At 49.5% G+C, this 273,932-nt stretch overlaps 2 protein-coding genes across 5 annotated transcripts; both read right to left on the reverse strand.

The window, feature by feature from the left end:
- Positions 1-305: 305 nt before the first annotated feature.
- On the reverse strand, positions 306-147,816 carry LOC137381490 (ubiquitin carboxyl-terminal hydrolase 2-like). 3 transcript variants are annotated; one of them, XM_068054168.1, is made up of 13 exons: positions 147,707-147,816; positions 80,664-81,406; positions 19,169-19,219; positions 16,291-16,414; positions 15,010-15,121; positions 14,703-14,813; positions 11,480-11,544; positions 11,248-11,351; positions 9,604-9,684; positions 7,682-7,760; positions 6,653-6,760; positions 4,406-4,526; positions 306-3,952 (listed from the first exon to the last, which is right to left on the reverse strand). In XM_068054168.1, the coding sequence occupies exons 2-13, from the start codon at positions 81,363-81,365 to the stop codon at positions 3,865-3,867; spliced, it is 1,746 nt and encodes a 581-aa protein (XP_067910269.1). In that variant the 5' UTR covers positions 81,366-81,406; positions 147,707-147,816; the 3' UTR covers positions 306-3,864. The 3 variants fall into 3 exon arrangements, with proteins under 3 accessions (XP_067910269.1, XP_067910268.1, XP_067910270.1); XM_068054167.1 differs by lacking the exon at positions 147,707-147,816 and adding an exon at positions 144,908-145,022; XM_068054169.1 differs by lacking the exons at positions 80,664-81,406; positions 147,707-147,816 and adding an exon at positions 34,802-35,053.
- Positions 147,817-205,588: 57,772 nt separating this feature from the next.
- LOC137381492 (thy-1 membrane glycoprotein-like) lies at positions 205,589-242,623 on the reverse strand. Of its 2 annotated transcripts, none has more exons than XM_068054170.1 (4): positions 242,436-242,623; positions 224,328-224,404; positions 221,434-221,781; positions 205,589-206,661 (listed from the first exon to the last, which is right to left on the reverse strand). In XM_068054170.1, the coding sequence occupies exons 2-4, from the start codon at positions 224,359-224,361 to the stop codon at positions 206,540-206,542; spliced, it is 504 nt and encodes a 167-aa protein (XP_067910271.1). In that variant the 5' UTR covers positions 224,362-224,404; positions 242,436-242,623; the 3' UTR covers positions 205,589-206,539. The 2 variants fall into 2 exon arrangements, with proteins under 2 accessions (XP_067910271.1, XP_067910272.1); XM_068054171.1 differs by lacking the exon at positions 242,436-242,623 and adding an exon at positions 241,643-241,741.
- Between the last annotated feature and the right edge of the window lie 31,309 nt (positions 242,624-273,932).

The raw sequence follows: 273,932 nt of genomic DNA on the forward strand, positions 1-273,932 counted from the left end.
TTACCGTGAGGAGTGCCCAAACACCCAGCACGCTGACCTCTGCCTGAACTCTTGGGTTTGTTCAGGTCAGTCTGTACCAGCAGTTCTGACTTGTGAAGTCTAAGCAGATGTTGCTGTGAGTGAGGCTCCCAATTCCGAGTCGTCACTTTCACAGGGGACCTAGTGCAGAACCCTCACAGGGAGAGCTGCAATGACCATTGCAGATGTCACATGGCTAGATATCATATGGTGATATCTGCTCCAGGAATACCTCCAACCAGAGTTGGCAATCTAGTCTGAACCAAGAGAAAGGCAGCAACCATCAATTTAATATTCACAGTGCTTTTATTCTCTCAAAAGTAGTCTTTAAAAAAAACAAGGTGCATGCGCACGCCCTTCAGTGAGCTACAGTGTTGCATCAAAACCCTCTGAGCATCCCTGCAGCAATAACAAAGTGCAGAACCATTTAAAAACAAAATATTTGTATGTTTCTGTTTCAGAACATTCCAGTTAAAATGAAAGAAAACAGTACAAGAAAATAATACCAACAGTTAAGGAGTGTGAGGAAGCTGCTCCCAGTAACTTGCATCCGTTTCACAGCTTTGAGTAACTCATGTGCTCACAGTTTCCCAACATCACTGCAAGTTGTACACCTGTGCCCAGAGGACCAGCTATGGTCTGTTTTTCCTGTCCTTTTCCTCACTCTGCCACAGTCACAGGCAGAAGAACCTACTGCTCAAAACCAAGCAGTACAGTGAGCACCCCGAGATGGCCTGTGGAATTTGCTCCACTATCTGTGTTTCTGAATGTGCCAGGGTTCCGAGGTCTGCAGTGTAGGGAAGAGCCAAGTGAAAGCTGAGGAGGAGAGGGGGAGATTCTGATTGAGAGCTCGGGATGGTGAAAACATTTACTTGAATAGAGAGACAAATCAAACTCTCGCCATTTTTTTTACACAAACGTTCCCATTGTCTGTAAATGTTCCCTGGGATTCCTGTCATCACAGTTTCTGTGATTGAATATTACCACCAATAATGTTCCAGCAGAGTCATAATTCTTCTGTCAGGTTTGCTAGGTCAGATGTGTGGCCAAAGGTGGTCAAGTGGCCAGAGATGGACAACCCACAGCAGTGAGTTGTCCGGATTCTCAAACCTGCACCGTGTGACTGGGGGGTGGGGGGGGGGTGGGGGGGGGGGTGGGAAAGACATCCCCCCCTTTAAATGATCATTTCACACTAGAGAGCCCAAGGGCATTAGATATGAGAACAAGTTGGGACCAGTCACAATGTCACCACTGAAAAAGTCCGAAACAAACATCCTTTTCCAACTCTCATCACCTTAGCAGAAGCGATCACAGCGAGGGAGATTAAAAAATAAATAAAACAGTGTAAAGAAAATCAAATCACTCTACCCTCCCCTGGGACTTCCGTACTGAGAGCTGTGAGCACAGCAGCCTAACCCACAGCCTCCTCTATAAGCACACAGTGTGCCATTTCAAGAACATTCCTCGTTTAAATTAGACAATACAATAAAAAGGATTTCAGACTGTACCGAGATTAGAGAGAGCTGTTTAGCATGCAATCACTAGGCCGTCATCCCAAGGCATAGATTTATATAGACTGTGCGTGGATCCACACAGTTGTTATTCTATATACTATAGATATATATAGTTAAAATTTCTTATGTACAAGTCCTCACTGTACATAATATAAAATATATCCAATGCTTGTTTACACAGTAAACAAGATACATCCATAAACCCACGACATATCAAAATAGAACAGTCATCACATCTCCATGCACTAGTTTAGAGTTTAAAATGAACACATTTAAAACTCTCTTTTCTTCAGTAAGATATAATTAAAAAGCCCTGTAGGATGAGGAGTTTGGGGGGGTCGGGAGTGGGAGGATGGCTAAGTAATAGACGGACACAGTGTGTTTATGTTACAGGTGCCAAGTTGGTGATTACTAAGCCCCTTTCCACCAGAGCTGCATTTTGATTGTGGGGTGTCAGGGGAACCTGAACAAAGCGGAAAATGTGTCACTGGTCAGGACAGTAGCTATACTGCGCTGGAGAAAGCAGCATCCCCGGTCTCATGTGATTTGGGGGAATACAGAAGGAACAAGAGGATTTGGAACGAGTCCAGCTAAAAACACTCAGGAAATGTTTTCACACAAAACAGCCAGGGTTACGATTGAAGGGCTGTGCAGACACACACATATTTCGTAAGTAGGACAATTAAAGGTTGTGAAGAAAAGGCTGACAATGAGGTGAAAGGGATGGAGTGTGGCGGCTAACAGCAGGTCACTAAACCAGCTGTTCCTCTGATAGTTGAATATCTGTGGCCACCATCTCCTCCTCCTGAGCTGGGTTCTGTTTCTAGAGCAGAGGAATTGTGTGATGGTGGCAACACAGCAAGAATGGGTGGTAGGATTCATTTCACCTTTATTCAATCCAACTGTTTAGTTATGAAGCTCAGATATTTTGAGAAATTAACTCTTTATGTCTCTATCTTTAAGTTTCATTCCTCTCCCCGCACATTCTTTTAAAAGGTGAGAAAGAGTGGCTGGAAGACATAAGTTACTGGGGGATGAGGAAAGGCAGAAGGGAGGTAGAAAGGGAAGTCAGAAGGAATTGAGACAGGATGGATGAGCTGGTCATTCCCCAGAGTACCAGACACAGGTTTGAGATGGACAAAGCAAACAAATAGCCTGAACTCTGCTGACCAACTCCGTAGATTCTGCGGCTATTCTAGTCACTGAGAGGTTCTCACACGGAAGAAACACAAAACTAAGACCATGGACCAGATTGAGTTGGTTACCGTGGTACTGATTACCAAACCCTAAACTTAGGATAACAAACAGGGGTTCCTTTTCCGGGCCTGATATTGAGAAGGATTTTATGCCATTAAGGAGTTAGGCCCTTGTTAGCTACACATTATTTTCAGCTCCGTATTAACACCAAGCAAGGGTTACAAAGACATTTCACTGCAGACTCAGAGATAAAGCTGATTAACTCGGGCAAGTAAATGTTACTCCTGTCAGTGCTCATACACAGTGCACACCTTCAGGTAATCCCTAATCTAAATTCAGAGCTGGTTAGTTTCCTGAAATGTGAAACTGAATTTCATCTTATTAAATGATTTAAAATATAATTTATTTTTAAAAAATATTATAGGCATCAAATATTATAGGCATCAGGGAGACTGTGAAAAGGGGCAATTCCCTCAGATCAAAAGAGCAGTGAGGGGACCCGGGAACATTTGCTCCTCGCATGATGAGGGAGTTCAGGCAGATTCTCTGCAACAGAACCAAAAAATAAATAAACATTTAAATAATCGGCCTGAGTGCGATTCCCTTGTTTGTTAACTCGGAGGATCTGAAACAGCAACAGACCGTCTCTATCCCTCTCTGTAACAATTTGTGGTTTTAATGTTTCAAAAGACTTGCAAGAAAAATTCTGCAACTGAAAATAAACATTCTCCAAGACAGTTCAGAGAGGCGAGGCGCTGGTGCATAATCCGCAGCTCCAACTGCGGGCAGTACTTCATCCAGAAAGTGTTGATCCGAGCGGTGTTCACTCTGCATCAGATGCTGGTGTGTGCTTTGGAAAAGAATTGTCACTGGCTGCAGGGTTGATGATCCCTGAATTTCAGAAAGAGCCCTTTATGTTCCCCTCCCTCCTTTCCCCTCTCAGTCCTGGTGCAATCCATGTGGACATTGGTTGGTTGAGCTCCTGAGGGAGGTCTCCTTGCCTTAGTCAGGGATTTCCTGTTTGACCACGATGTTGATCAGTGACACAAGAGATGATCACTTAAAAATGTCGCCATTGCTGCAAGACAGTTTAAGCTGCTTTTGTTTTTCCCGGTTCTCTCGTGTCCGGAGACTGTTATATCCGAGAGGAAGGACTGGACAGCTCATAAAATAAAACATAGGCGTCACTTGTCCGTATCTGACTCGACGACATCGGAGTCACTCTGCAAACAAAGAGGAGAGTTTATGAATTACGCCTCCCTTCACTAACAATGCAGCTGCTGAAGGTACCCATTAGCTGCTACAAGCCTGGATCAATATCCTTTACAAACATGAGGCTTTTTCACTGTAGGGATGGCAGCAGGAACTTGCTCTCACCCAGTGTACTCTTCCCAGGAGAGTCACTCAGTCAGGACAAGGAAAACGGGCTGATTGTCCCTGGCTGGAGAGTCAGTTACTACGAGTGACTGGTATGATATTATTTAAGTAACAAAACTGCTCCCTTCCTTTGCCTTCACTGGTTGCCAAGTCAACTGGCGTCCATCACAACAGGCTGGGTGGGAAATGAGCAGAATGTCTCTATTTTGCAATTCACCGTGGGATGTTGGTGAATTAGTGCATTGAGTTGTAGCAGCGAGGGGACGGGTTGGGTGCAGTGTGGTGTTGATGGATCTTACCTGGAGTCGTTATAGTTGTACCACTCTGCAGACTGTGGGTTCTTGCAGTATGCGGTGTAATGACCGCCCAGGGTAGTTCCCGAGTGATTGGACACAGCATAGAGATTGTAAACTGCATGAACTGCCAAGGGAAAGAATGAAAAATATAATTTTCCTTATGTATTCCAATGAGAAAGAAAAATTCCAGGGGGGGGGGCGAAACCGCCATCTGTGATTAACCAGAACAGTTAAAGATAGTATAAAACTTAAAGAAAAAGCCTATAATTGTGCAAAGATGGGAGGCAGGTCGGAAGATTGGACAGAATATAAAAAACAGAAAAGATTGACTAGAAGATTGATAAGGAAGGTAAAGTTAAGAGTACGAGAGAAAGCTAGCTAGAAATATAAAGACAGATACTAAGAGTTTCTACAGATAATTTTTTTGTAAGTTAACAGTGAACGTTGGTCCTATAGAAAATGAGTCTGGGGAGTTAGTAATGGATAATAAGGAGATAGCAGATAAATTGAACAGGTATTTTGCATCAGTCTTCACTATAGAGTGAGGATTCAGGTGGAGTATAATGTGGGAAAGTGCGAAATTGTCCATTTTGGCAGGAAGAATGACAAAGAAGCATATTATCTAAATGGTGAGAGATTGCAGAGTCTGAGATGCAGAGGGATCTGGGTGTCCTAGTGCATGAATCACAAAAGGTTAGTATGCAGGTACAGCACATAATTAGGAAAGCTAACAGAATGTTATCGTTTATTGCAAGGGGAATTGAATACAAAAGTAGGGAGGATATGCTTCAGCTATACAGGGCATTGGTGAGACCACATCTGGAGTACTGTGTACAGTACTGGTCTCCTTATTTAAGGAAGGATGTAAATGCATTGGAGGCAGTACAGAGAAGGTTTACTAGACTAATACCTAGAATGGGTGGGTTGTCTTATGAGGAAAGATTGGACAGGCTAGGCTTGTATCTGCTGGAATTGAGAAGAGTAAGAGACGACTTGATTGAAACATATAAGATCCTGAGGGGTCTTGACAGGGTGGATGTGGAAAGGATGTTTCCCCTTGTGGGAGAATCTTGAACTAGGGGTCACTGTTTAAAAATAAGGAGGCCGCCATTTAAGACAGAGATGAGGAGAAATTGTTTCTCTGACGGTTGTGAGTCTTTGGAATTCTCTTCCTCAAAAGGCGGTGGAAGCAGAGTTTTTGAATATTTTTAAGGCAGAGGTAGATAGATTCTTGATAAGCAAGGGGGTGGAAGGTTATCGGGGGTAGGTGGAAATGTGGAGTAATCAGTTCAGCCATGAACTTATTGAATGGCGGAGCAGGCTCGAAGGGCTGAGTGGCCTACTCCTGCTCCTAATTCGTATGTTCGTATTTTAATGAACCATTCCATAGCAACCAGTAACTGTGGGAGAGAAGCTTTACTTGTTTCTGGGTTTGTGTTAGAATACTCCATGAGGCAGCACTGTTGGTCTCTCACTACCGGTTAAATCCTTTCCATCGATTCCCTCGATTAAACTTTCATCCTTTTTCCATCTACGTACAGATTGGATTAAGAAATTTCTGGATTGAACCCTTTTCCCCACTCCTTGTGGCATTTGGTGTCAGTGTCTTTTCACCTCCCACACGTCCAAAAAAAAAAAATCAGGAAGTATTGGGGCGGCACAGTGGCGCAGTGGTTAGCACCGCAGCCTCACAGCTCCAGGGACCCGGGTTCGATTCTGGGTACTGCCTGTGTGGAGTTTGCAAGTTCTCCCTGTGTCTGCGTGGGTTTCCTCCGGGTGCTCCGGTTTCCTCCCACATGCCAAAGACTTGCAGGTTGATAGGTTAATTGGCCATTATAAATTGCCCCTAGTATAGGTAGGTGGTAGGGAAATATATAGGGGCAGGTGGGGATGTGATAGGAATATGGGATTAGTGTAGGATTAGTATAAATGGGTGGTTGATGGTCGGCACAGACTCGGTGGGCCGAAGGGCCTGTTTCAGTGCTGTATCTCTAAACTAAACTATCCATTTAAAAGGAACATGTCAAAAATCGCCAATTCTAACTTTTCTAACGGAAGAGGATATGGAGCCCAGAGCATCGAGAGAAAACTTCAGCTCTGGCCCAGTCACCAAACTCTCAACTCCTGATCCCACGAAAATGTGGAGTGCTGGCACGGTGACACCCCATTGATGCCATGTGCAGTACGGATTCTGTACACATCATGCCCATCTTGAGCACCACCCCCCCCCCCCCCACCCCCGTTACTCACCATTGTTCTCAGATGAGAACTCTCGAAGGTCAAGATCCTTCAGGGGAAAATTTACAAAGGTTGCAAGTTTACTGGTGCGAATCCGAGCTTCAGAGAATCGTTTTAAATCTACAGGAAATACTGGAGTTAAGAATCATAGATTGTTAAAAAGTCAGACAAATGTCTGTTTCAGTGGGATGTCAAACTCAGGAACAATGAAAAAGGTGAGAATAGGAGCCAAGGAACAACTTTAAGCAATTGCTGTTTGGACACTTAGGCAGGATCTTCCAAGTTTAATCTAGTAACTCTGCCCCTGGGATCAGGGCTGTTTTGGGAGTCAGAGCATTACAATCAGCATCAGGGCTTCTGGGTTAGGGAGATTAGCCAGACTTTCTGCCCCCAAAACCGGTCCAGGGACACTCCCTCCACCAGCTGACACGGGCAAACGTGACCAATGGCAAGGTTGATGTGGCTGGGACTCCACTCACACGCAAATACTAGTCTCTTGGGTGAGAAACGATGGTGCCCATTGCCTGTGGAACTGTACCCAAAAGAGAGTCCATGTTTGCTGCACAAGAGATGAGGGGAGATCTTTGAGATCAACAACAAAGCACAATATCAGAGGGCACACGGTAATAACAGGGTGAGAGAATGAAAGACAAAGAGACCACATGTACAAGACAGCATGCATGAGCAATATACACAACTAAACAGAGAAAGAATAAATGTGAAAGACACAGAGCACCAGTGAGTTCTGTGCATTTCTAGCCAGCAATGATTGGGATTATCCAACCTCATTCACTTTGAGCTGGTAACTGAATTCAGGGAAACATCAGGCCCAGTTTGTTCTGAACTAGAAATAAGGTCCCAAGAGATTAGAGTAAGATTGTTCCAACTCATGGTCACTGAGGTCCCACATTCCCTCAATTCTAGCAGATCTCAGTATTTGACCATGCTAAATAAATACCAACTAAACATCAGTGCAGTGGTGATAAGGACTGTCTGGCAGAAAACATACAATGTTCTAGAAATGACTTATCAGAAGGATACGAAGCACAAGGATCTTTGGGAATTTCTGAATTGTGAATTTCTTGGTACATTTTCTTCGGACTTTGCATCTGTAGCAGGTCTGGAACACAGAACACTCAAAAGATTAGAGGCAGGAATCTGAACCCCCTCACATTAAAATCAGTCCAGTATTCAGTGAATGCAAAGCAGGAAGGTCTCGAGTCCAATACCTGGTCTGTGCTGATTTATGAATATTAGGTACAGGATAAGGCCATTCATCCCCTCAAGCCTGTTCTGCCATTCACTTAGATCATGGCTGACCTGTATCTCAACTCCATTTACCTACCTTAGCTCCATAGCAATTGATGCCCTTACCCAACAAAAATCTATTGATCTCAGTCTAGAAAGCCTCATTGCCCCCTAGCATCCACAACCTTTCGGAGAGAGTTCCAGATTTCCACTCCCCTTTGTGTGATGCAATGCTTTCTGACATCACCCCTGAATTCCCTGGCTTTAATTTTAATCGTCCTTGATTCTTCCACCAGAGGAAATGTTTCTCTTTACCTGTTTTAATATTTTAAACATCTCAATTAAATCATCCCTTAATCTTCTAAATGCAAAAGAATACAAGCCTGGGCTATGCAACCTTTACTTATAATTTAACCCTCCGAGCCCTGGTATCATTAAATTATGAGTTAACTGATTTGCTGCAGAGGACGGCAGTTGGGAAACTGTGGGCCAGGGAGAGGCGAATCGGTCAGAGTTACAGCCAGTCGTTGTTCTGTGACTTGTGCTAGGAAGGGCGTCGATGACAAGAGGATTAGATTTGGCTGTGGTGTCCCAGGATAAGATGTACCCTTGACACACACAGGGCTCACTTGAAGATTGGACAGGTGCTGAGACACATATCCAGCACAAATCAATCCTCCAAGGAGAGGAGAAAAAGTAGGGTCCATGGATACTAAGCACTCATTGAACACTAAACATGCAGTCATAGAAAGTTTCTCAAAGAGGCCAGTGCTGGTGACACTTATTCACAGACATGACCTGTAATACTGCTGGGTGATATCAAACTAATACACAATTACTCGAGTTAAGACAGCTGGAATGTCCAAAGGGAGCTTGGAAAGTAATCCTGTTTTCTATTAGTCATCCATACTCCAAATCTCTCAACATTCTTTGTCAAGCAAAAGATTGTCGGTTCCTATTCAGTTAATTGTGTTAATCCCATCATTCATGAAACTGGTACTTTGATCTCTATTTTCCCTGAGGTTTGGGTGATTGAAAATTTCTGGGAAACAAAGTAGGTTTTAAATTTAATCTTTAAATATCTCCCATTCGCTGAATGGAAGTTTCTTCCTGCCAGAGTTCTGGAGGGATTCACTGGCACAGATTCTGGACGTGAAACCATCTTCGCTGGAAACTATGTCCACTCTTATCTGCATTGACCCCTCGGCAGGATATTCAGCGGAATCAAGCTCTGTAAGTTTATTCCGCAGTCCCTGAACTGTTGGGGCCTCTCCAAGGAATAATTCTGATCGTCATGGCGTTGGAAGCCATGGTTTGTGGCCAGAAACCTTGTGTTCTACAAGTTTGTCTTTCCAATTAACCTATTTTTAAATTTTTCCTCCTTTTGAGCCTGACCTTGGACTCTTATCTCCTCTTTCCAATAATTCTCCAGCCCAAACATTGGAAGCTCACCCTCTGCTGAGATTCCTCCTCACCCCATCTATCAACACTTCACCCCATGGACTGCAACAGTTAAAGGAGGTGGCCCACTGCTACCTTCTCTGACCACTAGGAGTGGGCAATAAATGCCAGCCTTGCCAATGATGCCCACATCTTGAGCATAAATTTTTATAACTATCAATGTCTCAGTTACAGTTAACCTCAAGCACTTTCCACACAAGGTCAAAGCAGTGACAAAACAAGAGTGCCCATCGCAAGAACAAAGGTCAACTCACCGGCTTCTCGTCTCCATCCAGAACATCCTCTTTGGTGAATAGTCTTATACAATCCATTAGTGAAACTTCACTGTAACCTTTCTGCAAAAGGAGTGACAGCTTTAAGCCTTAATAAGCAGTGCAGAACATTTTATGAAAACTGTTAACAAGTAGTCTCTGCAGAGTCAAACACTAGAAACTGATTTTATGTGATTGCCAAAAATGAGGTCAAGTTGGCAACTGAGGGGATTAGGTCACACTGCCCTTTGAACCCAGAGTCCTTCCCCTAATTTCAATTGACATATAAGGAACATTCCCAAAGTGCATTTGGCTAGGATGTCTGGGAAGGCAGCAGCGCTTCAAGGGCTGCAGCATGCCATTAAAAGGAATATTGTGATGGTGACAGAGAAAAGAAAAATCAACTGATTATTCACAGGAACACTGCTCCCTTTACTACTGAAGAGTTGGGGGTTCTGTCGCACTAAACAAAGGCTGAAGACTTCCCTCCAGCAAATGTACATGCGCTAGCTCCTTCAAACAAGACTGTTACTCTGTCACCCTCGCTCCCTGTGTCTGGTTGCAAATGAAGAAGGGATTTGCTGGTATTAGGAGGCAAGGGGTTTCTCACGTTTCTTCCACTGCCCATCGACCATGACACAAACACAAGATGAATTTCCCACACCTTGCGAGGCCCCATTCCAAGCTCCACACACAGCCAATGCCCTTTGCACACACTCTTACACTATACCAGAATGCCCTTTGCACACACTCTTACACTATACCAGTGTTGCACAGCACACATTTCACCCAGGGGAGCTGTCAAATGTAACGCAGTAAAGAGTCTGATGGTATCATGGTTAAATTATTGGAATAGTAATCCTGGGATGATAACTAGTAATCCAGAGCAAGTGAGTTCAAATCGCACCAGGGCAGTTTGAGAACTGTTTCATTCCGAGAATTCAGTTAAAAAAAAAAATCTGGAATAGATAAAAGTTGGTTGCAGTAAAGTGAGCATGAATCTCTCGGACTGCCGTGAAAACCCAGCTGGTTGCCCAATGTCCTTTAGGGAAAGAAACTTGCTGTCCTTATCTAGTCTGGCCTCTACGTGACTCCAGTCCAACAGCAACATGTTTGATTCCTTACTGCCCTCTGCAGAGGCCTTGCAAGCCATTCAGTTATAGCAAATGCACAATAAATGCCATATCTCGAGAATGAAAAGCAGATACTCAGGCTTTCATTCTTCTTTTGTTGGGCTCATTAGCCATGGATACAGAAGTTAAGCCTGTTCTAACGGTCAAGCCCTAGTGTTTCACCTCTCTTTCTAAAAGTACAGCTGTATCATGAAGGCATCATGACTGTTTCCTTGGATGACCCAAGTAAAGGACGTTCCTGTGGTTAGGTACCATCTGAATAAGAGCAGACTCATGAACAGTAAACTCCGCTATTGTTTGTCAGGAGCTATAATCTTCACATTCTCACTTTCTCTGGTGCAAGACCATCTGACATTTGGCAGCCTGCCCTGAACATGAACCTGGTGTAACTGCATCCAACAATTCCCCTTTTTACAGACATTTCCACTACAGAAATGCAGCAACAATCAAGGTGCCTGAGCAAACATTACTATGAATTCAAGGGCTGGTACCAGTGGTAACTTTGGCATCTCACCTTCGAGATGGGCAGTGACAGGTCCCAGAAGGGGTCGAACACTGTGGAGCAGTAGCCACACTCACTGCAGGTCAGGGAACTTTTCAACTGCCCCACAAAAAGATCTGAAAAACAAAAATTAGCCAAGTTGTTACTGATGTGAAAAAAAATCATTTTCCCCCCTCGATTTTCCTAATTTTCGTAATTCTGATCTGTATAATCACATTTAGAAGCCAGAATGTGCTGCACTCACCTACAATCCGACTGTCCTCTCTCTCCAGGTATTTCTTCCACATTCTTCTCCCCTTTTCATCATCACTAGAGATGGAGAGGAAAGTTTAAACTGAGCACCCACATCATCTTTCAAACATAGAACTGAAAGTATTGTGATAATAAAATACTATATTAGATTTTGCTAAATTTTTGATGAATTAGAAAAACTTCCCACTGAATTTGCAAACAGTTTTGCCAGATTAACAATGAACCACACAAAATGAGTCAGGAACAGTGACAGAGAGCAGCATGTCTGGGTGTGGGTTAGATTGGGGCAACATCTCGGTTCTACTTTTATACAACACAGGCAACTTTCAGATCTTAGCACCAAGTTGGGGGGAAAAGTTGCAGAGGGACATCGTACTCATCTTTCCCCAGCTGTATTCCCAACTTCAGAGTAAAAGGGTAGCTAGGGAGAGAGTAGGTCCCCTTACGGATCAGTATGGTAATCTATGTGTGGAGCCACGGGAAATGGGCGAGGTCTTAAATGAATATTTCTCGTCCGTATTCACCGTGGAGAAGGTCATGGAAGCTAGTGAGTTCAAGGGAGGGAACAGTGATATCCTGGAGCACATCAACATTACAAAGGAGGAGGTGTTGGAGGTTTTGAAGTGCATTAAGGTGGATAAATCCCCAGGGCCTGACCAGGTGTATCCTAGGATGCTATGGGAAGCAAGGGAGGAGATTGCTGGGGCCCTTGCAGAGATTTTTGTATCATCGTTAGCCAAGTGAGGTACCGGAAGACTGGAGGATAGCTAATGTTGTGCCTTTATTTACGAAGGGCAGTAGGGATAAGCCAGGGAACTACAGGCTGATGAGCCTTACATCAGTGGTGGGAAAGTTATTGGAAGGGTTTCTGAGAGACAGGATTATATGCATTTGGAAAGGCAAGGTCTGATTAGGGATAGTCAGCTTGGCTTTGTGCGTGGGAAATCATGTCTCATTAATTTGATTGAGTTTTTTGAGGAGGTGACCAAGAGGATTGACGAGGGCAGGGCGATGGACGTTGTCTACATGGACTTTAGCAAGGTCTTTGACAAGGTCCCGCATGGTAGGCTCGTCCAGAACGTTCGAACACATGGGATCCAGGGTGAGCGAGCAAACTGGATACAAAATTGGCTTGGTGATAGGAGGCAGACGGTGGTAGTGGAGGGTTGTTTTTCAGATTGGAGGCCGGTGACCAGTGGTGTGCCGCAGGGATCGGTGCTGGACCCTCTGTTGTTTGTCCTATATATTAATGACATGGATGAGAATGTAGGGGGCATGATTAGTAAGTTTGCAGATGACACCAAAATTGGTGGTATAGTGGACAGTGAAGAAGGTTGTCTAAGGTTACAACAGGATATAGATCAACTGGGAAAGTGGGCAAGGGATTGGCAAATGGAATTTAAGGCAGACAAGTGTGAAGTGATTTGGGAAGTTAGGGCAGGACATATATAGTGAATGGCAGGGCCCTGGGGAGTGTTGTTGAGCAGAGAGACCTTGGGGTGCAAGAACATAGTTCCCTGAAAGTAGCAACACAGGTAGAAAGGATGGTGAAGAAGCCATATAGCATGCTTGCCTTCATTGGCCGAGGCACTGTGTTCAAGAGTTGGGACGTCATGTTACAGTTGTACATAACGTTGGTTGGGCCGCATTTGGAGTACTGTGTGCAGTTCTGGTCGCCGCACTACAGGAAAGATGTGTTAAGCTGGAGAGGGTGCAGAAAAGATTCACAAGGATGTTGCCCGGTTTGGAGGGCTTGAGTTATAAAGAGAGATTGGATAGGCTGGGTCTGTTTTCCCTGGAGCGAAGGAGGCTGAGAGGGGACATGATAGAGGTATATAAAATTATGAGAGGCATAGATAGGGTAGATAGCCATAGTCTGTTTCCCATGGTAGGGGTGACTAAAACCAGAGAACATAGATTTAAGGTGAGAGGGAGGAGGTTTAAAGGGGATCAAAGGGGTAAATTTTTCACACAAAGAATAGTGGGTATCTGGAATGAGCTGCCTGAGGAGGTGGTAGAGGCAGGAACAGTAGCAACATTTAAGAGGCATCTGGACAGGTACTTGAATGAGCAAGGCATAGAGGGATATGGAATTAATGCAGGCAGGTGGGATTAGTATAGATAGGCGTTATGGTCGGCATAGACGCGATGGGCCGAAGGACCTGTTTTTATGCTGTATGTCTCTATGACTCTATTAATGAAAAATACAGTCAGGTGTTTAATGACCCCAGTTGTTGACTTTAGAATGTTACTGGGAAAATACTGGACACAGGTTCGGCTAAATTGGGGAGGTAAATAAAAATGAAGGAGAGTTTCTAGGAAGTTATATTTGCGAGGGACAGGAATGAAACAGAGATGACAATTTATTGGAACTCACTACAACAAAGAGTGGTTGAGGCAAATAGTACAGATGCACTTCTCAAGGGCAATTAGGGATGGGCAATGAGCAATAAATGCTGGCCTAGCCAGCAACGCCCACATCCCCCAAATGAATAATAAAAAAAATTAAGTGGAATCTAGATAATCTCATGAGGGAGAAAACTAGAATTCTATGCTGATGGGGTTAGATGAAGGAGGATGGGAGGAGGCTTGTTTATTTATTTAGTTAGAGATACAGCACTGAAACAGGCCCTTCGGCCCACCGAGTCTGTGCTGACCATCAACCACCTATTTATACTAATCCTACATTCATCCCATATTTCCTACCACATCCCCACCATCTACCTATACTAGGGGCAATTTATAATGGCCAATTTACCTATCAACGTGCAAGTCTTTGGCTGTGGGAGAAAACCGGAGCACCCGGCGAAAACTCACGCGGTCACAGGGAGAACTTGCAAACTCTGCACGGGCAGTACCCAGAATCGAACCCGGGTCCCTGGAGCTGTGAGGCTGCGGTGCTAACCACTGCGCCACTGTGCCGCCCCTGTGTGGAGCATAAAACTGGCGTAGACAAGCAGGGCCCAATTGTCTGTTTCTGTGCTGTAAATGCTTTGTAATTCTATGAAACTAGAATCTTAGGGAAAATAAAAGACTACACATCTCCCCAGAATTAACGTAAACTGCTAAGATTGCAAACTGGATCCTGCCTGGAATGGAGCTAAATCACTCGACTCAAACCAAACAGCTTGCTGCTTGAAGTAATCTGCACGCTGGCAGCACCAACATGGTTAGCCAACAGGCGCAGGTCACATGGGCAGATTGCCGACACTTACGGCAGGTAGTCCAGGTCCTCCACTATAGCCTTGGAACGCACGGACACTCGGTTCACTTCATTGTGAAGCCCGTCCAGCAAGAAACGGAGAAACTCCTGGGCATCCTGTTGACTGAATGAGCAAAAATAGTTCAAAGTCAGGTCTGGTGAAGAATGAACAAGCCTGCATTTATATAGCAACTTTTGCCACCACACACAACCCAGAGGACCTTAAATACAAGCAAGCGAATCTCGGGGGCGTTTCCTGGCAGGAACAGTGCCGACAGGTTTCAGCCCTGACTACTATTTATGTTTTGGGTGTCACTTACTTGTATCCCACGAATCGTGGGGCATATTTCTGGATTTGTGTTTTGAACTCAGAGGGACTGATGGGGGCGTTGCTGGAGGATGTCCACAGGGCCTGGAGAAGCTTTGCAAATTCTACAGGAGAGAAGAGGGCAATGAGCTTTAGCGGGTTTGGCCAGTGCAGGACGAGGAATACTCACAGATTATTTTAAGCGTCATCACAGAACGATACAGCACAGAAGGAGATCATTCGGCCCATTGCATCTGTACTGGCTCTTTGAAAGAGCTATCCAATTAGTCCCACTCCCCTGCTCTTTCCCCATAGCCCAGCAAACTTTCCCCTTCAAATAATTATTCAATTCCCTTTTGAAAGTTATTATTGAATCTGCTTCCACTGCCCTTTCAGGCAGCGCGTTCCAGATCACAACAACTCACTGTGTAAAAGAAATTGAAATTGAAATATTAACAGAAAATGCTGGAAATACTCAACAGGTCAGGCAGCATCTGTGGAGCGAGAAACGGAGTTAATGTTTCACGTTGATGACCCTTCAGTTCTGGCCCCAAAGCAATAACAGTCTAGACTATTAATTATTAAATTAACACTAATTAATCTGCAAAATTTCACTCTCCTTCCAGTTCCATTTGCCTTAGTTCAGAGGCAGTCACTCAGTGTGGTCAGATGCCCAGTCCCTCCCCAGCTCTCCATTCCCACCCCCACCCTCCAACACACAGCCCTTCCACCCCTCAAACCCCACCCCAGCCCCTCCCTTGCCCCCTAATACCCCTCATCCCAATCCAACCCTACCCCTCACCTGCACCTCTCATCAACTGGAAAATGTCTTGCTGGAAGTATGAGTTAATAATGGTGTGACAACCACAATGGGGTATCTGGAACCTTGGAAATGCTACAATATCTTGAAACTCAGATGCAGTTTGAGAGTGAGTTGCTGTTTTCGCAATGCTAACAATGTGGCAAATCACCGATTCATGGCGTATCTGCTGCCAGCTAAAAGTTGCACATTAATAACGGTGAGCACCAGTAAGCTTACCACGACCTTGGTAGCCAATTCCGGCCCAATTAAAGCAGCGCCTTTGAAATTGAGGCTTCTGGTGATGGTGAACAGTTAGCGCTGTTTGGCGATATTGGTATTCCAGACAATGTAAGCATGGTGACTTATTCAAAACCCAGAGGCCAAGCTCAGAACTGTAAAACAATTGGGAAATGCTGGCTTAGGAGGCAGAGATTTAACTGCCTCTCCATAGCCCTCATCTAACACACGGGCATGTTTACTGGCAGTGCTTACCCTCCATCAGTGCAGTGTTGGTGCGGCTCCGGTTGTTGAGCTCTCGCCGATAGGTGTTCTGGGTACAATAATCTCGCAGCTCCTGGCTGTTGCTCAAACACTGCAGGATGGAATTCATGAAACACTGCAACAAAAAAAAGGTAATGGGGAAAAAGGAATGTTAATGACTGCTCGATGAAAGGGCAGTGCGGGGAGCAGGTGGAGTTCATGCTGAGATCAGGAGGGTGGATTGAATCAAGACACAGACTGGGAACCCCTGGCTATTCTACTTGGCAGTAAGTTGCAGCTCTCTGGGGCACTGCCATGGGCAAGGCAACTTTCACTCTCTAGGGAGAGATTGGAACTCGTGACCTGTTCAACCCTTAAGACCAGGAAAACAAAAACCAGACTGGCTCCTTCAGACAGTGGCAGCATTTATGGTCTGTGGTTACTGAGTGTTGCAAATCCTCACTTAAGGAGATGGAACTGGAAACAAAACTGCTGTAACAAATTCAAGGATATCGGAACATGTCCATCTCACACACTCTATCCTCCTGTTTTCCCTCCTCTCCTTTTCCCATCACCTATCTCTCATCCCCTATCCTATGGAGTCAGCCTGTACTCAGATAGAATTCCCATCTTCTGAATGAGAAGGTCCCGGCAAGCGGAGACTGGAGATTCAGCTGGGAATTCCAGATCAATATCCAGCAGATTCCTCGCATCTACATGGGTTATGAGAGCCCATAAAACCCTTGAAGGAGTTAAAGTTCCTTCAGACAGGCCCAGACAGACTATGCCATCTGCCTTGTGACCTACTTTCCTTCACTCCCCCTACTTCCTCCAACCTATAGCTCACCTGTCCCCAAGGATTTGCTGTGCTTAATCACAGCTTCAGCTAACAGGCCTCATACCTCAGCTTGTTTACAAAACAGATGTAAAGACAGATGTCTCCAATACAGGTGTATGTTTGCAAATCCTATGCCACCATTCCCACAACACAGTAACATCCAGCAGCTGTTTAATCAACATACCCACTGTTTTGGGTTTGATTCACAAGCCATCTTGTACTTTCACTGTTTGTCTCTTCTTGTAGAATCGATAATTCTGCTGTTTGAATATTCAACCCACACATCAGCTTCCAACACGGTGAGCTCCACCAACACATCACAACCCATTCACAACCCCTAAACGTGCCAGCTGCTAAATACCTTACTCACTGTCACCTTGCTCTGTTAGCTGCTCTCAGCTTGGGAACAGTGCAACTCTGACAATAATCCTCGGTGTCCCGTGGCTATTGGAGGAGAGAGAAAGCATCCAGAGCGCCTGCTTGCTCCGGTTACCCTGGCTGCAAATCATGTTTGTAGACTTTGGCTCAGGGTGACAGGCGTGTGATGGTTCCCACAGTGGAATAGCTCATCAACACATACTGTCTAGTAACTAGTAGAGTTGATGAGGGGGAGCCAGCGGATGTGGTTTATTTGGACTTTCAGAAGGCTTTCGACAAAGTCTCACATAAGAGATTAGCGTGTAAAATTAAAGCGCATGGGATTGGGGGTAGTGTATTGCGATGGATAGAAAATTGGTTGGCGGACAGGAAACAAAGAGTAGGGATAAATGGGTCTTTTCCCGAATGGCAGGCAGTGACTAGTGTGGTACTGCAGGGATCGGTGCTAGGACCCCAGTTATTCACAATATATATTAATAATTTAGATGAGGGAACTAAATGTAATATCTCCAAATTTGCAGATGACACAAAACTGGGTGGGAGGGTGAGTTGTGAGGAGGGTGCAGAGAGGCTTCAGGGTGATTTGGACAAGTTCAGTGAGTGGGCTAATGCATGGCAGAAGCAGTATAATGTGGATAAATGTGAGGTTATCCACTTTGGTAGCAAAAACAGGAAGGCAGATTGTTATCTGAACAGATTATAAACTGAGAGAGGGGAATATACAGCGAGATCTGGGTGTTCTCGTACACCAGTCGCTGAAGGTAAGCATGCAGGTCCAACATGCGGTAAAAAAGGCAAATGGTATGTTGGCCTTCATAGCGAGAGGATTCGAGTACAGCAGGGGTGTCTTGCTGCAATTATACAGGGCCTTGGTGAGGCCACACCTGGAATATTGTGTGCAGTTATGGTCTCCTTATCTGAGGAAGGATGTTCTTGCTATAGAGGGAGTGCAGCGAAGGCTTAACAGACTGATTCCTGGGATGGCGGGACTGACGTATAAGGAGAGACTGAATCGGTTCGGATTATATTCGCTGGAGTTCAGAAGAGTGAGGGGGGATCTTACAGAAACCTATCAAATTCTAACAGACTTGAAAGGGCAGATGCAGGAAGGATGTTCCCGATGGTGGGGGAGTCCAGAACCAGAGGTCACAGTCTAAGGATACGGGGTAAACCTTTCAGGATTGAGATGAGGAGAAATTTCTTCACCCAGAGAATGGTGAGCCTGTGGAATTGGCTACCACAGAAAGCAGTTGAGGCCAAAACATTGAATGTTTTCATGAAGGAGTTAGATATAGTTCTTGGGTTTAAAGGGATCAAAGGGTATGGGGGGAAAGCCTGAACAGGTTACTGAGTTGGATGATCAGCCATGATCATAATGAATGGCGGAGCAGGCTCGAAGGGCCGAATGGCCTACTCCTGCTCCTATTTTTTATGTTTCTATGTTTTCTATGTCTAGTCTCACACCAGCCTATTTGGGGAAGGTATCCATTACTCATGGACCTCCCTGAGCCCAGCTGAACTTGTCCTAACCTGCTTGACACCATTCCACCCTGTTGGACACAAAGACCCTTGAAACCAAACGAAAAACTGCAAACTCATTCTTAAATAAATGCCAATTCCTGGAGATTATCCACAGTCAAGTTAATCCGTTTTCTACTGAAAAATAAAACTCACTGTGTTGCCCAGATTCCGAAGTCCCACAAGTCCCTGGCTGGTTTTAGAATTCTGAAAAACAAAAATAGGAAAAAAGATTAAATTGGAGTTTTTTAATTTCAGAGAAATAATCATTTCCCAGATGGAGTCAGTTTGGGCTTTGAATTAGAAACTTCAAACACAAGGGGGGTGGAACAAACACTTTAATCACAGCTGGAGTGAACATTAGCAATGCTACTAATCCTGGCACTCTATGTTCTCTGCTCCATTCATACAACAAAGGAAACTCCAACTAAACATGTCCTGACATGGAGACTCATTAACCCAACAAGTGCTGAACATCCGAATCCCTGCTGCACCTGAGTTTTACTCGCCTCATCTCCCAAAGGTACCAACTCTCCCTGGGGCACGGGGACCGACTCTCCCTGGGGCACGGGGACCGACTCTCCCTGGGGCACGGGTCTCCATGGGATCGGATATCTCACCCAAGCAACCATTGCTCATGTATAAATCGACATTGGATGTCACTATCCAGTAATCCCACTTTAAAAGGTTGGACCTGCATTCATAGCAACCAATCACAGCACTGAGCAATGTCCCAAAGTGCTTCACACAGATTACTTCTGAAGTTCAGTCACTATTGTGTTGTTGGCATTTTGTACAAGATCCAACAAATAACCATCAGATAAATGACCAGTTGATCGGTTTCTTACGGTGTTGAGGGAAGAATGTTGACCAAAACCTCTGCATTCATTCAAAGTCCTATGGGATCTTCTACTTCCACCTGAGAGGGCAGATGGAGCCTCAGTTTATTACATCATCTGAAAAATGGCCCCTCCGACAGTGTGCCGCACCCTCAGTACGGCCCCTCCCTCCGTACAGTCGCTCCCTCCATACGGCCCCTCCCTCCGTACGGCCACTCCCTCCGTACGGCCACTCCGACAGTGCGCCCCTCCCTCCGTACAGCCGCTCCCTCCGTACGGCCCCTCCCTCCGTACAGCCACTCAGACAGTGCGCCTCTCCCTCTGTACAGCCCCTCCCTCCCTACGGCCCCTCCGACAGTGTGCCCCTCCCTCCGTACAGCCCCTCCCTCCGTGCAGCCCTCCGACAGTGCTGACATTTTATTGAAGGTCTCTGTTCCTTCAACACCTCCCTACCCCTGAAATACTTATCCATCTCTGTAACCTGCAGAGTAAAATCCCCCTCTCAGTAAAATAAGCTCCAGGAACATGCCAGGTTCCAAGGGGGACATTTTCAGTCTGCAACACTTTATCCCCATGCCTGCTAGTCACTTGGGAGAGTACTGACTCTTGCTGGGGTTCCTGCACTTTGGCTCATCACCCAGAGTCCATTTTTTAGGTAGTAACTGTTAGACAACAACCAAGCCAATCCTCTCCTCAGCTGACATCCGTGCACAGACTTCAGCAGGAGCTACTGCACAGAGGTCAGGAGCAGGGACCCTAACCAATTTATTTTCTCTTGCTAGCCTGAGGTGCTGAAGCTAACTGCAATAGGGGACAGTACACACTCATCCACTCCTCTTCCAAACAGATTTTTTAAAAATTTCTTCCTGGGATGTGGGCAAGTTGTTGTCTATTCCTAATTGCACTTGACAACTGAGGGGCTTGCTCAACCATTTCAGAGGGCAGTTAAGAGTGAACCACATTGCTGTGGGTCTGCAGTCACACGTAGGCCAGACTGGGTAAGGACAGCAGATTTCCTTCCCTAAAGATGTGGTTTTGTGACAATCGATGATAGTAATGATGTCATGAAACTTTCAATTCCAAATTTTCTTTTATTAATTAATTGAATTTGAATTCCATGGTGGGATTTGAACCAGTGTCTGTCCCCAAGGCCTCTGGATTTCTAGCTCACTGACACTACAACTACACCACCCTGAATCCCGAGACACTCCACGTTAAGCCATTACGGTTCCTTTTAGCCTGTGTATGATTTTACCAGTTCTGTAAAGAGGGGGAAAAAAAATCACTCAAAAACAGAAAAGACTTGCATTTCTATAGCACCTTTCACAACCTCAGGATCTCCTAAAATGCTTTCCAGCCAAAGTGTAGTCACTGTTGTAATGCAGGAAAACGCAGCAACCAATTTTCTCACAGCAAGATCCCACAAACAGGAATGTGATAATGACCAGTTAATCTTTTTCTGTGATATTGACTGAGGGAATAAATATTGTCCAGGCAGATGGAGCTTTGATTTAATGTCTCATCCCAAAGGTGGCACCTCTAACAGTGCAGCACTCCCTCAGTACTGCACTTGAACTCACAACCTTCTGACTCATAGGCAAGAGTGCTACCAACTGAGGAACAGCCGACACCTGAACTGCTCCAGTGAGCGATCTCTCTCTCTCTGTCCTAAGATGAATCATTTTATGGGAAGTTCAAATTTTCAAAACCTAAATGATGTAACTTTGGAGCCTGTTACTGGAGGCCCTGCCCAGCACAGACAGGCTGTTTGAAAGTGACCTGCTGCAATTGTATTCATCTTTCACAATCGCTTTAATTGCAGCTAACTCTCTGTCACACCCTGACCTCTCAGCACATTAAGAAACTGCTTTATAAAGGTGCAGGGAGGCAACAGCAGTTTATCACAGATTACACTGTCCATAGATCACTGAAGGCAGCAGCACAGGTAGATAAGGTGGTTCGGAAGGCATATGGGATACTTGCCTTTATTAGCTGAGGCACAGAATATAAGAGCAGGGAGGTTATGATGGAGCTGTATAAAATGCTAGTTAGGCCACAGCTGGAGTACTGTGTACAGTTCTGGTCACCACACTATAGGAAGGATGTGATTGCACTGGAGAGGGTGCAGAGGAGATTCACCAGGATGTTGCCTGGGCTGGAGCATTTCAGCTATAAAGAGAGACTGAAAAGGCTAGAGTTGTTTTCCTTAGAGCAGAGAAGGCTGAGGGGGGACATGATTGAGGTATACAAAATTATGAGGGGCATAGATAGGGGAGATAGGAAGAAACTTTTTCCCTTAGCAGAGGGATCAATAACCAGGAGGCATAGATTTAGGTAAGGGTTAGGAGGTTTAGAGGGGATTTGAGGAAAGATGTTTTCACCCAGAGGGTGGTTGGAATCTGGAACGCACTGCCTGAAGAGCTGGTGGAGGCAGGAACCCTCACAACATTTTAGAAGTATTTAGATGAGCACTTGAAATGCCATAGCATGCAAGGCTACGGGCCAAATGTTGGAAAATGGGATTAGAATAGTTAGGTGCTTGATGGCCGGCACAGACACGATGGGCCGAAGGGCCTGTTTCTGAGCTGTATAACTCTACGACTCTACACCAGAACTTTGGACTGCATTGCCCTGACTGGAGACTTGGGGCTGAATTTTATTGACCTCCCCCCGACATTGGGGGTCACAGCAGGGGGGCCCGGAAATTCCTTCTGGGAGAGGCTTGCCACGCTCCTCAATGCCGGGAAGGCTCCACCCCATTTTACTGGCAGCGATGAGGCCTCGGGGCGGCCGACCCACCGTTTGGCAAAAAAAAATAATTTACATATGTTAATAACGCTTAATGAATGCAAATTAATCTACCAATCAACGACAGCCATCTCACGCCGCTATTCCGGCCGGTTTCCGGAAGTCCCACACCTTCGGATCTCCGTTTGGAAATCTGAGGTGGGACACTTTTGGGGAGGGGTGAAATTTTCAGGGTGGGGAGGCAGAGTGGGGAGAACAGTTATGATTGGCTGAAGTGATGATGGGAAGGGGTTGAAGGGCAAAGATAGTTTGGGGGTAAAAGGTTAGGACCGGCAAAAACATTTTGTCGTGAGGGAAGAGGGAAATAGATATCTTGTTTGGTCATTGGGTGGACGTGGGGCTTTGATCTTTGATTGACTGTTTAAATTTAAATTCCAAGTGCAGTACTCCTTAAAAATTTAAATTAGCTGTCAGGGTATGAAGCCCTTAAAATGGTGCCGGGCCTGACGTCATTGCCGGAGGTCAAAGCACCTGCCCCCCCTCTATGTCACTGGGCGGGCGCTCTGCCCCCGCTCTTCGTCACTGGGCGGGCGCTCTGCCCCCTCTATATCACTGGCCGGGCGCTCTGCCCCTCCTCTTCGTCACTGGGCGGGCGCTCTGCCCCTCCTCTTCGTCACTGGGCGGGCGCTCTGCCCCCCCCCTCTATGTCACTGGGCGGGCGCTCTGCCCCCTCTATGTCACTGGGCGGGCGCTCTGCCCCCTCTATGTCACTGGGCGGGCGCTCTGCCCCCTCTTCGTCACTGGGCCGGGCGCTCTGCCCCCTCTACGTCACTGGGCCGGGCGCTCCGCCCCCTTCTACGTCACTGGGCCGGGCGCTCCGCCCCCTTCTATGTCACTGGGCCGGGCGCTCCGCCCCCTTCTATGTCACTGGGCCGGGCGGTCAGCCCCCTCTTCGTCATTGGGCCGGGCGCTCTGCCCCCTTCTATGTCACTGGGCCGGGCGCTCTGCCACCTCTTCGTCACTGGGCGGGCGCTCTGCCCCCCTCTTCGTCACTGGGCGGGCGCTCTGCCCCCCTCTTCGTCACTGGGCGGGCGCTCTGCCCCCCTCTTCGTCACTGGGCGGGCGCTCTGCCCCCCTCTTCGTCACTGGGCGGGCGCTCTGCCCCCCTCTTCGTCACTGGGCGGGCGCTCTGCCCCCCTCTTCGTCACTGGGCGGGCGCTCTGCCCCCCTCTTCGTCACTGGGCGGGCGCTCTGCCCCCCTCTTCGTCACTGGGCGGGCGCTCTGCCCCCCTCTATGTCACTGGGCGGGCGCTCTGCCCCCTCTTCGTCACTGGGCGGGCGCTCTGCCCCCTCTTCGTCACTGGGCGGGCGCTCTGCCCCCTTCTATGTCACTGGGCGGGCGCTCTGCCCCCTCCGTCACTGGCTGGGCGCTCTGCCCCCTCTTCGTCACTGGGTGGGCGATCTGCCCCCTCTTCGTCACTGGGTGGGCGATCTGCCCCCTCTTCGTCACTGGGCGGGCGCTCTGCCCCCTCTTCGTCACTGGGCGGGCGCTCTGCCCCCCTCTTCGTCACTGGGCGGGCGCTCTGCCCCCCTCTTCGTCACTGGGCGGGCGCTCTGCCCCCCTCTTCGTCACTGGGCGGGCGCTCTGCCCCCCTCTTCGTCACTGGGCGGGCGCTCTGCCCCCTCTATGTCACTGGGCGGGCGCTCTGCCCCCTCTTCGTCACTGGGCGGGCGCTCTGCCCCCTCTTCGTCACTGGGCGGGCGCTCTGCCCCCTCTTCGTCACTGGGCGGGCGCTCTGCCCCCTTCTATGTCACTGGGCGGGCGCTCTGCCCCCTCCGTCACTGGCTGGGCGCTCTGCCCCCTCTTCGTCACTGGGCGGGTGCTCTGCCCCCTCTTCGTCACTGGGTGGGCGATCTGCCCCCTCTTCGTCACTGGGTGGGCGATCTGCCCCCTCTTCGTCACTGGGCGGGTGCTCTGCCCCCTCTTCGTCACTGGGCGGGCGCTCTGCCCCCTCTTCGTCACTGGGCGGGCGCTCTGCCCCCTCTTCGTCACTGGGCGGGCGCTCTGCCCCCTCTTCGTCACTGGGCGGGCGCTCTGCCCCCCCTCTACGTCACTGGGCCGGGCGCTCTGCCCCCCCCCTTCGTCACTGGGCCGGGCGCTCTGCCCCCTTCTATGTCACTGGGCCGGGCGCTCTGCCCCCTTCTATGTCACTGAGCCGGGCGCTCTGCCCCCTTCTATGTCACTGGGCCGGGCGCTCTGCCCCCTCTACGTCACTGGGCCGGGCGCTCTGCCCCCTTCTATGTCACTGGGCCGGGCGCTCTGCCCCCTTCTATGTCACTGGGCCGGGCGCTCTGCCCCCTCTACGTCACTGGGCCGGGCGCTCTGTCCCCTTCTATGTCACTGGGCCGGGCGCTCTGCCCCCTTCTATGTCACTGGGCCGGGCCCTCTGTCCCCTTCTATGTCACTGGGCCGGGCGCTCTGCCCCCTTTACGTCACTGGGCGGGCGCTCTGCCCCCTCTATGTTAACGAGACGCTGCATCAAATATCATGACGGTTCCGCGGCTCGCACTTTTTGAAGCTCGCCAGCGAGCTTTTAAAATTTAGTCTTTTGTGTTAACTCAAGCTCTTTACATCGAAGAGTTCTTTATAATTAAAAATACTGGGTTTATCCTCAAGTCTATTGCAGAGGGGTACAGGATAAGGTTGCAAAGAGCACTGGTCATATAAATATACAGCACTACCGTGGCTCAGTGGGTAGCTCAGTGAATCAGCAAGTCATGGGTTCCAGTCCCACTCCAGATATCTGAGCACAAACTCCAGGCTGACACTCCCAATGCAGTACAGAGGAAGCATCGCACTGTCAGAGGGTCAGTACAAAAGCAGTCCCACACCTTTGGAGGGGGAGTACTGAGGGAGCACTGCACTGCTAGAGAGGTCGTCTTTTGGATGAGACGTTAAATCAAAACCATAGATCCAGCCACTTTTTACACCCAATCCGTTTTTCCAGTCCCGTTCCTCTTTGAATAATAACTCCCAGTAACTGTTCGGCACTCCCATATCTGCTGGTACTACAATCCTAACATCCATCTTGCCAGGCAAAATTCAGAAAAGGTTCCAGTTAATTTTCCTGCAGCCCTTTCGCATTTCACCCAGTCCTTACTCTGACGGGTGGTATTCCTCTATTGCAGTGTTGGTACTCTCCTTTATATTTGTTACAAACATGAAAAGGAAAGTCAAATATCCTAAAAGCCCCACTCTCAGAGAAAGTTAATTTAATTATTCCTGGTTTAGAGATATATCTGTCAATACACAATGACCCGACAGATCTAATGCTGGTGCTCATGCTCCAAACAAGCTTTCTCCCACTTTTCTTCATCTAACCCTCTCAGCATATCCTGAAATTCCATTTTCCCTCATGTGTTTATCCAGCTTCCCCTTAAATGCATCTACATTATTGACCTCAGCCACTCCCTGTGGTAGTGAGTTCCACATTCTCACCACTTTCTAAAGCTCAAGTTTACAGAAAAGGTGCACAGGCGGTGGCGGACTGTTATTGTCACTGGACTAGTAACCCAGAGACCCAGGGTATTGCTATGGGGACATGGGTTCAAATCCCACCACAGCAGAGAGTGGAATTTGAATTCAATTAATAAATCTGGAATTAAAAAGCTAGTCTAATGATGGCCATGAAACCACTGTCGATTGTTGTAAAAACCCATCGGGTTCACTAATGTCCTTTAGGGAAGGAAATCTGCTGTCCTTACCTGGTCTGACCTACATGTGACTCAAGCAATGTGGTTGACTCTTACATGCCCTCTGAAATGGCCTAGCAAGCCTCAGTTGTATCTATACACTACGAAGTCAATAAAACAGAATGAAACCGATCAGACCACCCGGCATCAACCTAGGCACCGGAAACGACAACGGCAAACCCAGCCCTATTGACCCTGCAAAGTCCTCCTTACTAACATCTGGGGGCTAATGCCAAAGTTGGGAGAGCTGTCCCACAGATAAGTCAAGCAACAGCCTGACATAATCATACCCACGGAATCATACCTTACGGACAATGTCCCAGACATCGCCATCACTATCTCTGGGTATGTCCTGTCCCACCAGCAGGACAGACCCAGCAGAGGTGGTGGCACAGTGGTATACAGTCTGGGGGGGGGGGGGGGGGGGGTTGCCCTGGGAGTCCTCAACATCGACTCCAGACCCCGTGAAGTCTCATGGCATCAGGTCAAATATGGGCAAGGAAACCTCCTGCTGATTACCACCTACTGCCCTCTCTCAGCTGATGACTCAGTACTCCTCCATGTTGAACAGCACTTGGAAGAAGAACTGAGGGTGGTAAGGGCACAGCATGTACTCTGGGTGGGAGACTTCAATGTCCATCACCAAGAGTGGCTCGGTAGCACCACTACTGACCAAGCTGGCCGAGTCCTAAAGGACATAGTTGCTAGACTGGGTCTGCGGCAGGTGGTGAGGGAACCAACAAGGGGGAAAAACCTACTTGACCTTGTCCTTACCAATTTGCCTGCCGCAGATGCATCTGTCCATGGCAGTATTGGTAGGAGCTACCACCGCACAGTCCTTGTGGGAGATGAAGTCCCATCTTCACATTGAGGATACCCTCCATCGTGTTGTGTGGCACTATCACCGTGCTAAATGGGATAGATTTCGAACAGATCTAGAAATGCAAAACTGGGCATCCATGAGGCGCTGTGGGCCATCAGCAGCAGCAGAATTGTATTCAACCACAATCTGTAACCTCATGGCCCGGCATATCCCCCACTCTACCATTACCATCAAGCCAGGAGACCAACCCTGGTTCCATGAAGAGTGCAGGAGGGCATGCCAGGAGCAGCACCAGGCATACCTCAAAATTAGGTATTAACCTGGTGAAGCTACAACACAGGACTATCTGCGTGCCAAACTGTGTAAGCAGCATGCGATAGACAGAACTAAGAGATCCCATAAACAACTGATCAGATCTAAACTCTGCAGTCCTGCCACATCCAGCCGTAAATGGTGGTGGACAATTAAACAACTAACTGGAGGAGGTGGCTCCACAAATATCTCCATCCACAATGATGGGGGAGCCCAGCACATCAGTGCGAAAGATAAGGCTGAAGCATTTGCAACAATCTTCAGCCAGAAGTGCCGAGTTGATGATCCATCTCGGCCTCCTCCTGAAGTCCCCAGCACCACAGATGCCAGATTTCAGCCAATTCGATTCACACCAAGTGATATCAAGAAATGACTGAAGGCACTGGATACTGCAAAAGCTATGGGCCCTGACAATATTCCGGCAATAGTACTGAAGACCTGTGCTCCAGAACTTGCCATGCCCCTAGACAAGTTGTTCCAGTGCAGTTACAACACTGGCAACTACCCAGCAATGTGGAAAATCTCCCAGGTATGTCCTGTACACAAAAAGCAGGACAAGTCCAACCCGGCCAATTACCGCCCCATCAGCCAACTCTCAATCATCAGTAAAGTGATGGAAGGTGTCATCGACAGTGCTATCAAGCGGCACTGGCTTAGCAATAACCTGCGCAATGACGCTCAGTTTGGGTTCCGCCAGGGCCACTCAGCTCCTGACCTCACTACAACCTTCGTTCAAATATGAACAGAAGAGCTGAACTCCAGAGGTGAGGTGAGAGTGACTGCCCTTGACATCAAGGCAGCATTTGACCGAATATGGCATCAAGGAACCCCCAGAAAAACATGAGTCAATGGGGGGTTCCGATGAAGGGTCACTGACCCGAAACGTTAACTATAAGTCAATGGGAATCAGGGGGAATACACTCCGCTAGCTGGAGTCATACCGAACGCAAAGGAAGATGATTGTGGTTTTTGGAGGTCAATCGTCTCAGCTCCAGGACATCACTGCAGGAGTTCCTCAAGGTAGTGTCCTAGGCCCAACCATCTTCAGCTGCTTCATCAATGACCTTCCTTCAATCATAAGGTCAGAAGTGGGGATGTTTGCTGATAATTGCACAATGTTCAGCACCATTCGCGACTCCTCAGATACTGAAGCAGTCCGTATAGAAATGCAGCAAGACCTGGACAATATCCAGGCTTGGGCTGATAAGTGGCAAGTAACATTCGCGCCACACAAGTGCCAAGCAATGACCATCTCCAAGAAGAGAGAATCTAACCATCTCCCCCTGACAGTCAATGGCATTGCCATCGCTGAATCCCCCACTATCAACATTCTGGGAGTTACCATTGACCAGAAACTGAACTGGAGTAGCCATATAAATACCATGACCACAAGAGCAGGTCAGAGGCTAGGAATCCTGTGGCGAGTAACTCACCTCCCGACTCCCCAAAGCCTGTCCACCATCTACAAGGCACAAGTCAGGAGTGTGATGGAATACTCCCCACTTGCCTGGATGGGTGCAGCTCCAACAACACTCAAGAAGCTCAACACCATCCAGGACAAAGCAGCCCGCTGGATTGGCACCCCATCCACAAACATTCACTCCCTCCACCACCAACGCACAGTGGCAGCAGTGTGTACCATCTACAAGATGCACTGCAACAACACAGCAAGCCTCCTGAGACAGCACCTTCCAAACCAGCGACCTCTACCAACTAGAAGGACAAGGGCAGCAAATGCATGGGAACACCACCATGCAAGTTCCCCTCCAAGTCACACACCATCCTGACTTGGAACTATATCGCTGTTCCTAAATCCTGGAACTCCCTTCCTAACAGCACTGTGGGTGTACCTACCCCACATGGACTGCAGCAGTTCAAGAAGGCAGCTCACCACCACCTTCTCAAGGGCAATTAGGAATGGGCAATAAATGCTGGAAATACTCAGCAGGTCTGACAACATCTGTGGAGAGAGAAACAGTGTTAATGTTCAGTTTGCTGACCTTACTTCAGAACAGTTCTGATGAAGGACCATCAACCTGAAACATTAACTCGGTTTCTCTCTCCACAGATGTTGTCAGACCTGCTGAGTAAAGGACTGCTACCAGACCCGAACCTGATGGGACCAGACGACACGTGTCGGGTTCGGGTCGGGTCAGGCCCCTCTTCCAGGTCCGGCTTCCAGGCTCGGGTCGGGTCGGGCCGGACACACACGGGAAGTGCTCTGCTGGTAAGTATAAAAAAATTTTTTTTAAACTTAGCTGAGCTGGGAGTCCGGGACGAAACTGAGTCTGCGTAACGAGATATTGACGCCACAATGACATCATCATGCATGCGCTGCAGCTTCGTGGAGCTTCCCAGTCGGAAGGTAAGTAAAGGGATGGTCGGGTCAGGCTCAGCTCGGGTAGAGTGGGGTCGGGCTCGGGTCGGCTGTGGATCGGTTGGGTGGGGGTCGGGCTTTTGTTCCTGACCTAAGCAGGCCTTTACTGATGAGTATTCCCAGAATTTTCTGTTTTTAATTTCAGATTTCCTGCAACCGCAGTATTTTGCTTTTGTGTTATACTTAATTTATGCACAGAGTAGAACAGACGGACTGGGGAATCAGATATATGGGAACAACTTGGGGGATAATTGGGTGAATATTTGAGGGAGTCGGTGATTGAGGCAAATGTGGAACCAGTCAGACAGACTGCAGACTCTGTCCAAATCGTGAGTCCCTTGGACTGACGAATAGTGTTTCATATTGATATTCAGGATTAGAGTGCACAGAAACATCACATTGCTTCTGCAAAAGCCACAAGTTCATTTGCGACCCCCATAACACCACTATCATCCAATCAGGAAGAGAAATCACATCTTTACAGTCGAGACGGTGAACATAAATGTGCAGTCAGACTAAATCAGATTCTTATGCTTGAGGAACTGTTATTTGCTTTTTTTACTGATAGTCACTCTTCTCCGCAGCAAGGGACAAATATTGAACCAGGCCAAGGAGAACAGAAATAGCAATTGAGATAATCTAACGAGTGCAGCCCTGCTGAGAATAGCAACATAGCTTCAATCCTTTTGCGAAGATGATAGACGCTGCAATGACGTCTGAGCCTCTGACGTTACAGCAATTTGATTAACCGGCTGTTCATCTGACTCCAGTTGCAATGAGCTCCGTCTGGCATCATATCAGCGAGCATGACACACATTTGTTTTTCCAGCAGATTGCCCAAAACTGGCAATTTACTCTCAGCTTTTAAACATGGGGAGGGGTGGATTTTACCTTTGAACGTTGTGTAAAACAGGTGAGGGGGATACGGCAGCCTGATTTACAAACCCCCCAACCCCGATTTACACCACCCACATTTACACCCCCCAACCCCAATTTTCTTCTTTCTTTTGGGCCTCCTTATCTCGAGAGACAATGGATACGCGCCTGGAGGTGGTCAGTGGTTTGTGAAGCAGTGCCTGGAGTGGCTATAAAGGCCAATTCTGGAGTGACAGGCTCTTCCACAGGTGCTGCAGAGAAATTTGTTTGTCGGGGCTGTTGCACAGTTGGCTCTCCACTTGCACCTCTGTCTTTTTTCCTGCCAACTACTAACTGCCAACCCCAATTTACATCCTCCATATTTACACCCCAGCCCTACATTTACACCTCCTCCTCCGATTTACACCCCCCCCCCCCCCCCCCCGATTTACAGTGTCCACGTTTATAACCAACCCCTCCGCACCCCCATCATTTTACACCCCTGCCTTGATTTTCGGATCAGACATCAAACTGAGGCCCCATCTGCCCTCTTACGTGGGTGTAAATGATCCCATGGCAGTATTTGAAAGAAAAGCTGGGGTTTTCCCCCACTGTCCTGGCCAATATTTATCCCACAACAAACATCACTATGAAGAGATCACCTGGCCATTATCACATTGCTGTTTGTGGGGTATTTTCTATGCAAATTGGCTGCTGTGTCTCCTACATTACAACAAATGATGACACTTGAAAAAGTACTTCACTGGGACACCCTGAGGTCACAGAAGGTGCTACACAAATGCAAGTCTTTCTTTCTCCTTAATTTGGGATGGGGAAGGGATCAAGCAGCCAGGAATCCTACTCTTCATGAGTTGAGGTGTGGTGAGGATGGGATCAGGTTCAGCAGTGATGGTCCAGGGTTCAAATGCTTTGCCTCACCATCGGAGCTCACCTGAAAATGGCCACTGGGTAAGGACATGGAGAGTGGCCAATTAGTGGACCCGTACCCCAGTGAGAGTCAGCACCTTCAGGAGAGGAGGGGACCCGTACCCCAGTGAGAGTCAGCACCTTCAGGAGAGGAGGGCATCTGTACCCCAGTGAGAGTCAGCACCTTCAGGAGAGGAGGGCTCACGTACCCCAGTGAGAGTCAGCACCTTCAGGAAAGGAGGGCATCTGTACCCCAGTGAGAGTCAGCACCTTCAGTAGTGGAGGGCATCTGTACTCCAGTGAGAGTCAGCACCTTCAGTAGAGGAGGGCATCTGTATCCCAGTGAGAGTCAGCACCTTCAGTAGAGGAGGGGACCCGTGCCCCAGTGAGAGTCAGCACCTTCAGGGGAGGAGGGGACCCGTACCCCAATGAGAGTCAGCACCTTCAGTAGAGGAGGGCATCTGTACCCCAGTGAGAGTCAGCACCTTCAGTAGAGGAAGCCATCTGTACCCCAGTGAGAGTCAGCACCTTCAGTAGAGGAGGGGACCCGTACCCCAGTGAGAGTCAGCGCCTTCAGTAGAGGAGGGCATCTGTACCCCAAAGAGAGTCAGCACCTTCAGGGGAGGAGGGGACCCGTACCCCAGTGAGAGTCAGCACCTTCAGTAGAGGAGGGCATCTGTACCCCAAAGAGAGTCAGCACCTTCAGTGGAGGAGGGGACCCATACCCCAATGAGAGCACCTTCAGGGAAGGAAGGGACCCGTACTCCAATGAGAGTCAGTACCTTCAGGAGAGGAGGGGACCTGTACCCCAGTGAGAATCAGCACCTTCAGGAGAGGAGGGCATCTGTACCCCAGTGAGAATCAGCACCTTCAGGAGAGGAGGGCATCTGTACCCCACTGAGAGTCAGCACCTTCAGGGGAGGAGGGGACATGTACCCCAGTGAGAGTCAGCACCTTCAAGAAAGGAGGGCATCTGTACCCCACTGAGAGTCATCACATTCAGGAGAGGAGGGGACCCGAACCCCAGTGAGAGTCAGCACCTTCAAGAAAGGAGGGCATCTGTACCCCAGTGAGAGTCAGCACCTTCAGGAGAGGAGGGGACCCGTACCCCAGTGACAGTCAGCACCTTCAGGAGAGGAGGGGACCCGTACCCCAGTGAGAGTCAGCACCTTCAGGAGAGGAGGGGACCCGTACCCCAGTGAGAGACAGCACCTTCAGGAGAGGAGGGGACCCGTACCCCAGTGAGAGTCAGCACCTTCAGGAGAGGAGGGGACCCGTACCCCAGTGAGAGTCAGCACCCTCAGGAGAGTGGGGGACCCGTACCCCAGTGAGAGTCAATAGTTACGGGGCAGGGACAGACAAAACCAGTTTAGATTATGGTCTGTGCATCTGCATGTGAAGACAGGGTGAAGGAGGAGCAGTGTCCCAATCCAGCACACAACAAGCAGAAAACAATCACTTACATCATTTGCAGGCAGGCTGCTTAAATGATTAACCCGGGTCTGGGAGGCATTTCAGAAATGTGAAAACCAATCCTGCCAAGGAATCCAGCCATATGATCACCAAAACTACCAGCCACTGACAGCTTCTGCTGGTGAACACGCTCAGTTTGATGGGAATATCTTAGAGAGAGAGAGGGGAGCACAGGGAATGCTGGGAATGCCAAAAACCAGCAATATCAAATTGCAAAAAAAGAGTTAAAACCATCCCACATGACTTCTTTGTATAAACTCTGAACTTCACACAAAAAGATGTAGCTGGAGTGAGTGAGAGAGAGGGAGTGGAGAGCAAGAGAGATACAGAGAACAAAGGGAGACAGTGATGGAGATGGAAAGAGTGTTTACAGGGGAGAAAGAGCAGGGGAGATAAGATGAGTAAGGAGGGACTTGGAGGAGAAGAACAAGGGAAAGGGGACAGAGAGAGGGAGTAGTTAGGAAAAAAGATAAAGAGGTAGGGGAAATGCAGATCCAAATACGAACATGCATCGGTTTTCCTGCACTGGATCATTAATGGTGTAACCTTGCGTCAGTTACTTACGGTTCAAAGCTCTAAGTCACTGCTATTTTGGTCTCCCAAGAGCTATTATTATACTGGGAACGTGCCTTGTTGGCACTTGGACCCAGCCCACAAGACTCTCACAGATTGGTGCAGATGAAGCTCAGATTCGCTACAGCCAGGCGCTGGACAACCCAAACCAGGTCTCCCTCACCACTTAGCTCAGTGAATCCAAGGAGGTTTGACCAATTGCAACTGTCTGAGAGACCTGGAGCAGCTGGTGTGAGCACAACATCGCAGATAAAACAGTCAGTGGGGTCCATTCTAGTGAAGATCCCACACTGTGGGACAGGAGAGACCAGCTCCCTGCAAGCTTATTGACACTGAACTATTTCACTCTGGAGCCTGGCATCTTTCACGGCTCAAAATAGCAGAACAATTGATATTTCCTCCCCTCTCCTGGAGGTGCATGAGGGAATTTGGAGAATTGGTCTTATTAGCACCAGCTTTCTGTTGCCTTCATGGATGAGCTAATACCCAGTGAGTGGCCAGGTTAGTTTCCTTTGTAATTGACTGTCTGAAGTCAATACCTGGTCCCTTCCCCACCTCGCTGGGCCTGGACTTAGCTCACAGTCTGCCCAGGCAGAATTTGTTGCAGTAACATCCAGGGAGGCTCCATCAGGAGTTTGCAAAAGGGAATCAGATAAATATTTCAATAGGAAAGAAAATTTGCAGGACTATGGGGAAAAAGCAGGGGAGGGGGATTAACTGGCTAGCTTTCAAAGAGCCAGCACAGATACGATGGGCTGAATGGCCTCTTTCCGCGATGCCAGAGTCTATGAAATTCATCCATTTGGTTTCATGTCTCAGATCGTCAGGAGATTGATACATTTATTTTAAAAGCCTATAGATCCTCCAACATTTCATATTCTTTTATCTCTGCTGTGTGACCGCAGTTACACCGGGAAATCCGCACTTTTCCCTCTTGGATCCGCTGGTTACTGAGCAGGAGAAAAACATTAAAAATAAAAATGCACAGACTCCAAGACTGATATCGCTGATGCTGATGGATCGGTTGTATTACAGCCCCTTGTGCAGATGTGGTCAGTGCACAGCAGCCCGGACACAGACCCACTGACCGGGCTCCGGACTCTCCTTACCTTAGCCTGGTTGATGAGGAGTCCGACGAAGGTGGAGACCAGCATGGAGCCGGAGACACTGGGACTCTTCCTGCGGAGCTCCTTGCTGAAGAGGCTGAGGAGCGGCTCCTCTGCTACGGTCACTGTGTAAGATTGCCGCATGGTGGGCATGGCCGGAGAGAGGCCGGACTCTCGCTCTGGGGCTTCGGAATCCGCAAACACTCGGCAAAGCGGCTCCGAACAAGCAGCACAAGCAGCGGCCCGGAGCCGGGATATATGAAGCCCCGGCCGGCCAGCCTCACACGTCAGGTACCGAGGAGCCAGTGTGCAGCTGGAGGTGGAGTTTGGCTTCTGTCCAACATTCTGTCCCTGTCTCTGATCCCGCACCTTCCCCATGAATTTAATATATTCAAAACATTAGCCAACACCACGTTAAACTGCACTGGGTTCCTTCAGTAAACCTTTAATATTGAATCCTTCAAATGCAAAGTAGACAAATTTCCTTCAGGAAATAATATCTGGATTTGTCTCCTGTTGTCAATATTTAAATTTCTCACTTTAAATACCAACTCCAACCTTAACCACCAACTCCAACCACTAACTCCAACCTTAACCACCAACTCCAACCTTAACCACCAACTCCAACCACCAACTCCAACCTTAACCACCAACTCCAACCACCACTCCAACCTTAACCACCAACTCCAACCACTAACTCCAACCTTAACCACTAACTCCAACCTTAACCACCAACTCCAACCACCAACTCCAACCTTAACCACCAACTCCAACTACTAACTCCAACCTTAACCACCAACTCCAACCACCAACTCCAACCTTAACCACCAACAACCTTAACCACCAACTCCAACCACTAACTCCAACCTTAACCACCAACTCCAACCACTAACTCCAACCTTAACCACCAACTCCAACCACTAACTCCAACCTTAACCACCAACAACCTTAACCACCAACTCCAACCAACTCCAACCACTAACTCCAACCTTAACCACCAACTCCAACCACTAACTCCAACCTTAACCACTAACTCCAACCTTAACCACCAACTCCAACCTTAACCACCAACTCCAACCTTAACCACCAACTCCAACCACCAACTCCAACCTTAACCACCAACTCCAACTACTAACTCCAACCTTAACCACCAACTCCAACCACCAACTCCAACCTTAACCACCAACAACCTTAACCACCAACTCCAACCACCAACTCCAACCACTAACTCCAACCACTAACTCCAACCTTAACCACCAACTCCAACCACCAACTCCAACCTTAACCACCAACTCCAACCTTAACCACCAACTCCAACCACCAACTCCAACCTTAACCACCAACAACCTTAACCACCAACTCCAACCACCAACTCCAACTACTAACTCCAACCTTAACCACCAACTCCAACCTTAACCACCAACTCCAACCACTAACTCCAACCTTAACCACCAACTCCAACTACCAACTCCAACCTTAACCACTAACCCCAATGACTAACTATTCATAGCCCCTTACCCTTTACCACTAACTCTAAATCATGCAGTGTCACTAAACATTGTCACATCATCAAGAATGTAGTCTGGCCTCATTGCCGATAGGAATGCTGATAATATTTTGTGATGCAGTTTCCAATTAATTGAGGCATAATGTAAAAGACATTGATCACAAGTCGTGGGAGTCAGTTGCCAGCGATCGCCAGAGCTGGCGGGCAGTCATTAAAGCGGGGCTAAAGTGTGGCGAGTCGAAGAGACTTAGTAGTTGGCAGGAAAAAAGACAAAAGCGCAAGGGGAGAGCCAACTGTGTAACAACCCCGACAATCAAATTTCTCTGCAGCACCTGTGGAAGAGCCTGTCACTCTAGAATTGGCCTTTATAGCCACTCCAGGCGCTGCTTCACAAACCACTGACCACCTCCAGGCGCGTATCCATTGTCTCTCGAGACAAGGAGGCCAAAGAAGAATGTAAAAGAGAAAGACTTGCATTTATATATCACCTTTCACAACATCAGCACATCCCAAAGCATTTTACACCCAATGAAGTACCATTGCAAAGTAGGAAACACAGCAGTCCATTTGTGTACAGCAATCTCCCACACACTGCATTGGTTGAGGGATAAATCATGGTCAGGACATCATGAAGAGCTCACCTGCTCTACTTGAAATTGTGCCATGGGATCTTTTAGGATTGAGAACGAGAGGGCACAGATTTAAAGTAATTGAGGAAAAACTTTTCACACAGCGAGTGGTTAAGGTCTGGAATGCGCTGCCTGAGAGTGTTGGAGGCAGGTTCAATTGAAGCATTCAAAAGGGAATTAGACTGTTATATGAAAAGGAAGAATGTGCAGGGTTACGGGAAGAAGGCGGGGGAATGGAGCTGAGGGAATTGCTCATTTGGAGACCCAGTGCAGACACGATGGACCGAATGGCCTCCTTCTGCACTGTGACATCCTCCTCAGGAGGCAAACGGGGCCTCATTTTAATATCTTATCTGACAAATGGCAACCTCTGACAGTGCAGCACTCCCTCAGTACTGCACTGGGAGCGTCAGCATGGATCAAGAGCTCAAGTGTCTGGGATGGGTCTTGAACCCACAACCTTCTAACTTGGAAGTGAGTTTTCCCTTTCTTTATTTGAACATCAGGCATTTAAAATTAAATGCTGAAAACCAGAACCGTATTGGGAAACAGTAAATGAAAAATCCAGAAACACTCAGCATGTCAGTCAGTCAGTCAGTGTTTCAGATCTTAAGAGCAAAATACTGCAGATGCTGGAAATCTGAAATAAGAACAGGAAATGCTGGAAATACTCAGCAGGTCTGGCAGCATCTGTGGAGAGAGAAACAGAGTTAACGTTTCAGGTCAGTGACCCTATTCAGAACTGACAAATATTAGAATAGGACCTTGTCCTATCAACACCTCTTTTGTTATCTTTTACATTTCTAATATTTGTCAGTTCTGCTGAAGGGTCACTGACCTGAAACGTTAACTCTGCCTCTCTCTCCACAGATGCTGCCAGACCTGCTGAGTATTTCCAGCATTTCCTGTTTTTATTCCAGATCTTAAGGACTGGGTTTTAGAAGTGTGGAACTGACTGATTTCGATGTCTCTATTGCCTGACCTGCTCAATGGTTTCAGCTTTTTCTGTTACTGTTTTCCAATTTCCAGCATCTGCAGTATGTAGTTTTATTTGGGGACAATATAGTGACGGTTTAGGTGCAGCTGTTACTGTCTCCCCTCGAGGCACTGGGCACCTCTGCGTGTGAGCCGAGACAGGGAGGCTCAAATCTTCCACCCATCAGATACGAAGGCCCCTCATCCAAGTGTCGGCAGCCCAAAAGGTTTGATCCCCAGTTAGTGATGAGGGTTAGCGAATCTTATGCTAGGGTGGAAATCAGCCAGGGTTCCAGCTCATGAATATTAGCCAGTAATTCCTGCTGGTTATTCTTGTGTCGGTATCTGTTAAAGAAAAGATCAGGCTCAGGTAACTGTGATACCCCACTTGGCCAAACAGCCTGCTGACACTTGCTGTCTGAGATCAATTACAAAGAAAGGCCTTTGCTTAGTAACTCGGGCAATTATTGGGTGTGTGGGGCTGCATTCCAAGGGAGGGTGAAGGGTAGAAATCAGAGGGAAAGTTGAGGAGTCAAAACGGCTCACTTTATTAAATATCAAACTACAGCTGCATTACCTGTAACAGCCCCTTTTGTACCAGGCTGAGACGCAGCATGGAGCAGCGATGGAACCTGGGATTTCCTTTGTGCTTTAGTTGTTTTGTTTTGGTTGGTGGTTGTGCTGTCAGCGGCTATTAACACATCATGAGACTGAACAAACAAGTAATTTGGAACTGAAAGTAAAATTGCTAAATTTGCAGGCAACACCAAATTGGGGGCTGAGGTAATACACAGGTAAACTGTGACTAAATACAGGAAGACTTCAATAAACTTTGGGAATGTGCATTTAATTGACAAATTAATTTCTATAGAGAGAAGTACGAGGTAATACATTTTGGTAGGAAGATTAAGGAAGCTACATTCTACCTGGACAATAATTGTCTAAATATGGCAGAGGAGCAGAGAGATCTGGGGTACAAATTCACAAATTACAAAGTAGCAACACAGATTAATAAGACCACAAAAAAAAAATCACTGGGGTTAATTTCTAGAGGAATAGAATTGAAAAGCAGGGAAATTATATTAAATTTGTATGGAACCTTGGTTAGATCACACTTGGAGCATTGTGAACAGTTCTGGTCTCTATATTATTTAAAAAGGTATTAGATTTACAAGGATAATACCAGAACTGAGAGGTTATACCCATCAGGAAAGACTGAACAGGTCTAGAAAAGGGAAGACTGAGGGGTGACCTGATAGAGGTCTTTAAGATTATGAAAGGGTGTGATAGGGTAGGCGTAGAGAGGATTTTCCGCTTGTGGGGGAGTTAAAAACTAGGGGCCATCAATATCAGATAGTCACTAATAAATCCATTAGGGAATTCAGAAAAAACTTCTTTACCCAGAGAGTGGTGAAAATGTGGAACTCGCTACCGCGTGGAGTATGTGAGGTGAACAGCACAGATGCATTTAAGGGGAAGCTAGTTAAATACATGAAGGAGAAAGGAACAGAAGGATATGCTGGTAGGTTAGATGAAGGAAGGTGGGAAGAGGCTCATGTGGAACATAAACGTCAACATGGTGCAGTACGGCCAAATGGCTTGATTTATCTGAAGCAAATCTTCAGTGGGTGACTGACAGCTGAGAAACTTACAGCCAGTTTTCTTTTCAAAAACCAGTCGATTCACTAAACAAGCAAAACCATCATTTCTACTGTGCTTTGTTAGTCCAACAACTGCCAAAGTGATAAAGAAAGGAAGATTTGCATTTATATAGCGTCTTTCTTGACCTCAGGACTTCCCAAAGTGCTTTACAGCCAATTAAGTACTTTTGAAGCATAGTCACTGTTCTAACGTGGAAATGCAGCAGCCAATTTGCACACAGCAAGATCCCACAAACAGCAATGTGATAATGACCAGATAATCTGTTTTAGTCATGCTGTCTGAAGGCTAAGTATTGGCCAGGACACCAGAGAGACATTCCCAGATATTCTTCAGAACATTGCATTGGGACCTTTTGCATTCACCTGAGAGGGCAGAAGGGGCCTCAATTTAATGTCTCATTCAAATACATGGCATCTCCAATAGTGCAGCACTCCCTCAGTACTGCATTGGAGTGCAGTCAAACCCATAACCTCCTGACTAGTGTTGCATGAGTAAGACTGGGTTTAAATGTCAGGCTCGGTGTGACTCTTCAGCTTGTTCCATGGTTCTCTCCCACAATACAATATAAACAGGTGAGCACACTGCTGATTACTGGATTGGTAAAAACCACTATCATATAAAGAGAAATTTTCTAATTAAACCAATAAAGAAATAAAAAATCCAGACGCAATTTGCTGACAGTGAGAAATTCAGCAGTCGCGTTCAGGAGCTGACAGGTGATAGCTCAAGGGCAACAAACACTGAGACAAAGAGGTTAGGAAAGATGTTGAGGTGCCCGTGCTGGTTTGGATGGCACATCCACCCCTTCCTGGTGCATTCGTGAGCCTCACCAGGCTCCCAGCTTCTATACCCAGGCTGTACTGACATTAGGCAGCAGCACCAGTCTCTGTAACCCTGAGGTAGTGAACGACTCTCTAACAGATCCAGCCTAATGCTCAGTGGTTAGCCTTCCCATCATTGGGTATGGGATCAAACCCCACTCCCTGCAAGTGGAGACGGCAACCACCATCGCCGCTCTCCCCCGACCCCGCTCTGCACTCCCCCCATTGTATGGGTTGCGAGAGCCCATTCGCATCACCACTTTTCAGATTGTTAATCAGCCAGCACATCCTGCCACTGCTCTTCCAGGGTAGAATGTAAAGATATGAAAACACCAGCACAGTCCAGTGAGCCCTGACAGAAAAGGTCGTGTGGAATCGGTTACAGCCAGGTCAGCCTCAGCTACCAAACGACAACAGGAAAGCTTCGACAGCCAGAACTGGTTTCGTCCACCAACCCATTCCCTGTTGCTCAGTGTGATTTAATCCATTTAATAACGGATAGTTAATAGAACAAACGTTTCCAAGTCTATTGGAGAGCATTATGGTGTTAGTTTATGTTTCTGAAATGAGTCCCCAGCCCTGGACAGAAGCTGACCTCTCCATTCCCCATTCTGTTCCCCATTACCAAAAAATTCAGAATGATCTTACTTAAAGGCAGATTTACTTTCCTAAATCTAAAATGCATTGCCTGTTGGGAGTGGGATGGAGATGACATTGACTCATCACTCAACAAATAGAATATTCAGCAATCATTCAGAATTACAGAAAATAAGCAGGTGGTTGTCACAAATAATTAGACTTGCGGTAGATACTGGGAACAATGACAGACCAACACAGCAGCAATATCATTATCCATTCATCAGTGTACTTTGGAATAGTAAACCCACAGAATGCCAGAAACTGAAGGGTTAATGCAAAGAGCCTCTGTTCTAATGTCTTAAAAAGTTCTGTGACCAAAGATCTCTCCTGCTACATTGCAGTGAGTTTCAGCTGATGTCAGTAAACCAGTATCTGATCAGTGCAAGTTGAGTAACTGGCAGAACACGTTCTCCACATTTCTGTAATACCTTTGCCTAAATGCTTCACTCAGAGAGCAACAGAACTCAGGGCTGGTGAGTGACAGCAAGGATCATGGCTTCAAACTAAACCCTTGCTCCGTCCCTAGGCTAGAGTGACAGGAATGGCATGAGTTGGGGTGACACGGTCAGTGTTAGAAACTGGTCTTGGGATCAGCAAATTCCCGCCAGGATAAACTGCAAATACTAATTTTAATTAGGTTTGAAAGCTTGACCTCTCAAGTGAGTCGAAAGTGACAAGCTGCAAGTAGAAATCTGCCTCTTTGACCTTGTTCTCAGCAACAGCGGAATCTGACTCCTCCTTACTTAGGTTCACGTCCTCTAACAGTATGTCTCAATGACAGCTCCAGTATAATACTCCTGCACTAGGGTAGCATCTCACCTCCGAGTCCAAAGGTTGTGGGTTTGATACTCCCAGTGCAGTACTGAGGGAGTGCCGCACTGTCAGAGGGTCAGTACTGAGTGAGCGCCGCACTGTCGGAGGGTCAGTATCGATGGAGTGCTGCACTGTTGGAGGGTTAGCATTGAGGGAGTGCCGCACTGTTGGAGAGTTAGTACTGAGGCAGTGCTGCACTGTAGGAGGGTCAGTACTAAGGGAGTGCCGCACTGTAGGAGGGTCGGTAGTGAGGGAGTGCCGCACTGTTGGAGAGTTAGTACTGAGGCAGTGCTGCACTGTAGGAGGGTCAGTACTGAGTGAGCGCCGCACTGTCGGAGGGTCAGTATCGATGGAGTGCTGCACTGTTGGAGGGTTAGCATTGAGGGAGTGCCGCACTGTAGGAGGGTCGGTACTAAGGGAGTGCCGCACTGTAGGAGGGTCGGTAGTGAGGGAGTGCCGCACTGTCGGAGGGTCAGTATTGAGGGAGTGCTGCACTGTTAGAGGGTTAGTACTGAGGGAGCGGTGCACTGTAGGAGGGTCAGTACTGAGGGAGCGCCGCACTGTTGGACGGTCAATAGTGAGGGAGCGCCACACTGTCGGAGGGTCAGTACTGAGGGAGTGCCGCACTGTCGGAGGGTCAGTACTGAGCGAGCGCCGCACTGTCAGAGGTGCCGTGTTTGGATGAGACATTAAATGATCTCATGGCACTATTTGAAAAACAGCAGGGGCGTTCTCCCTAGTGTCCAGGCCGATGTCACGCAATCAAATTACCTGGTCATTATTTCATCAATGTTTGTGGGAGCTGGCGCGTTTCCCTATATTACAACACTTTGAGACACAGGTCCACAGGTCACTGAAAGTGGCAACGCAGGTGGATAAGGTAGTCAAGAAGGCATACGGCATGCTTGCCTTCATCGGTCGGGGCATAGAGTATAAAAATTGGCAAGTCATGCTGCAGCTGTACAGAACTTTAGTTCGGCCACACTTAGAATATTGCGTGCAATTCTGGTCGCCACACTACCAGAAGGACGTGGAGGCTTTGGAGAGGGTACAGAGCAGGTTTACCAGGATGTTGCCTGGTCTGGGGGGCATTAGCTATGAGGAGAGGTTGGATAAACTCAGATTGTTTTCACTGGAACGACGGAGGTGGAGGGGCGACATGATAGAGGTTTACAAAGTTATGAGCGGCATGGACAGAGTAGATAGTCAGAAGCTTTTTCCCAGGGTGGAAGAGTCAGTTACTAGGGGACATAGGTTTAAGGTGCGAGGGGCAAAGTTTAGAGGGGATGTGCGAGGCAAGTTCTTTACACAGAGGGTGGTGAGTGCCTGGAACTTGCTGCCGGGGGAGGTGGCGGAAGCAGATACGATAGCGACGTTTAAGAGACATCGTGACAAATATATGAATAGGAAGGGAATAGAGGGATACGGACCCCAGAAGTGCAGAAGGTGTTAGTTTCGGCAGGCATCAAGATCGGCGCAGGCTTGGAGGGCCGAATGGCCTGTTCCTGTGCTGTACTGTTATTTGTTCTTTGTTCTTTGAGACATCCTGAGGTGGTGGTGAAAGGTGCTATAGAAATGCAAGACTTCTGCATTCGCTGAATTTCAGGCCAGTGCTGGGTCAAAGTTTGGTGATGCAGATGTAACTCCTTTATATTATAGAACACATTGTCCGGGTACAAGGGAGGCAGCAAAACACTAGTCATAGAAAATAGTTCTAAAAATTTATTCTTGGGATGTGTGCTTCACTGGCAAGGCCAACATTTATAGTCCAGATACCCTGATAAACCGAGTGACTTGCTAGGCTAGAGGGTAGTTAAGAGTTAACCACGTTGGTGTGGTTCTGGGGTTACATGTAGGCCCAGACCTGGTAGTGATGTCAGGTCTCCTTCCCTAAAGAACCAGTTGAATATTTACAACAATTTGACCTGATCACTTTTACTGAGACCAGCTTATTTTTAGAATGTTTTTAAAAACTAAGTTCAACTCTCAAACTGCCCTGGTGAGATTTGAACCCCTTCTTCTCTGGATTACTTGCCCAGTAACAGAACGACTACAGCACCACACCCATCCCCTCAGAGCTTGACAAGCCTCCGAGGCCTGCAGCTCCGGCTCCTGCACACCACCATTACTGTCAGTGTTGCCATCGGCAACAGCAAAGCTGTAATTCAAAGAAGCTACGAGACTAGAAATTGAGGCCAATATGGAAAATCACAGTGTTTTCTGTAATCTCCCTGTAATCTCCCTGTCAAAGCTGCATTAAACTCAAGCCCCAGAGGTGACGATGCAGATCTTTATAAACCTGGGGAAAGAGGGGGAGTGAGAGAGAGAAAGAGTGAAGGAGAAGGAGAGAGGGAGGGAGAGAGAGGAAGAGCAGGACAAAAGAGTGAGAGAGATGGGCTCATCCAATATCCCAAAGTGCTTTTGCAATTTTGAAGCGTATCACTGTTGTAATGTGGGAAATACAGCAGGCAATTTGCACACAGCAAGATCCCACAAACAGCAATGTGATAATGACCAGATCATCTGTTTTTGTGATGTTGATTGAGAGATAAATATTGGCCGGGACATTGGGGAGAACTCCCCTGCTCTACTTCATAATAGTGCCTTGGGAACTTTTGCATGCACCAGAGAGAGCAGACAAGGCCTCGGTTTATTATCTCATCTGAAAGACGGCACCTCCAACAGTGCAGCACTCCCTCAGTACTGCACTTGATTTTTGAGCTCAGGTCCTGGAATGGGACTTGAACCCACAACCTTCTGGCTCAGAAATGAGAGTGTTAGCCACCGAACCACAGATAACATGCCGAGGGGGTGTGGGAAAGAGAGAGAGAGAGAGAGAGGATTAGAGAGAGGTGAGAGGGAGTGTTCTATTCCAGAAAGTCAGATGGTGAAGGATCGAACTGCAGCCTCGTCTTTATACAATTTATAAGCTTTAATTTACTGAGATACACATTACAAACATGCATCTCCAAACCCAACACCACAGCTTTCAGTCTGTTCCTATATACAGGCGCACAAGTGAATCCCCAGTTAATGCCCACCACCTGAATATAATTAAACACTCAATTAATATACAGTTAACAGGGAGGGAGGACCCTACTTCTCCTGAAGTTTGAAATGTCAGGGAAGCAGTAGCTGGAAGTTCTTGTGCAGTCAGCAGTATGATGCAAAATGTAATCGAAATAGAGAATAAACATTCCATATTTATGTAGGAGCACACAGCGCTGACTCCAGAAAACATTCCTATCACAACCAAACCCAATAAACCTTTATTTCAGTCACACACTGCATGGCTACAGAGTAAAGCTCAGGAATGAGGGAGGGCGATTACAACATTTCACCCATAGCAAGGTTAAATTTAGCCCATCAACCTAAATCCCAGTTTTACCATAGAACCATAGAAAAACTTTGGCACAGAAGGAGACCATTCAGCCATCGTGTCCGTGCTGGCCGAAAAAACTAGCCACCCAGTCTAATCCTACCTTCCAGCACCTGGTCCATAGCCTTGCCGTTACAGCACTTCAGGTGCAGGTCCAGGTATCTGTTAAAAGAATTGAGGGTTTCTGCCTCGACCACCATTCCTGGCAGTGAATTCCAGACACCCACCGTCCTCTGGGTGAAACAGTTTTTCCTCATGTCCCCTTTAATCCTTCCACCAATCACCTTAAATCTGTGCCCCCTGGTAATTGACCTCTCCACTAGGGGAAGCAGGTCCTTCCTGTCTACTCTATCTAGGCCCCTCATAATTTTGTACACCTCAATTAAGTCACCCCTCAGCCTCCTTTGTTCTAAGGAAAACAACCCTAGCCGATCCAATCTTTCCTCATTGTTATAAACTTTCGAGCCCTAGCAACATTCTTGTAAATCTCCTCTGCACTCTCTCCATAGCAATTATGTCCTTCCTGTAATGTGGTGACCAGAACTGTACGCAATACTCCAGCTGTGGCCTAACCAGTGTTTTATACAGTTCCAGCATTACATCCCTGCTTTTGTATTCTATACCTTGGTCAATAAAGGAAAGCATTCCATATGCCTTCTTCACCACTCTGCCTACCTGTCCTGCCACCTTCAGGGACCTGTGGACATGCACTCCAAGGTCTCTCACTTCTTCTACCCATCTCAATATCTTCCCGTTTATTGCGTATTCCCTCACTTTATTTGCCTCCCCAAATGCATTACCTCACACTCATCTGGATTGAATTCCATTTGCCACTTTTCCACCCACTCAACCAAACCATTGATATCATTCTGGAATCTACAGCTATCCTCTTCACTATCAACTACACGGACAATTTTTGTGTCATCAGCAAATTTCCCAATCATGCCTCCCACATTTAAGTCCAAATCATTAATATATACCACAAACAACAAGGGACCCAACACTGAGCCCTTTGGAATACCACTGGAAACAGCTTTCTATTCACAAAAACATCCGTCGATTACTACCCTTTGTTTCCTGTCACTGAGCCAATTCTGGATCTAACCTGCCACCTTCCCCTGTAACCCATGGGCTTTCATTTTACTGACCAGTCTCCCATGTGGGACCTTGTCAAATGCCTTACTTAAATCCATGTAGACAACATCCACTGCACTACCCTCATCAATCCTCCTTGTTACTTCCTCAAAAAACTCAATCAAGTTAGTAAGACATGACTTTCCCCAAACAAATCCATGTTGACTATCCCTGATTAATCCGTGCCTTTCTAAGTGGCAGTTTATCCTGTCCCTCAGAATAGATTCTAACAATTTACCCACCACTGAGGTCAGACTGACTGGCTTATAATTATTTGACCTGTTCCTTGCACCCTTTTTAAACAATAGTACAACATTCGCAGACCTCCAATCATCTGGTACCCCGCCTGTATCTAGTGAGGATTTGAAGATAATTACACAGAATTACATTGAATGTACTGCACAGAAACAGGCCATTAATCATATCAGGTCTATGCTGATATTTATGCTCTACACAAGTCTCCTTTCACCTTACTTCATATAACCCTAGCTTCCCTTTAATGTGAAGTGCTCTCATGTACAGGAGACAATTCCTTTAAACTTGGCTTCTCATAGGCCACTGAAACCCAATGTTTACAGTCCATGCTGCATGGAGTCATTGACTCACCCCAGCATCCAGCTCAGTCCCTGCTCAATATGTAGGTGCAACAGTGTGGGGATTATTGCATGGTGCAGAGGGCTGGCGTAAATTAATAATGAAACAGCATTTATGATCTAACAAAAGAGCACAGCTATTAATCTATGTAGTAACCCTGAGGCCTGGACTAGTAAACTATGAATCCAGAAAATATAAGTTCCCTCACCACTGATTCCATCTGTCTCCCGACAACTGTCTTATGAGGCTAGACTGTTCGCAACCTCAGTGTCATATTTGACCCAGAGATGAGTTTCTGACCATATATCCACACCATCACTAAGACCGTCTATTTCCACCTCTGTAACACCACCCAACTTTGCCTGGCTTCGGCTCAACTGTTGGTTAAACCATCATTCATCCCTTTGTTATCTCTGGACTTGATTTTTACAATGCACTCCTTGCCCACCTCCCACGTTCTACCCTTCGTAAACTTATAGTTATCCAAAACTCTGTTTCCTGTGTCCTAACTTGCACCAAGTTGTGTTTTTAATTGCATATTAATTGTAGGCAGGCGGTGGGTATTAACTGGGGATTCACTTGTGCCCCTATAAATAGGAACAGACTGAAACTGTGGTTGTTGGGTTTGGAGGTGCATGCTTGTAATGTGTATCTCTAAATAAATGCTTATAATAGTGTGTAAGGGTTGGCTCTAGTTCTACCCTGACTTTCTGGAGTATAACATTTCACCTATCACCCCTGTGTTCGCTGACCTACATTGGCTTCCTGTTAAGCAATGCCTTGATTTTAAAATTCTCATCCTTGTTTTCAAATCCCTCCATTGTCTCACCCCTCCCCATCTCTGTAATCTCCTCCAGCCCCACAATCCTCTGAGATATCTGCGCTCCTCCAATTCTAGCTTCTTACGCATCCCCGATTTTAACTGTTCCACCATTGGCGGCTGTGCCTTCAGTTGCCAAGGCCCTAAGCTCCGGAATTCCCTCCCTAAAACACTATCCCCACCCTCCCCTTCTTTAAGACACTCCTTAAACATACCTCTTTGACCTAATATCACTTTGTGTGTCTCGGCATCATATTTTCTTTGATAATGCTCTTGACGAAGCGCCTTGGGATGTTTTACTAAGTTAAAGGTGATATATAAATGCAAATTATTGTTGTTCAAATCTCTACAGGGCAATTTGAGAATTTGAATTCAGTTTAAAAATCTGGAAATAGAAAGCTGGTCTCAGTAAAAGTGATAATGAAGCTGTCAGATTGTCATAAATCCCAACCGGTTCACTGATATCCTTTCGCGAAGGAAAGCTGCCATCCTTATCCTATGTGACTCTCTCTAACAATATAGACTTCAAAGGTCTACAGATTGCAGGCGGAAGTGAATGCAAGAGTGTGTAGAATAGGGAAGAATACATAGGAAGATTTTTAAAGCTCACACTGTCTGCCTGACCATAGTTCCCTAAATATAATCCGTATTCCAAGCAGGGAAAGTAGGGAGGTCCAGGAGCTTTGGAGCCACTTGGATCCAAAAGGCCAATGGAATGTTGGGCTTTATGCCAAAGGCTCAAGAGTACAAAGGGGAGGGAGTTGTGCTTCAGTTGTACAGAGTCTTGGTCAGATCCCATCTGGATACTGCGTTCAGTTCTGGGCACTGCGCCCAGGAAGGGCTGCAAGACTGATTCATCAGAATGATACCGGGGCTAAAAGGGTTAGATTATGAGGACAGGTTTCATAAACTTGGCTTGTATCCCCTTGAGTATGGAAGACTGAGGAGTGATCTGATTGAGGTGTTTAAAATATTAATAGGATTTGATAGGGTAGATATGGAGAAACTGTTTCCTCTGGTGGGGGGAAAGCAGAACATGGGGGCACACTCTTAAAATTAGAGCTATGTGTTTTCACAGAGGGCAGTGGAAATCTGGAATTCTCTCCCCTAAAGGCTGTGGGTACGAGGGGACAATTGGAGCTTTCAGACTGAGATGTTGTAGGTTAAGGAACATAGAGCAGAGGCAGGAAAATGGAGTTAAAGTGCAGATCGGGTCATAATCACATCACTGTTTATGGGAGCTTACTGTGCGCAAATTGGCTGCTGTGCTTCCTACATTACAACAGTGATTACACTTCAAAAGTATTCATTGGCTGTGAATCGCTTTGGGATTTACTGAGGTTGTGAAAGGTGCTATAGAAATGCAAGTCTGTCTTTCTTTCCCTTCAGTGCCAGTGTTAATTTCCTGAAGGGGCAACTTTAGTGCAACTCTCAATGAGCACAGATCAATATCATGAACGTGACCTGGCAAGGTACAGAGAGAGAGAAGGAAAAGGATTTTCATATGAAACAGCAAAGGAAGGCAGCAGTTGTTGCATGCTTGCGAGCAGAGGGAATGGTCTTGAATTCCAGTCAGAGAAATTTTAGAGAGAAAAAAATGACAATCTCAGCTTGAAATAATCCAACAAGAAACACATCAATTCAGTTTAAAACCCCTTGCAGCTGCACCAATAAGCAAGCTGAGAAACAGATTACTTTGTGCTGCATTCCTGCTCTCTAAATGTTTCCAGAACCACAAGGGTCAACTTTGGTTTGCTTTTGACCGGATGGTGTGTTGAATAAATGGTTTACGTCAGTTGCAATGAGCTGAGATAATTAGTGCAGGAACTCTGGGGCAGGTGACTGATTACAGCAATGATTCATAGAAGCACAGAATCAAGTGCCTTGCATAAGGAACAGGCACACAGAGGGCAACTTGCAGCAACCAAATCTGTGAAAGACAGCCTGGGGGCAGGGGGACAGAGAGGGAGAGACAGAGGTGGGGTGGGATGGGGGAGGGGAAAGAGACACAGGGAGGGGTGAGAGAGAGAGAGAGAGAGAGAGACAGAGGGGAAAGAGAGAGAGATGGGCTAGACAGAGTGACGGAGAGAAAGACGGAGGGGAGGAGAGAGAGAGATGGAGGGGAGAGGGAGAGAGAGAGACAGAGGGTGGGACGAAAGACAGGGTGGAGAGAGATTGGGAGAAAGAGATGGGGAGGATGAGAGAGACACAGAGGTATAGAGAGACGGATGGAGTAGAGACAGAGAGGGGGTGCGGTGGGGGAGAGACACACAGGGTAATGGGTAAGATAAGACAGAAAAGGAAAGCTTATGTCCGACGCCGAGAACTCAATACTACAGAAAGCCGAGAGGAGTCGAGAAAATGGAGGGGTGAAATCAAAAAGGAAATTAGGAAAGCAAAGAGAGGGCATGAAAGAATATTGGCAAACAAAATCAAGGTGAACCCAAAGATGTTTTATCAATACATTAAGAGTAAGAGGATAACTAAGGAGACAATGGGGCCAATAGAAGACCAAACAGGTAACCTATGTATAGGAGCAGAAGATATTGGTATTGTTCTTAATGAATACTTTGCGACTGTCTTCACAAAAGAGGGGGATGATACAGCTATTGTAGTTAAGGAAGAGGAGTGTGAAGTATTGGATGTGATAAACATAGGGAGAGAGGAAGTAGTAATGTTTTCCTTGAAAGCTGATAAATCACCAGGGCCAGATGAAACGTACCCCAGGCTGTTAAAAAAAGCAAGAGAGGAAGGTGTGGTGCTGGACGATTGGAGAATTGCTAACGTTGTACCTCCGTTTAAAAAGGGAGCAAGGGATTGAATGAATAATAACAGTCCAGTCAGTCTAACCTCAGTAGTGGGCAAATTATTGGAATCTGAACTGAGAGACAAGATAAACTGTCACTTAGAAAGGCACAGGTTAATCAAGGATAGTCAGCATGGATTTGTTACGGGAAGATCTTGTTTGACCAACTTGATTGAATTTTTTGAAGAAGTAACAAGGAAGATAGATGAGGGTAGTGCAGTTGATGTGGACTACATGGATTTCAGCAAGGCTTTTGACAACGTCAGACTGGTTAAAAAGACAAAATCCCATGGGATCCAGGGAAATGCAGCAAGGTGGATACAAAATTGGCTCAGGCAGGAAACAAAGGGTAATTGTTGACGGGTGTTTTAACGACTGGAGGGCTGTTTCCAATGGCGTTCCACAGGGCTCAGTACTGGGTCCCTGCTTTTTGCAATATATATTAATGATTTGGACGTACATCTAGGGGGCATGATCAAGAAGTTTGAGGACGACACATAAATTGGCCGTGTGGTAGATAGTGAGGAGGATAGCTGTAGGCTGCAGGAAGATATCGATGGATGGTCAGATGGGCAGAAAGTGGGAAATGGAATTCAACCCGGAGAAGTGTGAGGTGATGCATTTGGGAAGGTCAAACAAGGCAAAGGAATACACGGTTAATGGGAAAATACTGAGAAGTGTAGAGGAAGTGAGGGATCTTGGAGTGAATGTCCACAGATCCCTGAAGGTAGCAGGATGGGTTGAGAAAGTGGTTAAGAAGGCATATGGAATCCTTTCCTTTATTAGCCGAGTTATCGAAGATAAGAGCAGGGACGTTATGCTGGAACTGTATAACTCATTGGTTAGGCCACAACTTGAGTACTGTGTGCAGTTCTGGTCTCCTCATTACAGAAAGGATGTAATTGCACTAGAGAGGGTACAGAGGAGATTTACGAGGATGTTGCCAGGACTGGAAAAATGCAGCTATGAGGAAAGATTGGATAGGCTGGAGTTGTTCTCCTTGGAACAGAGAAGGCTGAGGGGAGATCTGATTGAAATGTACAAAATTGTGAGGGGCCTGGATAGAGTGGAGGTGAAGGGTCTATTCACCTTAGCAGAGAGGTCAGTGATGAGGGAGCATAGATTTAAAGTGATTGTTAGAAAAATTAGATGGGAGATGAGGAAAAACTTTTTCACCCAGAGGGTGGTGGGGGTCTGGAACTCACTGCCTGAAAGTGTAGTTGAGGCAGAAATCCTCAACTCATTCAAAAGGAGTCTGGATATGCACCTCAAGTTTCATAATCTGCAGGGCTACGGACCTAATGCTGAAGGCAGTGCAGTGAAGATTTACTAAATTGGTCCCTGGGATGAGGGGGTTGTCCTGTGATGAGAGGCTGAGTAAATTGGGCCTATATTCTCTGGAGTTTAGAAGAATGAGAGGCGATCTAATTGAGACATACAAGATTCTGAAAGGGCTCGATAGGGTAGAAGCTGAGAGATTGTTCCCACTGGTCAGGGAATCTAGAACACGGGGACACAGTCTCAGGATAGGGGGTCAGTCATTCAGGACTGAGATGAGGAGAAATTACTTCATTCAAAGGGTTGTGAATCTTTGGAATGTTCTGCCCCAGAAGGTTGTGGATGCTCCATCATTGAATATATTTAAGGCTGAGGTAGATTTTTGGTCTCGCAGGGATATGGGGAGCGGGCAGGAAAGTGGAATTGAAGCCCAAGATCAGCCATGATTGTATTGAATGGCGGAGCAGACTCGATGGGCTGAATGGTCTACTCCTGCTCCTATTTCTTGTGTTCTTGTGAGAGTGCGAGAGTTGGTATTTATATAGTGGCTTCCGTGTCCTCAGACAACTCAACATGTTCACTGCCAGTGGATTACTTTTGAAATGTAGTCACTGTTGGTTTGTCGGTAGACACAGCAGACAATGCACATAGAGGTTGTGAAAGGCGCTATATAAATGCAAATTTATTAATGATAGCACCTCAGGCTGGTAAGGCGGTAAAAGAAAGCCATTGGATCTCTAGATTTTATCACAAGAAGTACAGAATATAAAAGCAAAGAGGCAATGATGAGCTGATATAAAAATTTAAGATAAAAACAAGAAATGCTGGAAATACTCAGCAGGTCTGGGAGCATCTGTGGAGAGAGAAGCAGCGTTAACATAAAAACATAGAAAATAGGAACAGGAGTAGGCCATTCGGCCCTTCGAGCCTGCTCCGCCATTCTATACAGTCATGGCTGATCATCCAAACTCAGTACCCTGTTCCCGCTTTCTCCCTGTATCCCTTGATCCCTTTAGCCCTAAGAACTATATCTAACTCTTTCTTGAATATATTTAATGATTTGGCCTCAACTGCTTTCCGTGGTGGAGAATTCCACAGGTTCACCACTCTCTGGGTGAAGAAATCCCTCCTCATCTCAGTCCTAAATGGCTTACCCCTTATCCTTAGACTGTGACCCCTGGTCCTGGACTCCCCTGGAGTTCCGATGAAGGGTCACTGACCTGAAATGTTAACTCTGCCAGACCTGCTGAGTATTTCCAGCATTTCTTGTTTTTATTTCAGATTTCTCGCATCTGCAGTATTTTGCTTTTATGAAAATTTAAGACTTCAGTTAGACTACTGTGTGCAGTATTGGCACAAATTATAGGCAGGATATTGAGGCTTTGACAGGGTTCACGATGCTGCCTGATATGTGGAAATGTAAATACAAAGAAAGACTTAAACATTTGGGGTCTTTTTTTCATTTGTAGAGTGCGGATTATGCTGCAATATGATAGGTGTTTAAAATGGGATGAGGTGGATAGAGGCAGTTGTTTCCAGGAGTTGAGGGATCTAGAACAAGGGCTGTAGATTCGATTAATTGTAATTGTAAGAGACTTAGAACAGAGTAAAAACTTCCATAGGTATGTAAAAAGGAAAAGATTAGCAAAGACAAATGTGGGTCCATTACAAGTGGAGTCAGGAGAATCTTTAGTGGGGAGCAAAGAAATGGCAGAGAACTGAACAAATACTTTGTGTCTGTCTTCACAGAGGAAAATACTAAAAACCTCCTAGAAATAATGGAGAATCAAGGGACTAGTGTAAATGAGGAACTGTGAGATATTAGCATTAGTAACAAAAATAGTACTAGAGAAATTAGTGGGACTTAAAGTAGATAAATCCCCTGGACCTGATGATCTACATCCCAGAGTGTTGAAAGAGGCGGCTGCAGAGATAGTGGATGCATTGCTAGTCATCTTTCAAAATTCTATAGACTCTGGAATCGTTCCTGCAGATTGGAACGTGGCAAATGTAACCCCACTATTTAAGAAAGGAGGGAGAGAAAAAACAGGGAACTACAGACCTGTTAGCCTAACATCAGTTGTAGGGAAATGCTATAGTAGGACATGAGAGATAACAGGACACTTAGAAAATAACGGGAGGATTGGGCAGAGTCAACATGGATTTATGAAAGGGAAATCATGTTTGACGAACCTGTTGGAATTTTTTGAGGATTTAACTCATAGAATAGATCAGGGAGAACTGGTAGATGTGGTATATTTAGATTTTCATAAATGTTTTGATAAGGTCCCACACAAGAGGTTGGTAAACAAAATTAGAGCATGTAGGATTGAGGGGAATATACTGACATGGATTGAGAACTGGTTAATGGACAGAAAACAGAGAGTAGGAATAATGGGTCATTTTCAGATTGGCAGGCTGTGATTAGTGGAGTACTGCAAGGATCAGTACTTGGGCCCCAGCTATTCACATTCTATATCAATGATCTGGTTGTGGGGATTAAATGTAATATTTCCAAGTTTGCAGATGACACAAAACTAGGGGGATATGAGTTGTGAGGAGTGAGGAGGATACCCTGTGGAGAAATGTGAGGTTATCCACTTTTGGTAGGAAAACAGAAATACAGTATTTTTCAAATGGTGACAGGCTGGGAAGTGTTGAACTTCAAAGGGACCTGGGTGTCCTTGTTCACGAGTCACTGAAAGCTAACATGCAGGTACAGCAAGTAATTAAGAAGGCAAATGTATGTTGGCCGTTATTACAAAAGGATTTGAGTATTGGAGTAAAGACGTCTTACTACAATTATATAGAGCCTTGGTGAGACCTCACCTGGAGCATTGTGTACAGTTTTGGTCTCCTTACGTAAGGAAAGATATACTTGCCATAGAGGGAATGCAATGAAGTTCACCAAACTAATTTCTGGAATGGAGGGATTGTCCTATGAGGAAAGATTATAGACTGGGCCTTTATTTTCTGGAGTTTAGAAGAATGAGAGGTGATCTCATTCAAATATACAAAATTCTTACAGGGCTCAACAGGGTAGATGCAGGAAGGATGTTTCCTCTGGCTGGGGAGTCCAGAACCAGGGGACACAGTCTCAGAATAAGGGGCAGGCCATTTAAGACTGAGATGAGGAGGAATTTCTTCACTCAGAGGGTGGTGAATCTGTGGAATTCTCTACCCCAGAGGACTGTGGAGGCTCAGTCATTGAGTATGTTCAAGATGGAGATTAATAGATTTCTATATATTAAAAATATCAGGGGATATGGGGATAGTGCAGGAAAATAGTGTTGAGGTAGGAGATCAGCCATGATCTAATTGAATGGCAGAGCAGGCTTGAGGGGCTGAATGGCCTACTCCTGCTCATATTCCTTATGTGCTTATAACAGGAGGAACATCTTCACAAAGAGAGCTGTGAGGCTGCAGTGCTAACCACTGCTCCACTGTGCCGCCCTTCTGTGAGGCCATAGGATTTACTCCCAGGGTTAGTGGTTGAGGTAGAAATTGTGTCAACATTTGAGGTCAGATTGGAGGGGGTGGGGGTTGAAGGGAATGGCATTGAAGGGATGTTGGGAACAGGGTGGGGAAACGTGATAGAACTGTTTGCCCGTGTGGAGGGTAAATGCTGACAAGGATTGGAAGGGCCGAATGGTTTCTTTCTGTGTTGTAACTTTGACGTATAACTGCACCATGGCAAGAACCAGTTCCTTCAGGAGAGGCAGGGAGAAAACTGGGGAAGATATAAATATTTTAAATGAAAAGCAAATTATATCAGAGTGCCGTGTAGATACCTGCACTACTATTGGCTCCACTTCCAGCTGCCAGCAGCTTGGCCAAGTGCTACATCAGGGCATTTATTATCCAGCTTGGCAGAGAATAGCAGAAAGTAGGTTTGCTGCTGAGCCCAGTAAGAGAAGGAATCATGGAATCATTCAGCACAGAAGGAGGCCATTCAGCCCATTGTGTCTGTGCCAGCTCTTTGAAAGATCTATCCAATTAGTCCCCCCGTCCCTTCCTCAGGGTCCTGCAAATTTTTCTTTTTTAAGTATTTAACCAATTTCATTTTGAAAGTTATTATTGAATCTGCTTCCACCGCCCTTTCAGGCAGCATGTTTCAGATCACAACAATGGGCGGCACAGTGGTGCAGTGGTTAGCACCGCAGCCACACAGCTCCAGCGACCCGGATTCAATTCTGGGTACTGCCTGTGTGGAGTTTGCAAGTTCTCCCTGTGTCTGCATGGGTTTTCTCCGGGTGCTCCGGTTTCCTCCCACAAGCCAAAAGACTTGTTGGTAGGTAAATTGGCCATTATAAATTGCCCCTAGTATAGGTAGGTGGTAGGGAAATATAGGGACAGGTGGGGATGTGGTAGGAATATGGGATTAGCGTAGGATTAGTATAAATGGGTGGTTGTTGGTCGGCACAGACTCGGTGGGCCGAAGGGCCTGTTTCAGTGCTGTATCTCTAAACTAAAAACTAAACTCACTGTGTAAAAAAAGTTCTTCTCACCTCCCCTCTTTTTTTTTTACCAATTACCTTAAATCTGTGTCCTCCGGTTACTGACCCTCCTGCCACCGGAAACAGTTTCTCCTGATTTACTCTATCAAAACCCCTCATGATTTTGAACACCTCTATCAAATCTCTCTTAAACCTCCTCTGTTCTAAGGAAAACAATCCAGCCTTCTCCAATCTCTCCACAACTGTCACAACTTTGAAATGTGTTCATTTTAAAGGAAACACAGCAGATGTTCTCTTCCTTCCCTTTGTGATACTTCAGGGGATTTGATCACAAGGAAAGCCAGGGATTATAAAGGACCCCTTGGCATAGCAGAGCTCGTCACTTCCCCCTCCCCCACAGCCCAGAGCTCACAGTATCTCACTCTCGCTCATGAATGAGAATTGGCATTAATGACAAAAATATACCCTAAAACTAAATGTACAAACACAAGTAACTACAATTGAATGATTTGTTGCCACTGACTGGTATCTCACCCAGAAGTCTAGGCAGGAAGTGTGGACAGCCTATTGCACCCTGTGAGGATCATAGCTGAGCCCAACTCTGACCTCATCTGGTATAAAGGTAATGAGATTCCAAAGGGTGGAATAACTGCAGGACTTGACCTTGGGAATACACGACCTTGGAGTGCTGCACAAAAACAGAGATAAACACAGGCACCCAAGGAGAACGGGAGCCATGCTCAATGTAACTTGTTCAGTACTTTCAGAGGAACCCTATGTACAGTACCTTCACTATCCAGCTCACTCTATTTACTGTGGTTGACAGCCCCATTGTATAGAGCATTGACCTGTGTACAGGCTGCATCTAAAGGGCCACACTGTAAATAAACAATGACACAGGCTGCAGACTGTAGAATGTTGGCAGAGTCTCCCAGGGAACATGAAATGAGAAGTTTGTGTTGCCCGTTTCGAAATGAAGCTCAGCCAAGCCTCAACACTTCACCCTGTTTCTCCCCTCTTCAGCTGAAGGCACCACGCTCATTCGGATGCAGCTCAGCAAGTACAATATTGTCACTGCAGTCCCCCACGTGTGAGACTAGATGGAGAGTGTCGGCAGGCTATTCAGCTGTGGAGGGATTTCACCTCACTGCACCATCTCCCCACCCAACAAACTCCTTCCTCAAATTTCTCACCTCCCTCAGGATTCATTTCCGTGTCGGCTGTGGGTCAGTGGGATTGTCTCTCTTCCCTCTGAGCCAAAAGGTTGTGGGTCCAAGTCTCATTCCAGAGACTCGAGCCCATAATCTATGTTGCCACTCCAGTGTAGTACAGAGGGGATGACGTGGGGCGCATGGGACCTGTCTGGCTAACTCGTCTTGCATCCCCCCTCCTCTGCCCATCATTTCCTTTCTGAACCCCTCCCCCAACATATTTACAAATGTCCCAAGTTCAGCTGCAAAATTAAAATGAGAAAGCTCAAGGATTGAATCCCTTCCTGTCTGAAGCACAGAGTCAGCCTGCAAGCAGTCTAGTGCGTTCTACTATAACCTCATCAGGTGCCTCTGTTTTGGAAGCACTCTGTCTCATTGGTGGCAGGAGCGAAACATTCTGTACCCGCACAATACTCACGATCTGTGACTAATTAGCTTCAAGCTGCGATGTATTCTGTTTGGGATGAGGAAATGCAGACAAGCAGCCTGGACCTAGCACAAGATGGAGGAGATACTGTGTGTTGCGATGGTGAGGAGGGGGTTGTCTCCCTTTTCTACCTGGGGCACCATGCTGTGTTGGCTCTTCTAGTACAGAACGGCATGTACCATTAGGCACCGAGACTAAGCATTCACTCATTACACTGAGTGCAGCCCAGGTAACCAGGAGACCACTGCATGCCTTCATTATTTCAAAGTGTAGGGAGTAAAATAACTCAGCCAATAAATAACATGGAAATATACAGACTAGGCGTATATTACTGGAGAATTACTTCAGAATTAGCAAACAACAATGGATCCTTTGAGAGCAGCTTTAACCAGATCAGTTCTCAGGGTACTAAACTGGACCAAATTAATTTCAGAAAGGCAATCTTTTCCATTCCTAGTTTCTCCCCACTCCTCTCCTGAAGATGCTGACTCTCATTGAGGTACAGTTCACAGAATCACAGAATTGTTACAGTGCAGAAGGAGGCCATTCGGCCCATCGTATCCGCACTGGCTCACTGCAAGAGCAATTCCCTCAGTCCCATTCCCCTGCCTTCTCCCCGTAACCCTGCACGTTCTTCCTTTTCATATAACTGTCTAATTCTCTTTTGAATGCTTCAATTGAACCTGCCTCCACCACACTCTTCAAGCAGTGCATTCCAGACCTTAACCACTCGCTGCATGAAAAAGTTTTTCCTCATGTCACTTTTGCTTCTCTTACCAAATACTTTAAATCTGTGCCCTCTCGTTCTTGATCCTTTCCCGAGTGGGAACAGTTTCTCTCGATCTACTCTGTCCAGACCCCTCATGATTTTGAATACCTCGATCAAATCTCCTCTCAGCCTTCTCTTCTCCAAGGAAAACAGTCCCAACTTCTCCAATCTATCTTCATAACTGAAATTCCTCATCCTGGAACCATTCTCGTGAATCTTTTCTGTACTCTCTCCAATGCCCTCACGTCTTTCCTCAAGTGCGGAGCCCAGAATTGTACGCAATACTCCAGCTGAGGCCGAACTAGTGTCTTATACAAGTTCAACATAACTTCCTTGCTCTTGTACTCTATGTCCCTATTAATAACGCGCAGGACACTTTATTAACTGCTCTCTCAACCTGTTCTGCCAACTTTAATGACTTATGCACATATACACCTAGGTCCCTCTGCTCCTGCACCCACTTTAGAATTGTACCTTTATTCTATATTGTCTCTCCATGTTCTTCCTACCAAAATGAATCACCTCACATTTCTCTGCATTGAACTTCATCTGCCACCTGTCTGCCCATTCCACCAACTTGTCTCTGTCCTTTTGAAGATCTACACTATCCTCCTCACAGTTCACAGTGCTTCCATGTTTCGTATCATCTGCAAACTTTGAAATTGTGCCCTGTACACCAAGGTCTAGGTAGTTAATATATATCAGGAAAAGCAAGGGTCCCAACACTGATCCCTGGGAACTCCACTACAAACCTTCCTCCAGCCCAAACAAACATCCATTAATCATTACTCTTTGTTTCCTGTCACTCAGCCAATTTTGTATCCATGTTGCTACTGTCCCTTTTATTCCATGAGCTACAAGTTTGCTCACTAGTCTGTTATGTGGCACTTTATCAAATGCCTTTTGAAAGTCCATGTACACCACATCAACAGCATTGCCCTCATCATCCCTCTCTGTTACCTCCTCAAAAAACTCCAGAAAGTTAGTTAAACATGATTTTCCCTTATGGAATCCATGCTTAATTAACCGCATTTGTCCATGTGACTATTGATTTTGTCCCGAATTATTTTTTCTAGAAGTTTTCCATCACTGAAGTTAAACTGACTGGCCTGTAGTTGCTGGGCTTATCCTTACACCCTTTTTTGAACAAAGGTGTAAAGTTTGCAATTCTCCTGTCCTCTGGCACCACCCCGAGTCTAAGGAAGACTAAATAATTATGGCCAGTGCCTCTGCGATTTCCACCCTCACTTCCCTCAGTCTCCTTGGATGCATCTCATCCGGCCCTGGTGTTTTATCCACTTTAAGTACAGACAGTCTATCTAATACTTCCTCTTTATCAATTTTAAACCCCTCTAGTGTCTGACTTACCTCCTCTTTCAACATTGCCTGGGTTGCATCTTCTTCCTTGGTAAAGACAGATGCAAAGTATTCATTTAATACCTCAGCTATGCCCTCTGCCGCCATGTGTAAATCCCCTTTCTAGTCTCTAATCAGCCCCACTCCTCCTTTTACCACCCTTTTACTATTTATATGCCTATAGAAAACTTCGGGATTTCCTTTAATCCTAGCTGCCAATCTCTTCTCATGCTTTCTCTTTGCTTCTCTTATTTTCTTTTTCACTTTCCCACTGGACCATCTATATTCAGCCTGGTTCTTGATAGTATTTTCTACCTGGCATCTGTCAGAAGCACACTTTTTCTTCTTTATCTTAAACTCTATCTCTTTTGTCATCCAGGGAGCTCTGGATTTGTTTGCCTTACTTTTCCCCTTTGAGGAAACATATCTCAATTGCGCCCAAACTATCTCTTCTCTACCAGTTTTCCTGCCAGCTTTTGACTCCATTTTATTCGCCCCAGCTCCATTCTTACCCCATTGAAGTTGACCTTCCCCCAGTTAATTATTCTTATTCTGGATTGCTATTTGTCCTTTTCCATCATCAGCCTAAACCTTATGATACAATAATCACTCTCCCCTAAATGCTCTCCTACTGACACTTGATACACTTGGCCCACCTCATTCCCAAGAACCAGGTCTAGCAGCACCTCCTTTCTCATTGGATTAGCAACATACTGTTGTAGAAAATTTTCCTGAACACACTCTAGGAACTCTTGCCCCTCACTGCCCTTTACACTACTATTATCCCAGTCTATGTTTGGATAATTAAAGTCCTCCATTATAATTACCCGATAATTTTTGCACCTCTCGGTAATTGCGTTTCAAATTTGTTCCTCCACGTCCTTCCCTCTAGCTGGTGGTTTATAGACAACACCGAGCAATGTAACTGCACCTTTCTTGTTCCTTAGCTCTAGCCAAATTGATTCTGTCCTCGACCCATCTGGGACATCCTTTTTCTCCAGCACTGCAATGCTCTCCTTAATCAATAATGCCACCCCTCCCCCTTTTTTCACAGGCACTGACACTCACTGGGGTACAGTTCCACAGGCACAGACTCTCATTGGGGTTCAGTTGCACACACACTGACTCTCACAGGTTACAGTTCCACAGACACTGACTTTCACTGGAGGTAGAGTTCCACACACACTGACTATCATTGGGGTACAATTCCACAGACACTGATTTTCACTGGGGTACAGTTCCACAGACACTGATTCTCACTGGGGTACAGTTCCACAGGCACTGACTCTCACTGGGGTACAGTTCCGCAGCACTGACTCTCACTGGAGGTAGAGTTCCACACACACTGACTATCATTGGGGTACAATTCCACAGACACTGATTTTCACTGGGGTACAGTTCCACAGACACTGATTCTCACTGGGGTACAGTTCCACAGGCACTGACTCTCACTGGGGTACAGTTCCACACGCACTGACTCTCACTGGGGTACAGTTCCACACACACTGACTCTCACTGGGGTACAGTTTCACACACACTGACTCTCACTGGGGTACAGTTCCACACACACTGACTCTCACTGGGGTACAGTTCCACACACACTGACTCTCACTAGGGTACAGTTCCACACACACTGACTCTCACTGGGGTACAGTTCCGCAGCACTGACTCTCACTGGGGTACAGTCCCACACACACTGACTCTCACTGGGGTACAGTGTCACACACACTGACTCTCACTGGGGTACAGTTCCACACACACTGACTCTCACTGGGGTACAGTTCCACACACACTGACTCTCACTGGGGTACAGTTTCACACACACTGACTCTCACTGGGGTACAGTTCCACACACACTGACTCTCACTGGGGTACAGTCCCACACACACTGACTCTCACTGGGGTACAGTTTCACACACACTGACTCTCACTGGGGTACAGTTCCACACACACTGACTCTCACTGGGGTACAGTGCAGTGTCACACACACTGACTCTTACTGGGGTACAGTTCCACACACACTGACTCTCACTGGGGTACAGTCTCACACACACTGACTCTCACTGGGGTACAGTGTCACACACACTGACTCTCACTGGGGTACAGTGTCACACACACTGACTCTCACTGGGGTACAGTTCCACACACACTGACTCTCACTGGGGTACAGTCCCACACACACTGACTCTCACTGGGGTACAGTTCCACACACACTGACTCTCACTGGGGTACAGTGTCACACGCACTGACTCTCACTGGGGTACAGTGTCACACTCACTGACTCTCACTGGGGTACAGTTCCACACACACTGACTCTCACTGGGGTACAGTTTCACACACACTGACTCTCACTGGGGTGCAGTCCCACACACACTGACTCTCACTGGGGTACAGTTTCACACACACTGACTCTCACTGGGGTATGGGTTGCTCTACTGCTAGTACCTCAAATGCTCATTCTTCATATGTGACCACAGACAGTGACTATTCAACCATAGGTGGAATCACAGCAGACTCTTTAGTCCACGGTGAGTGAGAACAATCATAACACTGGCTGACATCAGCAAAGGTAACAGGCTGAGGCTGTGACTCAGGGCTACAAGCCTGTACGATCCAGGGACTGCCCCACCCAGTTCCATTCTCGCCAATACAAAAGCCAATCTCCGAGTAATTTTTAGGCTTCCCCCCCATCCCTGCTCCCCAAACCCCATTAACCTTGGTGTCCCCAAGGTTCTCCCCTTTGTATGCTCTCCCTCATCTACATGCTGGCCAAATACATACACACTGGTAAAAATCAGCTCTATCTCTCCACTGCCTGTGTTTTCAGACAGCTTCACCGATGTCCAGGATTGGAATAGCTGCAATAACATATTGAATGAAGCCATTGTCTTTGGCCCCCGTCACAAACTCTGCATCCCTGTCACAGAAGCAGGTCCAACCACAATGTCCTATTCACCTCGGACTGGGTAGCCTTATCTCAAATCCTCTCCAGAGGACACTTACCTCCACATCTGGAACACTGCCCACCATTCTGTTCTCACCTCCATACTCAACTGTTCCTGTGGACCTTGAACCAACATCCGACATATATCTTTGTTCATTCTAAATTCTGCTACCCTTAGCCTGACTCACACCAAGTCCTGCTCACCTCCCAACAAGGGAGCGTTCCCTCAGTACTGAACCTCTGACAGTGCAGCGTTGCCTCAGTACTGACCCTCTGACAGGGCGGTGCTCCCTCAGTACTACCCCTCCGACAATACAACACTCCCTCAGTATTGACCCTCCGACAGTGCAACACTCCCTCAAGACTGACCCTCCGACAATACAACACTCCCTCAGTACTGCCCCTCTGACACTGCAGCACTCCCTCTACTGACTCTGTGACAGTGCAGCACTCCCGCAGCACTGACGCTCTGACAGTGCCGTACACCTCAGTACTGCTGACAGTGTAGCACTCCCTCAGTACTGACCCTCTGACAGTGCAGCACTCCCTCAGTACTGACCCTCTGACAGCGCAGCACTCACGCAGCACTGAACATCTGACAGTGCCGCACACCCTCAGTACTGACCCTCTGACAGTGCAGCACTCCCTCAGTATTGACCCCTGACAGTGCAGCACTCCCTCAGTATTGACCCCTGACAGTGCAGCACTCCCTCAGTACTGCACAGGAGTTTCAACCTGGAATGGGTCTTGATCGCATGACACTGTCCCAGAGGGGAGAGCTCCAGAAACTGAGCCAAGCTGAGATTTATGAGTATATAATATGATCTCATCAATCTTGATCTCTGTATTTCTCCCACTATTAAACCTTTCACATTACCCTCCAGAGGCTCACTCAGACCTCACCAGAATCAGTCGTGGAGTGAAGCAGATCTGGACCAGGACTTAGTCTTGAATATGAAGCATTCACACACTCCTCCCTCCCCTTCTTGGTTAGGTTCTGACCCCATTCATCTGGAATAAGGTTGCTGACCCCCTACAGGCAATGCAATCAGTCTGCAACCAGCTTGGGACGAGGGCAAGAGTTAATAAATAACAGGGAGCCTTGAACTCTGAGCAGTCTGACAGAAGTAGGGGCACATCAAAGAACATCTCATCCATTTAAGCTCAGTACAACTGAACATCAATAAACATTTACACTACGGCTGACACTCTGCCACTTCTCACCCATACAAGCCAAACGCTTAGAAATGGCACTGGCTTACGGAAGACAATCATGCTCGCCTGCGAGGGATAGTAATAACAATAATGTCCTGCAGTCTGCCACAATGGGAGTGTGAAGGATTCCCTGCTACAATCCTCTGAACAACAATCTCAGCCGACCCTCACATCACAGCGGGCAATCCTGTCCCAGTTCACCTGAAACGAGTTTCACTGAACAGCAGTACAGGAAGGGAATCAACAAATTTTTTAAAAATGTCCTGAATGTCGGTAAAAACGTATTGAAAACCAACACGAAGCAAGAGATTCTTGGGTGCTGAAGACCTGCTGTTTGTAGCTGGCTTGCTGGTGGGTTTAACCAGGATTTGGTCTGGGATTCTGTTCCAAGCGAGATCCTATCTTGAGCAAACTCTAAGACACCAAACTCACCGAACTGGTTTGAAAGAGGAAACAAACTTGCATTTCTATAGCACCTTTCGTAACCTTGGGATGTCCCAAGGTGCTTTGCAACAAATGAAGTACTTTTGAAGTGTGGTCACTTTTGTAATGTAGGAAACACAGCTGCCAATTTGTGCACAGCAAGCTCCCACAGACACCTACATGATAATGTCCAGATAACCCGCTTTAGTGATGTTGGTTGAGGGATAAATATTGGCAGGATACTGGGGAGAACTCCCCGGCTCCTCTTCAAAATAGTGCCGTGGGATCTTTTACAGCCACGTGAGAGAACAGACTCATTTTAGTTTTGTTCTTGTTAGATGGAGATATTCTGTGTCCGAGTACTGCTTTACCAAAACATCAATGTTTACTCCAGCACAAAAGGCCATTAATCACTGCAACCACATAACAGCAGATCACCCCCAATGACTGAAAGGCAAGATATTCCCTGCAACCTGCATCTCCATCCCATAGTTCCCTGCCTAGAAAGAGAGGGCAACCTCAAACTGATCCATTGCTGCATATCTGCTTTACTCCAGATACTTTACAGGGTGAAGTCTATTGATAAAATTAAAAGACTTAAACCCGGGAGTGAGTTACAGACTGGAATCTAATCGAGGGGTTCGGGGGGTTTATATATAGAATAACAGATACCCGGGAGTGAGTTACAGACTGGAATCTAATCGAGGGGTTCGGGGGGTTTATATATAGAATAACAGATACCAGGGGGTGAGTTACAGGTGGGAATCTAATTGAGGGGTTCGGGGGGTTTATATATAGAATAACAGATACCCGTGAGTGAGTTACAGACTGGAATCTAATCGAGGGGTTCGGGGGGTTTATATATAGAATAACAGATACCTGGGAGTGAGTTACAGACTGGAATCTAATCGAGGGGTTCGGGCGCTTTATATATAGAATAACAGATACCAGGGGGTGAGTTACAGGTGGGAATCTAATTGAGGGGTTCGGGGGGTTTATATATAGAATAACAGATACCCGTGAGTGAGTTACAGACTGGAATCTAATCGAGGGGTTCGGGGGGTTTATATATAGAATAACAGATACCCAGGAGTGAGTTACAGACTGGAATCTAATCGAGAGGTTCGGGGGGTTTATATATAGAATAACAGATACCCGTGAGTGAGTTACAGACTGGAATCTAATCGAGGGGTTCGGGGGGTTTATATATAGAATAACAGATACCCGGGAGTGAGTTACAGACTGGAATCTAATCGAGAGGTTCGGGGGGTTTATATATAGAATAACAGATACCCAGGAGTGAGTTACAGACTGGAATCTAATCGAGGGGTTCGGGGGGTTTATATATAGAATAACAGATACCCAGGAGTGAGTTACAGACTGGAATCTAATCGAGGGGTTCGGGGTGTTTATATATAGAATAACAGATACCCAGGAGTGAGTTACAGACTGGAATCTAATCGAGAGGTTCGGGGGGTTTATATATAGAATAACAGATACCCGGGAGTGAGTTACAGACTGGAATCTAATTGAGGGGTTCGGGGGGTTTATATATAGAATAAAAGATACCCGGGAGTGAGTTACAGACTGGAATCTAATCGAGGTGGTCGGGTGGTTTATATATAGAATAACAGATACCCAGGAGTGAGTTACAGACTGGAATCTAATCGAGAGGTTCGGGGGGTTTATATATAGAATAACAGATACCCAGGAGTGAGTTACAGACTGGAATCTAATCGAGAGGTTCGGGGGTTTATATATAGAATAACAGATACCCGGGAGTGAGTTACAGACTGGAATCTAATCGAGAGGTTCGGGGGTTTATATATAGAATAACAGATACCCAGGAGTGAGTTACAGACTGGAATCTAATCGAGAGGTTCGGGGGGCTTATATATAGAATAACAGATACCCGGGAGTGAGTTACAGACTGGAATCTAATCGAGAGGTTCGGGGGGTTTATATATAGAATAACAGATACCCGGGAGTGAGTTACAGACTGGAATCTAATCAAGGGGTTTTAGCGGGAGATTATAAGCCAAATATGCTTTGTTCTCACACCATATACCATGTGTGCTCGTTGCTGAATGAAGTCGGGCTGATTGTGCTCAGGTATCTATTATTCTACTGTACTGTTGATGCACAAAGTTAAAAGTGAAAGAGTAGCATCCACCCTGAAAAAACAAATACAACTCTCAGCTAGAGAAGAAAATCTGTAAATATCAAGACAGAGAGAGAGAGAGAGTGGGAGTATATGTGTACCTATGTGTATGTGTGTTCGTGCTTCGGTGTACGCCAGCATCTGCATGTGCATCTGTATGTACGTACATCTGTGTGTGTGTCTTTGTAGTGGGGCATGTGAGGATATGTGTCTGTTTGGGGTGTGTGTGGGGTGGTGGTGCAGTAAATGGGATGGTGTGTGTGTGCCTGCCTGTCTGTATGGGGTCTGTGTGTGTATGTATGTCTGTGTGGGAGGTGTCTGTGCGGTGTATGTGTGCCTGCCTGTGTGTGAGTGTGCGTATATATAATATATATATATATATATCAGTCTGTCTGTCTGTCTGTGTGTGTGTCTCTGTGTCTGTCTGTGGTGGTGTACGTGTCTGTCTGTCTGGGTGTGCCAGTGTGTGTATATCTGTCTGTCTGCCTGTGTGTGAGTGTGCGTATATATTATATATATATCAGTCTGTCTGTGGTGGTGTACGTGTGTGTCTGTCTGAGTGTGCCAGTGCGTGTATATCTTTCTCTGTGTGTGTGTGTGTGTGTGTCTGTGTCTGTGTCTGTCTGTCTTTGGTGGTGTACATGTCTGTCTGTCTGGGTGTGCCAGTGTGTGTATATCTGTCTGTGTGTGTGTGTCTGTGTCTGTCTGTCTGTGGTGGTGTACGTGTCTGTCTGTCTGGGTGTGTCTGTGTCTGTCTGTCTGTCTGTTGTGGTGTACGTGTCTGTCTGTTTGGGTGTGCCAGTGTGTGTCCCGATATCCAGCTCTCTGTCTCTCGTGTTCTAAATGGGAAGGAAGCAGTTTGTAAAATTCCACTCAACCCATCAATGACTCAGGAAAAGTTCCAAGTTCAGCAGACGCACATTTCTCAACTGCAAAGAAGCAGAGGGAAAATTCCATTGGTTTGTGTTTCTCCCAGGTCCTCGGATGTAGAATTCCTTTCCTGCATCAGTAGAACACGGCTAAACATCTTCACAAAAAACATACTTGGAAATTCTCTTTGTTTTGTGAAGATATTTGAATTGGAAACCATGTGTGTTGCTGACACATCACCCAATGACGTATCTCAGAATTCTTCACCAAGTGTTCAGTGTTTGTAAACAAACAAATTTGCTGTACAGTTTTTGAAGGTTAATGGAGGTCATTTTTGGGGCCATTTTTGTTTTATAAGTAGCTGAAATATCTCATTTGCTGTTTCTCTAGTCTCACAGTGTATAGAGTCATTACAGCACAGAAAGTGGCCATTCAGCCTATTGAGTCCACGTTGGCTTTCTGTACAGCAATCCAATCAGTCCCATTCCCTGTTCTATCCCCATAACCCTACAAGTTTATTTCCTTCAATTCAAGTGCCCAACCAATTTCCTTTTGAAATCATTGATTGTCTCTGCTTCCTCCACCCTGATGGGCAACAAGTTCCAGGTCATTAGCACTCGCTGCATAAAAAAAGTTCTTCCTCACATTCCCCCTGCATCTCTTGTCCAAAACCTTAAATCTGTGTCCCCTAGTCCTTGTACCATCAGTTAATGGGAACAGTTTTTCTTTGTCTAATCTTTCTTTCCTAAACCTGTCATAATCTTGTCCACCTCTATCAAATCTCCCCTCAATCTCCTTTGGTCCAAGGAAAACAACCCCAGCTTCTCTAACCTTGTATCTAAAATCCCTCATCCCTGGAACCATTCTGGTAAATCTCCTCTGCACCCTCTCAAGGACCCTCACATCCTTCCTAAAGTGTGGTGACCAGAACTGGATGCAATACTCCAGTTGGGGCCTAACCAGAGCTTTATAAAGGTTCAGCATAACTTCCTTGCTTTTGGCAAAAGCAGAAAAATGGAGTTGATGTACAGATGGGCCACGATCTAAGAGAATGGCAGAGCAAGCTCCAGGAGCTGGATGATCTTTGGGTACAACTGGACTCAGGGCCCACACACTGGCTGCAGATCACCATCACTGTAAGGTGCAGGTGTGCGTCCTCAGCATAGGCCTCAGCCTCAAACAAGTGGCATCATTCGCAATCCCGGCAACTCACACACGATAGGCTGGGGCCCACAGAACCCCGGGAATACTTTCAAACAAGCACCAAGATGTAGCTTGGCTGGTGGTGAGAAGGGCCCTCCCCATCAGATCCTTCCTGCAAGCCTGGAGTCTCACCCCCTCCGCACAATGACCCTGCAGTGGCTGTGGTGGGGAAGAGACGTTTGCCCACCTCCTTCTGGAATGTGACTTTGCAAAGCAGGTGTGGAAAGAGATGCAGTGGTTTTTGTCGAGGTTCATCCCAAGCAGCTCTGTAACACAGGAGTCTGTGCTCTACGGGCTATTCCCAGGGACGCACACCAAGACAAACGTCAACTGCTGCTGGAGGACTATCAATTCGGTGAAAGACGCCCTTTGGTCTGCCCGAAACTTGCTGGTCTTCCAGCGCAAAGAGTTGTCCACGACCGAATGTTGCAGACTGGCACATTCCAAGGTCCAGGACTACGTGCTGAGGGACGCACTAAAGCTTGGGGCAGCCGCAGCAAAGGCTCAATGGGGAAAGACCACAGTGTAAGGTCCCCCCACCAAGCTGAACTGAGGGGCTGGATCCATGGGAAACCCCTCGGGCTGTATCCAGAAAATATTTGTTTGCTGCAAAAAGTACATGGCATGTAAAATGAAATGCAAGGATTGTGAGGCAACTCACTCCTGTATTGAAGGAAACTGACCTCCTTTGCACTCTTTATATTGTTTGACTTGGTGCTGTTTGGTACTGTTTTGTAATGTATTTTTTACAGATTTTTATGAATATATTTTGAAAATTAAAAAAAAAGAACCCCGGGAATAGCTCTCAGTACCCCCGGAATGGCTCAGAGTAACCAGGAATAACCCAGAGTATCCCGAGAATAGCCGAGTACCCGGAAATAGCCAGAGTAACCAGGAATAGCCCTGACTACCCCAGGAATGGCTCAGAGTATCCTAGGAATCACATAGTAACCGGCAATAGCCCAGAGTACCCCGGGAATAGCCAGGGCTTTAGATGAGGGAGAAGAGGGAATGGAAGCATTTCATTAATTTGCACAAAGGTTAAATGGATCAAAACTGACTTTCAGTGACATCCACTCCTGAGCAGAAGGGGGAGAGGGCGAGATTAGTCCAGACGGTGAGACCAAAATCAAGGAGGATCACGGAAAAAAGAACAGACTCGCATGAAGCAATCATCTAACAGAACTGACTGGAACAGTATTGGGCCAATTGTGAGGGAGCTGGATTAACATCAGTAGAGATACAGTCAGTAACACAGGGCGCTGGGGGGAGAGGGGTTACTGAGTGACAGTGTGAGGGAGCTGGATTAACATCAGTAGAGATACAGTCAGTAACACAGGGCGCTGGGGGGAGAGGGGTTACTGAGTGACAGTGTGAGGGAGCTTTATTAACATCAGTAGAGATACAGTCAGTAACACAGGGCGCTGGGGGGAGAGGGGTTACTGAGTGACAGTGTGAGGGAGCTGGATTAACATCAGTAGAGATACAGTCAGTAACACAGGGTGCTGGGGAGAGAGGTGTTACTGAGTGACAGTGTGAGGGAGCTGGATTAACATCAGTAGAGATACAGTCAGTAACACAGGGCGCTGGGGGGAGAGGGGTTACTGAGTGAGAGTGTGAGGGAGCTGGATTAACATCAGTAGAGATACAGTCAGTAACACAGGGCGCTGGGGGGAGAGGGGTTACTGAGTGACAGTGTGAGGGAGCTGGATTAACATCAGTAGAGATACAGTCAGTAACACAGGGCGCTGGGGGGAGAGGGGTTACTGAGTGACAGTGTGAGGGAGCTGGATTAACATCAGTAGAGATACAGTCAGTAACACAGGGCGCTGGGGGGAGAGGGGTTACTGAGTGACAGTGTGAGAGAGCTGGATTAACATCAGTAGAGATACAGTCAGTAACACAGGGCGCTGGGGGGAGAGGGGTTACTGAGTGACAGTGTGAGGGAGCTGGATTAACATCAGTAGAGATACAGTCAGTAACACAGGGCGCTGGGGGGAGAGGGGTTACTGAGTGACAGTGTGAGGGAGCTTTATTAACATCAGTAGAGATACAGTCAGTAACACAGGGCGCTGGGGGGAGAGGGGTTACTGAGTGACAGTGTGAGGGAGCTGGATTAACATCAGTAGAGATACAGTCAGTAACACAGGGCGCTGGGGGGAGAGGGGTTACTGAGTGACACAGTGAGGGAGCTGGATTAACATCAGTAGAGATACAGTCAGTAACACAGGGCGCTGGGGGGAGAGGGGTTACTGAGTGACAGTGTGAGGGAGCTGGATTAACATCAGTAGAGATACAGTCAGTAACACAGGGCGCTGGGGGAAGAGGGGTTACTGAGTGACAGTGTGAGAGAGCTGGATTAACATTTAATTTTTCTGATGTTCCTAGTTTCTGTTAGCCTCTTTTTCCAATTCACAACTTCAATTGTTTCTTGTAATTTTTAAAACTGTTTACTATAGAATGATACAGCACAGGAGGCCATTCGACCCATCACGCCTGTGCCAGAGTTTTGTAAGAGCTATCCATTTAACCCACTACCCGAGTCTTTCCCCCTCCAAGTATCTCTCCAATTCACTTTTGAAAGTTACTATTTAATTTCTGTGCTGTATAACTCTATGACTCTAATCTGCTTCCACCGCCCTTTCAGGCAGTGCGTTCCAGATCACAACAACTCACTGCGTAAAACAATTCTCATCTCCCCCTCTGGTTTTTTTACCAATTTTCTTAAATCTCTGTCCTCCGGTTACTGACCCTCCTACCACTCTAAAGAATTTCTCCTTATTTATCTGATCATAATTTTTAGCACCTCTATTAAATCTCCCCTAACCTTCTGTTCTTGAAGGAAAACAGTCACAGTTTCTCCAGTCTCTCCACATAACTGAAATCCCTCATCGCTGGAACCACTCTCATGAATCTCCACTGCATCCTCTCCAAGGCCCTAATAAACTGTCTAAAATGTGGTGCCCAGAATTAGACAGTTTTTTAATATTCATTCACAAGAAGGCCAGCATTTATTGCCCATCCACAAGTTGCCTTGAGAAGGTGATGGTGAGCCACTTTCATGAATACAATGGAATCCATCTCAGAGGGCATTTAACAGTCAACCACATTGGAGTCACATGTAGGCCAGACCAGGTAAGGACAGCAGATTTCCTTCCCTGAAGGACATTAGTGAACCGGATGAGTTTTTACGACAATACATAGTTTCAAGGCACTATTACTGAGACTAGCTTTTAATTCCAGATTTATTTAACTAACTGAATTTAAATTCCTGAGCTGCCAACAGAGACGGAGAGAGAGAGACAGGTTCAGGCCAGTGTCAGCCTGAGTGAAGACTTGTTCAGACTTTTGGCAGGAATAACCCAGTCACTGCCTTTCCCATGTTTGTGCTGTGTGATTTAAAGTTTTCTGGTAAATGAAGTTCAAGGTCTGACAGTGAATAAAGAGGAGGGAGCTCAGGTCATGGAGATGCTCCAGCCCAACCTGACAAGTCCTGGAAACCACAAGCTCACAACAGAGATCAGTCGCAGACAGCCAGGAGCATCCATGCAAATAGGCAACACAACAGTTGCACCAGATTATTCCATGCCCACCGTCACTGCCAAAATAAATCAAATTTAAACTTTAGCTGAAGGTAATCATGCTTATAACCTTTTTCTATGTAATGAGGAAATACACCTGGGAGTGGAGTGGGGGACAGAGTGGAGGAGATGAGCAGAGATGCTGATGCAGTGAGAACAAAATCAAGGAAGATCACGGAGAGAGGGACAGAGCCGCAATAAGCAAACTGTCTAATGGCACTGACTGGAAGGGTAACGGGCCATGTGTGAGGGAGCTGGGTTAACATCAGTACAGATACAGTCAGTAACACAGGACAGTGAATGGCAAACAGACTTGTGGGGCTGAATGGCCTCCTCCTATGTGACCAAGGCAGTAACAGCAGACAGCATCACCGGATGCTGAATGGAGTTGGGTTGCACGCATGCTGTTTACCCTGGCACTCAGGTTAGTGCTGGGGACCTGCTGTGACCTTGAAATATCCTGCAGGACAAACCCACAACCCTTTCCGCTCCACTAATGAAAAACCGTGGCTACTTTAGATTTGCTTTAGATTGTTAGAGGCACAGCTGTATGTTTAATTCATGCGTGGCCATCACTGGCAGGTGAGTGAGTGCCTGGAATGCAGAACAGGACAGATAGAAGCAAGTTAGATAGATGGCTGCTGGCACCAATATCCCACACACCCAGTCACTGCCACTCCTCCATGTAATGAGCCAGCTGTGGTTTAGTGGGCAGCAGTCTCGCCTCTCAGAGAGTCATGGGTTCAAGTGCCACTTCAGAGACTTGAGCACAAAATCCAGACTGACATTCCACGGCAGTACTGAGAGAACGTTTTACAGTTGGAGGGTCAGTACTGAGGGAGTGCCGCACTGTCGGGGTGTCAGTACTGAGGGAGTGCTGCACTGTCAAAGGGTCAGTACTGAGGGAGTGATGCACTATTGGAGGGTCAGTACTGAGAGAACGTTTTACTGTCAGAGAGTCAGTACTGAGGGAGTGCTGCACCGTCAAAGGGTCAGTACTGAGGGAGTGCTGCATTGTCGGAAGGGTCAGTACTGAGGGAGTGCTGCACTGTCGGAAGGCCAGTACTGAGGGAGTGCCTCACTGCCGGAGGGCCAGTTCTGAGGGAGGGCTGCACTGTCGGAGGGCCAGTACTGAGGGAGTGCCTCACTGCCGGAGGGCCAGTTCTGAGGGAGGGCTGCACTGTCGGAGGGCCAGTACTGAGGGACCGTTTTACTATTGGAGGGGCAGTACTGAGGGAGCACTACACTGTCGGAGGTGCTGTCTTTCAGATGAGACAAACTGAGGCCCAGTTTGTCCACTCAGGTGGATGTAAAAGATCCCATGATATCATTACAAAGAACAGCATGGCAACTGTCCCCAGTCTGTTGGCCAATATTTATCCTCAATAACATCACAAGAACAGATGATCTGGTCATTATCACATTGCTGTTTGTGGGATCTTGCTGTGCGCAAATTGGCTGACACGTTTCCTACATTACAACATTGACTACACTTGAAAAAGTATTTAATTGGCTTTAAAACGCTTTGGAACATCCTAAGGTCATGAAAGGTGCTATATAAATGCAAGTCTTTAATTCAAGAGCTGGAATTCAGACAAATGTAGAGGATTGAGAAATTAAATGCAAGTTTTTCTGATAGATACAGACTCATACTGGCCAGTAAGAACCCAGGATCCATGGGCAGGGCTACAGTCAGGTCCGGGAACTGGGAAACATCCAAACAAGAGATTAAAAACTATCCAGGTTTATAGCAGGAGTGTTAGTGAGAATGCAGTTTGCCCACTATGATTGTTGGGTGGTTTTATATCAATCTATGTTGTTTGTCTATAATCCTGCAAACCCTCACTGGAACATTTTTCTTCAATGGGTATTTCAAGGAGTTCTGTTTAAATTCTGGGAAAATTATTGGAATCTATTCTGAGAGACAGGATAAACTGTCACTTAAGAAGGCACAGGTTAATCAAGGATAGTCAGCATGGATTTGTTAAGGGAAGATCTTGTTTGACCAACTTGATCAAAATTTTTGAAGAAGTAACAAGGAAGATAGATGAGGGTCGTGCAGTTGATGTGGTCTACGTGGATTTTAGCAAGACTTTTGATAAGGTCTCACATGGCAGACTAGTTAAAAAAATAAAATCCCATGGGATCCAGGAAAATGCAGCAAGGTGGATACAAAATTGGCTCAGTGGCAGGAAACAAAGGATAATTGCTGACGGGTGTTTTAGCGACTGGAGGGCTGTTTCCAGTGGCGTTCCGCAGGGCTCAGTACTGGGTCCCCTGCTTTTTGTGGTATATATTAACAATTTGGACATAAATGTAGCGGGCATGATCAAGACGTTTGCAGACGACACAAACATTGGCCGTGTTGTAGATAGTGAGGAGGATAGCTGTAGGCTGCAGGAAGATATTGATGGTCTGGTCAGATGGGCAGAAAAGTGGCAAATGGAATTCAACCCAGAGAAGTGTGAGGTGATGCATTTGGGAAGGTCAAACAAGGCAAAGGAATACACGGTTAATGGGAAAATACTGAGAAGTGTAGAGGAAGTGAGGGATCTTGGAGTGAATGTCCACAGATCCCTGAAGGTAGCAGGATGGGTTGATAAAGTGGTTAAGAAGGCATATGGAATCCTTTCCTTTATTAGCCGAGTTATCGAAGATAAGAGCAGGGACGTTATGCTGGAACTGTATAACTCATTGGTTAGGCCACAACTTGAGTACTGTGTGCAGTTCTGGTCTCCTCATTACAGAAAGGATGTAATTGTACTAGAGAGGGTACAGAGGAGATTTACGAGGATGTTGCCAGGACTGGAAAAATGCAGCTATGAGGAAAGATTGGATAGGCTGGGGTTGTTCTCCTTGGAACAGAGAAGGCAGAGGGGAGATCTGATTCAAAGGTACAAAATTTTGAGGGGCCTGGATAGAGCGGAGGTGAAGGGTCTATTCACCTTAGCAGAGAGGTCAGTGACGAGGGGGCATAGATTTGAAGTGATTGTTAGAAAAATTAGAGGGGAGATGAGGAAAAACATTTTCACCCAGAGGGTGGTGATGGTCTGGAACTCACTGCCTGAAAGGGTAGTTGAGGCAGAAACCCTCAACTCATTCAAAAGGAGTCTGTATATGCACCTCAAGTACCATAATCTGCAGGGCTATGGACCAAATGCTGGAAGGTGGGATTAGACTGGGTGGATTGTTTTTCAGCTGATACAGACACGATGGGCCAAGTGGCCTCTTTCTGTGCCTTAAACTTTCTATGATTCTATGATTAAAGCCTGTGAACCTCCTTCACAACTGATTATTCCTGACCTGCCTCAATCCAATCACTGGGACTCGGTGCTCTATAATTGTGACCCATTGGGGGAATGGCGAAATACAGCGAGTGACTTGTTTGCAAACTGACACTGTGAATGGTGATGTTGTAATTAACAATAGCGTTACTGCAAATGGTTTATGCTACTTGCCCGATTGACAAAAAATGCTGGCCTTGCCAGCGATACACACATCTCAGGAATTAATTTAAAAAAATAAGCAGAGGCGGTTTATGTGATGGGGACTGGAGCATCAGAGAATAGATTAGCAGCAAAACAGTGAGGCGGAAAGTATAAACGGGGTCAGGAGCCAGAGAGATATTTAGCTCAAGAGAGAAGTAGTGTGAAAGTGAGGTTAATTTTTGAACAGGGATGTATTTGATGGACTAAATGGTCTCTTCCTTCTTCCTTAAGTTCTGTGTTTTTACATCCAGCAGGATAGCAATGTGCGTCACTCACTCACTCACACCCTCAAATGCTCACATTTAGTAATCTGTCCTATTTTGTGCCTCTTTGCATTTTATTTATAAAAATAAGCACAGCTCCACATATTGAACTGGGTTGTGATGTGTGTCAGTGCTGCTGGTTACGCACTCACAGTCTTGCCCTGCTGTTGATCACTGCAGTTCCTAGCATTGATCTAGCTGATGCAGATATCAGTCACAGTATTGAGTGTGGAGTTATACATTATACATATTACACATCTATATTTTTAATTCCTTTCAGATCCCAGATCAAAATCCCCATCAATTGAAGGTTTTGTTTGAGGTTCAGAAGTATTTGACTTTCATCAGCGCTCAGCTCAGAGGTCAGGGAGTTTTCAGCTTGGGTTATTTTGATCAGAGTCAAAGGTCCTGAGTCCAGGTCCCATTGAAGAGACTTAATCACAGAGATACAGCTGACACACCAAAGCAGTACTGAGGGAGTGCCGCACTGTCACAGGGTCAGTACTGAGGGAGTGCTGCACTGTCACAGGCTCAGTACTGAGGGAGTGTGGCACTGTTGGAGGGTCAGTACTGAGGGAGTGCTGCACTGTCGCAGGGTCAGTACTGAGTGAGTGCCGCACTGTCGCAGGGTCAGTACTGAGTGAGTGCCGCACTGTCGCAGGGTCAGTACTGAGTGAGTGCCGCACTGTCGCAGGGTCAGTACTGAGTGAGTGCCGCACTGTCGCAGGGTCAGTACTGAGGGAGTGTGGCACTGTCACAGGGTCAGTACTGAGTGAGTGCCGCACTGTCGCAGGGTCAGTACTGAGTGAGTGCCACACTGTCGCAGGGTCAGTATTGAGGGAGTGCTGCACTGTCGCAGGGTCAGTACTGAGGGAGTGCTGCACTGTCGCAGGGTCAGTACTGAGGGAGTGCTGCACTGTCGCAGGGTCAGTACTGAGGGAGTGTGGCACTGTTGGAGGGTCAGTACTGAGGGAGTGTGGCACTGTTGGAGGGTCAGTACTGAGGGAGTGTGGCACTGTTGGAGGGTCAGTACTGAGGGAGTGCTGCACTGTCGCAGGGTCAGTACTGAGTGAGTGCCGCACTGTCGCAGGGTCAGTACTGTGGGAGTACTGCACTGTGGGAGGGTCAGTACTGAGGGAGTGCTGTACTGTCGGATGGTCAGTACTGAGCGGGTGCTGTACTGTCAAAGGGTCAGTATGAGGGAGTGCTGCACTGTCGCAGGGTCAGTACTGAGTGAGTGCTGCACTGTGGGAGGGTCAGTACTGAGTGAGTGCTGCACAGTCGGATGATCAGTACTGAGGGAGTGCTGCACTGTCAAAGGGTCAGTACTGAGGGAGTGCTGTACTGTCAAAGGGTCAGTATGAGTGAGTGCTGCACAGTCGGAGGGTCAGTACTGAGGGAGTGCTGCACTGTTGGAGGGTCAGTACTGAGGGAGTGCTGCACTGTTGGAGGGTCAGTACTGAGGGAGTGCTGCACTGTCGCAGGGTCAGTACTGAGGGAGTGCCGTACTGTCGCAGGGTCAGTACTGAGTGCGTGTGGCACTGTTGGAGGGTCAGTACTGAGGGAGTGCTGCACTGTCGCACGGTCAGTACTGAGTGAGTGCCGCACTGTCGCACGGTCAGTACTGAGTGAGTGCCGCACTGTCGCAGGGTCAGTACTGAGTGTGTGCTGCACTGTCGGAAGGTCAGTCCTGTGGGAGTACTGCACTGTGGGAGGGTCAGCACTGAGGGGGTGCTGTACTGTCAAAGGGTCAGTATGAGGGAGTGCTGCACTGTCGCAGGGTCAGTACTGAGTGAGTGCTGCACTGTGGGAGGGTCAGTACTGAGTCAGTGCTGCACTGTCGGATGGTCAGTACTGAGGGAGTGCTGCACTGTCAAAGGGTCAGTACTGAGGGTGTGCTGCACTGTCGGAGGGTCAGTACTGAGGGAGTGCTGCACTGTTGAAGGGTCAGTACTGAGGGAGTGCTGCACTGTTGGAGGGTCAGTACTGAGGGAGTGCTGCACTGATAAGGGGTCAGCACTGAGGGAGTGCTGCACTGTCAAAGGGTCAGTACTGACGGAGTGCTGCACTGTCAGAGGGACAGTCTTTTGGTTGAGATATTAAACAAAGGCCCCATCTGCTCTCAGGTGGATGTAAAAGATCCCAATGCACCACTTTGAAAAGGAGCAGGGGAGTTCTCTCCAGTGTCCTGGACAACATTTATCCCTCAATCAACATCACAAAGACGGATTATCTGGATATTATCACATTGCTGTTTGTGGGAGCTTGCTGTGTGCATTTCCTACATTACAGCAGTGATTACACTTCAAAAGTACTTCATTGGCTGGAAAGGACTTTGTGGATGTCCTGAGTTTGTGAATGGTCTTTCTTTCTGATATCCACCAGTCTCACGAGAGTATAGATTTCTGAGCTAAGACAAAATAGCCCAGAGGTGGTGACATTGCCAGTACACAGGGCAGCACAATGGGCCTCAGTGTTTAAAGTGTATTTTGTTTTGATTGAGGACTGCCAGCTACAAGAGCAAAGCTCTCACTGGGATTGATTTCTGTGGACTGTTCCCCGAAACACTGTTACTGTGTCAGGAAGGGAAATCCCATTTCACACTGAACTCTACAACCACAAAGTGGCACATATGCATCCTACGTGCCAGAGGTATATCTCCTATATATCTCCTATAGGTATATCTCCTATATATCTCCTATAGGTATATCTCCTATATATCTCCTATAGGTATATCTCCTATATATCTCCTATAAGTATATCTCCTATATATCTCCTATAGGTATATCTCCTATATATCTCCTTTAGGTATATCTCCTATATATCTCCTATAGGTATATCTCCTATATATCTCCTATAGGTATATCTCCTATATATCTCCTATAAGTATATCTCCTATATATCTCCTATAGGTATATCTCCTATATATCTCCTTTAGGTATATCTCCTATATATCTCCTGTAGGTATATCTCCTATATATCTCCTATAAGTATATCTCCTATATATCTCCTATAGGTATATCTCAGTACGCAAGGGGAGAGCCAACTGTGCAACAGCCCCAACAAACAAATTTCTCTGCAGCACCTGTGGAAGAGCCTGTCACTCCAGAATTGGCCTTTATAGCCACTCCAGGCGCTGCTTCACAAACCACTGACCACCTCCAGGCGCGTATCCATTGTCTCTCGAGATAAGGAGGCCCAAAAGAAAGAATATCTCCTATATATCTCCTATAGGTATATCTCCTATATATCTCCTATAGGTATATCTCCTATCCCAACTCATTACGCAGACTGCTGTACAGAATCTTATTTTGTAAATTTGTAAAATTACCCTGCTCCCCCTCCTGAAGATGGCAACACTTTATATAGATTCCTTTTATTTACAAAGTAATTTGTTGTGATCTGGAACGCGCTGTCTGAAAGGGGGGGTGGAAGCAGATTCAATAGTAACTTTCAAAAGGGAATTTGGTACATATTTGATGGGGAGAAATTTGCAGGGCAATGGGGAAAGAGCAGGGGAGGGTGTGTGGGACTAACTGGATTGCTCTTTCAAAGAGCCGACACAGACATGGTTTAAGGGGGATTTGAGGAAGAATGGTCTGGAATGCCCTGCCTGGGAGGGTGGTAGAGGCAGGTTGCCTCACATCCTTTAAAAAGTACCTGGATGAGCACTTGGCACGTCATAACATTCAAGGCTATGGGCCAAGGGCTGGCAAATGGGATTAGGTAGACAGGTCAGGTGTCTTTAATGCATCGGTGCAGACTCGATGGGCTGAAGGGCCTCTTCTGCAATGTATTATTCTGTGATGATGGGCTGAATGGCCTCCTTTGTTGTAAGGCTTTGATAAGACTTCCCCTGGAGTACTGTTTTGAATTTTGGTCTCCTTACTTAAGGAAGGATATATTTGTCTTAGAGGGTGTGCAATGAAGGTTCACTAGACTGATTCCTGGAACGAGAGGGTTGACCTATGATGAGAGGCTGAGTAAATTGGGCCTGTACTCTCTGGAGTTCAGAGGAATGAGAGGTAATCTTATGGAAAATAAAAAAAAAATTCTTAGGGAGCTTGACAGAGTGGATGCTGAGAGGCTCCTGGCTCGTGAGTCTAAAACTCGGAAGCTCAGCCTCAGGATAAGAGGTTGATCATTTGGGACAGAGATGAGGAAAGATTTCTTCACTCAAAGGGTTGTGGATGGTCCATCACCCAGTATATTCAACTGAGGTCGATGGGTCTTGGGCACTAAGAGAATCAAGGAACAGGGAGATAGGCAGGAAAGGGGAGTTAACGCAGAAGATCAGTTGTAATGTTAATGAAAGAGAGAGCAGGCTCAAGGAGCCAAATGGTTTCCTCCAACTCCTACTGATTATGTATTATGAAAGGGTCCATGATCACCTCGAATCAGGGTTTAACCTCACAACCCTTACACTGACCCCACACTTACCAGTGTGTCTCGAACAGGCGATCCACAGCTTCCGCCACTCCCACTCCTCTCCCATGCTGGACTGAAGCGGTCTGTGTTTTTAAACGACGCTGTTATTGTCTCCTGTGTCATGCTGCGGGGTAAGCTGTAAACACTGGGGCCTTTGGTGCAGTAAGCATCAGTGCTCTCACTCCTGCTGCTGCTTCTGTAGGACCCAGGCTGGGGGTCTAACTCATGCCGGGTCAGGGGAGGGCTCTTCACTGAGTTTAACTGATACGTGTCCACCATGTGGAGGCTCAGCAGGTCTCGGTTCAGGTCCGTCTGGCTGATGGACTTCCTGCGGATCAGGGACGGCCCAGGAGACGGGTAGACTGAGTGGCTGCTCCCGGTGCCGTAACTGTAGGTGCCACAATATCCACCACTCAGTCCGCTGGGAAAGGCCTTCAGCGGAACACGGCTCAAGCTCTCACTGCGCCTGTTCAGCACCTCAGGGCGAGGGATCTGCCGGCCACGATCGGCCTCCAGGGTGTACTTGCTCATTGGACGCCCAGAGCTGGCATGGTGGGTGTAGCTGTTGGTGTACCCTGACTTATAGAATAGCTTGTCCTTGTCTGCGTAGCTGGAGCCCAAACTGGGGGTGTAGCTGTGGTACGAGGGGCCATAGTGTGGGCTGGAGTAGTTCCCAATTCGCTTAGCGGTGGATGAGGAGGAAACTCGGGACATGTCAACCTCGGCCTCACACAGCAGGCCACGCTTGGCATTTACTGAGGGCAAAAGAAACACACGTCAGACATTTAAAACACAGTCTCCCTCAGCCCCAGTCCCTTGCCCCTGCCATGAGCTCCTCCTCTGTAGGTACTGACCCTTCTGAGGATTCAGCTCCCCAGGCAATGCCCACCCTCCCATACCCAGGCTGGGAATCAAACCAGGGCCCTTCCTTCTCTGCAGGGCTTGGCATTCCTTAACCAGCCCTAAGCCTGTCATTGCACAGTCTGCAACATGTGGGTGAGCACTGGGCTGTGTGCTTCCTGTGATTTTTACTAGTCTCTGTTTCCCAGTTCACGTGTTCTAATTGCTGGAACTGGTCACTTGAAAAGAACATTGAAAATGTGTACAAACCCACATCACCATCCTCACTGGCACAAAACCACAGAGGATCCGATAGAGGGATCGGATAGAGGATCGGATAGAGGATCGGATTGAGGATAGGATAGAGGATCGAGTAGAGGATCGAGTAGAGGATCGGATTGAGAAGCAGATAAAGGAGCAGATAGAGGATCGGACAGGGGATCGGATTGAGGATCGGGTAGAGGATTGGACAGGGGATCGGACAGGGAATCAGACGGAGGAGCGGACGGAGGGTCGGACGGAGGGTCGGACGGAGGGTCGGACGGAGGGTCGAAATGACCCACCTGCTTCAGCACTTTGCCCAATTAACATCACTGCGATGTACAGAGCATGGTTTGAAAATCTGTGGAATGGGACTTAAATCCCAATGTAATCTGAATGTTTTGCTAATTCTGGGTTACTAACACAAACACTGTTTCCCAGCTCCCAATTTCATTGCTCCCCCAGGCAACAGTCTCAGGCTGAACTGGACCATATGATGACTTATTTGACCCTCAAATGAGCTTCTGACCCCAGACTTTCTCTGTCACAAAGGCCACATCTGTAATATCACCTGTCTCTGCCCATCTTCAGCTCACCCGCTGCTGAAACACTCCTTAAAGCCTTTTTTAATCTCCAGGCTCGATTCTTCGAGCCGGACTCCCATCTTCAACCCTCCCGTAAGGCTCGAGCTCATCCAAAACTCTGCTGCCTGTATTTTAACTCGCATCCAGTCCCGTTCACCCATCACTCCCTATATTTACTGAACTACACTGGCAACATCCCAATTTTAAATTTTCAGCCCTGTGTTCAAATCCCCCTGTGGCCTCACCCCTCCCTATCTCTGTAATCTCCTCCAGCCCCACAACCCTCCAATATATCAGCACTCCTCCAATTCTTCCCTCTTAACTACCCCTCGCTCACCGGGGATGCTCAAGTGCCTCAATAATCAATAATCAATAATCAATAATCATATCGCCTTTCAATTTTGAGGAATTTAACTATTTCCTATTAAAGGTGTGGGAAGAGCTCCTCCTGATGGTCAGATGAATAAGTGCAATGGCCTGAATTAAAGGATCTCACACAAACGAGAAGCCCTTGGGTTTGATCTCATAAGAACTAGGAGCAGGAGTAGGCAATTCAGCCCCTCGAGCCTGCTCCGCCATTCAATACGATCATGGCTGATCTCATCTCGGCCTCAACTCCACTTTCCTGCCCTTTCTCCATAACCCTTCAACCCATTACTAATTAAAAATCTATCTATCTCCTCCTTAAGTTTACCCAATGTCCCGGCATCTACCGCACTCTGGGGTAGTGAATTCCACAGACTCACGACCCTTTGAGAGAAGTAATTTCTCCTCATCTCTGTTTTAAATCCGCTACCCCTTTACCTAAAACTATGACCTCTCATTCTAGATTGCCCCACAAGAGGAAACATACTCTCTACATCTACTTTGTCAATCCTCTTAATCATCTTATATACCTCAATTAGATCTCCTCTCATTCTTCTAAACTCTAGAGAGTAAAGGCCTAAACTGCTCAATCCCTCTTCATAAGACAAACCCCTCATCTCTGAAATCAATCTAGTGAACCTCCTCTGAACTGCCTCCAATGCAACTACATCCCTCCTCAAGTAAGGGGACCAAAACTGTACGCAATACTCCAGGTGCGGTCTCACTAATGCCTTGTATGGTTGCAGCAACACTTCCCTACTTTTATACTCTATTCCTTCAGCAATAATTGCCAAAATTCCATTTGTCTTCCTTATTATCTGCTGTACCTGCAAACTAGTTTTCTGCGATTCATGCACGAGGACACCCAGATCCCCCTGCACCGAAACACTCTGAAGTTTCTCTCCATTTAGATAATAATTTGCATTTCTATTCTTCTGACCAAAATGGATAACCTCACACATCTATCCATGTTAAACTCCATCTGCTAAATTTTGGCCCATTCACCTAACCTATCCATATCCATTTGTAAATTTCTTATTTTTATTGCAACTTACTATCCCACCTATTTTAGTGTCATCTGCAAATTTGACTATAGTACCTTCTATCACTGCATCCAAGTTATTAATATAGATTGTAAATAATAGGGGCCCGAGGACCGAACCCTGTGGCACCCCACTAGTTACATCGTGCCAACTATAAAAGGACCAATTTATCCCGACTCTCTGTTTTCTGTTGGTTAGCCAATCCTCTATCCAAGCTAATAAATTGCCCCTAACCCCATGTGATCTTACCTTGTATATTAACCTTTTGTGCGGCACCTTATCAAATGCCTTCTGGAAGTCCAGATATACTACATCTACAGGACCCCCATTAGCCACTTTGCTTGTTACAGCTTCAAAGAACTCTAGCAAATTAGTCAAACACTATTTACCCTTCATAAAACCATGCTGACTCTGATGGATTGTGTTTTGACTTTCTAAATTTCCGGTTATTACTTCCTTAATAATGGATTCTAACAATTTCCCAACAGATGCTAAACTAACTGGTCTATAGTTTCCTACTTTCTGCCTCCCTCCCTTTTTGAATAAGGGTGTTATATTAGCTTTTTCCAATCCACTGGAACCTTTCCCGTATCCAGGGAATTGTGGAATATTATAACCAATGAATCCACTATCTCCGCTGCCATTTCCTTTAAGACCCTAGGATGTAGGCCATCAGGCCCTGGGGACTTGTCTGCCTTCAATTCCAATAGTTTTTCCCGAGTGATGACGATTGTTCTAAGTTCCTCCCTTTCTATTACCTCTGCATTACCTGTTACTACTGGGATGGTACGAGTGTCCTCCACCGTGAAAACTAAGGCAAATTACTGATTTAGTGTCCCCGCCATTATTGTGTTCCCCACTATTAACTCCCCAGTCACATCCTCCAAGGGACCAACATCCACTTTAGCTACTCTCTTCCCTTTTATATACTTATAGAAGCTTTTGCTATCTTTTTATATTTTGTGCTCAGACTGGAGCTCGACGCTTCGGTGTCCCCAGGTTAGGGAGCAGTCAGGATTCACTGCCAGGCAAGTGTCTCAGGCTGAACCAGACCATTTGTTGACCCTCCAACTATGCAGCGCTCCCTCAGTACTGACCCTCTGACAGTGCAGGGCTCCCTCAGTACTGACCCTCCGACAGTGCAGTGCTCCCTCAATACTGACCCTCCGACAGTGCAGTGCTCCCCCAGTACTGCCTCTCCGACAGTGCAGCACTCCCTCAGTACTGACCCTCAGACAGTGCAGCACTCCCTCAGTACTGCCTCTCAGACAGTGCGGCACTCCCTCAGTACTGACCCTCCGACAGTGCAGCACTTCCTCAGTACAGCCCCTCCAACAGTGCAGCACTCCCTCAGTACTGCCTCTTGGACAGTGTGGCACTCCCTCAGTACTGCCTCTCGGACAGTGCAGCACTCCCTCAGTACTGCCTCTCAGACTGTGCAGCACTCCCTCAGTACTGACTCTCGGACAGTGCAGCACTCCCTCAGTACTGCTTCTCGGACAGTGCGGCACTCCCTCAGTACTGCCTCTCAGACTGTGCAGCACTCCCTCAGTACTGACTCTCGGACAGTGCAGCACTCCCTCAGTACTGCCTCTCGGACAGTGCGGCACTCCCTCAGTACTGCCTCTCAGACTGTGCAGCACTCCCTCAGTACTGACTCTCGGACAGTGCAGCACTCCCTCAGTACTGCCTCTCGGACAGTGCGGCACTCCCTCAGTACTGCCTCTCAGACTGTGCAGCACTCCCTCAGTACTGCCTCTCGGACAGTGCGGCACTCCCTCAGTACTGCCTCTCAGACAGTGCGGCACTCCCTCAGTACTGACCCTCCGACAGTGCAGCACTTCCTCAGTACAGCCCCTCCAACAGTGCAGCACTCCCTCAGTACTGCCTCTTGGACAGTGTGGCACTCCCTCAGTACTGCCTCTCGGACAGTGCAGCACTCCCTCAGTACTGCCTCTCAGACTGTGCAGCACTCCCTCAGTACTGACTCTCGGACAGTGCAGCACTCCCTCAGTACTGCTTCTCGGACAGTGCGGCACTCCCTCAGTACTGCCTCTCAGACTGTGCAGCACTCCCTCAGTACTGACTCTCGGACAGTGCAGCACTCCCTCAGTACTGCCTCTCGGACAGTGCGGCACTCCCTCAGTACTGCCTCTCAGACTGTGCAGCACTCCCTCAGTACTGACTCTCGGACAGTGCAGCACTCCCTCAGTACTGCCTCTCGGACAGTGCGGCACTCCCTCAGTACTGCCTCTCAGACTGTGCAGCACTCCCTCAGTACTGACTCTCGGACAGTGCAGCACTCCCTCAGTACTGCAGTGGGATTATGAGCTGGATTACATGCTTCGTCTCTGGAGTGGAATCTGCATTCAATCATTTGGAGGCAGTGATATTAGCCAAGGACAGGAGGCAGGGAGAGGATGAAAGATTTTCCAGCTAGCACAGTGTTCATGGAGGCAGTATCGGATAGACAGGTCTGTTCCAATAATCAGAATTTACAGATCAGGATGATGGATGGAGATTACAGAGTGTCTATAATGGGCATGATTATAATCTGAGCATCTCCACATTAGGAGACATTCAACAGATCTCTTGGCACCAGGTAACTGGAGTATCTCAGGCAGAATGTTCTATCCTGTGTTGGATTATTATCTTGACACCATCTCCACAAGCACCAGGTTTATGCAACCTGTCCTTATAATGTAGTCTTCTAACCCCTGTACATTGTATTGTGTAGAAATGCAGCAAGACCTGGACAATATCCAGGCTTGGGCTGATAATTGGTAAGTAACATTTGTGCCACACAAGTGCCAGGCAATGACCATCTCCAACAAGAGAGAATCTAACAATCTCCCCTTGACATTCAATGGCATTACCATCACTGAATCCCCCACTATCAACATCCTGGGGGGTTACCATTGACCAGAAACTGAACTGGAGTAGCCATATAAATACTGTGGCTACAAGAACAGGTCAGAGGCTAGGAATCCTGCAGTGAGTAACTCACCTCCTGACTCCCCAAAGCCTGTCCACCATCTACAAGGCACAAGTCAGGAGTGTGATGGAATACTCTCCACTTGCCTGGATGGGTGCAGCTCCAACAACACTCAAGAAGCTCGATACCATCCAGGACAAATCAGCCCGCTTGATTGGCACGCCATCTACAAACATTCACTCCCTCCACCACCGATGCACAGTGACAGCAGTGTCTACCATCTACAAGATGCACTGCAGCAAAGCACCAAGGCTCCTGAGACAGCACCTTCCAAACCCGCGACCTCTACCAACTAGAAGGACAAGGGCAACAGATGCATGGGAACACCACCACCTGCAAGTTCCCCTCCAAGTCACACACCATCCTGACTTGGAACTATATCGCCGTCCCTTCACTGTCACTGGATCAAAATCCTGGAACTCCCTTCCTAACAGCACTGTGGGTGTCCCTACCCCACATGGACCGCAGCGGTTCAAGAAGGCAGCTCACCACCACCTTCTCAAGGGCAATTAGGGATGGGTAAGAAATGCTGGCCTGGCCAGTGATGCCCACATCTCAGGAACAAATTTAAAAAAGTTCATCCTACCTGCTGTACCATTAGCATCAAACCCTGGCTCAGTGGGTTTGTAGGAGGGAGGGAAGACTGAAGAGGTGAGGAGATCCACTAACTTTGAAAATACTGCTGGCTAGACAAAGTTCAGGTCTTGCTGTGGGACCTGTGAGCTCGCTCTATCTGGCACTTCCTCCGTTACCAAGCACGAAAGCACCATGTAACATACTGGATGCAACATCGAGAGTTCTTCCGGCAGTTGTGTGTACATCCAAACTACGCTGTTCAGGGGAAATTTGTCCTGTATTGGCTTTAGACTAGGATGGGAGTGGTAAATAACTGTCCCCCTTCAGCCACAAGTTGCTGTAGAAAATGTGGGAAAATCATATTGCAGCAGTCAGAGGGTGGGGCACCATTCTGGCATTAGAGTCCATGTTGAGACAGAGGGAGCTTTACTCTGTATCTAACCCCGTACTGTACCTGTCCTGGGAGTGTTTGATGGGGACAGTGTAGAGGGAGCTTTACTCTGTATCTAACCCCGTGCTGTACCTGTCCTGGGAGTGTTTGATGGTGTCTCATTCACCAACACTGGCATCTTCATGATGAGCACAAAAAAAACTCCACAGCATAGGTCAGGAACCAGATCCCGTGATGCTAACACAGAACTCAGCAGAACATGGGACAGACCAGTGAAACCAAAGAATGAGAGCTAAGTAGAGAAAGGAAAACAAACAAGACAAAAAACAAAAAATAACCTACTTCAATTTCTCACTATTCTTCTGTCGATTTCAGGCATTTCCCCCACATAACTGAGCGGCTTGCTTTGCTCACTATGGTAACTGTTTTGATTACAGCTATCCCAAGCTACATTGCAAAACAACCCAACATTGAAATGCAGTGGAGAAACTGGGGAGGGCACTCGTCTTTACAGCAAGTCTGGACTTGTGTTAACAATGAACCGACCTGCCACACATAAACACACACACAGACAGACACACACAGACACATAAACACACACACACAGACACACACACACAGACACACACACAGACAGACACACACAGACACACAGACAGACACACACAGACACACACACACAGATAGATACACACAGACACATAAGCACACACACACAGACACACACACACAGACAGACACAGACACACACACAGACATAGACAGAGAGACACACATAAACCCAACACACACACAGACACATAAACACACACACAGATAGACAGACACACACAGACATAGACAGAGACAGACACACACAGACAGACACACAGACACATGGCGACACACACACACACACACAGAATCTGAGAGTGCAGAATGAACAACAGGTAAGTTTACTAGAAGCCTGTAAAATCATTGGATCCCTCGACAGCACAGCTACTCTAACGGCCAGTACCGTGTGGTGTGTGGGTGGGGTGACTGGAAGCTGCCATCTTCCTGCAACGTGAGGGTGAAGAGCAAAACAAACAAGACAGCGACAGACATCATGGCAGCTGGGCCTTGGCAAACCCTGACCTTGAAAGGCCAACAAACAAAGCCAAGATTTCCATTCCTGATCACCATCCAGCAGGTCCTTCTCCTGTATATGTGCAAGAGTGTGTGAGTGTGTGTCTGAGCGTGAGTGGGGAGAGGGTGTGTAAGTGTGTGTGAAAGTCCGAGTGAACAGGGAGGGTGGGGGGTTGGCAGTGTGTGAGAGTGTATCCGAGTGAGCGGCGGGGGGGTAGGGGAAAGTGTGTGTGAGAGTCCGAGTGAACGGGGGATGTGTTTCTGTTGGGTGTGGGCAGCAATGGGCCGGGCATTTTTAAACTGTTGTTGGAATGTGGGCAAGGACAATGTGGCTGCAATTATTGCCCATCTCTGGTTGATGTGGGTATTAACACCACATAGCACAGGACAGGAGTCACATAGAGACTGCAGATTCCCTCCCTTCCCTGAAGGCTGTAAGTGAACCAGCAAGAATCCAGCAACATCACGATTATTTTATCCAGTGCCAGTCGCTAAATAAGCAAATTTATTAAATAAACAACTTGCCCATGAGGGGGATTTGAAGTCTGGATCCTTGGACTTCGATTCCAGTCCCGTACCCCAGTGAGAGTCAGCACCTTCAGGAGGAGGAGGGGACCCGTACCCCAGTGAGAGTCAGCACCTTCAGGAAAGGAGGGGACCCGTACCCCAGTGAGAGTCAGCACCTTCAGGGGAGGAGGGGACCCGTAGTGAGAATCAGCACCTTCAGGAAAGGAGGGGACCCGTACCCCAGTGAGAGTCAGCACCTTCAGGAGGAGGAGGGGACCTGTACCCCAGTGAGAGTCAGCACCTTCAGGAGGAGGAGGGGACCTGTACCCCAGTGAGAATCAGCACCTTCAGGAGAGGAGGGGACCCGTACCCCAGTGAGAGTCAGCACCTTCAGGAAAGGAGGGGACCCGTACCCCAGTGAGAGTCAGCACCTTCAGGGGAGGAGGGGACCCGTAGTGAGAATCAGCACCTTCAGGAAAGGAGGGGACCCGTACCCCAGTGAGAGTCAGCACCTTCAGGAGGAGGAGGGGACCTGTACCCCAGTGAGAGTCAGCACCTTCAGGAGGAGGAGGGGACCTGTACCCCAGTGAGAATCAGCACCTTCAGGAGAGGAGGGGACCCGTACCCCAGTGAGAGTCAGCACCTTCAGGAGGAGGAGGGGACCCGTACCCCAGTGAGAGTCAGCACCTTCAGGAGGAGGAGGGGACCTGTACCCCAGTGAGAGTCAGCACCTTCAGGAGGAGGAGGGGACCCGTACCCCAGTGAGAGTCAGCACCTTCAGGAGGAGGAGGGGACCTGTACCCCAGTGAGAGTCAGCACCTTCAGGAGAGGAGGGGACCCGTACCCCAGTGAAAGTCTGCGCCTTCAGGAGAGGAGGGAATCCGTACCCCAGTGAGAGTAAGCACCTTCAGGAGAGGAGGGGACCCGTACCCCAGTGAGAGTCAGCACCTTCAGGAGAGGAGGGGACCCGTACCCCAGTGAGAGTCAGCACCTTCAGGAGAGGAGGGGGACCCGTACCCCAGTGAGAGTCAGCGCCTTCAGGAGAGGAGGGGACACGTACCCCAGTGAGAATCAGCACCTTCAGGAGAGGAGGGGACCCGTACCCCAGTGAGAGTCAGCACCTTCAGGAGAGGAGGGGACCCGTACCCCAGTGAGAGTCAGCACCTTCAGGAGAGGAGGGGACCTGTACCCCAGTGAGAATCAGCACCTTCAGGGGAGGAGGGGCCCTGTACCCCAGTGAAAATTAGCACCTTCAGGAGAGGAGGGGCCCTGTACCCCAGTGAGAGTCAGCACCTTCAGGAGAGGAGGGGACCCGTACCCCAGTGAGAGTCAGCACCTTCAGGAGAGGAGGGGACCCGTACCCCAGTGAGAATCAGCACCTTCAGGGGAGGAGGGGACCCGTACCCCAGTGAGAGTCCATTTCTTTTAATGAGAAATGGAAAGAATAAAGAAAGCAAAAGAGAAACTTGCATCTATATAGCGCTTTTCACGACCACCGGACGTCTCAAAGTGCTTTGCAGCCAATGAAGTATGTTTGAAGTGTCAGTCACTGTTATACAGTAGGAACTGCACAGCAGCTAATTTGTGCACAGCAAGCTCCCACAAACAGCAATGTGATAATGACCAGATAATCTGTTTTTGTGATATTGATTGAGGGACAAATATTGGCCAGGACTCCAGGGAGAACTTCACTGCTCTTCTTCATAATAGTACCATGGGATCTTTTACATCGAGCTCAGCAGACAGGTGGGGCCTTGGTTTAACACCTCATCTGAAAGATGGCATCTCTGATAAATCCATCATTCAAGTCAGACTTTAAATCGAGATCCCAATGGCCCCTTCAGATGTCATTGCCCGAGTCAAACAATGACATGCTCTCCCAGCCAACATTAAACACAGATCATCGAGACATTCACATCATTGCTGTTCTGGGATCTTGCTGGGCACAACATGTTTGCTGTGTTACCTACCTTACAACAGTGACTACACATCAAAAATACTTCATTGGCTGCTAGGGATATCCTGAGGTCCTGAAAGGTGCTATAGAAATGCAAGTCAAATAATTCGATCTGCAGTCATTCTTCTATTAGCTTTACAACAACAACTTTAACATGCAAAACACAACACAGGAGCATTATTAAACAAAATTTGACACTGAGCCACATAAGGAGATATCAGGCCAGGATGAGGTGGGTTTTAAGCAGTGTCTTAAAGGAGGAAAGTAGGTAGAGAGGCGGAGAGGTTTCGGGAGGGAATTCCAGAGCTTAGGTTCCAGGCAGCTGAAGGCACGGCCACCAATTACAGAGTGATTAAAATCAGGTATGCTCAAGAAAAGCACAGATATCTCGGAGGGTGAGGGGCTGGAGGAGGTTACAGATAGGGAGGGGTGAGGGGCTGGAGGAGGTTACAGAGATAGGGAGGGGTGAGGGGCTGGAGGAGGTTACAGAGATAGGGAGGGGTGAGGGGCTGGAGGAGGTTACAGATAGGGAGGGGTGAGGGGCTGGAGGAGGTTACAGAGATAGGGAGGGGTGAGGGGCTGGAGGAGGTTACAGAGATAGGGAGGGGTGAGGGGCTGGAGGAGGTTACAGAGATAGGGAGGGGTGAGGGGCTGGAGGAGGTTACAGATAGGGAGGGGAGAGGGGCTGGAGGAGGTTACAGAGATAGGGAGGGGTGAGGGGCTGGAGGAGGTTATAGAGATAGGGAGGGGAGAGGGGCTGGAGGAGGTTACAGAGATAGGGAGGGGAGAGGGGCTGGAGGAGGTTACAGAGATAGGGAGGGGTGAGGGGCTGGAGGAGGTTATAGAGATAGGGAGGGGAGAGGGGCTGGAGGAGGTTACAGAGATAGGGAGGGGAGAGGGGCTGGAGGAGGTTACAGAGATAGGGAGGGGTGAGGGGCTGGAGGAGGTTACAGAGATAGGGAGGGGAGAGGGGCTGGAGGAGGTTACAGAGATAGGGAGGGGAGAGGGGCTGGAGGAGGTTACAGAGATAGGGAGGGGTGAGGGGCTGGAGGAGGTTACAGAGATAGGGAGGGGAGAGGGGCTGGAGGAGGTTACAGAGATAGGAGCAAAGCCTTGGAGGAATTTGAAATCAAGGATGAGAATTTTTAAATTTCTGGGAATTGGCTCGTGTTTCAGGCACCACCCAAGCAGCATTCACAATCCCATGACAACCTGAAGTCAGTCAGTAATGGCACAAGCCATCTCCCTATCACTACTGAAATTGAAACCTGGCTGAAGTCCAGCTTCGATGCAATGATATTCAACCCGATGAAAGAACATGCTGATGGGGGTAAGTGGAGACCAGGATACAGGAGCAGCAAATCAAAAGGTAAAACTGGTGCTTGCTCCTTTTAAAATAAAACAAGAAAGGTTTTTCCTCTCAATAAGCAACACTGCCAGACGGATTATTAACTCCAAGGATATTTTTCCTTTCTCCAACTTCCCCAATTTTGCAATTCCTCTCCTGAAGGTGCTGACTCTCACTGGGGTACGGGTCCCCTCCTCTCCTGAAGGCGCTGACTCTCACTGGGGTACGGATCCCCTCCTCTCCTGAGGGTGCTGACTCTCACTGGGGTACGGGTCCCCTCCTCTCCTGAAGGCGCTGACTCTCACTGGGGTACGGATCCCCTCCTCTCCTGAGGGTGCTGACTCTCACTGGGGTACGGGTCCCCTCCTCTCCTGAAGGTGCTGACTCTCACTGAGGTACGGGTCCCCTCCTCTCCTGAAGGTGCTGACTCTCACTGGGGTACGGGTCCCCTCCTCTCCTGAAGGTGCTGATTCTCACTGGGGTACGGGTCCCCTCCTCTCATGAAGGTGCTGACTCTCACTGGGGTACGGGCCCCCTCCACTCCTGAAGGTACTGACTCTCACTGGGGTACGGGTCCCCTCCTCTCCTGAAGGTGCTGACTCTCACTGGGGTACGGGTCCCCTCCTCTCCTGAAGGTACTGACTCTCACTGGGGGACGGGCCCCCTCCTCTCCTGAAGGTGCTGACTCTCACTGGGGTGCGGGTCCCCTCCTCTCCTGAAGGTGCTGACTCTCACTGGGGTACGGGCCCCCTCCTCTCCTGAAGGTGCTGACTCTCACTGGGGTGCGGGTCCCCTCCTCTCATGAAGGTGCTGACTCTCACTAGGGTACGGGTCCCCTCCTCTCCTGAAGGTGCTGACTCTCACTGGGGTGCGGGTCCCCTCCTCTCCTGAAGGTGCTGACTCTCACTGGGGTACGGGTCCCCTCCTCTCCTGAAGGTGCTGACTCTCACTGGGGTAGAGGTCCCCTCCTCTCCTGAAGGTGCTGACTCTCACTGGGGTACGGGCCCACTCCTCTCCTGAAGGTGCGGGTCCCCTCCTCTCCTGAAGGTGCTGACTCTCACTGGGGTACGGGTCCCCTCCTCTCCTGAAGGTGCTGACTCTCACTGGGGTGCGGGTCCCCTCCTCTCCTGAAGGTGCTGACTCTCACTAGGGTACGGGTCCCCTCCTCTCCTGAAGGTGCTGACTCTCACTGGGGGACGGGCCCCCTCCTCTCCTGAAGGTGCTGACTCTCACTGGGGTGCGGGTCCCCTCCTCCCCTGAAGGTGCTGACTCTCACTGGGGTACGGGTCCCCTCCTCTCCTGAAGGTGCTGACTCTCACTGGGGTACGGGTCCCCTCCTCCCCTGAAGGTGCTGACTCTCACTGGGGTACGGGTCCCCTCCTCTCCTGAAGGTGCTGACTCTCACTGGGGTACGGGTCCCCTCCTCTTCTGAAGGTGCTGACTCTCACTGGGGTACGGGTCCCCTCCACTCCTGAAGGTGCTGACTCTCACTGGGGTACGGGTCCCCTCCTCTTCTGAAGGTGCTGACTCTCACTGGGGTACGGGTCCCCTCCTCTTCTGAAGGTGCAGACTCTCACTGGGGTACGGGTCCCCTCCTCCCCTGAAGAGGGACCTGAACTATTGGAAGAGCAGAACCAAGACAGCGCTGCAATCGGAGGGGCTGTACTGAGGGAATTTTTTTTTGTTTATGGGGATGTGGACGTCGCTGGCCAGGCCAGTATTTATTGCCCATCCCTAATTCCCCTTGAGAAGGTGGTGGTGAGCTGCCTTCTTGAACCGCTGCAGTCCATGTGGGGTAGGTACACCCACAGTGCTGTGAACTTTGTAGCAGTTAGGTACAATTGAGTGGCTTGCTGGAGTGCTGCCTTCTGGACGAGATATTTAACTGAGGCCCCTTCTGCCCTCTCAGGTTGATGTAAAAGATATCACAGCATCATTTCAAAGAATAGCAGCTGAGTTCTCCCTGATATCTTGGCCAATATTTGTAACTCAACATCATTAGAACAAATAATTTGGTCATCATTATTGCCCTCTGTGGGATCTTGCTGTGTGCAAATTGGCTGTCACTTTTCTTGCAGCTGGGACTACACTTCAAAAGTACTTCATTGGCTGCAAAGTGCTTTGGGACATCCTGAGGTCAGTGAAGGCACTATAGAAATGCAAATCTCTCTTTTTCTCTCTTTAGTTCTTATGCAACAGCAATAGTGCAGGAAATCACTCGACTCATAGTCAAAGAGAGAAAATATTGAAGTAAGTTTATGTTCAATGAGTTGAAGATCTAAGATTTCCCAGTCATCTGACTGCAACAAAAATTATGTGAATTCTGCAGCCCAGTAGGAGCTGGAACTATTCTCACAAATTACCTCTGACTTTACTAGATTTTTTATCCCTTTCTCCAGGATAATTTTAGTGCGATTTTCTCCAGCGACATCATTCCCCCATTATTCCCCAAGCGCAGAAGGTCACGCACCAAAACCTCCCGCTGCCCAGACAAGACGGCCCGCTGCCCAGACAGGACGGCCCACTGCCCAGACAGGACGGCCCACTGCCCAGACAGGACGGCCCGCTGCTCTGCCCAGACAAGACAGCCCGCTGCCCTGCCCAGACAGGACGGCCCACTGCCCAGACAGGACGACCCACTGCCCTGCCCAGACAGGACGGCCCACTGCCCAGACAGGACGGCCCGCTGCCCAGACAGGACGGCCCGCTGCTCTGCCCAGACAAGACAGTCCGCTGCCCTGCCCAGACAGGACGGCCCCCTGCCCAGACAGGACGACCCACTGCCCTGCCCAGACAGGACGGCCCGCTGCCCGGACAGGAGGGCCCGCTGCCCAGACAGGACGGCTCGCATCCCAGACAGGACGGCCTGCTGCCCAGACAGGACAGCTCGCATCCCAGACAGGACGGCCCGCTGCCCTGCCCAGACAGGACGGCCCGCTGCCCAGACAGGACAGCCCTGCCCAGACAGGATGGCCCGCTGCCCAGACAGAACGGCCCACTGCCCAGACAGGACGGCCCACTGCCCAGACAGGACGGCCCGCTGCTCTGCCCAGACAAGACAGCCCGCTGCCCTGCCCAGACAGGACGGCCCACTGCCCAGACAGGACGACCCACTGCCCTGCCCAGACAGGACGGCCCGCTGCCCAGACAGGACGGCCCGCTGCTCTGCCCAGACAAGACAGTCCGCTGCCCTGCCTAGACAGGACGGCTCCCTGCCCAGACAGGACGACCCACTGCCCTGCCCAGACAGGACGGCCCGCTGCCCGGACAGGACGGCCCGCTGCCCAGACAGGACGGCTCGCATCCCGGACAGGACGGCCCGCTGCCCAGACAGGACAGTTCGCATCCCAGACAGGACGGCCCGCTGCCCTGCCCAGACAGGACGGCCCGCTGCCCAGACAGGACGGCCCACTGCCCAGACAGGACGGCCCGCTGCCCTGCCCAGACAGGATGGCCCGCTGCCCAGACAGGACGGCCCACTGCCCAGACAGGACGGCCAGCTGTCCTGCCCAGACAGGACGGCTCGCATCCCAGACAGGACGGCCCGCTGCCCAGACAGGACGGCCCGCTTCCCTGCCCAGACAGGACGGCCCACTTCCCCGCCCAGACAGGACGGCCCGCTGCCCAGACAGGACGGCCCACTGCCCTGCCTATATTCGGGGCTCCGCAGTGCGGGCGCCCAAACACTTTCTCCCTCTGCACCAAGTTGCCAAGACCTTTGCTCAGCCTCTCCCCGCTGGCGCCATGCCCAAGACTAGATATGCATCACGAGCGCCTGGCGATGTACAGCCCTGGCTTCACTGGCTCGGTCTGGGCACGGTGTTGCAAGCGCTTGCTTGATTTCTAACCTTGCTTTCACGGTGTCGATGCTTCTGTGCCTCCAAACTGCTCCAAGAGAATGCGGTTTCCCAGCTTTCAGCAGCACAGTTCACCTCTGTTCCCGACTGCTTTCCAGCAGAGGAGCAGCAGCCTGTACAGGCCATGTAACCGTGGAAACAAGCTGTTGCAGAGAGCACAAGAGACAGAAGCCAAAGTAAAGCTGCTGAACACTGCGTGGCCTTGTAACTGAGCCAAGAAGCTGGCATGGGACCTGCAGCTCAAGTGAGAACAAAACTTTTGTCAACAGCGAGATGGTGCGTGGAGAATGGAATTCTTTTGTGAACGCCCATGAGACGGAACAGAACCCAGGCGGGAACTTCCATGGGTCAACAAGGGGTCATCGAGACCCCAGATCCCTCGGGAATCTCAAATATAATCAAAGGCAGGGAGAGATTGCAAAAACCTCTCGAGCTGTGCATGGAAACGGGACCCAGCTTAAACTGCAAGACCAGAAGAGTCAGCATTCAGACAGAAATGATGGGCAGCCAGCAGACACTGCGCATAGAAAAGCCAAGTGGCAAGTGGCAGAGTGGGAAGGGGTGGGGGAGAGAGGGAGAGATAGAGAGGGGGGAGATAGAGAGGGGGGAGATAGAGAGGGGGGAGATAGAGAGGGGGGAGATATAGAGGGGGAGATAGAGAGGGGGGAGATAGAGAGGGGGGAGATAGAGAGGGGGGAGATAGAGAGGGGGGAGATAGAGAGGGGGGAGATAGCGAGGGGGGAGATAGCGAGGGGGAAGATAGCGAGGGGGAAGATAGAGAGGGGGGAGATAGAGAGGGGGGAGATAGAGAGGGGGGAGATAGAGAGGGGGGAGATAGAGAGGGGGGAGATAGAGAGGGGGGAGATAGCGAGGGGGGAGATAGCGAGGGGGGAGATAGCGAGGGGGAAGATAGCGAGGGGGAAGATAGAGAGGGGGGAGATAGAGAGGGGGGAGATAGAGGCGGGAGATAGAGGCGGGAGATAGCGGGGGGAGATAGAGGGGGGAGATAGAGGGGGAGATAGAGGAAGGGGAGATAGAGGGGGGGAGATAGATGGGGGAAGATAGAGGGGGGGATAGAGGGGGGGATAGTGGGGGATAGAAGGGGGAGGTGGGGGAGACAGAGGGGGGAGGTGGGGGGAGATAGAGAGGGGGGAGATAGAGAGGCGGGAGATAGAGATGTGGAGAAAGAGAGGGGGGGGAGATAGAGAGGGGGGATAGGGGAGATGGGGGTGAGATGGTGGTGAAAAAGGGGGGAGATTGGGGGGAGAGAGAGAGGGGGGAGATAGAGAGGGGGGATGGGTGGGAGATAGGGGGTAGATGGAGGGGATAGAGGGGGAGGTGGGGAGATAGAGGGGGCTGATAGAGGGGGGCTGATAGAGGGGGGGGAGATAGAGAGGGGGGAGATAGAGAGGGGGAGATAGCGAGGGGGAAAATAGCGGGGGGAGATAGAGGAAGGGGAGATAGAGGGGAGATGAGGAGATAGAGAGGGGGAGATAGAGGCGGGAGATTGAGGGGGGAGATAGCGGGGGGAGATAGAGGGGGGAGATAGAGGGGGGAGGTGGGGGAGACAGAGGGGGGAGGTGGGGGGAGATAGAGAGGGGGGAGATAGAGAGGCGGGAGATAGAGATGTGGAGAAAGAGGGGGGGGAGATGGGGGGGGAGATAGAGGGGGGGGGATAGGGGAGATGGGGGTGAGATGGTGGTGAAAAAGGGGGGAGATTGGGGGGGAGATAGAGAGGGGGGTAGATAGGGAGGAGATAGAGAAGGGAGGAGATAGAGAGGGGGGGGAGAGAGAGGGGGAGATAGAGAGGGGGGAGATAGAGATGGGGGGGAGATAGTGATGGGGGGGGAAGATAGAGATGGGGGGGGGAAGATAGAGATGGGGGAGAGAGAGAGGGGGGAGATAGAGAGGGGGGAGATAGAGAGGGGGGGGAGATAGAGAGGAGGGGAGATACCGAGGGGGGAGATAGAGAAGGGGAGATAGAAAGGGGGGAGATAGAGAGGGGGGAGAGAGGGGGAGATAGAGAGGAGGGGAGATAGAGAGGAGGGGAGATAGAGATGGGGGATAGAGAGGAGGGGAGATATTGAGGAGGGGAGATAGAGAGGGGGGGACATAGAGAGGGGGGACATAGAGAGGGGGGACATAGAGAGGGGGGACATAGAGAAGGGGGAGATAGAGAGGGGGGAGATAGAGAGGGGAGAGTTATAGGGGGGGATGGATGGGAGATGGGGGGAGATAGAGGGGGAGATGGGGGAAGATGGGGAGAGATAGAGGGGGCTGATAGATGGGAGCTGATAGAGGGGGGCTGACAGAGAGGGGGGAGATAGTGGGGGGAGATAGTGGGGGGAGGTAGTGGGGGGAGACAGTGGGGGGAGACAGTGGGGGCAGATAGAGGGGGGAGATAGAGGGGGGAGATAGAGGGGGGAGATAGAGAGGGGAGAGATAGTGGGGGGAGATAGAGGGGTGGAGATAGAGAGGAGATGGGGAGATAGAGAGGCGGGAGATAGAGATGTGGAGACAGAGAGGGGTGATAGTGACGGGTGATAGTGAGGGGTGAGAGAGAGGGGGAGAGAGACAGAACTGTACCCCAGGATTATACAGTGACAGACCTGTACCCCAGGATTATACAGTGACAGACCTGAACCCCAGGATTGTACAGTGACAGTCCTGTACCCCAGGATTGTACAGTGATAGACCTGTACCCCAGGATTATACAGTGACAGACCTGTACCCCAGGATTGTACAGTGATAGACCTGTACCCCAGGGTTATACAGTGATAGACCTGTACCCCAGGATTATACAGCGACAGACCTGTACTCCAGGATTGTACAGTGATAGACCTGTACCCCAGGATTATACAGTGACAGACCTGTACCCCAGGATTATACAGTGACAGACCTGTACTCCAGGATTATACAGTGACAGACCTGTACTCCAGGGTTATACAGTGATAGACCTGTACTCCAGGATTATACAGTGACAGACCTGTACCCCAGGATTATACAGCGACAGACCTGTACTCCAGGATTGTACAGTGACAGACCTGTACCCCAGGATTATACAGTGACAGACCTGTACTCCAGGATTATACAGTGACAGACCTGTACTCCAGGGTTATACAGTGATAGACCTGTACTCCAGGATTATACAGTGATAGACCTGTACTCCAGGATTATACAGTGACAGACCTGTACCCCAGGATTATACAGTGACAGACCTGTACCCCAGGGTTATACAGTGATAGACCTGTACTCCAGGATTATACAGTGACAGACCTGCACCCCAGGATTATACAGCGACAGACCTGTACCTCAGGGTTAGACAGTGACAGACCTGTACTCCAGGATTATACAGTGACAGACCTGTACCCCAGGGTTATACAGTGACAGACCTGTACCCCAGGGTTATACAGTGACAGACCTGTACTCCAGGATTATACAGTGACAGACCTGTACTCCAGGATTATACAGTAATAGACCTGTACCCCAGGGTTATACAGTGACAGACCTGTACCCCAGGATTATACAGTGACAGACCTGTACTCCAGGATTATACAGTGATAGACCTGTACCCCAGGGTTATACAGTGATAGACCTGTACCCCAGGATTATACAGTGACAGACCTGTACCCCAGGGTTATACAGTGATAGACCTGTACCCCAGGGTTAGACAGTGATAGACCTGTACTCCAGGGTTAGACAGTGATAGACCTGTACCCCAGGATTATACAGTGATAGACCTGTACCCCAGGATTATACAGTGACAGACCTATACCCCAGGGTTATACAGTGATAGACCTGTATCCCAGGGTTATACAGTGATAGACCTGTACCCCAGGGTTAGACAGTGATAGACCTGTACTCCAGGGTTATACAGTGATAGACCTGTATCCCAGGATTATACAGTGTCAGACCTGTACTCCAGGATTATACAGTGATAGACCTGTACCCCAGGGTTATACAGTGATAGACCTGTATCCCAGGGTTATACAGTGATAGACCTGTACTCCAGGGTTAGACAGTGATAGACTTGTACCCCAGGATTATACAGTGATAGACCTGTACCCCAGGATTATACAGTGACAGACCTATACCCCAGGGTTATACAGTGATAGACCTGTATCCCAGGGTTATACAGTGATAGACCTGTACCCCAGGGTTAGACAGTGATAGACCTGTACTCCAGGGTTATACAGTGATAGACCTGTATCCCAGGATTATACAGTGTCAGACCTGTACTCCAGGATTATACAGTGATAGACCTGTACCCCAGGGTTATACAGTGATAGACCTGGACTCCAGGGTTATACAGTGATAGACCTGTACCCCAGGGTTATACAGTGATAGACCTGTACTCCAGGGTTATACAGTGATAGACCTGTACCCCAGGATTATACAGTGAGAGACCTGTAATCCAGGGTTATACAGTGATAGACCTGTACCCCAGGGTTATACAGTGATAGACCTGTACTCCAGGGTTATACAGTGATAGACCTGTACCCCAGGATTATACAGTGATAGACCTGTACTCCAGGATTATACAGTGACAGACCTGTACTCCAGGGTGAGACAGATAGACCTGTACCCCGGGATTATACAGTGATAGACCTGCACTCCAGGGTTAGACAGTGATAGAGCTGTACCCCAGGATTATACAGTGATAGACCTGTAACCCAGGATTATACAGTGACAGACCTATACCCCAGGGTTATACAGTGATAGACCTGTACCCCAGGGTTAGACAGTGATAGACCTGTACTCCAGGGTTATACAGTGATAGACCTGTATCCCAGGATTATACAGTGTCAGACCTGTACTCCAGGATTATACAGTGATAGACCTGTACCCCAGGGTTATACAGTGATAGACCTGTATCCCAGGGTTATACAGTGATAGACATGTACCTCAGGGTTAGACAGTGATAGACCTGTACTCCAGGGTTAGACAGTGATAGACCTGTACCCCAGGATTATACAGTGATAGACCTGTACCCCAGGATTATACAGTGACAGACCTATACCCCAGGGTTATACAGTGATAGACCTGTACCCCAGGGTTAGACAGTGATAGACCTGTACTCCAGGGTTATACAGTGATAGACCTGTATCCCAGGATTATACAGTGTCAGACCTGTACTCCAGGATTATACAGTGATAGACCTGTACCCCAGGATTATACAGTGATAGACCTGGACTCCCGGGTTATACAGTGATAGACCTGTACCCCAGGGTTATACAGTGATAGACCTGTACTCCAGGGTTATACAGTGATAGACCTGTACCCCAGGATTATACAGTGATAGAACTGTACTCCAGGGTTATACAGTGATAGACCTGTACCCCAGGGTTATACAGTGATAGACCTGTACTCCAGGGTTATGCAGTGATAGACCTGTACCCCAGGATTATACAGTGATAGACCTGTACTCCAGGGTTATACAGTGATAGACCTGTACCCCAGGATTATACAGTGATAGACCTGTACTCCAGGATTATACAGTGATAGACCTGTACCCCAGGATTATACAGTGATAGACCTGTACCCCAGGATTATACAGTGACAGACCTGTACCCCAGGGTTATACAGTGACAGACCTGTACCCCAGGATTATACAGTGATAGACCTGTACTCCAGGATTATACAGTGACAGACCTGTACCCCAGGGTTATACAGTGATAGACCAGTACTCCAGGATTATACAGTGACAGACCTGTATCCCAGGATTATACAGTGATAGACCTGTACTCCAGGATTGTACAGTGATAGACCTGTACTCCAGGGTTAGACAGTGATAGACCTGTACTCCAGGATTATACAGTGACAGACCTGTATCCCAGGATTATACAGTGATAGACCTGTACCCCAGGATTATACAGTGATAGACCTGTACTCCAGGATTATACAGTGACAGACCTGTACTCCAGGGTTAGACAGATAGACCTGTACCCCGGGATTATACAGTGATAGACCTGCACTCCAGGATTATACAGTGACAGACCTGTACTCCAGGGTTAGACAGTGATAGACCTGTACTCCAGGGTTAGACAGTGATAGACCTGTACTCCAGGATTATACAGTGATAGACCTGTACCCCAGGGTTATACAGTGACAGACCTGCACCCCAGGGCTATACAGTGACAGACCTGTACTCCAGGATTATACAGTGATAGACCTGTACTCCAGGATTATACAGTGACAGACCTGTACCCCAGGGTTATACAGTGACAGACCTGTACTCCAGGGTTAGACAGTGATAGACCTGTACTCCAGGATTATACAGTGATAGACCTGTACCCCAGGATTATACAGTGATAGACCTGTACTCCAGGGTTAGACAGTGATAGACCTGTACCCCAGGGTTATACAGTGATAGACCTGTACTCCAGGATTAGACAGTGATAGACCTGTACTCCAGGATTGTACAGTGACAGACCTGTACTCCAGGATTATACAGTGATAGACCTGTACTCCAGGATTGTACAGTGACAGACCTGTACTCCAGGATTATACAGTGACAGACCTGTACTCCAGGATTGTACAGTGATAGACCTGTACCCCAGGATTATACAGTGATGGACCTGTACTCCAGGGTTAGACAGTGATAGACCTGTACTCCAGGATTATACAGATAGACCTGTACTCCAGGATTATACAGTGACAGACCTGTACCCCAGGGTTATACAGTGACAGACCTGTACCCCAGGATTATACAGTGACAGACCTGTACCCCAGGGTTATACAGTGATAGACCTGTACTCCAGGATTATACAGTGACAGACCTGTACCCCAGGGTTATACAGTGACAGACCTGTACTCCAGGGTTAAACAGTGATAGACCTGTACTCCAGGATTATACAGTGATAGACCTGTACCCCAGGATTATACAGGGACAGACCTGTACTCCAGGATTATACAGTGATAGACCTGTACTCCAGGATTATACAGTGATAGACCTGTACTCCAGGATTATACAGTGACAGACCTGTACCCCAGGGTGATACAGTGACAGACCTGTACTCCAGGATTATACAGTGATAGACCTGTACTCCAGGATTATACAGTTACAGACCTGTACCCCAGGATTATACAGTGACAGACCTGTACCCCAGGGTTATACAGTGATAGACCAGTACCCCAGGATTATACAGCGACAGTTCTGTACCCCAGGATTATACAGTGACAGACCTGTACCCCAGGGTTATACAGTGATAGACCTGTACTCCAGGATTATACAGTGACAGACCTGTACTCCAGGGTTATACAGTGATAGACCTGTACTCCAGGGTTATACAGTGACAGTCCTGTATCCCAGGGTTATACAGTGACAGACCTGTACCCCAGGATTATACAGCGACAGTTCTGTCCCCCAGGATTATACAGTGATAGACCTGTATCCCAGGATTATACAGTGACATACCTGTACTCCAGGGTTATACAGTGATAGACCTGTACTCCAGGGTTATACAGTGATAGACCTGTACCCCAGGATTATACAGTGACAGACCTATACCCCAGGGTTATACAGTGATAGACCTGTACCCCAGGGTTAGACAGTGATAGACCTGTACTCCAGGGTTATACAGTGATAGACCTGTATCCCAGGATTATACAGTGTCAGACCTGTACTCCAGGATTATACAGTGATAGACCTGTACTCCAGGATTATACAGTGACAGACCTGTACCCCAGGGTTATACAGTGACAGACCTGTACTCCAGGGTTAGACAGTGATAGACCTGTACTCCAGGATTATACAGTGATAGACCTGTACCCCAGGATTATACAGTGATAGACCTGTACTCCAGGGTTAGACAGTGATAGACCTGTACCCCAGGGTTATACAGTGATAGACCTGTACTCCAGGATTAGACAGTGATAGACCTGTACTCCAGGATTGTACAGTGACAGACCTGTACTCCAGGATTATACAGTGATAGACCTGTACTCCAGGATTGTACAGTGACAGACCTGTACTCCAGGATTATACAGTGACAGACCTGTACTCCAGGATTGTACAGTGATAGACCTGTACCCCAGGATTATACAGTGATGGACCTGTACTCCAGGGTTAGACAGTGATAGACCTGTACTCCAGGATTATACAGATAGACCTGTACTCCAGGATTATACAGTGACAGACCTGTACCCCAGGGTTATACAGGACAGACCTGTACCCCAGGATTATACAGTGACAGACCTGTACCCCAGGGTTATACAGTGATAGACCTGTACCCCAGGATTATACAGTGATAGACCTGTACCCCAGGATTATACAGGGACAGACCTGTACTCCAGGATTATACAGTGATAGACCTGTACTCCAGGATTATACAGTGATAGACCTGTACTCCAGGATTATACAGTGATAGACCTGTACTCCAGGATTATACAGTGACAGACCTGTACCCCAGGGTGATACAGTGACAGACCTGTACTCCAGGATTATACAGTGATAGACCTGTACTCCAGGATTATACAGTTACAGACCTGTACCCCAGGATTATACAGTGACAGACCTGTACCCCAGGGTTATACAGTGATAGACCAGTACCCCAGGATTATACAGCGACAGTTCTGTACCCCAGGATTATACAGTGACAGACCTGTACCCCAGGGTTATACAGTGATAGACCTGTACTCCAGGATTATACAGTGACAGACCTGTACTCCAGGGTTATACAGTGATAGACCTGTACTCCAGGGTTATACAGTGACAGTCCTGTATCCCAGGGTTATACAGTGACAGACCTGTACCCCAGGATTATACAGCGACAGTTCTGTCCCCCAGGATTATACAGTGATAGACCTGTATCCCAGGATTATACAGTGACATACCTGTACTCCAGGGTTATACAGTGATAGACCTGTACTCCAGGGTTATACAGTGATAGACCTGTACCCCAGGATTATACAGTGACAGACCTATACCCCAGGGTTATACAGTGATAGACCTGTACCCCAGGGTTAGACAGTGATAGACCTGTACTCCAGGGTTATACAGTGATAGACCTGTATCCCAGGATTATACAGTGTCAGACCTGTACTCCAGGATTATACAGTGATAGACCTGTACCCCAGGATTATACAGTGATAGACCTGGACTCCCGGGTTATACAGTGATAGACCTGTACCCCAGGGTTATACAGTGATAGACCTGTACTCCAGGGTTATACAGTGACAGACCTGTACTCCAGGGTTATACAGTGATAGACCTGTACTCCAGGGTTATACAGTGATAGACCTGTACCCCAGGATTATACAGGGAAAGACCTGTACTCCAGGATTATACAGTGATAGACCTGTACTCCAGGATTATACAGTGATAGACCTGTACTCCAGGATTATACAGTGACAGACCTGTACCCCAGGGTTATACAGTGACAGACCTGTACTCCAGGATTATACAGTGATAGACCTGTACTCCAGGATTATACAGTTACAGACCTGTACCCCAGGATTATACAGTGACAGACCTGTACCCCAGGGTTATACAGTGATAGACCAGTACCCCAGGATTATACAGCGACAGTTCTGTACCCCAGGATTATACAGTGACAGACCTGTACCCCAGGGTTATACAGTGATAGACCTGTACTCCAGGATTATACAGTGACAGACCTGTACTCCAGGATTATACAGTGACAGACCTGTACTCCAGGGTTATACAGTGATAGACCTGTACTCCAGGGTTATACAGTGACAGTCCTGTATCCCAGGGTTATACAGTGATAGACCTGTACTCCAGGGTTATACAGTGACAGTCCTGTATCCCAGGGTTATACAGTGACAGACCTGTACCTCAGGATTATACAGCGACAGTTCTGTCCCCCAGGATTATACAGTGATAGACCTGTATCCCAGGATTATACAGTGACATACCTGTACTCCAGGGTTATACAGTGATAGACCTGTACTCCAGGGTTATACAGTGATAGACCTGTACCCCAGGATTATACAGTGTCAGACCTGTACTCCAGGGTTAGACAGTGATAGACCTGTACTCCAGGATTATACAGTGATAGACCTGTACCCCAGGGTTAGACAGTGATAGACCTGTACTCCAGGGTTATACAGTGATAGACCTGTATCCCAGGATTATACAGTGTCAGACCTGTACTCCAGGGTTAGACAGTGATAGACCTGTACTCCAGGATTATACAGTGATAGACCTGTACCCCAGGATTATACAGTGATAGACCTGTACTCCAGGGTTAGACAGTGATAGACCTGTACCCCAGGGTTATACAGTGATAGACCTGTACTCCAGGATTAGACAGTGATAGACCTGTACTCCAGGATTGTACAGTGACAGACCTGTACTCCAGGATTATACAGTGATAGACCTGTACTCCAGGATTGTACAGTGACAGACCTGTACTCCAGGATTATACAGTGACAGACCTGTACTCCAGGATTGTACAGTGATAGACCTGTACCCCAGGATTATACAGTGATGGACCTGTACTCCAGGGTTAGACAGTGATAGACCTGTACTCCAGGATTATACAGATAGACCTGTACTCCAGGATTATACAGTGACAGACCTGTACCCCAGGGTTATACAGGACAGACCTGTACCCCAGGATTATACAGTGACAGACCTGTACCCCAGGGTTATACAGTGATAGACCTGTACCCCAGGATTATACAGTGATAGACCTGTACCCCAGGATTATACAGGGACAGACCTGTACTCCAGGATTATACAGTGATAGACCTGTACTCCAGGATTATACAGTGATAGACCTGTACTCCAGGATTATACAGTGATAGACCTGTACTCCAGGATTATACAGTGACAGACCTGTACCCCAGGGTGATACAGTGACAGACCTGTACTCCAGGATTATACAGTGATAGACCTGTACTCCAGGATTATACAGTTACAGACCTGTACCCCAGGATTATACAGTGACAGACCTGTACCCCAGGGTTATACAGTGATAGACCAGTACCCCAGGATTATACAGCGACAGTTCTGTACCCCAGGATTATACAGTGACAGACCTGTACCCCAGGGTTATACAGTGATAGACCTGTACTCCAGGATTATACAGTGACAGACCTGTACTCCAGGGTTATACAGTGATAGACCTGTACTCCAGGGTTATACAGTGACAGTCCTGTATCCCAGGGTTATACAGTGACAGACCTGTACCCCAGGATTATACAGCGACAGTTCTGTCCCCCAGGATTATACAGTGATAGACCTGTATCCCAGGATTATACAGTGACATACCTGTACTCCAGGGTTATACAGTGATAGACCTGTACTCCAGGGTTATACAGTGATAGACCTGTACCCCAGGATTATACAGTGACAGACCTATACCCCAGGGTTATACAGTGATAGACCTGTACCCCAGGGTTAGACAGTGATAGACCTGTACTCCAGGGTTATACAGTGATAGACCTGTATCCCAGGATTATACAGTGTCAGACCTGTACTCCAGGATTATACAGTGATAGACCTGTACCCCAGGATTATACAGTGATAGACCTGGACTCCCGGGTTATACAGTGATAGACCTGTACCCCAGGGTTATACAGTGATAGACCTGTACTCCAGGGTTATACAGTGACAGACCTGTACTCCAGGGTTATACAGTGATAGACCTGTACTCCAGGGTTATACAGTGATAGACCTGTACCCCAGGATTATACAGGGAAAGACCTGTACTCCAGGATTATACAGTGATAGACCTGTACTCCAGGATTATACAGTGATAGACCTGTACTCCAGGATTATACAGTGACAGACCTGTACCCCAGGGTTATACAGTGACAGACCTGTACTCCAGGATTATACAGTGATAGACCTGTACTCCAGGATTATACAGTTACAGACCTGTACCCCAGGATTATACAGTGACAGACCTGTACCCCAGGGTTATACAGTGATAGACCAGTACCCCAGGATTATACAGCGACAGTTCTGTACCCCAGGATTATACAGTGACAGACCTGTACCCCAGGGTTATACAGTGATAGACCTGTACTCCAGGATTATACAGTGACAGACCTGTACTCCAGGATTATACAGTGACAGACCTGTACTCCAGGGTTATACAGTGATAGACCTGTACTCCAGGGTTATACAGTGACAGTCCTGTATCCCAGGGTTATACAGTGATAGACCTGTACTCCAGGGTTATACAGTGACAGTCCTGTATCCCAGGGTTATACAGTGACAGACCTGTACCTCAGGATTATACAGCGACAGTTCTGTCCCCCAGGATTATACAGTGATAGACCTGTATCCCAGGATTATACAGTGACATACCTGTACTCCAGGGTTATACAGTGATAGACCTGTACTCCAGGGTTATACAGTGATAGACCTGTACCCCAGGATTATACAGTGACAGACCTATACCCCAGGGTTCTACAGTGATAGACCTGTACCCCAGGGTTAGACAGTGATAGACCTGTACTCCAGGGTTATACAGTGATAGACCTGTATCCCAGGATTATACAGTGTCAGACCTGTACTCCAGGATTATACAGTGATAGACCTGTACCCCAGGATTATACAGTGATAGACCTGTACTCCAGGGTTATACAGTGATAGACCTGTACCCCAGGATTATACAGTGATAGACCTGTACTCCAGGGTTATACAGTGATAGACCTGTACCCCAGGATTATACAGTGATAGAACTGTACTCCAGGGTTATACAGTGATAGACCTGTACCCCAGGGTTATACAGTGATAGACCTGTACTCCAGGGTTATGCAGTGATAGACCTGTACCCCAGGATTATACAGTGATAGACCTGTACTCCAGGGTTATACAGTGATAGACCTGTACCCCAGGATTATACAGTGATAGAACTGTACTCCAGGGTTATACAGTGATAGACCTGTACCCCAGGGTTATACAGTGATAGACCTGTACTCCAGGGTTATGCAGTGATAGACCTGTACCCCAGGATTATACAGTGATAGACCTGTACTCCAGGGTTATACAGTGATAGACCTGTACCCCAGGATTATACAGTGATAGACCTGTACTCCAGGATTATACAGTGATAGACCTGTACCCCAGGGTTATACAGTGATAGACCTGTACTCCAGGGTGAGACAGTGATAGACCTGTACCCCAGGATTATACAGTGACAGACCTGTACCCCAGGGTTATACAGTGACAGACCTGTACCCCAGGATTATACAGTGATAGACCTGTACTCCAGGATTATACAGTGACAGACCTGTACCCCAGGGTTATACAGTGATAGACCAGTACTCCAGGATTATACAGTGACAGACCTGTATCCCAGGATTATACAGTGATAGACCTGTACTCCAGGATTGTACAGTGATAGACCTGTACTCCAGGGTTAGACAGTGATAGACCTGTACCCCAGGATTATACAGTGATAGAACTGTACTCCAGGGTTAGACAGTGATAGACCTGTACCCCAGGATTATACAGTGACAGACCTGTATCCCAGGATTATACAGTGATAGACCTGTACTCCAGGATTATACAGTGACAGACCTGTATCCCAGGATTATACAGTGATAGACCTGTACCCCAGGATTATACAGTGATAGACCTGTACTCCAGGATTATACAGTGACAGACCTGTACTCCAGGGTTAGACAGATAGACCTGTACCCCGGGATTATACAGTGATAGACCTGCACTCCAGGATTATACAGTGACAGACCTGTACTCCAGGGTTAGACAGTGATAGACCTGTACTCCAGGGTTAGACAGTGATAGACCTGTACTCCAGGATTATACAGTGATAGACCTGTACCCCAGGGTTATACAGTGACAGACCTGCACCCCAGGGCTATACAGTGACAGACCTGTACTCCAGGATTATACAGTGATAGACCTGTACTCCAGGATTATACAGTGACAGACCTGTACCCCAGGGTTATACAGTGACAGACCTGTACTCCAGGGTTAGACAGTGATAGACCTGTACTCCAGGATTATACAGTGATAGACCTGTACCCCAGGATTATACAGTGATAGACCTGTACTCCAGGGTTAGACAGTGATAGACCTGTACTCCAGGATTAGACAGTGATAGACCTGTACTCCAGGATTGTACAGTGACAGCCCTGTACTCCAGGATTATACAGTGATAGACCTGTACTCCAGGATTGTACAGTGACAGACCTGTACTCCAGGATTGTACAGTGACAGACCTGTACTCCAGGATTGTACAGTGATAGACCTGTACCCCAGGATTATACAGTGATGGACCTGTACTCCAGGGTTAGACAGTGATAGACCTGTACTCCAGGATTATACAGATAGACCTGTACTCCAGGATTATACAGTGACAGACCTGTACCCCAGGGTTATACAGTGACAGACCTGTACCCCAGGATTATACAGTGACAGACCTGTACCCCAGGGTTATACAGTGATAGACCTGTACTCCAGGATTATACAGTGACAGACCTGTACCCCAGGGTTATACAGTGACAGACCTGTACTCCAGGGTTATACAGTGATAGACCTGTACTCCAGGGTTATACAGTGATAGACCTGTACTCCAGGATTATACAGTGATAGACCTGTACCCCAGGATTATACAGTGATAGACCTGTACTCCAGGATTATACAGTGATAGACCTGTACTCCAGGATTATACAGTGACAGACCTGTACCCCAGGGTTATACAGTGACAGACCTGTACTCCAGGATTATACAGTGATAGACCTGTACTCCAGGATTATACAGTGACAGACCTGTACTCCAGGATTGTACAGTGATAGACCTGTACCCCAGGATTATACAGTGATGGACCTGTACTCCAGGGTTAGACAGTGATAGACCTGTACTCCAGGATTATACAGATAGACCTGTACTCCAGGATTATACAGTGACAGACCTGTACCCCAGGGTTATACAGTGACAGACCTGTACCCCAGGATTATACAGTGACAGACCTGTACCCCAGGGTTATACAGTGATAGACCTGTACTCCAGGATTATACAGTGACAGACCTGTACCCCAGGGTTATACAGTGACAGACCTGTACTCCAGGGTTATACAGTGATAGACCTGTACTCCAGGGTTATACAGTGATAGACCTGTACTCCAGGATTATACAGTGATAGACCTGTACCCCAGGATTATACAGTGATAGACCTGTACTCCAGGATTATACAGTGATAGACCTGTACTCCAGGATTATACAGTGACAGACCTGTACCCCAGGGTTATACAGTGACAGACCTGTACTCCAGGATTATACAGTGATAGACCTGTACTCCAGGATTATACAGTGATAGACCTGTACTCCAGGATTATACAGTTACAGACCTGTACCCCAGGATTATACAGTGACAGACCTGTACCCCAGGGTTATACAGTGATAGACCAGTACCCCAGGATTATACAGCGACAGTTCTGTACTGCAGGATTATACAGTGACAGACCTGTACCCCAGGGTTATACAGTGATAGACCTGTACTCCAGGATTATACAGTGACAGACCTGTACTCCAGGGTTATACAGTGATAGACCTGTACTCCAGGGTTATACAGTGACAGTCCTGTATCCCAGGGTTATACAGTGACAGACCTGTACCCCAGGATTATACAGCGACAGTTCTGTCCCCCAGGATTATACAGTGACAGACCTGTATCCCAGGATTATACAGTGACATACCTGTACTCCAGGGTTATACAGTGATAGACCTGTACTCCAGGGTTATACAGTGATAGACCTGTACCCCAGGGTTAGACAGTGATAGACCTGTACCCCAGGGTTATACAGTGACAGACCTGTATCCCAGGATTATACAGCGACAGTTCTGTACCCCAGGATTATACAGTGACAGACCTGTACCCCAGGGTTATACAGTGACAGACCTGTACCCCAGGATTATACAGTGATAGACCTGTATCCCTGGATTATACAGTGATAGACCTGTACCCCAGGATTATACAGTGACAGACCTATACCCCAGGGTTATACAGTGATAGACCTGTATCCCAGGGTTATACAGTGATAGACCTGTACCCCAGGGTTAGACAGTGATAGACCTGTACTCCAGGGTTATACAGTGATAGACCTGTATCCCAGGATTATACAGTGTCAGACCTGTACTCCAGGATTATACAGTGATAGACCTGTACCCCAGGGTTATACAGTGATAGACCTGGACTCCAGGGTTATACAGTGATAGACCTGTACCCCAGGGTTATACAGTGATAGACCTGTACTCCAGGGTTATACAGTGATAGACCTGTACCCCAGGATTATACAGTGATAGACCTGTACTCCAGGGTTATACAGTGATAGACCTGTACCCCAGGGTTATACAGTGATAGACCTGTACTCCAGGGTTATACAGTGATAGACCTGTACTCCAGGATTATACAGTGACAGACCTGTACTCCAGGATTATACAGTGATAGACCTGTACTCCAGGATTATACAGTGACAGACCTGTACTCCAGGGTTAGACAGATAGACCTGTACCCCGGGATTATACAGTGATAGACCTGCACTCCAGGGTTAGACAGTGATAGACCTGTACCCCAGGATTATACAGTGATAGACCTGTACCCCAGGATTATACAGTGACAGACCTATACCCCAGGGTTATACAGTGATAGACCTGTATCCCAGGGTTATACAGTGATAGACCTGTACCCCAGGGTTAGACAGTGATAGACCTGTACTCCAGGGTTATACAGTGATAGACCTGTATCCCAGGATTATACAGTGTCAGACCTGTACTCCAGGATTATACAGTGATAGACCTGTACCCCAGGGTTATACAGTGATAGACCTGTATCCCAGGGTTATACAGTGATAGACCTGTACCTCAGGGTTAGACAGTGATAGACCTGTACTCCAGGGTTAGACAGTGATAGACCTGTATCCCATGATTATACAGTGTCAGACCTGTACTCCAGGATTATACAGTGATAGACCTGTACCCCAGGGTTATACAGTGATAGACCTGGACTCCCGGGTTATACAGTGATAGACCTGTACTCCGGGATTATACAGTGATAGACCTGGACTCCCGGGTTATACAGTGACAGACCTGTACCCCAGGGTTATACAGTGATAGACCTGTACTCCAGGGTTATACAGTGATAGACCTGTACCCCAGGATTATACAGTGATAGAACTGTACTCCAGGGTTCTACAGTGATAGACCTGTACCCCATGGTTATACAGTGATAGACCTGTACTCCAGGGTTATGCAGTGATAGAGCTGTACCCCAGGGTTATGCAGTGATAGACCTGTACCCCAGGATTATACAGTGATAGACCTGTATCCCATGATTATACAGTGTCAGACCTGTACCCCAGGGTTATACAGTGATAGACCTGGACTCCCGGGTTATACAGTGACAGACCTGTACCCCAGGGTTATACAGTGATAGACCTGTACTCCAGGGTTATACAGTGATAGACCTGTACCCCAGGATTATACAGTGATAGAACTGTACTCCAGGGTTCTACAGTGATAGACCTGTACCCCATGGTTATACAGTGATAGACCTGTACTCCAGGGTTATGCAGTGATAGAGCTGTACCCCAGGGTTATGCAGTGATAGACCTGTACCCCAGGATTATACAGTGATAGACCTGTACTCCAGGGTTATACAGTGATAGACCTGTACCCCAGGATTATACAGTGATAGACCTGTACTCCAGGATTATACAGTGATAGACCTGAACCCCAGGGTTATACAGTGATAGACCTGTACTCCAGGGTGAGACAGTGAGAGACCTGTACCCCAGGATTATACAGTGACAGACCTGTACCCCAGGGTTATACAGTGACAGACCTGTACCCCAGGATTATACAGTGATAGACCTGTACTCCAGGATTATACAGTGATAGACCTGTACCCCAGGATTATACAGTGATAGACCTATACCCCAGGATTATACAGTGACAGACCTGTACCCCAGGGTTATACAGTGATAGACCTGTACCCCAGGATTATACAGTGACAGACCTGTACCCCAGGGTTAGACAGTGATAGACCTGTACTCCAGGATTATACAGTGACAGACCTGTATCCCAGGATTATACAGTGATAGACCTGTACTCCAGGATTGTACAGTGATAGACCTGAACTCCAGGGTTAGACAGTGATAGACCTGTACTCCAGGATTATACAGTGACAGACCTGTATCCCAGGATTATACAGTGATAGACCTGTACCCCAGGATTATACAGTGATAGACCTGTACTCCAGGATTATACAGTGACAGACCTGTACTCCAGGGTTAGACAGATAGACCTGTACCCCGGGATTATACAGTGATCGACCTGCACTCCAGGATTATACAGTGACAGACCTGTACTCCAGGGTTAGACAGTGATAGACCTGTACTCCAGGGTTAGACAGTGATAGACCTGTACTCCAGGATTATACAGTGATAGACCTGTACCCCAGGGTTATACAGTGACAGACCTGCACCCCAGGGCTATACAGTGACAGACCTGTACTCCAGGATTATACAGTGATAGACCTGTACTCCAGGATTATACAGTGACAGACCTGTACCCCAGGGTTATACAGTGCAGACCTGTACTCCAGGGTTAGACAGTGATAGACCTGTACTCCAGGATTATACAGTGATAGACCTGTACCCCAGGATTATACAGTGATAGACCTGTACTCCAGGGTTAGACAGTGACAGACCTGTACCCCAGGGTTATACAGTGATAGACCTGTACTCCAGGATTTGACAGTGATAGACCTGTACTCCAGGATTGTACAGTGACAGACCTGTACTCCAGGATTATACAGTGATAGACCTGTACTCCAGGATTGTACAGTGACAGACCTGTACTCCAGGATTATACAGTGACAGACCTGTACTCCAGGATTGTACAGTGATAGACCTGTACCCCAGGATTATACAGTGATGGACCTGTACTCCAGGGTTAGACAGTGATAGACCTGTACTCCAGGATTATACAGTGATAGACCTGTACTCCAGGATTATACAGTGACAGACCTGTACCCCAGGGTTATACAGTGACAGACCTGTACCCCAGGATTATACAGTGACAGACCTGTACCCCAGGGTTATACAGTGACAGACCTGTACCCCAGGGTTATACAGTGATAGACCTGTACTCCAGGATTATACAGTGACAGACCTGTACCCCAGGGTTATACAGTGACAGACCTGTACTCCAGGGTTATACAGTGATAGACCTGTACTCCAGGATTATACAGTGAAAGACCTGTACCCCAGGATTATACAGTGACAGACCTGTACTCCAGGATTATACAGTGATAGACCTGTACTCCAGGATTATACAGTGATAGACCTGTACTCCAGGATTATACAGTGACAGACCTGTACCCCAGGGTTATACAGTGACAGACCTGTACTCCAGGATTATACAGTGATAGACCTGTACTCCAGGATTATACAGTTACAGACCTGTACCCCAGGATTATACAGTGACAGACCTGTACCCCAGGGTTATACAGTGATAGACCTGTACCCCAGGATTATACAGCGACAGTTCTGTACCCCAGGATTATACAGTGACAGACCTGTACCCCAGGGTTATACAGTGATAGACCTGTACTCCAGGATTATACAGTGACAGACCTGTACTCCAGGGTTATACAGTGATAGACTTGTACTCCAGGGTTATACAGTGACAGTCCTGTATCCCAGGGTTATACAGTGACAGACCTGTATCCCAGGATTATACAGCGACAGTTCTGTACCCCAGGATTATACAGTGACAGACCTGCACTCCAGGATTATACAGTGACAGACCTGTACTCCAGGGTTAGACAGTGATAGACCTGTACTCCAGGGTTAGACAGTGATAGACCTGTACTCCAGGATTATACAGTGATAGACCTGTACCCCAGGGTTATACAGTGATAGACCTGTACCCCAGGATTATACAGTGATAGACCTGTACTCCAGGATTATACAGTGATAGACCTGAACCCCAGGGTTATACAGTGATAGACCTGTACTCCAGGGTGAGACAGTGATAGACCTGTACCCCAGGATTATACAGTGACAGACCTGTACCCCAGGGTTATACAGTGACAGACCTGTACCCCAGGATTATACAGTGATAGACCTGTACTCCAGGATTATACAGTGATAGACCTGTACCCCAGGATTATACAGTGATAGACCTATACCCCAGGATTATACAGTGACAGACCTGTACCCCAGGGTTATACAGTGATAGACCTGTACCCCAGGATTATACAGTGACAGACCTGTACCCCAGGGTTAGACAGTGATAGACCTGTACTCCAGGATTATACAGTGACAGACCTGTATCCCAGGATTATACAGTGATAGACCTGTACTCCAGGATTGTACAGTGATAGACCTGTACTCCAGGGTTAGACAGTGATAGACCTGTACTCCAGGATTATACAGTGACAGACCTGTATCCCAGGATTATACAGTGATAGACCTGTACCCCAGGATTATACAGTGATAGACCTGTACTCCAGGATTATACAGTGACAGACCTGTACTCCAGGGTTAGACAGATAGACCTGTACCCCGGGATTATACAGTGATAGACCTGCACTCCAGGATTATACAGTGACAGACCTGTACTCCAGGGTTAGACAGTGATAGACCTGTACTCCAGGGTTAGACAGTGATAGACCTGTACTCCAGGATTATACAGTGATAGACCTGTACCCCAGGGTTATACAGTGACAGACCTGCACCCCAGGGCTATACAGTGACAGACCTGTACTCCAGGATTATACAGTGATAGACCTGTACTCCAGGATTATACAGTGACAGACCTGTACCCCAGGGTTATACAGTGCAGACCTGTACTCCAGGGTTAGACAGTGATAGACCTGTACTCCAGGATTATACAGTGATAGACCTGTACCCCAGGATTATACAGTGATAGACCTGTACTCCAGGGTTAGACAGTGATAGACCTGTACCCCAGGGTTATACAGTGATAGACCTGTACTCCAGGATTTGACAGTGATAGACCTGTACTCCAGGATTGTACAGTGACAGACCTGTACTCCAGGATTATACAGTGATAGACCTGTACTCCAGGATTGTACAGTGACAGACCTGTACTCCAGGATTATACAGTGACAGACCTGTACTCCAGGATTGTACAGTGATAGACCTGTACCCCAGGATTATACAGTGATGGACCTGTACTCCAGGGTTAGACAGTGATAGACCTGTACTCCAGGATTATACAGTGATAGACCTGTACTCCAGGATTATACAGTGACAGACCTGTACCCCAGGGTTATACAGTGACAGACCTGTACCCCAGGATTATACAGTGACAGACCTGTACCCCAGGGTTATACAGTGACAGACCTGTACCCCAGGGTTATACAGTGATAGACCTGTACTCCAGGATTATACAGTGACAGACCTGTACCCCAGGGTTATACAGTGACAGACCTGTACTCCAGGGTTATACAGTGATAGACCTGTACTCCAGGATTATACAGTGAAAGACCTGTACCCCAGGATTATACAGTGACAGACCTGTACTCCAGGATTATACAGTGATAGACCTGTACTCCAGGATTATACAGTGATAGACCTGTACTCCAGGATTATACAGTGACAGACCTGTACCCCAGGGTTATACAGTGACAGACCTGTACTCCAGGATTATACAGTGATAGACCTGTACTCCAGGATTATACAGTTACAGACCTGTACCCCAGGATTATACAGTGACAGACCTGTACCCCAGGGTTATACAGTGATAGACCTGTACCCCAGGATTATACAGCGACAGTTCTGTACCCCAGGATTATACAGTGACAGACCTGTACCCCAGGGTTATACAGTGATAGACCTGTACTCCAGGATTATACAGTGACAGACCTGTACTCCAGGGTTATACAGTGATAGACTTGTACTCCAGGGTTATACAGTGACAGTCCTGTATCCCAGGGTTATACAGTGACAGACCTGTACCCCAGGATTATACAGCGACAGTTCTGTCCCCCAGGATTATACAGTGACAGACCTGTATCCCAGGATTATACAGTGACATACCTGTACTCCAGGGTTATACAGTGATAGACCTGTACTCCAGGGTTATACAGTGATAGACCTGTACCCCAGGGTTAGACAGTGATAGACCTGTATCCCAGGATTATACAGTGTCAGACCTGTACTCCAGGATTATACAGTGATAGACCTGTACCCCAGGGTTATACAGTGATAGACCTGGACTCCAGGGTTATACAGTGATAGACCTGTACCCCAGGGTTATACAGTGATAGACCTGTACTCCAGGGTTATACAGTGATAGACCTGTACCCCAGGATTATACAGTGATAGACCTGTACTCCAGGGTTATACAGTGATAGACCTGTACCCCAGGGTTATACAGTGATAGACCTGTACTCCAGGGTTATACAGTGATAGACCTGTACCCCAGGATTATACAGTGATAGACCTGTACTCCAGGATTATACAGTGACAGACCTGTACTCCAGGATTATACAGTGATAGACCTGTACTCCAGGATTATACAGTGACAGACCTGTACTCCAGGGTTAGACAGATAGACCTGTACCCCGGGATTATACAGTGATAGACCTGCACTCCAGGGTTAGACAGTGATAGACCTGTACCCCAGGATTATACAGTGATAGACCTGTACCCCAGGATTATACAGTGACAGACCTATACCCCAGGGTTATACAGTGATAGACCTGTATCCCAGGGTTATACAGTGATAGACCTGTACCCCAGGGTTAGACAGTGATAGACCTGTACTCCAGGGTTATACAGTGATAGACCTGTATCCCAGGATTATACAGTGTCAGACCTGTACTCCAGGATTATACAGTGATAGACCTGTACCCCAGGGTTATACAGTGATAGACCTGTATCCCAGGATTATACAGTGATAGACCTGTACCTCAGGGTTAGACAGTGATAGACCTGTACTCCAGGGTTAGACAGTGATAGACCTGTACCCCAGGATTATACAGTGATAGACCTGTACCCCAGGATTATACAGTGACAGACCTATACCCCAGGGTTATACAGTGATAGACCTGTATCCCAGGGTTATACAGTGATAGACCTGTACCCCAGGGTTAGACAGTGATAGACCTGTACTCCAGGGTTATACAGTGATAGACCTGTATCCCATGATTATACAGTGTCAGACCTGTACTCCAGGATTATACAGTGATAGACCTGTACCCCAGGGTTATACAGTGATAGACCTGTACTCCAGGGTTATACAGTGATAGACCTGTACCCCAGGATTATACAGTGATAGAACTGTACTCCAGGGTTCTACAGTGATAGACCTGTACCCCAGGGTTATGCAGTGATAGAGCTGTACCCCAGGGTTATGCAGTGATAGACCTGTATCCCATGATTATACAGTGTCAGACCTGTACTCCAGGATTATACAGTGATAGACCTGTACCCCAGGGTTATACAGTGATAGACCTGGACTCCCGGGTTATACAGTGATAGACCTGTACCCCAGGGTTATACAGTGATAGACCTGTACTCCAGGGTTATACAGTGATAGACCTGTACCCCAGGATTATACAGTGATAGAACTGTACTCCAGGGTTCTACAGTGATAGACCTGTACCCCAGGGTTATGCAGTGATAGAGCTGTACCCCAGGGTTATGCAGTGATAGACCTGTACCCCAGGATTATACAGTGATAGACCTGTACTCCAGGGTTATACAGTGATAGACCTGTACCCCAGGATTATACAGTGATAGACCTGTACCCCAGGATTATACAGTGATAGACCTGTACCCCAGGATTATACAGTGACAGACCTGTACCCCAGGGTTATACAGTGACAGACCTGTACCCCAGGATTATACAGTGATAGACCTGTACTCCAGGATTATACAGTGATAGACCTGTACCCCAGGATTATACAGTGATAGACCTGTACCCCAGGATTATACAGTGATAGACCTGTACTCCAGGGTTATACAGTGATAGACCTGTACCCCAGGATTATACAGTGATAGACCTGTACTCCAGGATTATACAGTGATAGACCTGTACCCCAGGATTATACAGTGATAGACCTATACCCCAGGATTATACAGTGATAGACCTGTACCCCAGGATTATACAGTGATAGACCTATACCCCAGGATTATACAGTGACAGACCTGTACCCCAGGATTATACAGTGATAGACCTATACCCCAGGATTATACAGTGATAGACCTGTACCCCAGGATTATACAGTGATAGACCTATACCCCAGGATTATACAGTGACAGACCTGTACCCCAGGATTATACAGTGACAGACCTGTACCCCAGGGTTAGACAGTGATAGACCTGTACTCCAGGATTATACAGTGACAGACCTGTATCCCAGGATTATACAGTGATAGACCTGTACTCCAGGATTGTACAGTGATAGACCTGTACTCCAGGGTTAGACAGTGATAGACCTGTACTCCAGGATTATACAGTGACAGACCTGTATCCCAGGATTATACAGTGATAGACCTGTACCCCAGGATTATACAGTGATAGACCTGTACTCCAGGATTATACAGTGACAGACCTGTACTCCAGGGTTAGACAGATAGACCTGTACCCCGGGAGTATACAGTGATAGACCTGCACTCCAGGATTATACAGTGACAGACCTGTACTCCAGGGTTAGACAGTGATAGACCTGTACTCCAGGGTTAGACAGTGATAGACCTGTACTCCAGGATTATACACTGATAGACCTGTACCCCAGGGTTATACAGTGACAGACCTGCACCCCAGGGCTATACAGTGACAGACCTGTACTCCAGGATTATACAGTGATAGACCTGTACTCCAGGATTATACAGTGACAGACCTGTACCCCAGGGTTATACAGTGCAGACCTGTACTCCAGGGTTAGACAGTGATAGACCTGTACTCCAGGATTATACAGTGATAGACCTGTACCCCAGGATTATACAGTGATAGACCTGTACTCCAGGGTTAGACAGTGATAGACCTGTACCCCAGGGTTATACAGTGATAGACCTGTACTCCAGGATTTGACAGTGATAGACCTGTACTCCAGGATTGTACAGTGACAGACCTGTACTCCAGGATTATACAGTGACAGACCTGTACTCCAGGATTGTACAGTGATAGACCTGTACCCCAGGATTATACAGTGATGGACCTGTACTCCAGGGTTAGACAGTGATAGACCTGTACTCGAGGGTTAGACAGTGATAGACCTGTACTCCAGGATTATACAGTGACAGACCTGTACCCCAGGGTTATACAGTGACAGACCTGTACCCCAGGATTATACAGTGACAGACCTGTACCCCAGGGTTATACAGTGACAGACCTGTACCCCAGGGTTATGCAGTGATAGACCTGTACTCCAGGATTATACAGTGACAGACCTGTACCCCAGGGTTATACAGTGACAGACCTGTACTCCAGGGTTATACAGTGATAGACCTGTACTCCAGGATTATACAGTGAAAGACCTGTACCCCAGGATTATACAGTGACAGACCTGTACTCCAGGATTATACAGTGATAGACCTGTACTCCAGGATTATACAGTGATAGACCTGTACTCCAGGGTTATACAGTGACAGACCTGTACTCCAGGGTTATACAGTGATAGACCTGTACTCCAGGATTATACAGTGATAGACCTGTACCCCAGGATTATACAGTGACAGACCTGTACTCCAGGATTATACAGTGATAGACCTGTACTCCAGGATTATACAGTGACAGACCTGTACCCCAGGGTTATACAGTGACAGACCTGTACTCCAGGATTATACAGTGATAGACCTGTACTCCAGGATTATACAGTTACAGACCTGTACCCCAGGATTATACAGTGACAGACCTGTACCCCAGGGTTATACAGTGATAGACCTGTACCCCAGGATTATACAGCGACAGTTCTGTACCCCAGGATTATACAGTGACAGACCTGTACCCCAGGGTTATACAGTGATAGACCTGTATCCCAGGGTTATACAGTGACAGACCTGTACCCCAGGATTATACAGCGACAGTTCTGTCCCCCAGGATTATACAGTCACAGACCTGTATCCCAGGATTATACAGTGACATACCTGTACTCCAGGGTTATACAGTGATAGACCTGTACTCCAGGGTTATACAGTGATAGACCTGTACCCCAGGGTTAGACAGTGATAGACCTGTACCCCAGGGTTATACAGCGACAGACCTGTATCCCAGGATTATACAGCGACAGTTCTGTACCCCAGGATTATACAGTGACAGACCTGTACCCCAGGGTTATACAGTGACAGACCTGTACCCCAGGATTATACAGTGATAGACCTGTATCCCAGGATTATACAGTGACAGACCTGTACTCCAGGGTTATACAGTGACAGACCTGTACCCCAGGGTTATACAGTGATAGACCTGTACTCCAGGGTTATACAGTGATAGAACTGTACCCCAGGGTTATACAGTGATAGACCTGTACCCCAGGATTATACAGTGATAGACCTGTATCCCAGGATTATACAGTGACAGACCTGTACTCCAGGGTTATACAGTGATAGACCTGTACTCCAGGGTTATACAGTGATAGACCTGTACCCCAGGGTTATACAGTGATAGACCTGTACTCCAGGGTTATACAGTGACAGTCCTGTATCCCAGGGTTATACAGTGACAGACCTGTATCCCAGTGTTATACAGTGATAGACCTGTACCCCAGGGTTATACAGTGATAGACCTGTACTCCAGGGTTATACAGTGACAGTCCTGTATCCCAGGGTTATACAGTGATAGACCTGTACTCCAGGGTTATACAGTGATAGACCTGTACCCCAGGGTTATACAGTGATAGACCTGTACTCCAGGGTTATACAGTGACAGTCCTGTATCCCAGGGTTATACAGTGATAGACCTGTACCCCAGGGTTATACAGTGATAGACCTGTACTCCAGGGTTATACAGTGACAGTCCTGTACCCCAGGGTTATACAGTGACAGACCTGTACCCCAGGATTATACAGTGATAGACCTGTACCCCAGGATTATACAGCGACAGTTCTGTACCCCAGGATTATACAGTGACAGTCCTGTACCCCAGGATTATACAGCGACAGTTCTGTACCCCAGGATTATACAGTGACAGACCTGTACCCCAGGATTATACAGCGACAGTTCTGTACCCCAGGATTATACAGTGACAGACCTGTACCCCAGGGTTATACAGTGATAGACCTGTACTCCAGGATTATACAGTGACAGACCTGTACCCCAGGGTTATACAGTGACAGACCTGTACCCCAGGATTATACAGCGACAGTTCTGTACCCCAGGATTATACAGTGACAGACCTGTATCCCAGGGTTATACAGTGACAGACCTGTACCCCAGGGTTATACAGTGATAGACCTGTACCCCAGGGTTATACAGTGTCAGACATGTATCCCAGGGTTATACAGTGACAGACCTGTATCCCAGGATTATACAGTGACAGACCTGTATCCCAGGATTATACAGTGATAGACCTGTACTCCAGGGTTATACAGTGACAGACCTGTACCCCAGGGTTATACAGTGATAGACCTGTACCCCAGGGTTATACAGTGATAGACCTGTACTCCAGGGTTATACAGTGACAGACCTGTACCCCAGGGTTATACAGTGATAGACCTGTACCCCAGGGTTATACAGTGACAGTCCTGTACACACCACTACTGTGTCACAGTGTAAAAAGAATAGTGAGACTTGTATTTCTATAGTGCCTTTCACAACGTCATGATGTTCCAAAGCATTTTGCAGCCAATGAAGTATATTTGCAGTGTACTCACTGTTGTAATGCATGAAATGCAATGGCTAATTTGTACACAGCAAGCTCCCACAGACAGCAATGTGAAAATGACCAGATAATCTATTTTTGTGATGGTGATTGAGGGATAAATATTGATCACGACACCGGGGAGATCTTCACTGCCCTTCTTCGAAATAGTGCCATTAGGTTTTTTTACATCCATCTGAGAAGGCAGATAGAGTCTTGGTTTAATATATGATCCAATGAGGACACCTCCAACAGTGCAGCACTCCCTCAGTAGCGCATTGGGAGTGTGAGCCTTTATTTTTGTGCTCAGGTATCTGGAGTGGATCTTTAACCTGCAACCTTCAGACCGAGAGTGCTACCAACTTTTTGAGGGGAGACAGTGTGTCGTGGTAATATCACTGAGCTCGTAATCCATGCAGCTGGTGGAATTTAAATTTAATTAATTAATTTTAAAAATCTGGAATTGAAAGCTCGTCTCAGTAATGGTGACAATGAAACTATCATCAATTGTCATAAAAACCCATCTGGTTTGATAATGTCCTTTAGGGAAGGAAATCTGCTGTCCTTACCTGGTCTGGCCGACATGTAACTCCAGACCCTCAGCAATGTGGTTGACTCTGAACTGCCCTCTGAAATGGTCTAGCAAACCAGTCAGTTGTCAAGGGCAATTAGGGATGAGCAACTTGAAACCTACATCCATGAAAGAATTTAACAAGTGCTGAGCCACAGCTGATCCTGTTATACAGGGTCGGCCTGTAACCACCAGTACAGAATACCAGTATTATACAGACCCAAACACTCCCAGGACAGGTACAGCACGGGGTTAGATACAGAGTAAAGCTCCCTCTACACTGTCCCCATCAAACACTCCCAGGACAGGTACAGTACGGGGTTAGATACAGAGTAAAGCTCCCTCTACACTGTCCCCATCAAACACACACAGGGCAGATACATGAACAAGTGTCCAAGTGGAGCCTCACATCTGCAATATTTCATGCTGCGTTAAGTAACAACAAAAAAATAAAAAGGCCACAAATATCTGTCTGGACCTGGCTTATGGGATACAAGGAAAGTAGTGGTTAAATGTCATATGGAAGGTTATGATTCCTGAGCAGTCAGGACCCCAGGAAAGTCCATGTGAAGGGAAGCAATCAGTGTGGCATGGCTCTGACTGGGTGGAACTCACATTATCGAGAGACAGACACAGGGCTGGAGGCAGGGCTCCTGGTGACGTTTATTTATTTATAGATACAGCACTGAAACAGGCCCTTCAGCCCACCGAGTCTGTGCCGACCATCAACCACCCATTTATACTAATCCTACACTAATCCCATATTCCTACCACATCCTCACCTGTCCCTATATTTCCCTACCACCTACCTATACAAGGGGCAATTTACAATGGCCAATTTACCTACCAACCTGCAAGTCTTTTGGCTTGTGGGAGGAAACCGGAGCACCCGGAGAAAACCCACGCAAACACAGGGAGAACTTGCAAACTCCACACAGGCAGTACCCAGAATTGAACCCGGGTCGCTGGAGCTGTGAGGCTGCGGTGCTAACCACTGCGCCACTGTGCCGTCCGTTGCCCTGCCTCTGCCTTTTCGTGCCCCTCCAGAGCGATCCTCTGGTCATTTTGAATCAAGGTTTTAGGAGGCGGGACCCCTGTCCCTTTAATGTCTGTAAAGGGGTGGGATCCTGCCTCCAAGAGCTGCTGGGCAATCAGTATCAGCAGCGTCACTGGGAGCAATACCACTGCTGTTACTGCAGAGGTCTTGGACCCAGGCCTAACGGTGGAACCCCGGAACACAGGTAGGTGAGGCGGGGTCACCAGGGCCAGTCCGGAAGGCCCCGGCGAGGCAGGGGGGTGGTGGTTCAGTCCAGAGGGAGGGGGGTCCGCGGGGATAAAATTGTTCCCAATGGGGGTCCTCCGTGAGCCACAAATTATCTACAAAGGAGAGACCCTCCCCAAGCCAATAGGGAGGGTGCCTCGTTTTACAAGGTGTTTCGATCCCCTCCGGCCATTGGTAAGATCCCAGCCTCAGCGGGAAAAGGCCCTTAATTGGCCTTTAACAGGCCACTTAAGGGCCTGAATTGGCCTCTGGGCTATCATTGGCCTATCTCAACCCTGGGAAGATCGCTTGGTGACGGAGAGGTGCCGGGTCCTCCGTTCCCCCACCACCCGTCCTGATACTCCGTGCCTCCCCTCCTCCGACCCCGCCTCAGGGGGCCCATGAAATCCCGGCCACAGTCTCATTCGGAAAGATTCACAGACAACTTATATGCCAAGACTTTCAGAAGCTACTACAGCAGAAAGTGCTGACAGACTGTTCTGAGGGCCAAAGTAAACATACAAATCCTATTGTACATGTGTCAGACATATAATCCCACACTTTGACACACCGACATTCAATCCCATGCATTGACATGTCATTGTCATACAATTCCCACATCTTGCCATATGCCATTGATAAACAAAACCTCACATTGACACGACATCAATCCTGCAAAGCGAATCTAATGGGAAAGGAAATGTTCGGAGCAGCAAAACTCCTACAATAACAACTTCAGCCACTTAATTTTCTAATTCCCAAGTGTGTTCCAGAATTCTGAAGTATTTCAAACTGAGAGGACTTAAAGGAGTTGGAAAAAACCACAACAGGAAGGGTATTTTCAGCAGCTCAGTCTGATCAACACTTCACTTTTTCCTTTCTGGTTCTCAAAACAATGTCTCTGTATTGACCTTGGACAGGACATTTGACAATTGCTCTGTTCACTGGCGAGAGCTGGATATCTGGTTCACCAGCGAAGTGTTTGACTGACATTAAGGCGTCTATAAAATGTCAGATAAAAACAGATTTGTACCACACTCAGTTTGATCAGTAACTTCAGCCCAGACAACAGGAAATACTTAAAAGAAAGGACATATATTTTACACAAGAATGATTTGAGCATTAAGGACAGTGCCGACTCTCAGTGTGCATTTGTTTTGGAGCTGAGAGAGTGACTCAGCGAGAGAGCGAGCGTGTTAGACTGTGTGTGTGTGTGTGTGTGAGCGTGTTAGACTGTGTGTGTGTGTGTGTGTGTGAGCGTGTTAGACTGTCTGCTAAGCATGTTAGTGTGTGTGTGTGTGTGTGTGAGCGTGTTAGACTGTGTGTGTGTGTGTGTGTGTGTGAGCGTGTTAGACTGTCTGCTAAGCATGTTAGTGTGTGTGTGTGTGTGTGTGAGCGTGTTAGACTGTGTGTGTGTGTGTGTGTGTGAGCGTGTTAGACTGTCTGCTAAGCATGTTAGTGTGTGTGTGTGTGTGTGTGAGCGTGTTAGACTGTGTGTGTGTGTGTGTGTGTGTGAGCGTGTTAGACTGTCTGCTAAGCATGTTAGTGTGTGTGTGTGTGGTAGGCATGTTCGAGTGTGTTCTTAGAGCAGCCAGCAGTACACTGAGTGGCAGATCAGTGGGCGATCACTAATCCCAGTGATCCCAGCTGCCTCACTGGGTAAGAGAAATATAAAGTAAATGGATATGGATGCTTGCTGCAGTGGAATTGTGCCTATTGGAATGGAATTCTCCATCAAAATGCCATATATGGGAGTTACCGGGAATGGGATTGTTTCAGTTGAATTCTATACAACTTATGAGAAGAAATTACTTTGAAGACTCAGAAAGGCAAGACTGTAAGTAGTGCTGTCACTCTTCCTGAAAAAGGAGGGAGGCTTCGTATCCTGAGGGTGCACACTCTGTCTGACAGTCTGTGGTGTTTACTAGTTGCAGCCTTCTGAACATGCTGTTTGAATTTCCATTGGCACCTCACACCTCAGATTGCAAACCCTCCCTTCATTGCTGCTCTGTAACAGGCCGCAGGATAGTGACAGCAATGTAACTGGGGTGTGTCTCAATTCACACTCATGCTGCAGCTCCACACTGTGTCTTACCCCCAAGTCCAGGCCAAGCAGTCACTATGGAAGTAAATTACAGACCTGAGCCTGTTACCACCAGACTGTCTGAACCTCAATAGCAATGGACAACGTCAATGGTGGATTAAACAAAAAGAGTTTGGTTCGAATCTACAGCATTCACCTTTGTTGTTGGATTGAGATGATCAGTAAGATTGCAGTCAGCATCAACAGGACAAGCAACACACAGTCTGTAGGGAAAGCGAGAGCACGAGGTGCTACTGAATTGCACTGCGATGCAGTTCCACACTGACTGACTACTCTCAGAACCTCAACAGAGCTGGCTATTCAACCTAGAGGGGCATCAAAGCCAAAGCCAATTCTGTGGATGGCGATCAGGAGCAGGAACCCAGTTGTTTTTTCTCTCCCTAGCTCAGGAGCACTTGAGCAGTTTTACATTACATTATATTTATAGCACAGGAACAGGCCATTCAGCCCACATATCCATGCTGTATCCATGCTGATGCTAATGCTCCACAGGAAATTTCTCCCACCCCTCTTCAGCTAATCCCATCAGCATATCCTTCTATTCCTTTCTTCCTCATGTGTTTATCCAACTGCTCCTTAAATGCATCTATACCATTCGCCACGACCACTCCCTGTAGCAGCGAGTTCCACATTCACAGCACCAAATGTGAGGTGATTCATTTCGGTAGGAAAAGCATGGAGAGACAATATAAAATAAAGGGTACAATTCTAAAGGGGGTGCAGGAGCAGAGGGATATGGTGTATATGTGCAGAAGTCATTGAAGGTGGCAGGGCAGGTTGAGAGAGCAGTTAATAAAGCATACAGTATCCTGGGCTTTATTAATAGGGGCATAGAGTACAAGAGCAAGGAAGTTATGTTGAACTTGTATAAGACACTAGTTTGGCCTCAGCTGGAGTATTGCGTCTAATTCTGGTCCCCGCACTTTAGGAAAGATGTGAGGGATTTGGAGAGAGTACAGAAAAGATTCACGAGAATGGTTCCAGGGATGAGGAATTTCAGTTATGAAGACAGATTGGAGAGGTTAGGACTGTTTTCCTTGGAGAAGAGAAGGCTGAGAGGAGATTTGATAGAGGTATTCAAAATCATGAGGGGTCTGGATAGAGTAGATAGAGAGAAACTGTTCCCACTCATGAAAGGATCGAGAACTAGAGGGCACAGATTTAAAGTAATTGGTAAGAGAAGCAAAATCGACATGAGGAAAAACTCTTTCACACAGCGAGTGGTTAAGGTCTGGAATGCACTGCCTGAGAGTGTGGTGGAGGCAGGTTCAATTGAAACATTTAAAAGGGAATTAGACTGATATGAAAAGGAAGAAAGTGCAGGGTTACAAGGAGAAGGTGGGGGAATGGAACTGAGGGAATTGCTCTTTTGGAGAGCTTGTGCAGACACGATGGGCCGAATGGCCTCCATCTGCACTGTGACAATTTTGATTCTGTGAAAAAGACGTTTCTGCTGAATTCCCAATTGAATTTATTAGTGAATATCTTATATTAATGGTTGCGAGTTTTGGATTCTCCCATAAGTGGAAACATACACCTTCTCAATGTCTATCCTATCAAACTCTTTCATAATTTCAGGTCATTCTTCAGCCTTCCTTTTTCTGGAGAAAAGACCCCCAGCCTGTTCAGCCTTTCCTGACAGGGGTAGTCTCTTGATTCTTGCTGTTGAGCTGGTCCAGACTGGGGTTTGAGCCCAAGGTCCTGTTGGTCTGTGTGACTCAGTACCGTTCTGGGGGAGAGGGGGGGATAGCTCGGAGTCCTCTTTCATGTTATTTCTGACAGTAGAGGACAGTAATCTGCACCAAACAAACCTCGACTAGAACAGAATGTACTGAGAGATTTGAACAGACATGGTTTTGGGATTAATTCCATCTCAGACACATTACCCAGCAGAATCTAAGACCCTTGGATAACAGAATGTGTGGATTCATAAACTCTTTAGCACCCAGGCTACTCTCTCCATTTTATCACCGACAAGACGTTATAAAAGCACTTAGCATGGAATGTACAGCTTTAGAAGCAGGGATCACTGTTCAGGAACAGGCGAATGGCTCTCCTTACAGCACCAGCACACAGCAAGACTCCAATCCCAAGTGAACACAACACTTGGACAACAAATAATTTAGTCAAAAGCACATCGACCTGATGACAGGTAGCAGAGAAACAATTGTCCTGGGAGTGAGTTACAGACTGGATTCTAATCGAGGGGTTCGGGTGGTTTATATATAGAATAACAGATACCCGGGAGTGAGTTACAGACTGGAATCTAATCGAGGGGTTCGGGGGGTTTATATAGAATAACAGATACCCGGGAGTGAGTTACAGACTGGAATCTAATCGAGGGGTTCGGGGTGATTTATATATAGAATAACAGATACCCGGGAGTGAGTTACAGACTGGAATTTAATCGAGGGGTTCGGGGGTTTATATATAGAATAACAGATACCCGGGAGTGATTTACAGATTGGAATCTAATCGAGGGGTTCGGGTGGTTTATATATGGAATAACAGATATCCGGGAGTGTGTTACAGACTGGAATCTTATCGAGGGGTTCGGGGGGTTTATATATAGAATAACAGATACCCAGGAGTGAGTTACAGACTGGAATCTAATCGAGGAGTTCGGGGGTTTTATATATAGAATAACAGATATCCGGGAGTGTGTTACAGACTGGAATCTTATCGAGGGGTTCGGGGGGGTTATATATAGAATAACAGATACCCAGGAGTGAGTTACAGACTGGAATCTAATCGAGGAGATCAGGGGTTTTATATATAGAATAACAGATACCCAGGAGTGAGTTACAGACTGGAATCTAATCGAGGAGTTCGGGGGTTTTATATATAGATGGGCAGCACAGTGGTTAGCACCGCAGCCTCACAGCTCCAGCGACCTGGGTTCAATTCTGGGTACTACCTGTGTGGAGTTTGTCAGTTCTCCCTGCGACCGTGTTGGTTTTCGCCAGATGCTTCAGTTTCCTCCCACAGCCGAAGACTTGCAGGTTGATAGGTAAATTGGCCATTGTAAATTGCCCCTAGTGTAGGTAGGGGAATTGTGGGAATATAGAATTAATATTAATGGGTGACTGATGGTCAGCACAGACTCAGTGGGCTGAAGGGCCTGTTTCAGTGTTGTTTCTCTCTATGACGAATAACAGATACCCGGGAGTGAGTTACAGGCTGGAATCTAATTGAGATATTTTGGGGGGTGTTGGTGGGCGGTTGGTTTATATATAGAATACCAAAGATGGTTTGAGTACTTTGTGCAGTAATCTTGTGATGCATGGTTAATACTCATGAGACACTGCACCTTTAATAATCTTCAGTAGCTGATGACCAAGAAAGTTGAGTCAGTTTAATTTCTGCAGAAGGGGTTTATTTTTATTCTTCTGCTACACCTACACTTAGAGCTGGAACAATTCAGGGTAAGTGAATGGATGAACGAGGAAACAGTCTGCAGAGAAACAGACTGGGCGGTGTCTGTATTATGACAAGGATGTGTCCAATCAGTGGATAGTGATGCTAGAATGCTCCAATCACAGGAGACATTGACAGTGTCACAACTGTTGAAAATATAATTTTGGCTCATTAATCACTCTTTCAACAGTTACCAAATCACAGGGTGCAAAAACAAAATAAATTCACATCCCTGATGTGGTGCTGGGTCTAACATACCAGCAGGTTGACAGTTTAAGCCCTGGCCTATTCTGAATTAGCTTTTCTGGGCCAGGTCACCACAGCTGGGTTCAGCAGCACCTCCCCTAAAGGCGAGGATAAGGGAACAGGCTTCCCATTCCCAATTGCTAAAAGATGATCCCTGCCAGAAAATGCACGTGTACTGTCACTGGATGTGGTCAAGGTTGGTTATGGCTGTGCTGCTCTCCACAGTCAAATAGTTGACCAACACTCATTATCAAGGATCATACATGATGAATTACGACTTGCAGCGAGGTACGAGGGGGCACATGGATTCCATCAGACCATTCCCAGCGAGGATTTACTCCCAGAGAAGAAAGGAGAAAACTGGAAAAAAAGAACGGAAGAATTCATTTTTTGCCCAGAGTCCACGAACTGAACAGAGGGAGAAAGCCGAGCACTTTGTGCACAGCACTCAAACTCCCGGAGAACCCAACCGAGCCAAGAGAGAACTTAGAACTTTATTGCCATTCCTTCACGGTCGATGGTCAAAAATCCTGTCTGCACTGTGTGTTCAAGAAGGCAGCTCACCATCACCTTCTCAAGGGCAATGAGGGATGGGGAATAAATGCTGGCCTAACCAGCGACTCCAATATCCTGGGAGAGAATTTAAAAAATAAAAAGGGGGAGAGATTCTGGAAGCGTTGCATCAGCAACACAATCAGCGGCTGTGGAATAATTAATCTGATTTCAGACCCATTCCAAAAGCCTCTCACATACACACACAACTCAAAATACCCCAGCATCAGCACTCTCTCATCACAGCCATCTATCACTGGACCAAGTCAGGAGAGCAGCCTATCTGATCTCATGCTCAACAATTTTTAAAAATTCTTTCATGGGATGTGGGCGTCACTGGCAAAGCCCGTATTTGTTTCCATCCTTAATTGCCCTTGAGAAGGTGGTGGTGAACTGCCTCCTTGAACCGCTGCAGTCCATGTGGGGTAGGTACACCCACAGTGCTTTTAGGAAGGGAGTTCCAGGATTTTGACTTAGCAACAGTGAAGGAACGGCGATACAGTTCCAAGTCAGGATGGTGTGTGACTTGGAGGGAAACTTGCAGGTGGTGGCGTTCCCATGTATCTGCTGCACTTGTCCTTCGAGGTGGTAGGTTTGGAAGGTGCTGTCGAAGTAACCTTGGTGCATCGCTGCAGTGCATCTTGTAGATGGTACACACTGCTGCCACTGTGCATCGGTGGTGGAGGGAGTGAATGTTGAAAGTGGTGGATGGGATGCCAATCAAGCGGGTTGCTTTGACCTGGATGGTGTTGAGCTTTTTGAGTGTTGTTGGAGCTACACCCATCCAGACAAGTAGAGAGTATTCCATCACATTTCTGACTTGTGCCTTGTAGGTGATGGACAGGCACTGTTGAGACAGGAGGTGAGTTACTCACCAATGAATTCCCAGCCTCTGACGTGCTCCTGTAGCCACAGTACTTATAAAGCTGATCCAGTTCAGTTTCTGGTCAATGGTAACCCGCCAGATGTTGATCGTGGGGGATTCATTGATGGTAATGCCATTGAATGTCAAGGGAAGATGGTTAGATTCTCTCTTGTTGGAGATGATCATTGCCTGGCACTTGTGTGATACGAATCAATAGCATCTTACAGCATAGAATCATAGAAAGTTTAAGGCACAGAAAGAGGCCACTTGGCCCATCATGTCTGTGCCGGCCGAAAAACAATCCACCTATTCTAATTCCAACTTCCAGCATTTGGTCCGTACCCCTGCAGCTTAGGGCACTTGAGGTGCATATCCAGACTTCTTTTGAATGAGTTGAGGTTCTCCGCCTCAGCTACACTTTCAGGCAGTGAGTTTCAGACCATCACCACCCTCTGGGTGAAAAAGTTTTTTCTCATCTCCCCTCTAATTTTTCTACCAATCACTTTAAATCTATGCCCCCTTGTCACTGACCTCTCTGCTAAGGTGAATAGACCCTTCACCTCCACTCTATCCAGGCCCCTCAAAATTTTGTACATTTCAATCAGATCTCCCCTCAGCCTTCTCTGTTCCAAGTAGAACAATCCCAGCCTATCCAATCTTTCCTCATAGCTGCATTTTTCCAGTCCTGACAACATCCTTGTAAATCTCCTCTGTACCCTCTCTAGTGCAATTACATCCTTTCTGTAATGAGGTGACCAGAACTGCACACATTACTCAAGTTGTGGCTTAACCAATGAGTTATACAGTTCCAGCATAACCTCCCTGCTCTTGTGTCCTATGCCTCGGCTAATAAAGGAAAGGATTCTATATACCTTTTTAACCACCTTATTGACCTGTCCTACCTTCAGGGATCTGTGGACATTCACTCCAAGGTCCTTCACTTCCTCTACACTTCTCAGTATTTTCCCATCAATCATCTATTCCTTTGCCTTGTTTGACCTCTCCAAATGCATCACCTCACATTTCTCCAAGTTGAATTCCATTTGCCACTTTTCTGCCATCTGACCAGACGATCAATATCTTCCTGCAGCCTACAGCTATCCTCCTCGCTATCTACCACACAGCCAATCTTTGTGTCATCTGCAAACTTCTTGGTCATGCCCCCTACATTTATGTCCAAATCATTAATATACATCACAAAAAGCAGGGACCCAGTACTGGACTGCAGATATCTATGGATAACTAACTGAACTGGACTAGCAACGCCGCTCAGTTTTGTCAAACCACTAGAGCTGGCGTTACTATTACCCTCTCATGGCAGCTAGAGGTGGCAAATAGCAGCACAGAAGGAGGCCATGTTGTCTGGTCATTATTACATTGCAGTTTGTGGGAGCTTGCTGTGCACAAATTGGCTGCCACATTTCCACCTTACAGCAGTGACTGTGCATTAAAAGTGTTTCATTGGCTACGGAACACTTTGGGATATTCTGAGGTGATGAAAGGCTCTATAGAAATGCTAGTCCTTTCTTTCTTTCAGCGGTTGTCTTCGGCTTTCTGGCATTTCTGTTGGAGATTGTTATTCACCCACAGAGTCCTGGTGAAAGGCACACTCACAGTGACTCTCAACAGCAACACAATAAAAGCTTCCAATAAAATATTGATGAACTCAGATTACTGAATGTGCTTCAATTCTCTGCCGAGTGCCTCAGTACCAGCATCAGCAGATAACACTGCAGGACCCCATGTGATCTCAGATAACTGCAGAACATTATAGATGGGCTGGTAAGATGGGTGGAGCAGTGGCAAATAGAATTTAATCCTGAGAAGTGTGAGGTGATGCATTTTGGGAGGACTAACAAGGTAAGGGAATATACAGTGCATGGTAGGACCCTCGGAAGTTCAGAGGGTCAGAAGGACCTTGGTGTACTTGTCCATAGATCACTGAAGGCAGTAGCACAGGTAGATAAGGTGGTTAGGAAGGCATATGGGATACTTGCCTTTATTAGCTGAGGCATAGAATATAAGAGCAGGGAGGTTATGATGGAGCTGTATAAAACACTAGTTAGGCCACAGCTGGAGTACTGTGTACAGTTCTGGTCACCACACTATAGGAAGGATGTGATTGCACTGGAGAGGGTGCAGAGGAGATTCACCAGGATGTTTCCTGGGCTGGAGCATTTCAGCTATGAAGAGAGACTGAAAAGGCTGGAGTTGTTTTCCTTAGAACAGAGAAGGCTGAGGGGGGACCTGATTGAGGTATACAAAATTATAAAGGGCATTAATAGGATAGATAGGAAGAAACATTTTCCCTTAGCAGAGGTGTCAATAACCAGGGGGCTTAGATTTAAGGTAAGGGACAGGAGGTTTAGAGGGGATTTGAGGAAAACAATTTTCACCCAGAGGGTGGTTGGAATCTGGAACGCACTGCCTGAAGCGGTTGTAGAGGCAGGAACACACACAACATTTAAGAAGTATTTAGATGAGCACTTGAAACGCCATAGTATACAAGGCTACGGGCCAAGTGCTGGAAAATGGGATTAGAATAGTTAGGTGATTGATGGCTGGCACAGACACGATGGGCCGAAGGGCCTATTTCTGTGCTGTATAACTCTATGACTCTAGGACCCTGCGTGATCTCACCAACACTCAGCATTTCTGTGGGGCTTAGGGTTCAGGGTTAGTTGAGGTGCAAATGAAGGAGAAATTATAATCTAGCCCATGATGCAGATCTGCACAAACATATCTATTCTGAAAATGCATTATGTCCACAAAACACACAGAGCACAATACGCCCCTGAAATCATAGAACATAGGATGTTTAAGGCACAGAAAGAGGCCACTTGGCCCATCGTGTCTGTGCCAGCTGAGAAACGATCCAGCCATCTAATTCCACCTTCCATCATTTGATCCGTAGCCCTGCAGATTACGGCACTTGAGGTGCATATCCAGACTCCTTTTGAATGAGTTGAGGGTTTCTGCCTCAACTACCCTTTCAGGCAGTGAGTTCCAGACCATCACCACCCTCCGGGTAAAAATGTTTTTCCTCATCTCCCCTCTAATTTTTCTACCAATCAGTTTAAATCTATGCCCCCTCGGCACTGACCTCTCTGCTAAGGTGAATAGACCCTTCACCTCCACTCTATCCAGGTCCCTCAAAGTTTTGTACATTTCAATCAGATCTCCCCTCAGCCTTCTCTGTTCCAAGGAGAACAATCCCAGCCTATCCAATCTTTCCTCATAGCTGCATTTTTCCAGTCCTGGGAACATCCTTGTAAATCTCCTCTGTACCCTCTCTAGTGCAATTACATTCTTTCTGTAATGAGGTGACCAGAACTGCACACAGTACTCAAGTTGTGGCCTAACCAATGAGTTATACAGTTCCAGCATAACCTCCCTGCTCTTATATTCTATACCTCGGCTAATAAAGGAAAGGATTCCATATGCCTTCTTAACCAACTTATCAACCTGTCCTGCTACCTTCGGGGATCCGTGGACATTCACTCCAAGGTCCCTCACTTCCTCTACACTTCTCAGTATTTTCCCATTTATCGTGTATTCCTTTGCCTTGTTTGACCTCCCCAAATGCATCACCTCACACCTCCAAGTTGAATTCCATTTGCCACTTTTTTGCCCATCTGACCAGACCATTAATCTCTTCCTGCAGCCTGGTTATCCTCCTCACTATCTACCACACGGCCAATCTTTGTGCCGTCTGCAAACTTCTTGATCATGCCCCCTACATTTATATCCAATTCGTTAATATTTATCTCAAAAAGCAGGGGACCCAGTACTGAGCCCTGTGAAACGCCACTGGAAACAGCCCCACAGTCGCTAAAACACCCGTCAACAATTACCCTTTGTTTCCAGCCACTGAGCCAATTTTGTATCCACCTTGCTGCATTTCCCTGAAGATTACTTCATGTCAGAATATAATCGATTTTAGGAACACTGTTCAGGAAGCACATCCTAAGCAGCCTGTTCACCATGTTCTTCAGTCCTGTCCCTCTCCTGAAATGAAAATGAAGCAGCAGCTCACAGTGACAGGGCAACTAATACACCAGAGGTAAAACAGTGCTGAGCAGCAATAGAGCAGTTATGGGAGCTTCCAGAGGGGTTTGTGGAGTGAGGGGGCAGGGGTGTGAACAGGGGGGCAGAATGAAGGGTTGGGGAGAGCAGGGCCTAGAGTGAAAGAGTTTAGGGAGAGAGTGGGGTAGATGGGAGGAACAGGGAATGCCGAAGAGATTTGGTGCTTGTGTAGTATGGGGCTCAGATCCCAGTGAGGAGGGTGCTGGATCAGTCAACTCTGCAATGGTGCCAACTGTGGCTCAGTTGAGAGCACTCTCACCTCTGAGTCAAAAGGTTGTGAGTTCAAGTCCCACTCCAGAGAATTAATCCCATAATCTAGGCTAGCACTTCAGTGCAGTACTGAAGGAGTGCTGCATTATCAGAGGCACTGTCCTTTGGATAAGATGTTAAAACCAAGGCCCCATTTGCACTGTCAGGTGGACATAATAGATCCCATGACGCTATTTTGAAGAAGAGCAGGAGAGTTCTCGCCAGTGTCCTGGCCAATACTTATCCTCAACCAACATCACTGAAACAGATTATCTGGTCATGTTCACATTGCTGTTGTGGGAGCTTGCTGTGCGCAAATTGGCTGCCGCCTTTCCTGCATTACAACAGTGATACAGTTCAAATTGGCTGTAAGGTGCTTTGGGATGTCCTGAGGTTGTGAAAGGTGCTATAGAAATGTAGGTCTTTCTTTAACTCCAGTCTTGAAGTACAACAGATGCTGAGGGAAGGGCCTGCACTGCAGCAGAAGTTCCAAATAAGTCTTCCACAAGCTAGATGATCCTGAAAGCCTTGCTTAGATAGATTACTAGGGTCAAGAGACCAAGGCACCAGAAGCAAAAATAAGTAGAACTTTTTTTTTTAAATGTTAAATACTTGTGAACAGTTTCCAGTCAAATTCCATCTGCTTTCTGGTGCTTTGATGATGGTTGGAATCTGGGAAGGGTTTGTGACTGGACAACATCCTGCTGATGAAAATTGATCAAAAACCTTAATTACTGATCAACCCCATGAGACACACAAGTGGGATGAACGGACTTTTACCCCAGGTCCCGGAACAAAATCTGGACCCCTGGCAACCTGGACGCCAATTTCCCCATGACTAGAGGGATTGCGATGCATCTGGCGATCCCTCGGTCTCAACACCTCCACCTCTTGGGATGGTGGAAGCTCAGCCTCAGACCATTCCCACCCACTCCCCTTCCCCGTTTCCCCTCCACCCCCCAGCTCCCCTCCTCCATACCCCCTGCTCCTCTCCCCCATTCTCCCCCCAACCCCCAGCTTCCCTCCTCCATTCCCCCCACTCCTCTCCTCCATTCTCCCCCCAGCCCCCGGCTCCCCTCTTCCATTCCCCCCACTCCTCTCCCCCATTCTCCCCCCAACCCCCAGCTTCCCTCCTCCATTCCCCCCACTCCTCTCCCCCATTCTCCCCCCAACCCCCGGCTTCCCTCCTCCATTCCCTCCCCCCACTCCTCTCCTCCATTCTCCCCCCAGCCCCCGGCTCCCCTCTTCCATTCCCCCCACTCCTCTCCCCCATTCTCCCCCCAACCCCCGGCTTCCCTCCTCCATTCCCCCCACTCCTCTCCCCCATTCTCCCCCCAACCCCCAGCTTCCCTCCTCCATTCCCCCCACTCCTCTCCCCCATTCTCCCCCCAACTCCCAGCTTCCCTCCTCCATTCCCCCCACTCCTCTCCCCCAATTACCACTCCCTTCTCAGCACCATCATTCAATCCAGCTCCCCCCACCCCCACCTTAGGTTGTGATAAACCTGATCTAACTGCAGCTATCAGTTGCTGCTCGAATTGACTGTAGTCTTGTGTGTAACTGGGGTGGTTTCCACTTTGTCAAGAGTGAACTGGATTGCCTCACAATTCAAAGCGAGTTACAGTCACAGCCTGTAAATACAAAACTGAACCTTGTGGGAATTTGTTTTCAAAATGATATGTTCCAGCACTGAAGAAAAGATGCCATTTGCATCTCTCATGATCTAAGTGGAGCAGCCAGGGTTTTAAATAGATCGTATACAGTAGGTCCACTTACAGCACCTAAATCTCTCACTATTTTCTTACATCCAAGTTCCGAACATTAACTCTTTAAATGCTGCCGACAAGGATTGTAATAACAAACTGACATCCTGCTGCACAGAGACAACCACTGCCAGTGAAGCAGGGAAAGTCACTTTGTACAAGCAGAGGGAAGTGGGTGAGAGAAAGGAAACACCAGAGAAGGTAACGGCAGTGTGGAGGAATCCACACAGACTGTACACATTAAACAGCAAATTTGTATTTATATGGTGCCTTTCATGTCCTCAGAATGTCCCAATGAGCTTCACAATCAAACAATCACTTCTGAAGTCACTGTGGTTTTGTAGGCAAAACACAGAAGCCGATTTGTGCACAGCATGATCCCATAACAGTTTTCTTTTTAACCCTCCAGATGTGTTACTGGTAAGGCCCAGTCATACAGTAAAGAGACAACCATGTTGGTGTCAGACTAGAGTCATATACAAGCCCAGACTAGGTAAGGACAGCAGGTTTCCTTCCCTAAAGGGCATTACTGAACCAGATAGGTTTTTACAATCATTGGACAGTTTCATCGTTGCTTTTACTGAGACTCTCTTTATATTACCAGATTTCTTTTTCAAGCTGAATTCAAATTTTGCATCATATTCTCCAAATTACTAGTTCAGTAACATAAGCACACTACCAACATACTACCAACATACTACCAACGTACCACATGAAAGGAATGACCAGTTAATCTCTTGGTGCCATTGGTTACAGGTGAAATGATGGCACTTGAGAAAACAAACCCAGGGATTTTATACATTCACTTGAGCGGTCTGATAGGGTCTCCATTTAACATCTCAACCAAAAGTTGGCACCTCCGACAATGCAGCACTCCATCAGCACTAACCCTCTGACAGTGCAGCACTCCCTCAGTACTAACCCTCCGACAGTGCAGCACTCCCTCAGTACTGACCCTCCAACAGTGCAGCACTCTCTCAGTACTAACCCTCCGACAGTGCAGCACTCCCTCAGTACTGACCCTCCGACAGTGCAGCACTCCCTCAGCACTAACCCTCTGACAGTGCAGCACTCCCTCAGTACTGACCCTCTGACAGTGCAGTACTCCCTCAGCACTAATCCTCTGACAGTGCAGCACTCCCTCAGCACTAACCCTCTGACAGTGCAGCACTCCCTCAGTACTAACCCTCCGACAGTGCAGCACTCCCTCAGTACTAACCCTCCGACAGTGCAGCACTCCCTCAGTACTGACCCTCCAACGGTGCAGCACTCTCTCAGTACTGACCCTCCAACAGTGCAGCACTCCCTCAGTACTGACCCTCCAACAGGGCAGCACTCCCTCAGTACTGACCCTCCCACAGTACTGACCCTCCGACAGTGCAGCACTCCCTCAGTACTGACCCTCCGACAGTGCAGTGCTCCCTCAGTACTGACCCTCCGACAGTGCAGTGCTCCCTCAGTACTGACCCTCTGACACTGCAGCATTCCCTCAGTAGTGACCCTCTGACACTGCAGCATTCCCTCAGTTCTGACCGTCTGACACTGCAGCGCTCCCTCAGTACTGACCCTCTGACACTGCAGCATTCCCTCAGTACTGACCCTCTGACACTGCAGCATTCCCTCAGTACTGACCCTCCAACAGTGCAGCACTCCCTCAGTACTTACCCTCTGACACCGCAGCACTCCCTCAGTATTGCACTAGGTATATCAGCCTAGATTATGTGCTCAAATCCTTGTGCAGAGATTGAGTACACGGCCTTCTGACTCAGAGTTGAGAGTGTTACCCACTGATTCTCTGCAGATCAAACTGTGGGAACAGGTTCAGCAGGTTCCACCATACTGAGCTTGTGATTCTACCTACAAATCCAGAGTGACATGTTCTTTCAAAGGAATGAAATGTAACACTGAATCCCTTACACAGCACACCTAATGGTGGCAGTGTGAGCAATTTAACAACTCCACAATCCAGTAGCCTAAAGGTTTGGGTGGCACAGTGAATTAACCTTTCATCCCTGCAACCAGGAGTCAAATCCCGGCAAGGAGATGGGCTCACTGCCACCTGATGGAGTTCCAGATGGACTAAGCAGAAACAAACCACATGCAGTGGCTACAGCAATAACACAACATTAGGCAGAAATTCATGCTAGATTGGTCATCTCACTCCAAGAGGCAAGAACACTGCTGGTGTGGAAAGTGCAGTTGAGGTTAAGAGTGACGCATATAGTTGGAACAGAAGAAGCTTTACTCTGTATCTAACCCCGTTTTTTTTTAAATCTTTTTTTTTTTGGCCTTTATACCCCAGGCCCCTTTTATATTTTTTATGTCGCGGGGGCCTTTATTCCTCAGGCCCCCTTTATATACACATTTATATTTTTAAAATAACTTTATTAAAACCAGAAATAAACAAAACTCAAATTAAAATGCCATTCTCGGCGTCGACGATGCACTCCAGTCCCTGCGGTGCCCACCGGTCGCGGAAGGCCTCAGGCGTACCGCCGGACACCGCATGCTCCTTCTCCAGCGACAGCCGGGCGCGAACGTAACCACGGAAGAGGGGCAGGCAATCAGGGAGGACGGAACCCCCGGCCCATGCCCCTCCGCACCGGGTGCCCAAAGATCAGGAGCGTGGGACTGAAGTGCAGCCAGAACTTGAGGAGCAGCCCCTTCAAATACTCAAAGAGGGGCTGCAACCTCGCACACTCCATATATACATGGAACACGGACTCGTCCAGGCCGCAGAAAGTACAGGCGGCCTGTGAGTCCGTGAACCTACTTAAAAGTCTATTGCACGGGACTGCCCTGTGCAACACCCTCCACCCCAGGTCCCCGATGTAAAGGGGGAAGACTCCCACGTAGAGAGACCTCCATTGGGGATTCCCCTCGCCGCCAGATGGCAATGCGGACCGCCATGGCGTGTCCGGCCGGCTGACGAGGGCGAGGAAGTGGAGAGTGTGCAGGAGCAGCCCGTACAGGAAACCCCTCCGCACCGATTGGAATGGCACGGAGGGCATTTCCAAGAGGCGGCTCGGGTTGTGTGGGACCGGCTCCCGAGGAGAGTTTCGGGGCCTGGGTCCGATGAGCAGTTCCGGCCGAGGGGGGGTCAGCTCGGCCAGGAGCGCTCCGCACTCCCGAGCCCCCTCGCCACCTGCAGTGAGGGGCGTCCCGGGGGTTTTGGCTACTCCTCCGCCCACCGGTCCATCCCCGGAGTCAGCCGCCCGGACAGCCGAGGCGCTCACCTCTGCCGGCGGGGGAGCGCCCTGACTGGAGGCGACCATGTTCCAGACTCGGAATAGATCCCGGTAAAAGACAGGCATCTAACCCCACATGCTGTACCTGTCCTGGGAGTGTTTGATGGGACAACTGGTACCTGAAATGGGAACTGATCTATTTTCCAGCACCGATATCTTGCTATCTACCGATCGACTTTGGGATTCAACTTGAAACCGTCACGTCTGCATCAAAATATCATCAGACACTAACTCAGCTCATTGTATCACAAATGAAAGGAAACTGGAATTGTCCCAACACCAGCACAAAAACAAACCAATTTAGTAACATTTTTAAAAGATCACAAGCTGCAATTTAAACTTGCTTCAAATTCAATTTCAGTTATTGAAATTTACAAAGTTATATATATAATCATCCTATGGTAAAGTGACCAGCCGCACGATAGCGTGCAGCAAGCAAGTGAAAACAGGCATCTGTTGCTGAATTAATCCCTGTCATACCATTATCCAAACTGGAGGGAAGGGTTAGAAACCAAAACTAAATCGAAACTAAAACTTAAATACATGTTGCTGCTCCTCTGAAGAAATTATATGAAATCATAAAGACCTTCTCTATAAATAGGCTTACAATTACATCACACAAACTTCAGTTTATCCTTCATAAACTCACCAACTCCGAACTGTTCTAAATTCATAGTCTTTGAGACCCCACATGCCGTGAAATAAGAGAACAGACAGAAAGCTTTCGCCATCTTTGACCCTTGATGTTCATTAACAACTTTTTCAGCAGAAACAATATACTGCTGGATGAAAATTCCCTGTCCCTAACCAAGATAGATTTCCCTCAGAGTACCAGAGACAGGAATCCAATCCTCAGTGCTCGGATGGCAAACACAAGCCACAACAGTGATATCACCCAAAGACCAACTCTCCCCCTTTTCCTACCTCCATCGGCCCATGTTTTCAGCTCCTACCAGCCTCTGCTGTTGCTTGGGAATTCTGGCTTACATTAGTCCCAGCTGCCAGTATGGGAAAGAGTTAACATGGGCTTAAGCTATCTTAACACAGAACGGAATGTGAATCTAAAATTATCCTCTTCCTTCATTTCCTGATAAGGAATGCAATGATAGACAAGGGCAGTTGGTGTGGGCAGTAAACCCTGGGACATTTCAGGGGTAACAGCTGGATACTCGGCAACAGCTGGATACTCGGTCTCCAGTCGCTGTCTGCACTTGGTTGGATAAAGGCGACACAAGGCCGAGTGCCTCAAAGTGGCCATGGATTGGTGACAAAATCCCAGGCACCTCCCTCTGACCTTGGAACTAGCACAGAATAATGAACTTGCACCATGACTTTCTCAAAACACCCAATCAAACTTTCCAATTCCAATATAGAGTCAGAAGCTCCCAATACTCCATCACCACTTCTTCAGTTTTGGGCTCGAGTGTTTATTTTTCAGATGTGCTGCCTGGACATATTTAAACTGTAAACCAGACACTAAAAGTTTTTTTTTTCAAGTAAGTCAATCTTTTCCACATTTTTTGGTCTCCTGATGTGGATCGTTCAACATCAGTGCAATTAATTTTCACCAATAATGAAACAACACTTAGAATGGAATTCATGATCCATTTCCAACCACATTCTATACTTGGTTAAAGGTCAAAACTCAAAACACAAATTCCATTGCAAAATTCCCCTGCCCCCACTTGCTCCAGTCTTTAAAGCAACAACAACTTGCATTTGTAGGAAGACAAGAACAGCAGGAGGCCATTCAGCCCCTTCGCCTGATTCACCACTCAATCAGATTCATGGCTGATCTGTATCTTAACTCCCTCTATCTGCCTTGGTTCCATATCTCTTAAGACCTTTACCCAACAAAAATCAAACTCAATTTCAAAATGTTCAATTGACCCCCAGCCTCAACATCTTTTTCGGGGGGGAAGAGAGTTCCAGATTTCCACTCCCCTTTGTGTGAAGAAGTGCTTCCTGACATCACCCCTGAATGGCCTGGCTCGAATTTTAAGGTTATGCCCCCTCATGCTGGACTCCCCCAAGCAGAGGAATTATTTCTCTTTATGTACCCCATCAAATCCTTCAATCATGTTAAACACCTTGATTAGATCATCCCTTAATTTTCTATATTAAAGTCAATACAATCTTGTATACAAGAGCTATTAGCGTTTTAACATCGTAAAATGTCCCCAAAAGCCCAGTTCTCCCGTGACTGGCAGTCGGGGAGTGATTGGACAGTACCTCCCCCAGAGCATCCCTATCCCCAAGCCGAAGGAAAGAAGAGTAGCTCACCATTATAAAGTGCAGGCAGCCTAGGGGGTTCCAGAACCGCCCAACCAGAGCCAATGAGATCGGTGGGATGGAGGGTTCTGCCGTGAGGATTTACAATCATTGTCTGACGGCAAGTTAAGGGTTCTGCTTAGTCTAAAGGCCTCAGCTGCTTCTGAGCTGTAGAAACAAGTCACAGTCTTGCTGTATATATGCTGGGTGGGGAATTACATTTAAAGACACACCCTCTGATTTAGTCCCCAGGCCACAACATCTAAAAAGAATACCATTTTAAATGCAAGTGAGTCACAAGAAGCCAAGGCTGCCAGGGAAATTTCTGCACGCAGCTTGGGTGCTTTATATTGTCAGTCTGTAATACAGCTCCAGGCAGCCGCTTCTGGGAAAGCATGCATTGCAGGACAGCCCCAGAATCTCTGCAGCAAAATCCACAACTGGAGTCCACATCACAGCAAGAGCAATGTTTTAAGAGATCACTATCTGATTTGAACATAGGTGGGAGCAGCCGTGAGGCTTCTTGCCAAGGGATAGATCCAGAGGACCAGAGTGTGAGACAGCTTTGAGGGTTGTTTCCTGGGGAGCGGGATGGTGATTTGGAATTGGGAACAGGGGGAACTGGCAGTTGGTGTTCCTGTAGATCAGGAGTCACTTTCTTTTCCTTCTATACTTGATTTCCTCCTGTTGGGAGTTGCCAACACAATGTGATGAGGACAGGCCTGGCAGCTTTGTTAGTGAAGGGTTGGGTGATATTGAAGGGATGCAGGCTCACACCGTCCATCTGCAGCTCTGCAGTGTTAGAGAGTGGGCATAAAAGGGTATCTACTCTGATTGGTGGAATGTGACCATTGGTGTTCCCCAGGGATCTGTTTTGGGCTCTCAAACTTTCACTATATTAATAGTGGAAGAAGGAACAGAGAGCTGCATATCAGGATTTGCAGATAAAACCAGGCAGAAATCTGAAATTCTCTACCCTAAAAGGCTGTGGCTGGTGGGGGCAATTGGAGCTTTCGAGACTGAGACTCGTAGATTTTTGTTGTGTAAGCTGTGAGGAGGACATAAAGACATTGCAAAGAGAGATAGGTTAAGTGAAAAGGCAAGAAGGTGGTAAATGGAGTATAATGTGAGGGAATGTAAGATTATTCACTTTGGTATGAAGAATAGAAAAACAGAATACTTTTTAAAATGGTGAGAAACTATTAATGTTGGTGTTCAGAGCGATGTGAGGTCCTTGTACAGATACAGAGTTAACATGCAAGTACAGCAAGCAATTAGGAAGGCAAGTGATATGTTGGCCTTTATTGCAAGGGGGTTGGAGTATAAGTGTAAGGATGTCTTGCTGCAATTGTACAGGGCATTGGTCAGACCACACCTGGAGAGTTGTGTTAGGTTTTGGTTTCCTTACCTAAGGAAGGATATACTGTTTAGTTTAGTTTAGTTTAGTGATACAGCACTGAAACAGGCCCTTCAGCCCACCGAGTCTGTGCCGACCATCAACCACCCATTTATACTAATGCTACACTAATTCCATATTCCTACCACATCCCCACCTGTCCCTATATTTCCCTACCACCTACCTATACTAGGGGCAATTTATAATGGCCAATTAACCTATCAACCTGCAAGTCTTTGGCATGTGGGAAGAAACCGGAGCACCCGGAGGAAACCCACGCAGACACAGGGAGAACTTGCAAACTCCACACAGGCAGTACCCAGAATTGAACCCGGGTTCCTGGAGCTGTGAGGCTGCGGTGCTAACCACTGCGCCACTGTGCCGCCCATTACTTGCCTTAGAGGAGATGCAATGAAGGTTCACTAGACTGATTCTTGGAATGAGAGGGTTGTCCTATGAGGAAAAATTGAGTAGACTGGATCTATATTCCCTAGAGTTTAAAAGAATGAGGTGATCTCATTGAAACATATAAAATTCTTAGAAGCCTTGAAAGGATAAATGCTGAGAGACTGTTCCCCCCACCCGGCTGGAGAGTTTAGAACTAGGGGCCATACTCTCAGGATAAGGGCTTGGCCATTTAGGATTGAGATGAGGAAAGTTTTTTTTCAGTCAGAGACTCTCTGGAATTCTCTACCCCATAGAACTGTTGCTAAGCCATCGTTGAGTACATTCAAGCCAGAGATCGATGTTTTGGACTTGAAAGGAATCAAGGAATATGGGGATTGGGTTGGAAACTGGGGTTGAGGTCAGAAATTGGCCATGAACTTACTGAATAGTAGAGCAGCCTCGATGGGCTGAATGGCCTATTCCTGCTCCTATTTCTTAAGTTCTTATGTAAGGCCAGTAAAGGATATGAGCAAAGGCAGATGGAGTGGGGAACAGAACAGCTAAGATCTAATTGAATGGCTTCCTCCTGTTCCTGTGTTACTTCCACTGCACCTGTAACTGGGAAATATTAGCTGTGTGTATGGGGACCATCGAGCAGGGAGAAGCTGACTGTGTTAAGTGGGATCGATGGTCCTTGCGAGCAGTGATAGATCTGGTAGAAATTACTGACAGGCTTAAACGCCTCTCAGGTGGATATAGAAGATCCCATGGCATTATTCAAAGCTCAGGGGTTCTCCCTAGTGTCCTGGTCAATATTTATCCCTCAGCCAGCATTACTAATACTGATTATCTGGCCATTATCAAGCTGGCTGCTATGTTTCCTACATTACAACAGTGACTACATTTCAGAAATACTTCCTGGGCTGCAAAGCACTTTGGAATGTCCTGAGAATGTGGAAGGCGCAATAGAAATGCAAGTCTTTCTTTCACTAGTGAGTGACACAGTGTGCTCCGGAACCCAGCATTACCTGCTGAGGTTATTCCCAACAGTCGCAGGATCGGAATCTCTCTCCTGGTGATGTTTTGTTTGGTTTACTCCATGCCTGGTTCCACGTGGAGAGGCGAAGGTCCCAGGAATCTAAAAATGGAACAAAGAACTCTTCAAACTTGAGCACCCCGAGAACATACCCCCCTCCCCCACTGTGAACTCCCCGAGAACATACCCTCCCCCACTGTGAACACCCCCAGAACATACCCCCCCCCAATGTGGACACCCCGAAAACATACCCTCCCCCACTGTGAACTCCCCAAAAACACACGCCCCCCCACTGTGAACTCCCCGAGAACACATGCCCCCCACTGTGAACACCCTCAGAACATACCGCCCCCCCCACTGTGAACTCCCCGAGAACATACCCTCCCCCACTGTGAACACCCCGAGAACATACCCCTCCCCCACTGTGAACACCCCGAAAACATACCCTCCCCCACTGTGAACTCCCCGAGAACATACCCCCCACACTGTGAACACCCCCAGAACATACCCCCCCCCCAATGTGGACACCCCGAAAACATACCCTCCCCCACTGTGAACTCCCCAAAAACACACGCCCCCCACTGTGAACTCCCCGAGAACACATGCCCCCCACTGTGAACACCCTCAGAACATACCCCACTGTGAACTCCCCGAGAACATACCCTCCCCCACTGTGAACACCCCGAGAACATACCCCTCCCCCACTGTGAACACCCCGAAAACATACCCTCCCCCACTGTGAACTCCCCGAGAACATACCCTCCCCCACTGTGAACTCCCCGAGAACATACCCTCCCCCACTGTGAACTCCCCGAGAACATACCCCCCCCCACTGTGAACTCCCCGAGAACATACCCCACCACTGTGAACTCCCCGAGAACATACCCTCCCCCACTGTGAACTCCCCGAGAACATACCCCTCCCCCACTGTGAACACCCCCAGAACATACCCCTCCCCCACTGTGAACTCCCCGAGAACATACCCCTCCCCCACTGTGAACTCCCCGAGAACATACCCCTCCCCCACTGTGAACTCCCCGAGAACATACCCTCCCCCCCACTGTGAACTCCCTGAGAACATACCCTCCCCCACTATGAACTCCCCGAGAACATACCCTCCCCCACTGTGAACTCCCCGAGAACATACCCTGCCCCACTGTGAACTCCCCGAGAACATACCCTCCCCCACTGTGAACTCCCCGAGAACATACCCTCCCCCACTGTGAACTCCCCAGAACATACCCCCCCCACTGTGAACACCCCCAGAACATACCCCTCCCCCACTGTGAACTCACCGAGAACATACCCTCCCTCCCCCACTGTGAACACCCCCAGAACATACCCCTCCCCCACTGTGAACTCCCCGAGAACATACCCTCCCCCACTGTGAACTCCCCGAGAACATACCCTCCCCCCCCACTGTGAACTCCCCGAGAACATACCCCCCCCACTGTGAACTCCCCGAGAACATACCTCTCCCCCACTGTGAACTCCCCGAGAACATACCCCCCCCCCACTGTGAACTCCCCGAGAACATACCCCCCCCCACTGTGAACACCCCGAAAACATACCCTCCCCCCCCACTGTGAACACCCCGAAAACATACCCCCTCCCCCACTGTGAACACCCCCAGAACATATCCCCGCCCACTGTGAACTCCCCGAGAACATACCCCCCCCCCACTGTGAACTCCCCGAGAACATACCCCCCCCACTGTGAACACCCCGAAAACATACCCTCCCCCCCCACTGTGAACACCCCGAAAACATACCCCCTCCCCCACTGTGAACACCCCCAGAACATATCCCCGCCCACTGTGAACACCCCGAGAACATACCCTCCCCCACTGTGAACACCCCCAGAACATACCCCCCCCACTATGAACTCCCCGAGAACATACCCTCCCCCACTGTGAACACCCCCAGAACATACCCCCCCCCCCCGACTGTGAACTCCCCGAGAACATACCCCCCCCCACTGTGAACTCCCCCAGAACATACCCTCCCCCACTGTGAACACCCCCAGAACATACCCCCCCCCACTGTGAACTCCCCGAAAACATACCCCCCCCCACTGTGAACACCCCGAGAACATACCACCCCCACTGTGAACACCCCCAGAACATCCCCCTCCACTGTGAACACCCCCAGAACATACCCCCCGCCCCCACTGTGAACACCCCCAGAACATACCTACCCCACTGTGAACACCCCCAGAACATACCCCCCCACTGTGAACACCCCCAGAACATGCCCCCCCACTGTGAACACCCCCAGAACATGCCCCCCCCCACTGTGAACACCCCCAGAACATCTACCCCCCACTGTGAACACCCCCAGAACATCACCCCCCCACTGTGAGCACCCCCAGAACATACCCCCCCCCCACTATGAGCACCCCCAGAACATACCCACCCCCCTCCACTATGAGCACCCCCAGGACATACCTGACACTCTGTCATGGGGGGGCAGTAAAGGGGCCTCTGTGCCATTTGGGGGCAGTGAGGCGGTCTCTGTGCCACTGGGAGCCAATAAGGGTGGGTCTCTGTGTCATTGGGGGCGGTAAGGGGGTCTCTATGTCATTGGGGGCAGTAAGGGGGGGCAGTAAGGGGGGGTCACTGGTCATTGGGGGCAGTAAGGGAATCCCGGTGTCACTAGGGGCAGTAAGGACATCTTGTGTCATTGGGGTCAGTAAAGGGGGGGGGTCTGTGTCATTGGGGGCAGTAAGGGGGGGGTCCCTGTGTTGTTGGGGGCACTAAGGGGGGTCTCTCTGTCATTGGGGGCAGTAAGGGGGTCTCTGGTCATTGGGGACAGTAAGGGGATCTGTGTCATTGGGGCAGTAAAGGGGGGTCTGTGTCATTGGGGGCAGTAATGGGGTCTGTGTCATTGGGGGCAGTAAGGGGTCTGTGTGTCATTGGGGGCAGTAAGGGGGTCTGTGTGTCAATGAGGGCAGTAATGGGGTCTGTGTCACTGGGGACAGTAAGGGGGTCTGTGTGTCATTGGGGGCAGTAATGGGGTCTGTGTCATTGGGGGCAGTAAGGGGTCTGTGTGTCATTGGGGGCAGTAAGGGGGTCTGTGTGTCATTGAGGGCAGTAATGGGGTCTGTGTGTCACTGGGGACAGTAAGGGGGTCTGTGTGTCATTGGGGGCAGTAAGGGGGTCTGTGTGTCATTGAGGGCAGTAATGGGGTCTGTGTCATTGGGGACAGTAAGGAGTCTGTGTGTCATTGGAGGCAGTAAGGGGGTCTGTGTGTCATTGGGGGCAGTAAGGGGGTCTGTGTGTCATTGGGGGCAGTATGGGGGTCTGTGTGTCATTGGGGGCAGTATGGGGGTCTCTACATTGCAGCATCTCTTGGGGTGAGGGGTTAGGTCATATCTGTCTCTTCCACTGAGATCATTCGATAATGCTCAAATCTACAAGAATAGTTTTCCAAAAACTTGCAAATTTTAATTTTAAAAAAATCAATCGGGCCTCTGCATTAGAAAGGGGGCAAGAGGAAGCAAAGTGAGGAAATATTTGAAACCTAAAATATAAAACACGAGAATTCCAATCTTAGCATTTAGTGTAACAATCTCTCCCATGCCGGTCACAGTGTCTCACAATGAAAAAAAATAGATCAGTAATCTAGCTGTAGGTTAAAGTAAGAATGAGTTATAAACAAAATCCCTTTTTACAGGATCAAATCCTTTTCACATTTAACACAAACTTCACACTGCAAGGCAGGGCTGACTCCAGCTGTGTTAGATTCTGAAACTGCACAAAGGTGCTAGTTATAAGCAACAAATAAAATTAAGGTAATTTCTCAATCTGCAAATTAAACCTACAGAGTTTGTGGGAACTGTTTGAAACACTATTTTAAGAGCTAGTGGTTCTATATCAAGCAGGAGAATGGGACTGACTGGATCACTCTATGGAAAGCTGGAATAGACTCGATGGGCCAAATGGCCTCCTTCTGTGCTGTATACGACTCTATGACCCAATTCGGAGTGAACAGGCTGTGGCCCTGAATTTAAACAGGTTCTCATACAGTGGGTCCAGTTACAAGAGTGAACTCTTACACTCCATACACACAAGTTTGGGAGGTTAACCCTTGACATTCTATGTCTTTGTTTCGTTGTGGGACCTGGAACACGAGGATTTTAAAAAACACAAGTGTGTGTTTCACAAGGAATCAAATTGTTACAATTACTGATGTATCCAATCTGCTGCTGCACTGGTTACAAATATCCTTCATAATGCAACAGCAGTAACACAATGTATCCAGCCCCTGTAACAACATGAAACAGCTGTGGTCACTGACCGCTCTGCCCAGTGCTCCCAAGATCATGCTGAGGGTCTGCTCGGGGCAGAGGAGAGAGGAGTGACCGGCCTGCAACAGAAACGGCAGCAGGCCCAGTGGTGTCTGACACCAGAGTCTGAGGGCTAGAAGGTCAGGGGTTGGGGGACAGAACTGCAGGACTGAGGGTGGAGTGGGGGTGTGTCAGGTTCAGAATCAGCACTTACCTCCCACCCGCCCTGGCTGCTCCCTCCCTCGGCTCGGATTAAATGCAGCGTCTTTGGCCCAGCATTTCATAACTCCTCCCTCAGACTATTTCCCCACACCCTCCCCCTCCAGCTCTTAAAGGGACCACCGCATCGCCACTTCACCTGGAGTCAGTTACCCTTCCCATCCTGGCCCAGGGAGGTGACAATTAAGAAAAACTTCTGTCCTGTCCTCAAAGTCTGGCTCTCGTGGGGGTACTGGGTCTCACGGGCACGGGCACCGTCAATACCTTACTCAAGTGGTTAAGCTTCACGTGGGGTCCCAGACAGTGAGTTTTCACATGCTATTCAACAACAACAACAACTTATATAGTACCTTTAATGTCATAAAACATCCCAAGGTGCTTTACAGGAGCATTATAGAACAAAGTATACCATCGAGCCACAATGGGAGATATTAGGTCAGATGACCAAAAGCTTGGTCAAAGAGGTAGATTTTAAGGCATGTCTGAAATGGGGGAAAGTGGGGTTGAGGGGTGGAGAGGTGCAGGGAAGGTATTCCAAAGCTTGGGCCTAGTCAACTGAAGGCACGGCCACCAATGGTGGACTGATTAAAATCAGGGGTGCACAACAGGCCAGAATTAGAGGAGCGCAGATATCTTGGAGGGGCTGGAGGAGGTGAAGCCATGGAGAGATTCGAAAACAAGGATGAGAATTTTAAAATCAAGACGTTGCTTAACCGGGAGCCAGTGTAGGTCAGTGAGTACAGGGGTGATAGGGGAATGGGACTTGGTGTGTGTTAATGTAGGTCAGTGAGCACAGGGGTGATAGGGGAATGGGACTTGGTGTGTGTTAATGTAGGTCAGTGAGCACAGGGGTGATAGGGGAACGGGACTTGGTGTGTGTTAATGTAGGTCAGTGAGCACAGGGGTGATAGGGAAACGGGACTTGGTGTGTGTTAATGTAGGTCAGTGAGCACAGGGGTGATAGGGGAACGGGACTTGGTGTGTGTTAATGTAGGTCAGTGAGCACAGGGGTGATAGGGAAACGGGACTTGGTGTGTGTTAATGTAGGTCAGTGAGCACAGGGGTGATAGGGGAACGGGACTTGGTGTGTGTTAATGTAGGTCAGTGAGCACAGGGGTGATAGGGAAACGGGACATGGTGTGAGTTAATGTAGGTCAGTGAGCACAGGGGTGAAAGGGGAACGGGACTTGGTGTGAGTTAATGTAGGTCAGTGAGCACAGGGGGTGAATGGGAATGGGACTTGGTGTGTGTTAATGTAGGTCAGTGAGCACAGGGGTGATAGGGGAATGGGACATGGTGTGTGTTGATGTAGGTCAGTGAGCACAGGGGTGATAGGGGAACGGGACTTGGTGTGTGTTGATGTAGATCAGTGAGTAGAGGGGTGATAGGGGAATGGAACTTGGTGTGTGTTAATGTAGGTCAGTGAGTACAGAGGTGAAAGGGGAACGGGACTTGGTGTGTGTTGATGTAGGTCAGTGAGTACAGGGGTGATAGAGGAATGGGACTTGGTGTGTGTTAATGTAGGTCAGTGAGTACAGGGGTGATAGGGGAATGGGACATAGAACAAAGAACAAAGAAAATTACAGCACAGGAACAGGCCCTTCGGCCCTCCAAGCCTGCGCCGATCCAGATCCTCTATCTAAACATGTCGCCTATTTTCTAAGGGTCTGTATCTCTTTTCTTCCTGCCCATTCATGTATCTGTCTAGATACATCTTGAAAGACGCCATCATGCCCGCATCTACCACCTCCGCTGGCAACGCGTTCCAGGCACCCACCACCCTCTGCGTAAAGAACTTTCCACGCATATCCCCCCTAAACTTTTCCCCTTTCACTTTGAACTCGTGTCCTCTAGTAATTGAATCCCCCACTCTGGGAAAAAGCCTCTTGCTATCCACCCTGTCTATACCTCTCATGATTTTGTACACCTCAATCAGGTCCCCCCTCAACCTCCGTCTTTCTAATGAAAATAATCCTAATCTACTCAACCTCTCTTCATAGCTAGCGCCCTCCATACCAGGCAACATCCTGGTGAGCCTCCTCTGCACCCTCTCCAAAGCATCCACATCCTTTTGGTAATGTGGCGACCAGAACTGCACGCAGTATTCCAAATGTGGCCGAACCAAAGTCCTATACAACTGTAACATGACCTGCCAACTCTTGTACTCAATACCCCGTCCGATGAAGGAAAGCATGCCGTATGCCTTCTTGACCACTCTATTGACCTGCGTTGCCACCTTCAGGGAACAGTGGACCTGAACACCCAAATCTCTCTGGACATCAATTTTCCCCAGGACTTTTCCATTTACTGTATAGTTCACTCTTGAATTGGATCTTCCAAAATGCATCACCTTGCATTTGCCCTGATTGAACTCCATCTGCCATTTTTCTGCCCAACTCTTCAATCTATCTATATTCTGCTGTATTCTCTGACAGTCCCCTTCACTATCTGCTACTCCACCAATCTTAGTGTCGTCTGCAAACTTGCTAATCAGTCCACCTATACTTTCCTCCAAATCATTAATGTATATCACAAACAACAGTGGTCCCAGCACGGATCCCTGTGGAACACCACTGGTCACACGTCTCCATTTTGAGAAACTCCCTTCTACTGCTACTCTCTGTCTCCTGTTGCCCAGCCAGTTCTTTATCCATCCAGCTAGTACACCTTGGACCCCATGCGCCTTCACTTTCTCCATCAGCCTGCCATGGGGAACCTTATCAAACGCCTTACTGAAGTCCATGTATATGACATCGACAGCCCTTCCCTCATCAATCAACTTTGTCACTTCCTCAAAGAATTCTATTAAGTTGGTAAGACATGACCTTCCCTGCACAAAACCATGTTGCCTATCACTGATAAGCCCATTTTCTTCCAAATGGGAATAGATCCTATCCCTCAGTATCTTCTCCAGCAGCTTCCCTACCACTGACATCAGGCTCACCGGTCTATAATTACCTGGATTATCCCTGCTACCCTTCTTAAACAAGGGGACAACATTAGCAATTCTCCAGTCCTCCGGGACCTCACCCGTGTTTAAGGATGCTGCAAAGATATCTGTTAAGGCCCCAGCTATTTCCTCTCTCGCTTCCCTCAGTAACCTGGGATAGATCCCATCCGGACCTGGGGACTTGTCCACCTTAATGCCTTTTAGAATACCCAACACTTCCTCCCTCCTTATGCCGACTTGACCTAGAGTAATCAAACATCTGTTCCTAACCTCAACATCCGTCATGTCCCTCTCCTCGGTGAATACCGATGCAAAGTACTCGTTTAGAATCTCACCCATTTTCTCTGACTCCAAGCATAACATTCCTCCTTTGTCCTTTAGTGGGCCAATCCTTTCTCTAGTTACCCTCTTTCTCCTTATATATGAATAAAAGGCTTTGGGATTTTCTTTAACCCTGTTTGCTATAGATATTTCATGACCCCTTTTAGCCCTCTTAATTCCTCGTTTCAGATTGGTCCTACATTCCCGATATTCTTTCAAAGCTTCGTCTTTCATCAGCCGCCTAGACCTTATGTATGCTTCCTTTTTCCTCTTAGCTAGTCTCACAATTTCACCTGTCATCCATGGTTCCCTAATCTTGCCATTTCTATCCCTCATTTTCACAGGAACATGTCTCTCCTGCACGCTAATCAACCTCTCTTTAAAAGCCTCCCACATATCACATGTGGATTTACCTTCAAACAGCTGCTCCCAATCTACATTTCCCAGCTCCTGCCGAATTTTGGTAGAGTTGGCCTTCCCCCAATTTAGCACTCTTCCTTTTGGACCACTCTCGTCTTTGTCCATGAGTATTTTAAAGCTTACGGAATTGTGATCACTATTCCCAAAGTAGTCCCCTACTGAAACTTCAAACACCTGGCTGGGCTCATTCCCCAACACCAGGTCCAGTATGGCCCCTTCTTGGTGTGTGTTAATGTAGGTCGGTGAGCACAGGGATGATAGGGGAACGGGACTCGGTGTGTCTTAACGTAGGTCAGTGAGTACAGGGGTGATCGGGGAACAGGACTTGGTGTGAGTTAATGTAGGTCAGTGAGTACAGGGATGATGGGGGAACAGGACTCGGTGTGAGTTAATGTAGGTCAGTGAGCACAGGGGTGATAGGGGAACGGGACTTGGTGTGTGTTAATGTAGGTCAGCGAACACAGGGGTGATAGGGGAACGGGACTTGGTGTGAGTTAATGTAGGTCAGTGAGCACAGGGGTGATAGAGGAACGGGACTTGGTGTGTGTTAATGTAGGTGAGTGAGTACAGGGGTGATAGGGGAACGGGACTTGGTGTGAGTTAATGTAGGTCATCGAACACAGGGGTGATAGGGGAACGGAACTTGGTGTGTGTTAATGTAGGTGAGTGAGTACAGGGGTGATAGAGGAATGGGACTTGGTGTGTGTTAATGTAGGTCAGTGAGTACAGGGGTGATAGGGGAATGGGACATGGTGTGTGTTAATGTAGGTCAGTGGGCACAGGGGTGATAGGGGAACAGGACTTGGTGTGTGTTAATGTAGGTCAGTGAGTACGGGGTGACAGGGGAACGGGACTTGGTGTCTGTTAATGTAGGTCAGTGAGTACAGGGGTGACAGGGGAATGGGACTTGGTGTGTGTTAATGTAGGTCAGTGAGTACAGAGGTGAAAGGGGAACGGGACTTGGTGTGTGTTAATGTAGGTCAGTGAGTACTGGGGTGATAGAGGAATGGGACTTGGTGTGTGTTAATGTAGGTCAGTGAGTACAGGGGTGATAGGGGAACGGGACTTGGTGTGTGTTAATGTAGGTCAGTGAGTACAGGGGTGAAAGGGGAACGGGACTTTGTGTGTGTTGATGGAGGTCAGTGAGCACAGGGGTGATATGGGAATGGGACTTGGTGTGTGTTGATGTAGGTCAGTGAGTACAGAGGTGAAAGGGGAACGGGACTTGGTGTGTGTTAATGTAGGTCAGTGAGTACTGGGGTGATAGAGGAATGGGACTTGGTGTGTGTTAATGTAGGTCAGTGAGTACAGGGGTGATAGGGGAATGGGACTTGGTGTGTGTTAATGTAGGTCAGTGAGTACAGAGGTGAAAGGGGAACGGGACTTGGTGTGTGTTGATGGAGGTCAGTGAGCACAGGGGTGATAGGGGAATGGGACTTGGTGTGTGTTAATGTCGGTCACTGAGTACAGGGGTGATAGGGGAATGGGACTTGGTGTGTGTTAATGTCGGTCACTGAGTACAGGGGTGATAGGGGAACGGGACTTGGTGTGTGCTAATGTAGGTTAGCGAACACAGGGGTGATAGGGGAACGGGACTTGGTGTGTGTTAATGGAGGTCAGTGAGTACAGGGGTGATAGGGAACGGGACGGTGTGTGTTAATGTAGGTTAGCGAACACAGGCGTGATAGGGGATCGGGACTTGGTGTGTGTTAATGGAGGTCAGTGAGTACAGGGGTGATAGGGAACGGGACTTTGTGTGAGTTAATGTAGGTCAGTGAGTACAGGGGTTGTAGGGGAACGGGACGGTGTGTGTTAAAGTAGGTCAGCGAACACAGGGGTGATAGGGGAACGGGACTTGGTGTGAGTTAGGACATGGGCAGCAGAGTTTTGGCTGACCTCACATTTACAGTGAGTAGAATGTGAGAGACCAGCCAGGAGTGGGTTGGAATAGTCAAGTCTCACAGTAACAAAGGTATGAATGAGGTTTCTGCAGCAGATGAGCTGAGACAGGGGTCAAAGTCGGGCGATGTTACAGAGGTGGAAATAGGCAGTCTTAGTGATGGTGCGAATATGAGGTTGGAAGCTTCTCTCAGGGTCAAATGTAACACCAAGGTTGCAAACAGACTGGCTTAATCTCTGACAGTTGCCAGGGAGAGGGATGGAGTTAGTAGCTGGAGAACGGAGTTTGGAACAGGGACTGAAAACAATGGCTTCAGTCTTCTCAATATTTAATTGGACAATATATGGGTATCACTGCATCGTCTGATTCCACTCTGAACCAACAGCTACACTTGCACATATTCCAGATAGAGTCCCTGGCTGGTATTAGAGCAGCAGGACTCTGATTGATTGCCTCCTTCATAACTCAGAGCAGTTCAGGCCAGCTGTCAAACTTCTGCTACCACTCCTAGTTAACTCAGCATAGGCCTGAAAGTAAACATGGAATCTTGCAGGTCTGTGTGCCTCAGCACCACACCAGATAATGCATTCATCACCTCAACATAGTGTACCATGTAAACATCCCATTTAAAATCCACAATTGTCCTTGAAATGTACACTGCATCACATGGTGGCCCATCATCCAAAAATACATGAGCTGGGATTTGTACAGAAAGGATTGCAGTATTTATATGTCCTCACACCCCGGAGTGCTAAACACATCATTTATAGTGAGACTTATAGAAACTTGTATTTACATAGTATCTTAATGTAAAAAAAAAAGCAAAATGAGTAATATAAAGTAGTTAAGTGTGAAAAAGATGGTGAAAGACTTCAGGACAGAATAGAAAGGTTAAATGGCATAAATGGGTCATTTTCTGGTTGGCAAGATGTAATGAGTGATGTGTTACAGGGATCAGTGCTGGAGCCTCAACCTTTTACAATTTATATAAATGACTTGGATGAAGGGACTAAAGGTATGGTTACTAAGTTTGCTGATGACACAAAATAAGTAGAAAAGTAAGTTGTGAAGAGGACATAAGGAGGCTACGAAGGGATATAGATAGGTTAAGTGAGAGGGCAAAGATCTGGCAAATGGAGTATAATGTAGAAAATGTGAAATTTTCAATTTTGGCAGGAAAAATAAAAAAGCATATTCTCTAAAAGGTGAGAGATTGTAGAGCTCTGAGATGCAGAGGGAGCTGGGTGTCCTAGTATACAGGTACAGCATGTAATTAGGAAAGCTAATAGAATGTTATAATTTATCACGAAGGGAATTGAATGCAAAAGCAGGGAGTTTATGCTTCAGTTATACAGGGCATTGGTGAGACCACATCTGGAATACTGTGTACAGTACTGGTCTCCTTATTTAAGGAAGGATGTAAATGTGTTGGAGGCAGTACAGAGAAGGTTTACTAGACTAATACCTGGAATGAGCAGGTTGTCTTATAAGGAAAGATTGGACAGGCTAGGCTTGTATCTGCTGGAATTGAGAAGAGTAAGAGGCAACTTGATTGAAGCATATAAGATCCTGAGGGGTCTTGACAGGGTGGATGTGGAAAGGATGTTTCCCCTTGTGGGAGAATCTAGAACTAGGGATCACTGTTTAAAAATAAGGGGTCGCCCATTTAAGACAGAGATGAGGAGAAATTTTTTTTCTCAGAGGGTCATGAGTCTTTGGAATTCTCTTCCTCAAAAGGCGGTGGAAGCAGAGTCTTTGAATATTTTTAAGGCAGAGGTAGATAGATTCTTGATAAGCAACGGGGTGGAAGGTTATAGCGGGTAGGCGGGAATGTGAAATTCAGGTTACAATCAGATCAGCCATGATCTTGTTGAATGACGGAGCAGGCTCAAGGGGCCGAGTGGCCTACTCCTACTCCTAATTCGTAAGTTGGTAGATTTGAGCAGATAAAATTTTATGCAGAGGATGATTTTGGATGGAGGAATAAAGGGAGGAAATAAACAATGGGAAAATTTTAAAAGGAGCAGAGAGACTGAGGAAGTCAGAAAGAATTCTTCAAAACTGGAGTACCAGTTGGTAGGTTTTTAAAGTAGGATCATTGAGTACAAAAGCAAGAGGTAATGCTAAACCTGTCCATATCATTCATTTTGGCCACAGCTAGAATAGTGTATCCAGTATTAGATGCTCTACTGTCACATGGAGGGTGCTGGAGAGGTAATTGTTTGATACCAGGCATTAGAGACTTTCGTTATGAGGAGACAATGCTATCAAGTGGTAGTTATGGCTCCAGACCTCTGATGCTGTTAGGAAGGGAGTTCTAGAATTTTGATCCCGTGACAGTCTGTCTTCATACCTGAAGTTCCTCATCCCTGGAACCATTCTTGTGAACCTTTTCTGTACTCTCTCCGATGCCTTCACATCTTTCCTAAAGTGCGGTGCTCAGAACTGGATGCAGTACTCCAGCTGAGGCTGAACTAGTGTCTTATACTAGTTTAACATAACCTCCCTGCTCTTGTACTCTATACCCCTATTAATAAAGCCCAGGATACTGTATGCTTTATTAACCGCTCTCTCAACAGCAGATACAAGCCTAGCCTGTGTGATGGAATGCTGTCCACTTGCCTGGATGGGTGCAGCTCCAACAACACGCAAGAAGCTCGACACCATCCAGGACAAAGCAGCCCGCTTGATTGGCACCCCGTCCACAAACATTCACTCCCTCCACCACCGATGCACAGTGACAGCAGTGTGTACCATCTACAAGATGCACTGCAGCAACACACCAAGCCTCCTTAGACAGCACCTTCCAAGCCCGTGACCTCTACCAACCTGAAGGACAAGGGCAACAGATACATGGGAACACCACCGCCTGCAAGTTCCCCTCCAAGTCACACACCATCCTGACTTGGAACTATATCACCGTTCCTTCACTGTCACTGGGTCAAATTCCTGGAACTCCCTTCCTAACAGCACTGTGGGTGTACCTACCCTATGTGGACTGCAGCGGTTCAAGAAAGCAGCTCACCACCACCTTCTCAAGGGCAATTAGGGATGGGCAATAAATGCTGGCCTAGCCAGTGACACCCACATCCCATGAATGATTTAAAAAACACACCCACCCACACTCACAGTCCCCGCCCCACCCGGCATATCTTCTGGAAAAGAAAATGAAATTGGGTCCGTGATTTCAATCATTGAATTGAAGCTTCCTCTTTACACAGATTATAATCACAGGGCGATATGAATATAAAATAACCACAGATATTTCACTTACAGTCTCGGTCTGTCTCTCTTTAATCGCAGTCTGAATCTGCCCAGAGAACCTGAATTGCTGAGTTGGAAGGAGATTCTCCATCGAGCTTGTATTAAAAGCAGGGATTGCTGGATCTCCGGCCCTGCTCTCCTCGCTCTCTCGGTCAGAGAGCTGCTTTGCTCAGTCTCTCTCCCGGAACCTGATCCAGAGTAAAACCAAAAGCTGCTCAAACTGCGGCTCTGTGATGGCAAATAGTCACCAGATACCAGTGTCAAGTGACCCATTAAAGAAATGAAAGCTCCGGAGCGGAATGTGTAGATCATGCGGGCAGCAGAAAATCAGCAGAGGCAAGGGCTGAAAAACAAGATTACAGGAGAGTCCCGACAACATAAACCACCCCCACCCTCTGGCTTACAATTCACCTTGTCCTCCAGAAGCGAGCCACAGAGACCCCCAGACACCATGGGGTTCACATAAAGACCACACAGAGAGACCCTCATAGACACCTCCACAGAGACCCACACATAGACTCTCTCCACAGACACACACAGTGGGACCCAGACAGAGATCCCAGTCTGTGCTGCAGTACCTCAGCTGATTTGCTCTCACTCACAGTCCAGGTTTACACATCAAGAACCGTTCCTTGGTCGAGGAGCCTCCAGTAGTGGGTATCAGGGAACAGCCTGGAGCTCAATGCCCATGGCTTGGGGTGCCTCCTTGTGCCCAGCCCGGGCTCTCTCTCTCTCTACCTGGCCTGGATTCTGTCGCACCCAGCCCTATACCTTGCCTGGGTCTCTCTGTGTGCCCAGCTTGCGATAGGTGTATCTGGGCCCAGGGGTGGCCCAGGTAATGCAGAGAAGTGCAAAGTGATATATTTTGGTAGGAAGAATGAGGAAAGGACTATCAAATAAAGGATACAATTCTAAAGGGCGTGCAGGAGCAGAGAAACCTGGGGATACATAGAATGGGTACAGCACAGAAGGAGACCTTTTAGCCCATTATGGCCTTATTGGCTCTGTGTAACAGCAACTCAGCTAGTCCCACTCCCCTCCCTTTTCCCCAAAGTCCTGCAAATGTTTTCTCTTGAGATAATTCTCCAATTCCCTTCTGAAAGCCACGATTGAATCTGTCTCCACCACACTCGCAGGCGGTACATTCCAGATCCAAACCATTCACTGCGTAAAAAAGGTTTTTCCTCATGTTGCCTTTGGTTCTTTTACCAATCACTTTAAATCGATGTCCTCTGGTTCTCGACCCTTCTGCCAATGGGAACAGTTTCTTCCTATCTACTCTGATAGTAGTAGACCCCTACTCTGAGACCCCTCATCATTCTGAACGCTTCTATCAAATCTCCTCCCAACCTTCTCTTCTCACAAATTGCATAAATCATTGAAGGTGGCAGGGCAGGCTGCAAAAGTGGTTAAAAAGGCATATGCGATCTTGGGCTTTATAAATAGAGGCAGACAGTACAAAAGCAAGGATGTTATGATGAATCTTTATGGATGTTTGATAGAGTTGTTCACAATCATGAGGGGTCTGGACAGATTAGATAGGAAGAAATTGTTCCCATTGGCGGAAGGATTGAGAAGCAGAGGACACCGATTTAAAGGTGAATGGCAACAAAACCAAAGGCAACATGAAGAAAACTTTTCTTTACCCAGTGAATGGTTCGGATCTGGAATGCACTGTCTGAGAGTGTGGTGGAGGCAGGTTCAGTGAGTGTTTAGGATCTGGAATGCACTGTCTGAGAGTGTGGTGAACGCAGGTTCAGTGAGTGTTTAGGATCTGGAATGCACTGTCTGAGAGTGTGTTGGAGGCAGGTTCAGTGAGTGTTTAGGATCAGGAATGCACTGTCTGAGAGTGTGGTGGAGGCAGTTTCAGTGAGTGTTTAGGATCTGGAATGCACTGTCTGAGAATGTGGTGGAGGCAGGTTCAGTGAGTGTTTAGGATCTGGAATGCACTGTCTGAGAGTGTGGTGGAGGCAGTTTCAGTGAGTGTTTAGGATCTGGAATGCACTGTCTGAGAATGTGGTGGAGGCAGGTTCAGTGAGCGTTTAGGATCTGGAATGCACTGTCTGAGAGTGTGGTGGAGGCAGGTTCAGTGAGTGTTTAGGATCTGGAATGCATTGTCTGAGAGTGTGGTGGAGGTAGGTTCAGTGAGTGTTTAGGATCTGGAATGCACTGTCTGAAAGTGTGGTGGAGGCAGGTTCAGTGAGTGTTTAGGATCTGGAATGCATTGTCTGAGAGTGTGGTGGAGGTAGGTTCAGTGAGTGTTTAGGATCTGGAATGCACTGTCTGAGAGTGTGGTGGAGGCAGGTTCAGTGAGTGTTTAGGATCTGGAATGCACTGTCTGAGAGTGTGGTGGAGGCAGGTTCAGTGTGTGTTTAGGATCTGGAATGCACTGTCTGAGAGTGTGGTGGAGGCAGGTTCAGTGTGTGTTTAGGATCTGGAATGCACTGTCTGAAAGTGTGGTGGAGGCAGGTTCAGCGAGTGTTTAGGATCTGGAATGCACTGTCTGAAAGTGTGGTGGAGGCAGGTTCAGTGAGTGTTTAGGATCTGGAATGCACTGTCTGAAAGTGTGGTGGAGGCAGGTTCAGTGTGTGTTTAGGATCTGGAATGTACTGTCTGAAAGTGTGGTGGAGGCAGGTTCAGTGTGTGTTTAGGATCTGGAATGCACTGTCTGAGAGTGTGGTGGAGGCAGGTTCAGTGAGTGTTTAGGATGTGGAATGCACTGTCTGAAAGTGTGGTGGAGGCAGGTTCAGTGAGTGTTTAGGATCTGGAATGCACTGTCTGAGAGTGTGGTGGAGGCAGGTTCAGTGAGTGTTTAGGATCTGGAATGCACTGTCTGAAAGTGTGGTGGAGGCAGGTTCAGTGAGTGTTTAGGATCTGGAATGCACTGTCTGAAAGTGTGGTGGAGGCAGGTTCAGTGTGTGTTTAGGATCTGGAATGTACTGTCTGAAAGTGTGGTGGAGGCAGGTTCAGTGTGTGTTTAGGATCTGGAATGCACTGTCTGAGAGTATGGTGGAAGCAGGTTCAGTGAGTGTTTAGGATCTGGAATGCACTGTCTGAGAGTGTGGTGGAGGCAGTTTCAGTGAGTGTTTAGGATGTGGAATGCATTGTCTGAGAATGTGGTGGAGGCAGGTTCAGTGTGTGTTTAGGATCTGGAATGCACTGTCTGAAAGTGTGGTGGAGGCAGGTTCAGCGAGTGTTTAGGATCTGGAATGCACTGTCTGAAAGTGTGGTGGAGGCAGGTTCAGTGAGTGTTTAGGATCTGGAATGCACTGTCTGAAAGTGTGGTGGAGGCAGGTTCAGTGTGTGTTTAGGATCTGGAATGTACTGTCTGAAAGTGTGGTGGAGGCAGGTTCAGTGTGTGTTTAGGATCTGGAATGCACTGTCTGAAAGTGTGGTGGAGGCAGGTTCAGTGTGTGTTTAGGATCTGGAATGTACTGCCTGAGAGTGTGGTGGAGGCAGGTTCAGTGAGTGTTTAGGATGTGGAATGCACTGTCTGAGAGTGTGGTGGAGGCAGGTTCAGTGAGTGTTTAGGATCTGGAATGCACTGCCTGAGAGTGTGGTGGAGGCAGGTTCAGTGAGTGTTTAGGATGTGGAATGCATTGTCTGAGAGTGTGGTGGAGGCAGTTTCAGTGAGTGTTTAGGATGTGGAATGCATTGTCTGAGAGTGTGGTGGAGGCAGGTTCAGTGTGTGTTTAGGATCTGGAATGCACTGTCTGAAAGTGTGGTGGAGGCAGGTTCAGCGAGTGTTTAGGATCTGGAATGCACTGTCTGAAAGTGTGGTGGAGGCAGGTTCAGTGAGTGTTTAGGATCTGGAATGCACTGTCTGAAAGTGTGGTGGAGGCAGGTTCAGTGTGTGTTTAGGATCTGGAATGTACTGTCTGAAAGTGTGGTGGAGGCAGGTTCAGTGTGTGTTTAGGATCTGGAATGCACTGTCTGAAAGTGTGGTGGAGGCAGGTTCAGTGTGTGTTTAGGATCTGGAATGTACTGCCTGAGAGTGTGGTGGAGGCAGGTTCAGTGAGTGTTTAGGATGTGGAATGCACTGTCTGAGAGTGTGGTGGAGGCAGGTTCAGTGAGTGTTTAGGATCTGGAATGCACTGCCTGAGAGTGTGGTGGAGGCAGGTTCAGTGAGTGTTTAGGATGTGGAATGCATTGTCTGAGAGTGTGGTGGAGGCAGGTTCAGTGAGTGTTTAGGATCTGGAATGCACTGTCTGAAAGTGTGGTGGAGGCAGGTTCAGCGAGTGTTTAGGATCTGGAATGCACTGTCTGAAAGTGTGGTGGAGGCAGGTTCAGTGAGTGTTTAGGATCTGGAATGCACTGTCTGAAAGTGTGGTGGAGGCAGGTTCAGTGAGTGTTTAGGATCTGGAGTGCACTGCCTGAGAGTGTGGTGGAGGCAGATTCAGTGAGTGTTTAGGATCTGGAATGCACTGTCTGAGAGTGTGGTGGAGGCAGGTTCGGTGAGTGTTTAGGATCTGGAATGCACTGCCTGAGAGTGTGGTGGAGGCAGGTTCAGTGAGTGTTTAGGATCTGGAATGCACTGTCTGAGAGTGTGGTGGAGGCAGGTTCAGTGAGTGTTTAGGATCTGGAATGCACTGTCTGAGAGTGTGGTGGAGGCAGGTTCAGTGAGTATTTAGGATCTGGAATACACTGTCTGAGAGTGTGGTGGAGGCAGGTTCAGTGAGTGTTTAGGATCTGGAATGAAGTGTCTGAGAGTGTGGTGGAGGCAGGTTCAGTGAGTATTTAGGATCTGGAATACACTGTCTGAGAGTGTGGTGGAGGCAGGTTCAGTGAGTGTTTAGGATCTGGAATGCACTGTCTGAGAGTGTGGTGGAGGCAGGTTCAGTGAGTGTTTAGGATCTGGAATGCACTGTCTGAGAGTGTGGTGGAGGCAGGTTCAGTGAGTGTTTAGGATCTGGAATGCACTGTCTGAGAGTGTGGTGGAGGCAGGTTCAGTTAGTGTTTAGGATCTGGAATGTACTGTGTGAGAGTGCGGTGGAGGCAGGTTCAGTGAGTGTTTAGGATCTGGAATGCACTGTCTGAGAGTGTGGTGGAGGCAGGTTCAGTCAGTGTTTAGGATCTGGAATGCACTGTCTGAGAGTGCGGTGGAGGCAGGTTCAGTGAGTGTTTAGGATCTGGAATGCACTGTCTGAGAGTGTGGTGGAGGCAGGTTCAGTGAGTGTTTAGGATCTGGAATGCACTGTCTGAGAGTGTGGTGGAGGCAGGTTCAGTGAGTGTTTAGGATCTGGAATGCACTGTCTGAGAGTGCGGTGGAGGCAGGTTCAGTGAATGTTTAGGATCTGGAATGCACTGTCTGAGAATGAGGTGGAGGCAGGTTCAGTGAGTGTTTAGGATCTGGAATGCACTGTCTGAGAGTGCGGTGGAGACAGGTTCAGTGAGTGTTTAGGATCTGGAATGCACAGTCTGAGAGTGTGGTGGAGGCAGGTTCAGCGAGTGTTTAGGATCTGGAATGCACAGTCTGAGAGTGTGGTGGAGGCAGGTTCAGCGAGTGTTTAGGATCTGGAATGCACTGTCTGAGAGTGTGGTGGAGGCAGGTTCAGTGAGTGTTTAGGATCTGGAATGAAGTGTCTGAGAGTGTGGTGGAGGCAGGTTCAGTGAGTGTTTAGGATCTGGAATGCACTGTCTGAGAGTGTGGTGGAGGCAGGTTCAGTGAGTGTTTAGGATCTGGAATGCACTGTCTGAGAGTGTGGTGGAGGCAGGTTCAGTGAGTGTTTAGGATCTGGAATGCACTGTCTGAGAGTGTGGTGGAGGCAGGTTCAGTGAGTGTTTAGGATCTGGAATGCACTGTCTGAGAGTGCGGTGGAGGCAGGTTCAGTGAGTGTTTAGGATCTGGAATGCACTGTCTGAGAATGAGGTGGAGGCAGGTTCAGTGAGTGTTTAGGATCTGGAATGCACTGTCTGAGAGTGTGGTGGAGGCAGGTTCAGTGTGTGTTTAGGATCTGGAATGCACTGTCTGAGAGTGCGGTGGAGACAGGTTCAGTGAGTGTTTAGGATCTGGAATGCACAGTCTGAGAGTGTGGTGGAGGCAGGTTCAGCGAGTGTTTAGGATCTGGAATGCACTGTCTGAGAGTGTGGTGGAGGCAGGTTCAGTGAGTGTTTAGGAACTGGAATGCACTGTCAGAGAGTGCGGTGGAGGCAGGTTCAGCGAGTGTTTAGGATCTGGAATACACTGTCTGAGAGTGCGGTGGAGGCAGGTTCAGTGAGTGTTTGGGATCTGGAATGCACTGTCTGAGAGTGTGGTGGAGGCAGGTTCAGTGAGTGTTTAGGATCTGGAATGCACTGTCTGAGAGTGTGGTGGAGGCAGGTTCAGTGATGGTTTAGGATCTGGAATGCACTGTCTGAGAGTGCGGTGGAGGCAGGTTCAGTGAGTGTTTGGGATCTGGAATGCACTGTCTGAGAGTGTGGTGGAGGCAGGTTCAGTGATGGTTTAGGATCTGGAATGCACTGTCTGAGAGTGTGGTGGAGGCAGGTTCAGTGAGTGTTTAGGATCTGGAATGCACTGTCTGAGAGTGCGGTGGAGGCAGGTTCAGTGAGTGTTTAGGATCTGGAATGCACTGTCTGAGAGTGTGGTGGAGGCAGGTTCAGTGAGTGTTTAGGATCTGGAATGCACTGTCTGAAAGTGTAGTGGAGGCAGGTTCAGTGAGTGTTTACGATCTGGAATGCACTGTCTGAGAGTGTGGTGGAGACAGGTTCAGTGAGTGTTTAGGATCTGGAATGCACTGTCTGAGAGTGTGGTGGAGGCAGGTTCAGTGAGTGTTTAGGATCTGGAATGCACTGTCTGAGAGTGTGGTGGAGGCAGGTTCAGTGAGTGTTTAGGATCTGGAATGCACTGTCTGAGAGTGTGGTGGAGACAGGTTCAGTGAGTGTTTAGGATCTAGAATGCACTGTCTGAGAGTGCGGTGGAGGCAGGTTCAGTGAGTGTTTAGGATCTGGAATGCACTGTCTGAGAGTGTGGAGGCAGGTTCAGCGAGTGTTTAGGATCTGGAATGCACTGTCTGAGAGTGTGGTGGAGGCAGGTTCAGTGAATGTTTAGGATCTGGAATGAAGTGTCTGAGAGTGTGGTGGAGGCAGGTTCAGTGAGTGTTTAGGATCTGGAATGAAGTGTCTGAGAGTGTGGTGGAGGCAGGTTCAGTGAGTGTTTAGGATCTGGAATGCACTGTCTGAGAGTGTGGTGGAGGCAGGTTCAGTGAGTGTTTAGGATCTGGAATGCACTGTCTGAGAGTGTGGTGGAGGCAGGTTCAGTGAGTGTTTAGGATCTGGAATGCACTGTCTGAGAGTGCGGTGGAGGCAGGTTCAGTGAGTGTTTAGGATCTGGAATGCACTGTCTGAGAGTGCGGTGGAGGCAGGTTCAGTGAATGTTTAGGATCTGGAATGCACTGTCTGAGAATGAGGTGGAGGCAGGTTCAGTGAGTGTTTAGGATCTGGAATGCACTGTCTGAGAATGAGGTGGAGGCAGGTTCAGTGAGTGTTTAGGATCTGGAATGCACTGTCTGAGAGTGCGGTGGAGGCAGGTTCAGTGAATGTTTAGGATCTGGAATGCACTGTCTGAGAATGAGGTGGAGGCAGGTTCAGTGAGTGTTTAGGATCTGGAATGCACTGTCTGAGAGTGTGGTGGAGGCAGGTTCAGTGAGTGTTTAGGATCTGGAATGCACAGTCTGAGAGTGTGGTGGAGGCAGGTTCAGTGAGTGTTTAGGATCTGGAATGCACTGTCTGAGAGTGTGGTGGAGGCAGGTTCAGTGAGTGTTTAGGAACTGGAATGCACTGTCAGAGAGTGCGGTGGAGGCAGGTTCAGCGAGTGTTTAGGATCTGGAATACACTGTCTGAGAGTGCGGTGGAGGCAGGTTCAGTGAGTGTTTGGGATCTGGAATGCACTGTCTGAGAGTGTGGTGGAGGCAGGTTCAGTGAGTGTTTAGGATCTGGAATGCACTGTCTGAGAGTGCGGTGGAGGCAGGTTCAGTGAGTGTTTGGGATCTGGAATGCACTGTCTGAGAGTGTGGTGGAGGCAGGTTCAGTGATGGTTTAGGATCTGGAATGCACTGTCTGAGAGTGTGGTGGAGGCAGGTTCAGTGAGTGTTTAGGATCTGGAATGCACTGTGTGAGAGTGCGGTGGAGGCAGGTTCAGTGAGTGTTTAGGATCTGGAATGCACTGTCTGAGAGTGTGGTGGAGGCAGGTTCAGTCAGTGTTTAGGATCTGGAATGCACTGTCTGAGAGTGCGGTGGAGGCAGGTTCAGTGAGTGTTTAGGATCTGGAATGCACTGTCTGAGAGTGTGGTGGAGGCAGGTTCAGTGAGTGTTTAGGATCTGGAATGCACTGTCTGAGAGTGTGGTGGAGGCAGGTTCAGTGAGTGTTTAGGATCTGGAATGCACTGTCTGAGAGTGCGGTGGAGGCAGGTTCAGTGAATGTTTAGGATCTGGAATGCACTGTCTGAGAATGAGGTGGAGGCAGGTTCAGTGAGTGTTTAGGATCTGGAATGCACTGTCTGAGAGTGCGGTGGAGACAGGTTCAGTGAGTGTTTAGGATCTGGAATGCACAGTCTGAGAGTGTGGTGGAGGCAGGTTCAGCGAGTGTTTAGGATCTGGAATGCACTGTCTGAGAGTGTGGTGGAGGCAGGTTCAGTGAGTGTTTAGGATCTGGAATGAAGTGTCTGAGAGTGTGGTGGAGGCAGGTTCAGTGAGTGTTTAGGATCTGGAATGCACTGTCTGAGAGTGTGGTGGAGGCAGGTTCAGTGAGTGTTTAGGATCTGGAATGCACTGTCTGAGAGTGTGGTGGAGGCAGGTTCAGTGAGTGTTTAGGATCTGGAATGCACTGTCTGAGAGTGTGGTGGAGGCAGGTTCAGTGAGTGTTTAGGATCTGGAATGCACTGTCTGAGAGTGCGGTGGAGGCAGGTTCAGTGAGTGTTTAGGATCTGGAATGCACTGTCTGAGAGTGCGGTGGAGGCAGGTTCAGTGAATGTTTAGGATCTGGAATGCACTGTCTGAGAATGAGGTGGAGGCAGGTTCAGTGAGTGTTTAGGATCTGGAATGCACTGTCTGAGAGTGCGGTGGAGACAGGTTCAGTGAGTGTTTAGGATCTGGAATGCACAGTCTGAGAGTGTGGTGGAGGCAGGTTCAGCGAGTGTTTAGGATCTGGAATGCACTGTCTGAGAGTGCGGTGGAGGCAGGTTCAGTGAGTGTTTAGGATCTGGAATGCACTGTCTGAGAGTGTGGTGGAGGCAGGTTCAGTGATGGTTTAGGATCTGGAATGCACTGTCTGAGAGTGTGGTGGAGGCAGGTTCAGTGAGTGTTTAGGATCTGGAATGCACTGTCTGAGAGTGCGGTGGAGGCAGGTTCAGTGAGTGTTTAGGATCTGGAATGCACTGTCTGAGAGTGTGGTGGAGGCAGGTTCAGTGAGTGTTTAGGATCTGGAATGCACTGTCTGAAAGTGTAGTGGAGGCAGGTTCAGTGAGTGTTTACGATCTGGAATGCACTGTCTGAGAGTGTGGTGGAGACAGGTTCAGTGAGTGTTTAGGATCTGGAATGCACTGTCTGAGAGTGTGGTGGAGGCAGGTTCAGTGAGTGTTTAGGATCTGGAATGCACTGTCTGAGAGTGTGGTGGAGGCAGGTTCAGTGAGTGTTTAGGATCTGGAATGCACTGTCTGAGAGTGTGGTGGAGACAGGTTCAGTGAGTGTTTAGGATCTAGAATGCACTGTCTGAGAGTGCGGTGGAGGCAGGTTCAGTGAGTGTTTAGGATCTGGAATGCACTGTCTGAGAGTGTGGAGGCAGGTTCAGCGAGTGTTTAGGATCTGGAATGCACTGTCTGAGAGTGTGGTGGAGGCAGGTTCAGTGAATGTTTAGGATCTGGAATGAAGTGTCTGAGAGTGTGGTGGAGGCAGGTTCAGTGAGTGTTTAGGATCTGGAATGAAGTGTCTGAGAGTGTGGTGGAGGCAGGTTCAGTGAGTGTTTAGGATCTGGAATGCACTGTCTGAGAGTGTGGTGGAGGCAGGTTCAGTGAGTGTTTAGGATCTGGAATGCACTGTCTGAGAGTGTGGTGGAGGCAGGTTCAGTGAGTGTTTAGGATCTGGAATGCACTGTCTGAGAGTGCGGTGGAGGCAGGTTCAGTGAGTGTTTAGGATCTGGAATGCACTGTCTGAGAGTGCGGTGGAGGCAGGTTCAGTGAATGTTTAGGATCTGGAATGCACTGTCTGAGAATGAGGTGGAGGCAGGTTCAGTGAGTGTTTAGGATCTGGAATGCACTGTCTGAGAGTGCGGTGGAGACAGGTTCAGTGAGTGTTTAGGATCTGGAATGCACAGTCTGAGAGTGTGGTGGAGGCAGGTTCAGCGAGTGTTTAGGATCTGGAATGCACTGTCTGAGAGTGTGGTGGAGGCAGGTTCAGTGAGTGTTTAGGAACTGGAATGCACTGTCAGAGAGTGCGGTGGAGGCAGGTTCAGCGAGTGTTTAGGATCTGGAATACACTGTCTGAGAGTGCGGTGGAGGCAGGTTCAGTGAGTGTTTGGGATCTGGAATGCACTGTCTGAGAGTGTGGTGGAGGCAGGTTCAGTGAGTGTTTAGGATCTGGAATGCACTGTCTGAGAGTGCGGTGGAGGCAGATTCAGTGAGTGTTTGGGATCTGGAATGCACTGTCTGAGAGTGTGGTGGAGGCAGGTTCAGTGATGGTTTAGGATCTGGAATGCACTGTCTGAGAGTGTGGTGGAGGCAGGTTCAGTGAGTGTTTAGGATCTGGAATGCACTGTCTGAGAGTGCGGTGGAGGCAGGTTCAGTGAGTGTTTAGGATCTGGAATGCACTGTCTGAGAGTGTGGTGGAGGCAGGTTCAGTGAGTGTTTAGGATCTGGAATGCACTGTCTGAAAGTGTAGTGGAGGCAGGTTCAGTGAGTGTTTACGATCTGGAATGCACTGTCTGAGAGTGTGGTGGAGACAGGTTCAGTGAGTGTTTAGGATCTGGAATGCACTGTCTGAGAGTGTGGTGGAGGCAGGTTCAGTGAGTGTTTAGGATCTGGAATGCACTGTCTGAGAGTGTGGTGGAGGCAGGTTCAGTGAGTGTTTAGGATCTGGAATGCACTGTCTGAGAGTGTGGTGGAGACAGGTTCAGTGAGTGTTTAGGATCTAGAATGCACTGTCTGAGAGTGCGGTGGAGGCAGGTTCAGTGAGTGTTTAGGATCTGGAATGCACTGTCTGAGAGTGCGGTGGAGGCAGGTTCAGTGAGTGTTTAGGATCTGGAATGCACTGTCTGAGAGTGTGGTGGAGACAGGTTCAGTGAGTGTTTAGGATCTGGAATGCACTGTCTGAGAGTGTGGTGGAGACAGGTTCAGTGAATGTTTAGGATCTGGAATGCACTGTCTGAGAGTGTGGTGGAGACAGGTTCAGTGAGTGTTTAGGATCTGGAATGCACTGTCTGAGAGTGTGGTGGAGGCAGGTTCAGTGAGTGTTTAGGATCTGGAATGCACTGTCTGAGAGTGTGGTGGAGGCAGGTTCAGTAAGTGTTTAGGATCTGGAATGCACTGTCTGAGAGTGTGGTGGAGGCAGGTTCAGTGAGTGTTTAGGATCTGGAATGCACTGTCTGAGAGTGTGGTGGAGGCAGGTTCAGTGAGTGTTTAGGATCTGGAATGCACTGTCTGAGAGTGTGGTGGAGGCAGGTTCAGTGAGTGTTTAGGATCTGGAATGCACTGTCTGAGAGTGTGGTGGAGGCAGGTTCAGTGAGTGTTTAGGATCTGGAATGCACTGTCTGAGAGTGTGGTGGAGGCAGGTTCAGTGAGTGTTTAGGATCTGGAATGCACTGTCTGAGAGTGTGGTGGAGGCAGGTTCAGTGAGTGTTTAGGATCTGGAATGCACTGTCTGAGAGTGTGGTGGAGGCAGGTTCAGTGAGTGTTTAGGATCTGGAATGCACTGTCTGAGAGTGTGGTGGAGGCAGGTTCAGTGAGTGTTTAGGATCTGGAATGCACTGTCTGAGAGTGTGGTGGAGGCAGGTTCAGTGAGTGTTTAGGATCTGGAATGCACTGTCTGAGAGTGTGGTGGAGGCAGGTTCAGTGAGCGTTTAGGATCTGGAATGCACTGTCAGAGAGTGTGGTGGAGACAGATTCAATTGTGGCTTTCAGGACGGAATTGGATAATTATCTCAAGAGAAAAGATTTGCAGGGCTAGAGGGAAATAGTGGGGGTGTGGGACTAGCTGAGTTCCTATTGCAGAGAGCTAGCACATACATGATGGACCAAATGGTCTACTTCTGTGCTGTAACCATTCTCTGATTCTATGGGGAGGTGTGTACCAGACTCAGGCTGTTTGTTCCTGGCCCGGGAATGATTGCCTGGCCCAAATTGAGTCTTCCTGGCTGGGGTTTGGTTACCTGGCTGGGAATTGAGTGTTCCTTGCCCGAGATTGGTTACCTGACCCGGGATTGGTTATCTGGCCAGGGATTGGTTACCTGGCCAGGGATTGGTTAACTGACCCGGGATTGGTTACCTGACCCGGGATTGGTTATCTGGCCAGGGATTGGTTATCTGGCCAGGGATTGGTTAACTGAGCCGGGATTGGTAACCTTACCCGGGATTGGTTATCTGGCCAGGGATTGGTTACCTGACCCAGGATTGGTTATCTGGCCAGGGATTGGTTACCTGACCCAGGATTGGTTACCTGATCTGGGATTGGTTACCTGGCCAGGGATTGGGTACCTGAACTGACTCCGCCTCTCGCTGTTGCTCCTTTGGCCGCTACAAAGTTTCCATTTCTTTTCGCGGTAACAAAATAACCGATTTATTCGCCTGTGACGTCAGACACAGCCTCAGCCCCGCCCACAGGCCAGCGATTGGCCGACCCAGTCTCAGAGTGACGCCAATCCCCACCCCTCCAGCGCCCCCTCCCCCCACTCCGTTCGCTTCGCGTTCCGCAGTGGAGACGCGCTGGTCCTCCGAGGACAGCGCCCCCACTACTGGAGGATCATAGAGCGCCCCCGGTGGCGGGAGGTGCAGACAGCGCCCCCGCTGGTGGGAGGAGCAGACAGCGCCCCCTCCGGTGATGGGAGGAGCTGACAGCGCCCCCCGGTGATGGGAGGGCTAGAGAGCGTCCACAGGTGGCGGGAGGAGCAGACAGCGCCCCACGGTTTTGGGAGGGCTGGAGAGCGACCCACGGTGGTGGGAGGAGCAGACAGCGCCCCCCGGTGGTGGGAGGAGCAGACAGCGCCCCCCGGTGGTGGGAGGAGCAGACAGCGCCCCCCCCGGTGGTGGGAGGAGCAGACAGCGCCCCCCCCGGTGATGGGAGGAGCAGACAGCGCCCCACGGTTTTGGGAGGGCTGGAGAGCGACCCACGGTGGTGGGAGGAGCAGACAGCGCCCCCCGGTGGTGGGAGGAGCAGACAGCGCCCCCCGGTGGTGGGAGGAGCAGACAGCGCCCCCCCCGGTGGTGGGAGGAGCAGACAGCGCCCCCCCCGGTGATGGGAGGGCTAGAGAGCGTCCCCAGGTGGCGGGAGGAGCAGACAGCGCCCCCCGGTGATGGGAGGGCTAGAGAGCGTCCACAGGTGGCGGGAGGAGCAGACAGCGCCCCACGGTTTTGGGAGGGCTGGAGAGCGACCCACGGTGGTGGGAGGAGCAGACAGCGCCCCCCGGTGGTGGGAGGAGCAGACAGCGCCCCCCGGTGGTGGGAGGAGCAGACAGCGCCCCCCCCGGTGGTGGGAGGAGCAGACAGCGCCCCCCCCGGTGATGGGAGGAGCAGACAGCGCCCCACGGTTTTGGGAGGGCTGGAGAGCGACCCACGGTGGTGGGAGGAGCAGACAGCGCCCCCCGGTGGTGGGAGGAGCAGACAGCGCCCCCCGGTGGTGGGAGGAGCAGACAGCGCCCCCCCCGGTGGTGGGAGGAGCAGACAGCGCCCCCCCCGGTGATGGGAGGAGCAGACAGCGCCTCCCCGGTGGTGGGAGGAGCAGACAGCGCCCCCCGGTGATGGGAGGAGCAGACAGCGCCTCCCCGGTGGTGGGAGGAGCAGACAGCGCCCCCCGGTGGTGGGAGGAGCAGACAGCGCCCCCCGGTGGTGGGAGGAGCCGACAGCGCCCCCCGGTGGTGGGAGGAGCAGACAGCGCCCCCCCCGGTGGTGGGAGGAGCAGACAGCGCCCCACGGTGATGGGAGGAGCAGACAGCGCCTCCCCGGTGGTGGGAGGAGCAGACAGCGCCTCCCCGGTGATGGGAGGAGCAGACAGCGCCTCCCCGGTGATGGGAGGAGCAGACAGCGCCTCCCCGGTGGTGGGAGGAGCCGACAGCGCCCCCCGGTGGTGGGAGGAGCAGACAGCGCCCCCCCCCGGTGGTGGGAGGAGCAGACAGCGCCCCACGGTGATGGGAGGAGCAGACAGCGCCTCCCCGGTGGTGGGAGGAGCAGACAGCGCCCCCCGGTGATGGGAGGAGCAGACAGCGCCTCCCCGGTGGTGGGAGGAGCAGACAGCGCCCCCCGGTGATGGGAGGAGCAGACAGCGCCTCCCCGGTGATGGGAGGAGCAGACAGCGCCTCCCCGGTGATGGGAGGAGCAGACAGCGCCTCCCCGGTGGTGGGAGGAGCCGACAGCGCCCCCCGGTGGTGGGAGGAGCAGACAGCGCCCCCCCCCCCCGGTGATGGGAGGAGCAGACAGCGCCTCCCCGGTGGTGGGAGGAGCAGACAGCGCCCCCCGGTGATGGGAGGAGCAGACAGCGCCTCCCCGGTGATGGGAGGAGCAGACAGCGCCTCCCCGGTGGTGGGAGGAGCAGACAGCGCCCCCCGGTGATGGGAGGAGCAGACAGCGCCTCCCCGGTGATGGGAGGAGCAGACAGCGCCTCCCCGGTGGTGGGAGGAGCAGACAGCGCCCCCCGGTGGTGGGAGGAGCAGACAGCGCCTCCCCGGTGATGGGAGGAGCAGACAGCGCCTCCCCGGTGATGGGAGGAGCAGACAGCGCCTCCCCGGTGGTGGGAGGAGCAGACAGCGCCCCCCGGTGGTGGGAGGAGCAGACAGCGCCTCCCCGGTGATGGGAGGAGCAGACAGCGCCTCCCCGGTGATGGGAGGAGCAGACAGCGCCTCCCCGGTGGTGGGAGGAGCCGACAGCGCCCCCCGGTGGTGGGAGGAGCAGACAGCGCCCCCCCCGGTGATGGGAGGAGCAGACAGCGCCCCCCGGTGATGGGAGGAGCAGACAGCGCCTCCCCGGTGATGGGAGGAGCAGACAGCGCCTCCCCGGTGGTGGGAGGAGCAGACAGCGCCCCCCGGTGGTGGGAGGAGCAGACAGCGCCCCCCGGTGGTGGGAGGAGCAGACAGCGCCCCCCCCCCCGGTGGTGGGAGGAGCAGACAGCGCCCCACGGTGATGGGAGGAGCAGACAGCGCCTCCCCGGTGGTGGGAGGAGCAGACAGCGCCCCCCGGTGATGGGAGGAGCAGACAGCGCCTCCCCGGTGGTGGGAGGAGCAGACAGCGCCCCCTGGTGATGGGAGGGCTGGAGAGCGCCCCCCGGTGGTGGGAGGAGCAGACAGCGCCCCCCCCCGGTGATGGGAGGAGCAGACAGCGCCTCCCCGGTGATGGGAGGAGCAGACAGCGCCTCCCCGGTGGTGGGAGGAGCAGACAGCGCCCCCCGGTGGTGGGAGGAGCAGACAGCGCCCCCCGGTGGTGGGAGGAGCAGACAGCGCCCCCCCCCGGTGGTGGGAGGAGCAGACTGCGCCCCACGGTGATGGGAGGAGCAGACAGCGCCTCCCCGGTGGTGGGAGGAGCAGACAGCGCCCCCCGGTGATGGGAGGAGCAGACAGCGCCTCCCCGGTGGTGGGAGGAGCAGACTGCGCCCCACGGTGATGGGAGGAGCAGACAGCGCCTCCCCGGTGGTGGGAGGAGCAGACAGCGCCCCCCGGTGATGGGAGGAGCAGACAGCGCCTCCCCGGTGGTGGGAGGAGCAGACAGCGCCCCCTGGTGATGGGAGGGCTGGAGAGCGACCCACGGTGGTGGGAGGAGCAGACAGCGCCCCCCGGTGGTGGGAGGAGCAGACAGCGCCCCCCGGTGATGGGAGGAGCAGACAGCGCCCCCCGGTGATGGGAGGAGCAGACAGCGCCTCCCCGGTGGTGGGAGGAGCAGACGGCGCCTCCCCGGTGGTGGGAGGAGCAGACAGCGCCTCCGCTGGTGGGAGGAGCAGACAGCGCCTCCGCTGGTGGGAGGAGCAGACAGCGCCTCCGCTGGTGGGAGGACTCACTGTCACGGGCAATGGGTGGAACGTATTTGCACAATGAGAAAGTGTATAAACATCAGAGTCACCACTTTGCATCCTCTTATGGCTCAGGGACTAAATGCAGCACCCAGTGTAATAAATAATACAATTTTCTCACACTGTTAATTCACTAACTGCCTGCAGCCTCAATTTTAAACCACAATTACTGGAAAGCAGATTTATGCCAGAGGATCAATCAGAGCAGCAGAGAGCGAGGGCACAGGGGTGAGAAAGGCTGTGAAATGCAGCAGCCAGGAATGGCTTTAACATGTAGATCCCAACTCTGCACATCACACCAACAACAAACAGTAACCAGCTTCATTTATATAGCGCCTTTAATGCAATAAAACATCCCAAGGCACTTCATGGGAGCTTTATTCGACACTGATCAACATGAGGAGATATTAGGACAGGCGATCAAAATCTTGGCTGACGAGGAAGGTTTTAAGGAGGTAGAGAGGTTTCCAGAGGGAATTCCAGAGCTTAGGGCCCAGGCACGGCCGTCAATGGTGCAGTGATTAAAATCAGAGATGTTGCCAGATTTGGAGGAGTGCAGAGATCTCAGAGGGTTGTAGGGCAGGAGGTGGTTACAGAGATAGGGAGGGACTAGGTCACGGAGGGATTTGTACATGAGCATGAGAATTTTAAAATTGAGGCATTGATGGGCCGGAAACCAATGTGATTGGGTGATTGGAATTTGGTGTGAGTTAGGAAATGGGCAGCAGAGTTTTGGATGAATTCAAAGAAATGAAGAGTGAAAGATGGGAGGTCGACCAGGAGTGTATTGGAACAGTCAAGTCTCGAGGTAACAAAGGCACGGATGAGGGTTTCAGCAGCAGATGAGCTGAGACAGGGTGGAGACAGGAGATATTAGGGAGGTGGAAATAGGCGGTCTTAGTGATGGTGTAGCTATGTAGTCAGAAGCTCATCTCAGAGTCAAATATGACACCAAAGGTGTGAACAGTCTGGTTCAGCTTCAGACAGTTGGCAGGGAGAGAGATGGAGTCAGTGGCGAGGGAGTGAATGTTGTGGCAGGGACTGAAGACAATGATTTTCATCTTTCCAATATTCAACTGGAGAAAAAATTATTGCTCATCCACTCTTGGATGTTGGACAAGCTGTCTGACAAATCAGAGACAGTGGACGGGTTCACAGAGGTGATGGTGAGGTAGTGCTGGGTGTTGTTGGCGTACATGTGGAAACTCACATCTTTGTCTGGAATTTTTACCCCTCAATGAACAAGGTTAAAATTTGAAAAAAGGTGAAACTGACTCCAAGCCGTCCACTCTGGTTTAACTGGGTTAGGCAGGTCTCTAACTAGAATATATTAATGAGGCTGCATGCCTCAGACTTTAGCAGTTATTTGAAAGTAATGGCTGTCGGCCGGGTTCCCAGGGCTTGGGATACACAGCAGCTAAAGGGAGGTGAGAACTGCTGAGTTCAGCACTGCTTGTGGACCAAGAGGACTACCCCCCACGCCCCCCCCCCCAAACAAACCTGTTTCCCTCTGCACATAGGGTGCCCCCCACCAACCTACAATTCAGAGTCCCCCTGCCACGTGCTTCCTCCTAACTCAGAATCTCTTCAAACCCGACTCCCACCGTTCCTCACTCCTCTCGACCCACAAACTCTAGCTTTCCAGTCCAGCCTGTCCCTCTCGATCTGGCTGCTTGCCAGCCAGGAAATGGAGAAAAAAAGTTGAAATGAGGCCATCCCATTAACTTTGGCAGAATCTCCATGTTCCGGACATTTCAACCCCTCACCCCAACCCCTCATTCCCCCCACTCCCTCAATTCCCACACCCTCACATCTGACCTTCACCAATGACCATTCACCACACTCTGTTCCCTCACCCCCCGAGTCCCTCACCCCCTGACCCCTCACCCTAACACCTCATTCCCCCCCCCCCCCACCCCGTTCCCTCAGTCCTCACTCCTTCACATCCCGGTCCTTCACCTCCACAACCCCTCACAACCACTCCCTGCTCCCTTATCACTACCCCACTTCCTTGGGACTCATGTCACCAAGCAGCAGCATGCAGATGAGAAATAAGGAGCCAAGGAATAGGTCCTGGGCTCCAGAGGTAACGGTTGGGAGCAGGAAGATTGTAGGAGTGTCTCCGGCTATGGATGTCTGGGTGTTACTGGAACCAGGCAGGATAGCGTCAACCTCATTTAATCCAGCTTCCTGCTGTTTGGGCTGCACTTTGCACCTTCAGTGCCTGATGAAATCATCACACTCATCAAATGTTCCTGAGTTTGGGAGTTTGTTAAGTGTCTCTGGACAAGATTGAAATGCAGGCATAGGATTTGCAGCTGAATATAGCTGTTTTATTTAGGTTGTGTGGGAAGGGGAGAGCTGGAAATCGAGGTGGGACAGGACTCTTTCAGCAACTAGAGAAGGTTTTGTGTCTGTCCTCCAATTCTTTCTATTAGTATGGGTTTTGGTGCCTCAATGAATGTGGAGCCTGCATGTCAGAGCCTCCTCAGGGAACATCTCTGAGATATGTAACTACTGGGGGCTCCACAGGCAAACTGAATCCCATGCACACAAACTCACATTTCAGCAGCATTCATCAGCAAGTCAGAAGGAGCAAGAACCAGGGCTGATTCCTCCCAGTCCCTTGCCCAGGGGTACCGAAGCTAATGGTAATGCTTTCAGAGGCTAGTAAGTTTCTCTCTTGCATTTGAAAAGCACCTTCCACACCTCCCAAAGAGCTTTACAGCCAATGTTTTATAATGTAGTCACTGCTGTAATGTAGGAAACATGGCAGCTAGTATGTGCACAGCAAGCTCCCACACACAGCAATGTGATAATGACCAGTTCATCCACTGTTGATTTTAATTGAGGGATAAATATTGGCCAGGACACCGGGGAGAACTCCCCTGCTCTTCTTCCAAATTGTGCCATGGGATCTTTTATGTTCACTTGAGACGGCAGACAGGGCCTCGGTTTAACATTTCAACAAAAGGACTGCACCTCCAACAGTGCAGCACTCCCTCAGTCCTGACCCTCGGACAGTGCAGCACTCCCTCAGTCCGGACCCTCCGACAGTGCAGCATTCCCTCAGTACTGACCCTCCGACAGTGCAGCACTTCCTCAGTACTGACCCTCCGACAGTACAGCACTCCCTCAGTACTGACCCTCCGACAGTGCAGCACTCCCTCAGTACTGACCCTCCAACAGTGCAGCACTCCCTCAGTCCTGACCCTCGGACAGTGCAGCACTCCCTCAGTCCGGACCCTCCGACAGTGCAGCATTCCCTCAGTACTGACCCTCCGACAGTGCAGCACTTCCTCAGTACTGACCCTCCGACAGTACAGCACTCCCTCAGTACTGACCCTCCGACAGTGCAGCACTCCCTCAGTACTGACCCTCTGACAGTGCAGCACTCCCTCAGTATTGATCCTCCGACAGTGCAGCACTCCCTCAGTACTGACCCTCCGACAGTGCAGCACTCCCTCAGTACTGACCCTCTGACAGTGCAGCACTCCCTCAGTACTGACCCTCCGACAGTGCAGCACTCCCTCAGTACTGACCCTCCGACAGTGCAGCACTCCCTCAGTACTGACCCTCCGACAGTGCAGCACTCCCTCAGTACTGTACTGGAAATGGAAACACGAGTGCTACCCACTGAGCCTCAAATGAATTATTAATTAATTCTTAATTAGTTCAACTGTTATAAGAGGAAGCGAGACAGCAAATGTTTCAGCTGCTGAGCTCTCCAGCAATACTGTTCAGGACCCACTGGGAGCTGCCAGGTCCGAATGTATTCCCTCCGGAAACCTCTCCATTTCTTCACCTCTCTCCCCCTTTAAGACTCTCCTTTAAAGCCAGCTGGCTCACTGAACATCCACAGCCACTGTGTTCAGATCGCATCTGCTGATTGATCTGTCACAACTGAGTGTTTCACTGTTACAGCCTCAGCAGGGTTTATATCCCCACATTCCTAAAGTGTGGACAATGAGAAGGTAATTTGACATAAGTCTGAAACATTGGTGCCAGTCTGTGAGGAGGAAAGCTGTATTAGTGTCCTGAATGCACCAGGAGATTCCAGGAAGCTCGACTGCTGCCAACAAACCAACCCCGTACGGAATGGAATTTTACACATTTGACAGTCAGAACCCTTTCCTTGTGATGCAATGGAAGCAGTGGATGGTGCTGAGGGTTAAGTACCTTCCTGTGACCTTGGTTATTCTCTATATAAACCCCCCGAACCCCTCGATTAGATTCCAGTCTGTAACTCACTCCCGGGTATCTGTTATTCTATATATAAACCCCCCGAACCCCTCGATTAGATTCCAGTCTGTAACTCACTCCCGGGTATCTGTTATTCTCTATATAAACCCCCCGAACCCCTCGATTAGATTCCAGTCTGTAACTCACTCACGGGTATCTGTTATTCTAGATATAAACCCCCCGAACCCCTCGATTAGATTCCAGTCTGTAACTCACTCCTGGGTATCTGTTATTCTATATATAAACCCCCCGAACCCCTCGATTAGATTCCAGTCTGTAACTCACTCCTGGGTATCTGTTATTCTATATATAAACCCCCCGAACCCCTCGATTAGATTCCAGTCTGTAACTCACTCCTGGGTATCTGTTATTCTATATATAAACCCCCGAAGCCCTCGATTAGATTCCAGTCTGTAACTCACTCCTGGGTATCTGTTATTCTATATATAAACCCCCGAAGCCCTCGATTAGATTCCAGTCTGTAACTCACTCCCTGGTATCTGTTATTCTATATATAAACCCCCTGAACCCCACGATTAGATTCCAGTCTGTAACTCACTCCCGGGTATCTGTTATTCTATATATAAACCCCCCGAACCCCTCGATTAGATTCCAGTCTGTAACTCACTCCTGGGTATCTGTTATTCTCTATATAAACCCCCCGAACCCCTCGATTAGATTCCAGTCTGTAACTCACTCCTGGGTATCTGTTATTCTATATATAAACCCCCCGAACCCCTCGATTAGATTCCAGTTTGTAACTCACTCCCGGGTATCTGTTATTCTATATATAAACCCCCCGAACCCCTCGATTAGATTCCAGTCTGTAAGTCACTCCCTGGTATCTGTTATTCTATATATAAACCCCCTGAACCCCACGATTAGATTCCAGTCTGTAACTCACTCCTGGGAATCTGTTATTCTATATATAAACCCCCTGAACCCCTCGATTAGATTCCAGTCTGTAACTCACTCCCTGTTATCTGTTATTCTATGTATAAACCCCCCGAACCCCTCGATTAGATTCCAGTCTGTGACTCACTCCCGGGTATCTGCTATTCTATATATAAACACCCCGAACCCCTCGATTAGATTCCAGTCTGTAACTCACTCCCTGGTATCTGTTATTCTATATATAAACCCCCTGAACCCCTCGATTAGATTCCAGTCTGTAACTCACTCCGTGTTATCTGTTATTCTATATATAAACCCCCCGAACCCCTCGATTAGATTCCAGTCTGTAACTCACTCACGGGTATCTGTTATTCTATATATAAACCCCCCGAACCCCTCGATTAGATTCCAGTCTGTAACTCACTCCCGGGTATCTGTTATTCTATATATAAACCCCCTGAACCCCTCGATTAGATTCCAGTCTGTAACTCACTCCGTGTTATCTGTTATTCTATATATAAACCCCCCGAACCCCTCGATTAGATTCCAGTCTGTAACTCACTCCCGGGTATTTGTTAGTCTATATATAAACCCCCTGAACCCCTTGAATAGATTCCAGTCTGTAACTCACTCCCGGGTATCTGTTATTCTCTTTATAAACCCCCCGAACCCCTCGATTAGATTCCAGTCTGTAACTCACTCACGGGTATCTGTTATTCTATATATAAACCCCCGAACCCCTCGATTAGATTCCAGTCTGTAACTCACTCACGGGTATCTGTTATTCTATACATAAACCCCCCGAACCCCTCGATTAGATTCCAGTCTGTAACTCACTCCCGGGTATCTGTTATTCTCTATATAAACCCCCCGAACCCCTCGATTAGATTCCAGTCTGTAACTCACTCCCGGGTATCTGTTATTCTCTATATAAACCCCCCGAACCCCTCGATTAGATTCCAGTCTGTAACTCACTCCCGGGTATCTGTTATTCTATATATAAACCCCCCGAACCCCTCGATTAGATTCCAGTCTGTAACTCACTCCCTGGTATCTGTTATTCTGTATATAAACCCCCCGAACCCCTCGATTAGATTCCAGTCTGTAACTCACTCCCGGGTATCTGTTATTCTATATATAAACCCCCCGAACCCCTCGATTAGATTCCAGTCTGTAACTCACTCCCTGGTATCTGTTATTCTATATATAAACCCCCTGAACCCCACGATTAGATTCCAGTCAGTAACTCACTCCTGGGAATCTGTTATTCTATATATAAACCCCCTGAACCCCTCGATTAGATTCCAGTCTGTAACTCACTCCCTGTTATCTGTTATTCTATGTATAAACCCCCCGAACCCCTCGATTAGATTCCAGTCTGTAACTCACTCCCGGGTATCTGCCATTCTATATCTAAACACCCCGAACCCCTCGATTAGATTCCAGTCTGTAACTCACTCCCGGGTATCTGTTATTCTATATATAAACCCCCCGAACCCCTCGATTAGATTCCAGTCTGTAACTCACTCCCTGGTATCTGTTATTCTATATATAAACCCCCTGAACCCCTCGATTAGATTCCAGTCTGTAACTCACTCCCTGTTATCTGTTATTCTATATATAAACCCCCCGAACCCCTCGATTAGATTCCAGTCTGTAACTCACTCCCGGGTATCTGTTAGTCTATATATAAACCCCCTGAACCCCTTGAATAGATTCCAGTCTGTAACTCACTCCCGGGTATCTCTTATTCTCTTTATAAACCCCCCGAACCCCTCGATTAGATTCCAGTCTGTAACTCACTCACGGGTATCTGTTATTCTATATATAAACCCCCGAACCCCTCGATTAGATTCCAGTCTGTAACTCACTCACGGGTATCTGTTATTCTATATATAAAACCCTGAACCCCTCGATTAGATTCCAGTCTGTAACGCACTCCCGGGTATCTGTTATTCTATTTATAAACCCCCCGAACCCCTCGATTAGATTCCAGTCTGTAACTCACTCCCGGGTATCTGTTATTCTATATATAAACCCCCCGAACCCCTCGATTAGATTCCAGTCTGTATCTCACTCACGGGTATCTGTTATTCTATATATAAACCCCCCGAAACCCTCGATTAGATTCCAGTCTGTAACTCACTCCTGGGTATCTGTTATTCTCTATATAAACCCCCGAAGCCCTCGATTAGATTCCAGTCTGTAACTCACTCCCGGGTATCTGTTATTCTATATATAAACCCCCCGAACCCCTCGATTAGATTCCAGTCTGTAACTCACTCCCTGGTATCTGTTATTCTATATATAAACCCCCTGAACCCCACGATTAGATTCCAGTCTGTAACTCACTCCCGGGTATCTGTTATTCTATATATAAACCCCCCGAACCCCTCGATTAGATTCCAGTCTGTAACTCACTCCCGGGTATCTGTTATTCTCTATATAAACCCCCCGAACCCCTCGATTAGATTCCAGTCTGTAACTCACTCCTGGGTATCTGTTATTCTATATATAAACCCCCCGAACCCCTCGATTAGATTCCAGTTTGTAACTCACTCCCGGGTATCTGTTATTCTATATATAAACCCCCCGAACCCCTCGATTAGATTCCAGTCTGTAACTCACTCCCTGGTATCTGTTATTCTATATATAAACCCCCTGAACCCCACGATTAGATTCCAGTCTGTAACTCACTCCTGGGAATCTGTTATTCTATATATAAACCCCCTGAACCCCTCGAATAGATTCCAGTCTGTAACTCACTCCCTGTTATCTGTTATTCTATGTATAAACCCCCCGAACCCCTCGATTAGATTCCAGTCTGTAACTCACTCCCGGGTATCTGTTATTCTATATATAAACACCCCGAACCCCTCGATTAGATTCCAGTCTGTAACTCACTCCCTGGTATCTGTTATTCTATATATAAACCCCCTGAACCCCTCGATTAGATTCCAGTCTGTAACTCACTCCGTGTTATCTGTTATTCTATATATAAACCCCCCGAACCCCTCGATTAGATTCCAGTCTGTAACTCACTCCCGGGTACCTGTTATTCTATATATAAACCCCCCGAACCCCTCGATTAGATTCCAGTCTGTAACTCACTCCCGGGTATCTGTTATTCTATATATAAACCCCCCGAACCCCTCGATTAGATTCCAGTCTGTAACTCACTCCCTGGTATCTGTTATTCTATATATAAACCCCCCGAACCCCTCGATTAGATTCCAGTCTGTAACTCACTCCGTGTTATCTGTTATTCTATATATAAACCCCCTGAACCCCTCGATTAGATTCCAGTCTGTAACTCACTCCGTGTTATCTGTTATTCTATATATAAACCCCCCGAACCCCTCGATTAGATTCCAGTCTGTAACTCACTCTCGGGTATCTGTTAGTCTATATATAAACCCCCTGAACCCCTTGAATAGATTCCAGTCTGTAACTCACTCCCGGGTATCTGTTATTCTCTTTATAAACCCCCCGAACCCCTCGATTAGATTCCAGTCTGTAACTCACTCACGGGTATCTGTTATTCTATATATAAACCCCCGAACCCCTCGATTAGATTCCAGTCTGTAACTCACTCACGGGTATCTGTTATTCTATATATAAACCCCCCGAACCCCTCGATTAGATTCCAGTCTGTAACTCACTCCCGGGTATCTGTTATTCTCTATATAAACCCCCCGAACCCCTCGATTAGATTCCAGTCTGTAACTCACTCCCGGGTATCTGTTATTCTCTATATAAACCCCCCGAACCCCTCGATTAGATTCCAGTCTGTAACTCACTCCCGGGTATCTGTTATTCTCTATATAAACCCCCCGAACCCCTCGATTAGATTCCAGTCTGTAACTCACTCCCGGGTATCTGTTATTCTATATATAAACCCCCCGAACCCCTCGATTAGATTCCAGTCTGTAACTCACTCCCTGGTATCTGTTATTCTGTATATAAACCCCCCGAACCCCTCGATTAGATTCCAGTCTGTAACTCACTCCCGGGTATCTGTTATTCTATATATAAACCCCCCGAACCCCTCGATTAGATTCCAGTCTGTAACTCACTCCCTGGTATCTGTTATTCTATATATAAACCCCCTGAACCCCACGATAAGATTCCAGTCAGTAACTCACTCCTGGGAATCTGTTATTCTATATATAAACCCCCTGAACCCCTCGATTAGATTCCAGTCTGTAACTCACTCCCTGGTATCTGTTATTCTATGTATAAACCCCCCGAACCCCTCGATTAGATTCCAGTCTGTAACTCACTCCCGGGTATCTGCCATTCTATATCTAAACACCCCGAACCCCTCGATTAGATTCCAGTCTGTAACTCACTCCCGGGTATCTGTTATTCTATATATCAACCCCCCGAACCCCTCGATTAGATTCCAGTCTGTAACTCACTCCCTGGTATCTGTTATTCTATATATAAACCCCCTGAACCCCTCGATTAGATTCCAGTCTGTAACTCACTCCCTGTTATCTGTTATTCTATATATAAACCCCCCGAACCCCTCGATAAGATTCCAGTCTGTAACTCACTCCCGGGTATCTGTTAGTCTATATATAAACCCCCTGAACCCCTTGAATAGATTCCAGTCTGTAACTCACTCCCGGGTATCTCTTATTCTCTTTATAAACCCCCCGAACCCCTCGATTAGATTCCAGTCTGTAACTCACTCACGGGTATCTGTTATTCTATATATAAACCCCCGAACCCCTCGATTAGATTCCAGTCTGTAACTAACTCACGGGTATCTGTTCTTCTATATATAAACCCCCCGAACCCCTCGATTAGATTCCAGTCTGTAACTCACTCCCGGGTATCTGTTATTCTCTTTATAAACCCCCCGAACCCCTCGATTAGATTCCAGTCTGTAACTCACTCACGGGTATCTGTTATTCTATATATAAACCCCCGAACCCCTCGATTAGATTCCAGTCTGTAACTCACTCACGGGTATCTGTTATTCTATATATAAAACCCTGAACCCCTCGATTAGATTCCAGTCTGTAACTCACTCCCTGGTATCTGTTATTCTATATATAAACCCCCCGAACCCCTCGATTAGATTCCAGTCTGTATCTCACTCACGGGTATCTGTTATTCTATATATAAACCCCCCGAACCCCTCGATTAGATTCCAGTCTGTAACTCACTCCCGGGTATCTGTTATTCTATATATAAACCCCCCGAACCCCTCGATTAGATTCCAGTCTGTATCTCACTCACGGGTATCTGTTATTCTATATATAAACCCCCCGAACCCCTCGATTAGATTCCAGTCTGTACCTCACTCCCGGGTATCTGTTATTCTATATATAAAACCCAGAACCCCTCGATTAGATTCCAGTCTGTAACGCACTCCCGGGTATCTGTTATTCTATTTATAAACCCCCCGAACCCCTCGATTAGATTCCAGTCTGTAACTCACTCCCGGGTATCTGTTATTCTATATATAAACCCCCTGAACCCCTCGATTAGATTCCAGTCTGTAACTCACTCCGTGTTATCTGTTATTCTATATATAAACCCCCCGAACCCCTCGATTAGATTCCAGTCTGTAACTCACTCCCGGGTATCTGTTAGTCTATATATAAACCCCCTGAACCCCTTGAATAGATTCCAGTCTGTAACTCACTCCCGGGTATCTGTTATTCTCTTTATAAACCCCCCGAACCCCTCGATTAGATTCCAGTCTGTAACTCACTCACGGGTATCTGTTATTCTATATATAAACCCCCCGAACCCCTCGATTAGATTCCAGTCTGTAACTCACTCCCGGGTATCTGTTATTCTCTATATAAACCCCCCGAACCCCTCGATTAGATTCCAGTCTGTAACTCACTCCCGGGTATCTGTTATTCTCTATATAAACCCCCCGAACCCCTCGATTAGATTCCAGTCTGTAACTCACTCCCGGGTATCTGTTATTCTCTATATAAACCCCCCGAACCCCTCGATTAGATTCCAGTCTGTAACTCACTCCCGGGTATCTGTTATTCTATATATAAACCCCCCGAACCCCTCGATTAGATTCCAGTCTGTAACTCACTCCCTGGTATCTGTTATTCTGTATATAAACCCCCCGAACCCCTCGATTAGATTCCAGTCTGTAACTCACTCCCGGGTATCTGTTATTCTATATATAAACCCCCCGAACCCCTCGATTAGATTCCAGTCTGTAACTCACTCCCTGGTATCTGTTATTCTATATATAAACCCCCTGAACCCCACGATTAGATTCCAGTCTGTAACTCACTCCCGGGTATCTGTTATTCTATATATAAACCCCCTGAACCCCTCGATTAGATTCCAGTCTGTAACTCACTCCGTGTTATCTGTTATTCTATATATAAACCCCCCGAACCCCTCGATTAGATTCCAGTCTGTAACTCACTCACGGGTATCTGTTATTCTATATATAAACCCCCCGAACCCCTCGATTAGATTCCAGTCTGTAACTCACTCCCTGTTATCTGTTATTCTATATATAAACCCCCCGAACCCCTCGATTAGATTCCAGTCTGTAACTCACTCCCGGGTATCTGTTAGTCTATATATAAACCCCCTGAACCCCTTGAATAGATTCCAGTCTGTAACTCACTCCCGGGTATCTCTTATTCTCTTTATAAACCCCCCGAACCCCTCGATTAGATTCCAGTCTGTAACTCACTCACGGACATCTGTTATTCTATATATAAACCCCCGAACCCCTCGATTAGATTCCAGTCTGTAACTCACTCACGGGTATCTGTTATTCTATATATAAACCCCCCGAACCCCTCGATTAGATTCCAGTCTGTAACTCACTCCCGGGTATCTGTTATTCTCTTTATAAACCCCCCGAACCCCTCGATTAGATTCCAGTCTGTAACTCACTCACGGGTATCTGTTATTCTATATATAAACCCCCGAACCCCTCGATTAGATTCCAGTCTGTAACTCACTCACGGGTATCTGTTATTCTATATATAAAACCCTGAACCCCTCGATTAGATTCCAGTCTGTAACGCACTCCCGGGTATCTGTTATTCTATTTATAAACCCCCCGAACCCCTCGACTAGATTCCAGTCTGTAACTCACTCCCGGGTATCTGTTATTCTATATATAAACCCCCCGAACCCCTCGATTAGATTCCAGTCTGTAACTCACTCCCTGGTATCTGTTATTCTATATATAAACCCCCCGAGCCCCTCGATTAGATTCCAGTCTGTAACTCACTCCCTGGTATCTGTTATTCTATATATAAACCCCCCGAGCCCCTCGATTAGATTCCAGTCTGTAACTCACTCCCGGGTATCTGTTATTCTATATATAAACCCCCCGAACCCCTCGATTAGATTCCAGTCTGTAACTCACTCACGGGTATCTGTTATTCTATATATAAACCCCCCGAACCTCTCGATTAGATTCCAGTCTGTAACTCACTCCCTGGTATCTGTTATTCTATATATAAACCCCCCGAGCCCCTCGATTAGATTCCAGTCTGTCACTCCCTGGTATCTGTTATTCTATATATAAACCCCCCTGAACCCCTCGATTAGATTCCAGTCTGTAACTCACTCCTGGGTATCTGTTATTCTCCTCATTCTGTACTGTCTGCAATTCTGGTTTGCTATCACTTACTGTTCAAACTTTCCAGTTGTACCAACTGGCGGGTGATTGAACTCAACGAATGCTTCACATTTTCACCATTGGCCACGTTGAGGGATGGGCAGTGGGTCCGATGTGGACCCGAGGGTCAAAGAGCAACAGCAATTGTGACATTGTGACTGCAGTCAGGTGTCTGCTGATGTACATTGCTTCACAATTGTGTTTGAGCCCTGACCCAATCAGTCATTCCAACAGTCAGCATGACGCTGACAATGAGGCTGCCAATGCAGGTATTACCACAGGGGTCAATGTGAAGGACCCCCTGCCCTCTCTGAGGGACCCCCTGAGATCCTACAGGCTGCATTCTGGGAGGGGCACTGACTGAGTTCCGATCGATACGAGTCTCAGCCAATGCTGCATCTGCTATTAAATTCTCAGCAACCGTTGTCCCCCACTGCAGCACTCCCTCAGTACTGACCCACCAACAGTGCAGCACTCCCTCAGTGCTGACCCTCCAACAGTGCAGCACTCCCTCAGTACTGACCCTCCAACAGTGCAGCACTCCCTCAGTACTGACCCACCAACAGTGCAGCACTCCCTCAGTGCTGACCCTCCAACAGTGCAGCGCTCCCTCAGTACTGACCCTCCAACAGTGCAGCACTCCCTCAGTACTGACCCACCAACAGTGCAGCACTCCCTCAGTGCTGACCCTCCAACAGTGCAGCGCTCCCTCAGTACTGACCCTCCAACAGTGCAGCACTCCCTCAGTACTGACCCACCAACACTGCAGCGCTCCCTCAGTACTGACCCACCAACAGTGCAGCGCTCCCTCAGTACTGACCCACCAACAGTGCAGCGCTCCCTCAGTACTGACCCTCCAACAGTGCAGCACTCCCTCAGTACTGACCCACCAACAGTGCAGCGCTCCCTCAGTACTGACCCTCCAACAGTGCAGCACTCCCTCAGTACTGACCCTCCAACACTGCAGCACTCCCTCAGTACTGACCCACCAACAGTGCAGCGCTCCCTCAGTACTGACCCACCAACAGTGCAGCACTCCCTCAGTACTGACCCACCAACAGTGCAGCGCTCCCTCAGTACTGACCCACCAACAGTGCAGCGCTCCCTCAGTACTGACCCTCCAACAGTGCAGCACTCCCTCAGTACTGACCCACCAACAGTGCAGCGCTCCCTCAGTACTGACCCACCAACAGTGCAGCGCTCCCTCAGTACTGACCCACCAACAGTGCAGCGCTCCCTCAGTACTGACCCACCAACAGTGCAGCACTCCCTCAGTGCTGACCCTCCAACAGTGCAGCGCTCCCTCAGTACTGACCCACCAACAGTGCAGCACTCCCTCAGTGCTGACCCTCCAACAGTGCAGCACTCCCTCAGTACTGACCCTCCAACAGTGCAGCACTCCCTCAGTACTGACCCTCCAACACTGCAGCACTTCCTCAGTACTGACCCTCCAACAGTGCAGCACTCCCTCAGTACTGACCCACCAACAGTGCAGCGCTCCCTCAGTACTGACCCACCAACAGTGCAGCACTCCCTCAGTGCTGACCCTCCAACAGTGCAGCACTCCCTCAGTACTGACCCTCCAACAGTGCAGCACTCCCTCAGTACTGACCCTCCAACACTGCAGCACTTCCTCAGTACTGACCCTCCAACAGTGCAGCACTCCCTCAGTACTGACCCTCCAACAGTGCAGCACTCCCTCAGTACTGACCCTCCAACACTGCAGCACTTCCTCAGTACTGACCCTCCGACAGAACAGCACTCCCTCAGTACTGACCCTCCGACACTGCAGCACTCAATCAGTACTGACCCTCCGACACTGCAGCACTCCCTCAGTACTGACCATCCGACAGTGCAGCACTCCCTCAGTACTGACCCTCCAACAGTGCAGCGCTCCCTCAGTACTGACCCTCCGACAGTGCAGCACTCCCTCAGGACTGACCTTCCAACAGTGCGGCGCTCCCTCAGTACTGACCCTCCGACAGTGCAGCACTCCCTCAGTACTGACCCTCCAACAGTGCAGCGTTCCCTCAGTACTGACCCTCCGACAGTGCAGCACTCCCTCAGTACTGACCCTCCAACAGTGCAGCACTACCTCAGTACTGACCATCCAACAGTGCAGCACTCCCTCAGTACTGACCCTCCAACACTGCAGCACTCCCTCAGTACTGAACCTCCAACAGTGCAGCACTCCCTCATTACTGACCCTCTGACAGTGCAGCACTCCCTCAGTACTGACCCTCCAACACTGCAGCACTTCCTCAGTACTGACCCTCCGACAGTACAGCACTTCCTCAGTACTGACCCTCTGACACTGCAGCACTCACTCAGTACTGACCCTCCGACAGTGCAGCGCTCCCTCAGTACTGACCCTCTGACAGTGCAGCACTCCCTCAGTACTGACCCTCCAACAGTGCAGCACTCCCTCAGTACAGACCCTCTGTCAGTGCAGCACTCCCTCAGTACTGACCCTCTGACAGTGCAGCACTACCTCAGTACCTACTCTCTGACAGTGCAGCACTCCCTCAGTACTGACTCTCTGTCAGTGCAGCACTCCGTGAGTACTGACCCTCTGACAGTGCAGCACTCCCTCAGTACTGACCCTCTGACAGTGCAGCACTCCCTCAGTACTGACCCTCTGACAGTGCAGCATTCCCTCAGTACTGACCCTCTGACAGTGCAACACTCCCTCAGTACTGACTCTCTGACAGTGCAGCACTCCCTCAGGACTGACCCTCTGACAGTGCAGCACTCCCTCAGAACTGACCCTCTGACAGTGCAGCACTTCCTCAGTACTGACCCTCCGGCAGCACAGCACTCCCTCAGTACTGACCCTCTGACACTGCAGCACTCCCTCAGCACTGACCCTCCGACAGTACAGCACTCCCTCAGTAGTTACCTTCCGACAGTGCAGCACACCCTCAGTACTGACCCTCCGACAGTACAGCACTCCCTCAGTACTGACCCTCTAACAGTGCGGCACTCCCTCAGTACTGACCCTCCAGCAGTGCAGCACTCCCTCAGTACTGACCCTCCTACACTGCAGCACTCCCTCAGTACTGACCCTCCAACACTGCAGCACTTCCACAGTACTGACCCTCCGATAGTAGAGCACTCCCTCAGTACTGACCCTCTGACACTGCAGCACTCACTCAGTACTGACCCTCCGACAGTGCAGCACTCCCTCAGTACTGACCCTCCTACACTGCAGCACTCCCTCAGTACTGACCCTCCGACAGTGCAGCACTCCCTCAGTACTGACCCTCCAACAGTGCAGCACTCCCTCAGTACTGACCCTCTGTCAGTGCAGCACTCCCTCAGTACTGACCCTCTGACAGTGCAGCACTCCCTCAGTTACTGACTCTCTGACAGTGCAGCACTCCCTCAGTACTGACCCTCTGACAGTGCAGCACTCCCTCAGTACTGACCCTCTGACAGTGCAGCACTCCCTCAGTAGTGTCCCTCCGACAGTGCTGCACTCCCTCAGTACTGACTCTCTGACAGTGCAGCACTCCCTCAGTACTGACCCTCTGACAGTGCAGCACTGCCTCAGTACTGACCCTCTGACAGTGCCGCATTCCCTCAGTACTGACTCTCTGACAGTGCAGCACTCCCTCAGTACTGACCCTCGGACAGTGCAGCACTCCCTCAGTACTGACCCTCTGACAGTGCAGCACTCCCTCAGTACTGACCCTCTGACAGTGCAGCACTCCCTCAGTACTGATTCTCTGACAGTGCAGCACTGCCTCAGTACTGACCCTCTGACAGTGCCGCACTCCCTCAGTACTGACCCTCTGACAGTGCAGCACTCCCTCAGTACTGATCCTCTGACAGTGCAGCACTCCCTCAGTACTGACCCTCTGACAGTGCAGCACTCCCTCAGTACTGACCCTCTGACAGTGCAGCACTCCCTCAGTACTGATTCTCTGACAGTGCAGCACTCCCTCAGTACTGACCCTCCGACACTGCAGCACTCCCTCAGTACTGACCCTCCGACACTGCAGCACTCCCTCAGTACTGACCCTCCGACAGCCCAGTACTCCCTCAGTACTGACCCTCCGACAGTGCAGCACTCCCTCAGTACTGACCCTCAGACAGTGCAGCACTCCCTCAGTACTGACCCTCCGACAGTGCAGCACTCTCTTTGTACTGACCCTCCGACAGTTCAGCACTCCCTCAGTACCGACCCTCTGACAGTGCAGCACTCCCTCAGTACTGACCCTCCGACAGTGCAGCACTCCCTTTGTACTGACCCTCCGACAGTTCAGCACTCCCTCAGTACCGACCCTCTGACAGTGCAGCACTCCCTCTGTACTGGCCCTCCGACAGTGCAGTACACCCTCAGTACTGACCCTCCGACAGTGCAGCACTCCGTCAGTACTGACCCTCCGACATTGCAGCACTCCCTCAGTACTGACCCTCCGACAGTGCAGCACTCCCTCAGTACTGACCCTCCGACAGTGCAGCACTCCCTCAGTACCGACTCTCCGACAGTGCAGCACTCCCTCTGTACTGACCCTCCGACAGTGCAGCACTCCCTCAGTACTGACTCTCCGACAGTGCAGCACTCCCTCAGTACTGACCCTCTGACAGTGCAGCACTCCCTCAGTACTGACTCTCCGACAATGAAGCACTCCCTCAGTACTGACCCTCCGACATTGCAGCACTGCCTCAGTACTGACCCTCCGACAGTGCAGCACTCCCTCAGTACCGACCCTCCGACAGTGCACTGCCTCAGTTCCGACCCTCTGACAGTGCAGCACTCCCTCAGTACTGACCCTCCGACAGTGCACTGCCTCAGTTCCGACCCTCTGACAGTGCAGCACTCCCTCAGTACTGACCCTCCGGCAGTGCAGTTTTCTTCTGTAATAGGCCCAAGATATGTGGCAGTCTTCTCAGCCTTTCAATGTGGCAGGCAGAAGCAAGAGTTAAAATCATTGGCTATTTCTGCCCTCGTTCCAGTCACCCACTGACCCCCAACCTGGTCACTCACTGACTTCTGACCTGCTCACCCCAAATTACCCCTGATCCAGTCACCCATCAACCCAGTACCCTGTCCCCCCACTCTATACTTTCCTCACTTACCTGAGAGTTGGTGATACACCTGCAGCCCCCACCAAACCCACCCCCATCTTCATGGCTACTGTCTGTTGCTCTCGGTTGCTTCTGACTCTTTGAAAATGTCGGGCCATTCATGGCCGGATCTGAATCCTTTTCCCCCGCACTACCTCCCACCCCCCCACCTTAAAGTTATTAATATCAGCAGAGAAAACTTAAGGAATTAAAAGTCACCAAAATCCCCAGGACCTGATGCTCTATATCCTCGAGTTCTAAAAGATATAACTGCAGAGATAGAGGATGCACGGGTTATGATTTTCCAAACTTCCCTGAATTCTCGAACGGACCCAGCGGATTACGAACATCTGAATTAGGAGCAGGAGTAGGCCACTCGGTCCCCCGAGCCTGCTCCGCCATTCAATAAGTTCATGGCTGAACTGATTACTCCACATTTCCACCTACCCCCGATAACCTTCCACCCCCTTGCTTATCAAGAATCTATCTACCTCTGCCTTAAAAATATTCAAAAACTCTGCTTCCACTACCTTTTGAGGAAGAGAATTCCAAAGACACACGACCCTCTGAGAGAAAAGATTTCTCCTCAACTCTGTCTTAAATGGGCGACCCCTTTATTTTTAAACAGTGACCCCCAGTTCGAGATTCTCCCACAAGGGGAAACATCCTTTCCACATCCACCCCGTCAAGACCCCTCAGGGTTTCAATCAAGTCATCTCTTACTCTTCTCAATTCCAGCAGATACAAGCCTAGCCTGTCCAATCTTTCCTCATAAGACAACCCACCCATTCCAGGTATTAGTCTAGTAAACCTTCTCTGTACTGCCTCCAACGCATTTATATCCTTCCTTAAATAAGGAGACCAGTACTGTACACAGTACTCCAGATGTGGTCTCACCAATGTCCTGTATAGCTGAAGCATAACCTCCCTACTTTTGCATTCAATTGCCCTCGCAATAAACAATAACACTCTATTAACTTTCCTAATTACTTGCTGTCCCTGCATACTAGGACACCCAGCTCCCTCTGCATCTCAGAGCTCTACAATCTCTCACCTTTTAGAGAATATGCTTTTTTATTTTTCCTGCCAAAATTGAAAATTTCACATTTTCTACATTATACTCCATTTGCCAGATCTTTGCCCTCTCACTTAACCTATATATATCCCTTCGTAGCCTCCTTATGTCCTCTTCACAACTTACTTTTCTACTTATTTTGTGTCATCAGCAAACTTAGTAACCATACCTTTAGTCCCTTCATCCAAGTCATTTATATAAATTGTAAAAGGTTGAGGCTCCAGCACTGATCCCTGTAACACATCACTCATTACATCTTGCCAACCAGAAAATGACCCATTTATGCCATTTAACCTTTCTATTCTGTCCTGAAGTCTTTCACCATCTTTTTCACACTTAACTACTTTATATTACTCATTTTGCTTTTTTTTTTACATTAAGATACTATGTAAATACAAGTTTCTATAAGTCTCACTATAAATGATGTGTTTAGCACTCCGGGGTGTGAGGACATATAAATACTGCAATCCTTTCTGTACAAATCCCAGCTCATGTATTTTTGGATGATGGGCCACCATGTGATGCAGTGTACATTTCAAGGACAATTGTGGATTTTAAATGGGATGTTTACATGGTACACTATGTTGAGGTGATGAATGCATTATCTGGTGTGGTGCTGAGGCACACAGACCTGCAAGATTCCATGTTTACTTTCAGGCCTATGCTGAGTTAACTAGGAGTGGTAGCAGAAGTTTGACAGCTGGCCTGAACTGCTCTGAGTTATGAAGGAGGCAATCAATCAGAGTCCTGCTGCTCTAATACCAGCCAGGGACTCTATCTGGAATATGTGCAAGTGTAGCTGTTGGTTCAGAGTGGAATCAGACGATGCAGTGATACCCATATATTGTCCAATTAAATATTGAGAAGACTGAAGCCATTGTTTTCAGTCCCTGTTCCAAACTCCGTTCTCCAGCTACTAACTCCATCCCTCTCCCTGGCGACTGTCAGAGATTAAGCCAGTCTGTTTGCAACCTTGGTGTTACATTTGACCCTGAGAGAAACTTCCAACCTCATATTCGCAGCATCACTAAGACTGCCTATTTCCACCTCTGTAACATCGCCCGACTTTGCCCCCTGTCTCAGCTCATCTGCTGCTGAAACCTCATTCGTACCTTTGTTACTGTGAGACTTGACTATTCCAACCCACTCCTGGCTGGTCTCTCACATTCTACTCTCTGTAAATGTGAGGTCAGCCAAAACTCTGCTGCCCATGTCCTAACTCACACCAAGTCCCGTTCCCCTATCACCCCTGTGTTCGCTGACCTACATTAACACACACCGTCCCGTTCCCCTACAACCCCTGTACTCACTGACCTACATTAACACACACCAAGTCCCATTCCCCTATCACCCCTGTGCTCACTGACCTCCATCAACACACACAAAGTCCCATTCCCCTTTCACCCCTGTACTCACTGACCTACATTAACACACACCAAGTCCCATTCCCCTATCACCCCTGTACTCACTGACCTCCATCAACACACACAAAGTCCCATTCCCCTATCACCCCTGTACTCACTGACCTACATTAACACACACCAAGTCCCATTCCCCTGTCACCCCTGTACTCACTGACCTACATTAACAGACACCAAGTCCCGTTCCCCTGTCACCCCTGTACTCACTGACCTACATTAGGACACCCAGAACCTTCTGCATCTCAGAACTCTGCAATCTCTCAGATATTTAGATAGAGTCAGAGAGAGATACAGCACTGAAATAGGCCCTTCGGCCCACCGAGTCCGTGCCGACCATCAACCAGCCATTTATACTAATCTTATATTAATCCCATTTTTCTCTCTCACATCCCCACCTTCCCTAAATTGTCCTACCACCTACCTACACTAGGGGCAATTTTTTTTTTACAATGGCCAATTTACCTATCAACCCACAAGATAATATGCTTTTTTATTCTTCCTGCCAAAGTGGACAATTTCCCACTTTCCCACATTATACTCCATTTACCAGGTCTTTGCCCACTCACTTAACCTGTCTATATCCCTTTGTAGCCTCTTTATGTCCTCTTCACAAGTTACTTTCCTACCTATCTTTGTGTCATCAGCAAATTTAGCAACCATACCTTCAGTCCCCTCATCCCAGTCATTTCTATAAATTGTAAAAAGTTGAGGCCCCAGCACTGATCCCTGTGGCACACCACTCATTACATCTTGCCAACCAGAAAATGACCCATTTATGCCTACTCTCTGTTTCCTGTTAGCTAACCAATCTTCTATCCATGCCAATATGTTACCCCCTACACCATGAGCTTTTATTTTCTGCAATAACCTTTGTTGTGGCACCTTATCAAATGCCTTCTGGAAATCTAAGTACAATACATCCACCAGTTCCCCTTTACCCACAGCACGTGTAACTCCCTCAAAGAACTCCAATAAATTGGTTAAACATGATTTCCCTTTCACAAAACCATGTTGACTCTGCCTGATTACCTTGAATTTTTCTAAATGCCCTGCAATAACATCTTTAATAATAGCTTCGAACATTTTACCTAAGATAGATGTTAAGCTAACTAGCCTGTAGTTTCCTGCTTTCTGTCTCCCTCCCTTTTTGAATAAAGGAGTTACATTCACTATTTCACAATCTCGCGGAACCTTCCCTGAATCTCGGGAATTTTGGAAAATTAAAACTAATGCATCAACTATCTCACTAGCCACTTCTTTTAACACCAGAGGATGAAGTCCATCAGGACCCCGGGGACTTGTCAGCCCGCAGCTCCAACAATTTGTTCAGTACCACTTCCCTGATGATTGTAATTTTTTTGAGTTCCTCCCTCCCTTCCATTTCCTGATATACTGTTATTTCTGGGATGTTACTTGTATCCTCAACAGTGAAGACTGATGCAAAATACCTGTTCAATTCATCTGCTATCTCCTTATTATCCATTATTAATTCCCCAGACTCACTTTTTATAGGACCAACGTTCACTTTGTTAACTCTTTTTTTAAATATCTATAGAAACTCTTACTATCTGTCTTTATATTTCTAGCTAACTTTCTCTCGTACTCTAATTTTACCTTCCTTATTAATCTTTTAGTCATTCTTTGCTGTTTGTTATATTCTGTCCAATTGTCTGACCTGCCTCCTATCTTTGCACAATTATAGGCTTTTTCTTTAAGTTTGATATTATCTTTAACTGTTTTAGTTAACCACGGTTGGTGGGTCCCACCCTTGAAATTTTTCTTTCTCGTTGAAATGTATCTATTCTGTGTATTCTCACCGCATCTCAATTGACCTATCCCTTAACCTGATTTGCCAGTTCACTTTAGCTAGCTCTGCTTTCATATCCTCATAATTTCCCTTATTTAAGTTTTAAATACTAGTCTTGGACCCATTCTTCTCTCCCTCAAACTGAATGTAAAATTCAATCATATTATGATCACTGCTACCTCGGAGCACCTTCACTATGAGGTCATTAATTAATCCTATCTCGTTGCACAATACCAGGTCTAGTATAGCCTGTTCTCTGGTTGGCTCCAGAATGTATTGTTACAAGAAATTAGCCCGAAAACATTCTATGTACTCCTCATCTAGGCTCCCTCTGTCCATCTGATTTTTCCAGTCTATATGTAGGTTAAAATCCCCCATAATTCTCGCCGTACCTTTCTGACAAACTGCCATTATTTCTTCCTTTATACCCCATCCTACAGTGTGGTCAATGTTAGGTGGCCTGTACCCCACTCCCACAAGTGACTTCTTGCCTTTATGATTTCTCATCTCTACCCAAGCTGCTTCTACATCCTGGTCTCCTGAACTTAGGTCATCCCTCTCTATTGCACTAATACCATCATTAATTAACAGAGAAACCCCTCCACCTTTTCCTAGCTTCCTGTCCATCCTAAATGCTGTGTATCTTTCAATATTCAGGTCCTAATCGATGTCATCCGCAGTCATGTCTCTGTAATGGCTATCAGATCACACTTATTTATTTCTATTTGTGCTGTCAATTCATTTGTTTTGTTTCGAATGCTATGTGCATTCAGATACAGAGCCTTTAGTTGTGTCCTTTTATTATTTTTGTAACCTCTAGCCTTATCTGTTGATTTACTCTTAGATTTGTATGCTCTGTCCCTTCCTGTCACAGTCTGTTTATCATTTCCCATATTAATACCTTTCTCTCTTGCCTTGTCTCTACTCCTTAATTTATCATATCTTCCCAAATTTGATCCCTTGCCCCCACTATTCAGTTTAAAACCCTCTCTATTTCCCTAGTTATGCAGCTTGCTAGAACACCAGTCCCAACACTGTTCAGGTGTAGACCGTCCCAACGGTACAGCTACCACTTTCCCCAGTACTGGTGCCAGTGCCCCACGAACCGGAACGCACTTCTACCACACCAGTCTTTGAGCCATGCATTAATTTCTCTAATCTTGTTTGCCCTATGCCAATTATTACGTGGCTCAGGTGATAATCCTTAAAAATCTTAATTTGGCGCCTAGTTCCTCTAACTGACTATGCAGAACCTCTTTCCATGTCCTGCCTATGTCGTTGCTACCTACATGGACCACGACGACTGGATCCTCCCCCTCCCACTGTATGTTTCTCTTCATCCCTGAGCAGATGTCCCGAACCCTGGCGTGGGGCAGGCAACACAGCTGTCTGGATTCTCGCTCTTTGCTGCAGAGAACAGTGTAAATCCCCCTAACTGTACTTACCCCTACTACCACTACAATGCTTTTTTTCTCCCTCGACTTGAATGGCTTCCTGTACCATGGTGCCATGGTCAGGTTGCTCATCCACCCTTCAGCCCCCACTCTCATCCAAACAAGCTGAAAGAATCTCAGACCTGTTGGATAATCGCAAAGGCTGAGGCTCCTGCCCTCTGGGTCCGCTTACGTGCCTCAGCTGCAGCCACACTCTCCTGTCCCTGACCACTGACCAAATCAGAAGACCCTATCCCAAGGGGCGTGACCGCCTCCTGGTACAAAATGTCCCAGTAACTTCCCCCTCCCTGATGTGTCGCACTGTCTGCAGCTCGGCCTCCAGTTCAATGACACTGAGCTGAAGCTCTTCGAGCCGCAAACACTGTAGACGTGTTTGCCCTGGATCTCACTGGCATCCAGGAGCTCCCACATGCTGCAGCTGTGATACATCACCTGTCCTGCCATTCTTAATGTGTTTTAATTAACTACTTAATAATTTTATTCAATTTTTATTTGATTTTCCTTTTTTTATATATTTTATGAAGCTTACCACTAGTTCCTTTACCATTTTAAATGTTAGGATTAGAATGGACCTTAATCACTTACCAGATACTCACCAAACAGGTAGCTTCTTCCCAAACTAAACACCTACCTGCTTGCCTGTGATGTTTGTTGCGATGTTTGATTTAAGTTAAATTAAATTAAAAGCTTACCTGTTTACTCACCCTGGAGGTTCTGTTTCCCTGCTCTCACTGTCAATTGTGATGTCACTTTTTGATTTTTCCCTGCTCCGCTCCCGTCGTGCTCCTCTCTCTCTCTCGCCCTGTCTCCGGTCTCCGGTCTCTGACTCTGGGCTTCTGACCTACTTTTTAAACCTCCACTCCCGTCGTGCTCCTCTCTCTTTCTCTGTCTGGATTGGAAGTTAGCAAATGTTACACCACTGTTCAAGAAAGGAGGGAGAGAGAAAACAGGGAACTACAGGCCAGTCAGCCATCATTAGTTGCTGGGAAAATGCTGGAATCTATTTTTCAGGAAATCTTAACAATGCACTTAGAAAATCATAGTTTGATCAAAGTCAACATGGTTTCACGAAAGGGAATTCCTGTTTGACAAATTTATGGGAGTTCTTTGAGAATGTAATTCGTAAGGTAGATAAAGAGGAACCAGTAGATGTAGTATACTTAGATTTCCAAAAGACATTCAATCAGGTCCGACACAAAAGGATAATACACAAGATAAGGGCTCATGCAGTTGGGGTAATATATTAGTATAGACAAAGGATTGGTTCGCAGACAGGAAGCAGAGAGTAGGGATAAATGGGGTATTTTCAAGTTTATTTATTTATTTATAGATACAGCACTGAAACAAGCCCTTCGGCCCACCGAGTCTGTGCCGACCAACAACCACCCATTTATACTAATCCTACATTAACCTCTTATTCTCTACCACATCCCCACCATTCTCCTACCACCTACATACACTAGGGGCAATTTACATTGGCCAATTGACCTATCAACCTGCAGGTCTTTGGCTGTGGGAGGAAACCGGAGCACCCGGAGGAAACCCACACAGACACAGGGAGAACTTGTAAACTCCACACAGGCAGTACCCAGTTGGCAGCTGTACCTGGTAGATTATCTCAAGGATCGGTGCTGGGCCTCAGCTATTTACAATCTATATCAATGACTTAGATGAAGAAACTGAGAGTAATGTATCTAAGTTTGCTGACGATACAATGCTAGCTGGGAAAGCAAGCTGTGAGGAGGACACAAAGAGGCTGCAAAGGGAAATAGACAGGTAAAGTGAGTGGGCAACAAGATGGCAGATGGTGTATAATGTAGGGAAGTGTGAAGTTATTCACTTTGGTAATAAGAATTGAAAAGCAGAATATTTTTTAAAAGGCATGAAACTTGTAAGTGTTGATGTTCAGAGAGACTTGTGTGTACTTGTACAAGGAACAAAAAGTTTGCATGTAGGTACAGCAAGGAATTAGCAAAGCAAATGGCATGTTGGCCTTTATTGCAAGGGGATTGGAGTACAGGAATAAAGAAGTCTTGCTACAATGTACAGGGTTTTGTTGAGACCACGCCTGGAATATTTTGCCAAGTTTTAGTCTCCATATTTAAGAAAGGATATATTTGCATTGGAGGCCATAGAGTGAAGGTTCACTCAACAGGTTGCTGGGATGAGAGGGTTGTCCTACGATGAGAGGCTGAGTAAATTGGGCCTAGACTGTCTGGAGTTTGGAAGAATGAAAGGTGATTTAATTGAAATATACAAGATTCTGAAGGGGCTGGACAGAGTAGACACTGAGGTTGTTTCCTCTGGCTGGGGAATCGAGAACACAGGGGCACAGTCTCAGGATAAGGGGCCAATTATTTAGGACTGAGATGAGGAGAAATTTCTTCATTCAAAAGGGTTGTGAATCTCTTGGAATTGCCTAACACAGTGGGTTGTGGATGCTCCATTGTTGAGTAGACTACAGATCTCATTACAGCATTGGTCCAAACAGGACAAAAGAGCTGTATTCCAGAGGTGAGTTGAGAGTGACTGCCCTTGACAACAAGGCAACATTTGACTCAGTATGACATCAAGGAGCCCTAGTAAAACTGGAGTCAATGGGAATCAAGGGAAAACTCTCCACTAGATGGAGTCATACCATCACAAAGGAAGATGGTTGTGGTTGCTGGAGGTCAATCATCTCAGTCCCAGAACGTCATTGCAGGAGTTCCTCAGGGTAGTGTCCAAGGCCCAATCATCTTCAGCTGCTTCATCAATGAGTGTCCCTCCATAATAAGTTCAAAAGTGGAGATGTTCACTGATGATTGCACAGTGTTCAGTACCATTCGTGACTCCTCAGACACTGAAACAGTCCATGCCCACATGCAGCAAGACTTGAACAACATTCAGGCTTGGGCTGATAAGTGGAAAGTAACATTCATGCCACACAAGTGCCAGGCAATGACCATCTCCAACAAGAGAGAATCTAACCATCTCCCCTTGACATTCAATGGCATTACTTTCACTGAATCCCCCTCTATCAACATCCTAGGGGCTACCATTGACCGAAAACTGAACTGGAGTAGCCATATAAATACGGTGGCTACAAGAGCAGGTCAGAGGCTAGGAATCCTGCAGTGAGTAATTCACCTCCTGACTCCCCAATGCCTGTCCACCATCTACAAGGCACAAGTCAGGAGTGTGATGGAATACTCTCCACTTGCCTGGATGGGTGCAGCTCCAACAACACTCAAGAAGCTTGACACCATCCAGCACAAAGCAGCCCGCTTGATTGGCACCCCATCCACAAACATTCACTCCCTCCACCACCGACGCACAGTGACAGCAGTGTGTACCATCTACAAGATGCACTGCAGCAATGAACCAAGGCTCCTTAGACAGCACCTTCCAAACCCGTGACCTCTACCAACTAGAAGGACAAGGGCAGCAGATACATGGGAACACCACCACCTGCAAGTTCCCCTCCAAGTCACACACCATCCTGACTTGGAACTATATCGCCGTTCCTTCACTGTCACTGGGTCAAAATCCTGGCACGGACTGCAGCAGTTCAAGAAGGCAGCTCACCACCACCTTCTCAATTAGGCAATTAAGAATGGGCAATAAATGCTGGCCTAGCCAGTGTTTCTCACATCCCAAGAATGAATAAAGTAAAAGTACATTTAAGGCTGAAATAGATTTTTGGTCTCTCTGGGAATCAAGGAAGCAAACGTGAAAGTGAAGTTGTGGCAGAAGATCAGCTAATCTCATACTGAATGGTGGAGCAGGCTCGATGGGCTCTGCAGTGTAACCCTAGCAGGCTCGATGGGCTCTGCAGTGTAACCCTGCTCCTCTTTCTTATTTATTTATTATTTTTATTTATTTAGAGATACACCACTGAAACAGGCCCTTCGGCCCACCGAGTCTGTGCCGACCAACAACCACCCATTTATACTAACCCTACAGTAATTCCATATTCCCTATCACCTCCCTACACTAGGGGCAATTTACAATGGCCAATTTACCTATCACCTGCACGGTCACAGGGAGAACTTGCAAACTCCACACAGGCAGTACCCAGAATCAAACCCGGGTCACTGGAGCTGTGAGGCTGCGGTGCTAACCACTGTGCTGCCCTTAATCCCTGTATCTCTGCACCCGACCCTCTGGGCCCACAGTAGATTCAGCTGGAATTCCTGAACACTGTCCTCACTGGAAAGCCTGACAGTGGGTGAGGGCAGGATTGACAGCTGAAATTCTCCCCCTTAATGCTTGAATATGCAGCTGCCACTTGCCCTGAGGCCACTCCCATACAGAATGGACACAGACCGGAGGCACTGAGGAGGACCGACTGTGGGTTTACCTTCTCCCCTTCATTTCAGTTCAGGTCCATCATAGCAGATGACAGGGCCAGCCACTTCTCAAAGGATTAGGGTGTGAGGAGGGGAGGGTGGGGGGAAGGGAAAGGAGGGATGGGAGGGGAGGGAAGGGAGGGCAGAGAATGGGAGGGGAGCAGGGTTGGAAAGGAGGGAAGAGAGGGGAAGGAAGGGAAGGGAGGGCAGAGAATGCGAGGGGTGCGGGGTTGGAAAGGAGGGAAGAGAGGGGAGGGGACAGGTGGGAGTGGAGGGGATAGGAGGGGATGGGAGGGAATGGAGGGGATGGAGGGGAGGGGATGGGAGGGAAGTTGTTAGTGAAAATGGAACAAATTCTCCACAAAACAAACAGAGGACACTCTACATTTTCAATTTGAAAAAAGAAAATGGACAATATTTATTGGCAATTAAAAATTTCACTGCACGGCTCTCAGCGTAAATAGAAAATACCTTCAATTCAACAGAGTTGGATTTCCCAATATATACAGATGCATATCTGAGCAGGCTAGCATTATATCTGATAGAGGCTAAAGCACTTTTATCAATTGTGTTATTCGGAAGAGTTGCAGTCACAGTTTGGGAGCAGATTCTGGCACAGCTATTGGAAAAGCAGCTTCAATCACAGGGTCTGTGTGTTAGGGTCTCAAGTTCTGTTAATGATGATAAATACCTGGTAGTTCAAGATAATAGGGTGAACAAGTGTTGGGTGTTAATTAGTTAATTGTATTTAAGTGTGTATATATAAAGAGCCAGCCAGCACTGATTGGTGGTGTTGTTTGGAAAGCAGAAGTAAGCTTTATGACAAGCAATAAACAATCTCCACTAAAGCATCCTAGTCTCAGCGTCTTCTTCACAAACAGGCTTGGAGATTTCTCTAACATCTGGGGGCTGAACCCCAGATGACCACCCCCCCATCCTCCCTCTCATGCTCTCTCTCTCCACACTGCCCCTTTTCTCTGTTACTCTGCATCATCAAGTGATTAATGAGAGGACCTCAACTCCAACGTTACTGCAACCAATACAGCCATTGTTGGCTTCTAAAGAGTGTCATTGCCCACTGCCTGCCAAGAGAAACCCTTCAGCGAACATCAGAACTAATGCATCAGAGCTGGAGAGCGGAGGTTGGGAGCTGCTTCATTCACGTGACTGCAACTTGTCGAAATCACATTTCTGCTCAGTGAAGTCACTGACATAACAACAGGAAATTAATCGACAAAAAAACAAATGGGGGAGGGCAGAAAGATAACGACATAGAACAATGGCTGATTCCATGGAGCAGTCGGAGTCATGCCTGTTCTGTTCCGGTAGATGAAGCGTTAATTTTGACTTCCGAAAGGCAGTGCATCCAGGGCTTGAAGGACAGTGAGTGACAGCAGGAGGCTCAGCATCCAGGGACTGTACAGCACGAGTCCAGGAGCACCACATCGGGCAAGCTTTGCTGTAAATTTATTAAATGAAGAAAAGATAAAGGGTTAGAAAATCTGTCCTTGTATCTGCCTGTGACAGGAAGCATCAACACCCTCAACAGTTCCTCCCAGTAACAACACCAGGATGGAGTATTCCTTATCTTTCCCGCTACATAGAATCATAGAATAGTACAGCAAAGGAGGCCATTCAGCCCATCAAGTCTGTACTGACTCTTTCAAAGACCAGTTGAGTCAGTTCCACTCCTCTGCTCTTTCCCCATTCAACTGCAATTTTTAAAAGCTTCTATCAGGTAGCACATTCCCACTTGTAAACACCTGCTTTGTAAAAAAGCTTTTCCTCGTGTCACCTCTGCTTCTCATGCAGTGATGTAAATGAGCCAGAAGCCCTCCAATGGCCAGTGCTCTCCAGCACGTGAAACAGAAAGTTCAGAGCAAGTGTATTTGCACTTGACTTTTTGTGTCGATTTTATTAAACAGGTGATAGTGAGTCTGCAGCCTCTTACACATCAAATTCATGGAAGTCGGCTGAAATAAAAACAGAGAGAGATGTAAGACAGACTGACTCACAATCATCCATTTTACACTTGTACAGAGTCAAGATCTAACTCTATGGACTGAATTTTCACCATGGAGGCGGGAAACAGGAACCAGGTTTGTTTTCAGGTCAGAAACCTGCCTCCAGTGGAAGACTGATTAAAGTTAAGTTTTTCAGATGGGGAAGACCTTAATTGGCATGGAGACGGGTTTCATGTCCACTTGGAGCCAGTGGGGGCGTGAACGGGGGATGTCAGATGAAGTATGAGACGCAGCCATCACTGAGGCTGCTGAGGAGAAATCTGCTGATTGTGTCAAAGCCATCCACAGCACCAGAGGAAAGTAAGATGTCACAGGAGAGCCGGACGTTTGGCACCCAGGGCAGGGCCGCCCCTCATTTCATTGATGCCAACCTGGATCTAATGCTGGAGGCCATGAGGGAAAGGAGGGAGGTCCTCCTCCCAGAGAGTGGCAGGAGGGGACCACCTTGTCATGCAGCACAGACATCTCTCTGTTCAGCATCCTCTCACCCCACCTCCAATTCCCCCTCCTCTCATACTTCCTGCTCCTCCCTCAATGAGTTATCTCCTTCCAGGGCCTCACTGCCTTCAAGGTCCACACCTCTGGAAGACCATGTTATGGAGAGTGCAGACCACCACAATGACCAAGACCCTTGCGGGAGGGTAATGGAGGGCAATGGAATTGCATTTTCAGCAGCCCGATGGCTTGCTCAGTGGTTGTCCCAATGGTTGCATCGCCTCTGTCTGAGGCTCCCATAAAGGGGTCAGTAGCCATCTCTTCAAGGGATTTCCCTTGTTCCTTAGGATCTATCCACGCACTTTAGGGGTTGGAGTGAAGATCTGAGGCAGCCTGGACTGCCAGAGGATGAAGGAGTCATGGCAACTGCCAGGAAGGTGTGCACCCAGGAGGTGGGGGTGGGAACCAGGGATGTCAGATGAAGTGTGAGACAGACCAATTGGATACTGAGAGAATGGAAGCCCTTCCTACTGATGGATCCCACTGGCCATATGGTGGCAATTAATGATGTCCTGCACCTGAGGGAATCCAGCAATGGCAGAAAAACCCAATGCCATTTGTCCCTGTGATGCCATGTTTGTCATTGAATGAATTTGCTGTCAAAGAGGGCACCAGTGACCAGCAAGATGCAGTGGCGTACATATATTTTTGAGATGCCATTAAGGTTTGCAGCTGATCCTTGGAAGAAGCCAGAAGTGAAGAAGCTCAAGGCCACAGTGACTTTGACAGCCACTGGCAGGGCATGGTATGATGTCTTCAGCGACGAGGGCACAGATGTCTGTGACCGTCTGCCTGGAGAGTCACAGTCTCCTATGGCACTGGGTCTCAGTCATTTCCAGGTGGCTCCATCTTCAGCGGTAGATCCTGTGTTGAGGGTATTGCCTCCATTGCCTTCCTGCCCCTCTTTCCTCTCCCGTGCCCTTCTGACGCCCAGGGTTCTGCCCTTGCTGCGTAGGGTGTGCCACTCCGCAGCTGGGCCCAAAATCTGACAGCCGTGCCTCCATTGCCAGCTGCAGCTTTCCTTTTGGATAGCTGGCTGCCCAATTGTCCTTGGCAACCCTGCCCCTGCTCTTCTGCCTGTGCGATGCCAGGGAGGCCGACACCATTCAAATTCCAGGCACTGAGAACCCACTCTCCCTGGTACCTGTGCTGCACCAAGGGCACCCTCTTCCCAAGCACCAAGTCCCCCTTTGCCCTGCTGACCCTCTTAAGCTTGGAGTGAGACTCAGAGCGGAATCTTACCACCTCTGAAGGTTTTCTGCCGCGAGACCAAAAGTGGGTCCTGGCCCCAACGGCGTCGGCTGGTTGCACAGTGTTGTGATGTTATGGGACGCGGCCAATTAAGAGGCATTCACTGTCCAATGAAGGAGAGTGGGAGGGTCCTGAGATGGGAGGTCCAATCAAAGGGTCCGCAGCCGTGGACAACCAGCAGGCCTACTGGGAGAAATGGACGCTGCTGAAGCCCGCAGTCAAGTGAATACTCCTGGAAATCTCACCGTCCATGAAAGCTCAACCAGCTCAGTGCTGACACACCATCCACTAACTCATCCATGCTCCCCAGTAGCAGTCACTGGTCAACAATCAGGAGCAACATCCCTAGCACTCACAGCACTGACTGAGGACCATCTAATAGAAAGTTAGGTTAGAGCGTAAAGCCTCCTCTACAAAAAAAGGGTTGGATACAGAGTAAAGCTCCCTCTACACTGTCCCCATCAAACACTCCCAGGACAGGTGGAGCACAGAATTAGATACAGAGTAAAGCTCCCTCTACAAAAAAAAACAGGGTTGGCTGCTGTCTAATTGCAGTGTTGACTGCTGATTGCAGCAACGAGTCTCAGCTGAGAGTGCTGGTGGCAATTGGAGGTTGCAGAGGTGGAGAGAGGAGCTACACTGAGCAAGGGAGAGCAGCTACAACTAAGCAGAGGTGAAACTTCAACAACAATCTCCATTAAAGAGAAGAAAGAGACATTTTTTGGAAACAAGGCTTTGTCTGGAGGTGGGTGCTGAACACCAGTAATTTACTTTGGACTGTTGGGGGAGGAACAAGTGGCTGGAACAACAAGGGGTGGGGCTGCCAATTCAACAGGAATCTGTTGCTGCTGCAAAAGCACACAGGGAAGCTCCCTCCCCACCCGAATTGCCAAGCCTGGGTCAGCTGAAGCTGCCCGGCTAAACAGACAGAAAGATAGTGCCTGGGCAGCTTCAGCTGACCCAGGTGAAGACGCCTCCCCCAACCAGAAGACCAAGTGCAAAGACTGTTTTAAGAGTGCTGTGAGCACCACCTCCAGAAAGCAAGTCATCCCTCACAGCCTGTCTTTACCTCTCCTCTATTCCCCCAGCCTCTCCCCGAACCTGTTGTTTGTTTTTTTGGTTATAGATATTCAATATCTCCTGTGAATCTTTTAAGTTATTCGGTTTTCAAGCCTACAATTTGGGGTGGGTTTAGCTCTCAGACACATGGCAAGCCCTTCATCACCGGTGGCGGGGCCCTCAACAACCTATGCAGCTGCAGCCTCTGTGGCTGCCCATATGGCCCCGTCACCCTTTAAATTGATAACATCCAGCCATGGGGTGAAGAGCTATCCCCACCCCAACATGTCCATTGAGGCCTGTGTGAAGGCAATGGCAGAGGTTGTCGGCCCCTCAGCTATTGTTGCGGCCTCCAAGATGTATGAGAAGACTGTGTTCTTTTTGAGGCTCCCTGGCCCTGAGTAAAGGGCTCACTGTGGGGGGGACCTTCCTGCCAGTGGACCCTCTGGGGACCACTGCGCATCAGATAATGTTGTCCAACGTCCCACCCTTCATTCCCAGTGAGCTCCTCCTCCCCCACCTGCACCATCTGGGGGAGGTGAGGTCGGGGATCACCCCAGTCCGGCTTGGTCTTCGGGAGCACAGCCTCCAACATGTCTACTCCTTTCGCCGCCAGTTATTTATGCAGCTGGCGCGGGAGGAGGACACGGAGGGCCAATTTAATGTGAAGTTCCAGGGGACGGCCTACCGCGTCTTTTGGACCTTGGACGGGGCGCGGTGCCATGTCTGCAAGGGGGTGGGGCATGTTCGTAAGAACTGCCCCAACCTCCCGGCCGCCAGCTCCATCTCGGCGGCCCAGGGTGGTTCCACAGCACCTCCTCCCACTCCCCCCACACATCCAACAGTCGGTTCCGGAGGCTGTGGTTTTCACAGCCTCCAGCGGGGAGGGGAGTGCCCGTCCAACTGGAAGGAAGACGCGGAGGCAAAAGAAACATCAAGAGGCGCGTCCCCTGGACACATTGAAACAACCCGAGCCTGAGCTCAGCCCAAAGCCTGTTCTCACGGAATCCACCTGTCCCAGGGCTGGGCTCAGGCCCAGGGTGACTAAAAAGGAGAGTGCGGAGGAGGAGGCCTCTGATGACATGGAGGTCTCTGAGCCTCTGCGCCCTCGTGGGAAAAAGAGGAGAAGGCACCCCTCCACAGAGGGAACGAGGGGCCCTGAGGCGCAGGGCCCATCTGTTGGAGGGGAGCTGTCTCCTGTTTCGGGTCCCCAGGTTTCCCCTACCGCCACCACCAAGGCTACAAAGTCCGGGCAGGAGCTCCCAATTCCTCAGGATGGAGGGGAGGGGTAGGCCCCGGTACATGAGGCCCCTCCTGAAGGAGTAAGTGGGGCCCTGCTTGTGGTGGGGGAGCCTGAGGACGCCGCCCATTCTGCTACTGCTACTGGGTCGGGTGCCCTGAGTGAAGGGGAGGGCGAGGCCCCAGAGGGTCGGCCCTCCCAGCCAGAGTCCACCACCAACCAGGAGACACCCGACCCGGTTATAACTGAGAATGCTGCCCCTTCTGCTGGGCCTGTGGGTGCTGGCGGAGCAGGAGATGGCCTCCTCTCTCCGCCTCCGGTCTCGGCTCCGGCTGGATTTCCGGAGTCGGGAACTTCTGTCTCCCCTGGACCACTCATTGGCCTGGGATGGAGGTGGAGGTGGGTCCTGAACTGTTGGCGCCCACAGGCTCCAGTTTCACAGTAAAACCCAGAGAGGACTCCTCCGACATCGATCCTGGGGGTGGGATCGTGACGGAGGCAGGACCAGCTGGCGCGGCCGGGACGTCCGCCCCACAGTGTGTGGTGGATGTGTCGGCCGCTGGCGGTGACGACCCGGAGGAGGATGGGGATTCGATGTGGGGCATGGAGGATGACCTTGATTCCATTGCCAGTGAGGTGGTGGAGTCCCTCGTGCCGCCCACCGAATCTCCTCTCATCCCCACGGCGGAACTCCGGGATTTCCTCGCAGCTTGCAGGGGTTGCCGCGATAAAGTTCAGGTGGCCCTCGGCCGTTGGTCGAATCTGGCACTGATCATCCAGTCCGTCCGTGCCGCCCTCAAGAAAGCAGGCAAGGGTGCGGGCATGAAACTGGTTGAGAGGCGCCGTTTTAATGTGTTCCTCAATGGGTTGCTGGGGGAGTGGAAGGCCAGATGCACTTCCACTCCCTCCTCACAGTGAGGTGTTGGTGATGGGTTTTAAGTACCTTTGACATGAAGATAACCATAGCCAGCCTCAACATCAACGGTAGCAGGGGGTCTCACCGCAGATTTCACAATCTCTCAGTCCTCAGGGAAGGGAGATACACGGTGAGCTTTCTGCAGGAAACCCACAACGTTCCGGGAGACGAAGCCACCTGGCTCCTGGAGTGGCAGGGTGTGGTCTACATCAGTCACCTCACCCCTATTTCTAGTGGGGTGGCTATCTTGTTGGCCCCGACTTTTCAGCCGGAGATCTTGGGGGTCAAGGAGCTAGTGCCGGGCCGCTTGCTCCACCTCGCTGTTCGCCTGGGTAGCGTGCCGCTCCGCTTTGTGAACGTGTACGTGCCCAGGCCCGGCGCGTTGCAAGCGCGCTTCTTTGAAGAAGTGTCCGCTCTCTTGAGCTCCATCGATAGCGGCGAGTGCATCATCCTCGGGGGGGATTTTAACTGCACCCTCGAGGTGGGGGATCGCTCCGGTCCCCAGCGCGGTCAAGCGTCGGTGGAGAAGTTGAGGGGACTGATCAGCTCCCTTAACTTGGTGGACGTCTGGCGGAATCTCCATCCCGACTCCAGCGCCTTCACGTGGAGGTCTGGAGGAGGAGGGTCCCGAATCGACCGCCTCTACTTTTCGCAGGCGTACGTCTCCCGCGTCTCGGCGGCCTCCATGTGGCTGGTGCCGTGCTCGGACCACCACCTGGTGTGGGCGAAGTTCACTCCCCTCCGCACGCGGGCGGGGTCCGCGTACTGGCACTTTAACAACCGGCTGCTGGAGGACGAGCGATTTCGGGACTCGTTCTGTCGATTCTGGGCCGACTGGAGAAGGAAGCAGGGGGGCTTCCCCTCCTTGAGGCTATGGTGGGATGTGGGCAAGACTCACATCCGCGTCTTCTGTCAGGAGTACGCGAAGGGGTCGACCAAGAGGCGGGAAGCCGAGATCGGGCGCCTTGAGAGGGAGGTGCTGGACTTGGAATCCCGCCTCGGTCATGCCGTCGCGGACCCGGCCCTGTGGCAGGCGTACAAAGAGAAGAAGGGCGCGCTGAGGGACCTGCAGCTCATAGGGTCCCAAGGCGCGTACGTGAGGTCGCGGATCCAGATCCTGGAAGATTTGGACCGCGCCTCACCCTTTTTCTACTCGCTGGAAAAATGGCGGGGGATCCGTAAGCAGCTCATCGAGCTGCCTACCGACAACAGATCCTCCATCACGGATCCGTCAGTCAGCCCGGAGGGCGCTGAAGGATTGGAGGTTCCGCTCACGTTGGCGGAGCTGACTGGCGCCCTCCACCAGCTCTCAAGGGGCAAATCCCTGGGGCTGACCATGGAGTTCCTCAGGGCGTTCTGGGATGTCCTGGGGGACGATTACGCGCGGGTCCTGGGGGAAAGCCTGGCAACCGGGGAGATGCCCCTCTCGTGGTGCAGAGCGGTCATCGTCCTGCTTCTAACTGGCGTCTGGTCTCCCTCCTCAGCACGGATTATAAGATCTTTGCCCGGGCTATGTCTACCCGCCTGGGCTCTGTGCTGGCCCATATGATCCACCCCGACCAGTCCTACACGGTCCCGGGCCGGTCCATCCAGGACAACATCCACCTGGTCCGGGACCTGATCCATCTTTCCCAGAGGACTGGTCAGTCGGTCGCCTTTCTCTCCCTCGATCAGGAGAAGACTTTCGACAGGGTGGATCACAAATACCTTTTCGGGACTCTGCGCTCTTTCGGACTCTGGCTGCATTTTGTGGCCTGGGTCCAACATTTTTACGCCGCCGCAGAGTATCTAGTCAAGGTTAACGGGTCCTTGACGGCACCCCTTCGATTTGGGAGAGGAGTGCGTCAGGGATGCCCCATGTCCGGCCAATTGTATACCATCTGCGTGGAGCCCTTCCTGTGCCTGCTTCACAGGAGGTTGACGGGATTGGCTCTGCGTGAGCCGGCCATGCGGGTCGTCCTCTCGGCTTACGCTGATGACTTGCTCCTTGCGGTCACAGATCCCATTGACTTGCGGAGGATGCATGACTGCCAGCAGACCTTTTCTGCCGCGTCCTCTGCAAAGATCAATTGGGAGAAATGTTCCGGACTCCTGGTGGGTCAGTGGCCGGTGGACTCCCTACCGGACGAGTTAATACCCTTTTGCGTGGAGCACCATGCACCTCCTCTATCTGGGAGTCCACCTTAGTCCCACTGAGGAAGCCCGGCCGACAAACTGGCAGGAGTTGGAGGCGAAAGTCACCGCTCGGCTGGGGCGCTGGACAGGACTGCTCCGAGTTCTTTCCTACAGGGGCCGAGCGTTGGTCATAAACCAACTGGTGGCCTCCATGTTGTGGTACAGATTGGTCACTTTGGCCCCGCCACCAAGATCCAGAAGAAGCTCGCCGATTTCTTCTGGGGCAAGAGGAAACACTGGGCCTCTGCCGCGGTCCTGAGTCTCCCGTTCGAGGAGGGCGGCCAGTTGCTGGTGTGCGTCCGGACCCTGCAGAGATACCTGTACATCAAGCGTCCTCCCAGATGGTGTGCACTGGCGACGTGTTTTTTCCACGAGGGGCACTGCATTCACAACGACACACAGCTCCCAGTGGAGACCGTTAGCTGCGCCTCTCGGAGACAGTTGCTTGTCTTTTACCGGGATCTATTCAGAGTCTGGAACATGGGTCGCCTCCAGTCAGGGTGCGCCCCCGCCAGCGGAGGAGAGCGCCTCAGCTGTCGGGGCAGCCGGCTCCAGGGACGGACCACCGGGCTGAGAAATAGCCAAAGCCCCCGGGACGCCCCTCACTGCAGGAAACCAGGCCTGCTTGGCCGGAAGTGCTCATCGGACCCAGGCCCCAAAACTCTCGGGAGCCGGTCCTGCACAACCAGAACTGCCTCTCGGAAATGCTGTCCGTGCCATTCCAAACGGCGCAGAGGGGTTTCCTGTAAAGGCTGCTCCTGCACAATCTCCACTTCCTTGCCCTCGTCAGCTGGCCGGACACGTCCTGGCGGTCCTGTCACCATCTGGCTGTGAGGGGAAACCCCAGTGGAGGTCTATCTACGTGGGAATCATAGAGATATACAGTACAGAAACAGGCCCTTTGGCCCATCGTGTCTGTGCCGGCCATCAATCACCTAACTATTCTAATCCCATTTTTCAGCGCTTGGCCCGTAGCCTTGTATTGTATGGCGTTTCAAGTGCTCATCTAAATACTTCTTAAATGTTGTGAGGGTTCCTGCCTCTACCACCACTTCAGGCAGTGTGTTCCAGATTCCAACCACCCTCTGGGTGAAATTTTTTTTCCCCAAATCCCCTCTAAACCTCCTGCCTCCTACCTTAAATCTATGCCCCCTGGTTATTGACCCCTCCGCTAAGGGAAAAAGTTTCTTCCTATCTATCCTATCAATGCCCCTCATAATTTTGTATACCTCAATCCTGTCCCCCCTCAGCCTTATCTGCTCTAAGGAAAACAAACCTAGCCTAGAGGATCTGGATCGGCGCAGGCTTGGAGGGCTGAAGGGCCTGTTCCTGTGCTGTAATTTTCTTTGTTCTTTGTTCTTTTCAGTCTCTCTTCATAGCTGAAATGCTCCAGCCCAGGCAACATCTTGGTGAATCTCCTCTGCACCCTCTCCAGTGCAATCACATCCTTCCTATAGTGTGGTGACCAGAACTGTACACAGTACTTCAGCTGTGGCCTAACTAGTGTTTTATACAGCTCCATCATAACCTCCCTGCTCTTATATTCTATGCCTCGGCTAATAAGGGCAAGTATCCCATATGCCTTCCTAACCACCTTATCTACCTGTGCTGCTGCCTTCAGTGATCTATGGATAAGTACACCAAGGTCCCTCTGACTTTCTGTACTTCCTAGGATCCTACCATCCATTGTATATTCCCTTGCCTTGTTAGTCCTCCCAAAATGCATCCCCTCACACTTTTCAGGATTAAATTCCATTTGCCACTGCTCCGCCCATCTTACCAGCCCATCTATATCGTCCTGTAATCTAAGGCTATCCTCCTCACTATTTACGACACCACCAATTTTCGTGTCATCTGCAAACTTACTGATCATACCTCCGATATTTACGTCTAAATCATTAATGTACACTACAAACAGCAAGGGTCCCAGCACCGATCCCTGCGGTACACCACTGGTCACAGGCTTCCAACCCTCGACCATCACCCTCTGCCTCCTGCCACTAAGCCAATTTTGGATCCAATTTGCCAAATTGTCCTGGATCCCATGGGCTCTTACCTTCTTAACCAGAAATGCGGGACCTTATCAAAAGCCTTACTGAAGTCCATACATCAACTGCTTTACCCTCATCTACACATTTCGTCGCCTCAAAAAGTTCAATCAAGTTAGTTAGACACGATCTCCCCCTGACAAAGCCATGCTGATTATCCCTGATTAATCCCTGCCTCTCTCTCCATGTGGAGATTAATCCTGTCCCTCAGAATTTTTTCCAATAGTTTCCCAACCACTGATGTTAGACTCACCGGCCTGTAATTACCTGGTTTATCCCTGCTACCCTTCTTGAATAATGGTACCACATTTGCTGTCCTCCAATCCTCTGGTACCTCTCCTGTGGCCAGAGAGGATCTGAAAATTTGTGTCAGAGCCCCTGCAATCTCCTCCCTTGCCTCACATAACAGCCTGGGATACATCTCATCTGGGCCTGGGGATTTATCCACTTTTAAGCCCACTAAAACAGCTAATACTTCCTCTCTTTCAATGCTAATTTGTTCAAGTATATCACAATCCCCCTCCCCGATTTCTACACGTACATCGTCCTTCTCTATAGTGAACACAGATGAAAAGTAGTCATTTAAAACCTCACCTATGTCCTCCGGCTCCACATACACATTGCCACTTTGGTCCCTAATGGGCCCTACTCTTTCCCTGGTTATCCTCTTGCCCTTAATGGGTACATGTTGGCTCTGAACTCTCCTTATTTCCTCTGAATGACTCCCACTGGTCTGATGTCGACTTTCCAACAAGTAGTTGCTCCCAGTCCACTTTGGCCAGATCCCGTTTTATCATCTTCAAATTGGCCTTCCCCCCAATTCAAAGAACAAAGAACAGTACAGCACAGGAATAGGCCATTCGGCCCTCCAAGCCTGCGCCGATCTTGATGCCTGCCTAAACTAACACCTTCTGCACTTCCGGGGTCCGTATCCCTCTATTCCCTTCCTATTCATGTATTTGTCAAGATGCCTCTTAAACGTCACTATCGTATCTGCTTCCACCACCTCCCCCGGCAGCAAGTTCCAGGCACTCACCACCCTCTGTGCAAAACACTTGCCTCGCACATCCTCTCTAAACTTTGCCCCTCTCACCTTAAACCGATGTCCCCTAGTAACTGACTCTTCCACCCTGGGAAAAAGCTTCTGACTATCCACTCTGTCCATGCCGCTCATAACTTTGTAAACCTCTATCATGTCGCCCCTCCACCTCCGTCGTTCCAGTGAAAACAATCCGGGTTTTTCCAACCTCTCCTCATAGCTAATGCCCTCCAGACCAGGCAACATCCTGGTAAACCTCCTCTGTACCCTCTCCAAAGCCTCCACATCTTTCTGGTGGTGTGGCGACCAGAATTGCACGCAATATTCCAAGTGTGGCCTAACTAAAGTTCTGTACCTTTATTTTCGGTCCATCTTTGTCCTTTTCCATAACGACCTTAAATCTGAGAGTTATTGTCACTATCCCCGAAATGTTCCCCCACTGACACTTCTACCACTTGTCCGCCTTCACTCCCTCGGATTAGGTCCAGTACCGCCCCTTCTCTTGTAGGACTTTCTACGTACTGGCTCAAAAAGCTCTCCTGTATGCATTTTAAGAATTCCGCCCCCTCTAAGCCTTTTGCACGAAGACTATCCCAGTTAATATTGGGGAAGTTGAAATCCCCTACTATTGTTACCCTATTATTTTTACACCTCTGAGATTTGCCTCCATATCTGCTCCTCTATCTCTCCCTGACTGTTTGGGGGCCTGTAGTACACACCAAGTGATGGCCCCCTTTACATCAGGGACCTGGGGTGGAGAGTGCTGCACAGGGCAGTCCCGTGCAATAGGCTTTTAAGCAGGTTCACTGACTCCCAGGCTGCCTGTAATTTCTGCAGCTTGGACAAGTCCGTATTCCATGTATATGTGGAGTGTGTGAGGTTGCAGCCCCTCGTTGAGTATTTGAAGGGGCTGCTCCTCAAGTTTTGGTTGTACTTCAGCCCCATGCTCCTGATCTTTGGGTGTGGAGGGGCGTGGGCCAGGAGGAGGATCTCCTCGTCAGTCTGCTCCTGGGCCTGGTCAAGGTGGCAATTCACAAGTCCTGGCTGCAGGCCATCGGGGGGTCCGCCCCCTCTTTTCCGCAGTTATGTTCATGCCCGGGTGTCCCTGGAGAATGAGCATGCAGTGTCTGCTGGCAGTCTTGAGGCCTTCTGTGACTGGTGGGCACCGCAGGGGCTGGGGTGCATCATTGATGCTGAAAATGACATTTTAATTTGTTTTTGATTTATTTATCTGTTTTTTATAAAGTTATTTTAGAATGTATACAAAGGGGGCCTGGGGAATAAAGGCCACCTTCAAAAAAAACAGGGTTAGATACAGAGTAAAGTTAAGCAACAGTTTTAAAGTCTGTTACTTTTAGCCAATCGAAATCCCTGATACTGAATTTTGGTGCATAATAAATGTGACCTTTGACATGACTTTACATGAATAAAGACAATATCCATGAATTATGCTAATTTTGCCAGCAATTCCTTTTATTCTGGGCTGTATGACGTGAAGCCCACAGATAGCAGAGCCTCCCAGTCCTTCCTGTCATCTATCACAGAGGTCTTAGATGACAGCACGAGGGAGAGACTGGACAAGCTGCTAACTCTGGACGAGCTGACAAAGACCTTCAGGTCCTTCGAGACGAGTAAAACTCCCGGAAGTGACGGCTTACCGGTCGAGTTGTACTCGGCCCTGTGGGACTGGGTCGGCCCGGACCTGCTGGAAGTATACGAGAGTATGCTCCTGGCCGGCAGCATGTCAGAATCCATGAGGAAAGGCATCATCACCCTCATCTACAAGCAGAAGGGGGAGAGGGCAGAAATCAGAAATTGGCGGCCCATCTCACTGCTTAATGTTGACTACAAGATTCTGTCCAAAGTCATCGCCAGTCGAGTCAAGTCTGCTCTGGAGTTGGTGATTCACCCCGATCAGACCTGTACTGTACCCGGCAGGAAGATCTCTGATAGCCTCGCGCTACTCAGGGATACGATCGCCTATGTACGGGACAGGAGGGTGGACACCTGCCTCATCAGCCTGGACCAGGAGAAGGCTTTTGACAGGATATTGCACACCTACATGATCGACGTGCTTTCCAAAATGGGGTTTGGGGAGGGAATCTGCAATTGGAACAAACTGCTCTACACAAACATCAGTAGCGCAGTGTCAATCAACGGGTGGGAATCTGAAAGTTTCCCGATCAAATCTGGAGTCAGACAGGGCTGTCCTCTCTCCCCGGTCTTGTTTGTTTGCTGTATTGAACCCTTTGCTGAGTCTATTAGGAAGGATGCGAGCATAAGAGGGGTGACAATCCCAGGCAGCGGAGGCACTCAGGTTAAAACCTCCCTGTACATGGATGACGTCGCCGTTTTCTGCTCGGATCCGCTGTCCGTGCGCAGACTGATGAGCATCTGCGACCAGTTCGAACTGGACTCGGGAGCCAAAGTAAATCGCGACAAGAGCGAGGCCATGTTCTTTGGGAACTGGGCTGACCGATCCTTTGTCCCCTTCACCGTCAGGTCAGATTACCTGAAGGTGCTGGGGATATGGTTCGGAAGGGCTGGGGCGTGCACCAAAACATGGGAGGAGCGAGTAGCCAAGGTACAACATAAACTGAGCATGTGGGAGCAGAGTTCTTTCTCCATTGTGGTTAAGAATCTGGTCATCAGGTGCGAGGCGCTCACGTTATTACTGTATGTGGCGCAGGTCTGGCTCGTACCCCACTCCTGCGCTGTGGCAGTCACCTGAGCCATCTTCTGCTTTATCTGGAGATCGAAAAGGGACCGTATCCACAGGGACACGATGTTCAAATCTCTGGATAAAGGGGGGCAAAACGTACCCACCGTCATCCTCATCCTCATGACCACCTTCGTGTGCGGCTGCATCAAGCTGTGTGTAGAACCCCAGTTACGCAAACACCAAGTATCACTACGTGCTGAGGTTCTATCTGTTCCCGGTGTTGTGAAGGATGGGTCTGACAACATTGCCGCGGAACGTTCCATCCAGTTGGACCGTGCCGTACCACCTATCCTTCATGGGAAAGTTTCTGCAGGAAAACACCTTTGACCACAAATCCATCAGGCAGTGGTCTGCACGGAATATCCTCAAGGCCCTACGGGATAAGGAGATGGTGGATCCTGTCGGATGGTTGCCCGAGCAGACTGCAAAAGTCATTTGGCAGAATGCCTCATCACCAGAACTTTCAAACAAGCACCAAGATGTAGCTTGGCTGGTGGTGAGAAGGGCCCTCCCCGTTAGATCCTGAGTCTCGCCCCTTCCACACGCTGTCCTCGAGGTGGCTGCGGTGGGGAAGAGACCGTTGCCCACCTCTTTCTGGAATGCGCCTTTGCAGAGCAGGTGTGGAAAGAGATGCAGTGGTTTTTGTTGAGGTTCATCCCAAGCAGCTCTGTAACACAGGAGTCTGTGCTCTATGGGCTGTTCCCAGGGATGCACACCGAGATAAACATCAACTGCTGCTGGAGGACTATCAATTCAGTGAAAGACACTCTTTGGTCTGCCCGAAACTTGCTGGTCTTCCAGAGAAAAGAGTTGTCCATGACCGAGTGTTGCAGACTGGCACATTCCAAGGTCCAGGACTACGTGCTGAGGAACGCACTAAAGCTTGGGGCAGCCGCTGCAAAGGCTCAACGGGGAAAGACCACTGTGTAAGGTCCCCCACCAGAGTGAACTGAGGGGCTGGGTCCATGGGAAACTCCTCGGGTTGTATACACCAAATATGGTTTAGCTGTAAAATGTACATGGCATGTAAAATGGAATGGAAGTGTTGTGAGGCAACTCACTCCTGTATTGAAGAAAACTGATTTCCTTTGCACTTTCTGGAATGTCAACTTGGTGCTGTTTTGAACTGTTTTGTAATGTGTTTTTTGTTACAGATTTTTATGAATAAAGTATATTTTTGGAAATAAAAAGGGACCTGCAACTGCCCAGGGCCCTTTGAGAAACACTTCACACTGTGATATTTCTGCTGAAGATATCTTTACCTTTCATAATTGGCGTTGTTTTATTGTAGTCGTTCTGTGGATGAGTGTCAGAACGAAGACGGCACATGTATAACCCTTCAAAGGCCTCACCAAACCCAGTCAAGGTGAGCTGCAGCAACACATCTGTAAACATTACATGTGCACGACCTTTGAAACTGCGATCTATCTTGTTGGGGTGGATTGTGCTCGCGATCACCTTTGTTTCGTTCTTTACATTAAACAGACTCCACTCATAACTGATGTTACCAGAGGCCATCTTATGGTGGTTGCAGTCAACACGCAAGTCATTGTTCTTTGTGGTGCAGGCATTCAACGCTGTAATCATCTGGCCTTTTACCATGGGCAACACTGTGAAATAGGAATAGAATGGCAGACACTTTACACCAGTGCTATAGGTTAACCCTGCAGTTTCTGCATCCTCACTCACAACAATCGAAGGACGGGTACAGCTGCAACAACACTCAAGAAGCTTGACACCATCCAGCAGAGTGTAGTTTCCTCCTGCTAGACTTAACATCCACCCTCTCCATCACTGAAAAACTGTGCTCGTACCATCTACAGGATGCAGTGAATTACACTGAAAGCCTCTCCCTCCCACCTCTACCACCTAGAAGGACAAGGGCAGCAGATGCATGGGAACACCACCACCTGCAAGTTCCCCTCCAAGTCACACACCGTCCTGACTTGGTACTATATCGCCGTTCCTTCACTGTCGCTGGGTCAAAATCCTGGAACTCCCTTCCTAACAGCACTGTGGGTGTACCGACCCCACATGGACTGCAGTGGGTCAAGAAGGCAGCTCACCACCACCTGCTCAAGGGCAATTAGAGATGGGCAATAAATGCTGGCCTGGCCAGCGATGCCTACATCCCATGAATGAAGAAAAAATTTGTATTAAAACAAAAAACAAGGAGTGAGCTTGGACGGATTAGGATGAGGTGTAATGGGATGGGATGGGTGATGGGTGGGGTTGGATGATGGCATAGGATGGGATAGCGTGGGTGATGGGTGGGGTGGGTGATGGGTGGGGTGGGGTAGGGTGCCTGATGATGTAGGCTGGGGTGAGATGGGATGGGAGAGGTGACATTTTAAAGTCATTATCCGCCTGGCAGTTTAATGGCTCCAGTGAGGAATGCCTGCTCACCTTTGACCTTTGATTCGGTGCTCCTGCCTCCTGGAATTCTGCAGTCAGTGGCCAGTGGTGAGTGTGACTGTGAGTGTGACTGTGAGTGTGAGTGTGAGTGTGACTGTGAGTGTGACTGTGAGTGTGACTGTGAGTGTGACTGTGAGTGTGAGTGTGACTGTGACTGTGAGTGTGACTGTGAGTGGACACTGGCAGCTCACAACCAGCAAGAGTCTGCTCCATTTCAGTTTGGAACAGAGGTGAGAAGAACGAGCTGGATGGTGAATTGAGCAACAAGTGGTGATTTCAACACAGTATAATTACAGGAAGGAAAATGGTGTATGAGATGCTGCAAGATAACTCAAAGCTGCTTCGTGTAAGAAAAATTCATAAAATAGCTGCATTAGTGGGGGAGCCATTCAGAACTGGATCTGAAATCTCTTCCCAGAACCTGCCCTGTTGGTCCGCGACTCAAAACTCGAATGTTATCTGCTCACTTAACGAAACTTATATTAATCACAAGGATTATTCCAGTTTAAAAATATAATTAATGCCAATAGAGCAAACTCAACTTGTTTTATTCATGTGAGCGTCGTTGACCAGGCCAGCATTTATTGCCCATCCCTAATTGCCCTTGAGAAGGTGGTGGTGAGCTGCCTTCTTGAACCGCTGTAGTCCATGTGAGGTAGGTACACCCACAGTGCTGTTAGGAAGGGAGTTCCAGGATTTTGACCCAGCGACAGTGAAGAAACGGTGATATAGTTCCAAGTCAGGATGGTGTGTAACTTAGAGGGGAACTTGCAGGTGGTGGTGTTCCCATGCATCTGTTGCCCTTGTCCTTCTAGTTGGTAGAGGTCGCGGGTTTGGAAGGTGCTGTCTCAGGAGCCTTGGTGCGTTGCTGCAGTGCATCTTGTAGATGGTACACACTGCTGCCACTGTGCATCGGTGGTGGAGGGAGTGAATGTTTGTCGATGGGGTGCCAATCAAGCGGGCTGCTTTGTCCTGGATGGTGTCGAGCTTCTTGAGTGTTGTTGGAGCTGCACCCATCCAGGCAAGTGGAGAGTATTCCATCACACTCCTGACTTGTGCCTTGTCGATGGTGGACAAGCTTTGGGGAGTCAGGAGGTGAGTTACTCGCCGCAGGATTCCCAGCCTCTGACCTGCCCTTGTGGCCACGGTATTTATATGGCTACTCCAGTTCAGTTTCTGGTCAATGGTAACCCTCCCAGGATGTTGATAATGGGGGGATTCAGCGATGGTAATGCCGTTGAATGTCAAGGGGAGATGGTTAGATTCTCTTGTTGGAGATGGTCATTGCCTGGCACTTGTGTGATGAACCTGTGATGCCATTACATTAACTAGTCACATGGCTTCCCCCCCTCACCCCGCGTGCACCCCCCACCCCCCAACCAGGTGCTTTTGATGTTAGGGATCCAGTTTTTTTCTCTCTGTTGTGATCAAACATTTTGCAATAACAGAAAGGCACCTGGCAGCAGAACCACAGCCATAGTTAATGGTTCTTATTGCTCCTTTTCGAAAGTATTGTTTTGTACGTTGGGCTAAGACTCAGGAAAGCAGGAGATTTGTTTTTAATTTTAACAATCTTAGTAAAACCTGACATTGGAGACATTGTAACTAGACTTGCACTTGCCGAGTCTTACAGTTTAACTGGCTGTACACTGGACCAAGCCTGATGAAAATGTCCCAACCACAGTGCCTGTTAATGTTGTTTGTTTAGACCAGAAAGTCACATTCCCCAGAGAGTTCATACCTGCCAGGATCGAGAGTATCAGCAGGCGGGTCATCTTCAGTAAAGGCTGCGAACTCGCCACAATCCAATATCTGTGCCTGTGAAATAAACAAAAGTCCTGTCAGAGTCATGATTAGATTAGATTAGATTAGAGATACAGCACTGAAACAGGCCATTCGGCCCACCGAGTCTGTGCCGAACATCAACCACCCATTTATACTAATCCTACACTAATCCCATATTCCTACCAAACATCCCCACCTGTCCCTCTATTTCCCTACCACCTACCTATACTAGTGACAATTTATAATGGCCAATTAACCTATCAACCTGCAAGTCTTTTGGCGTGTGGGAGGAAACCGGAGCACCCGGAGGAAACCCACGCAGACACAGGGAGAACTTGCAAACTCCACACAGGCAGTACCCGGAATCGAACCCGGGTCCCTGGAGCTGTAAGGCTGCGGTGCTAACCCCTGCGCCACTGTGCCGTCATCTTGAACCTGGCTCCATGTGTGTCCAGCCTCCCACAGTCATCAGTTGCGAAAGGGATATGAATAATAATGGTCTCTCTGGCGCCAGCAAGGACAATAAAGGTGATTCTACTGCCCTTAACCCTTCCAAATGCTTTCCATTATGTCCCAGGCCAGCTATTTGTGGCTATCAACCGTGGCTCAGTACGGACCCCCTGCTGAGTCAGAGTTGTGAGTCCTACTCCAGAAATCTGAACATAATACGGGCTGACAACCCAATGCAGTACTGAGGGAGTGCAGCACTGTCAGAGGGTCAGTACTGAGGGAGTGCAGCACTGCCAGAGGGTCAGTGCTGAGGGAGTGCCGCACTGACAAAGTGTCAGTGCTGAGGGAGTGCCGCACTGACAGAGGGTCAGTGCTGAGGGAGTGCTGCACTGTCGGAGGGTCAGTACTGAGGAAGTGCCGCGCTGTCGGAGGGTCAGTACTGAGGGAGCACCGTGCTGAGGGTCAGTACTGAGGGAGTGCTGCACTGTCGGAGGGTCAGTACTGCACTGTTGGAGGGTCAGTACTGAGGGAGCGCCGCGCTGTCAGAGGGTCAGTACTGAGGGAGTGCAGCACTGTCAGAGGGTCAGTACTGAGGGAGTGCAGCACTGCCAGAGGGTCAGTGCTGAGGGAGTGCCGCACTGACAAAGTGTCAGTGCTGAGGGAGTGCCGCACTGACAGAGGGTCAGTGCTGAGGGAGTGCTGCACTGTCGGAGGGTCAGTACTGAGGAAGTGCCGCGCTGTCGGAGGGTCAGTACTGAGGGAGCACCGTGCTGAGGGTCAGTACTGAGGGAGTGCTGCACTGTCGGAGGGTCAGTACTGCACTGTTGGAGGGTCAGTACTGAGGGAGCGCCGCGCTGTCAGAGGGTCAGTACTGAGGGAGCACCGTGCTGTCTGAGGGTCAGTACTGAGGGAGTGCTGCACTGTCGGAGGGTCAGTACTGCACTGTTGAAGGGTCAGTACTGAGGGAGCGCTGCGCGGTCGGAGGGTCAGTACTGAGGGAGCGCTGCGCTGTCGGAGGGTCAGTACTGAGGGAGTGCCGCGCTGTTGGAGGGTCAGTCCTGAGTGAGTGCCGCACTGTCGGAGGGTCAGTACTGAGGGAGTGCCGCACTGTCGGAGGGTCAGTCCTGAGGGAGTGCCGCACTGTCGGAGGGTCAGTCCTGAGGGAGTGCCGCACTGACGGAGGGTCAGTGCTGAGGGAGTGCCGCACTGTCAGAGGGTCAGTGCTGAGGGAGTGCCGCAATGTCGGAGGGTCAGTACTGAGGGAATGCTGAGGGAGTGCCGCACTGTCGGAGGGTCAGTACTGAGGGAGTGCCGCACTGTCGGAGGGTCAGTGCTGAGGGATTGCCGCAATGTCGGAGGGTCAGTGCTGAGGGAGTGCCGCAATGTCGGAGGGTCAGTGCTGAGGGAGTGCTGCGCTGTTGGAGGGTCAGTACTGAGGGAGCGCCCTGCTGTCTGAGGGTCAGTACTGAGCGAGCGCCGCGCTGTCTGAGGGTCAGTACTGAGCGGGTGCTGCACTGTCGGAGGGTCAGTACTGAGGGAGTGCTGCGCTGTCGGAGGGTCAGTACTGAGGGAGCGCCGCGCTGTTGGAGGGTCAGTACTGAGGGAGTGCCGCGCTGTCGGAGGGTCAGTACTGAGGGAGTGCCGCACTGTCGGAGGGTCAGTGCTGAGGGATTGCCGCAATGTCGGAGGGTCAGTGCTGAGGGAGTGTCGCAATGTCGGAGGGTCAGTGCTGAGGGAGTGCTGCGCTGTTGGAGGGTCAGTACTGAGGGAGCGCCCTGCTGTCTGAGGGTCAGTACTGAGGGAGCGCCGCGCTGACTGAGGGTCAGTACTGAGCGGGTGCTGCACTGTCGGAGGGTCAGTACTGAGGGAGTGCTGCGCTGTCGGAGGGTCAGTACTGAGGGAGCGCCGCGCTGTCTGAGGGTCAGAACTGAGGGGGTGCTGCACTGTCGGAGGGTCAGTCCTGAGGGAGTGCCGCGCTGTCTGAGGGTCAGTACTGAGGGAGCGCCGCGCTTTCGGAGGGTCAGTACTGAGGGAGCGCCCTGCTGTCTGAGGGTCGGTACTGAGGGAGCGCCGCGCTGTCGGAGTGTCAGTACTGAGGGAGTGCCGCGCTGTCGGAGTGTCAGTACTGAGGGAGTGCCGCGCTGTCGGAGGGACAGTACTGAGGGAGCGCCGCGCTGTCTGAGGGTCAGTACTGAGGGAGTGCTGCGCTGTCGGAGGGACAGTACTGAGGGAGCGCCGTGCTGTCTGAGGGTCAGTACTGAGGGAGCGCCGCGCTGTCTGAGGGTCAGTACTGAGGGGGTGCCGCACTGTCGGAGGGTCAGTACTGAGGGAGTGCCGCGCTGTCTGAGGGTCAGTACTGAGGAAGCGCCACGCTGTCTGAGGGTCAGTACTGAGGGGGTGCCGCACTGTCGGAGGGTCAGTACTGAGGGAGTGCCGCACTGTCTGAGGGTCAGTACTGAGGGGGAGCTGCACTGTCGGAGGGTCAGTACTGAGGGGGTGCCGCACTGTCGGAGGGTCAGTACTGAGGGAGCGCCGCGCTGTTAGAGGGTCAGTACTGAGGGAGCGCCGCACTGTTGGAGGGTCAGTACTGAGGGAACGCCGCGCTGTTGGAGGGTCAGTACTGAGGGAACGCAGCGCTGTCTGAGGGTCAGTACTGAGGGGGTGCTGCACTGTCGGAGGGTCAGTACTGACGGAGTGCCGCGCTGTCTGAGGGTCAGTACTGAGGGGGTGCTGCACTGTCGGAGGGTCAGTACTGAGGGAGCGCCGCGCTGTTGGAGGGACCGTACTGAGGGAGCGCTGCACTGTCGGAGGGTCAGTACTGAGGGAGTGCTGCGCTGTCGGAGGGTCAGTACTGAGGGAGCGCCGCGCTGTCGGAGGGACAGTACTGAGGGAGCGCCGCACTATCGGAGGGTCAGTACTGAGGGAGTGCCGCGCTGTCGGAGGGACAGTACTGAGGGAGCGCCGCACTATCGGAGGGTCAGTACTGAGGGAGTGCCACACTATCGGAGGGTCAGTATTGAGGGAGTGCCGCGCTGTCGGAGGGACAGTACTGAGGGAGCGCCGCGCTGTCTGAGGGTCAGTACTGAGGGAGTGCTGCACTGTCGGAGGGTCAGTACTGAGGGAGCGCCGCACTGTTGGAGGGTCAGTACTGAGGGAGTGCCGCGCTGTCGGAGGGTCAGTACTGAGGGAGTGCCGCACTGTTGGAGGGTCAGTGCTGAGGGATTGCCGCAATGTCGGAGGGTCAGTGCTGAGGGAGTGTCGCAATGTCGGAGGGTCAGTGCTGAGGGAGTGCTGCGCTGTTGGAGGGTCAGTACTGAGGGAGCGCCCTGCTGTCTGAGGGTCAGTACTGAGGGAGCGCCGCGCTGACTGAGGGTCAGTACTGAGCGGGTGCTGCACTGTCGGAGGGTCAGTACTGAGGGAGTGCTGCGCTGTCGGAGGGTCAGTACTGAGGGAGCGCCGCGCTGTCTGAGGGTCAGAACTGAGGGGGTGCTGCACTGTCGGAGGGTCAGTCCTGAGGGAGTGCCGCGCTGTCTGAGGGTCAGTACTGAGGGAGTGCCGCACTGTTGGAGGGTCAGTCCTGAGGGAGTGCCGCGCTGTCTGAGGGTCAGTACTGAGGGAGCGCCGCGCTTTCGGAGGGTCAGTACTGAGGGAGCGCCCTGCTGTCTGAGGGTCGGTACTGAGGGAGCGCCGCGCTGTCGGAGTGTCAGTACTGAGGGAGTGCCGCGCTGTCGGAGTGTCAGTACTGAGGGAGTGCCGCGCTGTCGGAGGGACAGTACTGAGGGAGCGCCGCGCTGTCTGAGGGTCAGTACTGAGGGAGTGCTGCGCTGTCGGAGGGACAGTACTGAGGGAGCGCCGTGCTGTCTGAGGGTCAGTACTGAGGGAGCGCCGCGCTGTCTGAGGGTCAGTACTGAGGGGGTGCCGCACTGTCGGAGGGTCAGTACTGAGGGAGTGCCGCGCTGTCTGAGGGTCAGTACTGAGGAAGCGCCACGCTGTCTGAGGGTCAGTACTGAGGGAGCGCCGCGCTGTCTGAGGGTCAGTACTGAGGGGGTGCCGCACTGTCAGAGAGTCAGTACTGAGGGGGTGCCGCACTGTCGGAGGGTCAGTACTGAGGGAGTGCCGCACTGTCTGAGGGTCAGTACTGAGGGGGTGCTGCACTGTCGGAGGGTCAGTACTGAGGGAGCGCCGCGCTGTTGGAGGGTCAGTACTGAGGGAGCGCCGCACTGTTGGAGGGTCAGTACTGAGGGAACGCCGCGCTGTCTGAGGGTCAGTACTGAGGGGGTGCTGCAATGTCGGAGGGTCAGTACTGAGGGAGTGCCGCGCTGTCTGAGGGTCAGTACTGAGAGGGTGCTGCACTGTCGGAGGGTCAGTACTGAGGGAGTGCTGCACTATCGGAGGGTCAGTACTGAGGGAGCTCCGCACTATCGGAGGGTCAGTACTGAGGGAGCGCCGCGCTGTCGGAGGGTCAGTACTGAGGGAGTGCCGCGCTGTCGGAGGGACAGTACTGAGGGAGTGCCGCGCTGTTGGAGGGACAGTACTGAGGGACCGCCGCGCTGTCGGAGGGACAGTACTGAGGGAGTGCTGCACTGTCGGAGGGTCAGTACTGAGGGAGTGCCGCGCTGTCTGAGGGTCAGTACTGAGGGAGCGCCGCGCTGTCGGAGGGTCAGTACTGAGGGAGCGCCGCGCTGTCGGAGGGTCAGTACTGAGGGAGCGCCGCACTATCGGAGGGTCAGTACTGAGGGAGCGCCGCACTATCGGAGGGTCAGTACTGAGGGAGCGCCGCGCTGTCGGAGGGTCAGTACTGAGGGAGTGCCGCGCTGTCGGAGGGACAGTACTGAGGGAGTGCCACACTATCGGAGGGTCAGTACTGAGGGAGTGCCGCGCTGTCGGAGGGACAGTACTGAGGGAGCGCCGCGCTGTCTGAGGGTCAGTACTGAGGGAGTGCTGCACTGTTGGAGGGTCAGTACTGAGGGAGTGCCGCGCTGTCGGAGGGTCAGTACTGAGGGAGTGCCGCACTGTTGGAGGGTCAGTGCTGAGGGATTGCCGCAATGTCGGAGGGTCAGTGCTGAGGGAGTGTCGCAATGTCGGAGGGTCAGTGCTGAGGGAGTGCTGCGCTGTTGGAGGGTCAGTACTGAGGGAGCGCCCTGCTGTCTGAGGGTCAGTACTGAGGGAGCGCCGCGCTGACTGAGGGTCAGTACTGAGCGGGTGCTGCACTGTCGGAGGGTCAGTACTGAGGGAGTGCTGCGCTGTCGGAGGGTCAGTACTGAGGGAGCGCCGCGCTGTCTGAGGGTCAGAACTGAGGGGGTGCTGCACTGTCGGAGGGTCAGTCCTGAGGGAGTGCCGCGCTGTCTGAGGGTCAGTACTGAGGGAGTGCCGCACTGTCGGAGGGTCAGTCCTGAGGGAGTGCCGCGCTGTCTGAGGGTCAGTACTGAGGGAGCGCCGCGCTTTCGGAGGGTCAGTACTGAGGGAGCGCCCTGCTGTCTGAGGGTCGGTACTGAGGGAGCGCCGCGCTGTCGGAGTGTCAGTACTGAGGGAGTGCCGCGCTGTCGGAGTGTCAGTACTGAGGGAGTGCCGCGCTGTCGGAGGGACAGTACTGAGGGAGCGCCGCGCTGTCTGAGGGTCAGTACTGAGGGAGTGCTGCGCTGTCGGAGGGACAGTACTGAGGGAGCGCCGTGCTGTCTGAGGGTCAGTACTGAGGGGGTGCCGCACTGTCGGAGGGTCAGTACTGAGGGAGTGCCGCGCTGTCTGAGGGTCAGTACTGAGGAAGCGCCACGCTGTCTGAGGGTCAGTACTGAGGGAGCGCCGCGCTGTCTGAGGGTCAGTACTGAGGGGGTGCCGCACTGTCAGAGAGTCAGTACTGAGGGGGTGCCGCACTGTCGGAGGGTCAGTACTGAGGGAGTGCCGCACTGTCTGAGGGTCAGTACTGAGGGGGTGCTGCACTGTCGGAGGGTCAGTACTGAGGGAGCGCCGCGCTGTTGGAGGGTCAGTACTGAGGGAGCGCCGCACTGTTGGAGGGTCAGTACTGAGGGAACGCCGCGCTGTCTGAGGGTCAGTACTGAGGGGGTGCTGCACTGTCGGAGGGTCAGTACTGAGGGAGTGCCGCGCTGTCTGAGGGTCAGTACTGAGAGGGTGCTGCACTGTCGGAGGGTCAGTACTGAGGGAGTGCTGCACTATCGGACGGTCAGTACTGAGGGAGCTCCGCACTATCGGAGGGTCAGTACTGAGGGAGCGCCGCGCTGTCGGAGGGTCAGTACTGAGGGAGTGCCGCGCTGTCGGAGGGACAGTACTGAGGGAGTGCCGCGCTGTTGGAGGGACAGTACTGAGGGAGCGCCGCGCTGTCGGAGGGACAGTACTGAGGGAGTGCTGCACTGTCGGAGGGTCAGTACTGAGGGAGTGCCGCGCTGTCTGAGGGTCAGTACTGAGGGGGTGCTGCACTGTCGGAGGGTCAGTACTGAGGGAGCGCCGCGCTGTCGGAGGGTCAGTACTGAGGGAGCGCCGCGCTGTCGGAGGGTCAGTACTGAGGGAGCGCCGCACTATCGGAGGGTCAGTACTGAGGGAGCGCCGCACTATCGGAGGGTCAGTACTGAGGGAGCGCCGCGCTGTCGGAGGGTCAGTACTGAGGGAGTGCCGCGCTGTCGGAGGGACAGTACTGAGGGAGCGCTGCACTGTCGGAGGGTCAGTACTGAGGGAGCGCCGCGCTGTTGGAGGGACAGTACTGAGGGAGTGCCGCGCTGTTGGAGGGACAGTACTGAGGGAGCGCTGCACTGTCGGAGGGTCAGTACTGAGGGAGCGCCGCGCTGTCGGAGGGACAGTACTGAGGGAGCGCTGCACTGTCGGAGGGTCAGTACTGAGGGAGCGCCGCGCTGTCGGAGGGACAGTACTGAGGGAGCGCCGCGCTGTCGGAGGGACAGTACTGAGGGAGCGCCGCGCTGTTGGAGGGTCAGTACTGAGGGAGCGCTGCACAGTCAGAGGGTCAGTACTGAGGGAGCGCCGCGCTGTTGGAGGGTCAGTACTGAGGGAGTGCAGCACTGTCGGAGGGTCAGTACTGAGGGAGTGCCGCGCTGTTGGAGGGTCAGTACTGAGGGAGTGCAGCACTGTCGGAGGGTCAGTACTGAGGGAGCGCTGCACAGTCAGAGGGTCAGTACTGAGGGAGCGCTGCACAGTCAGAGGGTCAGTACTGAGGGAGCGCCGCGCTGTTGGAGGGTCAGTACTGAGGGAGCGCCGCGCTGTTGGAGGGTCAGTACTGAGGGAGTGCCGTGCTGTTGGAGGGACCGTACTGAGGGAGCGCTGCACTGTCGGAGGGACAGTACTGAGGGAGCGCCGCAATGTTGGAGGGACCGTACTGAGGGAGTGCTGCGCTGTCGGAGGGACAGTACTGAGGGAGCGCCGCGCTGTCGGAGGGACAGTACTGAGGGAGCGCCGCACTATCGGAGGGTCAGTACTGAGGGAGTGCCGCGCTGTCGGAGGGACAGTACTGAGGGAGCGCCGCGCTGTCGGAGGGACAGTACTGAGGGAGCGCCGCGCTGTCTGAGAGTCAGTACTGAGGGAGTGCTGCACTGTCGGAGGGTCAGTACTGAGGGAGCGCCGCGCTGTTGGAGGGACAGTACTGAGGGAGCGCTGCACTGTCGGAGGGTCAGTACTGAGGGAGTGCCGCGCTGTCGGAGGGTCAGTACTGAGGGATCGCCGCGCTGTCGGAGGGACAGTACTGAGGGAGCGCCGCGCTGTCGGAGGGACAGTACTGAGGGAGCGCCGCGCTGTCGGAGGGTCAGTACTGAGGGAGCGCCGCGCTGTCGGAGGGACAGTACTGAGGGAGCACCGTACTATCGGAGGGTCAGTACTGAGGGAGCGCCGCGCTGTCTGAGGGTCAGAACTGAGGGGGTGCTGCACTGTCGGAGGGTCAGTCCTGAGGGAGTGCCGCGCTGTCTGAGGGTCAGTACTGAGGGAGTGCCGCACTGTCGGAGGGTCAGTCCTGAGGGAGTGCCGCGCTGTCTGAGGGTCAGTACTGAGGGAGCGCCGCGCTTTCGGAGGGTCAGTACTGAGGGAGCGCCCTGCTGTCTGAGGGTCGGTACTGAGGGAGCGCCGCGCTGTCGGAGTGTCAGTACTGAGGGAGTGCCGCGCTGTCGGAGTGTCAGTACTGAGGGAGTGCCGCGCTGTCGGAGGGACAGTACTGAGGGAGCGCCGCGCTGTCTGAGGGTCAGTACTGAGGGAGTGCTGCGCTGTCGGAGGGACAGTACTGAGGGAGCGCCGCGCTGTCTGAGGGTCAGTACTGAGGGGGTGCCGCACTGTCGGAGGGTCAGTACTGAGGGAGTGCCGCGCTGTCTGAGGGTCAGTACTGAGGAAGCGCCACGCTGTCTGAGGGTCAGTACTGAGGGAGCGCCGCGCTGTCTGAGGGTCAGTACTGAGGGGGTGCCGCACTGTCAGAGGGTCAGTACTGAGGGGGTGCCGCACTGTCGGAGGGTCAGTACTGAGGGAGTGCCGCACTGTCTGAGGGTCAGTACTGAGGGGGTGCTGCACTGTCGGAGGGTCAGTACTGAGGGAGCGCCGCGCTGTTGGAGGGTCAGTACTGAGGGAGCGCCGCACTGTTGGAGGGTCAGTACTGAGGGAACGCCGCGCTGTCTGAGGGTCAGTACTGAGGGGGTGCTGCACTGTCGGAGGGTCAGTACTGAGGGAGTGCCGCGCTGTCTGAGGGTCAGTACTGAGGGGGTGCTGCACTGTCGGAGGGTCAGTACTGAGGGAGTGCTGCACTATCGGAGGGTCAGTACTGAGGGAGCTCCGCACTATCGGAGGGTCAGTACTGAGGGAGCGCCGCGCTGTCGGAGGGTCAGTACTGAGGGAGTGCCGCGCTGTTGGAGGGACAGTACTGAGGGAGTGCCGCGCTGTTGGAGGGACAGTACTAAGGGAGCGCCGCGCTGTCGGAGGGACAGTACTGAGGGAGTGCTGCACTGTCGGAGGGTCAGTACTGAGGGAGTGCCGCGCTGTCTGAGGGTCAGTACTGAGGGGCTGCTGCACTGTCGGAGGGTCAGTACTGAGGGAGCGCCGCGCTGTCGGAGGGTCAGTACTGAGGGAGCGCCGCGCTGTCGGAGGGTCAGTACTGAGGGAGCGCCGCACTATCGGAGGGTCAGTACTGAGGGAGCGCCGCGCTGTCGGAGGGTCAGTACTGAGGGAGTGCCGCGCTGTCGGAGGGACAGTACTGAGGGAGCGCTGCACTGTCGGAGGGTCAGTACTGAGGGAGCGCCGCGCTGTTGGAGGGACAGTACTGAGGGAGTGCCGCGCTGTTGGAGGGACAGTACTGAGGGAGCGCTGCACTGTCGGAGGGTCAGTACTGAGGGAGCGCCGCGCTGTTGGAGGGTCAGTACTGAGGGAGCGCCGCACTGTTGGAGGGTCAGTACTGAGGGAACGCCGCGCTGTCTGAGGGTCAGTACTGAGGGGGTGCTGCACTGTCGGAGGGTCAGTACTGAGGGAGTGCCGCGCTGTCTGAGGGTCAGTACTGAGGGGGTGCTGCACTGTCGGAGGGTCAGTACTGAGGGAGTGCTGCACTATCGGAGGGTCAGTACTGAGGGAGCTCCGCACTATCGGAGGGTCAGTACTGAGGGAGCGCCGCGCTGTCGGAGGGTCAGTACTGAGGGAGTGCCGCGCTGTTGGAGGGACAGTACTGAGGGAGTGCCGCGCTGTTGGAGGGACAGTACTGAGGGAGCGCCGCGCTGTCGGAGGGACAGTACTGAGGGAGTGCTGCACTGTCGGAGGGTCAGTACTGAGGGAGTGCCGCGCTGTCTGAGGGTCAGTACTGAGGGGGTGCTGCACTGTCGGAGGGTCAGTACTGAGGGAGCGCCGCGCTGTCGGAGGGTCAGTACTGAGGGAGCGCCGCGCTGTCGGAGGGTCAGTACTGAGGGAGCGCCGCACTATCGGAGGGTCAGTACTGAGGGAGTGCCGCGCTGTTGGAGGGACAGTACTGAGGGAGTGCCGCGCTGTTGGAGGGACAGTACTGAGGGAGTGCCGCGCTGTCGGAGGGACAGTACTGAGGGAGCGCTGCACTGTCGGAGGGTCAGTACTGAGGGAGCGCCGCGCTGTTGGAGGGACAGTACTGAGGGAGTGCCGCGCTGTTGGAGGGACAGTACTGAGGGAGCGCTGCACTGTCGGAGGGTCAGTACTGAGGGAGCGCCGCGCTGTCGGAGGGACAGTACTGAGGGAGCGCTGCACTGTCGGAGGGTCAGTACTGAGGGAGCGCCGCGCTGTTGGAGGGACAGTACTGAGGGAGTGCCGCGCTGTTGGAGGGACAGTACTGAGGGAGCGCTGCACTGTCGGAGGGTCAGTACTGAGGGAGCGCCGCGCTGTCGGAGGGACAGTACTGAGGGAGCGCCGCGCTGTCGGAGGGACAGTACTGAGGGAGCGCCGCGCTGTCGGAGGGACAGTACTGAGGGAGCGCCGCGCTGTTGGAGGGTCAGTACTGAGGGAGCGCCGCGCTGTCTGAGGGTCAGTACTGAGGGAGTGCCGCGCTGTCTGAGGGACAGTACTGAGGGAGCGCCGCGCTGTCGGAGGGACAGTACTGAGGGAGCGCCGCGCTGTCGGAGGGACAGTACTGAGGGAGCGCCGCGCTGTCGGAGGGACAGTACTGAGGGAGCGCCGCGCTGTTGGAGGGTCAGTACTGAGGGAGCGCTGCACAGTCAGAGGGTCAGTACTGAGGGAGCGCCGCGCTGTTGGAGGGTCAGTACTGAGGGAGTGCAGCACTGTCGGAGGGTCAGTACTGAGGGAGCGCTGCACAGTCAGAGGGTCAGTACTGAGGGAGCGCTGCACAGTCAGAGGGTCAGTACTGAGGGAGCGCCGCGCTGTTGGAGGGTCAGTACTGAGGGAGCGCCGCGCTGTTGGAGGGTCAGTACTGAGGGAGTGCCGTGCTGTTGGAGGGACCGTACTGAGGGAGCGCTGCACTGTCGGAGGGACAGTACTGAGGGAGCGCCGCAATGTTGGAGGGACCGTACTGAGGGAGTGCTGCGCTGTCAGAGGGACAGTACTGAGGGAGCGCCGCGCTGTCGGAGGGACAGTACTGAGGGAGCGCCGCACTATCGGAGGGTCAGTACTGAGGGAGTGCCGCGCTGTCGGAGGGACAGTACTGAGGGAGCGCCGCGCTGTCGGAGGGACAGTACTGAGGGAGCGCCGCGCTGTCTGAGAGTCAGTACTGAGGGAGTGCTGCACTGTCGGAGGGTCAGTACTGAGGGAGCGCCGCGCTGTTGGAGGGACAGTACTGAGGGAGCGCTGCACTGTCGGAGGGTCAGTACTGAGGGAGTGCCGCGCTGTCGGAGGGTCAGTACTGAGGGATCGCCGCGCTGTCGGAGGGACAGTACTGAGGGAGCGCCGCGCTGTCGGAGGGACAGTACTGAGGGAGCGCCGCGCTGTCGGAGGGTCAGTACTGAGGGAGCGCCGCGCTGTCGGAGGGACAGTACTGAGGGAGCACCGTACTATCGGAGGGTCAGTACTGAGGGAGCGCTGCGCTGTTGGAGGGACAGTACTGAGGGAGCGCTGCACAGTCAGAGGGTCAGTACTGAGGGAGCGCCGCGCTGTTGGAGGGTCAGTACTGAGGGAGCGCCGCGCTGTTGGAGGGTCAGTGCTGAGGGAGTGCCGCGCTGTCGGAGGGACAGTACTGAGGGAGCGCTGCACTGTCGGAGGGTCAGTACTGAGGGAGCTCCGCACTATCGGAGGGTCAGTACTGAGGGAGCGCCGCGCTGTCGGAGGGTCAGTACTGAGGGAGTGCCGCGCTGTTGGAGGGACAGTACTGAGGGAGTGCCGCGCTGTTGGAGGGACAGTACTAAGGGAGCGCCGCGCTGTCGGAGGGACAGTACTGAGGGAGTGCTGCACTGTCGGAGGGTCAGTACTGAGGGAGTGCCGCGCTGTCTGAGGGTCAGTACTGAGGGGGTGCTGCACTGTCGGAGGGTCAGTACTGAGGGAGCGCCGCGCTGTCGGAGGGTCAGTACTGAGGGAGCGCCGCGCTGTCGGAGGGTCAGTACTGAGGGAGCGCCGCACTATCGGAGGGTCAGTACTGAGGGAGCGCCGCGCTGTCGGAGGGTCAGTACTGAGGGAGTGCCGCGCTGTCGGAGGGACAGTACTGAGGGAGCGCTGCACTGTCGGAGGGTCAGTACTGAGGGAGCGCCGCGCTGTTGGAGGGACAGTACTGAGGGAGTGCCGCGCTGTTGGAGGGACAGTACTGAGGGAGCGCTGCACTGTCGGAGGGTCAGTACTGAGGGAGCGCCGCGCTGTTGGAGGGTCAGTACTGAGGGAGCGCCGCACTGTTGGAGGGTCAGTACTGAGGGAACGCCGCGCTGTCTGAGGGTCAGTACTGAGGGGGTGCTGCACTGTCGGAGGGTCAGTACTGAGGGAGTGCCGCGCTGTCTGAGGGTCAGTACTGAGGGGGTGCTGCACTGTCGGAGGGTCAGTACTGAGGGAGTGCTGCACTATCGGAGGGTCAGTACTGAGGGAGCTCCGCACTATCGGAGGGTCAGTACTGAGGGAGCGCCGCGCTGTCGGAGGGTCAGTACTGAGGGAGTGCCGCGCTGTTGGAGGGACAGTACTGAGGGAGTGCCGCGCTGTTGGAGGGACAGTACTGAGGGAGCGCCGCGCTGTCGGAGGGACAGTACTGAGGGAGTGCTGCACTGTCGGAGGGTCAGTACTGAGGGAGTGCCGCGCTGTCTGAGGGTCAGTACTGAGGGGGTGCTGCACTGTCGGAGGGTCAGTACTGAGGGAGCGCCGCGCTGTCGGAGGGTCAGTACTGAGGGAGCGCCGCGCTGTCGGAGGGTCAGTACTGAGGGAGCGCCGCACTATCGGAGGGTCAGTACTGAGGGAGCGCCGCGCTGTCGGAGGGTCAGTACTGAGGGAGTGCCGCGCTGTCGGAGGGACAGTACTGAGGGAGCGCTGCACTGTCGGAGGGTCAGTACTGAGGGAGCGCCGCGCTGTTGGAGGGACAGTACTGAGGGAGTGCCGCGCTGTTGGAGGGACAGTACTGAGGGAGCGCTGCACTGTCGGAGGGTCAGTACTGAGGGAGCGCCGCGCTGTCGGAGGGACAGTACTGAGGGAGCGCTGCACTGTCGGAGGGTCAGTACTGAGGGAGCGCCGCGCTGTTGGAGGGACAGTACTGAGGGAGTGCCGCGCTGTTGGAGGGACAGTACTGAGGGAGCGCTGCACTGTCGGAGGGTCAGTACTGAGGGAGCGCCGCGCTGTCGGAGGGACAGTACTGAGGGAGCGCTGCACTGTCGGAGGGTCAGTACTGAGGGAGCGCCGCGCTGTCGGAGGGACAGTACTGAGGGAGCGCCGCGCTGTCGGAGGGACAGTACTGAGGGAGCGCCGCGCTGTTGGAGGGTCAGTACTGAGGGAGCGCTGCACAGTCAGAGGGTCAGTACTGAGGGAGCGCCGCGCTGTTGGAGGGTCAGTACTGAGGGAGTGCAGCACTGTCGGAGGGTCAGTACTGAGGGAGCGCTGCACAGTCAGAGGGTCAGTACTGAGGGAGCGCTGCACAGTCAGAGGGTCAGTACTGAGGGAGCGCCGCGCTGTTGGAGGGTCAGTACTGAGGGAGCGCCGCGCTGTTGGAGGGTCAGTACTGAGGGAGTGCCGTGCTGTTGGAGGGACCGTACTGAGGGAGCGCTGCACTGTCGGAGGGACAGTACTGAGGGAGCGCCGCAATGTTGGAGGGACCGTACTGAGGGAGTGCTGCGCTGTCGGAGGGACAGTACTGAGGGAGCGCCGCGCTGTCGGAGGGACAGTACTGAGGGAGCGCCGCACTATCGGAGGGTCAGTACTGAGGGAGTGCCGCGCTGTCGGAGGGACAGTACTGAGGGAGCGCCGCGCTGTCGGAGGGACAGTACTGAGGGAGCGCCGCGCTGTCTGAGAGTCAGTACTGAGGGAGTGCTGCACTGTCGGAGGGTCAGTACTGAGGGAGCGCCGCGCTGTTGGAGGGACAGTACTGAGGGAGCGCTGCACTGTCGGAGGGTCAGTACTGAGGGAGTGCCGCGCTGTCGGAGGGTCAGTACTGAGGGATCGCCGCGCTGTCGGAGGGACAGTACTGAGGGAGCGCCGCGCTGTCGGAGGGACAGTACTGAGGGAGCGCCGCGCTGTCGGAGGGTCAGTACTGAGGGAGCGCCGCGCTGTCGGAGGGACAGTACTGAGGGAGCACCGTACTATCGGAGGGTCAGTACTGAGGGAGCGCCGCGCTGTTGGAGGGACAGTACTGAGGGAGCGCTGCACAGTCAGAGGGTCAGTACTGAGGGAGCGCCGCGCTGTTGGAGGGTCAGTACTGAGGGAGCGCCGCGCTGTTGGAGGGTCAGTGCTGAGGGAGTGCCGCGCTGTCGGAGGGACAGTACTGAGGGAGCGCTGCACTGTCGGAGGGTCAGTACTGAGGGAGCGCCGCGCTGTCGGAGGGACAGTACTGAGGGAGCGCCGCACTGTTGGAGGGTCAGTACTGAGGGAGCGCCGCGCTGTTGGAGGGTCAGTACTGAGGGAGTGCCGTGCTGTTGGAGGGACCGTACTGAGGGAGCGCTGCACTGTCGGAGGGACAGTACTGAGGGAGCGCCGCAATGTTGGAGGGACCGTACTGAGGGAGTGCTGCGCTGTCGGAGGGACAGTACTGAGGGAGCGCCGCGCTGTCGGAGGGACAGTACTGAGGGAGCGCCGCACTATCGGAGGGTCAGTACTGAGGGAGTGCCGCGCTGTCGGAGGGACAGTACTGAGGGAGCGCCGCGCTGTCGGAGGGACAGTACTGAGGGAGCGCCGCGCTGTCTGAGAGTCAGTACTGAGGGAGTGCTGCACTGTCGGAGGGTCAGTACTGAGGGAGCGCCGCGCTGTTGGAGGGACAGTACTGAGGGAGCGCTGCACTGTCGGAGGGTCAGTACTGAGGGAGTGCCGCGCTGTCGGAGGGTCAGTACTGAGGGATCGCCGCGCTGTCGGAGGGACAGTACTGAGGGAGCGCCGCGCTGTCGGAGGGACAGTACTGAGGGAGCGCCGCGCTGTCGGAGGGTCAGTACTGAGGGAGCGCCGCGCTGTCGGAGGGACAGTACTGAGGGAGCACCGTACTATCGGAGGGTCAGTACTGAGGGAGCGCCGCGCTGTTGGAGGGACAGTACTGAGGGAGCGCTGCACAGTCAGAGGGTCAGTACTGAGGGAGCGCCGCGCTGTTGGAGGGTCAGTACTGAGGGAGCGCCGCGCTGTTGGAGGGTCAGTGCTGAGGGAGTGCCGCGCTGACTGAGGGTCAGTACTGAGCGGGTGCTGCACTGTCGGAGGGTCAGTACTGAGGGAGTGCCGCGCTGTTGTAGGGTCAGTACTGAGGGAGTGCCGCGCTGTCGGAGGGACAGTACTGAAGGAGCGCCGCGCTGTCTGAGGGTCAGTACTGAGGGAGCGCCGCACTGTTGGAGGGTCAGTACTGAGGGAGCGCCGCACTGTCGGAGTTTCAGTACTGAGGTAACAATGCAGTGTTTGAGGTGCTGTTTTTTCAGATGAGAGGTTAAATTGAGGCCCTGTCTGCACTTGCAGGTGAATGTAAAAGATCCCACAATAATATTCAAAAGGAAGTCTCCCTGGGCTCAATATCTATCCCTTGACCAACAACACTAAAACACATTAGCTGGTCATTATTGTTTCTGGGATCTTGCTGTGTGCAAATTGGCTGCTGCACTTCCTCCATTGCAATAGTGAATACACTTCAAAAGTCATTGGAAAACACTTTGGACTATCCTGAGGTTGTGGACGCTCTATATATAAATGTAAGTTCTTTATTTACTTCAATAGCTACATCGCTAAGTTCCTCTCAGCAAATACACAAAAATGCCTCGGGTTCTTGCAGCTCCACCAACTCAAGGGAAGATTTAATCAAACCATGGACCCTGCTCACAAGCCATAACACAGCAGTACAAATATACCAGTTTGCAGCATCGTGTCAACAGCTGCAGTACAATGATATACACTCCATGCACATATTGCATCAGTAAAACATGCAAGTGTACTGATATGAAATGAGGTCAGTGGAGTTGGAGGGCCTCAGCGATGGTCAGGGGAGGGTCGAGGTTCGGGGATGGTTGGAGGAGCAGGGATGCTTGGCAGGGACTGGTTATCAGGGGGAGGTCAGGAATGGTTTGGGGGCAGGGATACTTGGCGGGTTGTCAGGGTGCTCAAGTAAAAGATGTTCCCAACAAAAGGAAAATTACAGAAAAGGAAATTTAAAAAAAACACAATAATTGTTCAAAAGCCAGAATCAGTTATGAAACTGTGACTTTCCCCATGCACAGAATAAGGCAGATGGGGGCCAGGCAGTGTTTGGTTCTGGGGTTGGGTTTGGGGGTTTGGAGACTCACCCTAATGTCACAAGTTGACAGATATCTTCCCAGGTTGAATCCCAGAAATTGTTTGCCTATTTCACTGCCCACTTTGTGCCCCCTGCGTCTTATTACCCACATACCTTGCTTTGCCTCCACGCTTTCCCACAATGTAAGCAATTGTGAGGGTTCTGATGAAGGGTCACTGACCTGAAACGTTAACTCGGCTTCTCTCTCCAAAGATGCTGCCAGACCTGCTGAGTATTACCAGCACTTTCTGTTTTTATTTCAGATTTCCAGCATCTGCAGTATTTTGCTTTGATTTTGGGGATGACAATGTTACTGGACTAGTAATGCAGAAGCTTGGACTAATGTTCTGGAGTCATGAGTTCAAACCCCACCACAGCAGCTGGGGGAATTTAAATTCAATTAAATAAATAAATCTGGAATAAAATGCTAGTCTCATTCATAATGATCATGTTGTTAAAAACCCATCTAGCTCACTAACTTCCTTCAATGGAGGAAAGCTACACATCCTTACCCAGTCTGGCCGAAATGTGACTCCAGATCCAAAGTGATGTGATTGACTCTTAACTGCCCTCTGCAATGGTGCAGCAATCCACTCAGTTATATCAAACTGCTACAGAGAAAAAACACTGTGGGCGTACCTACACCACATGGACAGGGGTTCAAGAAGGCAGCTAATCATCTTCTCAAGAGAAATTAGAGATGGGCAATAAATGCTGTCCTTGCCAGCGATGCTCACATCCCGAGAACAAATTAAAAAAAGAAATCTGCAGTAACTTGTCCAGATCCGCCCACATTCCTCAGACTGAACAAAACACCTCGATATTAATTCGCAGTAAATTTACATTTAAAATCAACAGGAATTGCAAAGCATCGATCTAGGATTTATTTCAGTTTCATCTCTGCCTTTGCTCCGGATCTTTGTTTATTTTAAAAGATCCTTTTCTAGGTTAAATTTGTCGACAGCTGCAGTATTCCTGCAATTTCTCCTCTCCCTCCATCTCTCATTCTCTCTCCCTCATTCACCCCTTCCCTTCCTCTCTCTATTCTCTGTTTTAATTTGAATCCTTTCCCCTTCCAGTTTGGTATTTTCAGTTCTGCTTCTCTCCATCTCCCCTCCCCTCCTCTCCCTTGCCCTCCTCTCCCTCTCCCTCCCCCAATCCCCCCTTCTCCCCCATCCCCTCCTCTCTTCTCCCTCTCCCTCTTTCTCCCGCTCTCCCTCTCCCTCTCCCTCTCCTCTCCCCTTCCCCTCTCCTCTCTCTATTCGCAGACACCCCTGGCTTCATGCCTTCTCTGCTATTTCTTACCTGCACCGCTGTCGCCTCTGATGCTCTCGCTCGATTTGCCTTTCGATATTTCACTCGCTTTATCTGCAAATCGGAAGTGTATCTGTGCAATGGTCAGAATGCTGTGAGAATGTCAATCTCTGGGAATGGGACCTCACTGCAGCACAGACTGCAATGCATCAGCTGATAAACTCCAATCGATACAACCCGCCCCGAAGAGCCAGGATATTAAACAGCAGGATTTCCTGGAACCCTCTATGTCTGCAATCAGAAACACTGATGTAATGTACCCAGTCTGCCCTACCCCAGTCTGTCCTGTCCAGTCTGCCCTACCCCAGTCTGTCCTACCCCAGTCTGCCCTGCCCAGTCTGCCCTGTCCAGTCTGCCCTACCCCAGTCTGCCCTACCCAGTCTGCCCTGTCCAGTTGCCCTGTCCAGTCTGCCCTGCCAAGTCTGTCCTGTCCAGTCTGCCCTGTCCAGTTGCCCTGCCCAGTCTGTCCTGTCCAGTCTGCCCTGTCCAGTTGCCCTGCCCAGTCTGTCCTGTCCAGTCTGTCCTGTCCAGTCTGCCCTGCCCAGTCTGTCCTGTCCAGTCTGCCCTGTCCAGTTGCCCTGCCCAGTCTGTCCTGTCCAGTCTGCCCTGTCCAGTTGCCCTGCCCAGTCTGACCTGTCCAGTTGCCCTGCCCAGTTGCCCTGCCCAGTCTGACCTGTCCAGTTGCCCTGCCCAGTCTGTCCTGTCCAGTCTGCCCTGTCCAGTTGCCCTGCCCTGTCTGTCCTGTCCAGTCTGCCCTGTCCAGTTGCCCTGCCCAGTCTGTCCTGTCCAGTCTGCCCTGTCCAGTTGCCCTGCCCAGTCTGACCTGTCCAGTTGCCCTGCCCAGTCTGCCCTGCCCAGTCTGTCCTGTCCAGTTGCCCTGCACAGTCTGTCCTGCCCAGTTGCCCTGCCCAGTCTGCCCTGCCCAGTCTGCCCTGTCCAGTCTGCCCTACCCCAGTCTGTCCTGCCCAGTCTGTCCTGCCCAGTCTGCCCTGCCCAGTCTGCCCTACCCCAGTCTGTCCTGTCCAGTCTGCCCTGCCCAGTCTGCCCTACCCCAGTCTGTCCTGCCCAGTCTGCCCTACCCCAGTCTGTCCTGCCCAGTGTGCCCTGTCCAGTCTGCCCTACCCCAGTCTGCCCTACCCAGTCTGTCCTGCCCAGTCTGCCCTGCCCAGTCTGCCCTGTCCAGTCTGCCCTACCCCAGTCTGTCCTGCCCAGTCTGTCCTGCCCAGTCTGCCCTGCCCAGTCTGCCCTACCCCAGTCTGTCCTGTCCAGTCTGCCCTGCCCAGTCTGCCCTGCCCAGTCTGCCCTACCCCAGTCTGTCCTGCCCAGTCTGCCCTACCCCAGTCTGTCCTGCCCAGTCTGCCCTGTCCAGTCTGCCCTACCCCAGTCTGCCCTACCCAGTCTGTCCTGCCCAGTCTGCCCTGCCCAGTCTGCCCTGCCCAGTCTGTCCTGCCCAGTCTGCCCTGTCCAGTCTGCCCTACCCCAGTCTGCCCTGTCTTGTTGCCCTGCCCAGTCTGCCCTGCCCAGTCTGTCCTGTCCAGTCTGCCCTACCCCAGTCTGCCCTGTCCAGTTGCCCTGCCCAGTCTGCCCTGCCCAGTCTGCCCTACCCCAGTCTGCCCTGTCCAGTTGCCCTGCCCAGTCTGCCCTGCCCAGTCTGTCCTGCCCAGTCTGCCCTGTCCAGTCTGCCCTACCCCAGTCTGCCCTGTCCAGTTGCCCTGCCCAGTCTGTCCTGCCCAGTCTGTCCTGTCCAGTCTGCCCTGTCCAGTTGCCCTGCACAGTCTGTCCTGCCCAGTCTGCCCTGTCCAGTTGCCCTGCCCAGTCTGCCCTGCCCAGTCTGTCCTGCCCAGTCTGCCCTGTCCAGTCTGCCCTACCCCAGTCTGCCCTGTCCAGTTGCCCTGCCCAGTCTGTCCTGCCCAGTCTGTCCTGTCCAGTCTGCCCTGTCCAGTTGCCCTGCCCCAGTCTGCCCTGCCCAGTCTGCCCTACCTCAGTCTGCCCTACCCCAGTCTGCCCTACCCCAGTCTGCCCTACCTCAGTCTGCCCTACCCCAGTCTGCCCTGTCCAGTTGCCCTGCCCAGTCTGTCCTGCCCAGTCTGTCCTGTCCAGTCTGCCCTGTCCAGTTGCCCTGCCCCAGTCTGCCCTGCCCAGTCTGCCCTACCTCAGTCTCTCCTACCCCAGTCTGCCCTACCCCAGTCTGCCCTACCTCAGTCTGCCCTACCCCAGTCTGCCCTGCCCAGTCTGCCCTGCCCCAGTCTGCCCTGCCCAGTCTGTCCTACCCCAGTCTGCCCTACCCCAGTCTGCCCTACCTCAGTCTGCCCTACCCCAGTCTGCCCTGCCCAGTCTGCCCTACCCCATTCTGCCCTGCCCAGTCTGTCCTGCCCAGTCTGTCCTACCCCAGTCTGCCCTGCCCCAGTCTGCCCTGCCCAGTCTGCCCTGCCCTGCCCAGTCTGTCCTACCCCAGTCTGCCCTGCCCCAGTCTGCCCTGCCCAGTCTGTCCTGTCCAGTCTGCCCTGCCCAGTCTGCCCTACCCCAGTCTGCCCTGCCCAGTCTGCCCTGCCCAGTCTGTCCTACCCCAGTCTGCCCTGCCCAGTCTGTCCTACCCCAGTCTGCCCTGTCCAGTCTGCCCTGCCCAGTCTGCCCTGTCCAGTCTGTCCTACCCCAGGCTGCCCTACCTCAGTCTGCCCTGTCCAGTCTGCCCTGCCCAGTCTGTCCTACCCCAGGCTGCCCTACCTCAGTCTGCCCTGTCCAGTCTGCCCTGCCCAGTCTGTCCTACCCCAGGCTGCCCTGCCCCGTGCACTCCTGCGCTTTCTCTCACTGTTACTGGTCTGTCTGGAGATGGTGGGGTTTATTATTTTGTGGCTGGGACAGAAAGCAATGGCTTCGGGGGTGAGGGGGAATTCAATTGGGTTAGCGCCACAGCCTCACAGCTCCAGGGACCCGGGTTCGGTTCTGGGTGTTGCCTGTGCGGAGTTTGCAAGTTCTCCCCGTGACCGCGTGGGTTTCCACCGGGCGCTCTGGTTTCCTCCCACAGCCAAAGACTTGCAGGTTGATAGGTAGATTGGCCATGATAAAATTGCCTCTAGTGTAGGTAGGTGGTAGGGAATATGGGATTACTGTAAGATTAGTATAAATGGGTGATTGTTGGTCGGCACAGACTCGGTGGGCCGAAGGGCCTGTTTCAGTGCTGTATCTCTAAATAAATAAATAAAAAAACACACACTCACACACACACAGGGCAGGTCTGCCAGTCTCTGATACACTGATTGTCCCTTCAAGATTGACCCCTGGCCAGAGCTGTGTCTGAGACTGCCTGCTTAAAGATTGATAGAGTTCACCTCATTTCTGCAAGGCACAATAGAAGACTGAGAAAAGGAGGTGAGTGTGAGGGCCTGAGAATTAAAGAGCACAGCACAATTATTGGCAGGTACCTGTGAATAAAATACTGGCATAAGTCATCGACCTGAAACGTTAACTCTGTTTCTCTCTCCACAGATGCTGTCAGACCTACTGAGTATTTCCAGCATTTTCTGTTTTTACTTCAGATTTCCAGCATCCACAGTATTTTGCTTTTGGTTTAGTGAATAAAGAACTGCTCATTTATTGCTAATGGTCAGTAATTCAGGGGCCGAGTGTTAGGCGCCCATTCAGGAGCTCACTGCCCAATGTTTTACAGCAGAAAGCTTCCTGGGGCTTGGCGCAATTGAATATCAGTTCCTGGGCAAGGAGGCCTCTGCCTGGGCAATGTTGTGACTGATTCCCAGAGACAAAGGTAGGAGATTTTAATCTCGGCTTTAAGGCCTGGACAGACTCAGGGCGAGGGTATTATACTGGATTGTATGTCTTACCATTCCCAGCAACATCAGCTATTTTACAACTACTTTATAGAAAGGAATTTTAATGTTGTTCCATTGCCTGGCTCCACCCCTGCCTCAGCTTTTCTACTGAAACCCTCAACATGTCTCCATTGTGTCTAGACTTGAATATTCCAACACTCTGATGGTTGGCCTTTCATTTTCTACCCTTAGTAAATTGAGGTCATTCAAAACTCTGCTGCTCTGACTTGCACCAAGTCCTGGGGCTGGATTTTACTGGGACTGAAGAAATCCCACATCCAGGGCTGAAAGCAGGAGGCCACCTCATTACAGCAGGTGGCGGGAACTGGGGAGGCAAATAACCGGCGACGGCCAAGTGAGTGGCTATGACCAGGGCCACAATCCAACCCCCAAGAGCTACTGGCCCAAGCAGAGGGCCAATAGCCCAACCTTCTCAGCAGCACCAGTGCTAGCAGAGGCCAGTGCTGAGGCTGCAACTGCAGGTCGAGGGCACCTCAATGGCCGGGTGTCCTCGAGGAGGGGTAAATAATGTTGGGGAATGCCAGGGCCAGGGAAGCAGGCCCTGGCGATCGGGGGGGTGGGGGCATGGAGGGGGGGTGGGGTTTGTTAAGTACCAACAGTGCCGTTGCTGCATGGGCGGCCTTTGCTGCCAGGGGGCCCTCTCCAGGGACCATGGATTGCCCAAAAAGGAGGCACCCCCCACCAGAGCCCATCGGGAGGCTGCCAGGTTTCACTGAACAGTCTCTCCACATGGCAGCAGGTCTCCCCGACACGGTAGGAATATCTGCGGAGGCGGAAAGTGGCTCAATTGGCCTCCCGACAGGCGACCGATCCACTAACTGTTCCGCTGCTAGCAGAAAGGCACGGCAGCTGGATATTGTCAGGCACCTCATCCTGTGCCATTTTGCCAGCCTTCCCGTCTCCACACCCATTCCCAAAGGGCCTGGATAATTCCAGCCCCCTTCACCATTGCCCCTGTGCTCCCTGACCTACGCTGGCTCCCGGTTAAGCAATGTCTTGATTTTAGAATTCTCATCCTTGTTTTCAAATCCCTTCATGGCCTCATGACTCCCTATCTCTGTAATCTCCTCCAACTCCACAACCCTCTAAGATATTGGTGCGTTCTCCACTTCAGACCTCTTGAGCTTCCCAATTTTAATCACTCCACCATTGGTGGCTGTGCCTTCAGCTGTCTGGTCCCTAAACTCTGCAATTCCCTCCTTACATCTCTCACCTCCTTTAAAACGCTTTTGATCATTTGGCCTAATATTTCCTTATGTGTCTAAGTGTCTTATTTTAATTTGATAAAACTCCTGTGAAATGCCTTGAAACGTTCTGTTACGTTAAAGGTGCTATATAAATACAAGTTGTTGTTGTAGTTGGAGTTATGTAAAAATATGTTCTTACTTGCCCCACTCCTCTCCTGGGGGAAGGGCTGACTCACGCGACAACCATGGGCCCCATCAGCCCTGTATCTCTTTGTGTGATTCTACACCAGAGTGTTGCCAGGCAACTGAGACCAATCCTGCTTAAATCCTGGCTCGGGTATAAAATTAAAACCCGACCCGAACCCGACCCGAGCCCAACCCAACAACAGCCGACCCGAACCCAACCCGGGCCTGACCCGACAACAGCCAAACCAAACCCGACCCGAACCTGACCCGGGCCCGACCCGACAACAGCCAACCCAAACCCAACCCGGGCCCGACCCGACAACAGCCAACCCGAACCCAACCCGGGCCCGACCCGACAACAGCCAAACCGAACCCGACCAGGGTCCGAGTCCTTTCATTTTTTTAAATGCCCGACCGACCCAAAATTAACAAACATATTTTTGAAACAGAAAAAGATCATAGACTAAAACAAAAACAATACAAAACAAAACAGTCCAGCCCGACCTGTGTTGAGCCCGCATGTTGGGTGCTGAATACAGATCTCACCCGACCCGAACACAACACATGTAGTCGGGTTTGGTCGGGGTCGGGTTGGGTAGTCAGGTTTTAATCCTGCTTTCATTCAACAGTGGGTAATCTAGATGGGAGCAGGAAGTTGCAAAGGGACATAGGCAGATTAAAGGAGGTGAGGTGAGAGTGAGAGTGACTGCCCTTGACATCAAGGCCACATTTGATTGAGTGTGGCATCCAAATGCGCGAGAAAAATTGATAACATAAGGACATAAGAAATAGGAGCAGGAGTAGGCCATTCGTCCCCTCAAGCTTGCCCCGCCATTCATAAGATCATGGCTGATGTGCCCCAGACCTCAACTCCTCTTTCGTGCCAGCTCCTCGTAGCCCTCAACTCCCCGATATTTCAAAAATCTATCTACCTCCTCTTTAAATACTTTCAGTGATCTAGCCTCCACAACTCCCTGGGGTAGAGAATTGCAGACATTCACTACCCTCTGAGAGAAGAAATTCCTTCACATCTCAACATCTTCTCAACATCTACCCTGTCAAGCCCCCTCAGAATCTTGTATGTTTCAATAAGATCACCTCTCATTCTTCTAAACTCTATTGAATAAAGGCCTAACCTGCTTAGCCGTTCTTGATAAGTCAACTCCTTCATCCCAGGAATCAGCCTAGTGAACCTTTTCTGAACTGCCTCCAATGTCAGTATATCCTTTCTTAAATACAGGGACCAAAACTGTACGCAGTACTCCAGATGCAGCCTCACCAACACCCTGTACAGTTGTAACAAGACTTTCCTATTTTTAAACTCCAACCCCCCAGCAATAAAGACCAAAATTCAATTTACTTTCTTAATAACTTGCTGCACCTGCATGCTAACCTTTTGTGTTTCATGCACAAGAACACCCAGATCCCTCTGTGCTGCACTTTTTTGAAGTCTCTCTCCATTTAAATAATAGTCTGCTTTTCGATTCTTCCTACCAAAGTGTATGACCTCACACTTTCCTACATTAAACTCCATCTGCCAAGTTTTTGCCCACTCACTCAACCTATCTATATCCCCTTGCAGATTCCTTATGTCCTCATCACAACATGCCCTCCCACCTATTTTTGTATTGTCAGTAAATTTGGATATATTACACTCTGCCGCCCCCTCCAAGTCTTTAATATAGATAGTAAATAATTGAAGCCCTAGGACTGATCCTTGTGGCACTCCACTAGTTATGTCTTTCCAACCTGAAAGAGACCCATTAATCCCGATTCTCTGTCTTCTGTGTGTTAACCAATCCTCAATCCATGCTAATACATTACCCCCAATACTGTGAGCTCCTATCTTGTGCAATAATCTTTTATGTGGCACCTTATTGAATGCCTTCTGGAAATCCAAATATGCTACATCTACCGGTTCGCCTTTATCAACTCTGCTTGTTATATTCTCAAAGAAGTCTAGCAAATTTGTCAAACATGATTTCCCTTTCACAAAACCATGTTGACTCTGTTTGATTGCGTTAAGCTTTTCTAAATGTCCTGCTATTTGTTCATTAATAATGGACTCTAGCATTTTCCCAATGACCAATGTTAGGCTGACTGGCCTATAGTTTCCTGCTTTTCTCTCCCTCCCTTCTTGAATAGCGGCGTCACATTAGCGGTTTTCCAATCCGCTGGGACCCTCCCGGAATCCAGTGAGTTCTGGAATATTATGACCAATGCCTCCACTATCTCTGCAGCCACTTCCTTTAAAACCCTTGGATGTAGGCCATCAGGTCCTGGTGACTTGTCTGCCTTTAGTCCCATTAGTTTGTCAAATACTTTGTCTCTTGTGATAGAGACTGTTACAAGATCTTTCCTCCCATTAGCTCCTTGTTTATCTGATATCTGTGGGATGTTTATAGTGTCCTCCACCGTGAAGACCGATGCAAAATATTAGTTTAAATTATCTGTCATTTCCCTGTTCCCCGTTATCAATTCTCCAGTCGCATCCTCCAAAGGTTCCACGCCCACTTTCGTTACTCTCTTTTTATATACCTGTAGAAGCTCTTGCTGTTTGTTTTATATTTCTTGCCAATTTACTTTCATAATCAGTTTTCTCCCTCTTCATTAGCTTTTTAGTCATCTGCTGCTGGTTCCTAAAAAATTCCCAATTCTCCGTCCTATCACTAGTTTTCGCCGGTTTGTCTGCCTTAGTTTTTGATTGGATACTCTCCTTGACTGCCTTTGTTAACCACATGTGGTTCATCCTTCTCATCGAGTCTTTTTTTTGACAATGGGAATCAGGGCGAAAACTCTTCGCTGGTTGGAGTCATACCTAGCACACAGGTTGTGGTTGTTGGAGGTCAATCATCTGAGCTCCAGGACATCACTGCAGGAGTTCCTCAGGGTAGTGTCCTAGGCCCAACCATCTTCAGTTGCTTCATCAATGACCTTCCTTCAACCATAAGGTCAGAAGTGGGGATGTTCACTGATGATTGCACAATGTTCAGCACCATTCGCGACTCCTCAGATACTGAAACAATCCGTGTAGAAATGCAGCAAGACCTGGACAATATCCAGGCTTGGGCTGATGTGTGTCAAGTAACACTTGTGCCACACAAATGGTGGGCAATGATCATCTCCCCATGACATTCAATGGCATTACCATTGCTGAATCCCCGACCATCACCGACCAAGGCAAAAATGGAAGAACATTAGTTATGATATAAAAACAGAAAGTGCTGGAAATACTCAGCAGGTCTGGCAGCATCTGTGGAGAGAGAAACAGTTTCAGCTCAGTGACCCTTCTTCAGAAAGGCTTAGTCATGATACCACTGCCGAGTCGGCAGACATCAGTAATCTGAGGTATTTTTAGGCATTTATTGGAACATCAACATTTCAGAAATCAATCAGCATGAGCATAATCAATCATCAGCTGTGCCTCAGTGTGTATCTCTCTCACCTCTGAGTCAAAAGGTTGTGGGTTCAACCCCACTCCAGGACTTGAGCACAAAATCTAAGATGATATTCCCAGTGCAGTACTGAGGGAGTGCTGCACTGTCGGAGGGTCAGCACTGAGGGAGTGCTGCACTGTCAGAGGGTCAGAACTGAGGGAGTGCTGCACTGTCAGAGGGTCAGAACTGAGGGAGTGCTGCACTGTCAGAGGGTCAGAACTGAGGGAGTGCTGCACTGTCAGAGGGTCAGAACTGAGGGAGTGCTGCACTGTCGGAGGGTCAGCACTGAGGGAGTGCTGCACTGTCGGAGGGTCAGCACTGAGGGAGTGCTGCACTGTCAGAGGGTCAGTACTGAGGGAGTGCTGCACTGTCGGAGGGTCAGCACTGAGGGAGTGCTGCACTGTCAGAGGGTCAGTACTGAGGGAGTGCTGCACTGTCGGAGGGTCAGCACTGAGGGAGTGCTGCACTGGCAGAGGGTCAGTACTGAGGGAGTGCTGCACTGTCAGAGGGTCAGTACTGAGGGAGTGCTGCACTGTCGGAGGGTCAGTACTGAGGGAGAGCTGCACTGTCAGAGGGTCAGTACTGAGGGAGTGCTGCACTGTCAGAGGGTCAGAACTGAGGGAGTGCTGCACTGTCGGAGGGTCAGCACTGAGGGAGTGCTGCACTGTCAGAGGGTCAGTACTGAGGGAGTGCTGCACTGTCGGAGGGTCAGTACTGAGGGAGAGCTGCACTGTCAGAGGGTCAGTACTGAGGGAGTGCTGCACTGTCAGAGGGTCAGTACTGAGGGAGTGCTGCACTGTCGGAGGGTCAGCACTGAGGGAGTGCTGCACTGTCAGAGGGTCAGTACTGAGGGAGTGCTGCACTGTCGGAGGGTCAGCACTGAGGGAGTGCTGCACTGTCAGAGGGTCAGTACTGAGGGAGTGCTGCACTGTCGGAGGGTCAGTACTGAGGGAGTGCTGCACTGTCGGAGGGTCAGCACTGAGGGAGTGCTGCACTGTCAGAGGGTCAGTACTGAGGGAGTGCTGCACTGTCAGAGGGTCAGTCCTGAGGGAGTGCTGCACTGTCGGAGGGTCAGTACTGAGGGAGAGCTGCACTGTCGGAGTGTCAGTACTGAGGGAGTGCTGCACTGTCGGAGGGTCGGTAGTGAGGGAGTGTTGCACTGTCAGAGGGACAGTACAGAGGGAGTGCTGCACTGTCGGAGGGTCAGTACTGAGGGAGTGCTGCACTGTCGGAAGGTCAATACTGAGGGAGTGCTGCACTGTCGGAGGGTCGGTACTGAGGGAGTGGTGCAATGTCTGAGGGTCAGTACTGAGGGAGTGCTGCAGTGTCGGAAGGTCAGTACTGAGGGAGTGCTGCACTGTCGGAGGGCCAGAACTGAGGGTGTGCTGCACTGTCGTATGGTCAGTACTGAGGGAGTGCTGCACTGTCGGAGGGTCAGTACTGATGGTGTGCTGCACTGTCGGATGGTCAGTACTGAGGGAGTGCTGCACTGTCGGAGGGTCAGAACTGAGGGAGTGCTGCACTGTTGGAGGGTCAGTACTGAGGGAGTGCTGCACTGTCGGCGGGTCAGTACTGAGGGAGTGCTGCACTTTTGGAGGGTCAGTACTGAGGGAGTGCTGCACTGTTGGAGGGTCAGTGCTGAGGGAGTGCTGCACTGTTGGATGGTCAGTACTGAGGGAGTGCTGCACTGTTGGAGGGTCAGTGCTGAGGGAGTGCTGCACTGTTGGATGGTCAGTACTGAGGGAGTGCTGCACTGTCGGAGGGTCAATACAGAGGGAGTGCTGCACTGTCGGCGGGTCAGTACTGAGGGAGTGCTGCACTTTTGGAGGGTCAGTACTGAGGGAGTGCTGCACTGTTGGAGGGTCAGTGCTGAGGGAGTGCTGCACTGTTGGATGGTCAGTACTGAGGTAGTGCTGCACTGTCGGAGGGTCAGTACTGAGGGAGTGCTGCACTGTTGGAGGGTCAGTACTGAGGGAGCGCTGCACTGTTGGAGTGTCAGTACTGAGGAGTGCTGCACTGTCGGAGGGTCAGTACTGAGGGAGTGCTGCACTGTCGGACGGTCAGTACTGAGGGAGTGCTGCATTGTCGGAGGGTCAGTACTGAGGGAGTGCTGCACTGTCGCAGGGTGAGGACTGAGGGAGTGCTGCACTGTCGGAGGGTCAGGACTGAAAGAGTGCTGCACTGTCGGAGGGTCAGTACTGAGGGAGTGCTGCACTGTCGCAGGGTCAGGACTGAGGAGTGCTGCACTGTCGGAGGGTCAGGACTGAAAGAGTGCTGCACTGTCGGAGGGTCAGTACTGAGGGAGTGCTGCACTGTCTGAGGGTCGGAACTGAGGCAGTGCTGCACTGTTGGAGGCTCCGTATTCAGGGAGTGCTGCACTGTCGGAGCATCAGTACTGAGGGAATGCTGCACTGTCGGAGGGTCAGTACTGAGGGAATGCTGCACTGTCGGAGGGTCAGAACTGAGGGAGTGCTGCACTGTCGCAGGGTCAGTACTGAGGAGTGCTGCACTGTCGGAGGGTCAGGACTGAAAGAGTGCTGCACTGTCGGAGGGTCAGGACTGAGGGAGTGCTGCACTGTCGGAGGGTCAGTACTGAGGGAGTGCTGCACTGTCTGAGGGTCGGAACTGAGGCAGTGCTGCACTGTTGGAGGGTCCGTATTCAGGGAGTGCTGCACTGTCGGAGCATCAGTACTGAGGGAGTGCTGCACTGTCGGAGGGTCAGTACTGCGAGAGTGCTGCACTGTCGGAAGGTCAATACTGAGGGAGTGCTGCACTGTCGGAGGGTCGGTACTGAGGGAGTGGTGCACTGTCAGAGGGACAGTACTGAGGGAGTGCTGCACTGTCGGAGGGTCAGTACTGAGGGAGTGCTGCACTGTCGGATGGTCAGTACTGCGAGAGTGCTGCACTGTCGTAAGGTCAATACTGAGGGAGTGCTGCACTGTCAGAGGGTATGTACTGAGGGAGTACTGTACTGTCGGAGGGTCTGTACTGAGGGAATGCTGCACTGTCGGAGGGTCAGTACTGAGGGAATGCTGCACTGTCGGAAGGTCAATACTGAGGGAGTGCTGCACTGTCGGAGGATCGGTACTGAGGGAGTGCTGCAATGTTGGAGGGTCAGTAATGAGGGAGTGCTGCCCTGTCAGAGGGTCAGTACTGAGGGAGTGCTGCACGTTCGGAGGGACAGTACTGAGGGAATGCTGCACTGTCAGAGGGTCAGTACTGAGGGAGTGCTACATTGTTGGAGGGTCAGAACTGAGGGTGTGCTGCACTGTCGGAGGGTCTGTACTGAGGGAATGCTGCACTGTCGGAGGGTCAGTACTGAGGGAGTGCTGCACTGTCGGAAGGTCAATACTGAGGGAGTGCTGCACTGTCGGAGGATCGGTACTGAGGGAGTGCTGCACTGTCAGAGGGTCAGTACTGAGCTTGTACTGCACTGTCGGAGGGTCAGTACTGAGGGAGTGCTGCACTGTCAGAGGGTCAGTACTGAGGGAGCGCTGCATTGTTGGAGGGTCAGTACTGAGGGAGTGCTACATTGTTGGAGGGTCAGAACTGAGGGTGTGCTGCACTGTTGGAGGGTCAGTACTGAGGGAGTGCTGCACTGTCGGAGGGTCAGTACTGAGGGAGTGCTGCACTGTCGGAGCGTCAGTACTGAGGGAGTGTTTGCAATGTCGGAGGGTCAGTAATGAGGGAATGCTGCGCTGTCAGAGGGTCAGTACTGAGGGAGTGCTGCACTGTCGGAGGGTCAGTACTGAGGGAGTGCTGCACTGTCGGAGGGTCAGTACTGAGGGAGTGCCACAGTGTCAGAGGGTCACTACTGAGCGTGTGCTGCACTGTCGGAGGGTCAGTACTGAGGGAGTGCTGCACTGTCAGAGGGTCAGTACTGAGTTAGTGCTGCACTGTCAGAGGGTCAGTACTGAGGGAATGCTGCACTGTCGGTGGGTCAGTACTGAGGGAGTGCCGCACTATCAGAGGGTCAGTACTGAGGGAGTGCTGCACTGTCGGTGGGTCAGTACTGAGGGAGTGCCGCACTGTCAGAGGGTCAGTACTGAGTGTGTGCTGCACTGTCAGAGGGTCAGTACTGAGGGAGTGCCGCACTGTCAGAGGGTCAGTACTGAGTGTGTGCTGCACTGTCGGAGGGTCAGTACTGAGGGAGTGCCGCACTGTCAGAGGGTCAGTACTGAGGGAGTGCTGCACTGTCAGAGGGTCAGTACTGTGTGAGTGCTGCACTGTCGGAGTTTCAGTACTGAGGGAGTGCCGCACTGTCAGAGGATCAGTACTGAGGGAGTGCTGCACTGTCAGCGGGTCAGTACTTTGAGAGTGCTGCACTGTCAGAGGGTCAGTACTGTGTGAGTGCTGCACTGTCGGAGTTTCAGTACTGCGGGAGTGCCGCACTGTCAGAGGGTCAGTACTGAGGGAGTGCCGCACTGTCAGAGGGTCAGTACTGAGGGAGTGCTGCACTGTCAGAGGGTCAGTACTGTGTGAGTGCTGCACTGTCGGAGTTTCAGTACTGAGGGAGTGCCGCACTGTCAGAGGGTCAGTACTGAGGGAGTGCTGCACTGTCAGAGGTTCAGTACTGTGTGAGTGCTGCACTGTCGGAGGGTCAGTACTGAGTTAGTGCTGCACTGTCAGAGGGTCAGTACTGAGGGAATGCTGCACTGTCGGTGGGTCAGTACTGAGGGAGTGCCGCACTGTCGGAGGGTCAGTACTGAGGGAGTGCTGCACTGTCGGAAGGTCAATACTGAGGGAGTGCTGCACTGTCGGAGGATCGGTACTGAGGGAGTGCTGCACTGTCGGAGGGTCAGTACTGAGGGAGTGCTGCGCTGTCGGAGGTTCAGTACTGAGGGAGTGCCGCACTGTCAGAGGGTCAGTACTGAGCTTGTACTGCACTGTCGGAGGGTCAGTACTGAGGGAGTGCTGCATTGTTGGAGGGTCAGTACTGAGGGAGTGCTACATTGTTGGAGGGTCAGAACTGAGGGTGTGCTGCACTGTTGGAGGGTCAGTACTGAAGGAGTGCTGCACTGTCGGAGGGTCAGTACTGAGGGAGTGCTGCACTGTTGGAGCGTCAGTACTGAGGGAGTGTTTGCAATGTCGGAGGGTCAGTAATGAGGGAGTGCTGCGCTGTCAGAGGGTCAGTACTGAGGGAGTGCTGCACTGTCGGAGGGTCAGTACTGAGGGAGTGCTGCACTGTCGGAGGGTCAGTACTGAGGGAGTGCCACAGTGTCAGAGGGTCACTACTGAGCGTGTGCTGCACTGTCGGAGGGTCAGTACTGAGGGAATGCTGCACTGTCGGTGGGTCAGTACTGAGGGAGTGCCGCACTATCAGAGGGTCAGTACTGAGGGAGTGCTGCACTGTCAGAGGGTCAGTACTGAGGGAATGCTGCACTGTCGGTGGGTCAGTACTGAGGGAGTGCCGCACTATCAGAGGGTCAGTACTGAGGGAGTGCTGCACTGTCAGAGGGTCAGTACTGAGTGTGTGCTGCACTGTCAGAGGGTCAGTACTGAGGGAGTGCTGCACTGTCGGAGGGTCAGTACTGAGGGAGTGCCGCACTGTCAGAGGGTCAGTACTGAGGGAGTGCTGCACTGTCAGAGGGTCAGTACTCTGTGAGTGCTGCACTGTCGGAGTTTCAGTACTGAGGGAGTGCCGCACTGTCAGAGGATCAGTACTGAGGGAGTGCTGCACTGTCAGCGGGTCAGTACTGTGAGAGTGCTGCACTGTCAGAGGGTCAGTACTGTGTGAGTGCTGCACTGTCGGAGTTTCAGTACTGCGGGAGTGCCGCACTGTCAGAGGGTCAGTACTGAGGGAGTGCCGCACTGTCAGAGGGTCAGTACTGAGGGAGTGCTGCACTGTCAGAGGGTCAGTACTGTGTGAGTGCTGCACTGTCGGAGTTTCAGTACTGAGGGAGTGCCGCACTGTCAGAGGGTCAGTACTGAGGAAGTGCTGCACTGTCAGAGGTTCAGTACTGTGTGAGTGCTGCACTGTCGGAGGGTCAGTACTGAGTTAGTGCTGCACTGTCAGAGGGTCAGTACTGAGGGAATGCTGCACTGTCGGTGGGTCAGTACTGAGGGAGTGCCGCACTGTCAGAGGGTCAGTACTGAGGGAGTGCTGCACTGTCAGAGGGTCAGTACTGTGAGAGTGCTGCACTGTCGGAGGGTCAGTACTGAGGGAGTGCTGCACTGTCAGAGGGTCAGTACTGAGGGAATGCTGCACTGTCGGTGGGTCAGTACTGAGGGAGTGCCGCACTGTCAGAGGGTCAGTACTGTGAGAGTGCTGCACTGTCGGAGGGACAGTCTTTTGGATGAGATGCAAAAATCAGGCTCCTCTCTGTCCTCTTGGACAGATGTAAATGATCCCATGGCACCATTTTAAAGACCAGCAGCAGTGCAATGTTTGTGAAGCTTGTGAGGAGTAAATGCACAAGGAATAGTTTACAACCAATGAAGCAGTTTTGAAGGACGGTCACTGTTGTAGAATGATAGAATAATACAGCATGAATGATACACAAGGAGGCTATTTGGTCCATCATGCCTGCGTCAGATCTTTGGAAGAGCTGTCTAGTTACTCCCCAGCTCTTGTTCCCTTTAACAAGGTTTCCCTTTAACAACAAAAATAAATTGTATTTTTATAGAATTCTAACACAATATAATGTAACAAGGTGCTTTACAGTAACGTTATGTCACAAAATATACCAAACCACATAAGGTGGTATTCGGATATTCTGAAAGCTAATACTGCATTCTTCCTGATTTAGTTATCAGACTAATGTTATAAATCCCTGGGACATGTTGCCTTTCACAGTTCTACGCCATGCTCCCACTGGATTGTTTGCAATCCATGTCAATCATTGGAAACCCTTCATTTCAGGTTTGGAGAACAGTTTAAGTCAGTGTCCCTATCTGATCATTAACAAGGGCTCCATCATATTTTAACACCAAGTTTCTTTGAATGATTTAATGGTTAAGAATGGCCATTCACAGAGTGTCCCAGAGCTGAAGGGACCAGAATATAATTGACTGAGTCACCCAGTGCCTCAGCACATCGCCACAGACCCACAGCAGCTTCGGAAATTTGGAGTCAGGGAGAGGTCATCGGAATAATCCCAATAAAATCAGAGATACAGGAACTGAGAGCATCCGGTGGTAAATGATCCGGTGGATGTAAGATGTTGGATGAAGCTGGCATTGAGTCAATGGATTGCAGGAGCACATGGGATTCCTCACTGCTGTCTACAGCTCTGTTTCACCCCATTGCCCAGATTGGGATTTGGGAAAAAGATTTTCACAATTTCTTTATCATTTCTATTTGCTTCATGCTGGACAGGATCAGAACTACACGAAGCTGTTGATCGTCCCGGGCTCCGGGTTTCCACTCAGATACAAGGTTTATATTGAAGTCAGCATCAGTAATCTAACTGCAAAGTAAATGTACACAGGAACAGAAGGAGGCCATTCAGCCCCTCGAGTCTGTTCCACCATTCAATTAGATCACAGTTGATCAGCATTTTGACTCCATTTTCCTGTCTTTGCTCCATGTCCCTTGATGCTCGTACCCAATAAAAATCTATCGATCTGGGGCCTGAAAACTCCAATTGCCCCCCAGTGTTCACAGCCTTTTGGGGGAGGGATTTCCAGATTTCCACAACCCTTTGTGTGAAAAAGTGTTTCCTGATTTCACTGCTGAATGGTCTAGCTCTAATTTTAAGATTGTGTCTCCTTGTTCTTCATTCCCCCACAAAAAGAAATGTTTCTCTCTCTCTACCCTATTGATTCCTATTAATGATCGAGGTGGTGTATTGCAGTTTGCCATCAGCACAGGTTTAATTCCCAGTTTGTGCAGTTAGCTGATCTTAGTAAGGGAACTATAATTGACCGAGTGCCCAGAGGTTGGGAGGGACAAACGAGCTGGGGTTACTTGGTGATCCTGAGGGATGTTGGAGAGGTTCGGTTCTGGTGACCCCATCCCCCAATCGACTACCTTGCTGATACTCACTGTCTGGGCTAGCACATGATGAATGGCCACGAGTAAAGAGCTAGAAGGATCTTAGTGCCTCTGGAACACAATCCGGGCAAGAACTCAGAACCTTCAGAAAAGGAGAAGAGGGAGGAGGAGGTAAATCGAGGGTGAAGGGGGGTGGGGGGGAAGAATTGGTGAGTGAGGCATTGTGACTAATGTGGTTGATTTTCAGTTTTAATGTCCTGCTGGATTGCTGTTTTGGCACACCGTCACCATTCAACATCTCTCTACTCGACACTGGATACACCTTCTTCACTGGGTCAGTGTCTCACATCCTGGAGGGTGGAGAGGTTTAGGGAGGAATTCCAGAGCTTAGGGCCCAGGCAGCTGAAGGCATGTCCACCAATGGTGGACTGATTAAAATCAGGGAGGCACAAGAGGCCAGAATTAGAGAGGCTCAGCGATCTTGAAGGGTTGTGTGGCTGGAAGCAATTATAGAGATAGGGCCGTGGAGGCATTTGAAAACCAGGATGAAAATTTTAAAATGGATGCATTGCCAAGCCGGGAGTCAATGTAGGTCAGTGAGCACAGGGGTGATGAGTAAACAGAACTTGGTGGGAGTAACGACACAGGATGACCTCAAGTATTTATCCAATTTCTTTTGAAAGTTACTGCTAGTTTGCATCCGTGCATTTTAAAAGAGGTTACAGAAGACTTATGTTAAACCTGTAAAGAACCTTAGTTAGACCGCACTTGGAGTACTGTACACAATCCTGGTCTCCATATTATAAAACCTGCCAAAGACTTGCAGGTTGATAGGTTAATTGGCCATTATAAATTGCCCCTAGTATAGGTAGGTGGTAGGGAAATATAGGAACAGGTGGGGATGTGGCAGGAATATGGAATTAGTGTAGGATTAGTATTAATGGGTAGTTGATGGTCGGCACAGACTCGGTGGGCCGAAGGGCCTGTTTCAGTGCTGTATCTATAAACTTAACTAAACTAAAACCCACAACTTTCTAACTCGGAGGTGAGCAAGCTACACCCTCACAGATATTGCAAATATTGCAATCTCTGAACACTCAGCAGTTATTTCTTCAGGGGGAAGTGTCACAATCCACACAAGCTAAACAAGATGGGGCAACTTCAGGAAGAGGTCACAACTTCCCCCATCCAAAGCAGAACCACAATGTCCTGACATTTTCCATCAACTGCTTCTCACTACGCATCACACAATCAGAGTTACACTGGATCAAGCACTAACATTGAATGAGGGCCTGGGAGAGGAAATGAGAGGGAAAGGGATAGAGGCAGAGAGGGAGAGAGAGGGAGGGAAAAAGAGAGTGGAAGAGAGGGAGAGCTCGACAGGAGGTTTCTGCAGCTGCACAACACTACTGCAGTTACCAGGCTGTGAGCCCAACCCTGTCACAGGCATTTCAGAACCCTATTAGTACTGATCTTACTGGACCAGTCCCAGTTCCTGTAGCTCCTGAGGTCAGGGGGCTGCAAGCTTTAGCCACAGTGTGGTTGTCTATCCAGAGAATGGCATTGAGCATCCTGTCATGTGATCCTCTCTAGAGTCAGGGAGCTCTGGACATTGGCTTCACTCTCCTCTCACACTAAGAGAAAACTTGACAGAAACTGGTTCCTCCACAAGAGGAATTGTCCTGTGCCGAGAGCCAATCTCAGCGACTCACCAACCATCTTCTTCTCACTCAGGGAGCATCTCAAGCATCTGTGCATTAGAAGCACAGGGTTATGTTTGTTGGCACAGTGTAGATAGGGAGATTGCAATTCTTGCATATATAACCTTGCAGGTGATTCTATAAACAATCACCCTTTGTCAGTGAGGGATTTTATTGGTGAGGGATTTTGTGAGGAAGACGGGGCAGCACAGTGGGTGTTTAATGATTGTTCTTGGAGTGTCAGATTTTATTTATTGATAAAAGTTGTGATATCCCCTGGTTGCTGACTGTTCTGTCTCACACTCTCTCCATTCTTGCCCACTCTCCTTCACAATCTCTCTATTCTGTTCCACTCTCTCTCCTGTCTTTCCTTCCTCCTTGTGTTTCTCCAGCCCTTCTCAATACCACCTCCTTCAGCTCCCAAAAGCAGAAGCCTGTTTTCATTGTGACATTATGCAGAATTGTTACACCCACAGTGAGATTGTTAATGTTAAAATACCAGATGAGAACCTCCAGACCAATGTAAAGAATTACACGACAAGATTTCACATTTTAAGATTTTTATTATAACAACTAAACTAAAAGAAATAAAAACAAGAAGTGCTGGATTCACTCAGCAGGTCTGGCAGCATCTGTGAAAAGAGAAGCAGAGTTAACGTTTCGGGTCAGTGACCCTTCTTCGGAACTGACAAATATTAGAAAAGTCACAGATTATAAGCAAGTGAGGTGGGGGTTGGGCAAGAGATAACAAAGGAGAAGGTGCAGATTGGACAAGGCCACATAGCTGACCAAAAGGTCACGGAGAGGAGACCACATTGTGAGCAGCGAATACAGTATACTACATTGAAAGAAGTACAAGTAAATCGCTGCTTCACCTGAAAGGAGTGTTTGGGGCCTGGGATAGTGGACTCCATTCCATTCTCCCAGTTTCTCCGTCTCCGACGCATCTGCTCTGATGATGCTACCTTCCATGACGGTGCTTCTGATATGACCTCCTTTTTCCTCAACCGAGGATTTCCCCCCACTGTGGTTGACAGGGCCCTCAACAGTGTCCGGCCCATTTCCCGCACCTCTACCCACACCCCTTCCCCTCCCTCCCAGAACAGCGACAGGGTTCCCCTTGTCCTCACTTTCCACCCCATCAGCCTCCATATCCAAAGGATCATCCTCCGCCATTTTCGCCACCTCCAGTGTGATGCCACTACCAGTCGCATCTTCCCCTCCCTTCCCCTGTCAGCATTCCGAAGGGATCGTTCCCTCCGCGACACCCTGGTCCACTCCTCCATTACCCCCACCACCTCGTCCCCGTCCCAGGGCACCTTCCCCTGCAAACGCAGGAGGTGTAATACCTGCCCATTTACCTCCTCTCTCCTCACTATCCCAGGCCCCAAACACTCCTTTCAGGTGAAGCAGTGATTTACTTGTACTTCTTTCAATGTAGTATACTGTATTCGCTGCTCACAGTGTGGTCTCCTCTACATTGGGGAGACCAAGCGCAGACTGGGTGACCGCTTTGCGGAACATCTCCGCTCAGTCCGCAAGCAGGACCCTGAGCTTCCGGTTGCTTGCCATTTCAACACTCCCCCCTGCTCTCATGCTCACATCTCTGTCCTGGGATTGCTGCAGTGTTCCAGTGAACATCAACGCAAGCTCGAGGAACAGCATTTCATCTACTGATTAGGCACACTACAGCCTGCCGGACTGAACATTGAGTTCAATAATTTCAGAGCATGACAGCCCCCCATTTTACTTTCATTTTTAGTTATTTTTTGTTCCTTTTTTTTTACATTCTTTTTTACATTTTTTACAATCTTTTTTTTTGCATTTATTTAATTTCATCTTTGTTTGTTCAGTTTGCTTACCCACTGTTTTTTTTTCAGGTTTGCACTTGTTGTTGTTCAATATTCAGTGCATTAACACTTAATCTGTACTAATGCTTTGTCTTTCAACACACCATTAACATATTGTTTGCCTTTGCTCTGTGACCTTTTGGTCAGCTATGTGGTCTTGTCCAATCTACACCTTCTCCTTTGTTATCTCTTGCCCCCCCCGGCTCACTTGCTTATAACCTGTGACATTTTTAATATTTGTCAGTTCTGAAGAAGGGTCACTGACCCGAAACGTTAACTCTGCTTCTCTTTCCACAGATGCTGCCAGACCTGCTGAGTGGTTCCAGCATTTCTTGTTTTTGTTTCAGATTTCCAGCATCCGCAGTATTTTGCTTTTAAACTAAAAGAAATCCCCATTAACTAAATAGTAAGTAGCTGATACCCCAAATTACAAAGAAATGTATTTTCTCTGCTTATTAAAATACTAGAAAACCTCACATCCCACTTATATGTTATGCAGTCTCTTTGATGGCGAAAGCCTTTGTGGTTAAAAGTCCCAAACACCTCCCAGTTGCAATGCGCTGGAGCTCCCTGATCTTTTCAAAATATCAATAGCCTCTTCGCTCATTTCTCTGAGCACTTCTGACCTGGACACCCGTGAATAAGGCAATTCCTGGCGATCCTGTTGGTCTTCTACTTCTCTGCAAGCTTCAACTTTCAAAACAGTCTTCACAGTCTTTCACTGTCTCAGGCTTCCGTGAACAGGTGTTCCCTTTCTCCCTCTGGAGGATGCCACCGCTGGTTGTCTTCCTTACCGCCTGCTCTGAGGCTGCCACCTCTGGTCTTCTGTACATCCTGTCTGCCTTCAGAATATCTGTTAAATTTATCTGGACTCAAAAGTCAATAGCTTTTTGTCCCTTTTTCAATATGCAAAGTCCAGAGGTCACGTTTCACAGAGACATCTGGGCCTTCCATTGTTCTCAGGTGTTAACAGCTGCCTGGTACATTTGCAACTTCAGAATCGCTGACTCCTTTATTTTTTTAAATTTTTTATTTAAGAGCTACAGCACTGAAACAGGCCCTTCGGCCCACCGAGTCTGTGCCGACCAACAACCACCCATTTATACTAACCCTACAGTAATCCCATATTCCCTACCACCTACCTACACTAGGGGCAATTTACAATGGCCAATTTACCTATCAACTTGCAAGTCTTTTGGCTGTGGGAGGAAACCGGAGCACCCGGTGAAAACCCACAGAGTCACAAGGAGAACTTGCAAACTCCACACAGGCAGTACCCGGAATTGAACCCGGGTCCCTGGAGCTGTGAGGCTGCGGTGCTAACCACTGCGCCGCCCTTGTTTATGATCCGAAAGTCTGGAAGGGGAAACTTATTGTTCTTCAGGTGTTACCCCTGCAGTCTGTTTCTTCAAAAAAAAGTTTTTGATCTATGCTCTCTGTTGTTCTGGTAACCAAGATGTCTGTCTTGTCCTTTAGCAGAGTAGATGAGAGGACACTTGACCTTCCCGACACCATCTTAAACTTTTAAAAATCACAATTTTTAAAACATAATCATGTTACAAAGTCCAGCAGTTCATAATAGAATACTAGAATCTACAGCACATGTTTATGCTCCACACAAGCTTCCTCCCACTCTAATTCCCTCTTCCCACCCTGCTCCCATAACTCTCTATTCTCTCCTCCCTCAGTTATGCATTCAGCCTCCCTTTAAATGCTGCAATACTCTCTGCTTCACTGATTACATGTGGCAGAAGTTCCACATTCGCACCACTTTCTGTCGAAAAAAATTCCTCCTAAATTCTTTATTTGATCTGTTAGTGCCTATCCTTTATTTAATCCCTCTTGTTCTGGACTCAGGCACAAGTGGGAACAGTTTCTCTACATCCACTCCATCGAACCGCTCTGTAAATTTAAAGACCTCTATCCGGTCTCCTCTTAATCTTCTCTTTTCCAGAGAAAAGATCCTCCGCCTGCTCAGTCTCTTCCCGATAGCCACATCCTCTTAATTCTTTGTAACAACATTGCAAATCTCTCCTGCACTTTCTGCAGTGCATCAATATAATTTGTGTACAATGGGGACCAGAATTACACACAGTAACTCCAGGTGCAGTCTAACCAAGGGTCGATATACGTTAAACGTTACCTTCCTGCTGTTGTATCTAATCCTCAGAAAATGATTGCAACCACTTTCTCTGTACTCTTTATGGCCATATTTGTGTTTGTACCTATAACTTTGAAGTGGGCAGGACAGGTTAACAAAGTTAATAAAGCAAATGGGATCCTAGGCTTTATAAATACAGGCACAGAAGAGAAGAACCAGGAAGTTATGCTCAGCCTAACTAACACACTAGTTTGACCCTAGCTGGAACACTCTGTCTAATTATGGGCACCGCACTTTAGGAAGGATGTGAGGGTTTTGGAAAGGGTGTGAAAAAGATTGATTACAATGATACAATGAGAGATTATAGTTATTTGAATAGATTGCTGGGGCTTTTCTCCTTAGAGCAGACAAGGCTGCGAGGAGATTAGATAAATGTGTTTAAAAGCATGAAGGTTTTAGATCGAGTAATAAAGAGAAACTGTTTCCAATGGCTGAAGGATCAATAACAGAGGAAACAGATTGAATGTGATTGGCAAAAGAAGCAGAGGCAACATGAGGAAAACTTTTTTTATGTAATGTGTAGTTAGGATCTGGAATGCACTGCCTGCTAGGGTTCTGGACACAGATTCAACAGCAACTTTCAAAAGGAAATTAGATAAATACATGAAGGAAACCAGTTTCCAAGACTATGGGGAAAGAGCGGGGGTGTGGGACTAACTGGATTGCTCTTCAAAAGAGCCAGCAAAGACTTGATGGGCCAAATGGCCTCCTTCTGTGCTGTTCTATTCTATCATTCTCTGATCAACGTGTATTTTTACTGTAAGTGATTTATGTATCTGAGTTTCCAGACCACTTTACTCCTCTTCCCCATTTAGTTCCTTACATTTCAAGGAATAAGAGGACTCCTGATTCCTCCAACCAAACGTCTAGATTTTCCTGTGAATTACTGATCATTTTGTTCCTTTTAGTTGTAGCTGAGACACAGGATGGGCTAAAAATTGATAAAGAGGAAGTATTAGGAAGGCTGCCTGTACCTAAAGTTGATAAGTCCCCAGGACCAGATGAGATGCATCCAAGGATACTGATGGAAGTAAGGGTGGAAATTGCGGAAATACCGTTGTATATCGCTGTCACAATGTTGCATGTTGTTGGTAGTGTAGTTATAGTATTCTTCACAAAGGTCTCAGATGGCTGAACATCAAATCTTTATTTATATTTACATTCTATTTACAATCTCCATTAGAATCTCTATCTAGAACTTCTAATGGTGCTTCTAACTCCTTCCAAGCCTATTGCCCATGTGACGATTACCACATCATCACTACAGTGGGAGGGATTACTCTCACTGTCTCAATCATTAACACTTTCAGAATCATATATTAAGGTACTGGCCATAATTTTCCAATCCTCCAATAGATACAGGGGTGGAGAGGACTGGAGAATTGTAAATGTTACACCTGTGTTCAAAACAGGGTATAAAGATAAGCCCAGCAATTACAGGCCAGTCAGTTTAACTCTGTGTTTTAGTTTTAGAGATACAGCACTGAAACAGGCCCTTCGGCCCACCGAGTCTGTGCCCACCATCAACCACCCATTTATAATAATCCTACAGTAATCCCCATATTCCTACCACATCCCCACCTGTCCCTATATTTCCCTACCACCTACCTATACTAGGGGCAATTTATAATGGCCAATTAACCTATCAACCTGCAAGTCTTTGGCATGTGGGAGGAAACCGGAGCACCCGGAGGAAACCCACGCAGACACAGGGAGAACTTGCAAACTCCACACAGGCAGTACCCGGAATCGAACCCGGGTCGCTGGAGCTGTGAGGCTGCGGTACTAACCACTGCGCCACTGTGCCGCAGTGGTGGGAAGGCTTTTAGAAATGATAATCTGGGACAAAATTAACAGTCGCTAGATAAGTGTGGATTAATTAAGGAAAGCCAGCATGGATTTGTTGAAGGCAAATCATATTTAACTAATTTGATTGAATATTTTGATGAGCTAACAGAGAGTGTTGTTGAGGGTAATATGGTTGAGGTGCACATGGACTTCTAGAAGGCATTTGATAAAGTGCCACAAAACAGGCTTGTCAGCAAAGTTGAAATTCTTGGAATAAAAGGGACCGTGGCAACATGGACACTGGGAGGCAAACCACACCGGTCAAATGGACACTGGGAGGCAAACCACACTGTCAAATGGAAACTGGGAGGCAAACCACACCGGTCAAATGGAAACTGGGAGGCAAACCACACCGGTCAAATGAACACTGGGAGGCAAACCACACTGTCAAATGGTCACTGGGAGGCAAACCACACCGGTCAAATGGAAACTGGGAGGCAAACCACTCCGGTCAAATGGACACTGGGAGGCAAACCACACTGTCAAATGAACACTGGGAGGCAAACCACACCGGTCAAATGGACACTGGGAGGCAAACCACACTGTCAAATGAACACTGGGAGGCAAACCACACCGGTCAAATGAACACTGGGAGGCAAACCACACCGGTCAAATGAACACTGGGAGGCAAACCACACCGGTCAAATGGAAACTGGGAGGCAAACCACACCGGTCAAATGGAAACTGGGAGGCAAACCACTCCGGTCAAATGGACACTGGGAGGCAAACCACACTGTCAAATGAACACTGGGAGGCAAACCACACCGGTCAAATGGACACTGGGAGGCAAACCACACCGGTCAAATGGACACTGGGAGGCAAACCACACCGGTCAAATGAACACTGGGAGGCAAACCACACTGTCAAATGGTCACTGGGAGGCAAACCACACCGGTCAAATGGACACTGGGAGGCAAACCACACCGGTCAAATGAACACTGGGAGGCAAACCACACCGGTCAAATGGACACTGGGAGGCAAACCACACTGTCAAATGAACAATGGGAGGCAAACCACACTGTCAAATGGTCACTGGGAGGCAAACCACACTGTCAAATGGTCACTGGGAGGCAAACCACACCGGTCAAATGGAAACTGGGAGGCAAACCACACCGGTCAAATGGAAACTGGGAGGCAAACCACACCGGTCAAATGAACACTGGGAGGCAAACCACACCGGTCAAATGAACACTGGGAGGCAAACCACACCGGTCAAATGGAAACATTAATTTCATCATGTGGAAGACTACTTGAATTTTTACTGGACATTGAACATAACTTGTTTAAAGGTTTACTACCTTCAATAGCTGAAGTAAAAGTAAAGGTCGGGATTTTAGATTATAGTAGGTAGCGTCTGGAGTAGAATAAGGTCCCTATTGGAATTAGTACTCCAAATTAAAGGGAGTAACTAAGGAACTTAATCTCAGGCTAAGTCATGGCAGGAGAGCTCAACACCGTGGCCTGCTCCTCCTGCACTTTGTGGGAAATCAGGGACACTTCTAGTGTGCAGGAAGTGTGTCCAGCTGCTGCTACTAGCGGACTGCATTGCACAGCTGGAGCTGCGGATGGACTCACTGTGGAGCATCTGCAATGCTGAAGACGCCATGGATAGCACGTTTAGCGAGTTGGTCACACCGCAGGTAATGGCTGCAGAGGCAGAGAAGGCATGGGTGACCTCCAGGAGGAGTAGTAGGCGCAGGCAGGTAGTGCAGGAGTCCCCTGTGGACATCCCCCTCTCAAACAGATATACCGCTTTGGATACTATTGGGGGGGATGGCTTCCCAGGGGAAAGCAGTAACAGCCAAGTTTGTGGCACCACGGCTGGCTCTGCTGCACAGGAGGGGGTGAAAAAGAGTGAGAGAGCCATACTGATAGGGGATTCAATCGTAAGGGGAACAGACAGGCGTTTCTGTGGCCGCAAACAAGACTCCAGGATGGTATGTTGCCTCCCTGGTGCTAGGGTCAAGGATGCCTCGGAGCAGCTGCAGGACATTCTGAAGGGGGAGGGTGAGCAGTCAGAGGTTGTGATACTCATTGGTACCAACGACATAGGTAGAAGGAGGGATGAGGTCCTACAACAAGAATTTAGGGAGCTAGGTAGCAGATTAAAAAGCAAGACCTCAAATGTTGTAATCTCTGGATTACTCCCGGTACCACATGCTAATGACTATAGGAATAGGAGGATAGAGCAGATGAATGCGTGGCTGAGGAGATGGTGCAGGAGGGAGGGTTTCACTGGGTCTGTTTCTGGCAAAGGTGGGATCTGCACAAGTTGGACGGGTTGCACCTGAACTGGAACGGGACCAACATCCTTGCTGGTAGGTTTGCTAGTGCTGTTGGGGGGCGTTTAAATTAATTTGGCAGGGGGGTGGGATACAGAGTGGAGTTACAGTAGGGGTGATGCACAGTCAAATATAGAAGAGAAACTGAGTCAGTCTGGAAGGAAGAGCAAATATAGACCTGTTAAGGCACAAGTGAAAAATGCAAGGCTGGATTGCATCTATTTTAATGCAAGGAGTCTTACTAGTAAGGCAGATGAATTAAGGGCATTGATTAGCACATGGCATTATGATATTATTGCTATCACAGAGACATGGTTCAGGGAGGGGCAGGACTGGCAGCTTAATATTCCAGGGTATAGAATCTTCAGGCGTGACAGGGCAGGGGGTAAAAGAGGAGGTGGCATTGCACTGTTGATCAAGGAATTAATTACTGCAGTAATGAGGGATGATATCTTAGAAGGTTCCTCAAATGAGGCCATATGGGTAGAACTTAAAAACAAAAAGGGGGCTGGGAGTGTTCTACAGGCCACCAAACAATCAGGGAAAGATAGAGGAGCAGATATGTCGGCAAATCTCAGAGAGGTGTAAAAATAATAGGGTAATAATAGTAGGGGATTTCAACTTCCCCAATATTAACTGGGATAGTCTTAGTGCAAAAGGCTTAAAGGGGGCAGAATCCTTAAAATTCATCCAGGAGAGCTCTTTGAGTCAGTACGTAGAAAGTCCTACAAGAGAAGGGGCAGTACTGGACCTAATCCGAGGGAATGAAGCCGGACAAGTGTTAGAAGTGTCAGTGGGGGAACATTTCGGGGATAGTGACCATAACTCTGTAAGATTTAAGGTAGTTATGGAAAAGGACAAAGATGGACCAGAAATAAAGGTACTGTATAGGGGGAAGGCCGATTTCAATATGATAAAACAGGATCTGGCCAAAGTGGACTGGGAGCAGCTACTTGTAGGAAAGTCTACATCAGACCAGTGGGAGTCATTCAAAGAGGAAATAATGAGAGTTCAGAGCCAACATGTAGCCGTTATGGTGAAGGGTAGGAACAAAAAGTCCAGGGAACCCTGGATATCAAGGGATATAGAGGATTGGATCAGGAAAAAAAAGGAGGCTTATGGCAGATTCAGAGTGCTGAAAACAGCAGAGGCCCCAGAGGAGTATAGAAAGTGTAGGGGGGTACTTAAAAAAGTAATTAGGAGAGCAAAGAGGGGACATGAAAAAACACTGGCGGGCAAGACAAAGGAAAATCCTAAGGTGTTTTATAAGTATATTAAGGGCAAGAGGATAACCAGGGAAAGAGTAGGGACCAAAGTGGCAATCTGTGTGTGGAGCCAGAGGATATAGGTGAGGTTTTAAATGATTACTTTTCATCGGTGTTCACTATGGAGAAAGATGATGTAGGTGTAGAGATCAGGGAGGGGGATTGTGATATACTTGAACATATTAGTATTGAAAGAGAGGAAGTATTAGCTGTTTTAGCGGGCTTAAAAGTGGATAAATCCCCAGCCCCAGATGAGATGTATCCCAGGCTGTTATGTGAGGCAAGGGAGGAGATTGCAGAGGCTCTGACACAAATTTTCAAATCCTGTCTGGCCACAGGAGAGGTACCAGAGGATTGGAGGACAGTGAATGTGGTACCATTATTCAAGAAGGGTAGCAGGGATAAACCAGGTAATTACAGGCCAGTGAGACTAACATCAGTAGTAGGGAAACTATTGGAAAAAATTCTGAGGGCCAGGATTAATCTCTACTTGGAGAGGCAGGGATTAATCAGGGATAGTCAGCATGGCTTTGTCGGGGGAGATCATGTCTAACAAACTTAATTGAATTTTTCGAGGTGGTGACTAGATGTGTAGATGAGGGTAAAACAGTTGATGTAGTCTACATGGACTTCAGTAAGGCTTTTGATAAGGTCCCACATGGGAGATTGGTTAAGAAGGTAAGAGCCCATGGGATCCAGGGCAATTTGGCAAATTGGATCCAAAATTGTCTTAGTGGCAGGAGGCAGAGGGTGATGGCCGAGGGTTGTTTTTGCGAGTGGAAGCCTGTGACCAGTGGTGTACCACAGGGATTGGTGCTGGGACCCTTGCTGTTTGTAGTGTACATTAACGATTTAGATGTGAATATAGGATGTATGATCAGTAAGTTCGCAGATGACACGAAAATTGGTGGTGTTGTAAATAGTGAGGAGGAAAGTCTTAGATTACAGGTCGATATAGATGGGCTGGTAATTGGGCGGAGCAGTGGCAAATGTAATTTAATTCTGAGAAGTGTGAGGTGATTCATTTTGGGAGGACTAACAAGGGAATATACAATGGATGGTAGGATCCTAGGAAGTACAGAGGGTCAGAGGGACCTTGGTGTACTTGTCCATAGATCACTGAAGGCAGCAGCACAGGTAGATAAGGTGGTTAGGAAGGCATATGGGATACTTGCCTTTATTAGCCGAGACACAGAATATAAGAGCAGGGAGGTTATGATGGAGCTGTATAAAACACTAGTTAGGCCACAGCTGGAGTACTGTGTACAGTTCTGGTCGCCACACTATAGGAAGGATGTGATTGCACTGGAGTGGGTGCAGAGGAGATTCACAAGGATGTTGCTTGGGCTGGAGCATTTCAGCTATGAAGAGAGACTGAAAAGGCTAGGGTTGTTTTCCTTTGAGCAGAGAAGGCTGAGGGGGGACATGATTGAGGTATACAAAATTATGAGGGGCAAAGATAGGGTAGATAGGAAGAAACATTTTCCCTTAGCAGAGGGGTCAATAACCAGGGGCATAGATTTAAGGTAAAGTGCAGGAGGTTTAGAGGGATTTGAGGAAAACGATTTTCACCCAGAGGGCCATTGGAATCTGGAACACACTGCCTGAACAGGTGGTAGAGGCAGGAACCCTCACAACATTTAAGAAGTATTTAGATGAGCCCTTGAAACGCCATAGCATACAAGGCTACAGGCTACGTGCTGGAAAATGGGATTAGAATAGTTAAGGGTTCCGAAGAAGGGTCACTGACCCGAAACGTTAACTCTGCTTCTCTTTCCACAGATGCTGCCAGACCTGCTGAGTGAATCCAGCATTTCTTGTTTTTGTTTTAGAATAGTTAGGTGCTTGATGGCCGGCACAGACACGATGGGCCGAAGAGCCTGTTTCTGTGCTATATAACTCTATAACTCTATGACCACAGAGCTGAACAGCTAAAACATGGCTGCACATTTGCATTCTGAGAGACAGTTGGAGAGAGAGACAATGGAAGTGCTCACTGATTCAATTAACATTATTAGTCTGGGCAACAGTGATGATCCACATCTTATCTGTGTAACAGCCAGCACTCCCATGCCCCCTTACCGAATATGTCTAGCAAGCTTTGCAAAATCAACAATCCTCCCTAGAAGATGCTGTTTCAAACAAAAAGCTGGTCACATGACTTACCTGTTTGACTTGTGCCTCACAGGAAGGTTAAGGGCAGACTGAAACTGAACTTCAAGAAGTAAGCACCTCTCTCTCTCTCAAGCAAAGACCCTGGGACCCATGGAAGCAACTTAAGCCTCAAGACAGAGGGCCTCTTTAGTACTAGAGAAATTAGTTTGAAAGTATGCACTGGGCCCCAGCGAGAACTGCAAGGCTTCAACTCCAATCAAGGACTTTACAGCAAAACTAAAGACAGTAACTGAATTTCATTTACTACTCCAACCCCCCTCCTCCCAGCCCGTTATTCTTTCTCCCCCTCTGTATCTATTTGTGTGTGTGTTTATCTAGTATGCATGCAAGTGTGGTTGCGTTGTGTATTTTAGTAATTTTAACTGAGTTAGAGTGGTAAACTTTCATCTTTCTTGTTTAAACCTAAGAAAGTCTGTCTGATTGGTTCATTTACAATTGCAGTGATCAAGGACTCACTGAGGGGTTAAGCGAAAAACACCATGTTTTAAAAGTTAAACCCTGTGACTGTCAAACAAGGAAAGGGGCAAGAGGGGAACCAGAGACCCAGTCCTCACCCGGTTGTTACAACACAAAGTTGGCTGAGTGACAGGAAACAGAGAGTAGTGTTCTTTGAACTGGAGGAAGGTATATAGTAGGGTTCCCCAGGAATCGCTACTGGACAACTGCTTTTCTCCACGTGTATTAATGACCAAGACTTGGGTGTACAGGGCACAATTTCAAAATTTGCAGATGACACAAAACTTGGAAGTATTGTGAACTGCCAGGAGGATAATGATAGACTTCAAGAGGTCATAGACAGGCTGGTGGAATGGGTGGACACGTGGTAGATGAAATTTAATGGAGAGAAGTGTGAAGTGATTCATTTTGGTAGGAAGAATTAGGAGAGACAATATAAATTACAGAGTACAATTCTAAAGGGGGTGCAGGAGCAGAGGAACCTGGGGGTGTATGTGCACAAATTGGTGAAGGTGGCAGGACAGGTTGAGAAAGTGTTTAATAAAGCATATGGGATCCTGGGCTTTATAAATAGAGTACAAAAACAAGGAAGTTATGGTGAACTTTTATAAAACACTGGTTTGGCCTCTACTGGATTATTTTTTATGTCCAATTCTGGGCACCATACTTTAGGAAGAATGTGAGGCATTGGAGAGGGCGCAGAAAAGATTGACGAAAATGGTTCCATGGATAAAATTCTGAAGGAGAGAATCTATCTCCGCTTGGAGAGGCAAAATTTGATTAGGAATAGTCAGCATGGCTTTGTCAGAGGGAGGTCATGCCTAACAAATTTGATTGAATTTTTTGAGCATGTGACCAGGTGTGTAGCTGTGGGTAGTGCAGTTGATGTAGTTTACATGGATTTCAGCAAAGCCTTTGACAAGGTCCCACATGGGAGACTTATCAAGAAAGCAAATGCACATGGGATACAGGGTAACTGAAGTCCTTCATCACTGAATCACAGAATAATACAGTGCAGAAGAGGCTTAGTTGTAGGAGACAGAGAGTGATGACAGATGGCTGTTTTGGTGACTGGAAACCAGTGTCCAGTGGCGTACCACAGGGATCTGTGCTGAGTCCCTTATTGTTTGTCATTTATATAAACGACATAGATGACT

This window comes from Heterodontus francisci, chromosome 22 (genome assembly GCF_036365525.1).
Source record: "Heterodontus francisci isolate sHetFra1 chromosome 22, sHetFra1.hap1, whole genome shotgun sequence".
Taxonomy (NCBI): domain Eukaryota; kingdom Metazoa; phylum Chordata; class Chondrichthyes; order Heterodontiformes; family Heterodontidae; genus Heterodontus; species Heterodontus francisci.

Bases quoted from the DNA above. Each gene is read 5' to 3' on its own strand.
- LOC137381492 (XM_068054170.1), bottom strand. From the start codon at position 224,361: ATGACCCGCCTGCTGATACTCTCGATCCTGGCAG. The intron at 221,782-224,327 runs GTATGAACTCTC...CCTATTTCACAG, and splicing joins GATACTCTCGATCCTGGCAG to TGTTGCCCATGGTAAAAGGC. The intron at 206,662-221,433 runs GTAAAGATATCT...ATAAATTTACAG, and splicing joins AACAACGCCAATTATGAAAG to CAAAGCTTGCCCGATGTGGT.
- LOC137381490 (XM_068054167.1), bottom strand. From the start codon at position 145,007: ATGATTGTAAATCCTCACGGCAGAACCCTCCATCCCACCGATCTCATT. The intron at 15,122-16,290 runs GTAAGCACTGCC...TCTCTCCTGTAG, and splicing joins CAACACTGCACTGATGGAGG to AATTTGCAAAGCTTCTCCAG. The intron at 6,761-7,681 runs GTATCCTTCTGA...TATTTCCTGTAG, and splicing joins CCCAAAGATCCTTGTGCTTC to ATTTAAAACGATTCTCTGAA.